At 51.0% G+C, this 285826-nt stretch overlaps 2 protein-coding genes and 2 long non-coding RNA genes across 7 annotated transcripts; 1 reads left to right on the top strand and 3 right to left on the bottom strand.

Annotated features, from left to right (window-relative positions):
- The first annotated feature begins 21930 nt into the window (after positions 1 to 21930).
- Positions 21931 to 24780, top strand: LOC136022384 (uncharacterized). Its single transcript, XR_010616146.1, has 3 exons — positions 21931 to 22042; positions 22273 to 23742; positions 24660 to 24780. It is a non-coding gene; the product is annotated as an uncharacterized LOC136022384 (long non-coding RNA).
- Positions 24781 to 73700: 48920 nt separating this feature from the next.
- OLFM1 (olfactomedin 1) lies at positions 73701 to 103676 on the bottom strand. 3 transcript variants are annotated; one of them, XM_065695619.1, is made up of 6 exons: positions 103071 to 103676; positions 91792 to 91941; positions 86437 to 86592; positions 83785 to 84004; positions 78583 to 78689; positions 73701 to 75456 (listed from the first exon to the last, which is right to left on the bottom strand). In XM_065695619.1, the coding sequence occupies exons 1-6, from the start codon at positions 103134 to 103136 to the stop codon at positions 74782 to 74784; spliced, it is 1374 nt and encodes a 457-aa protein (XP_065551691.1). In that variant the 5' UTR covers positions 103137 to 103676; the 3' UTR covers positions 73701 to 74781. The 3 variants fall into 3 exon arrangements, with proteins under 3 accessions (XP_065551691.1, XP_065551692.1, XP_065551690.1); XM_065695620.1 differs by lacking the exon at positions 103071 to 103676 and adding an exon at positions 96680 to 96865; XM_065695618.1 differs by lacking the exon at positions 103071 to 103676 and adding an exon at positions 93677 to 93942.
- Positions 103677 to 116321: 12645 nt separating this feature from the next.
- LOC136022377 (uncharacterized) lies at positions 116322 to 117964 on the bottom strand. Its single transcript, XR_010616144.1, has 3 exons — positions 117749 to 117964; positions 116924 to 117676; positions 116322 to 116794 (listed from the first exon to the last, which is right to left on the bottom strand). It is a non-coding gene; the product is annotated as an uncharacterized LOC136022377 (long non-coding RNA).
- A 32029-nt stretch (positions 117965 to 149993) lies between these two features.
- On the bottom strand, positions 149994 to 284228 carry COL5A1 (collagen type V alpha 1 chain). 2 transcript variants are annotated; one of them, XM_065696027.1, is made up of 66 exons: positions 283928 to 284228; positions 255995 to 256162; positions 249780 to 249993; positions 249001 to 249163; positions 225938 to 226069; positions 223859 to 224005; positions 223501 to 223749; positions 219650 to 219802; positions 219293 to 219349; positions 215400 to 215441; positions 215156 to 215218; positions 209297 to 209371; positions 207711 to 207803; positions 205898 to 205954; positions 205717 to 205770; positions 204922 to 204975; positions 204069 to 204122; positions 203164 to 203217; positions 202217 to 202270; positions 200541 to 200585; positions 198242 to 198295; positions 196980 to 197024; positions 196318 to 196371; positions 195686 to 195730; positions 194848 to 194901; positions 192552 to 192596; positions 190953 to 191006; positions 188998 to 189042; positions 187816 to 187869; positions 187609 to 187716; positions 186945 to 186998; positions 185310 to 185363; positions 181070 to 181114; positions 180724 to 180777; positions 179812 to 179856; positions 179149 to 179202; positions 178525 to 178578; positions 175153 to 175206; positions 173586 to 173693; positions 173315 to 173404; positions 173170 to 173223; positions 172430 to 172537; positions 170769 to 170876; positions 170228 to 170281; positions 169566 to 169619; positions 169260 to 169367; positions 169117 to 169170; positions 168914 to 169021; positions 168776 to 168829; positions 168289 to 168396; positions 166889 to 166942; positions 166474 to 166527; positions 165990 to 166043; positions 165508 to 165561; positions 164735 to 164842; positions 164245 to 164298; positions 164102 to 164155; positions 163804 to 163911; positions 163266 to 163319; positions 162593 to 162628; positions 161786 to 161839; positions 161154 to 161412; positions 160622 to 160734; positions 158511 to 158579; positions 155031 to 155264; positions 149994 to 152952 (listed from the first exon to the last, which is right to left on the bottom strand). In XM_065696027.1, exons 1-66 carry the CDS (start codon positions 284025 to 284027, stop codon positions 152806 to 152808), a joined length of 5514 nt encoding a protein of 1837 aa, XP_065552099.1. In that variant the 5' UTR covers positions 284028 to 284228; the 3' UTR covers positions 149994 to 152805. The 2 variants fall into 2 exon arrangements, with proteins under 2 accessions (XP_065552099.1, XP_065552100.1); XM_065696028.1 differs by lacking the exon at positions 158511 to 158579 and adding an exon at positions 158388 to 158456.
- Between the last annotated feature and the right edge of the window lie 1598 nt (positions 284229 to 285826).

The following is a 285826-nucleotide window of genomic DNA, read 5'->3' as shown; positions in this document are numbered from 1 at the left end:
ATCCAAAAGCCAAAGCACAGGGGGTTGCTGCCAGGTAAAACCCAGTTAACTCCAGGCTTGGCTGGCTGCAGCCATTGTGGCTGTCACGCGGGAAGCGGCTCATGGATGGGCTGCAGCATGGGACGGGGATGGTGGCACTGGCAGGGGACCTGGCTCCATCCCGGGTTCGGGACATGCTCTGTCACACTGCTGACGGGCCGTGCTGCTGGAGGCACCGAGGGGAGGGAGAGAGCCAAAAGCATCCAGAAATCTCAGAAAGCCACTTTGGAGCCCAGAGGAGCGCCGCAGCTGTTGGGTCTTAGCACAAAGCAAGCGGCTTGAAGCAGAAACAGGGGCAGAGAGCTGGAGATTTCCACATAAAATATTGAGATCCCGAGCCCAGCCGAGCAGAAGGCAGAGCCAAGGTGGCTCCTGAATAAATCATGGGAGCTAACACGTGCGCTCCTCGCAGTGACGCCTCGGAGGGAAGAGCGTGGGGTTGGGAAGAGGGGGAACTAAAAGGCAATAAAACAAAATGCAGGGCACTTTCCCCCATAGGAGCTTTTGTTAGCAGACAGGGGCCTGTTGGGAGAACCACCGAGGTTTGGGGACCACGGTGCCTCCCTGGAGCTGGCAGGGGCTGTGGGCACAGGCAGTGTCCAGGGAACACCCCATGCTCAAAACATGGTCCAGGAGATGCTCTAAAACACAAGGAGCTGCCAAGTGAACCTCAAACCCGCTCCCATTAAGTGTTTGGTCGCTTTCCAGTGCATCTGAGGGGCAGAAGTGAATATTTAACTGCAAATTAAACCACACTGCTTGGTTTGCTAATGTGCACCAGCATTTTGCACGAGTGAAAACCAGCAACACTCCGGCCTGGAGGGGTCTGGTTTTATTTCCCTCCTGCTTGGCATGACCGATGCGCTCCCCCTGGGAGCTCCCATGCACTCTACCATGGGCTTCAGTATAGCAATTCCAAGGGATTTAGGAGCAATTCCTCTCTTCACCGCAGGTTCTGCCTGAGCCTCAGATTCAGAAACAGAGAGGGGAGGAAGCAGATCTGTGAAGCTCAGGTGATGCTAATCCCAGTGAAATGGAGACGTGCCCTTGTTAGGAATCAGATGTTTCCCAGGGTGTTAATTGTTGCCTAATTAAAAGCCTCAGAGATCGACAGGGGCTGGCTCAGCTGGCTCGCAGCCCTCCCTGGGAATGGTGTTTTCCAGCATCTCCAGCAGCATCCTCAGAAGTTGTCTCTGGAGTTAAATCCTTCAGACAGACGTGGGGGGGGGTTTAAAAAATGCATTGGGAGAGCATCAACAGCAGCACCATCACATGAGCAGGAAAGTAGGGCAGGCGTGATGCGTGCCATGTGTGTTCCTGCCCCCATGCGCGCTGGGTACCTGCTGCGGCGTGGGGAGCCTGAGCCGTCCAGTGCCATCAATGCCTCCCCTCAAATCCAGCCCCAGCAAGGCTCCAGGGGCTGTTTCTCCTGTAGAAGGCCTGGGAGCATCACAGTGAGTTCATTTCTCTTCTAATGCGAAAAGGGGGAGCAAAGGAAGCCCTGTGGCTGGTCCAGGCCCCCAGCAAATGCACCATCAATGCCATACATGGGTGGAGAGTGCTGGGGCTGGGCCATGCAGCAGGTCTGTGTGATCCCCCCAATTTAATGTGATTATTGAGAAGTTTTGTTGTGCTGTCGAAGTTAAATGATGCGGGGTTTCATGCTAAATAGGGTAAAAAGCACTGCAGAAGTGATGCTGGCAACACGGCCTTCCCCCTGCTTCATCCTTCTGCTGTGCTCCTTTCTGTGATGAACCCCCACTGCGATGTCCATGTGGGCCCCTGCTCTGCCATGGGGCCTGGACTTGGGTAGAGCTCCCCCAGCACCTGAGCACACGTCTGCTCGCACCCTGCTGCTGCTAGGGCTGATTGCTGTAATTAAGGTGGCGCTGGGTGATGGTGTTGTGATAGGAAGCAATTATATGCAAATAAGAGACTGTGTAAGTGTGAGTAAACATCGGGGGTTGTTTTCTTCCTGTTGAACCTCGGTGATTTAAGAGCCATTAAAAGCCCAGCCGGTGCTCCGATGTCAGCCGCTTCCCAGGGCTGCTCCCGGCTCTGAAAGCCGCTTCCTCGCGGCTGCATGGATTCAGCCGCACCGGGATCCATCCCCTCCCGCAGCTCTGCAGTGCAGGGTGGGCATCGGCTGCTTCTTACCCCATCAGCGCTGCCTCTGGTCTGCTCAGAAGAGGCAGCCATGCAGGGGACAGCCTGATCCTCTGCATCCTGGGGCAGGTTCATACCCATCCTGGCTGCTGATGCTGGGGCACCCGGGGCTTGGCTCTTGCAACAGAAGCAGGTACTTTTCCTCTTCCACTCCTGGGGAGAGCATGAACAAGGCTTGTGAAGCGCTTTACAGAACCAAATGAAGACTCTGCCCCTCGGTTTCTCTGCTAATCAAGTGGCAATAAACCCAGCAGCTGCTCTTACCGGCAGGATGGATGTGTGGGGGCTGATTATTGCCTGCATCGGTCTGGTGCTTTGTGGTGATGCTGCAGACATGGAGCCCTGCTCCCCCCTGTGAGGACTGGACATGGCAAACCCCCTCCATGGCCGAAGTAGCTCAAATGGGAGCAGCACTGGTGCAGTGCCTGCAGTTGCAATCCCTAAAACTGCTGCCGGGAAGGGATTTTCCAATGGGATTTTTGGGCTGAGGCGCAGCAGGTCCTGCGGGTGGTCTGGGGGAGCAGCTCTATTCGGGGCAGGGGAATGGGCCCCGCTCCCCAGGGCAGCTCAATTCCAAACCCTCCAGCCCCACTGGAGAGCATGTCCTCAGGTACCTAAGAGCTGGTCCTTGTCCATGGGGTCTTTTGCTGGTGCCTGCACAGGCATTTCCCCTTGGTGTTACTAGGGATGGTTTCAATTTCATTTCCCCACAATTTCAACACCTGGAGGTGATGCAAGATTGATCCTCGCATCCTGTCCTAAGCTGTTGGTCAAACATTTATCTCTCCAGTAACTGGGGACGTGTGTTAGTAAAACTGCAATTTAGACCGGAGAAAACAAATACGGAGCCTCCATCCAGCCATTTGTAACCCATCACGCTCCTGCCAGTGCCAGCAAATAGAGAAAAAAGCTTCAGCCTTGGAATTCCTCTCGTGTGAAGATAAACGAAGGAGATTCACGTCTCTGTTGGTGCTACATTGTTTTGCTCAGGTGGCTGCAGAGCGAATGCGCTGCGGTGCCGCATTGATTTGTAGCCTGAGAGCTGTCCTGGCAAATAGATGGGCTCAGAAAAAGCTTCCTTTGTGACTTGGAATGGAGAATGCAGTGAGGTCGGGGAGGGGATCCCCTTGCCCTGCTGCTCCTCCTTCCTGGGGACGTGTGCCACAAAGCTGTGCCCTCTTTCTTTTATGGGATGCTTTTCCCTATGGCTCCACTGGGTCTTCCTCTGTGTGCCCTCCTCTGCAGTTGCTGTCCTGTGGCTTGGACTCAATGCCCAGAGCAATAGAAACAAACCAGCTATCTCATAGCATCGCAGCTTGGTTTGGGGAAATGAAATCTCACCCAGCTCCAACCCCTGCCACGAGCAGGACCCACTTCCACTGGAGCAGGATGCTCTGAGCCCCTGCGTCCAACCTGGCCTTGAGCGCTGCCGCGGATGGGGCAGCCACAGCTTCTCTGGGCACCCTGTGCCAGTGTCTGCTCCAGTATTTCCAGTGGGACTGGAAAGGGAGCCAGCACAGCCTGTTCTCTCCATGTGCCCCACCAGCCCTGGGCTCACCAGAGGAAGGGGATGCCAAGAGAGGGGTAACAGGGTGAGGGGCTGACCCCGCACAGAACCGGGCTGCAAGTCCATCACCATGGGCTGTGCCTGGGGAGGCTGAAGGGAGCAGGAGGAAGGAGGAAGCTGCTCCCATCCCTTCCCCATCAGCCCTGACGCATCTGTTGCAACCATTGTTCAAGAACCTCCCCCAGTGCTCTCATGAGACAGGAGGCAGTTTTAAAGCCCAAATGGAAGCAGTGCTGGCTGTGTCCTGATGGAGAGACAGGCAGCTTTATAGCAGAATGCAAATGAAAAGGTATAAATAAACAATCACAAATAAGTGCTCGCCTTTGATGAATATTTCATATACATAAGAAGTCATTGACATTTTGCTGGATTGCTTCAATTAGCTCTTGAGCCTCGTGTTCATGCAAATAATAAGCTTGCTTTTCATAATGCTTTGTTAATCTGCTCCATAGTGTGAATTTATACAGTAATGTATCACGCAGACCTCCTGCTGCAGCCTTTATTGGATATAAATGACTTAGTAATTGCTATTGATCATTAAAGAAGTGTGATGTTATTTTGGAATTGCAGTGGGGGGGATCTTTGCAAGACAGAGGGAGCTGGGTACTTTGCTCAGCGCAGCCTGGTTGATATTCAGAGTGACTAATGGGTCCTTGGCAGGGAAAGCCAAAGTGTGCCAAGATTGAGGCTGGGGAAAAACACTGCTACAGTCGCTGCTGGCTTCCCATCACGAAGTGCTCCCGGCTGTGTATTCGGAATGCATCTCAGCATATTCCACTTCGCACATCGATCCTGTTCCAACGCCGGCTTTGCTGGGATCAGCCAGGAAGGTGCTGGGGATCCGGGGTGGTTGCAGCAGTGAGACAGGTCCTTGCGCCTGGTGTTCCCATTGGGGTGGTGCAGTCACTGTGGCCCTGCCCGGGGAGCCTTCACCCATGCTGGCTCTTCACCTGCACCAATTCAGCACCGAAAGCCAGTGCTTTATGATCGCCTGCTTGCAGCACTGGGGGTATTGATCACAGCCCCTGAAGTCCATGAGGAGCATGAAGGCCTCCGCATTCCCAACAGGGATATTCAGGCTGAACCTCCTCTCCATCACTTGCCGGTTGTCTTCCAGCTTCCAACATTAAAACCTCATTGCTTTGAAATGGAAAAACCAGGGGTTTCAAATTTAAATGTTTCATTTCGAACACTTTTTCCCCCCCTCTTTTTGGTCGGTGGTTTTGCTTTTCTTCCAAGCTATTTTCCCTCTGATCCTGCTTCCTTCCCCTGGATAAGCCACGCACCTGCGAGAGCTGCGTTCAGTGCTGATGCTTGGCTTGCTCCGAGTGGAATCTCTTGTTTCTGCAACACCTCAGGAGGGCACCCAAAATGCTCCCCCCCTTCCCTGGGGTGCTTCAGCAGGCTTTGCCTGCACATCCACCAGGAGAATGGCTGGGGGCATTAACTCTTCCCTGCTCCAAAGGGCTGTGCTGGGATTCGGTTCATTGACATCCTGAGAGGAATGTGCGATTCCTCCACCACGCTGTTTTCATTAAAAGCCGATATGCGCGTTCTCCCCCTTCCAATTTACCACCTTTCTCCCCCCTGGAATGTGCTTTGATTTTTAAGCAATTTATAAGTCCTCAGGCTTTGCCTGGAAGGTAATTTATATTAGTTTGTGGGGTTTTATGCGTGTGTACATGTGCTGCAGCGCATTGGGAAGGAGCACGAAAAGCAATTGACTGCACTGAGGCTGGTGTTGATGGAATCGTGGTGCAGGAGTGATTTCCAGGAGCTGGGAGCTTGCTCCAACCTGCCCAGGCAGTTGATGTGATGCTGAAATGTGAATTAGACCCAGCCTGGGGGGACCTGAGGGACATTTCCTGGGGAAGGGCTGTCCCTGCTCCATGCAGGGTCTGAGATGCTGCTTGGAGGGATCACCAAAGCCAAGGCGGGGGGGGGGGGGGGATCCTCCTGCAGCCCCACAAGTCCTAAAGCAGGCATCCAGCCGTTGCACTGTGTCCTCCCTTTCCTCCCCACCGTGAGGTTGTTCTCAATCCCATCAGCAGGACTCTGCTCCTGCCTCATCACCAGGAAAACCAGAGCGTGATGCTGATGGTGTTAAGTGATGCTGAAACGTTCCCAAAGTCACCTCAGTGCCCCATGAGCTGTTCCCAGGTGAACTTTTGCACCAAGACAGTAATTTGCTTCAGGGAGGTTTATCGATGCAAATCCCTGGCAATATTTCATGGCATTCACCCCTCCCCAGGCAGGGCTCTGATAAAGGCTGGGAGGTGAGAGCATGGCCAGGAGGCGAGCGGGTCAGTGCTGCGGGAGGGGGGGTTTAAGGGCACCGCATCAGTTGATGTCTGCTGGGGCTGTGACCCTCCAGCCACCACTGGAGCCATCTGCACTTCTAAGGCTTCTCTTCAGAGCATTCTTTGTGTTTTGGATCAGGAGCGCTGCGGGATCCCTGCCTGTTCATGTGTATCCATATGTATGTATAACACCCATTTCCTTGCCTGGCTTTTCTCTCACCTATTGCTAGGAAGCAAACTTCCAGGCACATTCACACCCAAAAGGGCCCTTTTCCCCCTCTGGGAACCCACTGTTCCTCTCCCACTTTGTTCTAGATCTTGGCATGTCTCATACATCACCAAGCAGGCTCGCCAGCAGCTCAGGTACCTGGACCAAAGCACAGGGATGTTGTAATGCCCTACAATGGGAAAAGCATGGACAGAAGGAAGGACTCTCTACTCCCCAACAACAGATTGAATTGGGAAAGTGCAATTGCCACCTCCCCAAAACAGGGAGAGGGTGAATGAGGAGTGCAGGGGCTGATCTGCATTTGAAAGAGGGGAATCAGCAGAAGGAAGAGGAGAGGAGAGGGGGAGATAAAAGGGAGATGGGCCTGGATTTGCATGTTGTTTTTCCTTATGGCAAAAATCATTTGAAAGTTGATGTACTGCCAAGAGGAACAAAAAGAGACCCCTTGGCATTGCCCCAGGCTCCTCATTTACTCCTTTACAGCAAGGAATACTTATAAAAACTGAATAAAACATGTAATAAGGCTGTTTAGGATGCCTTGAAAGATGTCTTCATCAAAGCACCTGGGGTCAGCCTTGCTCTCCCTGCCATCCCTTGCTGATGCTCCTGAGCCTCTGGTACCAGCACATCCCTTTCCAGTGTCAGAGCAACACATGGTCCCAATAGGATGCTCTGGGGGGAATTGAGCCCTTCCTGGCTGCCTCCTGCCTGCACTGGGGGGACAGAGGTTTGCAAAGGCCACGCAGGAGAGACTTGTAGGGCGGGTGAAGCTCTTGTTGAGCCAGGCTGAGAGAGCTGGGCTGGGGCAGCCTGGAGAAGAGAAGGCTTCTGAAGGGGAGACCTGAGAGCAGCTCCAGTGCCTAAAGGGGCTCCAGGAAACCCGGAAACATCCTCCAGAACCAATAACCCAGCTGTTAATGACTGATCCCGCACAAACACCCCTGTCCTGCTCCAGGGCATCGCAGACACCCCGGGGGCTGCCAGCAGGGACCGCCACAGCAGAAAGTGCGCGCATCCTATCAATTCCTTTGTGCTTCCCAAATGAACCTGTCAAATCCCGTCCCACGCTTCCCAATGGAACTCAACCCGTGGCAGTTTGCAACCTCCAGGATTTTTTTCCTGCTGAAATGAAAAGGGAAAGAAACCTATTTTGAGGTCAGAAGGGGATCGGGAAGGATTGCTCACCAGGAGCTATCTGTGACTCTCTGGCATAAGGCAATGGTTTCAGTTTCCCACTGGACCAGCCTGGCTCAGCAGCACAGGGTACCCGAATGCCTGGCTCCACATCCCAGTTATCAAAGGGTGCCTCTGGAGAGAAGATTAAGTGGATAGAATCGGCCAGGATTGAGCTCAGTGGATCTCTCTTGATTTACAGGGGCTGGGGAGCTGGTCCGGAGCGCTGGGGCTGACATTACACAATCCCTTGTCCTCAGAACCCTGAGGCATTGCTTCCATGGACAGCTTTCCCATATGGAGCAGAGCAGTAGACAGCCCCGGTGGGCCCATACCAGGCACATGGTGTCAATGCAGACCATAAGGCAAAAATTCAGCCTAGAAATGATTCACACCCCTTGCTTCCCTGAGGACAGAGGGGAAGCGTGTCCGTCAGACTCATCTCTGCAACCGGCTCAGCTTCACCCTGGGGCTTCCTCGTATGAAAAGCGCACCCAAAGCTCCCTATCATTCCTGGCTTTCCAGGCTCAGCTCAGGGCCAGTGGTCCAATGCCATCCATGTGGGCAGCAAGGGGGGAAAGAGGAGGGTGAGCAGAGCAGCGCTCACTGCTGGCAGCCTGGTGCTAGGGGAGTTAACACCAACACTGGTGGGGGCACATTTGCCCAGTGGGGTGAGGAATGAAAACTGTGTTTAATCCAAACCAAGGTGTTCGTTCCAGTGTCAGAAAGCAAAGACACGATGGGACAAAGATGGGCACAGCTGGACCCGTGGGTACCGCAGGAACATCTGCATCTTCTCTATGAAGATGCGTCACCTCCAGCATGGAGCTGGTGTCTGGAGCAGAGCAGGGCAGCAGCAGGGAGCAGATGAGCCTGTGCCATCATGTGGTGTTTATAATTAGACTATTTGGCAGCCCAATGTACGTTACTGGCCTCTTTGCTAATAGACTTCTCTAATAAGAGTGCCCTTAAGTGACCTTGGTGAACATTCATCTGCTTCTAACTAGATTTATGATGCTGATGGAGCTGCAAGGTGCAGAAGCTTTGCTTGGCTTGTTCCATGTCTCTGCTCGGTCACAGGTAACTTGTTTCCTTCGACCCAGGCTTCAGGGCTAATATTTCCTTTGAACAGCTCACAGCAACGCATCTCTCGCTTGCAGTCAAGACCCCTGAACCTGGAGTTGATGGCAATTCCTCATGTGTGTCCAAGACACAGCACGGTGCTTTAGTTTGGCCAATAACCAGTCACATCCTCCTGGAGCACAAATCAGCCCTGCACGGATGAGACCTGCAAAGGCTTTAGGCACTGCTTTGACCTGGTCTTTTCTGCACAGCTGAGGTGGTGGTTGCCCTCCCAAAGCTCAACAGTGATGAGCCAAAGCTTGACAGAGAATCATGGTTTGGGTTAGAAGGGACCTTAAGGCTCAATGCAGCCCCTTTGCAGGCAGCAGCATCCAGAGCAGGAGACTGGGACAGAAACTCTCCCTGCTCCCATGGCAGTGATCCAGAAGGAAAACTGTGGCTTTTCCTCACAAAAAGAGCCGGTTGATTCATCCCAAAGTCATCTCCTCCACTGTGGAGCAACGGCAGAAAGGGCTGAGCCATTGGCCCCAGCATTGTTGGGGAGCATCTGCATCCCCCCTTAGCCGAGGTGCTGATGGATCCCAGACCTTCAGAGCCCTTTTATCATTCTTAAGCTGATTTCGTACCATGTGCCACTGGTGATCCCTTCTCTGCCTCCCTCTCCTGTCGTGATAAAAGGGTGAATCCAAGGAGGACTTCTGGTCAGCTCCTGCCCCATTCCCCGGCTCTGTAATCGCACGTTGAAAAGGGCTGGGATTTGCTTCTGGGATTTTTAGTTGGATGCCGAAGCCAAGCCCGGAGGAATATTTGTATTTTTGGAGCATTGGCTATTTGGTCAATACCCTTCTCGCCTGAGAAGTCAGCGCAGCCTCACTGCTTAGTGCTAGTGATTTTCCATTAGCCTTTGAAACTGAACTGGCTCCTGAGCTGGCTGGGAATTCTTTATGGACTGTGCTGCCAGATGAATCTGCATCCTGGAGCAACAAGCTAAGCTCTTCGTGAAAGATCAGTTCCCTTCCTCCATACTTCCCTTCTATGGGAAGGGGAAGGAAGGTGGAGGGAGGAGAAAGGAGAAAGAGGAAGGAGGGGGATAACGTTGGGAAAATAAGCTGGCGTTCTCAGAACTTCCCTGTGGATCTGCTTTGTAAATGAAAGGGTTGGGTTTTGTTGAATCAGCCTGGTTTCTGCACTTTGGGAACGGCAGCTGCCCTGAGGCCTGGGGTTTTCAAGTCAACCCTAAGCAAACGGTTGTCTGTAAAGACCCGGTGACCTCCAGATCCCTCAGTGGCAGACACAGGGAAATCTCTTGGTCTTGTATGAGAAAGGAAAAGGTTCTCCTCAGATGCTCCAGCCTCTATGGAACATTTACCTCCAGCTCAGCACATCCCCAGTGCAAAAATGGGTTTCTTTCACATGAAAATCTGCGCTAGCTGCTGCAGAATAAACCCAGATGGAGCGAATTCACTGAGCAGTGTTATTAGCCCAAATGGTCTGGCTTGCTTTCTTGCTTTCTTGCTTGCTTTCTTGCTTTCTGTTTCTTTATTCATGCTGTCGGCAAGCAAACGCAGCCAGCTCCATTATGTATAATTTATTCTGGATTAGATCAAAGGAGCAGTTTACAGGCGAGGCTGGGCATTATTATTTTTATTTTTTCTTTAGCTTCCCCCATTTTTTATAAATATATATTTATTCTGCCCCCTTCTCCTCGCTCCCCGTTGCCTTCCCTCATAAGCAAACTATAAATTATTCACCAGCCCACACAAGACAAGTGCTCCTCAGGACTGGAAATCAAACCCCAGCAGTGACATGGGGTGGGAGCCTGGTGTCTGGGGGAGCAGAGGCAGATGCGGGTGCAGCACGCAAGGACCAGGCTGTCCCCATGGGGGCTCAGGGCTCGGTGCTCTGCCACTCACCCTGCAGTTGGCTGGGACCAAAATGTCCCTTTTACCACTGTCTTCACAGCAGAAGTTTGGGGCTTTTGGGGAGCAGGGTCCCTGGGCAGCATCATGGGCAGGTCGCAGAGGGGCAGCTTCCAGCAGTCACCGCCCTCCCAGTAATGCCACCTTCATGGGGGCATCCCAGAGCAGGGATCATCAATCCTTGGGCTTTCGGAAAAAGCAAGGGTTTACAGCTTACCCTGGCCATGCCTTGCTGGGAGCTGGGGAAAGCTCTGCACATTGGGGTCTGTGTCTCGCCATTCCCTGAAAAACAGGGATTCAGACAGAGGAGAGGGGCTGAATCCACCCCCATGTCCAGGCTCTGCCTTGCTGAGCATCGCCCAGGCAGGGTGGGAAGCACTTTGCTCTCCACAGCCAACCTCCCTCGCTTAGAATAAAGCACAGCACCTCTGGGGGCTTAGAAACATGAAACATTTGTTCTCGTAGCTGATGCAGGCCATTTATTACACTGCAAAGTCGTTTTTAAAGCCCAGCAGAAGAGCGTGCTCTGGGAACAGGGCTTGTGGTGCTGTAAAAGCTAATGCTAATTTAGCAGGAGGCTGATCTCGGGAGGCAGCCGCTTGCCTAAACTCTCATCATCTCCCAGGCACCGCAGTGCGAGGCTTAAGAATTACTCACCCGGACAAGGCTTCTGCACGGGGCGAGGTGGGGACCGGCATCAGTGGGGTGAGCACAGTCTGGGGCAGGATCTGTGTTGTGCTCCATCCCTGAGCAGCCAAAGGTACCAGCAGATCCCACCTCAGCTGCTTCTCCCACTAATGCTTTCATTGATCTTTAAGGTCCCTTCCAACCCAAACCATTCCAGGATCGGTGACTGTAAATCTCTTCTCTGGCGGCCGGGGGAGATGTGCTCTGACACTCCTTAGCTGGATGGAGATTTAAAGAGCATCCAAACGGGACAGAGCCAGGAAGCATTTAAAAACTGCCCATGAAGTTCTGCTTCCCCAGGGGGGATAAAGCTGCTGGGGGCAGCTCCTCTCCATTCCTTCAGCCCACCCCCAGACCTTGCCTCCCATCCCATGGCAAGGATCAGCCCCTTCGCCTGCCCCTGAGATGTGTGTGATGTACATGGATCCTTATCCATCACTCGGACATCCCCTGGGCATCACGGCTTCCCCGTGACGACTGCAATTAGAGATTTAAAGCCAGCCAGAGCCCTTATTTAAAGGCTGATCCACAGTGAAGCCAGAAAGGCTTCCTCAGTACAGATGTGAAATAGGTCTGGATTAGTTATAATCAGTAAAATGAACTGATGCCTTTCTTCTACAACAGGTCAAGGCACAGACCTGCCGGCTCGGAGCGGGCTGAGACTGTTTGCCATTGCTGGAAGTCTGGGATGGGGTTTCCCACAGCCCCATCCCTGTTGCTGGGGGGAGCCAGGATTCCCTCTGGCCACCTTTCCAATGAGCCCATCAGCCTGGATCAGCGCCTGCGGCTCCAGCACAGTCCCACTGTCCCTAAGATCAGTAAATGGCTCCTGTCTCTTCCAGAGCTGCAAACACAAGCAGAGAGGGAGGGATCCCAGGCTGGCTTTGCAGGCTCCTTACAGGCCAGGCATCCCCAACACACACTCAGTTTCCAAATCAAAAATGGGTCAGGATCCAGCAGAAACATCTGCCTTGATCTGTACATCACGATAAATAATTGTCTCTTTGAAAACCCATTATCACCTCCACCCTCTTTTTAGCTAGAAGCTTTCAGAGCTGACAGGGGCTGTGCTTTGAGTGTGGATGGTAAATACAACACCATATGGCAGAGGTATTATTGGACTCCTAATGAAATGCCATTTTTATGCATATGCATTAATAACTCCTGCATCTTGGGTGAGTACATTGTGTATGTGCAGGGCTTGTTTGTTTAGCATCCTCCTCTGCCAGGATGCTTTGCTCTGGGTGCAGGATGAGTGGTTTGGGCCGCACACTTCAGCTAAAGAGTTTCCAGAGAGTTTTAAAGGGACAATCAAGTCTCTGAGACCTGTAGGAGATGCCTGGTTTGTGCTGAGCTCCGCAGTGGGATGCTCATAGCAAACTGCTGCAGGGCTCGGTGGCTCCGGAGGCAGCGCCGTCGCTGAGCCAGCCCCAGGCACACAGAGAGAACTCTTTACTTCCCTTTAATCCCTGCTCCTCTGTGCTTTCCCTCTTCAAACACAGGTTGTTTTGCCAAGGCGACTGCTGCCTGCCTGGGCAGACCCTCCCTCGGGAAGAGGCGGGTTGGAAGCACGTGAAGAAAGCAGGGAGGCGTTGGGGACACAGCGGTCCCCGAGGCAGCATCACAGGGGACAGGGGACATCATGAGGTCGCTCCTCTGCAGACCCACCGTTTCCCCCCACCTTCCCTCTTCTGCAACACCATTTTCTGTTGCAAACCCTGCTTTCTTCTCTCTGAAACACGGGAGAGCCCTTCCAGGGGACAGGGGGAGGAAGTCTCTTATGGGGGAGACTGGACACATCCTGCTTGACTTCTCGGGATCCCATTGCCCACCCAAGGCACCGCTGGCTCGCCCTGGGCTCATCACCAGCTTCTGCTTCCCCTGCGCCCCTGAAAATCCCATTGACTGAAGCAGCCTAAAATCCTCATTGAAAGGTGGAAATTGTCTCATTTTCAGGTGCTGTGCAAATTACCCTGAGATTTATTGCCGCAGCGGGGAAGGCTTTAGGGTGACGCCAGAACATTTCTGACACATAGGGTTTAATGTGATTGGATTTACAATGACTTTTGGATCACTTGCTCTCAAACTCTTTGCAGTAGTCCCGTGCTGAGCCCCTGGGCCACTGGGCCATCTCCAAAGGAGCAGAGAGGACCTGCCTGGGCTCTGCAGCACACAGAGCTCCTGTATTTATTAGCATCATCTCGAGAGCACTCACTTGGTGGCATTTGGCGCCTGAGCCATGCGGCTGCCCAGCAGTAATTAATGGGGCCCCTTCTCCCCCTGAGCTCTGCATTAGTGGACTATCAATTATTGAAGCCGAGTTGTACGTTTCTGAGCTCGTGAATAACCAAAGGGACTGCTGAGAGTCCAGAAGTGGCTGTCATCTTTTCATTAGGTATTTATTAAGTGTAATTTAGTGGCTGTGCCTGCGTGTTAATGGAATCACAGCAACGGCAACGCATCCAAGCAGTGCCGGTGCCCGAGCTGCCCAGCAGTGAGCAGGATCAGGCCCTCCAGGAGGGCTGATGGCTTGAACCTGCCCGAGGGGAGACTGAGCTGAGCTCTTAGGCAGAAGCTCTTCCCTGTGAGGGTGCTGAGGCGCTGGCACAGGGTGCCCAGAGAAGCTGTGGCTGCTCCATCCCTGGCAGTGCTCAAGGCCAGGTTGGACACAGGGGCTTGGAGCAAGCTGCTCCAGTGGAAGGGGTCCCTGCCCGTGGCAGGGGTTGGAGCTGGAGGAGCTTTAAGGTCCCTTCCAACCCAAACCATGATGTGATTCTGTGAGGCTGTGGGACAAGCACCGTCAGGAAGCAACCAGAGGTGCTCAGCTCTGCACTCCTGTCCTGTGTGGGGCACCCCAAAGCTGCCCCCAGCCTCTGGGCTCCCTCAGTCCCCATCAGTGCCTCAGCCTTTCCCTTGGCAAGCAAGCCCCTGGGCAAATTCCTCACCTACAGACAGTGATCATTATTCCTGCTACTCGCTCGCTTCCCATCTCCCTGTCTTCCCTCCAACGCATTATTCCTTGTTACGCTCCTCTGAATAATTCCTCTCTGATGGCTGCGGCTCCTTGGAGAAGGTTATAACGAGTCCAGCCACCGAGGGCAGATTCACCGGAAACTGTCAGCTTCTGAGTGAATGTGACAAACCTGGAAGAGCAGCGGAGCAGGGAAGGGGCTGCAGGGGAGCCCCACAGCCTCGGGGAGCACCTACAGGGATGCTGCTGGTGCCAGGTTGGGCGCAGGGTCTCAGGACAGCAGGTCCCACCAGCACCAGGGTTTCCTATTGGTGCCCAAACCTGCAGGGATGGAACCTGAAATCACTGCATCCTCCCACTGTGATGCCCTGAAGCTAAAGGGGGTTCTGCAGCTGAGAGCAAGACTTTGTGAGTCCAGAAAAGGGCTGGTGCTCAGGGCACTGAGGGCCTCCCAGCAGGGTTTGCTTCACTTGCTCCCCTCTGTTCCATGTAAACCTCTGCAGTGACACAGGAAAACTGGGAGCCTCTTGGGGCAAAGCCACCATCCTGCTGGGATGCCGGAGCACAGGGAACTCATGCTGCACTTCGAGCACAGAAACACTTTGGCTGCACCAGGCTCTGCCCATACATCTTCCTTCCATCCAGCCCCTGCGTCTGGTTCCGTGGCTGATGAAATCACCCGAGCCAAGTGCCAAGTGTCTGCAGGAACGTGTGCGGGCTTGAGCAGAGCAGGGATTGAAAACTACACAGAGCACATCTCGTCCCAGGCAGGGTGCAGTGGGAAATGTTGGGTTTCTAATAATTAGGGGGAAAAAGAGTGGTTTTCTTTCTTTCTGCAAGGAGAAGCTGCTGCGCTGCTGCTGCCCATCGCTGGAGTCAGCTGCCAAAATGGGATGTTTGCAGCTGCGGCTTTGGGCAAAACCCAACAAATTCCTTTAAAACAAACAAACACACACACAGACAATGGGTTCATGTGTGTGTAGCAACACGTCTCCGGGCTGGAGGAGGTTTGCGAGAGGCTGTACTCCTCCTGTTGCACACGCTGTCGTCTTTGTCTCCCTGTGGCTGCCTGGAGGGGTTTGATCTCAGCTGGGAGCCTGAAAGCCGCCTGTAATCTAGTAATATTCATAAATGACTGTGCATGTTCCAGCGCCTTTGTCCAATCCCTTTTTATCCTGGCCCGTAGGCATTAGCAGCGGAGCTGTAAATCATCTCTGGCTCTGTCCCCAGTGGGCTGGTCGCTGGCTTGTGGGGGTAGCTCACAGGCAGGCATGGCAGGCAGTGGGTACCTAACGCAGCAATGTTGGACCATTATCCCACTCCTTGCAGCCAGTGCCCAGGGCTTCTAATTCCCCCCATAATGCCAGGAACAAGCAGATGGGACCATTCTGTGTGGCTCTTCCGAGGCTTGGTTGCTCTGCAAAGCAAAACCCCCCTGTGGCAGGAGGCTGGAGCAAGGCTGGGTGACACCCAGCAGCGCGTTCTCCCTCCAGCATCCTTAACAGCCTGCACCACTCTGTCCTGGCAGCTTGAAGACAACAGCATTCCTTGGGGTTGCAGAGCCCATCTACATCCCTAATCCCACCCAAGCCAGTGAACCCCAGGCTGCGAGCCTGGATGGTGCTTCCCTGCAGCAGTGGCGCTTCCCTGGAGACAGTAAAGACACAACAGCGCTGTAATTGCAAATCATTTCTGTAATGCTCTCCCTGTAAACGCTACTTAAGATATCATCAGTGATTGATACAGTTGCTAATTGTGACTTGCACTCGGGCTGATAGCCGGAGCACTTCCATTGTGGTGGTGCTTGATGCTGGTTTATGACTGACATATTCCCGCAGCACTTCTTTCATCTTCGTTAAGGAAATGCCCCAGGGAGAGGCGATGGCACACACTGGGGGGGTTCCAGGACACAATGGGCTATGGGGAGCTGTGGAGAACGGATGGGAATTGTGTTGCCCTTGCTGCATGGAGAGGGAAGGTCTTGCCCCTGCCTCAGTTTCCCTCCTGATAAAAGACAACTATTCAATGCAAAGAGGGACTGGGAGCTAATGGTAACCTGCAGCACTGCAGGAAAGCAAAACCCTGGCAAAGTTTAGAATTGGGAAGGAGAGAAATAGTTGATCCTTCTTCCCTGGGGTGGGTTGTCCGGTCAAACATCCCATGAAATAGAGAACCACGTCAGTAACACCCAGGTGGAATAAGGGGGGAAGCTGCTGCCTCCGTCAGGTCTCAGTCCCCACTGGCCCAATCAGCCCATGGATGGAAACCACACATTTGGTTTCTAGGTTCCTAGGGCAGTGGTGCTGTGTCCCTGCACCTAGACCTGCCCTGCGCCCTGCGGTGGTGCCACCTCACGTGCTGATGCACAGCAAACCCAGCTCATTTTGGGCGGTGCTTGCTTACTCCAACACCTTTGTTCAGAACCGCACACTTGTGCCAGGAGGCAGCGAGGCTCTGCACTCACTTACACCAGCAATTAGATACTGATAATCCCTTGAACAGCATCCAGGCTCGCACTCCACTTCCACTCGCTGCCTTCAACGCTGCCCATCTTGGAGGAGCACCAAGAGCCGGCAGCAGCATCTGTGCTCCCTGCCCACGTGAGCTCATCGAGCCTGAAGGAAACCCAGCCCGTGCGGGGCTCCCAGGGCTGCCGGAGGAGCAGGGGACACCCTGCATCCCGTTTACCTGAATGAGTATTGGGATCCAGCTCTATTAACATGGAGTTCGGGAGCTCAGCATGTCAGAGGGCCAGGGCACAGCCTAAGTGTCCACCTGGTGAATGGAGTTGCTGCCTCCCTGCTTCCAGAGCAAGGGAATGGCTTTGCAAATACAGGGGCATGCAAGAAAGAGAAGAATAAAGCGTGGCTGCCTGAGCTGGGAAGCAAAAGCAATTTTCTCTCGGTACAAGCCCATCTGCTGCTCTTCCCGAGCATCATCTTCCGCAGGAAAGAGAGATGAGGCAACACAGTGGCACATTTGCTTTTGCAGGGGGCTGGCCCCACAGGGTGCATCCCTGCATCCCTCTCCGGGCCTGTGCATGCCGCAGGGTTCACAAGCAGCCCATGTCATCCTTAGAGCTTCAGAGGGTCTTTCCTTGAGCCAGAGGTGGGTTAATAAGGACAAGGGGAAGGTGAGTGAGGTAGCAGGCAAACTGTCAGTGGATAAACCCACAGAGTGCATCAGGCATACGAGGGCTTGGCAAGGCAATGGGAATGGTCCTGCTCCCCAAACCCACACAGCCACCAATGGGAGAGCAGCCCATGGAGCAATCTGCATCCCAGACAGCCTGAGGGAGGATGCACATTGCTCTGGAGCACAACCCCTCTTCATGAGCATCCAACTCTTGTAACACATAGTGAAGCCAACTGTCATTGCCTGATCCAAAGCGACCGATAAACAGGGAATGGGGACTGTAAGCAGCACCAGGGAAGAGCAGGTTGCCATGGTGATGCCAGGGGTCTTTTTTTCCCTGTTTGTTTTTTTTTTCCTCCTCCCTTTCCCCCTCTTTGGGGTTGAACAGGAGGAGGCTCCCAAGCTGCTGGGGGGATTTATTAGCTCCAAAATAGGCCATGGTTCAGGAAAAGGGGAGAAATACTGCTGTGGAGAGCAGCAAGAGCTGGGCCCTAATATATGAGATGTGCTCTCCAGAAGGGCTGTAAATCAGTGCTGGGCAAACATCGGGGCAGCGTGAAAGCAGCTCACTTCGCCTTGCCTCATCCTCAGAGGGGATCTGTGGAAAACTCCTAAAGGATTTAATGGTACTGCTGATGAACAAGGAATAATAAAGGGGGGAAGAGGAGGGCAGCGGTTTTAAAGGCAGTTGTACAGCCCTGGGCTGGTTGTGGCTCTCTGGAGCTGGGCATCACCCTTGGTGCCAGCCCATGGCTCCTTCGTTTCTGGCTGGGTTTTGGTCAGTCCTGGTGTCATCCTCCTTGGCTGCACAGATGAGCCCTTTGTGACCAGGTGACACTGGCTGGACCCTCCTGAAGCAAAGGGAGGGCTCAGGACAACCTGAGCTCCCTGCAGACCCCTTCAGCCTGTTCTCTTTGGCAATCCTGACAGGTGCTGCCTGTGTGCCCAGCCTGGGGTACATGAGCAACCACTGCCTTTTCCATGGGGACAACCAGCTCTGCTGCTGGGCCCTGTCCCGGGAGGTCTGAGCAGGTAAAAAGGAGAAGGCAACAGGTAAATAAGTGAGTCCAGCTGAGTGCCCCGAAATTCCTATTCTCTTGCTTCAAGTGCTGGGAAGAGAAATCTCTGTTCAGTCATGAAAGGACGAAATAAAGGAGGGATGATTATGGGGAGGATGCTTGAGGATTCCCAGCCACGAGCTGGCATAGACACACGTAGCACACTACATCTAATCCAGACCTCTTCCTAATCACCAGCCACGGGAATACGCTTGTTTCAGGCTCCCACATTGGCTCCTCTGTCGCAGCTCGACCACAGCTCTGCGGATTCGCAGCGGCAGGGTCATTTCTAACTGTCTGAAGCGCCTCGGCTGGGCTGGAGCAGCAGCGCTGACCCTGGGGGCTGCGCGGTGCTGCTGTGGCTGTGGAGGGCAGCGTCTCCGCAGCACCAGCCCCGCTGTGCCCGCAGGAGGCGGCAGGAGGGACCGGCCCCGGCAGCCGGGGGGATGCCGCGCTGCCCCTCAAGTGCTAATTGCGGCGCCGGCTTTCACACTGCGCGGGTTCCCGTGTTCTCCCCCTCTGCATCTGCCGATAGGGATGGCGGCCCGTCTGCTCCCGGACAAGGACCACCCAGCGTCGGTCTGTCACTGCCTGCCCTCTCTTCTCCGCACTGGGGCGTTTGCTGGCCAGCTATCTGAAGGGCTCCATTGCTTCTGTACATCCCTGCTCCTTCTCCTTATTCCAGAGTCGCTGTCACCTTCCCATTTAGGCTCTGCGAGCACCCCAAGGCAAACTGATCTTGCACATAAGCCATGGGCCAGCACTGTGGGTCAGTGGCATCTCACAGGCTGCAGGACCATAGTGCCTGTGCTGTGCAGAGCGAGCACTGGCCTGCTCAGCCGGACCGTGCCTCGGTGTGAGAGCATTAGCATCCCAGCAATTAGTGGAGCTGTTTTGATTTGCATCAAGTTTGGAGCATACGGAGTACCGAGGCCAGATGGTAAATTGTGTGTGTTCCTGAAAACAGCAGCAATATAGGCTGGGCTTGGATGGGGCTTTGGTGATGTGAATGGATGGCTGAGATGACCCTGCCTTCATGAGCTCAGAGTAAGCTGTGGCTGGGTGACAGCACAGCCTCTGGCTCATCCCTACAACCACCTGCTTGAGGGAGAGGGAGGAGTAACCCCTCAGCGAGGTGAAGCCAGCACACATCAGGCCTAGTTCTAGAGGTACTTATGTCCTTGAGTAAGTTACTGCTCTTCTGTGTACTACCTTTTCTCTATAAGGGAGTCAGCAGCAGCAGCAGGGCTGGGTCTGGCTCCCCGATATCCCTGGTGTGTAGGTGCTGGATCTCATGGGCACCTCCCATCTGCCCAGAAAGCACCAGCTCCCTGCAGAACCCTTCCTCTTTGCAGTGCTTTGCCACGATGACCCCATGGCTGTCAGTGCCCCATCACAGGTTCACACGTTCAGGCTGCCCTTCTCCATCGTGGACTTTCTCCAGACCTTTGTCCAAATGTGCTGGCTTGGAGCCATCACTGATATCTGCAGTTCTGCTCTGAAATACAAATCAAGCTGGTAAAGAGATTGGCTCCAAAGCGTGTTCATTGACATTGCTCCAGCGCTGTCAGGCAGTTCCAAATGAAACCGCTTGCAAGGACACACTGGAGCTGGTGGGGAATGGCCAGCGCAGGCCCATCCCTTGTGCTTCCTTACATGTTCCTGCTACACCCATCCTTCCCAGCATGGGAAGAGCAAAGTCCCAGCCCAATGCAAGCAAGAAACGATTGTTCAAGGGTGCAGAAAGTAGGATGCTGCTTTAGGAGCTCACACTGGTTTAGGAGCATCACTGAAATCCCTTGGATCGCTATTCCCAACAAACACCCCTTCCCATGTCCTAGCCTCGGCTGTGGGGTGATCCAGGAAGGCTGTAAACACATGGACATAAGCAAGCACCCAGGTTGTATTATTCATTACTGCTCCTACTCCCTCCCTGGTGGGGCAGGCAGAGCCGCCTCTCGTTGGTGCCATGTGCATTGCGTTTGCTTTGGTTTTTATTTGTTTCCTCCCTTATAAAGCTCCTGTGAATAGGCCAGATGCGGTTTCTATAGCAACCCTCTCTCTTCTAGCAGCAGAGGCTGGAAAAGGGGTTTTCAGTTTAATCCTCCTGGAAATCTCCCCAGCAGAGGTTGCTGGTAGAAGATGACACTAAGAGATGCACAGCAGCAGTGGTTGGCATATTTTAAATCCCATGTGCTTCTTTTTGCATGAAGAACCTGCCCTTTCACCCTTTGGAAATGGCACATATCACAGTAAGAGCAGCAAACGTGTCCTAATGCCTCATCTTACATTTAAGAGAAGTCTTTCCCTGCACAGGTCCCAAAGCATTCCATGGTGATTTAGATGGGAGTGCAGCATCCTGCATCCCTGCACTCGCTGAATGGGGCAGAGACCAGGGCAGCTGCCTCCATAACAGCTACCCCAGCCCATCTCAAGCTGCCACCAGCATTCAACATACAGCTTGGGGTGTATAAATGAGCTTCCTTCATTGAAAAGAAAGAAAGAAAAGTCCTTTGCACTTGGCAGGAGCAGCTTCCCATTTCACATCCATGGACCAGTCACTTGTGACTGACACAGTCACAGTGGAGAAGACACTAAGTGCTTTTTGCAACCAAACCTGACCTGCTCTGGATCCACACTGATGCCCACATCTCCCTTCCTGCTGTGGAAGTGGGGTCCTTGGTACCAGCCCTGCCCCAGCGTCCATCATGCTCCATCTCACCCTCTGGGTTGTGTTGATGCAGCGGCATCAATCAAACTCCTTCAGAGGGCGGCTGGAGGAGGCAGGAGCGTGGCCCTGCTCGTTTAACCAAGACACAGTCATTTGGAATGAAAAGCTTCCAAGTGGAAGCTGGAATTCAACTGGTGCAGAACGAGCTGCTCAGCCTCTCTCTTAAAATAAGGGAATCCTGTAGAACTTGACAGAAAGTAATAGCCATTGTATTTGGCTTTTTTCATTTAGCAGATTCCATGCAGGCAGAGCAGGAAAGTTCCCTCCGATGGATTTTAACTCAGTTTAATTAAACTAGTTGAAATTGAGTCAATTCCCTGCTTTCTAGTGCAGAAATGCCCAGAAAAGCAAAGTGCCTATTCCAGACAAGCTACTTCAGCAATGCATCTTCTGAGGGAACATTTTGCTTGCATCACGCAGTCTCAGCCTCCTTAACCCTGGATCTAACCAACAGCAGCAGGTTTGTCCAGGAAAAACGTGTTTTGTTCCATGTTTTATTACACCAGGACTAGGGAATCGTCCTCAAGGGTCAGTTGGTTTTAGGATGCCATGAAGCAGCAGTGATACAATGTGAGGTCCAGGCTCAAGCCTGGATTATGAAGCTGGGCTTGTGGGTGCAGGGAAATCAGGGGGTCAGGTCAGCAAGCCCTGGGCAGGACCAGCACCTCTGGCATAATTTAAGGCAAACACAGCTTAAGATACCTTAATGGAATGGGAGCTTCTCCCAAACCCGCACCCATCAGTGCAGGGCAGCACCTTTGCTGCTCAGCTGAGCTTAATTCTGACTTCAGCTGGACCAAAATTGACTGGGAAAGAGCTGAGGCTTTAAAAGCAGCTTGGCAGGGAGTGAATGCAGGAGCTTTTGTATGTGTTTTAATGGGGGGTTGGCAGCAGTAACCTCGTATCTGAGTGTGTTCATGGCTGAAATGAGCTCCTAGCTTCAAGAGGGATGGAGAAGGCACCTGGAATGATGGCAGTGATGAGGTAGGTCATGGAAGTGGGGATGAAGTGGGTTTTAAAGGTGTTTTGCAGACCCTCATTGGGTGCACAGGGCTGTGGAGATGGGACCCCAGAGGTGCTGAGCATGCCAAGGTGCCTCATCAGATCCTACTGGGGCCCAGAGCACAGCATGGGATGGAGGTGGAGGGGAGCAAAGCTTGATGCTCTTTTTTCCATCAAAATAATACAAAATTCATGTGTTTTCCACATTGCAGGGACCTGCTGTCTTAATCACCTGGTGTTTGTGTCTGAATCCTCTGGGATGCCCTTGGACCTGCAGCTCAGAGCAGTGATTGAGGGATGTGACTGAAGGGCAGCTCCTCAGAACCTTGCAGAAGGGGGCAAATCTTCCAGCCTAAAGAACAGTGGCAAAAGCTCCTTCTTTCCACATCAAACTGTGCTCCATAACCCATAGTATGCTTTGAAAGGGAGGGGGAGAAAGGTGGTGGCAGGGTATGGGCAGGCTGGAGCTCCTGGTTAGCATTATTTGCCATTGATGATCTGCAGGCTGGGCCACGATGCATAATTCATGTTCCTCTTGGAGGCTGCCTCCCTGTCTGGCACCTCCCGCTGCAGCCGGGGTGTGCTGGGGCTCCTCAGAAAAGCAACTTGGGCATCTCTGTGTGCGGTCTCCTCGTGTTCATGTGAGTGTGACAGCCGGGAGAGCCTGCTGCTAAGTTTATCCCTGTGTGTGCCACCTTGGTGCCTGTCCTCCCTGCTCACCCCCGGAGCTGCGATGCTCCATCCTTTTCCCAGCACTGCAGAACTGGGGCTGCACATCTCCTGCTTCCTTCAGGAGCAGAACCAGCTTCCACCAGCTCGGGAAACAGCCAAGAGCTTTTAACCATGAAGGAGAGGAGCTGTATCCTGGTCCCAGGCTCTGTCTCCTGTCCTGACCCTGTCTGGCCTTGGCCTGGGGGTGATGGGGATGCAGCCCTGGTGCACACACAGTAGAAGGAGGTTGGGAAAAGGGAGAGAGAAAGAGGAGCCGGCAGCCTTTTATCCTGTGTCCCACTTGCAAACATTTTCTAAAAGGCCAATAAATAATTAATAGCAGTTATAAGCATATTGCAGACACGGGGAGTTTCTGCTGCAGATGGTCATAAGGGTTCTGTCAGCAAGCTATCGACTGGAGACTGCACAATCAGTCCTCATCGACTGGCTGTTCATTAACACATCTATTCATTAACTCTTTACGGTCAGGGAGCAGGACTTTAATGGAAAAGAGTGACTGCAACTCCTCTTTGTTATTTGGAGGCAATGCTGTGTCCTGAGCAGAGAAAGAGGCAGGAAGGATGGAAGGGGAGCTGAGCAAACCCCGGTGCAGAGCTGGGGTCTGAGCCTCCGGCTCTCTCCCTGTGTGCCAGGCACCATGGAACAGCAGGTAGAGCTGGTGTATCTTCACCCAATCAATTCTCCTGTGCTTAACTTTGTCTTCATGGAGTAGACATTCCATCACTAGTGATAAATATATCCTGCGCTGGGTAGCACCCAAATGTTTCCAGAGGTATTTCCATAGCTCTGCCCTACCAGTGCACATAGTGGCTGTTACCGGTTTCTCTTCCAGGCTCACTAATTGCTACTGTGGAGGCTCACTGCTGGTGAAGGGAGCTAAAGGAGAGCTCAGATGGTTCTTTCCCAGAGAGCAAGAAGACATTGATGATTTATTTCACTCTCTCTCTAAGGTAATTATGTACCTAGGCGGTCTTAAAACGCGTACTTCTTTTCTCTGGCAGACCAGAACAGCTTCTTTGGTTCCAGTCTAGGAAATAAATATGTATTTACACACTATATTAGGATGGGTATGACTTTCCCGGAAGACTGGCATAACTCTTCTGCTCTGGTATTTCATCTAAACCTGTGTTTGCATGTGAGCTTGATGTATATAGGGCAGGCTGGATGGACCACAGCAGCCTGTCAATGGCTGAGCACAGCTCGAGGAGCTACGTGTGAAGACGCGTGTGTGAGTGTGGGTTTAGATGATGCACACAGCTTCCTCGGGACGGGCGTGTGGCACCCACAGCTCTGCTGGAGGAGGAGGAGCAGGCGATGTCCTTTCCTCACTTCCAACTGCTCTCAGAATGCTCAAACTCAGCATTCAAATGCCAGGCCGGCTCCAGAGCTGAGGGTGGGGGTGAGGCTCCAGGAGAGGTCACCAAATGTCTTCTTAATGTAAAATTTGCCATTTGAGCCTTCTGGATCATTACACAAAGCCCCCTCCAGCAAGGCAGCAGGGCCGTCATCCCCACAGCATCCCCAGCCTCCATGGATGCAGCTCCCAGCCGGGCTGCTCGGACCCTCTCCATCCCCCATGGAACAAGGGCCCCTGCTTTCCACCAAGGTTCTACTCCTGACGGGTTGGAACTGGGGGAGCTTTAAGGTCCCTTCAACCCAAACCATTCCATGATTTTATGAAGGGTGTGGGAGGTGGGACTGGGCTCAGCTACTGGTTATTCATTTTGTCTCTCTGCTGAAGGAGCTGTAGCTTCAAGAAATGGGCTCTGCCTATGCTGGCTCCTTGAGATGCCTTGCCCTGGCTTTTAACAGTGTTTGGAGGACTCAAGCCCTGCTGACATCCCTTCTCTTACTCTTTAAATTTCAGCCCAGGTTTGTCAGAGCTGGGTCTGTACAACCCCATCCTCATGGAGCCATCTCCATCCCATCATCCCAACACCACAGTGACTCTGCTCAGCAAGACCTTTCCATGTGTGCCTGGTATCAGGCAATGGCTGTTCCTGCTGGCTTTAAGGGAACTGTCTAATCTCCTTTAAATGAAGCATATGATAGGGTTTTGGCTAGACTGGGACCTTGGGCCTTAATCTCTTTATGCCCCACTTTCTCAATCTGAAAAATAGTCATTATCTGCTTCATGGGGCTAAATTAATTTCCCATCTTTCATTGATGCTCCCTTTGGCAATCACAGGTTCCATTCTCGCAGATATTTGCATGCTGCTCAGCACTTTGTGCTCTATATCCATGCACATACACAAATCTAAACCTCAGGGACAAAAAACCTAAATGCTGCCATGGCTGAGACAGGATGTAAGCAGTAACGGGATGATAACAGAAATGCAGTTCAGGGATTCAGAGGATTTGCTTCATGGAGAATAGGCTGAGTTGCATAAAAAGAAGGTAAGAAACTCGCTTGAGTTAAGAAGTAATGAAAAGAATAATGAATATCAAACAGGATGGAAGAGCTTAATGAAGAATTAACTTTTTCCAAGTGCAGCTTGGGAGAGCTGATGTGGTCAGTGCAGGGGATGAAGAGCAAAACAGAGATTGGTTTTAACCCCTTCAGGAGTGTCGGGGCAGGGAAAGGAAGAGTAAGTGAAGTTTGTAGGAGAAAAAGGCTGGTGTGTCTACGGCACTGCTCTGCAGGACATGGAGGGGTTAGGGTTTGGGGGCAAGCTGTCAAATGTTGTACGTTTTTGAGGAGAACCGTGATATGGAGAAGGGAAAAGAAAACCTTCTCTTAAAATTACCCAGGAATGGCCCTTTTCATCCTGATGGAAGAAGCTGGCAGGTTTGGGTCCCCGGAGGTTCAGCACGCAGGACCTGGAGGAGGTTTTGCTTCTGCACCTGCCACTTGCACATTCAAACACATGAAGATCCCATCAGGGATGATGCAGTGGTGCAGAAACCTTGGGCAGATTAAATCGTGTTTCTATCCCAGCGTGGCTCTGTCAAGCGATAGCGTTTGAAAGGCTGCTGGAGCTCCGGCTCCAGCAATGTTCATTAAGATAAAATCAAAGACAGGCCCCTGCTCTCTGCTGCCAACGAGGACTTGTTCCATGCAAAGGTAAATAAATAAAAGCCTTGCTGAGCCATCCTCATGGGAAGCCAGGGCTTTGACATCAGGGGTTTCATTCTCTCCTGCTGTGGCCTGCAGAGGAAAAGGACAGCTCGGAGACCAGGAAGGACAAGAGAAAGCCAAGAAGTTCCTGAGCAGCATCAGGCAGGTTAAGTCTAATTCCAGGGCATTGACTCCGCTCAGCTCCTTGGGGAATGAAGGGAGTGAAAGGAAAGGAGTTAAAAAAAGCAAAAATAATTGAAAGGAGTAATTTAATTTGGGAGGAATTATTCTGCTAATGATTTATGGCTTCATTAATGACTGATTGAACAAATGGCTTCTAGTTTTTTGAACTTACTGGGAATTAAGGCTTCTGGCTGAGAGGTTATTGGGTGTCACAGCCACAGAGACTCGCTCCTCTCCATTTAAATACTTAATGATCTCTGTCTTTCTCCCCTGCAATCAATAGGATCTAGAAGCAGCCAGTTTGTTGCAAACCTTCTTGGCTTCACAAAAATATGGTGTGGTGCTTCGAAGAATGAGTAGGTGTTGGGTAATGTGAGGGCATGGATGCTGCAGAGAGGTGCTGTGCAGTGCCCTGTCCCTGGGTACCATGTCCCTGACCTGTGCCTCTGCTTCACTTGTGCTTTTAAGAGACCCAGGTCCTCTACTCCTGGGAGGGTCTGGTTGGACAAAGCTGACCCATGCATGTGTGTATATTTTCCTGATTGAATGCACATCCATATAACTCTTTGGTGTATCTGTCAGGAGCTACGGCTGCAACACAAGAGGGATGTGGACCTGCTCAAGCAAGTCCAGAGGAGGCTACAGAGATGCTCTGAGGGCTGGAGCAGCTCTGCTATGGAGCCAGGCTGAGAGAGCTGGGCTGGTTCAGCCTGAAGTGAAGGGCAAAAGGTTGAAACTGGGTGAGCTTTAAGGCCCTTTCCAGCCCAAACTGTTCTATGATGGTTCTGTTTTATGCATTAATACAAGAAACAAACACCCTAAAGGCAGGCTCAGACCAGGGCACACATCAATATGGAAATCTCCTGATTGCAAACCCCTGTGGGCACGAGGCTCCCGAGTTCATGAAGTGATTTAATATTCATCATCCACCATTCCGCACTCGGGTGCCTGCAGGCTCCACAGCAGTGTCCTTCAGCTCCCTTCAATTAAACACCCTCCTCAAGTTCAGGCCCTGTTAATTGGTCTCAAAGCTGCTTAGTGCCATGATTGGGGTTCTCTGCCTGCTGTTGCTGGCAGATGCGCCAGGCTGCGGCTGCACCGCAGTGACCTGGCTCGAGTGTGGACCAAAACGCCCTGGGTCAGGACAACTGAGACCAGGTCCTGGGAAAGGGCTGCAGGAGCAGCAGGGGAGCATTGAACCAGCCAGAGAGGCACTTTCAAAGCCTTGAATCCAGGCTGGAGCGTGGAGCAGGTTTGGGCTGTGATGTGCAGGGACAGGGGTGCGCGGGCTGCGGCAGCATCCTGCCAGCCGCAGGGGTTTTATCACCTACATTAATGAAGGTCAAACTGCCTGTCAATCACAGCTCCTTTCCCCTTAGTTTAGCAGGAAGGTGGGAGAGCTTGAACCGCAGCCTGACCCCGTTGCTGCTGGGTATGAGCTCCATGCAGATGATTTGCAAACACATTTAAGGGGTTTTGTCTATTTGCAGGAGCAATATCAATTTGCAGGGATGAGCTCCATTACCATCTCTCATTACTTTTCCTCGTGTAACTTCTGTCAAATGAGCATTTCTTTTGAAGGGACTGTCAAGGGGAAAATTGCTTGGCCCATGTGTGTGTGTATGGCTGTTGTCATGATAAAATAGCAAAGATATTTCCTTTCCTCCTATAAAAGGGGAGAATTCCCTTTTGGGAAGCAGAGGGAGTTGGTGGGGGCGTCGGGGGGTGCTGAATCAAAGTGTCTTTGGCAAAGATCTTTTCTGCTTTTCCCACAGCCATAGCTGGCTCCTCAGCCGTGCTGGTGGCTCCGAGAGCAGCCCTTCAGCAATGCCCTTGTCTTCCTCACTGTGCTGGTTCTGTGCCACTGGCCATGCTGGGGGTCAGCACTCACCCCGGCCACCAGCCCAGCAGGAGCCGGTGACACCGACCTGGCCTTGCTCAAGCCACAACAGCGTGCTCGGATGTGGGGATGCTTTTGCAATTCAAACCATCTCCCCCCTCCCTTTGCTCCTGGTCTCAGCGGAGCCTTGGAATTGTTTGTGCACTCAACATTGCGTGTAATTACGGGCTGGCTGTCTCGGGAAGCAGCCCTCGGTGTACTCAGCAGCATCACCTTCTGATTTCCACCGCAGCACTTACTAGGCAGACAGGAGGAGAGACAGGAATTATCCAGGTCTTACGGGAGCCGTACATCATGCTCAATTGTTTCTATGCCCTCCATTAAGCTGGGGCATGGATGTGTGGGGTGATGCAGTGCTGGGTACCACAATGTGTCCCCTGAGGCACAGTGTTTGGTGGCACAGCTGTGGTCCAGCCAGCCCTCAATGGCCTTCTGGGGCTCTGGCCTCCCACAGGAGCCCCCCTGCTCACTGCATACAGCCTGTGCTGAGTCGTGCTGCTAGCACCAGTGAGGAGGAATGCTGGCAAAGGGGGGCTATGGGGGGGAGATTTCCCATTTTGATCCATGAGCCAAATTAAAAGATAATTTTTCCCCTCAATAAACAAATCCCCTCTTCCCCTTCCTGCTTAGCTGAGACATCTGCTCCGCTGAAAAGAGCTTGCACCACAGAGAGCTGCCTCCTACCGTGTGTCCTACTGTCCTTTCTGCCTGTTTTCATTTGCATCTTTTATAGTTTCTTTGGATGATGCTAGTCGGGCTCCTTGCTCAGATGTGCTCGAACTGCCAGGGGTTTTACATTATGAAATGCTGTTAACCTTTTGCTATTATTTGTCTTGTACGTCCCCATATAGCACATACAGCTCTTGTTATCAGAGAGGGAATCCTATAGGACTGCTATCAAACAGTGACTGAATGGAGCTGATGGAGAGGGGGCTTGGTGGCTCTGTAGTGGTAATGAGCAGCTCGGTAGCTCTTCAGTCCTGGGGGTTAATGCCTTTACATGAGGGAAGAGCAGAAATGCCATGAGGGCCGGGTTTAACCTGTAACTGGGAGCCCAGCCTGAGACTCAGAGGCAGGATGGGAAGAGACAGACTGATTCATATTGCCATTGCCATGCCCTGGTAGCCAGGATGGGCAAGGTCACCTCCAGCTGTCTGCACTGGTCTGTGCTGGTGTCACCAGGAGTGGTGCCATGCGACATCCCCACCAGCACCCATTGACCCCAGGCTGGGTGCTTCTCCATGGAAACGCCAAGGAACAGCCTCGTCTCTATTTTAAACTGCTGATTTTTGCCAAGGGAAAAGGTGGTTCTGGCCCATGGAAAATGCAGCTTTATTTCAGTTCACTTTCCCAAATTCCCCAATTCCCTCGTTCTCCATTCCTTCCTCTTCCCAGGTATGAAAACTGCTAGAAACCAGCGGACCAGACCTACTGTGTGAAAGCCATCGTGTTTTGGGGGAGCAACGAGTTGGTGCAGGGGGGTGCTCCCAAAGGAGGCACTGGAGCAGCCCCTGCCCAGGCAGATGGAAGGCAGCAGCTTTGTCATTATTAAAATTAGTGCACCCTTGAAATCACGTCGCTTTTGGCTCCACGAATCGCCGTGAGAGGAGCAGCAGTAACGTGAAGCAACCGGGAGGAATAAACAAGTGGCACAGATGTAAATATTATATAATCTGCATTTCCTAAAATATCCCTGGCTTGGCATCAGGAGTTGGGTTCTGAGGAGAACCAGAGCAAGGATGCTGATGGCAAACAAACAATCACAGCAGGCAAATAGTAATTAATCATTCTGTAGATGGGTGTTAATGCTGGCACGCAAGCTCCTTGCCAAGGTGCTCTATGTCCCGCCGGGCTCCCCGTGCTGCTTGTGGGGTCTCTGGGAGAAGTGGGGAAACTGAGGCGCACGAGAAGTCTCCTTGGCTCTGATTTTTGTCCTGCTCCCATGAACCGGCTCTGAGGATTGGAAGAAGCTCTTCCCTGTGAGGGTGCTGAGGCGCTGGCACAGGGTGCCCAGAGAAGCTGTGGCTGCCCCATCCCTGGCAGTGCTCAAGGCCAGGTTGGACACAGGGGCTTGGAGCAAGCTGCTCCAGTGGAAGGGGTCCCTGCCCGTGGCATGGGGTTGGAATATCTCATCCTGCTTCCCTTTAAAACGCTGTATTATAGGAATCTTGAGATTCCCTCAGGAATCAAATCAGTGCCAGGTCAGGTCTCATACCTGAAGTCAGGGGGTAACTGCAGAGCACCAGCCTGCTTTGTACGTGTATACATGATAAATGCACCCATGTATCAGTGCATTGAGCTGTGGCTGCTCCTGGGACTGGTGGTGCAGCTCAGTGTGGGGCAAGGGGGCTTCTTTAGCTCCTGGGGGCTTGTTCCTATTCCTCTGTTTGGAATAACACAGAGGAGAGTTACACAGGACCTCAAAGACGAGCCACAGGTCACTGCAGGGTCATTGGTGGGTGACACCAGCGGGTTTTGGGTGCTGGGGCTCTCCTCGGAGCACCAGGCTTTCCAGAAAAGCCTGGAAACCCGGAGTGGAGTTGGTTGTAACGTGACAATCCCTCTTGAATGTCCCACGTTTGAAGTCACATTGGAGAGACAGATCCCATCTGGTGAGTCAGAGCCTCCTCCTGTCAGCGGGTACCTGCAGGGCCGCCGCGGGAGGAGTGATGGCTGTCCCACGCAGTGACACATCACAGGGAGATGTAAATATTGTCTTTGAGTTTTTGCCTTCTGAAGCCTCCAGAAGAGAATTATTTTTGTTTCAGTATGAAAACAGGAGCCAGGCTGGGAGCGCACGAAGAGCACTGATGGATCAGCTGCCACGGCCGCCAGAGCAGATGGATCAGCCCTTCCCGAGCAGGCGGCGATGGGGAGATGCTGCTGCTGCTCCCCATCTCTGCCCCCCCCCCCCCCCCCCCAATCCCTCCTGCCCCTCATCCCACTGGAAAAGCTGTTTGCAGAGCACCCGACCCCGCTCTGTGTCCGCAGCGCATCCTGCCTGCGGCAGCGCCGGCTGCACTGCGGGGCAGGGATCGATATCCCAGGAGATCAGCTCCGGCCCTTCTGCGTGATGGGGATTCACAGCGCTTCTGATCAAAGCCCTTCCTTAATCTGGAAGACAGCGGTCGATGGGAAATTAACTGTGCTTTAGAGCTGATGGCTCCAGCAGGAAAGGGCTGCGGCGGGGGGGTGGACTCATTCCCTGCTCTGCGGAGGTGTCAGGAGGGGTCTGGTCCCTGCTGGCTCCATCCTATTGCTTCTTTTGCTTTTTTCTCCTGTCTGTCTTCTTTTTCCATCATGCTGCCGACTGCTCCTGTTCCAGGAGGACAGCGGGTGGGCGCAGCCACGCTGCGCTTGATGCTCTTCTCTCATGCTGGTGCTCCACTGCCCTGGGGAATGTGGGGAAGGGAGAGGAGATGGGGGGAGGTCAGGACGTGGAGTAGCATTGGGGGATGTGGCTCCGCTCCCTTCCCAGTGTTCCTTTCTCACCCACACCAGTTACAGGTTACAGCAATGCTGAGCCCAGCCCCAGCCCTCGCCACCGCGCTGGTGATGCTGGGGCATCCGAGGTGGAACTCACTGGTGTCACACCAAGGATGAGCCTCATGGCAGCAGGGACAGGTTTCCCAAGTCTGTCTCAGGCTCTGGGTATCACTCGCATCCCACAGGCTCTATTCAAAACCAGAACTGAATATGATTGTCAATCTCGTGTTAGACACGGAATTGCTGCACATGAAATAGGCGACAGACCATGTTCCCCCAAGGCACGGCCTTTATCGTACACAGCATTTAGCATCAGAAGGAAGGTGAAATCAAAAGAGTAAAACTAAGTACATGGTTATAGACAGCATAAAATCTTTTGCAAAATTGCTCCAATTGCCTTTGAAGTTTCAGCAGAGAAGCGATTTCCTTTTGTGCTGTTTCTGGGTTGAAGGGAAAAATCAGCGTTCTCCCCAAACCAGGTTGCTGCTGTACTTTTTATAAACACCTGCCATCTCATCAGTGCCACATTAAACCAACATTTCAGATTCAAACCAACTACGCGAGTGGATAAAGGTGGCAGTGACGGCAGGAATTAGAAAGCAGGGCGCGGGACTGAGGCAGCAGTGATTTACGAGGCCCAGGCAGGAACAATCAAAGGCATCAGATCACTTCTTTGCTGCCCTGCGTGAGCCTATTTGCATTTTGTTCCTGACGGCTGGATCTTAAAGCTAAATTCTCACCCGACTGGTGAGTAGATGCTGCTCTTTTTGTTCTTAGATGAACAAAGCCATTAGGAAATGGGTGAGAAGACAAGAATTGCTGCCTCCATGGGCTGTCGGGGGGTTATGCTCATGTCTAGTGCTGGGAAGTAGCAGGATGTGCTGGGCACTTCCTGACCCTGCACAGAGAGATGCTGATGCCATTGATCACCCTTAAACCATCACCCCTGTCCCATCCCAGTGGGCACCTACAGCTCCCTGGTCCTTTCCATGCCTTTCCATCACCCAGCTCTGTCTTTCCTCTCCTGTCCCCTCCTGCATTCTCCAAGGGGCTCCCATGCTGCTCATTTGGAATCTTCCACAGCCCATGGGATCCAGGGGTTCTCCCTGGGGACTTCTCTATAGTATTCCGTGAGCATTTCAGGGGCAGCCCACGGAGCTGAGCTGTGCCAGTGGGAAGGGGGAAAGCCAGGATCTTAATGCATTATAAGCACCTTAATGCTTAGAAAAGGCTGATGGCCAGTGGGTGTAAATCACCAGCACCGCTGGCTCCTGCGGACTTTATGTGCTGCTGTGTATAAAACCTGATCAATAGACTCGTGGGAAGATACTAAACAGCCTTGTGTGACCCTGCTGGCCTCATGCTGGTGATGGGGCTTCGGTGGCAAGATGCGCTCTCCTGCCATCGACTGCTGAAACATGGCTCTGGGATGGGGATATGGGAGCTGCTTAAAGAGGGGAAGGATGTGAGGGGTGTCCGGTTAAAGAGGAGCCCTGGAGCCTGCTCCCTGTGGTCCCTCTGCAGCTCCACACTGTGAGCATCAGCATTTCAGAGCCTCTCATTAAGAGGCAAAGGCAAATTCCATGTTGCCCTCTCTGCCATAACAGAAAATAGAAACCCTGGTCTGGGGCTGAGTCACAGGTTGGTTTTAGGGGGGTTCTCAGCTTTTCTTTCAGATCTGAGTGATGTGGAGCATCATGCCCTGGTTTTGCTGAGCCCTTGGTGATCAGTGCCTTCAGCTTCAGCCGATAGCTGGGTTTTACATGAGCCTCAACTGAGCTCACCTCATCACAAACCTCCCTGCTCCCTCAGTTCATCAATATGGGCAATATTGACAGCAAGCGCCTGAACCTCCCTCTAACCTGACCTTTGTCAGAAAAATGACATGTGGAATAAAATGGAAGGTAATGAAACCCAGCAAAGCTTCCCTTTGCCAAACTCCACCGGAGCCGAGTCCTGGCGTGGTCCCACCGACACCGGATCAGTGATAAGGCTGTGCAGGTGGAGCTGGTTTACTCTGGGCCCCTGGGCCCCTCATGGCCAGACCCTGTCCGTGTCCCTCACCGTGAGGACTCGCTCCCGACAGTCGTTCTTGCTCTGTGTATGCAACACAACTTTCTCCTCGCACAGGAGGGGACACTTTGGGCTTTTGAAATACGAGGCATGTCCGCTGCTTGGTGCAAAATGCCTTTCACCTTGTGAGATGCTTGGACAGGGGAAGTGAGCAGGAGGGATGGGGTTTGTTCTGCATCCACCCCCTCTCCACTGCTTCAAAGTTCTCTTTCATGCAGAGGCAGAAGCCAATATTTGTTCTTCAGGCTCCCTCATGCTCCTGCATGCATTTCAGAGAGCTCTCCTTTTTACCTGCAAACAAGAGGAAAGCGGCTGCTGTCCCTGTCCTTTTCCTCCCCTCTCATCTTCCTCCTCATGTCAACAGCCTCTGAGTTAAACAAAGAGGCAGGGTTTTTGCACTTGACCCTCCCATCGCTCCAGGGCTGGAATAGTGCTGCAGGGACCAGCTTTGCTTCAGCTGATGTTGCTGCAAGATGCAGAAAGCAAAGCAGGATAACCAGATTAACTAGGGAGGCAGTTCTCTGCTTGCCAGCATCCCCTTCCCTGGTACTGGAGAGCAGAAAGGAGAGCTGAGAGCCAAGAGGGGCTGTTTGCCCCTCACTGCTGCCCCTCGCCTCTGATAGGGGTCTGCTGGGTACCCATCTCTTCCCTGTATCACCTAACACACCTCCCTGGCCTGTCCCCCCTCTTTCCACCTCCTAATGCTCATCCCACCTCCACCACTCACACACAGAGACCAGGTCTGCAGCCTCACAGCATCAGACACTTCAGAAGGTCCCTGCATTTCAAAGGACCAGTGGGGAAAGACACAAAGTGCCCTCCCTGGAGTCAGTCTTTGAACTCTGAGCATCAGTGGTGGACCACCAAGGATGTGAGCTCAGCCTCTGGCTCTGCCACCCGCTCCCTTTGAGCAGGAAGAGGGAAGTATTTAACCGTGGGTATAGCTGAGCATCACACAGCCCTTGATGTTGCTTGCAGATGGGGGTATTTCAGTTCAGAGACGCTGACCTACCCGGTTCTGCTGCCCTGAACATAGAGAAAAGCTGTTACAGGATTTCTCCTCCAAAATGCCTCCGAACAAATGTTCTCATTAAGCCCAGCAGCGCCAACCCCCCCGACAGTGGGAGGACTTCTATTCTTTCCCCTAACAAACATACTCACCAGTGGAACCCACCCTCATCTGCAGACACAAGGAAATTCATCACACTGGCCGATGGTGCTCAGCGGTTTTGCAGATAGAGACAGCAGTGGACACAAGAAGGGTGCTTAATCAGTTGCTGGAGCAGGCTTTGGTCTCTCTCCCAGCTCTCACACACATGGGCAGGAGCTGTGAGAGGCACAGGACCTTGAATACCGAAGCAGCGCTTGAGACAGGTTATATAGCACTTATCCAGGAGTAATGAGGATGAAGGTGCAGTCATGGGAGCCTTTGTGTGCAATAAAGGGAAATTTATTCAGAAGGCTCCTGGAAAGTCAGACACGACCGAGTCGGCCTCAACTACTTGTTTTCTGATCTCAGTCTCTGGATGGAAAACATTTACACCGCAGCAAGGTGCTGCATCCCCCTGAAGCAAGAAGTGCCCCCAAGGAGGGCCTGTTCTGCATCTCCTTTCCTAACCTCCCACCCTCTTCAATTCTTCATCCCTTAACCTAGCTCAGTAGCTGTCATCCCGCACAGATGCTGGACAAAGCCTTACGATTTGTGCTGAATCACAGATGCTCCAGCCAGGAGCAAGGGATTCAGTCATGCCTCTGGAAGCGGAGCAGTCCGAGCTGATGTGACACCCTCCTGCCCGTTCGGCTCCCGTAAGGAATTGATGCGTCCTTTCAGAGGTGCAAGCGGCTTTTGCACTGGGTTTTGTGATCTGTGCTCAAAGCATGACCCAGCACGCTCCTGAAGCTCAGCACATATCCATGTATTGTGGCTTTTTTGTGGGTGCTTTTAATGCAGTTCCACTGATGAGCCCTAGATCAGTTTTTCTTGCTGCTGAAGCGCTTTCTTATCTTTGAAGGTAAACGCAGATGTGGCCGGGTTTCATGCTCCTTCTCTGTCCCCACTCCTGGCTCGGTTTGTGGAGCTCCCCCAACACCCACCAATGGTGTGTTGCTGGTTACACACTTAAATGCAGGTGAAAGCAAACCTGCCAGGGGGAAGGTGTTTGGCTCAAAGTGGCTTTTCACAGCAAATAGGAGGAAATAAAGGGCAGGCGGCTCTGTCAGAGGCATAAATGTTTAATCAATTCTTGCTTAACTCGGCAAGCCTTTCTTGGAGAGAAAGTTTGCAATTATTACCTGGATCAAGACAGCTTAATTAAGCCATTAGGATGGAGACTTAACAGCCCTTGCAGAGTGAGTGGCAGGGGTTTAATTCCAGAGCTGCTCATGCATGTAGGAGTATAATGGCTTGGGAAAAGACAACTTCTTTCCTTCTTCTTCCTCCCCAAACACCACGACCCGCACATGAAGAGGTTGGGCCACATCCCCAGCCACTGACAGGAGTTTTGCCTGGACCGGGGTGCAGTAAATCACTGAATAAATCCCTGTCCTCAGCCTTCACCAGCCCGAGACGATGGCTCCATGGCGGGCTCAGTGAAGATGGGACATCTCTCAGACCATCCTGTGGCTCCCTGGGAACCACACAAGTGAAGAAGCCAGCGTCTGGCTCCAGGGAGTGCTGCTCCGCCTCCGAAATCCACTGAAATGGGGCTGCAGCTCTCCAGTGTTTTTCAGCCAGCACCAAAGTACATTGAGAAGGGGCAGCCAGGGTCGGGATGCGGAGTCAAGGGGCACAGGATGCACGCACTGGACATCTGCCTAGTTTGGATGCTTTCTCCATCTGTTTAGGGAGACCGTGGGTATTTTGGCAGCAGAAACACCCTCCATCACAGCATCCCGAAATAGTATTGGAAGAGAAATGTCACTGCAAGCTCCCCACCTCCACCTTGATGGACTTGACTCAGTGTCCTATGAGTAAACTATCTCAGTGTCATGGCCGGCAGTGCTACACGGCACCGCTCCTCTTGCTGCTGCTATGAGGAAAGCCTGCCTTTCGCAGGATAAACCTACCAGGTTTGTAAGCTCCTTAACCTCCATCTCCAGTGACCTAGAAACACCACAGCTCCTTTGGTGTCCCATGTGCTCACATCCTCCCCTGCCCACGGATGGATTTGACAGCTCCTGATGCTCAGAAGGCAGGCTAAGCCCGAGGCTGAGCTGAAGGAGTGTAACATGTCTGAGGAAAGTATAAAGCTGAGTGATTTTTGACTTGGGTCATAAAATCTTTATGGTAAGTAAGACAAAACCCTTGAGGCTTGAAATTGTAAAATTCTGGTTCTGGGCTGTTGGTCCTGGAAATTAAATTCCCATTCTGCAGTCTCAGATGTGCCTTACACAATATTCAGTGATACCATCCATGAGCTAGAAGTGATGCTCACCAGCCCACTATGTCTACCAGGAGGTAACAACAGCGGCTTGCGTGGTCCAGCATTCGTTGGTCCGGAGCAAGCACAACAGAAATGATGGGTTTGGAGCTCACAGTAAGAATGATCAGGGAAGTGCTGCACCCTGAGAATAGGGATATTTCCCCCTTGCTTCCACTCCTGCAGTTAATAGCATGAATCCTCCAACACATCCATCTAAATGTGTCTGACAGAGAGGGCTCCAGCTTGGACCCTGGCCAGTGCTAGCGATGCTTTCGTTGCCTGGATGGCTTTTGAGGTTGCCCTCTGCCTTCTGGGGTGTGATCAAATGGCAGCTGAAGTCAATGAGGCTCTTACTAAGGACAATTCCGCACACAAGAGATGAGCAGAAGAACAAGGAAGGAAGTGGGTTTCCATTTCAGAGTATTAATTTAAACCACTCCCTTGGGGCTGCCCCTTTAAGGGAAGCTAAAATCGTATTTAAAGACTGCAGGCACAAAACACAGCTTTTTCTTAATATCTCTGGGTAATTAAAACCTGGCAGTGGGGGAGGACGAGCACAGGTTATAAATAGCATTGCAATTTAAACTTCTCCTGCCCCTTGAAGTTTCTCCTTATTATTTTTTTAACAAACTTCAATCTAGCTACCATAGAGCTGCAAATTAGACCTAGCGAGGTCCGGCTCATGTGAGACACTGCTGACATGTCTGATTTGGAAGATGATGGGTTGATGGAATAACCTGAGCTCTGTGGGCTGGCCGGAAAACCACAGATGTGGGAAAACCAATCTTGACTGGAATTGATGCTTTGAAAGCAGTGAAGATAAGGCTGAATTAGCTGGGATTTCCAGCCAGAGATACCCAGACATGGTCCTACCTTTGTCATGGGCCCGAAAGCCATCTTCAAACCATGCCCACTGCATGGTCTAGACCTGAAGCAGGGTTGTGCTTCCTTGCTGTGGGCAGGGGGCAAAGTGGCTGGCCCAGGGCTTCTCCACCAGAAAGCTGAGAGGTTCAGACGGGGGGAGACAGAGGTTTTAAGCAGAAAATTCAGGACTTACTTCAGCAAATAACAGCCCTGCTTGGAAGCATGAGCAAGAGCTCAGGAAGTGACCACCGCAAGAGGAGGCTGGCTCCCAGTCACACCACAATGGATGCACACCCAAGGTTCGCAGAGACTTGTGTGCTCCAGGAGGGGACAATGCAGGAGCTTCCCTGCCTCAGTCCCTCCGTTCCCTCTGGCCTGACTCACATAGGAAAGATCAGCCCTGACTTCAGCAGATAACGATGAAGTCTCTTTAGGCTCCCCTGACAGGAGCCCACTTGAATAATCTATAAGACGTGGTCGATTCAATAAGGGAAAAGCCAACAACGGCGCAGCAGCCCGAATCAATGCTCAGTGGCCGCCTATTGTTTGTTTCCTCCAACAGTCCTACAGGACAACTCCTTCCTCACGGCTCCATCTCACCTTGAAAACCCCACAGACCTTGTCTGCAGGGAAACCTGAAAGAGAACACTCCGATGCCCATTGACTGCCTTGGGGGGACACCATCACCCGCATGCATTCATCGTTGGACATTCCGCCTGGAAATAAACCATCAACTGTGATTTGTCACACTGAAAATACAGCGGCGCTTTTTAGCCTCCTTTCCCCCTCCTTCCACTGACAACAAAAGTGGGTGGAAGTCAGAATTGCTGAGCAAAAATATAATGCATGGACAGAAGGAGAGGAAGCAACCGGCCGGGATTACAATTTATTGCAGACACCGTAGGAGGCGGATGCGGCTGCACATGAGGAAGCTGCCAGGGATGCAGCTACTGCGCAGAGCTTCTCATTTACTTTCCTTTATACTTTGTAAGTAAATAAGCTATTCAGTAAGAGTTGGCAATTTTCTCACATGCAGCCTCCGAACAGCTCTTTTTGATGAGTAGTAATTCCAGCGTTCGCCTCGAAAAACACTGCACACAAACCCACCCAATCTTCCACACTTTATATATGACTAATGGAAAAGGTTTATTCTTGTGAGAAATTGCCCTTAAAAATCACTCCTGCACATGCTGAGCTGTACTGAAGTGGGTATTGTGCTGCTGAAACACCCCGGCTCGTTTTGAGATCACTTTGGTATTGATATAAGCCAGATGACATCAATGGGTTGGGGAGCTCGGGAGAGCTGTGAAATATCCATCCCGTTGGCATTTGTCTTCCTAAGCTGCACTGACTGGAAATACCAGATGCAATTTCAAGAGGTGGTCTGGAATGACAATGTGGAGGGAAGGGAGGTGGTGAGAGGGGTGAGATGTGAACCCAGCCACGTGGATTGCTCCAGGAGAGGGTTGTGAAGCATGGACATCCCTCCCAACCTGCTGCTCAGCGATCAAAACCCTTTGCAACGTAAGATTTCCAGATGGGATAGAAGCAGGACAACACCAGCACAACCCACTGTGGTGTGTCAGCAATGAATACAGAGGGTGCTGAGCATCATGTTACCAAGAGGAGCACTTATCCTCATAACCAGTGGCATGTTTTGTCCTCTCTCCTCCTTGGAAGAGACCTCTAGGGAAGTCCCTGAAATGCTTCTGCATCTGCAGGCAGCTTGTGTATTGTCCCAGCTTTGGTGATGGGGGGCAAATGCAAAAGCCTGTATCTCATTCATTCATTCATTTCTAGGTATGGAACTGCCATTGGAAATCAATGCTCATTGGGCTGTGAGTGCCAGCTTCCAAGCTACCCCTCAGCTGGTGACCAAGGGAAAGGCGGCAGGAGCCCAGTGACGGATCCTGTGTTGCAGTCTGAAGGATGGCTACATGTAGGAAGGGGAGGAGCAGGGAGAAGGGAGACCTCTGAGAGCAGGTATGAGACAAATGAACAGCTTCACTCCTGCACCTCAGTAGTTTTAGCCTAACAGAAGGAGACCTGCATGACAGTGGCATGTGCATGTGAATGTGCGCATTCACACGCTTTTGCTTTTCCTTTTCCTCTCCAACATTTGAGAGGCATAGAATCACAGAATACCAGGTTGGAAGGGACCTCAAGGATGGTCTGGTCCAACCTTCCTTGGCAAAGCATGATAAGCCTTTGAGCCCATGGTTGCTACCAGCTGATGCTGACAGAAGCTGAAAAGCTCCAAGGTATTTAAAGTTCCTGAAAGTTCTGGCAAAATAAGCAACGTGTCTGGATTTTGAGACATCTGTAGAGGATGCTTAAGCCCAGTCATGGCCTCATGGATAGAGATTCCCAAAGTTCCCTGCACACTATCAAACCCCAGGTCATTTACATGGATGTGCTGCTATCAGACATGTCCTGGGGACCACTTCCCATCTGTGACCACAGAGCCCAGGCAGCAGAAGGACGGGTGTTGAAAGCAGTGGTGTTAAACACATGCAGAGGAGCACATGGCTCAGCTAGCGAGGGTGGGAGGCTGGAGCCAGCCCGCATGATGCAGAGGTGGCTGCGTGCCGAGGCTGTGCCTTGCGGCATGGAAAACTCTTGGGAAGATGCATCTCACACACTGAATTTGCTCCCTGCAGCTTAAAAAGGCAGTGAATAATGTAGACAGGAAAACGAGCACAGGACAATCTGGCTGTCATCCAGTTTATCCAAATATTGCTATTTTGGGCTTTGTTTGAGTTTCTTTGCAGCTCAGAGGCACATCCCAACATCCCAGTGCTTTTGATCTGGAACGTACTGAATAATTCCCTTCAAACAATAATAGAAGAAGAACTGTTGACACCGCCATCATAGCAACAACTGATGGCATTGGTGCGGGTGCATGACTTCACGGCAGGACCTGAGGTCAGGAGGAACTTCTGCTCGAGAGCAAATATCACCATCAGTAGAGTGGGGAATACAGGAAACTGAGTAAACAACCCATCATTGTGTTGCATAAACGTCCTTTTACCTGCTGAGGATGACCCCCATTTCCAAGGCATCCAATGGGTCATTACAAGTAGAGCTCTCCACACAGGCAGCGCTTGGAGAAGCGGTTCCTGCAGGTACTAAACCCCATTCCCAGCCTTCCCTTGGGCAAGCCTCCAGCACTGCGCTGCACAAGCTGTGAGATTGCTAAATAATTCCGATGAGAGAAGGGATCCCTCTTGCTTGTCTTGGTGCTCACAGCACAACAGAGCTGTGTGGAGCCTGGGCCTGGGGTTGTCACCCAGCCCCTGCTCCCCAGCCCATGTGCCTATGGGAAAAGCTCTTCTTTTAGGAGGCATTGGGTCATGCTGGGTAACTACAAGCCATTCTGGGTAAATACAAGCCATCCCAGTGAACACAAGCCATCACTAATGGCTGCTGCGGCAAAAGGCTCTGTTGGAAGAACCCCTTCTGCATCTTGGGGACCGCTCGCTGCTGCTGAGCCGAGTGGCTCTTAGAAGGCATTCTGGACAAAAATAAAACGTACTGAGGCATTTTCAATTCAGCCTGGAGGCAATCTCTGTCTGCAGCCCTTGGTTCACATCACCATCTGGCAGGAGGAGCCGAAATCCATTTCCAGGAGAGTTTGCCAGCGAGCAGAATAAAGCGAAGGTGGGAGCCGGTGGGAGCTTGTTTCTCAAGCAACAAGGACTCTTTCAGAGCTCCTGCTGCCTGGCAGCCTTAGACCAGTGTCTGGGGAAGGGACCGCGCTGTCATTGCCTAAATCTGCAGTGAAAAGCAAACCCAGAGATGTTTTTTACCTCCCCAGGTCCGTGATACACGGCCTGGAGCACTGGCCAAGACTCAGGAAATGCAGTTATTCCTGCATTAGCTTGTCAAAGGGTCCTTTCTTCTGGTTTGTACTTGTATAAAACAAACAGCTTCTTGGGAGGGTCACTCATGAATAACTTGAGGTGTGAGGGTGATGACCAAATCCCAGCATCCCACTGCAGCGCCCTGTGCTTGCTGCCTGCGGACCTGGCATCCGGGGACGGGAGGAGCCAGGAGCACGCCTGGGCATCCTGGGTGTGCTTTAGCCAAAATCAGGCGGGTCAGGTGAGCCTCAGTCCTCTACAAGTGTTGCATGTCTATGCACATATGCCAAGTGAGCCGGCACTGCACAGCAGAGAGGACTGTGTGTGGAGGGAGTCTGCTTTGCCTGCCTGTGATGGTTCCTGCCTGCCAATAACAAATAGATCCATTCACAGAATCTCTGTCATTGTCACCAGGCAAGTTTCTCCTGGGCTACCAAGGCACAAGCCTGAGGCCAAGCGCTGCTGCTCGCTTCATCATCCCACACGGCTGCGTTGCCTGCACCAAGTTTTCTAAATCTATTATTCACATCAGCCTGGGGGGTGAGAAAACAGGTTTCCAATAGTTTGCAAACATCAGATTCAGAACAAAAACCATTTCCCTTCTGCAGGAAAAAGAAGGAACGTGCATTGGAGGCCTCAGCAATCCTGCTGCTTGGTGGGTTCTCCAGTCTTACATCTCCCCAGCTTCTCCCCATACCCTACAAGTGAACTCGGGGGCAGATGGGTCCTCTCCGGGGGCAGGGCTGGAGGGCTCAGCACGCTCCCCTCACAGCCATGGCTTTGCCGATGGTTTCCCTTCTTAAGAGACATTTCCATTCCGTGAGCCGGCCTTCCTGCTCCCTCCCTGTAGTAGCAGCGCTTCAGCCGCTGAAGTGGGACAAGCGGCTCGAGGGTGATTTCATATATATTTATTGTCCTCCAGATTAAATATTCTTGAACAATAGCACCAAAGGCTTAGAGCAACGGATGAAATTCGTCTGATTCCACACAGCGAAGAGCCAGGAGATTAAAGGGGCGGCTCTGCCCACGGGAAGGGGCAGGATTTGCGTTTCCTGGAACCATGGGGTTTTCCTGAACCGGTGCCTCCATGGTTTCATGTAGAAGCTTAAAATCTGGGGAATGTTAATCTGCTTTTACGGTCCGTGCCTTTAATCAAAGGCTGTTGTAATTAACGTGCACTCTGATAACTATAACTGCCGGGCAGATTTAATGAGAAGAGTTTGCACAGGAGGAATTGCAAGCAGGAAATGAAGTCCAGAGTGTTTCTGGCTGTGGGTTCAATGCGGATGAAGAGCACCCAGCCACTTGCCTTCACCAGGGTACATGTGCCCTTGCAAAGCCAGTTTGCCAGAGCCCTGCCTGGCCGTTAGGTATTAAATACTTTCCTCGAGAACAAAGCCTTTGGTTACTGGGCAGAGAGGAAGAGGGAAACTTGTTGGATTAATCCGGAGATTTAATGGCCAGCTGTTGTGGAGTTTATGGGCATAAAGGATTATTGTGCTCGGAGGTCCTATGCCACAGGGACCAACAATTCTTGCTGCAATGGGGCTATCAAGAATTGGGTTTGTGGTTTATGGGGCTGATATATAACTCTATAAAGAAGGGACAAGATCTCTTTCTGTTCTCTATGAGTAGTTAGTGAGTCACGCTACAAAGCTACAATAAACTCAATTGGAACATTCAGGGGTTCCAATGCAGCAATGCCAAAGTCTTTGTTTTATTACTATTAATTATTACTATTATTAGGTTAATTTCTGCGGCATCAATCCCCACACTATCTGGGTACCGTGACATAAATTTAGAACAAAATTAGCATACATTAGCTAAATTAATGTAACATACCATATGTGGCAAAACCCAATGTAACATAATGTGGAATAAATTACAATAATTTAGCATTGACTCTCAGGACTTGATGAGATTGTAAATCTTCCTTAAGAACAAAGATTAAAACAAGAAACATTAAAAAGTAGATTCATTTTGCAGAGGAAGAGCCTTTGTAAGCGCCGTGTTTTGAAACACAGTTCATTTAGTGAGAGGTTTCATCCAATTTGCCACTTAATAGCATTGCTCTGCAATTACAACCTTCCCTTTCACCCAAAGCACCTGCAGCACTTCACGGATAATAATTCACTTGCACTGTGCCTTGGGAAGCCAAAGAGTGTCTGTCACCCTCCCAGCTCCACACAGGGGGAAAACGAGTCGTGGACAAATGAAACCCATGGCCAAGTGTGGCAGAGGTGGGATCCTGGCTCAGAAACCCTGACTTGCAGTTCTTTGCCCTGATCATCCATCAGCATCCTGCTGCTGCTCCTGCTCACGGCAGTGATGGAGCCTTTTCCCAGCTCTTTTCCATCCAGCTCCCCTGGGTACCAGTCGATAACTGCACAACACTGGGAAACAATTTCCCTATTCCTTCATCCCCATGAGGTCTGCATGATGCTCAGCTGATCAGAGGAACAGGGTCTGCTGGGAGGAAAACCCATTGCAATTTCCCCTCCATGTAAAGCAGTTTGCTGCCGTTAGCTCTGGAAAGCTGCGCTCCTCCATGCCTCAAGGGGAGGAAGAGAGAGGGGAGAGTCAAGACATTGCCCTTGAAGAATGCAGGAGCAAGTATATTAGTCATAGAAAATCCATTACTCAGGATGATGAATGCCCTTTCCTCCTGTGTTGCTGTTAGTTTCCAGAGCTAAACCCCAGACACATGTTGCAGCTTATAAGGACACAAATTTGCATGACAAGAGCACAGAGTGCACAACACAGGGTTTCACTGGATTGCAGAGATGGTCTGGCCGTGGGAGAATTGCCCCTTTCCAGCCTCCACCATCAGGAATCCCTCCAAAGGACCCTAAATCCCCCATGGCACATGATGGACCATGAGCAATGCTAGCGCACATCTTCAGCCCCTTCCTCTCTACAAAGTCTGTATTGCCCCGTCTGCACAAGCCAAGGGAAGGGGGTGCATCTAGGAGAGCACTGGGGGGTACCTGTGAGCAGAGCAGAGAGGATTTGTTCATCGGAAACAGCACAGTGGTGGCCATGAGATCCAGAGAGATGATTATGGGGAAGATGAAGGGTCTGGTTTCTCCCTCGTGGACCATTCTGAGCCATAACTTCTGAGCAAACACACCCCACAGGCATCAGCAGCCCAATCCCTGCAGTATAGGGGCAGATCCTCGCACAAAAAGCCCTCTGTTGTGGTTTATAAGCCCATGGGAAGCAGCAGCCATGGCTGGCAATGCTGCACTGGAATGATATTGCCATGGAAATTGCCATCTTCATAAAGGCAGAAGAGACAGAAAGGAGATTTAAGCTGGGCAGAAGGATGACGAATGCCTCGAGGTCCCGGTCACCACCCTCAGCAGGAACCTGCTGATGGAGGGGAATGTTATTTTTCAATATGAAACCAATCTCAAACTGCTTCCGAAGCTGGTGACAGAGGAGCAATTTAATCAAGTGCTCCAAAACATTTCACCTTTGGAGTGAGGAAACGTGCTAGTGGGGAAAAATCGAACTAAATGTTCCAAAATGGTTGTTTCTTACACACCATGCTCTGAGATGTCATCACCCGCTGCCAAAGCATGGAAACACAGGGGCTTTCTGAGGAATATAGGGATGCTGGGGAGGGACTCTTCGTCAGGGACTGCAGTGACAGGACAAGGGGTAACGGGTTAAAACTTAAACAGGGGAAGTTTAGATTGGATCTAAGGAGGAAGTTCTTTCCTGTTAGGGTGCTGAGGCACTGGAATGGGTTGCCCAGGGAGGCTGTGAGTGCTCCATCCCTGGCAGTGTTCAAGGCCAGGTTGGATGAAGCCTTGTGTGGGATGGTTTAGTGTGAGGTGTCCCTGCCCATGGCAGGGGGGTTGGAACTGGATGATCTTGAGGTCCTTTCCAACCCTAACTATTCTATGATTCTATGAATAAGCACTCTGGATTGGGCTCATTCCTGGCTGGCTGCAAGTTCAATGTTATGAAGCGGGGTTTAAAGCTGTGGAGAAGATGATGAAAGAATATTAATGATATTCTTAGATGAGCAGTAAAATACACTGATGCTGCTAATAAATTGCGGCTGCTCTTTTCCCCGCTGGGATACCGGGTGGATAAAAGATGATTTGAGACGGTTTCTGTTGTGCTTTGCAGCAACGGCTGGAGGAGAAGGGTTAAAATCTGGCTGAACCAGCAGGACACTATGAAACCTGGTGGTGCTTCATCACCTCAGAACGCAGACCATGACTGAAGCAACCATTACGAACCTCCAGACTATTCACCAGTCGCCAACCCAGGGCTCTGCTTGTGCTTTTTGTGCTACAAATGCGATGTCAGATCTCAGGAGGTGTAATTCAGTCTCTGCTTCCCCAATTTGGTGGACCATCTATAACGATTTGCCATTAAATATCCCACGTTCCCACATTTCTACATTTATTGGCTTCATTTCAAACCATCATGGCTATCTTTTTATGTCAGCAGGAGCTATGACAGAGCTCTTTGATGAAGAGAACTGACTATAAAAGGTGCTAATAAAGAAATCAATCTAACATTATAGCATGCATTTAGAATTAACTCTACCTATTCTCTCCCCCTCCCCCAAGCAACAGATAGCACCTAATAACAGCAGGATCATCTGAAAAGGTCCATCCCTTGATTTAAAGACTGATGTGTGTCAAGGTAATGGGATTAAAAATGAATTGCAGTTTCTAATAGCTTCCCACCAGCATTTATCTCACTGTCAGGGCTTCCCAAACAACAGACCATGAATACGCAGCCTGGAATTAGCTCATCACATTTTAAGACTCTTCTTAATGATCTTCTGAATGAATTCCTGCTATTTGGCAACATAATTTCAGAGTTAAATATCAGCTAATTATTTTCTTTTTTACATACTGATAGCACATGATGGTTCTTCAATTAACAACAGTGCCTTGCAGAATAAAACAAAGTGAATTATTGGGTGGGGGATTGGCGCTTTGGATGCTCTGCTAGCAAGGAAGATGAGGAGCCCCTCTCCCTGTTCCCAGGCACAGGGCAGAGCCCAGCCTCAAAGAGTTGATATGGGCTTGACCGATAGAAAATGAAGCTCCCATTGGGAGATGTTTCCATCCTGTTTCTACCCTTGGAGAGGGTACGAGAAGGGCTGGAGCAGAGGCAGGAGCAGAGGTAGGGAAAGGGGCAGGGCTGTTGCTCAGGGAGGCAGTGCCGAGCCCAGATTTATCTTCCTATGCATCGCAGCCGGCGCTGACAATCGCCAGCCGTGTCCCGGTTTTAACTGCAGCCCTGACACCGCTCCGTTTCCTGGGTGTACAAATCTGTCAAGGGCGCCGGCTGAGGGAGTACATAAAAGCAGGTTGGGTTTATTTCCCCTTCCATTGCTCGAGTCTCAGAGTTTTACACATCCGAAGAGATACAAAACGATGACAAGTCTTTGATACTCCACGGAACATCATGTGCAGAGATCACTGGGTGTCTTCGTGGCGTCACCACCCAGCTCATGCTATTCCACCTCCCTGGAGCAGATGCCTGGCAAAAGGTGTGGGGGGAGACAAATTCCTACATCCAAGTCTTTCCTTTATCGCTTGCAGGGCAGGCTTACAGCACACGGGGGGCTCAGGCTGAGGCAGGGTAAATGTGTTCATACATGGATGTGGACACCTCGCGGGTACCAATGGCTGAATCTCCCCATGAGCATCTCCTCACCAGCAGATCCAGCTGGTGAAGCAGATCTGACTTGGTCCCAGCACTCTGGTCCAACTCCAGCTATCTCAGCCCTGGGAAAATCCAGTGGGGATCCTTGCAATTGCAAGGACCATCCCTCTGGGTGCCAGAGAAGACATTAAAGAAGCTGATTTCAATTTCCATCTTCTAAGGGGTTTATTAATAAACAGAACAGGTAAATATCCTCCTTCCAATTATGACAAATACCTTGAAGGTATAGTGTCCTTTTAAACAAACATTAGATGCCTTATTAAATCCAAATTAGACGCTCGCTAAGGGCCATTCATTGACAAAAACGTTTCCAAAAGCAATGAGCAGGTCACCTCGCTGGTGTATTACTGCTCGACCTTGGCTTCCCTGGGAGACAGCCCTAGATAATGCATGGAGCACTTGGCTGATGAATGGCTCTGACAAAATGCTCTTGACCTCAGGAGGCACTCCAAAGTGATGAACAGTTAATGATGAAAGCTTCCAGAAAGAGATTGTCTTAATTTCTGGCCATAACATGTAATTTCCAGGCCATTGCTTGGTGGAGAAGGGAGAAGAAGAGTGTACAAAGAGCAGAGGGGGAGGTTGTATTTCAGTATTTAACAAAGCATGGGTCAACAGCATCCCACTGTACCTGTGGTTCAGTGATGCTGTGAGGGATGTAGGACACACAGTGCTTTCCTCAGACCCCTCTAAATTCACAATGGATGTAGTCAGTGAACCTTCCCTCAAAGGGTTTGGTGGGTGTCACTCCTAACACAGCCCCTGGCTTACAGCACCCTCTGAGCTGCCACCTTGGTCTCACAGCAAAAGCCTCCCTTTGTCCCTCATGCCCAAAGGGACACCAGCTGATGACGCTTCTCTCCCCATCCCTCTGTGTTCTGCCACCTCTGGTCCCTTCTTCCCAAGCTACAGCATCAGCTGTGGTGCCAGAAAGAGGCCAACACCAATCCATCAGCCTATGATTGCTTCAGCCCCTCAAGCACTCACTTTTCTCCATTCTGAAGGCAATAAAAGTAATGAGAACAACGATTGTGCCATCTGCTCCCAAAGCTTTTCACCTGCACTGGGAAGGCAATTTGTTTCCTTGACTCTGTCAGACACCATCCCTGGGCAGCAGTGGGCAAGCCCAGCAATCTGGGTGCCTTTTCCATCCCATATGGGCTTTCCCTGGCACAGGGAGCTGTGCAAGGGGCTTGCAAGTTGAGAAGGAAATATCAAGATGCATGCTTTCTCTTTGAGGGACAGAGTAAGGGATGGAGGAGTCACTTCTGAGTTGGTGATGAGCCTTGAAGCCAAGCTGAAACCCATCAGAGGTGTACCCCAAAAGCCATGGCAGACATTCAGTGTGGTGCCATTTATGATATAGTAGTGCCTACAGAAGGATGTGGAAATTTTACTACCCAAAAGAAAGGATGAACAAAAAGTGAACAAAAGGCAAGGGGAAATGAGAGAATGGCTTGAGGGATGCTGTCTCAGTGTGCTGGCAGGGGAATCGATAAAGGAGATTAAAAAAGGGAAGAAAGAAAGATCTAGCTGGAAGTCAGGCTGAGATGCACTTGGAAGGAGTGACTACAAGCATGTCAAAGTCCCCATGGGGCAAGACTGGAGCAAGGCTTGCCAGCAGCTCTGCAGGTCCCCACAGAGCCGGGCTCGGTGACAACAGCAATCTGTGTGTATCTGGAGCACTTCATACTTGGGGCTGAAGTGCTCTTTGTCAACTGACTCCAAAACATCACAACTGCCCTGTGAATATTAATGCTGCGCACTTGACACATGGGCAGCCTCAGATGCTGACAGCTTGAGGCCAGACAGAGAGGCGGTGGTTGATGGCGGTGTGACCCTTCACATTAGCCAACAGCATTAGCTACCAGCTCACAGCCCTTCATCCATCTCTCAGAGGAAACGAGGGTGATTTTTCCCCCCCTCACTTGTAGCTGGGTGTAGAAAGATGCATTGGTTCAATCTAAACAGTCACCGGGCCTTGGCTCCAGAAGGGTTTTTTGTCCTCTTTTACACCAGCTAATTGCATTTAAACAAATTCTCCCTGTTGAGCTTGTTGGGAAGTGTCAGCTCCTGGTTCTGTCATCTGGCCTCGCTGTGCTCATTGGGGCCGAGTTTGCCTCACATTTTCATCAGCCTTTCAGGGCATTTTACTTACAAAGCAGTGAAACACATGAACAATGCGCCACTTTGTCTGAAGCGTCAGTTCAGCAGCGCTTTGATGGGCCCGAGTCCTGAGTTTTAAAGTGGTCCAGGCTCCATCCTGCATGCTCCTCTATGTCCACTCACCACAAAGCTAACACTGGAGAAACAGATGCACCGTACACAACGTATGTATATCTATCGATATACTTATTAAAATCAATCTCCTATGCTTTGAGCAAAAGCAGGACTTGACCTTACTCCAAGGCATATGGTCTTTCATGATGGGGAAAATGAAGTTGTAAAGTCTTTCGGGGCCCTTTCATACTTCCTAACTGTGGGCATCTAACTAAAATGCCCCACTGAAGACCTAAGCCACCTAAAGACAGAAAACAGTAGGGTAAGAGTAAATAGCTCCCAGGGGCTATTCTGAAGTACAGGGAGAGGGTGGCAGGCTGTTGCTTCCTTCCACCCATTCCCACTGCCTGTTGTCTGCCTTTGGTGCTCATTACCTGTCACTGGGAAGTGCCCATTGTTTCTTGCTCTTCCTTCTAACCATCCACATTTAAGTGCGAGGCCTCAACAAGACACAGCAACAACACTCCCTCAAGTGTTATCTGAAATGTGTCTGCCTCATCCAGCCAGGAGGAGGTCAGAAGGAATTTGTGTGGGATTTCACTCTCATCCTCTCATCCGAGGGGAAACTGAGACACTCCAGAGCCAGGACCTTTAAAGGAAGCCTTCTCAAGATGTCTGGCCTCAGGTAAGAGCTGCTGATTCCAATCTCTCATAACTGACCCATCCATCACTTACCTAAAGACAACGTGCATCAACATGAATGGCACTCTCCCAGCTTCTCCTTCTGGAGCATGTTTCTCACTAAGCATCACTGGCTGCAGCTCTACCAGTAAGTGATTGCACCCCAAAAGAAGGGCTGCAGTCTTGGAGCATTGCCGTGGACAGCATCCATTTAAAGCTTAATATTGGCAGCTAAAAATATGCAAGAACTGAATTTCTTCTACATGGTTTTTCCCCTTACAAAACCCCTCCTGTTAATGGCTTGTAATCTCTCTGCCATTCCTAGTGGCAAACAACCAGTGAGTCTCAGAGGGTGAAGGAGCTGACTTCTGCTACTTTTGTTCTTGCAGAAGGGAAGCATTAGCACTGACAACTTGAGCTGCACAATATGTTGTGCTGCGGGAGGAGAGAAGATGGTGCTGCAGGAACAGAACGAATGAAGCTGCAAAGCAGCGTAAAACACAGACTCAAAGGCTGAGCACTGAGTGGGGTGAGAGCAGCATCCCTGCTGGTGCTGTGCAGTGACCTGACCCCCCTCGTGCCCCAATATCCACCCATCCCTTTGCCTTCTCCTCTATAGCAGGGAGGCTCCCAGCCCAGCAAAGCCTTCCCCAAGGGCTGCAGTCACCTGGGGGTGGTGCTGGGCCATTCCTGCACAGAAGGATGAGCTAGAAGCGAGCTACTCCAGCACAATACGGAGGCAGAGTTCTGGCTGGAATCCAGGCTTGTATTAATATCCCAGGCTGGGGGAAGGGAAAGCGGCTCCTCCTTTCACACAGAGAGGAGGAAGAGACACACATTCCTGTTTAAACCTCCTGCAGCCCTCAAGGGTTCCTTGTGGGTACGTTTGCGGGTCAGCAAGAAGGTGCGGGGCGGTGCGGATCGACTGGGGTAGGACATATGTGTAAAGCTCCCTTTTCACTGTGTGCACTGGTAGGCGGAACCGAGAGGATGGGGAAATTTGGTGTTTGCTGAAGAGCGTATTTTTAAGCCTACTTTGTAGAGACAGGGCTTCCACGAGAAATGCCAAGTGCAAAGCTATTAGTCAGAAAGGAAGGAATTGGGCATTATCGGAGACATTAGCAGGAGGCTGGAAATGTACAGTCCAACTTCTGAGGGCAACAGCTATTTTTAGGCCTCCTTTCTAACCTTTCCTCTGATGGTGCAGGTAAGGCTCCAGACTCTCACAGATGACACCATCAATTTGGGTTTCAGGAAGCCTTCAAGGAAGATCTCAGGTGTCAGCTCTGCTCTGGGGGCTTTTTTTAGCTACCAGACAAGCCAAGGAGGTTTAAGAAAGCCCCGAGGGCACAACAGGGGCACAGAGCTGCCGCAAGATGAAGAGCTGGGCAGCCAGCTTGGGATGGGAAGCTCACGTGCATGTCAGGCAAAGAGCACTCAGAGCTGGGCTGTCTCTGAGGAGCATAAATCAGGCTGACACCGGGCAAAGGAGGCCTCCTACCTTGGAGAAATGTCACCCTCATTCCAGTAGCATCACATCAGCTTTCCTCCATCAGACTTGCCTTTCCCATGGCAGCAGCCCCACTGTTTTGGGAGCAGAGAGGTTGTTTTCCTACTCTGGGAGCCAGCAAGGACAGCACAAGGAGGCATCTGCCCCATCTGCTTCTGAGGGAGAGGAGCTGCCCCTTCCCTCCTGCTCCCCCCCAATCCCCATCCTGCCTGGGACTTCCATGGGCCGTGAGATGCGATTTGCCCTGCCAGGGACCAAGCCTTGCTTTCCTTTCAGGAACTTCGTACAATTGGCCAGTTGGGGTTTTCATAACGCTGCAACGCACTGGGCTGAAGCGTGTCACCATCCCTCGTGCTGACCCTCAAGATCACAGGCCAAGGGAAAAGAATAAGGAAAAAGGAAATGTAAAGGATCTTCTGTTGTTCATTAACCACACTTTTGAGCTTATTCTCACCAGGCAGCATCTGTGCTTAGAACAAATCGCTGTCCAAATGCAAGTAAGACGTTTGGCTTATAAGGCTTGTTAAAGTGATAGAGCACCAGACAGTTCAAATGATACAGCCTTGTGTGACTGTGATACTTAAGGACTCCTGTTCCATCTCTATCACAGGCTTTAGCAGCTATGATTCCCAACCCATCTCTTGACATTTACATGGTGCCATATATATACACACACAGGCACACAAAGTTTGTGTCTAAGGCAGAGCCCTGGAGCTGTGAAGCAGCAGCTCCTGGTGCTAGAGAGATCCCAGGGTTTATCTTAAGCATCAAGTGCCATCAGAACGTCTTGTTATCGACTGGGGTCTGTGTCGAGATTTTGTTCAGCTCCAAGACCAAGAAATAGATGGAATCCTTCCTGCCCTGCAGCTGTGGCACAGGAGCATTCCCGGAGCAGGCACAAAGCTCCTCCCTGGCTGCAGGGAAATGCAGCCCTGCTTGGCAAGAGTCAATACTCAAACCAAAGTTCACCCTGCCTGGGGATGCCTCATGGTACCAGCAAAACACTCCTGTGCCTGCCAGGCTGCAGCTGCCTGCAGCAGCAGAGCTGCTTCTCTTCCCAAGCAGTGGTTGCATGGGACTGTCCCAGAGGGCCACTGTAGCCCAACAGCTTGCATGAGGAAGACCAGCCAGTTTGATGACTCCTGCTCTGGAATAACCCCACAGCTGGAGTGCACTGGTTCTGACACGAGTGGGCAATGCCCTGGAAAGCAGCGCAATGAAGAGAACAAAGTATGCAGGAGAGAGCTGCACAGGGAACAGTCTATTAATACCTGCCTGTACTGCCATTGGCTTTAATCAGCACTAATAATCCCTCACTGTCTAGAGCATATCCATTCACCCTCTAATTTTTTAGTTATTATTATAATAAGGGTTCCAATACGCAATGCTGTGAGCAGCATCCTTGTCACTAAACCTGTACCTTGTAACGGGAAACAGACCAGCAGAGGATCTATCACCAGCATATGCAGAAGCACCTTAACCCCGGCACTGCAAAGCCCTTTACTTGTCATAACATATCAGGTGTTTCATTACACATCCTGCCAGAGCTGCAAACACACCAATACCCAGCTACAGCGTGAGGGAAGAGGAGCCTGAAGGGCCAACATCTCTTAGGGAAATAGCATTTGTGTCACTGTTGTCCACTCTCAGGACTGGATGAAGCTCTTCCCTGTGACGGTGCTGGCACAGGGTGCCCAGAGAAGCTGTGGCTGCCCCATCCCTGGCAGTGCTCAAGGCCAGGTTGGACACAGGGGCTTGGAGCAAGCTGCTCCAGTGGAAGGGGTCCCTGCCCGGGGCAGGGGCTGGAGCTGGAGGAGCTTTAAGGTCCCTTCCAATCCAAACCATTCTGGGATTCTATGAATGGCCTCACCTCCTGCTTGGAAACTTGAGGGTCATTTTCTTGGGTGCCCGGAAAACCAACCACCCAGCTCACAAGGTGTGGAATCCTTGATGCACGTCAACGCCATCCATATCAGAGTTCATTTTGTGCATTGTTTTCCCTCTCATTACATTAATTCCATCTTACAGAAGAAGCCACCACATCCTTTTCCTTTGAAGCCATCACCACTGTAACGCAGTTCTACAACTCATGGTGCTGGAAAGTCCATGCCAGGACCAGAGGAGCAGGGCAAGTTAATTAAGACAGAGGAAGAAAGTGTTATTTCCCTGGTGAATGCATCAATTTCTCAGTTACAGCACACTGATGGGTGGGCAGAGAGCTGGCGAATGGGGCAGCGCACGGAGATGGATGATGAGCTCAGGACTTCATTAAGCAAGTCAATGGCCCAAGCACCCACAGACCTGCTTTCCCCAAGCTGCCTCACACAGCCCCGACCTCCCCAATGAGCATCTCTGTGCATATTATCCAGCAAAGAAGATGAGAGTGTGAACAAAGTGTCTCTGGGTTGAAGTAGGAGGGAAGAAAGGGTTAAACCCCCTCCAGGGCCACTTGAGCCCCTGCCCCAACCTCCCTCATCCCTGAGAAGCCTCAAAAGAGAAGGAGCTGGGAGAAGAACCCAGAAATCTCAGCTCAGGGTCTTTCTGGCCTTCCGCATGCTCAGCTCTGTCCTAAAGAGCTGCTGTTTACGTGCATCAGCTGCTTGTCCTCTGTGTTTTCCTGTCCTCGGAAGAGGAGGCTCCGAGCTTTGGTTTAAATTCATTATTGATAGCTAAATAAATAAGCAATCAGTGCAAAAAGCCCTAAAACACTTTCAAGCTTAATTTAAAGGCCCCGGTATAACGTTTGGAATAATCTCCTGACTAGACGCAGGACCTAAACTCACGTCAAACAGCAGCAGCAGATTAGCGAGCTGCCAACACAACTTCCTGATGATAGAAGGCAGCTCAGGACAATTTACCATTGTTTAACCTAATTTATTTATCTGCATACAATAACAGCGCAGCCTTAGGGGAAATGCAGAGGGGAAATAATTGGAGCTGATTTACTTGCATTTGTTTGCTCTAAATGGGAACAGAAAATAAAAAGGTGGAATATTTTACAGAAAATCAGTCCAGAAAATAAATAAGTCTTTGGGGGGAGCCAGATTTCAGCTCCGAGTTGCCCAGAAAGCAAAGCAGGCAGTGGCCATCCCCAGTGGCACCAAGGAACTCTCATTCCCATTCCCCCCACTGGAAAGATCCATTCTTTTGCTCAATAAATCCACTTTATTGCTGCTAAAAATGACTGTTTTTACTGAAAAGCCGCTTTCCAGTTAAAATGCCAACCCGATCTGGAAATAACAGGGCAGGCCCTGCCAGTGAGGAGTTTGAAAAGGTTAGAGTCTAAAAGCTATTTGGGAAACATGTGGCCACTTCTATGGGAAAGGAAATGCATCATTTTAGAGGTGAAATGAGAGTATCTGGACCCCACAGCCAGCCAGGCTTGCTCTTGGAGGCAAGCAGGGAAGATGCTTCCCTTCACCTGTAGCAGGCTCGGCAGGAAAACGAAAGGATTCAGGAGTAGAATGGAAAAGCTCATAATGCATCGAATCTGATTTGTTATTTAAACTCCACCTTTTACTAATGGGTGCTGCTGCACCTCTGAGCTCCCCGAATCCCAGGGAGCTGCCTGCACGCATCCTGGCATTGGAGCGGATTTTCTCAGGGAGGGTTCAAGAAAGGATGCACCAAACTGATCAGTTTGGCCTTGACTTGCTTCTAGCCCGGATTAACCTTAGACTGAGAGAGACTGGGACTCTGCAGAAGCCAGAGCAAAGCAGGAGGCGATGCTCTTAACTGCGAAGTTAGAAATGTGGTGACAAAACCATAAAAAGAATAAGATATGACTTGTAATTTTGGGTTATAACTTGTACTGAGCTCCTGCCTGCAGGAACCTGCCATGGGAGTATCTCATTGCACCTGAGCTGGAAGAGATGCTGTCAAGACTGTCACCAGCATCAAGAGGAGGACCAGTGCAGCAGAGCAGCTCTCATCTCCCCCAAGCCCTCATGGATTTGATTCCGCTGCCACAGCAAAACCTGCGTGTGCGTAACAGAGCAGGACTTCAGGAGAAGCACTTGGCTTTCTACACAGAAATAAACCGTCTTTAAATAAATAAATCAGACTTCAAAACCTAATCATTTTACTAAAGCCTTTCCTTGCTGCTCATGTAAAGAAGATTTCAACCCAGAGGCAAGTTTCCTTACCTAATTCCTGTGTCATTGCCGATCTTCCCTCTATCCCTCATTCAGCCCCATCCCAGCAAAGCCAGGATTCCAACTTCTGGCAGGGTCTCTGCTCACTGTCCCCTCCCACAGCTTCGCTGGAGCTTCACTCCTGCTGCTCAGCCCTGCATCTGGGGCCGCTGTCAACGCTTTCAGTGTAAATGCTTTCAGTGTTTGTTGTTGTCCTTCCTTTGTTATCCATTTAACATCTTTACGCATCAAAGCAGCCTATTTATAGGCGCCTTCTCCAGGAGGACCGAGCAGCTCCTTCGGCTGTAGCAGGATCTCTCAGCCATGGGCCACATCAAGCAAACACACAAACTGAAAGGGATCTGTCTTTGTGCTGCAAATAGGGCTGCTCTTTTAACTCAGGCTAGAGCTAAAGCTGAGCAGGAACAAGGAGCCCAATTCTCGCAGGGATTCTCCTCCTCATATGTGAAAACAGAGAGTGCCTTGCATCTTGCTAGCGCTAGACTCAGCTTTCAGTTCGTTCTATGGCAAGAATGGGAAGAAGCATCTCATCACCAGACTGCAAGGCTGAGACTGCAGTTAAGGACTTCCTTTGTATAGGGTTCCTCAGATTGCCTGGGCCTAATTATTCCACAAAATGGACCCAATCCCATCCCCAGTGTCAGGTGCCCTGTGCTGGGAGCAGTTAACAGAGCCTCCCCTGGGACAGGTCTATCTGAGCAGGAACACATCAGCCACACAGCAGGGCCCTGAGCAGTGCTGCCATGTGGGATTACAGCATTCCAAAACGTTAAGTCTCATTACAACTGCTTTTGTCCCACACCAACGTTAAGTCTATAGGGAAACCATTCCCTCTGGCTCTTTGCTTTAATGGAATGTGTGTATCTACAATCTGTTTGAATAAAGTTCTAGCAGGAGAGCAGAGCCCTGCTCAGGCTGTGCAAGTGCTGCCTCTCGCCCGCGTGTTATCGACTGTGGTAGTCATAAACACTGGGAAAAAACAGGAATGCAAATCCCTAGCAAGCTGCCGTCTGTCATCCCAACCATCTGATGCATGCTTTTCCTGGGAGCATCTCATGGGCGTCCATCGGAACAGGACAGCAGCTTCTCCTGCTCTTGGTATGTGGAAAGCTGCCCAGCTGGTATCCCTGCTCCATCGGAGTTACAGCTGGCGTGGCTCTTCAATATTTGATCAACCTCTGCCACCATCTCAAATCCCCAAGCAGTTTAAGTCCTGCTTCCTTAAGTCCACCGAAATGGAAAGTTTACCCTGAGTGATTTCCAGCCAAGATGACTCAAGATGGAGTCCTCAACTGAACTCACTCCACTCAACAGTAAAGCCCATTTGAGCTCCTTTTCCTGCGAGTAGAGATGAAACAAAAGGGCTGTGCTCTCAGACAGTTCAGTTGAGCACAGCTGATCTCTACCAGCGGGGTGCCTGGCCCTAGCCACAGAGACTGCTGAAGCTTTGCCAGATATTAATATGGGCAAGCATACAACTGATGCTTGCGATACCCAGGGCCCAGCAGGAGAAGCTAGTGGTCCAGGGAGGATGTGCAACCTCCTGAGAGTCAACGCCAAGCTGCTTTTGAGTGTCTGAGACTATCACTGGAATAATAGCATCCTTGTCTCCAAAGCATCCACTCCAGTTAATGCCTAACACTGTGTCCAGGGCAGGAGTTAAAATGTCTGTATTTAGACACATGAAGAGTGGGTTCAGTAGCCATTCTTACTTTAATGCTGCCAAGGAAAGCAGAGCTGTGCTTAACACAGGCTGTCATTTGTGGGCTTCAAGCCTGGGGCTGCACAGACTCAGGACCCTTCCTGGCTGCTCAGAGCCTGGGACAGAGAAGCTGTGGCTGCCCCATCCCTGGCAGTGCTCGAGGCCAGGAGGGACACAGGGGCTTGGAGCAAGCTGCTCCAGTGGAAGGGGTCCCTGACCATGGCAGGGGTTGGAGCTGGATGAGCTTTAAGGTCCTTTCCAACATAAACCATTCCATGATTCTATGATGGAGGCACCTTCAAGGAGCTCCAGTTCATTCCCTACCACAGCCTCCACATACAAACCAGGACTCCCCACTCCAAACAGCAAATACTGATGAAGCTGTGCCCTTCAGACAAGGCCCTCCCAGTGTTTCAGCAGTAGTGGGTGCCCAGCCTCCTGTGAGGCACACACAGATGGTCAGAGCTGCTTCAAGGAAGCCGAGGAAGGGAAGGGAAGGAAAGCGAAGCGAAGCAAAGCAAAGCAATGCAATCGAAGTGATGCAGGCAGAGAGGATGCTCCTACTCACCGGGATGCAGGGCTCCTCCCAGCAACAAGAACCAGCCTCAGCTGGTCCCAGGCACTGCTCCAGCTCTAGGTCAGAGGCACCCTTCCCCCAGAGGGGTATTTATGGCTTTGAGCTGATGGAAACTAATTAGCTTCGTTCTCACCTGGTTCACTGCTAATCCCTGGGCCACTCAGCCGGTGCAATTAGCACCTTCCCTGCGGGGGTGAGGGAGGAGGAAGCCTTGCGCTGAGGTTTTAACCCTTTCCAAACCAGAGGAGACCACAGGCCCTTCCCTCCCCATGTCCCGTAGCACGGTGGGTTTGGCACTGGGCGCACCCCTTGCTCCCGAGGATGAGCTTCCTCTGCTCCAGAGCAGCTTGAGCAGCTGCATTCACTGCTCAAGGCAATGCTTATTTCCGGACAGATTCACCGTTTGGCCAACAGGGGCGATTACCTGCATTGCTGGGTTTGCCTTGTATTGATCCACGGATTGACTCCACAACTCGTTGAAGTTGTAAAGTAGGGACGCTTTTTATTCAGCGCTGAGGTGCATGGGGATCGCTCCTCCAAAGTATGCGCACCCAGGGTCGTTTGCCCCTCTACATTTATTCTCTTAAGGTATACATATGCATTAGATTACTCGATACGCCTATAGGTATTTAGTATCTATCCCGCTTCGTATTATAATGAGCTAGAAGGTCCTTTGCGCCTGCGCCGTGCCCCCTCTGGTCATGGGCAGGGGTCTCAAGATGAAGTAAATGAGTCTTCCTCCTGTGGGTAGGGGTCTTCAAGATGAAGTAAATGAGTCTTCCTCTTCTTAAACTTTTCACCTTTTAATCTTCACGCATGGCCTTAGGGTTTGGTCGGTGTCCCAGCCACAAACCAGCTGCTTCTCCCCCTTATCAGTAGAATCAGGCGTCTGCTTTTCCTTATCAATAGAACCAGTAATAAGTGCCTTTGTTCTGCTTCGTAGGCATGATAGGTATTTACAACAGACAATACTTTTGTTTAAGCAAGGGAATTCCTCTAACCCCCTTGTACATTGGTCAACCCTCTGCATCAATATAGCACAGAGAAGGGTTGATCCAGAAGGAGCTGGGGGGTTGCTTGACCACCCAGGCCTTCTGCAGATGGCTGGCCAAAGAAAGGAATTGTTTCCTTTAATTCAACCCTAACAGTTTAATGTTCAGCACAGAGGCTGCTGAGAAATGGTAACTCATGAAGCCCCCATGACACCTGCAACCCTCTCCTCGCATCTGGAGCACTGCCAACAGGCAGCAAGGGGTCTGATCAGCTCTGGCAATCCACAGGGATGCTTTAGGGCACCCCGAGCCATCTAATCTTTAGAGGTAATTGATATGCACATTTATACACGTATAAATATACATGTACCTACAGACGCACCTTTGTCTCTTCTGCTGGATGTTAAAGTGGCAGAAACAGAGCACCCGGAACCCACAGCAACCGAATTCCCCGGTTCCTCTTGACAGCTTCTGAACACTGGTGTTTACTGGGGCGCTTGCGGTGCCTCCAGTGCTGCAGGGTTTGCTCGTTCACAAACAGGCAGAGCACAACTGGGATTCCCTGGGGGTCAGAGGGAGCTGGCCGGGAATGCTGAGCTGGCATTCCAGAGTGGCTCCGCTCCTCGGGTTTTCCCCGAGTACCCATCTACAGTGTAGAGGTGATCAACAAGCAGGCGACATGGCCCGAGAAAAAGGCACAGCTGGAAATGGACCAGCGTGTCTGCCTGCTCCAACGGGCATTATAATCCCACATCATACTTTATAATGACTTAACCCTCTGGCTGTGTTTTCACTCCTGAAATACAACATCAGCTGCTTTGCCCGGTTCCAGGCATTAAAAGTACTGCTGGATTTGAACTGTAATCCTTGCTGCGGAAGTGTAATCCGAGCAGGACTAGTACATGTGTGTGTAACTGCCTGAAACACCAGATTAAAGGAGCAGCATCTGCCTCAAAGCAGCCACTGGAATTCCTGTGCCGTTCAGTTTGAGGAAATGAAAGAACTCCCTGGTTTAATTTTCATTTCAAACTAACCCAAATCCCTACTTCCTATCTTCTCCCTGAATACGGGGAGGATGACAGGGAAGCTTTGGTCTGTGCTCTCCCTGCCCAGCACACAGGTACTTGCAGGATGGGCAGGCAGGTCCCTTGCACCCGTGGACATGAGCCCACATCCCCAGCCTGGCTCCCATGGAGGGTGCAATGAAAGGCACTTAAAATGAGGGGCTGGTTGCTTGGCACTTCCAACGTTTCTCCCAGGTTTTGGGTTGGCAGGAGGAGGAATGCGTGAGAGGAGCGTGGGGAGGCTGCAGGACTGAGGCGAGCAGCTTTCAGTTACCACGAGCCTCAGACATGGTAATGAAAATAGCATCCTGCTGAGCTGCAGGCACCAGCAAGGACCAGCAAGGACCAGCAAGGACAGCAGCTTCCCAGCACGCAGCAGCCTGTGGGCACATGTCCTGCCTGCACCCAAACCTCACTGGGCTGCAGAGGAACAGATATGAAAGAGGACAAATTCCTCGAAGCAGAAGGAATGAGACTGATTTACAGCAGATGAGGATCTGGCTGCTGGTGCCACGCTCTTGCTGGATCCGGACACTGGTGGCTGTCACCTGGACCGTTAGGACCAGATGCCATCCCTCACTGGATGCATTCACATGCAGCTTGCATTGGAAAGCTCACCTTGGAAAATGACAGGGACTGCTGTCTGCTCCAGGTTTTATTTCTCCCAGCTTGGAGGTTGTAAGCTGGGGCCCAGGAGCCGAGCTGCTCTGTTGTTGGAACACACTGTCCCGAACACTGTCTCCTCTCCCAGAGTAGTGGGGAAAGGACCCGTTTGCAGACCCTCATCACAATCACCTCGTGTCTTCTTGCCTGTGCTCCTCCCAGCACCCTCATCTGCAATTTTCCCATGTTTCTGCTCTGTCTCCCTGGACCATAAATCACACACCGCAGGAAGGCGAGCGGGGCTGACAGAAGACATCAGCAATAAGTCAGACAAGGCAAAAGATACCATGGCAGCAGAAAACAGGGCAGTGCTTTAATAATAGCATCTATTTTATTTATCAAGCTATCTAAAAGTTCTGGCTGCCTGTGTCTCAGTACTCTGTGCCAGGGGACAGGACAACCAAACATAATAAGAGCTGACCTGAGCTGCTGTGGAGAGCAACAACAAAAGACAATGAGGAAAGAGCCTGAACATTAAAAAATCGTCTCAAAATGCGGTTGTTCTGCTCTTGTCTTCTCTCTCTCAAATCTCTCATGGATGATGCACAGGGGTCCAACAGCACTGCTGGATCTGTCTCCCTGTTTGGGATTAATACCTGGGATGGTGTTATCGGGCTCTCTGTCATACCTGTCTACCTGGTATTGTTATTTGCACTGGGGTCAAATGGGGGTGAGATGCCACCACTGTGATCAAGAGTGCTCAGCACTGGTTTTGACCACCCCAAGTGCTTCGTGATGGCAGCCGGACTCCTTAAGCTTGCAAACCTTCCTGGAAGGACATGCTGTTGTGTTAACCCCACATGTCCTTCCTCAGGCTGCGCTGCTCTCTGGCACGCAGCAAAGTGGAACAGGACCTTCTAAATATAGAGGAGTTTTTTAATGGCTGCAAGAGGTGAAAACATCCTGCATTTATCTTTGCAAGGGAGCACCATGGGGATTTCATAATTAAACTGTGCACATCCAGTTGCTATGGAGCTTTTACCAGTCCCTGTATCCATCATCCAGAGGAAAATGGGTCAGTGTAGCTCTCTGCAGTCACCGGTTCCCAAATCTGGTTCCTCCCTTGCAGACCATCCTTCGAGCTCACTGCACTGGTGGAGGCGGTCATGGTTTGCACCAGCAGCATCCTGAAGCTCCTGGCTTCACATCTGAAACACGGCCAAGCCCATGGACATCACCGCACCACAGCAACGTGGCTGCTCCAAACTCGGGCCCTGCAAGGACCCATTACAAAAACCTGCCTTAATTTTCCATACCTTCAGCAGTGTCAGTCCCAGATTTCAAAAGGGAAGAAGCAGAACCCAGCCTTGCTGAAGCCCAGCGAGCAGGATGCAGTGCGGCTGCTGCTCCATTCCTTCATTCCTTAGCCATAGAATCCCGGTTCTGAGTTTCGACAGGGATGTTCTACCTGGAGGTAGCCTTTTTCTACTTCATTTTCTGTGAAAACCAGCCAAGAGCTCTGCCATCCAGCGAGGGATCCTTTGAGAGGGCTGGTGTGGCAAATAAAACACAGCCCAGACACTTCCTCCCCACTGCTTCAGTAAAAAACCCTGTGTTTCTTGATCCCCTTTAATAGGTTTATGTAAAAGGTCAGAGCAGTTGTGTCCTCCCTGCATCCAGGAAAGGAAAAGGCAAACCCGACAGCCCAGCAGCTGTCCTCAAGGTGGTTTTGACCTTATCAGATGTAGGCAGTGCAGGGAAGCACATTAAAAAGGTGCAATTAGGCAGATGCCTCTGAGACCGAGACAGGGCAAACTCCTGCACAGCCAGCATGGGCCCGTGACACGGGCTGCAGCAGCATCACCTCCACCAAGTGTTGAGTGATGGAAAGCAGTGGGGTGTGCGCGTAGATTACAGGTTTAATTAGAACCTCCCAGCCCCCCGTTTGGAGCCGGCAGAGGGAGATGTTGTTATTACTCAAGTTCAGTGCAAGAACTTTCAGATCTTTGCTTTTGTAATCAGTCAGACCAGTGGGGATCGGTGCTTTGAAGGCAGGCAAGGTCACCCCGGGAGCAAGTGCATCAGCTCCCTGCCTCCAGCAAGGAACAGCACCTTCTCCTCGCAGGCATGGCCATGCACAAAAGCCAGCATCCCCAGGGCAGCGGGGGGGACCGACACGGTCCCTCCGCAGCAAGGCAGAGCCGGGCGAGGATTATTCCCATTATTTCACGATTTGCTGTGTTAACCTGAAGACAGGCGCTGTAAAAGCCCTAACGAGCACTGTGTGAAGAGGGGAGAGGCCAAGGGAGCTATTTACTGACAAACACCCAAAGCTCCTGGCCAAGGTGGTGATTTATCAACCTTTTTATGGCATCAAAAGAAATAGCCGGGATGCTTCGGAGGCTACAGCTCAACAGGCAGCAAAGGCATCTTTGGGGATGCTAACAGCAACCTCTCGAAGATGAAAAAGGAACATGACAATAATGACTGTAGTTCTGTGGGAAGGTGAGAGTTCAACAGGGAAGAGGCGATGCTTCAGGAGAGACTTAACCCGGCCTCAGCCCCTGCTCCAGCTGGGAAAACAACTCCAGCAGCAACCAGTGGCTGGAAAGATGCTGGGGCTGGGCAGAGGGAAAACCACCAAACAGTTCCCAGCCCCAGGCATGGGCTCTCGTTAGCTCCCTGCTCACTCCCGCTGCCCTGCAAAAGTCCTTTTAATGAGGCTCCATTAAAGGGCAGGGACGGGCGCCGCGTCCGGCAGCTGCAGACACCTCAGCTTTGCCATTAGCACCGGAGGGCGCCGGCAATTACAGCCCCGCCGGCAAGCACCTGGTTACTGGGTTTGCTGGGCTCCGGTTTTGGCCCCATTCTGAAGGGGGGTGCAGACCCCACACAGCCTTTGATGGAGCTGAAGACTGGGCCCTGCTCCGAGTGAGGTTACCAAAGACTTCACGTACCCCAGACACAGCTGAAGTGCAGGGAAAGAGAGAATCACCTCCTGGTAATGTAAAACCAAATACTGCAACAGAGAATCTAACCCCATTCTGTCTTTGATATTTCCTAACCACAGGGGCAGTCCCAGAGGTGAGAGGAGGAAAAGCACATTGCGCATCTCTCAGATTTTCCAGCGCTGCTCCGGGCTCCTGAGGTTACACCTTGTACATTTATTTATACACGGGTGACTTAATTAGATGTTCTTCTGTCTCAAGTGGCAGCGAGATGAATCAGCACTCTGTATACATGCCAGGTCTCTGCTCAGGACCAGCTCCCAGCACCTCGCATCCCCATCATTCCGAAAGGTCCTGGCAGGGGAAGGGGCTGCCCTGTCCCCAGACCCCAACCCAGTGCCATGTTTTCTCAATGTGCCCTTGATAGCGAGCGGTTCGAAGCAGGGCCATCCCCACATTATCAGTTGCATCTCAGGCTGAAGAGACCCAGGCCCCAACGTGCGCCTGGCAATGATGGGCTCGAGCAGAGGCAGAGGGTAGGGGTAGAACTGGAGCTTTTCCTGCCTATCCCTCCCATCTCATCTGAGGAGCTCACCATAGATCAACTGGAACTCATGTTGCTATAACTTGTCAGGCAGAAAAGCCAGAGAAAGCAGAAGGAAAGGCTTCTCGGGCTTAACTTTAGTTTTTTCCTGTCTTTGCATGTCCCAACTCCCCAGCCCTGCAGGCACCAAGGAATGGCTCTCACCTTTCAACATGTGTCCTCTGAGGAGCTGGGGAGAAGCTGCTCTTTGCAGAGCTGAAGTAATTTATTCAATTCGCCATTAAGAAACCCAGATAAGCATCTGTAACGAGCCCAGCCCACAAAGCCCCTCTGTGGACCTGGATGCCGTGGATCCAAGGGACATTTGGGTCCTTCAGGGTCATGTGTGAATGCCCCCATCTCCTTTGAGCAGGGCCCCGGGGGTGGCCCATCACACCACAGAGCATGGGCAGAGCCCCCAGCACGTGTTGGTGCTGCAAAGGGGCCCTGACTTCTACACTGAGTTCTGTTGCACTGATTTTTATCCGGCAGAACTGGTCCCTGCAGAACTGGTCCCTGCTAAGCGAAGCCCACGCGGTCACGTTCCAAGTGATGCAAGTCTGAATGACAAAGTTTTACACCCAGAATCTGGCTTCATTTTTCATCAATGTTTTCATATAACGTTGCCAATATCGTATTATAAAGAAAATGCACGACTCTGTCAGCCAGATGTCTGCGCTCCAGCATGTTCATTGGCAACCGGCAATCCCTCCTGCCTCTGGAGAGGTGCTGCCCACCTATTCCTGCTCCAGCAGCGCGATGGGGGAGCAAAAAGCAGGTGCTGATGCCCAGGGCACAGTGCAGGACACAGTGATTCTTCCCAGCTTTCTCTTGCTTTCACTTGGGCAGGATTCTTTTGCTGGCAGATGGGAGTGGGTTGCAGCATTATTTGATTACTACCTATTTATGGCAGTCCCACAATATTCTGTTCCACCAGGGCAAGAAGCCATTTGCAGGGGGTTGGACATGTGAGTGGGAAGTCGTCATGAGTTGCTTTTCTTCAGCCCAGTGATTATGCAAGAGAAGATGGAGTGTCCAACCTGCAGCATTTGGCTGTAGAGGTGGGTCTCTGAGAGGGGCAGGGATGGATGTGCCTTCCCCAGCAGTGTCTGGTGGGACAAGGTGTCCTGCCTGAGGACGGAGGTGACAAACCACCATCCCTGCATCACTCAGCACTTCATGGGAGTTGTAGTCTGCTCCCATCTCTTCATTGAGCCTAGCTTGCTGCCAGACTTTGCTACTCCAGATGCAGATGGCTTTCGGGCCTGGAAAAAAGCCTCTTTGCATCTGTATTTTCAGTGAGAAACTGTGATTTAGCAAGGAAAAGCAGAGAGAGAGAAGCCTGGCTAACCTGGCACCACAACCATTGCCTGCTGAACTCCCCTTGCAAAGCAGCCTTCTGCAAACAGACACCTCCATTACAAGCAGTTAAATGCCTCCCCGGGGTAAAAGCTCCAAGAGAACAGTCCCTACTCCAGCACAGGAGTGAAGTCAGTAGGAAAAGAGCTTCCCAGGCCTTTGCATGGCTCTGGATGTCCCCTGAACTCCCAGCCCAGCGACTGAACCCCACTGCCCATGGGAGCAGCTGGGAGGGTTTAGCAGGGACTCACCTGGCTCCAGACATGACACTTTGGAGCAAACCTCTCCCTGTACCTGGGGCTGCCGCTGTTATTACTGCCACAGCAGAGACAATGTGATTTATCAAAGGCTTTTTATTTCCCAGTGGTTCATCCAGTGCTGTTTGTGTGGGGAAGATAAACTGTCTCATCATTGCCCTGGCTCCAATCGGATCACATCTTCAGTTGCTCTGCGGTGACGGTGACATGTTGACATTTTGGTCTGCTCTGATACAAAGATAACAACAAAAAGAGGGGAAGGAGGAAAGGCACCAAGTGCAACTCTGGTGCTGACTCCAAAATAACATCATCCTGGCCTTTCCTCAGACACCAACACACACATACGTGACTGGAGGCGCTGGAGGCAATGTGATGGCACGTGTGATGTTATCTGCATGCATGTAGGAAATTGTGGGGGTTCAGAGTGGTCCATGCATGCTCCCAGCTTTGCCTGCCAGGGGCTGTACACCCAGAGCAGCATCTTCTCCTCAGGCTGGGGGTGCTTGGGATGCAGTGATGGATGCGAGATGGGGTCACACACAGCCACGACACTCTGTTACCTGTTTGAGAAGTGGCACTTGGTATGTAGGGCATAAGCTCCCTAGAAAACACTGGGAGGTTTTGATGCTGTCATTAAGTGAAGGAATAACATGACCAGATGCTCTGAAAGAGACTCCTGGATTCATCAGTGAGCGACGGAGAAGCCACAATGATTAAACCTATGAGAGAGTGAAAGACAACAGAGGATTAATTTCAGCACTTCATTAGGGTACATCTAATCTTCCCCTTCATCATGATCTTCCTTCTCTTCCCCCCCCTAGATTGTCCACATGTGCTTCCAGAGACCATCCTTCAGGGAAGAGGGAGGTGTGAGATATGCCAATGTTTATTTTAACAGCTCCTTTTTTAGGGCTCTGCTGTGAACACGCTCCTCCTGTTGAATGGGCTTGTTGCTATGGGATGAAGTGATCCACGTTCCCCAGTTCTGGACTGTTTCTCCTCTCTACTTACACTCAGCTCTCATTCCTTGTCAAAGGACACCCTTGGGTGCAACAGTGCCTTGGCTGCGTGGTCCCATGGAATGTCCTACCCTGCTCCTACATTCCTGCTTCCAAGGAATTAACTACCACCCACTGGATTGATGTTCAGGCTCCTGCCATGAGGAGGCAGAGCCCGGACTCAGGATTGGGTCAGGTGGGTGTTTAACAGAGAAGAGCACTTATGATATTGATGTAATAGATGGGAATTACCATATTAATTCTGCATTTAATAGTTAAAACACAGAACACATCAGAGCAACACTGGACTCAGGCCTGGCAGCCTGGCTCAGCAACAGCAGCTACTGCTGCATGCTATCAGCAGAGAACATTACAGCTCCTAACACAGTCCATTAGATACCATCACCCCCAGGACAAATGTCTTCCCGACCCTGAGCCGACAGCCATCGTGTGTGAGGGCCGATTGCCCTTCCGCAGGTTTTATCCCATCTGGTTTAGCTGCAGAAGCTGTTTTTATGCCAATGGCTGGAACGTTTTACAGCTCTTTACCCGGCCGGGGCTCCTGGCCCTGGCTCCCAGCCGGGACCGGCAGCACCGCACTCATCACCACTACAGGGAGCAGGAACAGGAACATCTGGCAGTGGCAGAACAGCTTCTTTTCACTGGCATTACGCTAACACAATAACCATGGCTGGTAATTTAAAGCCTGACAGTTTCTCCCCTGCAAAACACAGGTTTATGGAGTTTTCGAAAGAAAATGTTACAGCTAAAATCTGGGCACAGAGCCCTGCTTGCTTAGAGCAGCTCATCCTCTGCCTTACTGCAGCAGCGGCTCTGCTCCAAGCACCTGCACTTCAGTGGTAACACGTTAGGTACTTCTGGATGCTCAGCAGAAAGCCAGGATCTCCTCCTGCAGAATGGCCTGTGCTTCCAGAGGCTGGTTTCCTTTCCAGGGATGGGTGGGATTTTGATCCTAAAGTCCGCAGAGGGCCAGCACCCAGACCTGTGTACAGCAAAGGAGACAAGCACCGAGACGTGGCCTGGTACCATCATCGCCATCTCTGCTGCAGTAGAGGATCACAGCCCTGGTTTGCTCCATTCACTGCAAGTCTCAAATGCCTCTGGCCACTGCTGCATCCATGATTTGTGCTGATTCTTCAGGGGAAATGATAAAAAGAAGAAACGTGGAAGTCTGGAAACATCTCTCAGCTCCTGTCTGAGCATCACAATGTGCTGTGCCGCCTGTGCATTGACAGCTGAAGGCTACCAGCTCTGGAGCGCTGTCTTCAGAAGGATAGCTGGGTTGGGAGCACAAATATTTATGCTCAAAGACAGTGGGCCTGACCTAACACCTAACACCTGATTGCAGGGCACACCTGAGCCTCATTCCTCAAAGTGCTGCTGGAATTCCAGCTCCCATTCCATGTCCCTGGGTGCTTCCCACCATGACACTCCAGATCTCGCCTTTCATCCTCCTCTGAATACATTTGCTCCCAGGTTATCCCATGCTTCTGCTTCCTCATCCTGCTTGTCCTGCAAAGCAGAGCCAAGTGTGTGATGCTACCGGTGTTCTCCCTCCTGCAGCTGAGCTGAGCTGCCTGCCCTATGCCCATGGCCAGGATCACTCGAAGTTCCTCCTCGGCTCCTAATATAAAGTCCCAGCACAGTGATCCAGGCTCACCCTTGGGGCTTCACACTGTAGAACCGCAATAAAACTTTAATTGAATGCCTCCTTCCAAAGGGGACCTCCCTGAGTGAATGTCAGCCCCTCTGAGCGACCCTTCGAGCCCCGCTATGTCTATTTTATTATGGCACTCCATGGCCAATGTGATGGGGAAAGGAGACTGCGCAGGCCACGGAGAGGAAGCGTTTTAACATTCATTCAGAGTGACAGTGCCCTCGTGCAGTATGGCTGGTAAATGCTAAATTGCCACAGATGGCAGATTCATGTTTCCTGTCCCCGAGGTCCCTTGCTTGTGTTGCTGGGGGCTGGGTGTGCGTGCTTGAGGAAGGACCCACATTGGTGCTGCAGATGCTCAGCTGCATGTAGACACCTTGCTTTTTGGTGCTCAGGAAGTGCAAAACATGGGGAAGTGTTCACAGAAGGGCAGGGAAAAGTGATGCTGAATTAGTGAGGCCTGTAAAAGCCAGCTCAAAGAGCCATGAGGAGGGTGAGAAAGAGCTCAGCCTGCATCTGGAGAGAGGGAGCTCCTTAGCTGCAAAGCAGACCCAGAGCTTGGAGGATGCTGAGAGGCAGGAGGAAGCAGCATCCTCTGGACAACCACAGTAGCAGAGTGGCTGGAGGTGGCCCTAAGCCCCTGTCTGGGTGTCAGAGCTGATGCTCTGGGATGCTGCTTTCCATCCCAGACCAAAGCTATTTCTCAGGGTCACTTCAACCTCCTCTTGGAGGACAGCAGAGCCCGGTGCCTGAAATGGCCATGGAGAATTCCTTATGTAATCACTCCTTTGCATGTCTCTTTCCATTCCTTTTTTTGGTTTTATTTGACAGATTTGCTTAAAAAACAGCGTGGGAATACAAATGACATGTTCAATACAGATCAGCTCATGGCTTTACAACATCCCAAAGAACAGAAGCACCGCATTATCACAAGTCGTTGGTGCAGGCTGAGACCAAAAAGTCCAGCGCAGGTCTCTTTGGCACAGTGCTGCTTGTCATGGCTTGCCCTGATCCCTGCTCACAGCTCTGTGCGCACCAAAGCCACCTCCCTCGGTTGGCTCCCCTCGGTGATACATGTCCTCCTACAGTGATTATACAGCAGACCCCTCATGGCTGTGAACTCATACAGCCTGGTGGACCTGGGGACTATTATACAGGAGGAGGAAGCTCTTTAGGGTTAGTTAAAGCTTTGTGAGCTGGTGCCTGTTCTGTTACAGATAAGCTGCATCCTTTGTTTGTACTCGTTGGATGTGATGTAAAGGTGGCCATCCCTTCCAAAGCAAATCACTTAATCCCCCTCCAGGTCAGCAGAGCCGCTGCTGCTCCCCTTTGCTTCCCTTTGGCTTTTGCAGATTTCGGGAATTGCTCAGCTCTGGGGTTGTCAATCAGCCACCCACTTCCTCCTGGCTTTGGCCACTGCAGTAGATCAGGCCATAGACTCATTGAGGTGGATCCTGTATGGTTCCATGCTTCATAGGAGAGACCCATTTTTCTTCTGCGCCCATATCTGGGAGCTGCATTCCTCCAGCTAACAGCTTGCACAGCACAGTGGATATAATCCGTGCCCATCTGGCTTTTATTTATTCATGACAGGCCTAATCCTGCAGCGTGCTGTTGGGAGGAGCTGAGCCTTGCAAGCTCCTTATTCACCCCTGAGGAAACAGAGGGGCTCAGCACCTACCATCGGCGGATAGGAGCACATCCAGGATAAATGAATACAAAGAGAGATGTGTACATTTGTTTTTACAGTGCTGTAAAAGCAGAGTTATTAGGAAATGAGCGTGTAATTGCCCTCTTAATGACTCTTTCCCTTCTGCACTCATTCAGAGGCATCTCTATTGTATCAGGTATAAAAGGAGCGGCTTCACTGACATGGTTTATGACTTTATTAAACCCAAGGACTGCACATGAGTAACTACCAGCTCCCCAGCCGTCCCTCCCCAGTGAAGGAAACGTGTGTTTTGGTGCAGGTCCAAGGCGATTTGTCAACACAAAGTATTAAAAGGCTCAACAATACTAAAAAGTTTTAATTGGAAACTCAACCAATTGCCTTGCCGTGGTTTAATGCTCCAATATGGAGCTCTCGGATAATGAGGAGCTAATTAAGGGGCCAGGATTCATTTTTTCATGATAACTGTCTCCATATGGGCTCTGCATTCGGTGCTTGCACAACTAATGAAGGTCACAGGAGGAACAGCAAAGGAAGAAAGGAACATTTTTAGCTCTCGGTGTGATGATGCTAAGCAACAGCCAGGGTTGCTGCCTGGCTTTTGGGCCAGGTGCTAAGCTTCATTTAATTCAGCAGGACAGTCTGTGTAAGCACCATGGCTGCATCTCACAGCCCAGCGCTGCTCCCAGGGGCTTTGCTACTGGAGGGGGGAAAGATGAGCTTCAGTTCCTGTATGTGAGCCCTATACTCCGGGGTGTCCCCAGTCACACACGTGGATAGGCATGGGCTGGAGAATGACAAAGCGCCACACTGATGAGGTGCTGGGAGCTGCTGTGCCCATGGTCTGAGCTGACACCATGCACAGCCATGCTGTATTCATGTCCCACCATGCCCAAAACCTGGGAAGGGGTCCTCTGAGTGGGGACAAGGGCTCCAGGGAATGGGATTGTCTCAGAGCAAAGGACGGAACAGGACCATGGTTTGGTGAACTGCAAGAATGAGAACAAGCCCCAGCAAATACCCCATTCATCCAAAGGCAGGTGTGAACCAGCTGAAGAACATTGGTTCATCTGACTAGAACGATAAAGGAGCAGCAAATCCACTTACAAACGGTCCTGGTTTCAGCTGGGATAGAGTTAATTTTCCTCCACAACAGCTCAGCTATGGAGCTGGGACTCGGCATGGATAATGGGGCTGGGAGCAGAACCTGGCTCCTGCATCAAACCGGAAAGCTCACAAACATCTACTGCAGTGCTTTCAGATTAATCCCTTGTAAAATATTAACACCACATAAACACACATACAAAAGTGTGGTCAGATGCTTCTCTGAAGTAACTCGCTGACTCCCACAGCTACATTTGCCTCATGCACCAAATAGGTAAATCACAGGCTACAGAAAGCAATCCTCTGGGATGTGCTTGTCTTTGAATGGCTCATCCACTTGAAAAGTAATACATACCATTAAGTATATGACCATATGGCATCCATTTATAGAATATTGCACTACAGGCAAATAGGAGCAAGGTACACCCCTTAAAGTGGTTTTCTCATCTCATTAACTTTGGGTCCATGTTACAGAAAAGCTGCTCTGTCTTTGTTGTGCTCAAGGACGTTTTGTGCTGTTGAGTCTTGTCTTAAATGAATTGCACTAGGAAAATGAGAATCTAAACGTAGCAGTGCCCTAAAGCAAACAGCATTATTTTGCCTTTCTGTAATTCAATTTATTTTTGCAGATCAATGTTTTGAAGCAAACGTGTTCTTTTGTCCTCAAATCTTGCTTAATGACAAAGCTGACTTTGGGTAATTTGGCACAGGGAGTGCTTCAGTAGCAGTGTGCCTGGCTGGGCTGGCGGCACATTCAGGTGATGCTCTGCTGTGTCTAAGTGAAACGTTTCCCCAAAACCAGACAGAAGAGCTGGGACAATCCCCATGAACACCTACAGAGGTCCTAGAAAAGAACCGTCTGGTGCTCAGCGCGATCAGCACAGCTCCATGGATAGGGACAATAATCTGCACCAAGAAGCAATTCAGTGTGTGGTACCTGACACCAGCCCTGGTTCAGAACTCCAGCAAGACTGTGAGCATCACCCCGGTGAGCTTGAGGTGCTGGGCACTTCCAGTTGCCTGCAAAGCCCAGCCCTGCTGTAGGCATCGGCGCCTGTCCCATCGACTGCAGCAGTAGCTGGATCCAGCTTTACATCTGATAGACCCAGCGTGCTCTCCTTAAATGAGTTGGCACTGAAGAAACACATTAATTAAATAGAAATGACTGCAGGGGCCTTACAGCTTTTTGGCTTAACAGATTTCTCTTGTGCATTGAAGATCAATACTGCTGCCAATTACGCCATGGGTCTCTATCCCCCTTTTTTAGTTTCTTGGAGGGAAAAGCACTGCTATATATTGAAAATCTCCACAAACCTGGCAGTCCAGAGCTTTGGAAACATGATGTGTAGCACAGAAACGGGTCCTCAGAGAGCTGTCCCCATTCTGGATGCAGCCAACATTTCAGGAAGAGGAGTAGCGCTGACATAGGGCAGTATCTTAAACCCATGCAACTGGCTCAAACATCTGCATATGGAGGTTCATTCATCGGTTGTAGTTTAATCCAGCTGTGGGAAACCACAGATCGGATCATTTCAAGGTGTGTGCTGCTGTACTGCAGCATCCTGCAATGCTGTGAGGCCCCTGCTTTGGCCGAAATGAGAGGAGTGGTTGTGTCGAGTGCTCAGGCCCCAACAGTACCAGTTGCTCATCAGAACAAGCATCGCTGTGCTAGCTGCATTAAATAAAGGGAGGTTTTTTGCTAGCATGAGAGTACAGCAAATTCAGGATGAGCAGCACTCTAAGCATCTGAGAAGGAAAACGACCCGATGGCAGCTGGCAGTCCAAGGCTCCATGTCTCCAGCTCTAATGAACGTGACAGACACCACCGTTTCCTCCTGTTATAGCCCTGATGCCAATCGCTGTCACCCCCCGACCCCACTCACAAAGGGAAGAGGCTGAGCAGAGCAATGCCAGCAGCTGCAGCCCACATCAGCAGGCAGCAACAGCACAAGAATCTTCTCTCCTTGAAGGAGTATCCCTGAGGCAATCCCACTGCAGGAGCCCTGCAGAGCAGAGCCAAACCCTCCATCCTCCCAGCCCCAGCTCCTTGCTGCCGGCCCCTCCTGGCAGTGGCTGCCCATCAAGGGGGCTGGAATGAGATGATCCTTAAAGTCCCTTCCAACCCAACCATTCTATGATGCCATGAATACTCAATTCAAGGTGTAAAGGAAGTCAGGATGACTGCTTAACCATTATCCCCAAACCCCCGCCTAATCCCTGTTACCCCTCTTGGTACAGAGAAGACAATGATCAAAGCAGGGAAGTCTCCTAATATTTTTATTGTTCCTTAGATAACTGTGGATAGTACAAAGTTTTCCTCTTAAAAAAAAATTAATTACCTTCACGTTTCCATAACCAGGGCTTCCCATGGGAACCTGATGCCACGGGATTTCCACAGAAGCCGTTTCCAACCACCATAATGCTATGTAGATAGTATAACAGTAAGAGAATATTCCTGTAATTATCAACATGAAATTGGTTATCTGTGTATAAGGGTGAACACTGATCTTTTTTTTTCTTTTTAGAAACAAAACCATCATTTATTAATCCAAACTACATCATTGCATTTACAACATTCATTGCATAAACTGGACATACAAAGTTTTGCCACCTCTGGTAAATAACAGACATACATTATACAATATATTTTGCTGAATACATAAGTTCAAACAATATGGGTACAACAACTTGTTCATAATACATACTTAAGCCATCGTGTTTAATAGTTACTAAGACACAGATCCATGAGCTACTTCGGGTCTCAGCACAGTTAATCTAAGTGACAAGAACACAGTTGAGAGACAGTAGCTGCAATGGAAGGCGAAGAAAACTAACCTGTGATAGGTCTTGTTCAGACAGCGAGCGCTCCTCACGGGTCAGCTTCTTCTGCTTCGAGATACAAATCACACATCCATCACAGCTGACCGGGACGTCGGGGGAATGTCCATGCAACCCACACACAGAAGAGAGCGAGTCTCCCAAGGATAAACCTTCAACAGTCATTGCCTTACTTTAGTATGTACTATAGGTCTGCTATCGGAACAGAAACAAAACAAAACCCAGACTGAAGTGGTTCTTTAAGTGCAGTTCCAGCTGCAAGTACATGGTTATTCGTGAGTCTATAACACAGGGCCAGACTTCTAGAAATGGAGAGGTAATGCTGATCTGTCGGGTTTATGCTGAATAATCCTCCGTGATGTTGGTATTAATTTTGGCAGCTGTTTATATGTTTACTTATTTAAAGAGTGTTTTCTCGACATTAGTATTTCCTTTCAAATTCATTTCTCCCTTTTCTTTCCTTTTTGTTGCCTTTTCTAAATCAGTTTCTAAAGAAGGATGGACTACAACTCATCAGACCTGATGACGTGGAAGAGGGTGACATTGTAAAGTATTTGGTGCCCGTTGTTCCAGGCATAGAGGGCCCGATCCTTGGGGTTGTAGTCCAACATGGAAATGTGTGAGTACTTGTTTTGGAAGGGGATGTCGATGTACTCATAGGTGGAGGCGTTGGTCTGGTAGGCGTAGTGCACCTTGGTCCCTCCCGAGTAGCCGTTGGTGACGTAGAGCGTGCCGCAGATGATGAAGGCCTCCCCGGCGCTGCGTTTTGGGTAGCTGGTGTTCCAGGTCTGGAGGCTCTGCAGGGTGTTGGGGTCCAACTTGCTGATGACGATGTTGCCCGCGTTCTGGTTGGTGGCGTAGACGGCCCACAGCCCGTTCTCATCCACCATGAGGTCAATGTCCGAGTGGCCACCCCAGGCGTAGTGGTACATGTTGTTGTAGCCGGCATAATCCAGGCTGCGTGTCTTGAGAATGGTCTCTGTTTTCAAGTCAAACCTGATAATTATGTGGCTTTGGTATTTATTGAAATAGATGGAGCCATTGTAGACCACTTGACCGGTGCCTGACCATGGGTGAGGGAGACGGTGGGAGGTAAAATTGTCAGTATTCATGAAATCTGCCATGGATTTATATTCACGGACAAAGCGGTTGTTGTGGTAGCTGTCCATGTACCAGACCTGGGCGAGCAGCAGAAACACAAGGGGTTAGAAAACAGCAGAGACCCACTTGAGCCCTTTGCACATCACCTGAGAACTGAGCGGGGGGCAAAACCCAGAGCAAGGCATCCAACCCACTGGAAAATGCTTTGTCCATCACCTGCCACCTTCACCCAGAAATAAACCCAATTCTTGGAACCCCAAATTAGCCAAGAAATCAACGGAACAGCAAAGCTTCCCCAGGGATAACCTGATATCCCCCCATAACATGAGAGCTCTCCTGGGACCTGCTGCGTGACTGGCACCATCCTTCCAGAGGGCAATTAGCATCTTTGGCTAGACCCAGCTCATTACATTGATGCTGCTCTTGCTTCCTCTAAGCCCCATTGTGGCAGCACCCAGTGAATTATCCCAGCTGCTGTGCAGAGCTCCATTAATGTGGCATGCAGAAGCTGTGGATGTAATCACTCATTGTCAAGGAAATTCAGGCAAAGTCCATATTGGTTTAAAAATCATACACTTCTGCATCAAAAGCTTAAACCAAGGCCACTATGAGAGACAAAGCCATCAAAATCCTGCTATCAGGAGATGGGGGAGAGATTTTAGATCATCATTTAAGTGCCAGTTCACTAGGGACGCTGTCTAGACTCCTGAAAGAAAAAGCTTTTGTCATATGAAACCAATTCCGAGGCAAATGGCCAAGCTGCGCAGTTAGTATCAAGAATATCCACTCAGTGAGTGATGTTCTATATGCAGTTACTGCCTACAGATAAAGATAGCTGCTTTCCCTAAAAGCTGGTTAGGCAGGAGAAAAGGTAAATGAAGCAAGAAGAGGGAAGGCTTAAAGGATGCAGACTGGGGTACTGCTGTAGCCCAAACTTCTGCAAATAAACCCATTGTAAAAGCCAATAGTGTTGTCTCTGCAGTGTGGCTGTCTCCAGGGTCCCTTAGGAGAGACATTAGGAGACATTTACATGCTGTGTGTGTGCATGTAAAGACATCTGGCTGCTGTATTTGAAAGGCCAAATGGGGTCTGCAAAAACTTTGTAGGGAACCTGAGCCCTCCATGGTTACTCCCCTGGAAACACTGCAGGGGGGGGAAGGAATGCCTGGCAAAGGGCTCTGATCCTCACACCTCCACTGCGGGCTGGAGGGTGGCTGCAACAGCACCAGAGAAAACCCGCACAAGTCCCTGAGCCCACAGCAGAGACGTGCCTGCAGCCTGGGAGAGCTCCTGCTCCAAGATGTGGTGCTGGGGAGGGTTCCTCACCTCCAACTGAACCAGCTTGGGAAATAACATAAAACCCCAAGAAAACGGATTGTCTCCCTGCTGCTCCCATTTCATTACCCGGAATTAAAAGCGTTACACATGCCAGGGCATTGTGCTCGGCTTTTAGAGAGGCAAGAGCAGAACCCCATGTCAGAATGCTGGGGCTGCAAGGTGGCAGGGCCCAACAGCTTTGGAGAAGCAGCGACTGACGGACAGCAGCATCTCATCACATGAGCTGGCAATGAGCAACCTCCTCCTGCCAATACCCTTCAATCCCAGCACACAGCATCCCCCCTCTGCCATGCTCCTGCAGGATCACCATTCCCCCAGTTGTGTTCAATGATCCCATGACATGAACAGATTAATCTATGGACCACCAATCACCTGTGGGGCTTGGCAACCTAAGATGGATATGATACCCTGCCCACCTCTCCTCATGCCCAGCTGCCCACTCTGCCGGGCAGCCAGCGAAGTTCCCTTCACTGTGTGTCTAATAAAATTCCCAGTACATTTATCTATTACATACACACAGATGCTCGTGAAGCCTGAGCTACAGTTCCGAGCAAACTGCCTGTCCACTCTCAGGACAAAAATACCCTGCAGAAAAAGGCATGGGTAAAAAAAAACCCTACTAAAAATAGTGCTTTGAGACAATAGTGCTGCCCATCTGAAGATGGGAAGATCTTTAGCATTTGCTCAACCAGCTTCAGCTACAACAGGCCTGACTCTCCCTTCGCAGATGTATAAATCACGTTAGTGACGAGGGATGCAGCAAGCACAGCGTGAAGGGGCAGGTCTGTCCCCTCTCTTGAGCAAGACAAGATACAATGTGGGTAAAGCCTTCCCATCCCACTTCTGACCAGGATCTTATTGGTTTAATAACTGTAAAATACGGGCATGTCATATTGGGAACCAGTGCCAACCAGTTTGCTGCTGGTTCAGACAAAGAGCCCAACGCTTCAAGTCACTGCTGCTTCATTGCTGCGCATCCATGGGCAAATGGAGCCACCCTTGGGGTGGCTTCTCCAGAGCATCCCTCATCCAGAGCATCCCTTGTCCTCTCTTAGCTACAGAAAACTGATCACAGGGCAGAGCTCTCAAAATAGATGCCCTGATACAGCCCTTGCTGGTGCCTTCATCTTTTGATGAAGGATGCTGCATGCAGGAGGGAATTACCATGCAGCCAAGCTCTGAGGTTTCTGTTTTGTTTTGCTGCCTGCAAATCCTCAGCAAACACTTTGAGATATTTTCCATTCCATCAGTCATGGGAAGCCTGGATTGATTTTCAGCCAGTTATTGGCCTCCTACCTCCTTGGGATCAAAATTGAATGGTCTGAATGGAAAAAAAAAGACCCAAACAAAGCAAAACAAGTCTCTCTCTGGCTGCAGTCAGCTAATTCCTCACAACAATGAAGGAGGAGGATGGAGGACAAATGCAGCCAGATACATTACTGGAGGTGCTGGCAGCAGAAGAGCAGCAGGGACCAGGTCCCTCTGCTAAACCCTGGCTCCCTCCTGGCTGCCAAACCCAGACAAGAAACCCAGCACTGGATTTCTCCCTGCCATAGGGGGCACAGACCTCGTGGTGACACTTCTGAGACCATGCACACTCATCACTGCAGTGACTTTTACCCGCCCTGGGAAGGGACCACTGCACGGGGCTGCTCAGCCCCATCCTCACTCTCATCCTCCCTGTGGGATCCTCTGCCCCATCCTGCTGCAGAGGAGGCCAGCAGAGCCCTATGAGATGGACTAGAACCTTCCACAGGTTTCACAGGGCACGACCTGGGCTTTGGTGCTGGGATGTAATGAGTTTTCAATGACCTCAACCACATCCCTGGAGGTGGAACACAAAGATGAAGCTGTCACAGTCTTACCTTGTTCTCTCCCTCGGGAGCGAGCGGGTCCGTCATCCACGATCCGAACCTGGACCCCGAGGTTTTAATTGTGATGGGATCACTTATTCCCGTCAGCTTGCCACAAGCTGAAAAAGAGTGCAAGGCTGGTGAGCACCACGTCAGACCACACGGCTCCTTTGGCGGGGGGACTTTGACAGCCAGCCCCAAAGCCCCCATGAGGGGCACAAGAGCCGGCCACCACTCACACCACACCGCTCTGCCCCGCTGATGGGCAGTTCTGGGTCTAGGTAGTTAGAGGTAATTAGGCCAAGAGCAACTGTGGGATGCTTGTGTTTGTCTCATGCCTCTCAAGAACCAACTGTCCTTATCACCCAGCCCCAAGAAAGAGCCTTCCTGAAGCAGCCCTGCTGCTAACGTCACAGACAGCAGATGAGTCGATGACTCTATGAGAAGTGTTAGTCAGGGTCGAGAAGCCAGGTAGGGAAATTAGCTGAATGCTCTGCTCATTTCTGCTAGAATAGAGTGGGTGCAGCTGACATAAAGACAGACGTGCCCATTCCAGCCCTGCTGGAAACACGCATCTGGTACAGGTTATGGAAAGGAGAGAAAAACAAAAGGTGGGGAATTATGTGCAATAAAAGCTCATCCCTGCAAACACCATTTACCAGCTTCCACATTCCACCTTCTTCCTTCCCTACCGTGCCTGCTCACGTTGGAGCCACGAACGAATTCACCAGCCTCCTCCTGTCTCCTGACTGCTTTCTGAAGGAGAAGCCTCTGGCAGGCTGGGGCAGGGGAAGGGGTGGTGGGACGGGGTGGCTGCTCCGGGTGCTGGGTGTGCAGGATGAGCTGTGCCATGGCACGGCAGCACACACAGCCCTGGGGTTCAGTGCAGGTACCCAGGGCTGGGGCTGCGGGTGGGAGCCCCTGGAGGTGCTGCTGAGACAGGGGTAGAGCTCTGCCAGCTCAGGACGAGGTCCTTCTGCTCTGCATCACCAACCTGAGTCACAGAACGGTTTGGGTTAGGAGGGACCAGTAAAGGTCATCCAGTTCCAACCCCTGCAATGAGCAGGGGCACCTTCAATCCAATCAGGTTGCTCAGAGCCCCAGCCAGCCTGGCCTGGAACGCTTCCAGTACACACAGTCCACAATATCTCTTTGCTGCCTTTCTCCTTAGCCTGCTCTCATTTGACCCTTTCTATTCCCGATCACAGCCATGGGACACATCCACCTCCCTCAGCTCTGAGCTGTGGCCAAAGGGATCACCTTAGCCTGGGGCATGAAATAGATGAAGCTATTCTTGATATACACCAGCACAACACGGCCGTGGGGACCACCGGTCTTCCCACAGCCTTCAGACACCAGGCAGATAAAGACGGATTCCACTGGAGAGCAGGGAGCTTCCCTGGCCTCACTGAGACACGACGTCTGGGAGCTTATCCTGCTTCGTGCGTTCAAAACCTCCCAGCTCCAAAGGAGAGCAAGGTACTGACAAAGGGATGCAAGGGGTTACCATAATAAATGCTTCATGTCTTGCAAATTCCCCTAGCAGAGGACCAGCCTTCCTCTAATCACAGATCTGCTCAGCGCTGCCTGCCGTTATCGCAGCCCTGCGTTGCCGTTACTTTATCTCTTCTCTTCAATTTCCCTGGAGAAAAACGTTGGATAAAAGCTCATTGATTTAAACCCAAAATGTTAAAAAGCAGCAACAGCCGCTGCTGAGGGTGAGCCGGTGCCTGCAATGGTGAGGCTGCAGCTCAGATGTGTTTAGCTGGAGGCACATTCACAGCAGCTCTTCAGCAATGCTCTTACACAGGGCAAGGTGTTTCCTTCCTTGGTGTAAATCTACCACAGGCACTCAGATGCCGGGGGGGGGGGGAAGTCTAAAATGGATCCTTTAAGGCCTCGAATTAGGAAAGCATGACCTGGCGCTCATCCACGAGTCCAGGATACAGGGAAAGCCTGTGAGCTTTCGGGGCATACATGGGGGACCTGTCCTCATTCCAGCTTCCCTGGACCTGTGGCCCATGAGGGCCTGCATGTCCCTGCTCCTGGAGAACAGCACAAATCAGCCTCTTCCCAAGTGACCCTCCCCAGGCAACCTGCCCCCAGCAGCTCAGCACTCTGCATACCCAGCATCTCCAGGCACGCAGCCCCTTCCTCAGCCACACCAGGAATTTTCCACCAGGAGAAGACACGCTCTGCTCCAGCCAGTTAAAACAAGCGCTCCATCCTCCCAGGATACCAACACCTCCGCTCCATGTTCCTCCTCAGATCCAGCCCACAAGCAACGTTGAGCGGCTCAGCAGCAATTTATCCACCAACGCAGCCACCGACACCAGCACCATCTCCTTCTGGACTCCGTGGTTCTGCTCAGGCTGCTGCACCCAAGCACTTTCCCTGCTGGGGCTTCCCATGAACCTGAGGTTGGATCCCTCCATTACCAGTCCTGGTTCCATCCCTGCACCAGGGCTGTGGGCTGGGATCATCGGCAGGAGTCAGGGAATTAGGTTGAATTCCCCCTTGAGCCCGAGTGACAACCTCCTGGCTCCTCCACAGAACACTAATGGAAACACTAAAATCCCTGTGTAAATAGTGATCTTTAAGAGTGTAAACAGAATAACAGATTGAACATGCCTTTATCCCATTCACACACGTCAGGGTCAGGAGATGTTTTCACTATGATCCATCAATAATGCTTAGGAAGCCCAAAATGCAAAATAGGACCATCTAAGGAAGATGCTGCTGCACTGTTGAGCCCTGGTGCTTCCCAGAGGATGGGGAGAGGTGAACCAGGTGGGAACACATCCTTTTCCCTCATCCCGTGCTTATTGCAGCAGGTCCCTGATCCTGCTCTGGGCACCTCAAGCTGTACTCTGAGCTCTAGAAGGTGAACACGCATCAGGTGAGCAGCGTTGCTGCCCGTGCAGAGCAAATCTAAGCTAAAACGTTCCTCTTGAAACACCAGTGAACCTCTCCGAGCAGATAATTTGCAGCAAACAGCAATCCCCAGCAAACAGCCTCATCGTGCAGCAGCCAAGTGTCTGTGAGGTTGTTATCCCAATTTAACTCAATTAACCACCATTTGCACCGGTTTACACTCCGGAGCCATGAACAACATTGGAAATTCAATCTGTGCTGTTTGCTGTCTAGTAACCAAATAAATCACCCTCCCAGGCGAACCCTTGTGAGACTCAGCATCCATCTCCACCACCACCCAGGGGTGCTGCAGTGCCCCAGGGGAGAAACACTGCCCAGACCCCATGGTCACAGAGCGAGGAAGAGGAGAAAGAAGGGTCGTGGCCAAAAAGCCCAATATAGCCTCAAAAAGACTCCAAACCCTCCCAAAAGTTTCTAAAGGAAAGTTGCCAGCAAGGGCTGCCCATCAATCCCCTGGGCTCCTGCCTTGTGTGGAGGATGAGAGGCGGCAATGAGGCAGGACATGCCCCAGAGCAGAAGGGGCTAATGGTTCAAGAGCAAACTCTATTTATTTTGGGTCCTAAATGGTTTGGGAGCTGCTTCCTACCGGGGGGATCATCACAGCTCCCCTGGCTCTGCTGGAACCAGCCCAGGCTGGGAAGCTGCACCGAGGCTGCTGGAGAGGGGCTGGGGGGTCCAGGGTGGTTCTGTTTAAAGAACTATCCCTGGGAAGGTACTTCCATAGCTCAGACACAGCCCCCTGCTCCTGCTGCTGTTCCCTCTCCCCATCACCCACAGCTCCTCCTCATCTCCAAGCGATGGGCTGAAGGATACAGATGCAGCAGCAGATGGTGCCCAAGGAGTGGGCACCTCTCCTCCCATCACACCCACCTCTGCCTTCAGCAGGCGAGGAATGAGAAAAGCTGTTTGCAGGGCTGGGGGTGCTGCTGGGGGGTTGCTCTGGTCAACCAGGCACTCCTGGCCATGGTCTCCATCCTTCCTTATCCTACCCACTGCAGGACTGCCATTCCTGAGATGCCTGTACAGCCCCCACATGATCACGCTCCAGGTATTAGGTACTGCTAACACAGAAAGCACCACGTCATTACAACCTCCATCATTTCTGTCCCCAGTAAGGCTCCAGGGTGAAATTCAAGTGGGTTGAGGCGAAGCTCAGGACTTCCCTGCCACCCCCCAACCCTGCTGCCTTCCCCAGGACCATCACTTCTCTCTCCCATATTCCAAGTGAGAGGCAGCTTATAATGAGCACATCAGATGGAAATACATGGGAGGCATCTAGAAACAAGCAAAAGCAATCCCACCAGCAGAGACAAGAGAGAAACAAAGCATTACCTTGCCAAGGATATAAAGTGCTCAGGAGAGATCTGATCTTCCGTGAGGTTACCTGAGAGTGTCATTTCATATGTGCTACCAGAACGGAGTGCGGGGCAGTTCATGTGTTTAGATCATCTAAACCGCGTAACGAGGAAGTCAATAACGTGAGGAGGAATTAAATCAAGTCAGAGCTGGGCCAGTGACCAGCGGGGAGGCTTCTGCAGCTGCAGGAGGCAGCACCCACCTTCTCCCTTCTCCACTTCTGTTTGGGGTTGGACATTGGGATTAGCTGCGGCGGTGTCTCCCCACAACAGACCCAACAGGCTTCAGCCAATTAACACTCTCTAACTGAGATTACAGATGAATCTCTCATGCTTTAGCATCGCTGGTGACTTGGCCTGATGGAAGGGGCTCCCCTGGTGAACAGAAAGGATGGGGAGGATTTCTATCCCACTCCACTATGCCATGCTCTTCTCAATGGGGATTTGCAAGATGCAAAAGGGAAAAGGGAAACCGAGTCACAGCCTGCACACACACACACACGCACACACTGCTCAATGTGGTGCATGAGACCTCTGATGTGCCAGGTCCAGTCTGCAACAAGATGGGGCATCGATGCACAAGCCACATGGGTGCATGTGTTTGCTTTGCATAAGCGCATGGACCGCATCTCACTGCCCGCTTATGCAAACGCTGCAAAACGCCACATGCCCAGCCCAGGGCCTGATCCTGAAGCACTTACACCATGAGCAGCATCGCTCCTGCGAGTAATCCTCAGCAGGACTACTCCCGGGATGGATGTTACTGATAGCATAAGGATGTTCAGGATCAAACCTGGCTGCATGAGCTCATCCCTTACAGCCAGGCCCAAGGAGATGTCCAGTCTAGCATCTCTGCCTCCAGACGGGATGCGTGGGTTAACACCGATGGTGTTCAGCCAGTGCCACCATGTTGTTCTGAGCCTACCTAATTTTTGCATGCATGCACGAAGCCTTTCTTCAAGATTTGACACTCTGTTCTGAAGCTCTTCGTAGTCATAGGCGCCAATCTCTTCCTGGAGTTCGTTTAGAACTGACGTCAGATTCTGGACCTCCTCTTTAAACTGCAATACCAATTTTGCATCGGCTTTGTACTCTTCCAACACTGGTATCAAAGGCCTAAGTTCCTCCATTTTCGCTTTTATTGCCTGCAAGGTTAAAATAAGCTTGGTTCAGTGCTATGCGTGCAAAAATCTGCAACCCTCTGCCTTGACCTGGTCGCTTCCTACGTGAGTGCAAATGTTCATATCCCACAATCATTATCATTTAAACTAGTTTAATTATTAGTTTGGTCCAAATGATGTATTGGAAAGAACATATTAAACAGGCTGCAGAACACCAAAATATTTGGGAAAGGCCTTTATTTGTCATTTTTAGAATGCAACATCTTAGGGTTACATGCTTCAGATCACATACACAAAGAGTTGTTTTTTGTCGGTTTTTTTCTTTCCAAAAAATAAAAGAAAATAATAGATATATATGCATTGACAAGGGTTTCAAACTATTCATGAAATGCATCTACAATTGCATGCAAAGGAAGATCTCGGTTGGGTGGTTCAAGGTTCCTTAGTGAGATATGGTGCTAATTTGGAAAATAATCAAAAAAATCAATGCATGGTGCAAAATGCTCTGTGGCCCTCTTTTCATGGTTACATGGGAGTGAACTGCTTCTTCAGTCACTGCAGCATTGAAAAAACTTGCTTTTAAGTTAGCCCTGTAAGCAAGAAAATGAAATACTGTTGAGGATCTAGCTCGCTAACCTGCCTTATATAGATAGCCATTCATAGACACATACTCTTACGGACTAGAGAGAGAAAAAAGCAACACGAGAGCTCCAAACCACTCACAGTTTAATGCTGGCATTAGCAGAAACAAAATGCTGTGGCTGTTATTTCAAATGGTGCCTTGGCAGCAAATTAGACAAAAAGCCCTTACTGGTTTTCGGCATGCTATAAGGAACATCAAAATCAAAGCCATGATCGAATTTACTCTGCAGAAATGAAGGGGTTTTAGATATCTTTTTTAATGCAATGAAGGCCTCATTTAAAGGCACGCTACACAGCATTTTGTTGAGGATGCTTTGCTCCAGCAGCTAATGAGTAGCCATAAATATGCATGCACCTACCCTTAATGAAGCGTGTTAGATACACACAGCGTACCTGGTGCTGCTCAAACTACTGCACACAGTGGCCAAGCCCCCAGCGGGCAGGGCTGGGACATGTGCCTGTCTGCTGAAGCAGCTGGGGCAGAACGGGACCACAGATTGCTCCTCAGCCTCGTCTCTGGCCTTCCTCCCCATCCCCTCCTCTCTAAGTCATGAGGCTTCTCCTCCTGTGCTTTCCACTTGGGGACTATATTTACTTTCTTATGTACTTGCATTTGCTGGTGCAAGCTCCCTGGCTGGCAGCGGGGAGGATTTAACTCATCGGGATGGAGGGGGAAGAAAATGAACAAGTAAAAAAATAGAAAGGAACTCATGCTTAAATTGGAAAGCTGGTCTTTCCATCCAGACTGCGGAGCTATATTTAGGGTCCTGTGATAACCGGAGATGGGGAGTGGAGGAGGTGGAGTTGGTGAAAAGTTCCAAGAACCTTTGCCGCAGTTTTTGATGATGTACTCTGGGTATTTCAGTATTGAACTGAATTTTTCATTTCAACTAAAAAAGCCCCGATCTGCTTTAAAACACCAGCTGCTGGGGAAGCGCCTGCAAACCAGGGTGAGGAGCAGCGGGTGCCTGAGCAAAAGCATCCCAGATTTTACTGGAAATCTTCTCCGTTTGGGGTTTTCATGTCTATTAACCCAAAGCATTACTGAGATTTATTATTCCAAATATTGCCAACAGCCTCTTTTGGGCAATTTCATTTGTTCCCAATCAGTTTCTTGGAAGTTTCACCACTGTTCCCCATGGTAGCTTCACTGATACCTTTTCTTTTGTAGGATACCAGGACAAAACACACAGAACCCATCAGAAGGTGCTGACTCTGCTGCCAACACCATGACTTCAAACTTGGATGCTTGCACATCCTTGAGATGGGCTGAGGACAGCTCCAACAGTGGCACTTTCGGGGTTGACATTTTGATCAGTTGCCCCATAGCTACAAGCACTCCTTGGAGGGAGGTGATTTGGTGACAGCCCATTGTGGTTTGCCAGAAATGGAAACGGAACCCCAGGTCCGGGCTCTTCCCAAGGAATGGGTCCTGGAGATGGCATGGAGAAGGGCTCCCTAGCCATAAAGGTGAACCCACCTCACTCTGACCTCCACCACCCCGGGGTCTCCCTGCAGACCCCCGCTGCAGGGAGATCCTACACTGCTGATCGGGCACCCAGGTGGCTTGTAGGTCTGGAACGTACAAATGGAGGCTTTCACCCCATAGAAAAATGTATTGCAGATGATGGAGGATGCGATGCCGCAGCCTGGATCTGGCTGTGCTTTGGATGGGGGGGAGCTGGATGGGTGGACGATGGCCAGCACCGTGTACAACCAGACCAACAGCCACGTGAGCTGATGGGGCCACAGTCCCATGTGCACCCACTAAATCCCTGGCCACAGCTTGGGTAGCAGTTTGAAAGCAGACATACCTTAAACTGCCTTGCCAGGTGCTGCTTGTGGCTTTCTTCCACTTGCTTGAATTTTGATTCCAGTCCCCTCATCTGGTTTTCCATCTTCTCCACGTACTGTAGGTCTCTTTGAGTCCGCCTGTCCAACACCTCTATCGACTGGGACATGTTTTGCACCTGCCAAACGAGAAGGGACTCAGAAGGCGCTTCCCCCACAGCAAGGCAGTCCCATCACATACCAGTGCTGAACCCTTTTCCTACACAGTCGTCAACCTAAAGAGTAATGCACCTCTGCATTATTTACTAGTCAATCAATATGACCCGTGCTCTAAACCGGAGCAAATTGGGTTCATAAATGTCTATCCTGCCAAACTTCAGAGAATAACAATCACACATGCAGACATGGGTTACAGTCAAGGCTAGAGCACATCCCTCACGGTGGCCTCACCATCAAGTGCGGAGAGGCTCTCAGCTGAGCAGAAGCACACCTGACTACAAGAAATACTTCTGCTGAGGTGCACATTACCATTTCTTCGTGCATGTAAGTGACACTGATTGCAAAGTGCAAACTTTACTCCCAGCCAGTAACACTTCATTAGCCAAACAGCCCTCCGGCATCTGCCAAACAAATCCAGCTGCAGGTGAGGGCATCCCAGAGCTGGGAAGCACTGCAGGAGCTCTTGCTCTGGGTGGTCCCACTGGAGCCTGCCCACCCGGCTGGTGCTGCTGTGTCGGCATCTTTCCTAGCCAAGCGATGCCGCATCCCTGCAGCGCCCATCTGGCCCTGCCGAAGGAATGATGCAAGAGGGATGGCTGGGCTCATTGTGGGAAAGAGAGCTGAAGGTGTAAGGAAGGGAGGGAAACCATAGCTGGGCTGACCTGATTCTGGAGGCTGGCTGCCATCCCATTTATTAAGATATTCCCTTCTCTCATTTTTCAGCCTAAGAGAAGGTAAAAGCAGCTCTGACATAGGCAGGCACCTGAGCACCTTTTAGCATTAGACAGTGGTGTAATTTAAGGTGTTTACGTCAGGGATGGTTGTGTTTGTACCATGGTTTGTACATCACAGGGTTCAACCCACGAACGCTGTCACGTTACCCACAGGAACATGACAGCAGGCATCCGTAGGGATGACGTCTGTTTGAAATGAATCAGGCACCCCAGCATGCAGCTGCGTCAGGGCCTCACGTTAGTGGCACCCTGGTTTGAGTCTCTTCATCTGGGGGTGATGCCAGCACCATCCCTGCGGATCCGCTCTGAGACACATCCCATAGCCCTTGCTGCCACATCCGCTCCTGCCTCCAGCCTCGCCAACGCCAAGTGCAGGCAGGCTGGGATGGGGAAAGAACGGTGCAAGTGCAGTATTTCCTCCAGCAAATCCCACTGGGCTGCCGTGACTTACCTCAAGTGACAGAGCAAGGGGACGGCAGGACACGCGCACGCAGCCAGGTCTCGGAGGCTACTTGCTGAAACCAGCACAGGTCAAATGCCAACTTTGGTGTCTGCATCTCTGAAGCGATCAAAACGCCCGTTGCTCACGCACAACGACAAGCAAACTATTACAGGGAGCTATTAAAAATGAATGGACAACCCCTATTCCAAAGGCCAACAGTGAGGAAACATTGCGAACAACTGCTTCGGGGCTCTAACAGTCCTCCTGAGCAAAGGTGAAGCTATTTTCAGCCTCTACTTCCAAACACATCACTCAGAGATGAACCAGCACCCACCCTGCCGACCACCAAGGACCTGCTCAGGGAGGTGTGAGGGAAGAGCAGAACAAGACCCTTTTGGTTTGAACACTAAAAGAGCAAACCTGAGCTCAGCCCTGGGGTAGATGAGCTCTCAGCAGACACGGCTGGGTGCTGAGTTACCTGGGCTGGATGAGGAGGAGTTTGAAGACCTCTCTCCACCCTGAAGCAGGAGAAGGGAAGTTTTACATAAGCGTGACTTGTCTGCAGGTATTTGTATTCTGGTAAGCCAGCCTATCCTGCTGTTAGTCAAGCTGCATCTACATAGCAGAACTGTTCCGATGGGTTGGAATAGGAATGACTCACAGGGATTATACAAAATTGATCTCATTTATTCCACTAATGCCTAACCCCAATTAAAGGGCAAATTGCAAGTAAGCAGCAAAGAGGGTTTCTGGTATCTGACCCCACAGGGGCCAAGCCAGGCTGGGAGGGCTCCTTCCACTGCCTCATGGATGGTGGGGAGGCAGAGACAGACTCCACTAGGAAATGAATCAGAGTATCTCACTCAGGTTTCTGCTCTGAATCACCTCTGAAGGAGTCAGCCTCTCCCCTGACGGCAGAGGAAAACAGCATCCTCACATGTCTCCAAACAGAGACACCTAAAATAGGCTGCTGTGCTATTTCGGGTGTGTTTTCCAATTCCAGACTCTCACTCTTTGTTGCCCATATTATTTCCAACCAGGCAAGATCCTGGCCAGACTTACACAGACTCAGTCTCCACCGTCCCTGATCCCTGACAGTAACATGTGCTTCATCAGCTGAAGATCTACTTGTTTTCCTTCATTAGCACATTCTGCTCTTGATCCAGCAAAGTACTTTGGCACGTTATTAGATTTCAGGAAGGCTGTTTGAGCTTAAACTTGCATGTACAAAGTGCTCTAATGAGCTGAGACCCAGCGATATGGGCTCTCAGATTCCCTCAGGTTCAGCCATTAACTGCTATCCTCAAACATCAGCTAAAGTGCTTTTTTGCCTCTGTTGGTGGAGCACACACACGCAAATGAAACCTCATTTTCCATCAGACTAATGTGAAAGAGATACCTGTGATTGTCTTGGGGGAAAGAGGTCATTTTAGCATTTGAAACAGAAAACCAGTACAAATGAAACTTCCAGCACTGTTCTGCTCATGTTGTTTGGCACTGAGCTGTTTCAGAATTAAACCAGCTAACAGAGGGGCAATACTGGCCTGATGATCCTAGTGAGGTTCATATTGTCAAAGCCATGGTTTAAACCCTGCTCAAGCTTCCCTGTGGATCAGCCTTTCATGCCAGCTCAGAAAGGGCTGTTCTAAGCCCATCTTTGCGGTTTGAATTGGGATGAATCTTTAGCTTTGAGTAGCTGGACAAACTGGTGGAGCAATAGCACAAAGCATCTTGAGGGAGATTTTCATGGTCTATGTGAAGGATTAGCAGAGAGATGGGCTCAGCCGATGGACCAGAACATGGAAAGTTCATCTTACAAGCTCTGTAGAAAGCAAAGCAAAGGCTAAGAAGAGATGTCCTCCCTATATACGCCTCGGAGTGAATATCAAGGAACAAAAAGAACTGTTTAATCTGGAAATCAGCCTGGCAAAGAACAAGAATTGGCAGGAAACCAGAAATGGGTTAACCATCGGAGGAGGAAGTCCTCACAGACAGCAGAGCCCCCCAAATTGTATAAAAATCTGTCTGAAGGCAGAACATAATCTGTTTATGAACAGGATTTGGATGATGTCTTGGGTTGGACGCAGGCCAGGATCTGGACTCGGCACCTGCACATGCCAGGCTGGAAGGACTCCGTGTACTCCAGCCAAAGATGAGCTCAGGCTCCTCGGTGTCAGAACACAGGCTGGCAGGTTGTGAGTGGTGAGCGGGCCTGGCTCACCTCACCTCACTCAACGCCTGCTCTTTAACCCAACGGGGTGCCCAGGATTCACTTGCAAGCAGCAGGAGCTGCAGGTTCTATGCATATGCCTGTGCCCAACTGTTGAGGTTAGATGGAGTCTTAGCAGCTCTGAGCCTCAAAGTACATTCAGTGGCTGAAGCCCCTGTGCAGAGGTTTGCACTGATGATGCTGTAATCGGTCTGTGTACTCACAGATACACAGATACACACACACACAATGCCTTATTATTTCCGCAGGTCTCTCCTTTGGAAATCCAGACCCAGTTACCTCTCTGACACATTCTGCTTCTTCATCTGCTGGCAGAGAGAAATCAGGAGATGTGAGTTTTCCCACCTCAAAGCTAGAGTTAAGATGTCAGATGAGGGAAGGAGTTTTCAGGTCTGAAATCCTTGCCGGGAAGCTGGAAGCTCCTCTCTGCAGTTGCATTTTCCTACAGGGATTATCACTGCAGCCTCCATCAAGATCAGATGTCTGGCACTAAGAGCCTAGTCTTTATTTTGGGATTTTCATATAGGTTAGCGTAGGAGTGAGATGCAGACAGATTAGCAAGCAGGTACCATACCCCCAGAACACATGCCTTGGAATATACTGCTCCTCCCTCACTTTATTCATTGGCAGCAGGAGAGCTGCAGAAGGGAAAAATCCCAGAGCACTTACGCCCTCCACATGGGAGCTGATGTTATCCCAGGTCTCGTAGACCCATTAGCTGAGGGCATTGGGTCAAACCCTGCTCGTTTAATGCATATGAGCGGTTCTGGGAATGCAAAGGCTCTCGGACGCCCGTGTCAGCCGCTAATACAACACGCTCTGCCTCTTAAATGTGCTGCGGGACCGACTGCTGCTATTGCTTAGAGAAAGAAAAGCTGGGAGTGGGATTATTTTTAGAAGCCTCTGACATACCAAAGAAGTCATTTAGGGCTAAATGCTTCCTGCCTCCCGTTATTGTCCTCATTGCACAGGAAAATCAGTTAAGTGTAGGTTTAATATTGTTTTGAGTGACTAATACAGCAACTTCCCAAAAGCAGCAGGATAAAGATGGCTTTGTCATGCACAGCCCATGCCAACATAGCGTTAGGGCATGAGGGATGATTAAATATCCAGCACAGGAGGCCACTTATATTTTAAAGAGAAGAGCATTTCACATGAAACAGCATTTCTGCAACGAAATCCATTATCTGGAAAATTTCTTGTTATCGGGAACGCTTCCTTAATGAGATTCTTTGATCTCTCTGGACAGCAGACTATTAAAAACTAATCAAGTGGATGTCAGCATTAGGAAGAACCCCACTAACTGTCATTTCTGTGCTGTTTGATGTCGACAGCTTGTACTGTTTTATTCGACCTTTTTAATATCAGCTTGGCCAGGAACGCACGGGCTTTGGGGTTTTAATTCGAGCTTCTCTCATCCTGTTGAAGCTGAGCCTCTGAAACTGCTGGTGTTAACATAATGGGGGAAAATGAGTAAATTACAGCTGTTTTTAAGCGATGCGGTTCAATATTGTGGCTTTGATCTCAGCAGTTTTCACTTGACTTTAGGCCACGCTCCCTTTTCCTCTGTGCCTCAGAAACACTTAAGAGATCCATCCTCCCAGCTGCAGCTGATGACTCCCCACTACACACATGGCGCGGGATCCAGCGCTCCATCTTCCCTGGAAACCAAGGCTCAGCCCAGCTCAGTCGGGTTTTTACCCCCAGCATCACCCCAAACCGTCCGCCTGTCCCAGAAGGGCTCAGCCATTACCTTTTCTAATAGTTGTCTCAGCTGCTTTGTCCTGGCATCGCGCGAGCACATCGTCTGTTGAGGTGCCACCACTGTGCATATACACCGTCCCTCGCTATCCTGGGCAGAGCTGTAGACCTGCCAGCTTTCCTCGGGGTTGGTAGGCAGCACCTAATGGACACAGGGAAAGATGGTGAAGTTAACAGGGGGGGGGAGGCCTGACAGGGGTGCGGGAGGTGAAGGGGGGCTGAGTGGAGGAAGCAGAGGGGCTGTGGCTGATCCTGGAGCTGTGCTGGATGTGGAGGGAGGCTCCTTTGAGGGCCCAGCTGGCAAAATTCACTTGTAATGCAAAAATATGGATTGGGGACAAATGAGAGCAAGAGCTGGAGCAAGGAAGCAACGCAAGGGAACAAGCCTGGACATGAGGGAAACCACGAAGCAGCGAGGGCTGTAGTGCGCTGAAGGGCACTGAGCACATCAGGATGGGGAACTGCTGCCTGGTTGCTGGTACAAAGCACTTGACTTCTCCTTGACACTGTGGAAAGGATGTGCTGGAGCTACCAGTGAGGATACAGTGTCCGGGCTGAGGGCTGAGCAGGGATCAATGAGCTGCTGCAAGGCTCTCCCGGATCCGGCAGCAGGGAAAATCAGCTCTCCTGAGTAAATGACACCAGGAGTTACGTTTCCCCCTCCTCTGGCAGACCCTCCTGGGATGGGGACGGTCACCAGACAACCATGTCCCTGCGAATGCTCTGCGGTCAGGACATGCTGCAGTCGGGGAGCCCAGCCCTGAACATGTTCCCCAACTGCCCTCGTGCTCCCTGTGCTGGTCTTCATTTTCCTTTGATCTCACAGCACTTGGCAAAACACATTCTTTAACCACAATTCAACCGCCGTGCTGCCAACCAGCAGGGAAAGGCTCCTTCTGCTATTTCCATATATTACAAATCACCTTGCAAATCATACAATGCTCAGGGCTGGAAGGGACCTAAAAGACCATCATCTAGTGATGAAACACCCGTGTTGTCAGACGTGCACTAAGAGGGATAGCGAGGCAGGCAGAGAATTTGATTCTCCAGCTAAAACAACCGCGATGGAAAAAACATTATCAATGGGTCTCATAATCCCTGGTAACACGGAAAAAACCAAGCCCCGGCTTCATTCACAACCAGCAGCACCACTACCTATAACACTTGACACAGCAGAGCTGTAATTCCTCCGCTCTTTCAGGAGGCACAAGCATGCAGCCTGGAGGCGAAAGGTGCCCGTTTTTCCCCGCTAACGGAAGACACAAGGATTGTTTTCTCAGCCATTCCCGAAGTGCCAAGACCAGGCACGGCACCAGCGCTCCAGCAGCACAGGGACAGGGACCAGACGGCACGACCGGAACACACCGAAACTCCGCCGCTGCCTTTCCCACCCTGTGACCGGCTCCGGTGACGGGCGCGGAGGCGACCCCGGGGACCCGCACCCGCTGTGCCCGGCGGCTGCAAAGCGGCCACGAAGGAAACTTCGCAACCCTTTGGCTGAAGGCTCCGGATCGCCCCAGCCCCAGGCTAGGGACGGCTGAACCCGAGGAGAGGAGCTCCCCTCCCTGCCACCCCCGCTCCCCGTCACCCCGAGGGGCGCTGCCTCTCCCCGGGACGTTGCTCTCTGCAGCCGGAGGGGTCCTGCGGGGGTCTGGGGAGGGGCGGCGGGGAGATTCCAGGAGTGCGGGGCGGGGGGGCGCCGGGGCAAGGAGGGATTTGATCCCGAGGAACGGGGCGGCGGAGCTCAGCCGCTCCGGGAGGCAGGGATGCTCCGGGAGGCAGGGATGCTCCGGGAGGCAGGGATGCTCCGGGAGGCAGGGATGCTCCGGGAGGCAGGGATGCTCCGGGCAGTCCCCCCTGCCGCGCCCGGCACTTACTCCCGTGCTGCGGTCCAAGGTGCCGCCCGTGGCCGCCGTGAGTTTGGTGGTGTTGAGCCCCACGAGGGAGGGCAGCGTCTGCGACATCCAGTTGGTGATCATGGCCATGGTGCTGAGGACGACTCCAATCTTGAGTAAAGGCACAGACATGTCTGCGGGGGGGGGCGCCAGGCACCCTTCATTCTGCACCGGCGCCGGGCTCCATGCCGCTGGGGACGGGCTGCGCCACCCGCCCGGCCACCGCCGCCGCTCGCCGCCGGCCCATCATCCGCCGCCGCCCCGCCGCGGCGCTGCCCGGCGCTGGCGATGGTGCCGCCGGTGCCGCTGCCGCCGCTTCTGCCGGTGCCGCCTCCCTGCGCCCGCCGCCACCGGGCGCGCCCCAGCCCGAGCGGAGCGAGCGGCTGCAGGAGGCGGGACGGGGATGGGAGGGGACCGGGAGAGAGGGAGGAGCGGCGGGGGGGGGGGGCGTGAGCGCCGCGGAGCGCCCAGGCAGCCGGAGCGCCTGCGGATGGGCGGGGGGGGCAGGGAAGAGGGAATTTGGGGAGGGAGGGGGGAGAGATCTGGGGGAGGAAAGAAATTTTGTTTGGGGCGAGAGAGCGAGGTTTGGGGGAGGGGGAAGGAATTGCAGGGAAAGGAGACCTGAGGAGAGGCGGAAAGGTTTGGGGGGGGAGGGGAGGATTTGGGGAGAGGGGAAAAGATTTGGGAAGGGGGGGAGGGGACAGGACTCGGGAGTGCTGGGGGAAGGTCTGGGGAGCGCGGGGACCCGCGAGGCGGCGGCGGCGGCTCGGGAGCGGGAGAGGGGCGCGGGCGGGGCGGAGGCGGCTCCTCCGCTGCGGCGCGGCCCCGCTGCGGTGCGGCCCTGCCGCGCCCCCTGCTGGCTCCCGAGCGCGGTGCGGGACCGGGACCGGGAGCGGTCTCGGGCTCGGGGCCCGCAGCGGAACAGCGCCTGTACCGGAGGCGCATCTCCGGGGGACGGGAGGGAGATGAAGCCAGCGAGGGCGGAGGGAACAGCACTCCCTGCTGCAGCGCACGCAGGGCCTGCACCGGTCCCGCACAAACCCGTAAGGTGTGGGACCCAGGCGGTTCCCCCCGGGCCGCCAGAGCATCCCCCACATCCCCGCTTGTCCCCTCACCACGGTCTGCAAACAGCCCCCTGTCAGCACACAGGGTCCAACACACTTGAGCCGAATCAAGTCACTGTGTCCACTTCTGTCCCTTTCCCAGCAGCCAGGGCTGCACGGGCGGGAGAGCTGGGGCACTGTCAGACACTGCCAGGACATCCTGCCCCGGAGCTGGAAGAAAACTCTTGGCTTTGGGGCCCACAACACAAGAGGGACGTGGAGCAACCTGGTCTAGCAGAAGGTGTCCCTGCCCATGGTAGGGGGTTGGAACTCGATGAGCTTTACAGTCCCTCCCAACCCAAACCTGTCTGGGATTCTGTGGCTGGTGTGGCTGTGGGCAAACTCTGCTGAGGAACCCCACTGCAGGCTCTTACACGGCAAACAGTGTACACCCCATCTGTACAGGCCTGGGATACGGTCTGCAGTGAGCTGGAGTGAACACAACTCAGGTTTCCTGAAGGCACTTGCAGAACGGCCCTGGTGACTTCAGAACCAGTCTCTGATGTGCAGTTCCCTGCACAACCTTCCCTAACTGAACCTTTAAACACCCTTTGCAAAGCCAATGATGAAATCAATCCCCTGGCCCTCTCCAGAGGATGGAAGCGACACCCCTTGCTCCACTGGTACAGCACCAGGCTCAGGGTGTTGGAGCAGCCGCCACAGCCCTGCTCCAGGACACCCTGTGCACCAGCCCCAGCCTGGCCGACCCACGGGAGCCACCACATTCCTGCTGGTCTCTGACCAGCCCAGACACAAACCTGCCACCTCCAGAGCTGCTCTGCCGATGCCACAGCTCCTCAGGGCTCTGGGTCCCACTGGGAGCTGAGGGCATTCCCAATCCTCGACCCACAGGCGCTTCCTTGCCATAGAGCATCCAGGCCAGTGTATGGAGCAAGTCCCTGCAGGGAAACAGGAAGCTGTGCCCTGAAATGCCATCGCTGCCGAGCTGCCTTGTCCAACCTGAGCAGGACCTTGTCTGTCCCTGGCTGGGGATCAGCCCTTGGTGTGGGACCATCCCAGTGCCCACTGCTGCTCTGGGCAGAGGCAATGGGGACCAGCGAGAGCCAAGTGGGGCTGTTCCTGCAGAGTGCTGGGGAGATGCTACAGAGCACGAAATGAAAGTGCAGTGAGCAAGTCCACCAGGTGGAGAGAAAGAGATGAGGTGGAATATGAGTGCTGGCACTAGGTCAGATCAGTAAGAAACCACCCCTGCCCCCTGAATCAGACACTGCCTTGCTTGGGGCTCTTAAACTATTTCCAGCTTCACCCAGCCCAGGAATCAAGCATCCTTTCCATAGCAAAACCACTGCCAGGTCATGCCCAAGGAGGTCAGCACCAAGGAGGTGTTTCAGGCTGTGGCTGTAGGATGAGGTTTGTCAGGGAAAAGCCTCAGGTGGCTTCTATCTGTGAGCATAAATCTCAGCTCCCCATTCTGTTCCCATCCAGCCCCCTCTGCTCTCACAGGTGCTTGCACTGTGCTCAGCACTGTGGTACCCAAGACCCTGATTGCTGCTCTGATTTCACACCACACTCAAGTGCTGCACTTGCATCACTTTAATATTCATTCTGAAACTCAGTTTGTAAGTAAAGTTTATCTCTTATATTTGTCTATTCCAAACACACACAAAGGGAATTAGACCTACAGATAATTTAGTATTTAAAATGGTATTCAGTGGGGTAAGAAGCACTCCTTTGCCTTGCTCTGGGTTCCACCTGCACTAAAAGAAGACATATTTCCTACCAGTGCACGCAGGTAATTTCACTCTTATGCCCTTCAAATGCTTTGATATGATTAAAGCTTCTTCAGACAGGCACAGAGAGAGGAGCAGCAGCCACAGGTCCCTGCTGGGGCATGGGTGTCAAGCAGGAAAAGGCAAATTACCTTGGTCATCTCAGAGCCTGCTGCAGGTGATGTGCAGACACAGAAACCTCTTCCCTGCCTGAGTGACTTCCCTGGTTCCGGAAGCCCAGCACGGCAACAAAACAAACACAGCCAGCAAAACACAGTAAGGACACGAACCCAGTGCAGGAGACCTGGCACTGCTTTCACTCAAGCTGTAGCAAATCAGAAGAAAGGCTCCTGAAATCAAGAGGGAGGAGACTCAGGTGACTCTTTTTGACCTGACCGCATCCACGGATGGGCCTTTCAGAGCAAAGCAGGACCTGACCTTTAAAGAGCACCTGGCTGTTGTAACGTCTGCACAAAGCTCTGGTGCCAGCTCTGCTGAACCGGTTGAGCCCCACTTCCTCCTGATCCCTTTGGGGTTTCTGCACAAGGGATTGCTTTAACACCCCCCCCCCCCCCCCAAATTGTCACTGAGTTTTTCTTGTCCCGATGGGCTCCCTGCAGCCGCCCTCCCTACAGGAGCAGGAGGTCCCTTGCTGCAAGCAGAGAGTGAACCCCAGCTAAGGGTGGGCTGCGACGGGCAAAGCCCCTGTGCATGCGTTGTGAGCAGAGAAAAGAGGAGCAGTGATGGATGCAACACAGACCCAGCCCTTCCACAATAGCTGCTTGCAGTGGAAATGCCATCACTGCTGGAGGTGACGGTGCCAAACGAGGCGCCTGCCTTAAGGAGCCCCGCGAGGGTCAGGGCTTGCAGATAGGGCCAATTCCTCTATGTGTGCGTGTGCAGGACACGCCGGTCACTGTCTCCCTCTCCTGGCTGGTTCAGAGAAGAGGTGCTGAGGTTCCTGGTGCTCCCAGGCTTTTGTGGGGATGGGATGCACGGACCCCAGCGAGAGGATTCCCGTTGACCGCACGGTGGGAGGCAGGGAGCTGCTTTAGAACACACACACCCGTATTTTAACAGCCTCAACTCCTGCTGCCGCTCCGAGCTGCCCAGTAAATGCTGGAGGCATCTCAGCTGACACCCATCTCCAGCAGGAGGATATGTGCAGCTGAGGAGCCAAGGGAGGCACCTTGCCAGGGCCAGCAGCTCCTGTCCCAGGAGCACAGAGCTCCGTCATGCAGCAGGACACACAGTCCTGCCCTAGGATTGCTGTGCTGAGGGGCACAGCCCATACTCCGGCTCTTTCCACCTCCTCTCTGCTCTGGAGACCCTTGAGAGGCTGCAGGAAAGGTCTGTCCTGCCTGGAAGGGCCCTGCTGTGTAACTTCAGGGATCTCCTTAGATACTTGGACTAAGTGACTTGTCTCCAAAGCTCCCTCCTGATGTTGATGGAGGTGCTCTGAACCAGCCTCTGGAGGACTCTCTGCCTCCACTGACTTCACATCCTTCCTGGAGTCTCAATGCTGCTGTGCTGCCAAGGTCCCTGTTACAAAGGAGCATGGGCTGCACAAGGCAGGGGAGCTGCAGGGTGGAAGGATCCCAAATCCCTCCTCACCAGCCCATGGGAAGCAGGAGGGCTGGAAACAGCAGCAAGCACGAGGCACCCACCCTGGCAGGCAGCATGGGCAACCTCATCCTCACTAAGGAACATACACTTTGTACCCATCACCTTTGGAGCGTGGCGCATTCTGCTGCTGCATTTGCCGTGGGGCTTCTGTCCCTCAGCAGGTCCCAGCTGCCACGCAATGAATGACATCAGGTCTTCCTGAGTTTGGGTTTGATTTCCAAAAGTCCTTTTTCCCTGTAACTGTCTGTGCTGTCATCACTCACACAGCCTCAGTCCTGGGGCTGGACCCCATCACTTCAGCACTGTCCTAACTCAGAGCAAACCCTTCCCCTGTCATGGGAAGGGTGTGGATGGACGGGCAGGGAAAGTGAAAGAAGGAAAGAAAAGGGCAACTAAAGACCCCAAAGTGCTTTGGAAACAGTGACCGCGATGCTGCAGATCACTGCCAGCTCCCGGTGGGATGTGGTGTGAAACTGCCTGTGCCTGCTGCTGCACCTTTTGGGATCAGGCAGCCCAAAGTGCTCCAGAAAGTGAAGCCCAGCTACAGACACTGGGACTACCCCTCTGCAGCAAACCCTGTGCAAGCTTCCCTTTAGCTATCTGCATGGTGAGCAGCAGAAAGAACATGCTCTTTGTGTTACACTGCACACAACCACCCCCTTTGCAGGTCTTCCCTTCGCTAAACCTGCGTTTAACTAAAGCTGCTCCTGACATTAAACCCGGGCTCTAACAGCGAGGGCCAACAGTGTCAGAGCCTGGGGGCTGGAGCAGAGCCCACTACAGCCAGCGCAGGTTTCCTGCCACTTGGATGCTTTGCTTAGGGATGATGATGTTCTGGATGCATTCCCCTGGGTCAGTCACCCACCTCTGGTCACAAAGTGCCTTTACACCGAAATCCTGCTCCAAACACTGCTTGAGAAACACAGCAGCACTCCCGGCACAGGGCTGACCATGCTGCTGCCCCACTGTTACCTCCCCAGGAGACCTTTGGCATTTCAGATGGGTTCGAATGCTGCTTCCCAGCTGGGAGCCAAGGCCTGGGTCCTGAACAGGGAGAACCCTTCCCAGGGCCAAACCCCAGGACAAACCAGTCCGGAGGCTGGGAGCAGGGCTCCTGGGCTCAGCTCTGGGAGGGCAGTCACAAGCAATAGCGACAGTCCACAGTAAAGCAGAGCTGTGATTTTTAGGTGCTCTTCCCGCACAGCTGGGGTTTGCTGATGCTCAGACACGTCCCAGACCGTGCCTCAGTTTCCCCAAGTGCATTTCCCCTCCTGGGGGACTGACTCAACCTCTCAGGTATCCGCCTGCCCATGCACATCTCACAGAGAGCATGGCCAAGGTAACACAGGCAACAAACCCCAGAGAGATGCTCTCTGGGTGTCCCTGTCCCTGCCTTGTCCCCTTTTGTTCACAGCTTCATCACAACAGAGCAAAGCCAATGCTCAAAACTCATAACTCAAGATTAGCTCCTTCCACTCTCAACACAGTCTAACTCACTCAGATAGTAATTAGTTTTGTATTACTTTACGTAGCGATGCTAATACTGATTACAAGGACAGATAACTGGAGCAATAAATACGACCCAGGGCCGGAAATTACCTTTCTTTTTTATTGGTTAAAGCTGAAGTTCGTGAAATCAGACACAAATTGGTTTATGCGAGGAGGCAGCTGCCTCCTGTTACCGGCTGCAGATTTCCAGCTTAATCCTGCTTCTTCCCATGTGCATCCCTGAGAGGGGAGGGAAGAGCCTCAGCACCAAACTGGGCACTGGGCAGCCCCCATGGGTGGACAGGAGCCAGCACAGCAGGACACGGCAGCTTTGGGAAGGGCAGCGTGTCCCTGGCAGCTCTCATCCTCCCCATGAAAACAGTCCCAAAGGGACCTGACGAGCTTTCAGGAAAATCAATGGCAGAATTGGCTTGTTTTCCTCCTTGCAGAAGCCCTACACGTGCACTGACTCCTGCTGCAGGAAGGGGTTGCTTCCTGCGTGGTCGCAGCGATCACCGGGGAAGTGGACGTCAGCGCCGTGAAACTTTGAGGAACGCAAAGGTTTTCACCAGTAACAGCTCAGCAGCCAGCACGGGGCATGACAGGACAGGCTGCACAGACAGACAAGCAATGGCATCCTGGACCCCTCTGCCTTTACTACAGCAGCCCAAACTCTCTGGCAGCTCTGTCCTTCTGCATGTGACAACAGCATCCTTAGAGAGCATCAGTTGGCTCCGCTCCTCCACAGCCACCACGAGACCTGCCCTGGTTCTCACTGAGAAGGCAACAAGGAGAGAAAGCCTCACATTCTGCCCAGCGCTGCATGCACAGCCAGGGCAAGGGTGCTGCACCCCAACCAGCCACTGAACCCCCGAACCAGCCACTCAAGCCAGCCTCACTACCTCAATTGGGTTATGACCTGTGGGGAGCCAAGGCAAGGTGCAGAACAAGTTAGGAGACCCTTGGCAGGGGATCAAGGAGCAGGGAGGGGCTTTTGCAAGGGCCTGGGATGGGGTGGGAAGGGGCTGTAGGGGCAGCTCTCGCCTTGTTTCACACAGTCAAAACAACATCCAGGCCTCAAAGCCCCCCCAGCCCCGGGGATGCAGTCTGCACATCCCCCATGTGCTCCCAGCAAGGCATAAGCACCTTCCTCCTGCCCAGGGGACCATCAGAGGATGCTGCAGCACCAATACCTTGGAGACAACTCCCCTCCCTCCATGAGAAGAGCTTTCCCAGCACCCACCTGGAAGGAGAGCACATACCCCCCCTCCAGCCCCATTTAACAGCCATCCCTCTCCCCATTTCTGCCTCATGTGCTGGCCTGCCAGTGTCACTGCCGGGAGGGGTGGCAAGAGCTTCTGCATCATCAGGGAAAGCTGCCTAAACCAGCAACCTCTCTCCCCTGGACCTCACTGCCTCCTCCCCTGGCACAGGATCTCCGGAGGGGATGGGAGAGACTCCACACATGTGATAGAGATGTGAATCCAGCGTGAATTAAACGTGAAGACACTGAGCTGGGCGGTGCCTGGGCTGAAAGGCGTATTTGGGGATTGCATCTGGCAGCTGTGCTTACAGGAATGAGATGCTCAAACTCCGAAGGGGCTCTGCAGTGCCGAGCAAGTCAGCAGGCAAAGAGAGCTCTGCATGGCCAGCATGGGGCCTGGCAGGACCCGGTACCTGCAGGCAGCAAAGCTCCGTTGGACACTGCAAACCAGTCAGCAGCCCTTGCAAAGGCAGCTCGGCAGAGGCAGGGCTTTAGCAGGGGCTTCCCACTGCCTGGCATGGGCTGGGGGTCGCCACTGAAGCCACGCACAGTGCTCAAGCCCACCCTCATTTAAAGTTGGTCAGAAAGTTGGAATGCTGCATCCACAAAACATAAGCAAGCAAAGGAAGCAGCAGCCAGGCACCACAGCATCCTTGGCACAGGAGGTGATAACTGTGTCCTTGGAAAACCCACCAATGCAGAGCGATGGGGCCATCACAGCCGATGAGGGATGTGCAGCCCCTGGGGAGCGGGTACCAACCACCCTGATCCCCAGGCCCTCCGTGCACCCCAGGGCTGGGCAGAGGGGAGGCTGGTGGGGCTGGGGGACAAGGGCCAGCCCCACAGGCTGCTCGGCCACGCTGCTGCCATGGCCTGTGTGGGGAGCCCGGTTTTGGGGTTCCTGGTCCATGCTGGTGGCCGCCGGGTGCTTTGTCCATCGCGACGCATGCGCACGCCCCGCGCATCCTCCCGCACACAATGGGCTTCTCCTGCGCGCTCACTTGCGGCTCTGGATCCTTCCCACCCCTCCTCATCCACACAGCTCTTGCATTTCTTTGCTTTCCCCCCATCAAATGACAACCTTCCCATCCCTTCTCTCCATGCAATTGAAGCAGCTCTGTACTTTCAGCCGTTTCTTTCTGGGGGCGGCAGAAATACTCTGAGGGTGCAAAGCCAAAAGGCTTCAGCTGCTGAAACTTCAGCACTAGGGCAGTGACAGGAGAGAGCATTGTCAGCAGGAGAAGGGAAAAATAATCCACATAAAGCATCCAGGATGAGAGCCCAGCTGCTAATTGCTCCTACACTAAGAAGCCTCCATTCCCCTCCTATTTATAGCTTCTTTTTCTTTCTTTCTTGCTTCCAGGCAGCATCACAATTAACCCCACAATCTAGAGCATCCTCTTGCAATTACTTTTCTTCCTTGCCTCAGTGACTGGGGAAAAAAAAAAAAAGCCACCAAAGACAACCTCCCTGCCTGCCTCCCCGCAGTGATCTTAAAGAAGTCAAATAGAGTTTTATTTCCACTTGCAAGCGATGGCTTTCGTGTCACACCTTTCCCCCTCCTCAGCCTCACTCCTCACTCAATGCAGGGGCTGGGACAGCAAAGACAAGCATCAAAAGCCAGTAATAAAGAGAAAAGGCGGAGGGGGGAGAGGGAGATGAATAAGATGCTCCTTTCTCCCACCAGCCTGTCACCAGTGGAACATCAAGGGACATTTAAATGTCACCTAAACCCAGCAAAGCGACCCCCACATGAGGAGCTGGGGTGGACGAGGGGGCAGGAGGGGCCATCACCGTGCACTCAGGGCTGGTCCCTGCGGGGACCCGGGACAGGCAGCCCCGAACTCTGCCGAGCCCGGTGGCGGGAGGGGGGGGGCTGCAACTTTCCCTGCAAGTGGGGCAGCAGATGGGGACCCCCGCACCCCGGGGTGCCCCAACACCCCCCGGGGCGGCCCCTTCCTTCTCCCTGCGCCTCGGGGTGCGGTGTCCTGAAACCCCCATCCCGCTGCCCCCATCCAGCCCGGGTCTGAGCAAAGTGGGGTGCGGGGGGGGGGGCTGGTCCTCACCCCAGTTTTCTTTTGTGCTGTCGAGGTTTAACAGAAAATGGCGTTGGGGAGAATAGGGAGGGAAGGGGGAAGGGTGGGAAAAGCAAGAGAGAGACCTACTTGGGTGAGTTCGGTGCCCATGAGGATGAGGAGGCAGAGGGTCAGGAGCTTGCTTGCCGGTTGCATGGCGCGCACCCCGTCCTAGGCAGCTCGCATGCAGATCAGCGCCGGCGAGCCCGAGCCGCCTCCCGCCGGCAGCGGGGCTTGCTTCCCACCGGGAAAAACACGGGGGGGAAAAGGCAACAAAACGCAATGAAAGCCGGAGCCGGTTTTCCAGGCGGCTCTCAGCACCCCCGGGAAGCAGCGCGAGGAATCGGCTCAGCAGAGCCTGCACTTTGCATATTTATTGGGATCCCGGTTCGCTGCTCTCGGCGCTGGCTCCCGGCTGGAATGATGATTTGTTTGTTTTTCAATGGCTCCCCCGATTGAAAACCATTCGAGAGGAGAAAGGCAGCGGAGCACGAGGCGATAATCGCGGCTATCGCCAAAAGTTTGCCTGGAAAAGGGGGGTGATGGGGAGAGGACAGGGATTTAAAAAAATAAAGGAATTGGTAGGGCTGGCTGCGAGCAGGGGCTGGCTGGGGAACAGGATGTGACATCAACTGAGGCGGGGGAAATTTAACTAACCACGGTAAAGGGAGAGGGGGAAAACCAGCCCCGGCAGCGGGGGGGATGCTGCGGAGACCCCCTCCCACCCCGGGCTCATGGACCCGCGGAGCATCCCCCGCTCTCCGGGGTGCCCAGGGGCAGGGGGGTGCCAGAAGGATCCCGTTCCCCCTCCCCGAGCAAAGCTGCCTTCGCGCACCCACTCCGCGGAGGGCTCCGAGCAGCCCCCGCTGTAACGCTCAGCCCTCAATTAACTAAAGGCAGTGACAGCCCTTAATTAAATCATTTAATTAACGGTGAGCCCCCCCTCGCTCTGCAGGACCCTCCCTTGCACCCACTCCCAGCACCCTGTAAAAGGTTCGGCTGGTGCAGGGCGGCTGCAGGCAGAGCCCACCCTTACTGTGGCTGTGACACCCCCCAAGTCCATGGGGACCCTTTACCCCCCATTTCTCTCTTCCACACATTCCAGTACTTCCCAAACCAGGGTTTTCCCAGGACCTCACAAATAGTGTGAAGTCTCGGGATGTGGCAATGCAGGTGAATAGCATCATCCCTCTTTTCCAGAGGTGAGAAATGTGATGCAGATCTTCTCTTAATATTATTGAATGATTTAAGAGAAATCACTTGCCACAGGCCCACCATTAGCAGGGGACCTACAAGAGGATTTCCCCCCTTGATTGCTCATTGCAAAGGGTTTCTTCTGGAGTCCTCTGGTATCAGTTATTCCCAGCGTGAAGATGGGGTCTTTGCCTTTCCCAAGTCCCAGCATCACAGATTGCAGCGTTCAGCAGAAACCAGGAAATCGGCAGCTCAGTGCCTGAGGCTCAGTGGGGACAAACAGCTGAGAACAAACTGGATAAAGACTTCTGGATGCTGCCATCAGCAAACGTCCAAGGGGAGGCTGTTCCGGACCTCCTGAGAGTGAGTTTAGCAGCATCCTGCAGCTTCAGGCAGCTCTTCTCTAGGGAGGGCACCAGCACAGCAGTTCAATGAGAGCTCAGACAGAGGCAGTTCTGAGAGCAGCTGTGGGAAAACTGCGTTTCTGACCACCCCATATAGAGCTCTTTAATATACTTCCCTCAGCACCTCCCTTTAAGGTCAATTCTTTATAGCCCATAAAAGCTGAGGACCTTTAAAAAGCATTAAGCTCCCCTTGACTTTATCAAGAGCAGTGCGATGAGGCCAAAAGCATCCATTGTATGACAGGGTTTGAACATATACTCCCCTGATGCCTTAGGTGGTTTTGGTAGCTTTTTATTTTTACCACAGGCATCATCCAGCCCTGGCAGGGATCAGAGAAGGACAAAAAATTCCCTCAAACCAAGGGAAGGAGGGAGGATGAGTGACTTGCATGTGGCCGTATTCCCCCGCTGGGTGCACTGCTGAAAGTGCCTTCAAACCCCCCCCCCCGAGCAGGTTCCCATTAACCCTGTGAAACGTGGTCGAGGCAGGTCAGGGTGCTTCATGCGAGGGCCCAGGCACGTCTGGAGCGCACGGGGCTTGAAATAGAATCATTTATGTCAGAAAACACCTTTAAGATCATCAAGCCCGACTGCTAACACTGCCGAGTCCACCACTGAGATTCAAGAGGAGCAGGAGAATGGCAACGAGAGCTTCTTTCACACAGAGATTTTCAAGGATGAGATGAGATGAGCTTCACCTTAAGTTGCTGTGACCATGGAGGGTGACTCCAGGTTGGGTGTCCTAGACCTCAGAACAGAAGAGCCCCTCCTTTGATTTCCACAGTGGTACAAGATAAGGCTGAATCAGCACCTTTTTGAAGTCAGCAACAGCACATCCTCAAAGGGGAATTGCTTTTCTCCCCACTTTGCTTTTATACACATGTGGCTCCATTGGCCTCATGGCAGTAGTCACGGCTTTCACCTGGGTAAATGGCAAAAGCATCAGCTGTGCAATTTGTTCTCATTTATCCCCCTTTTGAAAGCTTTACAATTAATATCAAGACCCTTGCTATTGAACTTGGGCTCCAGAGTGTGAAGCCCTGTGTAGTCCTTCCTCAGGGAAAGAAACCTGCAGAGCTCCATTTCCAGGATGTAAAATCACAGAAACCCAGAGAAATAAAAGGGAAAAAACCCCCCAGTGTGACACAGCAGAACCTGGGAACACAACCTGGATCTTTGCATCCCCACAGTGTCTTATGAAGGCCTTGAAAAATACCTCCGCAAGCTTGGAAAGGGTTCAAGGGCTGGAGAACCTGCCCATGGAGAACAGCTAAAGAGGGTCCAGCTCTGCCACCAGCAAAAGGGATGGGATGGAGGAGGCTGCCCGGGGAAGGTTTCTGCACATAAAGTATCTTTCATCTCATTAAAACAAGTCGAAGCAGGAGTCCACGGTTTGGAGTAGAAATAGGACCTGTTTTTTTCCCGCAGGGGAAGATAATCAGACTGTGAAATAGCTCAGCTGAAGGCACGGTGCCCTCTGCATCGCTTGGCATAGTTAAATCAGAGCCAAGAGCCTTTCCGGAAGATGCATCCTGACTCCTCCAGAAATCACAGGCGAGATGCGTTCAATGAAGCTCTGCTGTGTGGTGCAGGAGAGGAGGTCAAAACACTTCTGGTTTCTCTTCTTGATTGACAAGACATGAATTAGGCCAGAGCTCTGCTCTCCAGATCATGCTGCTCCCCAGAGCAGCGCGCTGCTGGGATGCAGGGCTGCTTTTAGTGCGTGAGCATCACAGAGGCAGGGTATGGCATCAGCGGATGGCAGGTGATGTTTGGGACCCCCTTCCTCTGTGCTGAGAACTGGAGGCATCTGCAGAGCCGTGACATGGGCAGCTGGTGCTGCTGTGCATTGGGGAGATGGGCACATGGTTCCCTCTTTAGGTCTCAACTGAGGATGCTGATGCTCCCCCGGCAGCCAGTGAGCTCCTGCCTGACCCTGCTTCCCCCAGGATGGGTTTTGGATGATGCAGTACATTCAGAGAGGATGCCACACAACCCCATCCACTGTTTCACCTGCACAGGAAAATTAAGGGATGGTGGCCAGATGGTGGCCCTTCACACAGCCTAGTCCTCACTGCCCTTTACTGGTGATGGTGATGGTCTCCCTCCTGCCTCCACAGCCTCCTCTCTCCTGCCACCTTTCTGCAAACCCCTCACAGAGCCAAGCACTTGCTGAGGGTCCTGCTCTGCTCCTCCCTGCTGGGTTGGAACTGCATGAGCTTTAAGGTCTCTTCCAACCCAAACCACTCTGGGATTCTATGATCCTCCACAAAACCCCCTCCACTCTCTGTGGGTGAAGGACTGTGCTACGCAGTGATAAATACCCAAATTGAGCATTGCAATTGATTTACATTGGACAACAACTCCAACAAACATGAACCCCAAGGAGACTCCTTCGTGGACCTATTTCGGGATACCCATTTGTAAAACCCTTCTGTCTCCTCCCCTTTTCATCACTCCTGTACAAGATCCAGATGGATCTTAGAATAGTTAGGGTTGGGAAGGACCTGAAGATCATCTTGTCCCCTCCTGGGGCTGCTGGCTCGGCTGACACTTTGATGGTAGGTCCTTCAAGGGCCAAATAGACCCAAACTATTGATTCCTTGATGAGAAGGGGGAGAGATGCCAGGCACGAGCATCGCTGTCACAGGGTGTGTGACAGGACTCACTGCACAGTGACCAGTTCGATGCATCTGATGCTCAACGAGCAGGCAACCTGTCCTCAGAGGAAATCATTCCTGTGTGATCCTCCCAAACAGCCCATTGCACACAGACAGAATCGGTGATGGACGCAGCCGGGATACCACCGTGGCTGCCAGTGTAATAGTTTTTCCTCTCATCTCTTCTTAGGAATTGCCTCATAATCCCAGCTACAGATACTGGAGGTGAATTTCTCCCTGGGTTTTTTATCAACCCAAACAAAAGCAAAACCTGGTGTTTCCTAGAAAACTGGCCTGCTCTAGCAGGAGATGCTAACAGAGGTGGAGAGACCTGACCAAACCTGTACATCCAGCCTGCCTGTGGGCACTTAATGTCCTTTTCCTTCCCTTACAAAGTGGAAATACTCTTGGAAAATACCCCTATTTATTACGTGTTTACGCAGCATGTAGTCCAAAGTGGCTCTGGGCCACGATCAGGCAGTGCTGTGCTCCAAACAGTGAATCTAAATTAACACACTTCCTCCTATTCCATTACCAACTGCTGCAGCATCCCCGGCAGGGATGCGGGCTCAGCTCTGCTCCTTGTCCAGGGGGAAAGGCACCTCAACGCCATAACCGCTCCTGGGGACTGGCTTCCAGCCCACGGCATCTTCCTGCTCTGTCAGCTCAGCCCCTCCTGACACGTCCCTCCTCACCTTCACCACCCGTAGGAGAGCCTCTGTGGATGTGCAGAGCACACTGGTCATGAGGATGGCATGGAAAAGCCATGGATTGGCCAAGCCAGAAAGGCGACACTGGAAAAGCTGCCTTGGTGTCTACCCATGCCCTGAAATGAAAGTTTCAGGCAAGTTTCATTGATTTATCTCCTTCTCTGAAGCTCTCATCTCTTGGGCAGTGTGGTTTGGAGTCAGACAAGGCCACTTCCCATGGATTTTCACCCGCTGCCTCCGCACTGGGAATGCAAAGGACAGAGGGGATCGGAATGAAAGGCAAGCTGCATGTGTGCATCTGAAAACACGGCATGTTTGTTTGAAAGAAAACATCTTTCATTCTTCGCAGGTCCTCACCTTCCTGCTCAGCAGTGGGTTGAGGAGCAGACACCAACAGACTTCAATTCATCCACTAATGCTTTGGGGAGACCAAGTGAGAACAGGTCAGAAACCAGCAGCATGCGTGAAGAATGGTAAGAACCAGCCTCTTCCATCAGAGAGAAGAATTAGCACAGCCGCTGGAAACACAAGGAGGTGCAGAAGACAAATAGCAGGAAGGGAACTGGAAAAGACAGAGCCAATGGCAGGAGGAAAACCAGAGCCCATCCAGGTTGATATTCTGTAATGTTTGCTGCTGGTCTCTTTGTTTGCCGCACCGAATCAGTGCACGGCTGAGGTGAGGACGGGGTGATGGGTGGATGTGTGAGATGGCAGCTTTGGGGGCATCCAGCCTTGTGGTTCCATTTCTGTGAGATACTGAGTCCTTTCCCCGCTGCCCCATGAAGTCTCAGATGACCCCAAGGCCCAGTCTGCTGCTGTCTGCTGCAGTGCCCTAGGCAGGAACAGATCTGTTACAGTCTTCTCTCCATCACTTATCTTAGGCTCCCTCATCCTGGTGCAGACAGCATGTGGGTATCCTGCCTTTGTGTCCTAGTGACTTCCCGGAGCCTATGCAGGTTTGTTCAGCATTGCCCGATGGTTGCACAGCCAGCTGCATTGGCAGCATTGTGTTTTCCTTTGCTTTCTGGGACAGGGGTATCTTTCCCCCCATCAAACGTTTCAATCCAGGCTTCACAGTTGGAAATTGCTGCTTTTAAAGAGCAGAATGAGGCCTTTCCTGGCCTTTTCGGTGCCCAAATAATTCAAGGACCTGAGGAAGAGATAACCCCCCTCCCACCAGGCAAGCTGGGTGCAAGAGCGCAGAGTTTTCTGCAAGCATTACTTTCCTTCCTGGCACTGGAAAGTGCTTTTTACACTGCATATATTCTCTTAGAAAGCAAGCAAACCCCACATTAGCAGATCCTAAGGGGCTTGCAGGCTTCCCAGCAGCCCTGAACTCACACAAGGATCAATGCTTTCTGATGACAAACTCATCTTCTCCCCAAGCCAGGCAAAACTTCCAGCATATTCCTGGTTTTCTGACACTTGCAGGGAAGCCGCACTTCATACCCCCTTTTCCTACCAATAAACGGGGTCAAGGAAGATAACAACCTCCATCAGACTCAAGGGAAGATTGCCTGGTGCAGTTCTGCAGCCTGATCTCTTCTAAAATAGCACTAAATTGTGCATCCTTGCTTGGGAGAGATTTCAGCCGGAAAAAAAAATAGCTGGAAAAGGTGAAAGTCAAGTCATTTTGCAGAGTTTGCCTCTTTCATTTTAACGCTGGTACACAGCTATCAGGCCATCTGACTGGTTTATGGGGCTTTGGTGTGCTCCACGGTATTTCTGGAGGGCAGCTATTACAAGGAAAGCCAAATTTGCTCTCAGATGTTTTGCAGCCACTGGAAAGATGCAAAAAGCTTCAGACAAAAAAAACCAAACAAACCAAAAACAAAGAAAAAAGGCTAAATATAAAAAAATCATTGAAAGGAAAACCAGTAAATTCCTGAATTTCCAGCAGCAATTTCAGCTCATAGGGAGGGAAGTGCAGACAACAGCTTATGTTGCTAAGAATCCCCGTTTGCACTGTTTTGGGTTCAGCGTTTTAGCCAACTGCTAAGAACTTTAGAGTAAATCTCAGCATTTCCCAGGGCCCAGATTGCAGATTGGACCATATACCCTGAAATGTTTTTATTTAATTTGAGTCCACATTATGCTGCCTACATATGGTGACACACACATTTCATTTTATGTAGCAGATGCTGCTTTGCTATTGAGAATGTAATATACTGAGTACATTATAGTATCATTTGGTGTAGGGTAACTGCAGTGTTTTTTAACTCTGATTAGCCTTAATTTTAAACCTGATTTCCTAAGGAAATGAGGCCTGTGACATCCCGCTCATGCATGCTGGTGCATGCTGCGCATCCCTTCGCTTGTCCATCACCCTCCTATTTCTTTACAGCTTGGGGGCCAATTTCAATGCAGTAAGGGAAAAACCCAGTTTGCTTCCCCTCACACTGCACAAAATGACTTTATGTGGGAGATTAACTTCATGATACAAGTTCATGAGTCCTGGGAAACCGAGCTGACACAGCATTTTCACCTGGACCATGAGCACTGCTCAAAATTAGAGAGATAAGGGCAGTAAGGCTGGTCCTCAGCAGCCCCTGGGAAGAGGCATCACTCAGACTGAATTGTGCTACTCTACACAGGGACAAAAGCTCATCTCAGCTTTAATTACGAGCTGATTAAAGCCTATAAGTGATTCCAGCTTTGCTGACCTCCCTATTAGCTCACCCTGTGGTACCCAGTTTGATCCGCAGAGACCAGCAGTGATGGTGTCGCATCGGGGCGGTCCCAAGTCCTGGCATCGAGGGGGTGATGCTTGGCCAGAGCTCTGGGATCTGAGATCCTGCTGACTGCATCCCACCCACCTGCTCCTGTTTGCAGATGATTTCCACAGACTCAGCAGAGCTCTGTCAGGAGGCAGCGGGGTGCAGCTGTGCCTGAAACCAGTGGCACTGGGAAAGCCAGGGGATGTCTGCCTGCAGCTGATGTAGATGGAGCTCTGCTGTCCTCTGACATTTCTCTGCTAAATATCATGAGACAATGAACAGCAGAATAACTGCATGCCTGTGCCCACCATTCAGCTGGCACAAACAGAGAGGAGGAGCCACAGAGATGCTCCCAGGGCTGGAGCAGCTCTGCTCTGGAGCCAGGCTGAGCGAGCTGGGCTGGGGCAGCCTGGAGGAGAGAAGGCTCCTGAAGGGGAGACCTGAGAGCAGCTCCAGTGCCTAAAGGGGCTGCAGGAAACCTGGAGAGGGGCTTGGGACAAGGGCCTGTAGGGACAGGCCAAGGGGAATGGCTTGAACCTGCCCGAGGGGAGACTGAGCTGAGCTCTTAGGCAGAAGCTCTTCCCTGTGAGGGTGCTGAGGCGCTGGCACAGGGTGCCCAGAGAAGCTGTGGCTGCCCCATCCCTGGCAGTGCTCAAGGCCAGGTTGGACACAGGGGCTTGGAGCAAGCTGCTCCAGTGGAAGCTGTGCCAGCAAAGGAGCAGATCTGCGGAGGACAAGAGCTGGCAGTGCCACCACGCTCACCACGCAAGGACCCCACTGCCCCAGACTGCTGGGACCTCATTCCTCCCATCGGCTGTGCCCACCGCAGAGGAGGTGATGCCTGGGCTAATGCATGGCAGAGCCAACACCCTGAATCCATGATCCCTGCCACATACACTGCAGACTGCCATAAACAGCACTTAGCGATGCATAATATATGAAAATGGCTCATGCGGAGCTTTTAAATACAGCATATTTTTTTTTCTCTTAATACTATTACAACATTCGTCTGCAGCTATGGAAGCAGTGTCATAAATATTTAAAATGAAGTTTATAAGACCCAATCTGTGCAGACTGAATCATGATGGCCAACAACCCCTCTGACCTTTAGATTTAGGGTACAGTGTGCATAAGCCAGCACCACAGGCCAGCTTGAGCTGGGGGTGCTCAGGCAAACTGGGGCCCTGGTGCCTTCATTCAGATTGCTCCAGCAGACCCACTGCAGTTGAATGCTTCAGTCGGAGCCCATCAGGGATTTTCAGACCCTCTGCCCATGCTTCCCAGCTGGTATTTCCTTTTGTTCCGTTTCCTGAGGTTTCTGACTCACACTCAGTGTTTTCACATTGGAGCCCCACATTCCTTCTGCTCATTCAGCTCTTCAACCCCCAGCTTTCCTCCTCAAAACCCTGCCCAGGACGGAGCTGAACCCACCCTAGAGAAGGATGTAAAGCAGGAGCTTGGTACCTGTGCTGGGAGAGGATGCTGAAGCTGGGAGGACAAAGGCAGGAGCCAGGACTGGACCTCCCACTGGGTCCATCTCAGAGGCACAGCAGAGGGGATGCACAGCATCCATGCATTTGCGGGGTCTGGGTGTTCTAGAGTAAGGCAGGAGCCTCTCAAGAGCTCACAGGCCCTTCAGATCTATTTGTAGGCAGGCGTCTGAAACACTCTGATCTATTTGCATATTTAAAAATAAGAGAGAGGCGAGAAGATAAAAGGGAAGAGTCTGCGCATGGCAAGCACTGACCTGCAGAACCCAGCGCTCGCAGGGAGCACCCAGTGAAAGGAAGGTGGCACCCAATGAAATCCAACTCAAGCTGCTGGAAAAGGCAAACCCCATGAATTTTTAAATCTATTTTTGTTTGTTCTTGGCCTGCTCCTGCCCTTTTCTTGTTTTTCCTGATTTTTTTGTTGTTGTTCTTCCCACCGGAGCACCCGGCTTGTGCTGCCTCACAAGCAGGGCTGGGGATGCAGGTTTCCGGCTGTTCCTGCTCTAGCTGGACCATGTGCGTCAGGCCCCGTGTCTTAAATAACCCAGCACGGATGAGCAAGGCTCAAGGGCTGTTTAAAGCTTAACGGGCTTGGTAACAAGTGCTTGTGGCTCAGTTTGGACAGCCACATGCAGGACTCATTTGTAGCATGATGCCAGATGAGCACCACTCAGGTGCCACTTCCAGGAGAGGTGCCACAGAGGATGCTCGCAGCCAAGCTCTTGTGTGTGCTGCCACATTTCCAAATTGCCAAGTGCAGTTTTCCCATCCACCAGTGACCAGTGATAGTCAAGGGCAAATGTGCTTCTATTGCTCTTCTAGTGATGGGTTTCCCATGATTCACGTCTACTTCTGCCGGGCTTCCTATTCCTCCGCCATGGGGCTGGATTAATTGTGCTGCTAACGAGTGTGTACCAGGTGTGTGTTACAAATTATCCATGGGAGCTGGACGTGGCTTCTCTGGCTGCCAGATTTGTTAGCTGGAGCTGATCCTGCTGCTACATTAGCTGGAAAATAAACAGAACCACAGCCAAGCTGGCTGCGAGCCCATTCCAGGAACCTGCTGGAAAAGGCGGAAGGGCCAATACTGCAATTAATAGGTCCACAGGGGTGTTTTGCGAAGTGCTTCAGTGTCTTCGCTTTGCTCTACCCCTTTGCAATGCCTTCAGTGCTTCCTTTCAGACTGAGCCAAAAGCTGCTGCAGATAATCCCTGCGCTTCCCAGCTTGCTCCCCACGGAGACCCACCAGTATCCTGCCTTTCTCCTCCAGGACTGCTGACAGCTTGGAGAGGGGTGCAGGGACAGCTGCCTCCACTCTTTCCATCTTGGTTCCTTGTAACGATACTGGATCAGAGAAGCCTTTTGCCACCCTGAGCTCCAACTGTGTCCCCCTTCATAGACAACCAGGCAGCAGCTATAGGTGCTCCTGGGCAGCCAGGGCTTGAGTAACCAGGGAGCTTTAACTTGGGTCTTCCTCAATCCAACCCATTCCGTGCAAGTCCAAGGTAACATCCTCAAAACCTCTCTCCTCCTCTCAAAGCCGGATGGTGCCAGAGCTCCTGGGGGTGGAGCTGGCACCGAGGCAAGGCCTTGCTTCCCCTGCTTTCCCCAGGAAACCCTCCCGCCTGCCAAATGATCCATTGATGCTTCCTGCAGCCCAGGGAGCCAGGAAGAGAGCCTGTAATCATCCTTCTGTGTGTAAATAGTGCGGAGCCGTTCAGGTGGGCAGAGCTGTGCGGGTCGCGGGAGGTCTTAGAGGGTGTAAGGAGGATTAAGCAGGGAGAGCGGCTGTAGGATGTACAGAACCGTGTGCTGGCTTCCATGGGTTGAAACTGCTGGGGTCCAGCTCTCATCTCGGGTGAAAAAGGCAAAGAAAAGATGTGAATAGGTGGAACCAGAACTATTCATGTCTCTAAAGGATCCGTCCTTCTCACGGTTGTTTTGGGATCCTCTTTAATAAACTTCGCAGATGAAAACATTCCCTCAGAGCCACCCGAGCGGGTACCCTGGGGAACCTTTGGCACATGAGGATTCGGGAACGGTCTCGCTGCTTTGTTCCCTCCTGTGTTCAGCAATCTTGTCTCCTACTCCAGTGGTGTTTGCAGGCTTCCTTGCATCGTATCACTGTCTCTGAGCCCGATGGTCTCCACGCAGGAAGGGAGATCCGGGAATTGCACCGCTCCCTGGAGATTCCTCCATCCCCTCCCGCTGACCCCAGCCTTGTGCCTTCTGTCCTCCAGCTCCCTGGCTTCCAGCCCCTGCCTGGGAAAGGGCAAGGAGCTGATGGAGTTAAGCCATTTGCAGGAAGGGGGAAGGTCACACACCTCATCAAAGCAAACCTTTGTGGGTATTTAACTGGCAGCTGCTTGTGGGCACTCAGCACATTAGCAGAGATGCTGCCATTTATTGTGCAATCATTTTACACCCTCTCCTTTGCTTCCCCTCACTCCACAATAACCAAAATGGAGCAATAAATATCCAGCCTGTGGGGGACAAATGATCCCAGAGCCTGACCTGCTCACTGCTGGAGCAGAAGGGTTTGGAGGGGTGAATGGCACAGGGACACCCCAGACCTCTGCTGTGACCCAAGGGGGGACCTGGAGGGAAAGGGAGCATTCAGAGCAATCCCAGCCAAGCTCCTGATGAACCCTCTCCAGTTTGAAACTGGTCCTGCTTCCCTTCTGTATCCTCAGGGAGAAGAAAGAGCCAGATCCATGGGGGGAGCTGAACTGCTGTCTCTGCTGCCTCAAAGGGACTCCAATAGCCGTGGTTTTAAAAATTAAATGCTTGCATCCAGTTGTGTTTGCACTGTGAAACGTCCTTATCCAATGCAATCACTTCAAATCACTGCTCTTCATGTCCTCCGGGGCATCTGCCGCGAACAGAGGGCCCAGGTCAAATATAAACCTTCTGGCTTATTTGGGAACGTGCGTGTCTGTTACCATTGCATTAATGAACCATGTAAATCATAGCCAGTTGTTAAATAATGGAGAAGAGAAGGAGGGGAAGGCAGGAGGGATTTTAAACCCTTTGTACAGGGAGCTTTGCAGTTACACGAAAATCTGTGTCAGTGCTGCAACTTGCCAGCTTGCAGGACATAAGTTTCCCATCCAAATATTGCTTCTTCAGAGGCTCTTGCTGCTCCCAAGAGACTGTGGATACTCATAAAGCCCGACTCCAGCACGCCTTTAGAGGCGGTTACAGAAGGCTAATATGAATGTGAAGATTTTTAGTTATAAAAAAAAAAGAGGAAGAAAAAGGTAGAGAGAGGATGCTCGGCTTCTGCGTGCAGCTTCCCTGCAGTGCGGGGAGGCAGGGATCAGACTCTCCCGTCTGTCACCGACTCCCAAATACACAGCGATGCTTCTTGGCTTGTCCATCACCCTTCAGCCTGCACATGATAAAAGCCCGGTCCTGAGAGAGGTGTCTCAGTTCCACACAATGCACTGGTATGACTTTAATATTAAAGTGAAGGGGGGGAGCTGGGTAACCGGACATATTGCTTGGCTGGGACTGTGTTTTTCTCTGGCTGTCTCTCTTTCCTCTCCATCTGTCCCAAGAGCCAGCATCCTCCCATTTCACAGCCCATAACAGCCCTGCCATGCAGGCAGGGGGCTGGGTTTGCCATTTCAGCCCTGCTTGGCTGGATAAACCCTTCCCACCCCAGGCATTGTGGCTGACTGCTCATGGGCACCAGTGCAGGGGCCACACCAGAGCAGACATGTTATTTAACTAATACATATGCACCAGTGTGAAACAGCTACTGTAAGGGCAGTGAAGGGAGGGTTTCATTACTCTGCTTTTCACTGCTGCTCATGTCACCTGGAACAAGATAAATTTCCTACCCATTTCATCAGAGACTTGATTCCCACTTGATTCCTCTGGAGGCTTGGCACTTACTGTCCAGTAGAACTCTTTATTTGCTGTAGATAGGTTGAAATCCTCTCAACGTTCCTTTCCTGAAATTACAAAGCAGGATGGTACGCGGCAGAATTGTTACTGCAGTTACCCATTTTCCCAAGTCATCTTTGCTAAGCTCATCGTGGTGTCCCTGCCTGCACTTTGGCTTGGGTTACTACTGGAAATGGTGTTTCAGGAGCTTTGTGTTTGGTCATCAGGTGATAAAGCAAGAGAGAAAAAATAAATAGCTCATAATGGTCCTCACCTATTGTAAACTCGAAAGGGCTCTTTCTAAAACTGGCTTTAAACACTTCAGGTTTTAAATGCTGTCAACTAAAAAGGAAGCATTTGCTCCTTTTGCAGTCATGTAGATGACCATCAGCTGTGTCCTTCCTGCAGCACCCAACATCCACGCTCCCTTCCAGGCTGTGGGTGTCGTCATGGCCGGTCAATGGAGCAGGAATCTGCATTAGACCCTCAGGTACGGATACATCAAGCAGGGAGACAGTTTGGTTCTGGGATCTGGGTTTGCTGAACCGAAATACACTTGAAAAGCTTTGGAGAGCTGGTATCTGAAAGCTGTGGGTTGGGCTGACTGGTGACAAAAGGGACTTGGAGTCACAGTGAATCATCCCAAAGCACTGCATGTGAGTGAGCCGGTAACGTTGCACCCACCAGAGACGAACGTCATCTGCGCACTGACAGACGCATCCTGCACCATCCCATTCAAAACAACCTGCTAAACACATAGAGAAAAATACATTCATCTCATCCAGTGACACTGGGACAGTATTTTCCCTTCTGTCCTTATTGTCAGCATCAGACTGCTTAGATCATTTACCAGCGCTATGGAGATGTGTTTACTTACACTGGCTTGCACTAGGTCAAGTCTGGAATCAGTCATCCACGAGGTAAAGTGTGACAATATTTCATGCCCAAGTAATCTGCCTTGTGAAAGAAATGAAGCTTACATGGTGCTTGGGCTCATCTGATCTTTATTTCCGAAAGAGACATATCTCCAGTGCTCATCATCATTATTAACGCAAATGTTCAGAGCTGCCTGCACCGGGAGGCTGTGAGGGAACATCCACTACAGCAGCAGCAGCCGCCCCAGTGAACTCAATTTGCCCTGCTCTAATAGCAGAGCAGGTCCTGATTACCCCACAGGGAAGCTGACGGATTGGGGTGCCTGGGGGTTACCTGCCTTGTTTCCCATTTCAGCTCCACTGGCTGTGATTGCCCTTGTGGTCCCTACACCAGGGCAGGGGAGAGCATCTCTGCACTGTGGGTGCAGCATCTGCAAACCCCTCTTTGGGGGGACCAAAGAGACCCAGCAGCAGAGCAATGATAAAATTGAGCTTACTGGTCCATGATGGAGATATTGGCTGTCCGTCAGGGTTCAGGCAGTTATAGCTGCATCGGGGAGGGCTTCAAAGCAGTGTGTCCTTTCACAAGCCTTTCCAGTCAACTGCATACAAGATGACCCTCCAGTCTGTGGCCATGCCAGGATTATGCAGCACGTGTTGGTGATGAGGTGGGAAAGCAGGTAGAGGCATGGCCAAGGTGCGGTGACAAAGTGGTTTTACCATTTTGCCCCTTGATCAGCTTGAGCTCTGGTTTCCTACAACAAGCACACAGGCCTGGTCTCAACCCTAATGGAGCATGGTGGCACGTGGGATGGGACTCGACTTACCCTCATTGCCTTCGGCACCAAGGATCCTAGTGCAGAGCTCCCATTTGTTTCACTTGGCTTCCCGCTGACACACTGTACCTTGCTGCACAGAACCGACCCATTTCCATCTCTGCCAGGCCCACAGTGCTGCTGCAAGTTCTACTTCCCATTCTGGGGCTGACAAATGCAAATGTATGTATTCATACATAATCGCTTCTTTTGCTGAGGTGTCTTTAAGCCAAGCTGCAATGAGACAGATACGCATTTTATTTAGTTAATAAGGAGATGCCACCAGTGCCCCAAGCTGCACATTTTGCTGCAGGAGTCAGGTATTTACGTGCTGGAATAACGACCCATCAGCTGAGCTGCTGCAGAGTGACGGGGACATTCTGCATTTGATGGCTTTTTGTGCAAACAGTCTCCAGTCAATAAGCACAGATTTTCTCAGGAGGAGAAGACCTATTTGCAAGTGATATTTTCAGGGAAAAAGAGAGCTCTGAGCTGGAACGGAGCAGGACAACAGCACAGGGTGAGATTTGCTGTGATGGAAACTCTCTGGGACCGGGAGCTGGAGAAACGTAATAACAACAGAAATCTCTATTTTCTCTGCTGAGATTAGTGGCTTCAAAGCTCCATTACCCTGCCCTTTGCCTTGCATTTGTTAGCTTTGGGTTGGGGCTTTCTGCAGTGGTTGATGCCTAACGCCAAATACCCGGTAGGCAGCATCCTGCACTCTGGGGCGTGTTGGTGGCACAGTAACACCACCCCAAGGGGGTCACAGCTCCCTGCACACAGAGTCCAGGCCCTACCTGCGGACACAAACAGAAGAGCTGGAGAAGACCTGAAATTTCCGCTCCTTGAGTGATTCCACGCTTGCAATGGAGCAAGAGGGCCACGAGGATGATCAGGGACTGGAGCACCTCCCGTATGAAGACAGGCTGAGGAAGTTGGGGCTGTTCAGCCTGGAGAAGAGAAGCCTGCGTGGGGACCTCAGAGCAGCCTTCCAGTACCTGAAGGGGGGCTACAGGGATGCTGGGGAGGGACTCTTCGTCAGGGACTGTAGTGACAGGACAAGGGGTAACGGGTTCAAACTGAAACAGGGGACGTTTAGATTGGATCTAAGGAGGAAATTCTTTCCTGTTAGGGTGGTGAGGCACTGGAATGGGTTGCCCAGGGAGGTTGTGAGTGCTCCATCCCTGGCAGTGTTCAAGGCCAGGTTGGATGAAGCCTTGGGTGGGATGGTTTAGTGTGAGGTGTCCCTGCCCATGGCAGGGGGGTTGGGACTGGATGATCTTGAGATCCTTTCCAACCCTAACTATTCTATGATTCTGTTCTAAGAGAAAGGTAGCTGCGAGCCAAGCTGCAGCGTGGTGCAGGGGTTAATAAACCCAGCAGCAATAAAGCGTTTAGAAATGCTTGATAAGAAACTATTCCTTGCTCCCAGGCTTGCAGCTTCCCTTATTTTTCTCTTTCTTTGAAAGATTTGAAAGCAGTCAGGATTTTAAATACATCCACATAATGCAGCTTCAGACAGCAAACAGGATTAAACCCCAGCTCCAGAAAAGGAAAGGAAGTCAGATCACTTGTCAAAATTTAATTTGCCTTTGGATGCCATTACTTTCTACATTAAAAAGCTTTGGGGATTAGGAGATAAAGGAGCTAAATCCAATCCGGAGACAGGCTCAGAGGAAAATGTCAGCCCGGCAGTAATCCAGGCTTGTTTCTCTAATAGGATCTTCCCCGAGTCAAAGAAAGTGAGAATAATTATTTAATTCCATTCTGAAGCCTGGCTTCCTTATGGCCCAGCTCAGCATCACCGGTTCAGTGCTAGATCAACTGCAGGCACAGACCTCGCAGCTCCCACCGGCCCCAGGGCAGTTGGCTTTACCCTGCAAAGCAGGCCCCACAGGTCTATGTGTCGTTCATGGATGGATGGAACAGCGACTGAAGAGTGCCCAGCCACGGAGCAGGGAATGGTCTGTCTGGACCCAAGCGGGTCACTGGGGGGCGATTGTTCACCCCGACCCACGGCCAACAGGAAAAGCCATCTCTCAGGTATTGTTTTAACAGTCATAAATACACACACATTATGCGGAAGCACGAATGTGCTGTTGTACGTCCTTGTGCCATAACCACCGCAACAGCCCAACGCTTTCCATCTTCCGAAGACCCAGAGGAAAGGAGCCTTTCCTAGCACATTCCCCTTCATCTTTTGAAGCACAGCCACCGAGCCAAAATTACAGCCTGCCCCAAATATCCCAGCACCTCAAAGACTGTAACCATGGTTGCACAGCTATCTGCAGGCATGGTAATCCACACAGACACGCATGTATTGACTCAGAGGATGATTTAATTCTTCAGCGTGGTACAAAAGGCACGAGAAGCCCTGCGCTACCCGACACACTGATGGATTCACGCCAAGGTTTCCTTTAACCCAAGCACTGGACAAAGCTCTTTGGCTACCACCGGGGATGGAACTGAGTGATCAATAAACATCAAAGCGTGCTAGGGCTTAGTGAGGAACCGTACACGTGCTCTGCTTGCCAAAGCCAGGGAGATCAGAAGGTGGGCTCTGCTCAGTCTTGCTTAATGCAGGCCCAGGTGATCCCAGGAGTTCGCAGATGGGCAAGAAGCAGGCACCAGATATAAGTGTTATTTTTAATAGGAGAAGGAGAGCAGGCATCTCCAGGGAGCAGAGAGATCATGCTCTGGGTTCAGCTGAATGCAGGTGTCAAACCATGGGTCAAGAATTATTTATCCAGAGACACTCTTCAGCTCTAAAGAGAATCCCAAAATAGTCTTGGAAAGAAGCCCTTGGAATAGGGCTCTTCTATCAGGTAGGGAAATTAAAGGCTCTACTAGACCCCAGTGACTTTGGGGCTGGACAATGCACGCCCTGATGTAGCCAGGGCAGCTCTGATACAGAAGGCAAGTAACTGTCTAACAGGACGAAGAAAACTGCTTTAAATCCTCCTCTGTGCTTGCTAAATACTTTTTGCCCATTGTCCAGGCATTGTTCCAGCAGGGGAGTGCTGGGAAGACCCCCAACACCTCCCTTCCAAAGTTAAGGACCTGCCTCTACCCTTCAGATCTTAAACGTCACATACGTGAAAAGGACAGCGAGGCCGTTGCCACCAACCTGTGTCCTGCCCAGAGCTGCTGCAGGGGCCATATTCTGCCCCTGCACCCTCCTGCAGCCCAAAGCACGCCCATGAGCAGTGCAGATGCCCTGGAAGGACCGTGCTTGGAGAGAGGCACCACTCACTGCATTCGTTTCTCCTTTTGCAGCATTTGAGATGTTGGATCCGGGGGGGATGTTAATTTATACAAATGACAAAGGGCAGCTAAGGGGAAAAACGGCAGCAAAGCCCAGCCAAGTGGATGTGCTGGAAGGGTTTCTGGAGCTGCCAATGGGGTTTAATGACAGAGAAAACCATTGGGTGACACGGTCCTACCAGGATGCCACCGCCAGTGCCTGTGCCAGCCTTGCCCCTCCTGCTTTGGCTCAGGGAAGTGGCTCTTCTGCCTGATGCATTGCTCTTTTTAATTAAGCTAGCTGGAGGGAAAGGTAACGTTTTCCTTCAGTAATTCATCCCCCTGGCTCCCCCGGTTTGTCATTTTAATTACAGCCAGCCCCAGCCCCCATTTGGATGTTTGTGGAGATTAGCATTAAATCAGGCTCAGGCCTTGAGGCCCCGCTTTTGCTTTTTCTTGGGTTTTTACAGCAAAACCCAACAGGGGCTGAATGTGTGAAAAGGACAATGCAGCCACCAAGGCAGAGACTCAGTGAGGGAAGGTTTCAGCCCAGTTCACTGAGTTCCCATCAGCGGGACAGTCAGTCAGGTCTGGGACTCCAATGGCCAGCGTACAGAGAACCAGCTCCAGGGGAATGCGACCACCACCATCTCCTGTGAGCCGGCTCCAGCCATCCCTCCCTCCCATCCTGATAACTGGAATGCCCATCCCAATGGTTGGAATTTTCCCTAATGCTTATGCTGCACCTTCCTTTCTTCAAGGATAAATAATCTGCCCAGAGCTGCTTTGATCACTGGCAGTGTTTCAGTTAGGAGCTATAAGGTATTCAGTGTTTTTCTTAAACCCACAGCTTCAAGGTTAGTAGTTACCTGGGAATCACACATTTTACTTTAAAACAAGCTTTTCTTGCTTGCCTTTAGAGTGCCAGAGCAAAGCTGGAAGAACATTGATCCATGCACCAGCTAATGGCTCTGAAACAAAGGCAGCAGGGAAAGAGAAAGGAACCCGAGGAGAATTCCCTAAACCCGATGTTCCCACACGATTGCAAGGTTTCCCTGTGTCCAGTTCAGAGCACTCCAGTGCTCCATGTTTCTGGCAACCAGGGCACAGCTTCATCGTTGCCATAGCTGGAATTTCACCCCCAGGAGCTTCTCAGCAGGGAGCGAATGCTGGAGGTGCACAGGACCTGACCCAGCCTCTGCTGCCTCCTGAGCATCAGCACCCAGCACACCCCTCGAACCAAACACCAGGTCTGATGCCCATCACATGTACACATGTGCATGAATGTGAAGCCCCCCAAAGACAGCAGGTACCTTCTCTTGGCATCAGACTCCTCTGCAGCACAGGAGGATGCTCGGCACTTCGCGGCAGCACGGATGTGAGCACGCTGGCAAAGGGGAAGAAAAAGGGAGGCAGGACTGCCAGGTCCAACTATCCGAGAAACAGCAGATGGAAGGAACAGGAGGAAGTGTGGCAGAAGGAGTCAAGATGGTGATTTTGCACAGGGGGAACTGTTCTTTCCGAAAGCAAAGGCAAAAATAACCCCAGAACTAATCCTGTCAACAAGTCCCTGCGATGACGGAGACCACGAACCCTCGCAGGGACACCTGGAATTGCCCCAGGTTTTCACTAGCTCTGAGCTGCAGTTACACTGCCCTGCTGAGAGCATTCACTGAAGATGAAGTTAGGAAAACCAGGGGCTGTGCAGGCAAAAGCAGGGTTTGTGTTTCGGTTTCTCATCCCATACACAGAATAGGGAGGAGAGTGGCTTCAGTGGTCAGCCCCTTGTCCCTGCCCTGAGCCTCCCCTGCAGCTCTGAACACCTTCAGCAGGAGGGCACCCATGCACTGGATGCCCACCTCACCCTGACCCCTAGGATATGAGACCGCGTGTACAAAGAGACGAACTGAAGCCTGAATACGGAAACCTCAGAGAAAGAGCAGCCACGTCTAAATGCCAGGCAAAGAATGGCAATATTGCAGCAACACCCATAGCCTCTAAAGGGAAGGACCAAAATGCTTGCACTCACCTGGAAGCACAGGAAGACCTAAACCCTTCTGCTTCCAGGCCCTCCCCTTATACAGCCCCCGTGCTAATGACTAAGAATCATTAAGGGCTCATCACACCTGACCGATGCAGGAGCTTTCTGCAATGGGAGGTGGTTTAACCCTGTCCCTCCCACCCAGGATGCTTGTGAGACCTCTCTGGGCATCCTGTGCACCTTGGGGTGCTACCCATGGGCATCAAACCGTACCCAGACACTGGGAAGGCTGGGGCTGATGCGGGTCCTGCCCCATGTGTCAGTGTCACACCTGGCACCTCCGGCCATGAATCTGAATGATGAAATAGTTTTTACAACAAGCCATGTTTCTGCCTGAGCCCTTCGGCTCCATCACGCCCAGCTTCCCACAAGCAACGACTGGGCAGGGAACAGGAGCCTGCAAAGCCGGGGAAGCACCATGTCCCATTTCCAAGAGCATCCAGCCCCAGGATCAGAGCATTGCCGAGCAAACTGCTCCGCTGCAGCTGAGGGAGGGGCAGACACAGCCCCCAGAGCTGTGATGGGGCTGCGAATGCTGTGCGCTTGCACTGAGGAGCTCCCTGAACTGACCTACCTGGAGTTTAGGGGCGAAAGGAGGCTTCATGCCCATCGGCACCGCTTGATGTGAGTGCTACAGAAATGCTGAAGAATAAATCAAACGCATCCAAGTCCCTTTAGAAAGAGGAATCGATCTCGTTTGCACATCTCACCTGCAACTCACTGAGTGCTGATGCTGGGGGAAAGTTCCCCCAGTTTCCCTTTCTTCTCAGCGTGTGTCCCCGCAGGCATCCTCTTGCTTCAGCTCTCCTGACCAGCCATATGCCAGCACCACGCTGGGAGGATGGAGCAGGATCAGACCCAGCGGAGAGGATGGGCACAAGCACACACGTTCCTGTGCTCCCGATGTGCCACATTGTGCACAACCTCACCTACTGCTGCTCCCTCCTTGCTGCCTCCCCAGCATCCAAGGGCTCACAAACTCTCCCATCCCACCCAATCTAGCCAAGGGCTCAAAGGATTCCAATGGGTGAAGAGGATTCAGCAATAGCAAATTACTGCTACGTGTGGATATTCTTGACAAGAACATAGCAGGAATCAGCAATCTGGTTAAATTAGCTTTCATTACTGGGTATTTCAGCATCGTTCACCACATTAGCAGTGAAAGCTGAACCCTGCATCAAGGCGCTGTAAAAACAAGTTCCGCAGACTCCAGTCTGCCAGCACTCAGCGTGGTTATTGCAAAGGAATCAGATTTGCCTTACAAAGGCCACCAAGGAAAGCTTTCTGTGCGAGGCTCTCCTAGTGCTAAAACCAGTTATAAACCCAAGTTGACTGGAAGCCTGAAATATTAATGGATGAGCCTCCTTCTGCTGGCCACGTGGAAGTAATTGCTATGGAGTAAGACTGAGAGAAGATCCATTTATATCTTTCCTGGAGTATTTTTCCCCAAAGGAAATTAGCACCTCTCTCCTACATAGGCACTGTATGGTTTCTAGGCTGTTTTTGTATGCTTGACACACTTCTTTTCCCTCCGTCTCTCATCCTAAAATGAACACACCTGCTGGAATGAGGGGGAAATACTAAAGAATGGGAAGAAACATAAATAGTAAGGTTTTGTCACACTTACTAGAGAATGCTGGGCTGAAAGGGCTACTGCGGCTCCCCATGGAGAAAGCTGTAGGTGTTAACACACACACCTTCCACTAAACCAGGTTGCTCCAAGCCCCATCCAGCCTGCCCTTTGTTATATTTACAGGCAATGAATAAAAAATGATGATGTAGCATCAGTTTTATGGGCTTGGTTCCCTGGTACGGAGTAGGAGGGAGCCTGCAAAGTCCAGTGCTCACCATGAGCCATCCATCCTCGGCTGCTGTACGTAATAGTCTGTTCCTAATGAAGCCTGAACTGAAGCCAGTGGAGTTGTACGAATGCAAGGTGGGGGGGGGGGGGGGGGAATAAACCAAGCCTTGTGCTTTAAGTCTGCATTAAATCTTGTCTGCTGAATAGGTATTAAATATTACAGATCATTCTGTACCTGTGGGTGATGAGAGGCAGCAATGCTGAATGCAGCACCTGCTGTATTTCATGGTTAGGCCTCGCACACTGGGTATCCGAGAGAAATGTATTGGAAAATATAGCCCCGCACATGTTGTTAAACATGATCTATGTTGTACCAAAGTCTTCAGTGGTTCAGCACAGTCTGCTGAACTGCTGTAATGAGGAGGAGGAGGAGGATCCTTTATACAAAACCAGTAGTTTATGAATGTGGACTTCATAACACTAAACTTGGCTGCTACATACCAGAATAGATCTGGCAGCTCTAAGAGTGATTTGGGAAGAGCAAATCCCTTAGCGCATTGCCTTCGAAACTGAACTAAATAAATCCCCAAGGAATAGCTCAGTCTGTGGTCCCTCCTTCCATCAAGCTCTTTGCTCTTGGCATCTTTTCATCTGCAGTTACATTACAGTGGTGCTACAGGAGGCCCTGTCTCATTTTCAAGTGTACCAGCTTTCTAATGGAGATGCTCCAGTTTAAACCTTTTGGAACACCAATAGAAAGAAAGATGCAATGTTGTCAGAGATATGAGAGGAGAAAGAGTATTTTCTTGGGCTGCTCAGCGATTCCCATACGTGCACACTCACAGCTGGTAGTTTCCAGATCTCTCTCTGCCCACCCAATGATGGGGGACATTCACAGTGGGTTCAAGGGGTTAGTCAGAACTTCCGACTGGAAATCTTTTTTCCTGATGTTCCTGCTCCGAGAATGGAGCTAAAGGTGATAGTAAATGCCTCCTGTCCATGTGAAACTGGGGGTGATCTCTACCAGCAGAGCTTAACAGAGGAGGATTTGACTGGAAGCAAAACTTAGACTGGCCCAGGTTGCTCCCAGGGCTTGACCAAACACAGCTGACACCATTAAGAGCTTTGCCAGTGACTTTATCAAGCACTTGATTTGACTCCCAGCTGATGCAGTAAGAGCTGCCCTTGCTCCTTTTAATTACTGACCCTACCTTGGCAGCTCCTCACACCTGAGGGGTCCCCAGTGCTCTTGGGAGGGGATTCCCATGCTGGCACCCAGGAGCTGAGCAGGACACAGGTGCCACAGGGCACAGGCACTACATTGAGGTCTGTCATTCCATCACTTTCAGGAGGAGCAGCTCCACAGGCACAAGAGCCCCAGGTTTGTTCTGCCCCATTTGCTCCTCAGGTGAAGAGCAGCACAATGCATAACCCTCTGTGACAAAGAGATTTTCCCCAGGAATCCCATAAAGGACTTGGAAAGGACATTTATGGCTTCATAAAGCACTTTGCTAACGACCTGCTTTACCACTGCTAAATCAACTGAAATCATTTAGCGCTGTCCTCTTGTAGCTTCCCACATTTGGTCTACAGGGGGAAAGGGAAAAAAAAGAGAGTGCTGACATTTGCAAAATACATCTCAAGCCATATTAGATGGTGTTAATTAAAATGACTTGCTGGGTAATGAGCTACAGGAAGAAAGAAATCAATCTGAGCCATAGCAATGAAGCAGGTCTCCTACTCTGCGCCGGCATGGGCAGCACCAAAGGCTGGTCATGGAGCCCCTGGCTCACCCCAGCCTCCATCACAGCATGTGCTTCCAGACCTGGCCTTGGTGATACAACCAGAGGAGTCAAAGGGTGCTCCAAGAGCAAAGAAACAAAAGCAATAAAAGGGGGGGGGGAAAGCAAAGCAACGTGAGCGAAATACACGATTTCATCCCCCAAAAGGTGCCTCTCGGGTGGTTGGACTGGAGCACAGATTAACAGGAAGGTGAACGTTTCAGAACAGCGTTGCAGGCACCCTGTGTATTTGAAAACCGAATCACAGAGTGAATGTAACCCCATCTCCGAAGCAGCCCATCGCAGGGCTCTATCGTACAGTGAAGCTCGGCTCTCTTCTCACTCAGCATTGTGCAGCTCCAAAATTCCTGTAAACATCTGCCTCGGTTTAAGTGCTTCCTTAACACCAGGGCTTTACTGAGCAGGAGCCTATTTCCGAAAATGCAGTACAAGGCCTCTGCCTTCCGAAGCTCTTATTGTCAGAACAAAATGGGCAAAACTTGCTGGTGAAAGGAGCCTGGCTGCCAGCGCCGGAGAAAAGTGGCCTTTATTCCTCTTCCAAACAGGTACAACCAGGCAAGCAGCGATAAAAGCTCTCTGCTTTTCCCAGCCCAGCCCTGGAGGACAATAAGCAGAGAGAGAGGAAGTTCAGTCTCCCAGGCCTGCCACCAAACCCATTCAGCACATCATAAATAACAGTAATGGTCCTTTTCCATTGATTCCCTCTCGAGGCTGTCATCAGTGATACCAACCCAGGCAAGCGCAGCAGGGCTCGGGCAGAGCTGGGCTGGGCCTCCCCCCAGCCACGGGTTTCAGTTGATTCTCTCTCGATCTGTGTTTGCCACTGGAGCAATGCTGCAGGACCAGCAGCTCGTTTCCAGACCTATTCACTAGACCATTACACGTCCAGAGAGGTGGTGGATGCCCCATCCCTGGAGATGCGCCAGGCCAGGCTGGATGTGGTCCTTAGCAACCTGTGATAGTTGAATATGCCCCTGCTCATTGCAGGGGGTTGGACTAGATGAGTTTTTCCCCCCCAAACGATTCTATGATATGTCACACGCTAGGTCCAAAACTTCACGTCACCATTTTACCTGTGTTTCTAACAGAAGCAGGGAAAGAACTAAAGCAGAACCGGAAGATGCAGGTTTTTCCTCTCCCCAGCTCTCATCACCCCCCGTGTATTCAGGCACACCGCAGAGCTAACACACCTCTCAGACTCTCAAATAACTTACCACTGCACGAGTATCCAGAGCCTCCCGATCTCCTCCCCCTGTTCTATCCTCCCCAGCTGTGTTTCTCGCAAGCACAATGGGAGCCGGGGCAGAGCTGACCAGAATCAGCAGGAGGCTAAATAGGGAGAGGGAAGAGCATCTTCTGTTCCCAGTGCCCATGGGAGAGAGCTCTCCTCCCATCTTACCCTCACTCCCATTATTCTGCCATTAACAATGGACACAGCTGTGATGACTATGGAGGAGGAGAAGCCCTGGATGGGGCTTGATAAGAAACCCTTTCTGCTGCTCACACACACACAGAGCAAAGGAGAGGAAAAGATTCCTACCCATCACCAGCAGCAAAGCCGGCACTGCTAAGGCGAGCTGGCAGTTTGGCTGTCAGTCTTCAGGCTGCTCACCACTGCTGTCTGGTGTCACAGCACAGCGCCTTTCCCTCCCAATGTAGACCCACATAATTGATAAGCGCTGTCAGGAAAGGTTTGAATGAAGGCAATGGCACCAACATGCCTTAAGCAGAGGCTTTTATTTATTCCAGCAAAGCCCCTGATGCGCAACCCTGTGAATCTGAAGGATGGGCACATATGCACCTCAGATTTAACTTCTTAACCAACGCATTGGGAGCGAGAATGGGAGCTGGGGCAGTGCTCTAGCAAGTCTGCTGCTGGTGATGTACTGAAGGCAGCTCTGAAATGCCATTGCCGCGCTACAGCTCCTGGGAGGACAGGGCAGATCAGCGCTCCAGATTGAAGGCAATGTAAAAACCGGATCATGCAAGAGCACATGTAGGGGGTTGTTATGAAAACCCCTCCGCCTCCCTGCTGACAGCGACAAATATCCTCAGCTTTCCCTGGTGAGCAATAGGAGTGCCAGCCTTCGCTCCAGGGAAGGCAGCGCAGGACAGCGGGTGGGGAGTGAGGTGGATGGGAGCTGTGCAAAGCAAGGAGGATCCAGCCAAGGGGGGACGGTGCTTTGCTAGAGCTGGATGTCTCCCCCGGGCTGGGATGTGCTCGGCAGCACGGGGTGGATGCGACCCCCCCAGCCCGCATCCAGAAGGGAGCAGTTTTGCTCTTCACACCTCGGGAGCACTCAAGTATCTCCCCCACGCTTTTGCAGCCAGCAAAATTGTTCACATTTTCTTAAAGGAAGACACCAAGCAAACAAATGGGAGCGAGCTGCTCCTCGCAGCCTCCAAGTGATTCTCTTCGGCCATTACGAAGTCCAGGGGGTAAAATACAGCAGCGGGCATGCTCGCCTGTTCCTCCACTGCTTTCAGAGTAGCTCTGCTCTTGCGAGGTGTGTGTGCATCTGTAATTACCCAGAGAGAGGGTGTTTCAGTAATTAGAAGATGGGAGGACAAACAGAAATCCCTTTTCGGAATGGATTTTTACAGAAGCCAAGCCAAGGTTTGTGCACATCACCATCCCTTTCATATCCAGACTTGAAAGGCTCCAGATCCAGCACAGGGACTCCACAGTTCTCCTCCTCACTGGCTTTCATTTCTGTCCAAGAAGGAACACAATCCAGTTCTATCCCCCCCAAACCCCACTGTGCTCCAGTGTCAGGAGCAGCAGGGAGACTTTGGCATGTAACTGGCATTGAGGGGAGAAGGAATCATCCTCTTCTTGTAAACTTGGCAGGAGTCCCTTTAGTAAAAAGCACATGAAAAAAGTGCCTGTGTCATTAGAAAAATGTATGGGTTAAAGAAATCATCCACAGAGATGCGATGCCAGAGGAGCCCGTTGCCTTCAGAAAACACTTATCAGCATCTTTGTCAGAAGCCTTATTTTCCTCTTTCTTCATAAACTACCAAAGATGATGGAATGCAGAAATAAATGATGAATGAAAGGCTTTAATTAAATACAAACCAAGAGGGACTTGGGGCACTGTATTTTAATTCAGGCTTCTGACAGCACTTCATAAGCCCGAGGACAAGGGCTTACGCACATTTTGTAATGCAAATGAACTGCTGCACCAGCAACCTTCACCCCCCACTCCAGAGGAAAGCTGAAAGCTGTGGAAAAACCCCCTCCGAGAGGCCAAGGAGAACTGGCCATTCGTGAGGAAAAGGCTGCAGTGAGCAGCGTGCTTGGGCTGCTAAGGCGAAGCCCTGGGGTCTGAGAGCATCCTCTGGTTAGGTAGGGGTTTCATGGGAAATTCATGGGAGAAAGGGCTCCAGTGTCCTGAAACCAGAGGTAGTGGGAAGGGGCAGGGGAGAAAGGGTCTGTGCTCATCTTTCCACATCACAGGAGGAGCAGTTTCTGTTGGCTGGGTCTAACCAGGCACTGGGCTCACATGGCACTGAACACACGCTGGTCCCGAGCAGCGCAGTGCACCAGTGCCTGCATGTGCATCACCAACCTGGAGGAGATGCAGAGAAAAAATGTTGTTGCCTCTGAGCACAAGAGGATCACAAACATTTAGGGTCAAACCCCCCATTAAAACAATAAGAAATGTCTTCCCAAATACTTTCATGTATCCTACTCCAAACACCAAGCCTTTATGTCAAGCTGGGGCTGACTGGAATAGCTGCTCCCCGCAGCAGAGACGGTAAAGGCAAAAAGAAAAGGGTCAGTCACTGGTGTTGGACTATTCCACTGTAACCACAGAGCAGCCAATTAAACATTAGCACAGGAAGACTGCAAAGGTGTGTCCCAAAGGTAGCATTTCATCCTCAGTCCACATCACTGCACAGCACAGGAAGAGAACTGAAAAAGCATCCCCTCTGTGTGCTTTTTCTTCTTTTCTTTCCCCCTTAGTCCTTCCAGATCTAATAAACAGGGCTAATAGACAGCTACAGCCAGAGATTTACTGCATTTAAGCCTGATGTGAGGATCCAGAGATGGAGCCCTTAAGCACTGATTTGTATTCAGCACAAGCCCTTAGCTCGGGGAGCAATGCCAAGTGCAGCACTGAAATTCCCAATTTCACAGTGGAAGACTTAAAAGGCTACAGGCACAATGTCATCAGAGATGGGCTGAACTCATTCATGAGGTTTTTAATAAGAGTCCCAGGCTCTCCGTTTGGGTTATGAGGGGATTTATGGGTTTAGAGAAGAGCGGTTCTCAATACATCTCATCAGGAGTTCAAACAGGAGGAGAATAACTCTTTAGGAGACAAATGACAGTGGCCAGGGCTGGTGACAAGGGAGCTGGCTGCTGGAGCTGGATGTGCTCCCATTCCAGAGTCCCCATCAGGGCTCCTCTTTCCCAGACCAGCCTGGAAGCTGGAGAAAGCTTGGAGAAGCAGGATGCTCACTCACAGCCCATTTTGTGTTCCCATTTGTTTCTGGTTTCTTGAGCCTTCAGGCATTTCAAGAAGCCTAGAAGCATTGCCAAGCCTTTTTCCTGCAGCTGTACAATCAGGAAGCAGAACCTTTCTCCCATAAAACCCAAGGAGCTCACCAATTTTAGGGGTCTCACAACGCAATCAATGCCAAAGCTTTTAGAGGATCACTGGATTCATACGACACAGAGTCCAAGACCGCACTGAAGGAAGGGCAGGTACCATTTGCATCCCAGCATGAACCCGTCCCACATGTCCTCCTCAGAGGTGCCCCTGGGGCTCAGCTCATCAAACACTGGACTCAGACTCGCTTCTCTCTGGCGGTCAAGCTGACAGCTCAATGCTCTGCCATCAATATTAATCACCTCATTAACAAAGGCTTGGAAAGTCAGGCCAGAGAGGGGGGAAGAGGAAGGGAAAAAGGGATGGAATCAGCAAACCAATCTGTCGCTGAGATTCTTCTGCTTTTGGCTATAGATTTCTTTCTTACTCCCACCCTGAGTCAGCCCAAGCTGGGCTGGGGGGGGAGATCTGTGCAGTTAAACAAATCAATTGAGAAATTTTCTCCATGACATTCAGGGGCTGATCGTAAAAAGGCAGTGCCAGAGGATTTTAATAAATCCTTTTAATTAAGTGATAGGTTTTAGTATTAAATTATGGGGAAAACTATAAATCCTTGCCCAAAAACCTGAGTTCCGTGTGCGCAGACGGAAAAGGGCATTCCTCTTCTTTTAGCTTCCTGCCTTTTCCAGCCCTTAGTACAATAGGATTCAAACACTTAATCATCAGACAATCCAGGAAGCTATGTCATGTATCTCCCTGCAAAGCAGTCTTGTCCCTGACCCCAAGAGACTTTGCTCATGCACCTCATTGCCAATCACAGCCAGCAGCAGCACCCAGACCTGCTCAGGCTTTGCTCCGGCAGGGACAGATCCATGTCCTGCTCCTGCCCTCACACTGATCCCTGGGCGCGCAGCAGGAACTTGCCTGTTCCACAGTACATTGCTTCTTGAAATGAGAAACATCCCTGTGGGACCGAGCTCAGCACCTTGCACAGTCCCACGGGAGAAGGGAACTGCTGCCAGGCAGGAACACACAGGTAGAGCGAGAGAAACCCCTGGCTCATTCATTCACCGCTGACCAGACCCAAAGGCAGGGTGAGAGGAGCTCCTGGCTTGTTAAGAAGGGGGCTGGTGGTGAAATGAGAATCCCAGGAGGATGCAGAGGAAGGAGATGCGCGAGCTGCGGCGGAGCTCACACCGCCCTTCCCTTGTGGCTGCGCCTCTGCTGAGGCTATGTCTCAACTGCGGGTTTATCGCATCCATTGAACACAGAGCTCATACAATTCAGCGCAGGGAAACCTTGAACTAAGCAGCCAAGGGCAGGAAAGAATGGAAGACACGGTTTGGGAGAAAAAAGAAAGAAAGAAAAACCATATTCAGCACCGTGCACAAAGCTTTACCTGCTCAATGGGTCCCTTTATCCAGCACCACTTCATTGTGTAACACAAGGGCTCTCTTAATGCAGCATCTAGAGAGTCTGCAAGGGCAGGAGAGAAACTTCACAACCAGTGAGGTTGTTCCCCAGGATCAAGCCCTGGCAAACAGAGGCTCTTTGTTCCCATATTTACCTTGCTCCACCACCAGCAGAATGGCTGCAGAAATAGAAGTGTTCATTTTCCACTGCCAGGCAGCTCACCTCCTCCAGTGGGACATCAGGGCAAAGAGCCCAGGGTACTGGGCCACTGTAATCTCATTTTCCAACGAGGCTGATGGTGATTTCAGGAAGAAATCCGTTGGAATAGCTGCTGAAAGGCTGCAAATAAGGGGAAGGAAACACATAAATAGGATAACACAGTACTAAGAAAATAAAGGGGTAATAATAGGAACTTTCTTACTATGAGCTTTGCTGTTGCTATAGCAGGAGCAGTGCCCTGCTGCTATTTCTGTAATCCGCAGAGGCCACACCAGGACCGACACCACCACTCACCACACAGCCCCTGCTTCCACGTGTAAAACATTGCTCCATCACTGAGCAATTCCCCCCGTACCAAGCACCATTACAGGCAGTGAAATCTCTCCCATGAATCTTGCTAGGCAGAGGGTGCTTTGGGGTCTGTAAATTCACTGAAATTGTTCATGTTCATTAAAAAATATCTATTGCTCCAATTAAAAGAAAAGCTTAAATCTTGATAGGGCTTTTTTCCACTTCCAATGCTGACAGCACTAAACCTGCTGACTTAACCACCGCTCGACTCCAAAGGAGACCTGTGCGTGAGGTGAGCTGCTTCTGAGCCCACCTCAGCTTGCAAGGAAGCCCCCAGCATCTGCTGGCTTTTGATGGGGCAAAAGCAATCAGGAGGCTTAGCTGGAGGGAGCCTGGTTTAGTCCCATGTGCCTCAGGATTAAGGCTCTCCAACCCTGGTACATAGCACAAGTATGAATGCTTTTCAAAAGCAAAGGCACAGGTAACCCTGAGGTCTCCCACCCTGGGGCTTTTCCTTTACTTTGCCATAAGCATCACCCCCCAGAACAGGGGCTCTTTGCCCCTATTCACCAGCATCACCTCAGTCACAAACGTTACCTCTTTATTGCCCAGCAGCCCAGTGGTCCCGCACTTCTCTGCTTTCAACCACATGCAAAACCCTACAGGAATCACAAGAAATGCCAAGGTGAGGGAAAGAGGGACACAATCTGCTATTTACCCATCCTTTAGCGAAACAGAGGGGTGTAAATCTCCCAGTTAAAGTTCTCTTGAAAGGTGGCAATTGCTGAAGCATAACTTATTGCTGGTAAAACACAACTGTTTTCAATAACTAATATACAATATACCTTTAAGAAAGGCAGAGGTCTTGCGGACTGGAGGGTGCAATTATTGTTTCATGAAAGATTGATTACATGTGTGGCCACTGATTTGAATAATGGCTCGGCTGACACTTTAAATGGAATGATAAATGAGGTTGGGTCCACTGCTGTGACTTGGTGCACAAGTTGACTCAGGAATGCCAGTGAGAAACAGCAGCATCTTCCCAGCCCAAAAGGTCATTTGAAATATTAAAGAGCTGAGGATCAAGTCACTATGAATAAGGTCAAACAGAGTGCTATGGGGCCAGGACTGGAATTAATTGAGTGATAGTTGTCCTATATTAATGCATTCATTTCTATTTTGTCTTTGTTATGAAAGGAATCCAAAGCGATGGCATCACCCCCAAATGAAAGGGGGGGTGTTTGTAACCCACCACAGCAGAAGAGCTTCCCTGCTCGGAGGGAGGAGGAAGGTGCCCATCTGAAATGACAGGAGCCATCTGGAAAAGGGTGGTTAGCACCGTGGTGGTGTCACCTTCCTGTGGGAAAAGTGCTGTGAAATCCCTGGCAGGGAGAGGAGCCACGTCTCCCCAATGGCAGAGCCGGGGTGGTGGGGGGCACATTTCTGAGGCTGCAGCACAGCAAAACCCAGTGAAGGCTGAGGGCACAACCCGTGCGTGCAGTGCTCGCTCCGTCCTCGCTGGGCAGGTCTTCCCAAAGCTGAGTGATGAGCCGGGTTGGATGCTGGCATTGCTGCTTGCACACAGGGCTGAGCAGGGCAGATCCAACTCCGCAGGCTGGGGCTGGCGGCCTGAGTGGTGCAGGAGGAAATGGAGCCCTTGCTTTTCTTTCAGTAGCCACTGGCAGCTGCCCCACAGTTTCTGCACAGCCCTGTAGCTCCAGCTTTCTTCAGAGGAATCATGAAAGGAGAGCATCCAAAGCACATTGTCCTAAGGAACAGAGAGAACCGTGCTCAAGGCAAATGAAGGAAGCCCATGACATTCTGGCTTTAGCATCCTTTGGTTGTTGGGGCTGGAACAAGCAGAGTGGGGGTGAAGGAGTCCCCTCTTTTTAATGGCAAGTGAGGAGCAGGCCAAGACCGGTGTCCTTCTGCAGCCAGCCAGGTTTGCAAAGGCAGGAGATACAGTAAGAAAGAACCAATACATGTTGGAAGTAAGTGCCTTAATTATAGTCATGATCAGTTTTGCCCTAGACCGCAGCGCTAAGGAGACCCTCTTCTATCAAAGTCAATTAAAGGGTTGCTATTCTCCTAAGCCCAGGCAATAAAACAAGAGCTGTACATACCCATTAAACTGCAGTAGACATCCATTAAACTTCCTTTTGCTGCTGCAGTTCATTTACTGCCACGTTTGGATTTGATTCTGATCTAAGTGAGTTTTACCCGGGTGTAAGAGCAGAGCTTTGGCAAAGTCCATGCGGCTGATTTACTCCAGCCTAGTCCAGGCACTGACACCATTACAGGAGGGACGAGGCAGATACTTTCATTTCAAAGGCGTGCAAATAATCCTTGTGCATCAATAGCCCAAGCGATTGATGGTTTGCTAAACAGGCAGGTTATTCTACACACACACACAAATCTATATGCAGCTCTGGAAGCAAATTCCTCCTGGAGATAGGGAAGCTCCCTCCCTGCAACCACCTTTGGGAAGTTTGTGCAGAGGAGGAGCGCTGTCTGCAGGCTCCCCCTGCCCCCTGGATCCTGGGAAACGGAGCTGGAGGTGGCAACAGAGGGTGCAGTGCTGGGGCTGGCTGGGCCGTATGCACAAAGCTGAGCTCCCTGGGCAAAACCAAGCTCCACTCCCAAGTGAGCAGCAGAGCAATCCGGAGCTGGGAACCTCCAGGCTCGCAGCCACAGCCGTTGTCAAACTACATCACTTAGGAAGACCAAAAGCTTTTCCCCTTGTAGGAAACCTGGCTGGGTCAAGAGGAGCAAAGCTCTTCAGCTGGGGCTTGTTTCTCCTCTGCGTTTTATCTGACACCAAGAGCTTCACCTCATCTACACTGTGCTGTCAGCCAGGCCAACCCTTTCACACTAAACCTTCAGAAAACGATCTTGAGCTTCTCCCCTTTACTGAGACTGGAATCTCTGTCCCACCTCCATCCCCCAGAGCCCTACCAGTGCCCTGGGCACAGTCAATGCGTGTTCCCTCCTGTGTGTTCAGGTTGCATACAGGCGGTGTCGGGGATGCTGCTGCGATGGCAGATGCAGCTCAGCCACCAGGCATGGACCGCAGCACATCCAGGAAGTTCCACTTTTCATTGCTGCTGTTGGTATTTCAAAGAGCTCGTGGGGAATCTGCTCCTCGGTGCAAGACAATTACTGGCACTTGAATGGTGCCTTCACTTTCTTAAGGTTTCCTCATGGTAGTTTTCTTAAAAGGAGCTCAAGATAACAGGGAAGTGGTAGAAAAGTAGAAAAGAGAAGGGAGAAATCAATGTTTACCTGTAGGCAGAGCACGAGGGAATGCAGGCAGGTGGGAGGACACTTCCATGAGCATCCACATTTATTAAAAGCTTGTGTCCCAGTGGCTTTCAAAGTTGAGCCTTTGGAAAGATTCATGCATATCAGCAGGCATCAATACCTCCATCCCTTTACCTCTCTGCAGTGTCCACCTTTAGCATCCCTGCTTCTCACTCCCTGCTCCACGAAGCTGCGGATGCACAGAAAGAAACGCCCATGTGAAGGTAGAAACCAAGGACTTTGGGTGTTGTGCTGGATGTGCCTTCGGGGTGACCCATGGCCATGGTGTTCATTTTGCCTGTAAAGCAGCTGCAAGCACAAAGCTGTGTGCTCTGTGGCAATGAGCAGGGTGGTAATGAACCAGGAGAGAAAGAGAAGAAAAGGTCACCACAGCCTTGTCTATAATGTGGCCCTGCAGAAAGACCCAGCGACTAATTAAAACTGTGGGCTTTGCAGCCAGGAATACTAATCCTTACCTCTGTACCGGCTTAATGATCTACCTTGGTGTGCTTCTGCATGAATGGGGGAGACAGCCCATATTCCATCTAATTGGCTTTGTTTTCATAACTGTGTCCCCCCCCCCCCCGAGATCTATTTCTAAACCAATTTGGACTGTTCTTCCAATATCCTTTTCTTACATCCTTATGATCGTCTCATTCGTTCTAATTTGGAAAGAGGCCCCATGAAAGAATGAAAAAACCCCTGAATTTCTTTGGGTTTATGCAGTGCATGATGTGAATTTCCTGTCAGCAGGACTCCGGCTCTCCTCCCAACAACCCTTTAATGGGTTTTAATCCTGATTAGGAATAAATCCTCCATTTTTAAGGGAGAAGATTAACAACAGCAGCAGCACTGCAATGGCTGTGGTGGAGTCTTCCCTTTAAGATCAAGAGAGGTTATTTTTGTAACTGAAAAGTTCAGCTTCAGAGAGGAATAAATTCACTCTCACACAGGAGGCTGCTCTCTCCCTGCCCTCTAGTCTGTTAATCTCAGGTTCCCATTCTCTGAGCACTCCAAACCCTTGGGAAATACCCCTCAACCCACGGAGCTTGCAAAGGGTTTCAGCCTTTCTCTTTCTCAGTTTAGTCTTTAATTATTAAAGACCATAGAAATCAAAGGTGAGAGCGTTGCAATTCCTACCCCCCACTGACAGCTCTGTGCACTGATTTGCAGAGCCGGAGCCGTGATCTCGCTCCAGAGAGAACGTGTGGGACTGTCTGGTTTATGAACACCCACCTGGCACTTCCCAGACTCTTATAGCAGCAAACTGTCAGGTCGATAACTGTGCCAGTGATGGCTGCGGGGCGTTGGGGCAGGTAACAGACCCGGAACATGCGCTTTTGTGCGTGTTTGCTTGCTTTTAAAGGTCACATTCCAGCAGCACTTGGAGAGGACACGCTCCGGGCCAGAGATGTAGGGGTTTGTACCTGCGATTCCTGAGTAGGACTGCACGAAAGCCACCAAACCCAAGTCTCTATTTCAGCTATTTCAGCTTCCTCAGGTGAAGATGCTGACCCCAGCCCTGGAACTCACCAGCAGACAGGGAGCTGGAGAATGATGCCAGGGGGTTGGATTTTACAGGTGCCTAAATCCCTTTTGAAATTCCCATTTAAAAGTGTGATTCAATTCTTCTCTCCAGCTATCTAAAGGTGAAGCAACTGGTTTCAGGTGTTCTTAAACTGGAGCCCCTCATCCCAACAGGGAAGAAGCAGCTTCTGAAAGCATTTGGTCCCTCTCTGAGGAGACTGCAAACAAGCTCCAGTACCCGATGCCTATGCCAAAAAGGATGTATTCCCTTTTTAATCAATTCCACACCATTTCCATAGCCTTGCTGTATAGAAGACCACATCTGTGAGTGTCACAGTGGTAAATGATAGCAGAGAGAAAGAATAATTTACAGTGCAAGGCATAGGAACTGAGAAATGCTTCCAATGAAGATCTGATGTGCATCAATGGGGAGCTGATGAAGATGAACGGGGAGGAAGGCTGACTCAGAGAGAGGTGGGATGGTGTGGAGGAGGCACGGGGGATGTTGCAGGAAGAGGAGGACAAAGAACCCCTAATTTCTCTTCCCTGCTGTGGTGATGAGTAGGGGACCCCTTCACTGGCAATATACATTCCTGCTGGTGCCCTGGGAGCTGAGATACAGCGTGTGAGAAACCTGTAAACCAGATTGATACTTATGGGACACCATTCCATTACAAGCCTACAGCAAACCTCAAGCTGAGCACCGTAATGCTCTGTCCTGCTTCTTTTCCCTTTCCCCCACCTCTCCTGAAATACAAAGCATGCCTCAGTGCTTGCGCATATATAGATGTCTACACGCAACCAAAAAGCAATGGAATAAATGAGTCAGCAGCAGCCGAGTCCAGCAACAAGATCACTCCTTCGAGCAAAGCACGCTGTGAACGCCCCAGGGCTCAGCTCCGCAGCCCCGGCCCCGCGCTGACGGCTCCTCGCCAGAGCCCTGCTCGGGGTCGGCCCTCGGGGGGAAGCGGCGCTGCCGGTGCTGCAGCCCCGGCGCGGAGCGGGAGCTGCCGCTGGGGACGGATGGACCCGGCCGTGACTCACGGTGGGGAGGCTCCGGGCGGCGAGAGGGGAAACCGGCTCCCGATCGGGCCGGCAGGAGCGGCCCCCGGCCCGCGGCGCGGAGCCGCCTGCCCCGCTCAGGGCGCCCAGCAAAAGCCGGGGCAGGTCCTTGCAGGGACACTGCTGCAGGCGGCTGGAGGACCGCAGAACGGTTTGTGTCGGAAAGGACCTTAGAGCTCATCCGCTCCCAACCCTTTGACTCAGGCAGGGACGCCTCATCCTTGGCCATTTCACCCAAGGCTCTGCTCAACCTGGCCTGGAACACCGCTAGGGATGGAGCATTTACCACTTCATTGGGCAGCCTGTGCCAGTGCCTCAGCACCCTCACTTCTTCCTTGTATCTAAGGTGGGTGCTCTCAGCCCTCATCTGCAGCGCTGGATCCATCCCTGGAGCTTCAACTGGAGGAAATTGTCCCAGAGAGCAGAGGGAGGTGATGGAGAACTCATTTAGCACCGTGCACACAGGGGAAAGGTCTGGGGGAAGAGGTAATCAGTCAGAAATGATTGCAGCAGAGGTTTCGGGGTGGGTAGCATATTAATGGAGTTTTTAATCATACGTTAACCTTTCCCCATTCCTCCACCCTGGGAAAAGAAGCACAGCGCTGCTTTGGTTCAGTGGAAAGGGCTGCCCTGGGGCTGCTCTGCCAGCCCCTGCACTCATCGCATTCAGCATAAGAAATAAGCTCCTTTGAAAACACTTGTAGTGGCCCCAGATCCCTAGGATCCCATTCGCAGCGTGATGGAGCCCTCGAGGAGCAGCTCCCTTCCCAGAAGGTCCTGTTTATTCATCGATTTCAGTTCCGTGCTGGTATTTATTTATTGTTGGTGGGTTTATTTCTCCGCAAGCAAACAGGAGTGGGTGAAGCCTCAGCAGGGATAATAAATGCCTTATAGGTGCCAAAACCAAATTATCAACAGATGCTACACAGGAACTAAAGGTGTTAAAGAGCTTCCGCTCCTCGGGAAATGCTGCTCCTTCCTGCTCTGAAGCCACACGGAGGGAATGAAACCAGTTTTCTCATGCAGTGTTTCACATGGGTACTCCAGATGCTAACCAAGGGTGGGTGCTAAGGCAAAGGACATCTTCTTGGTCTTGAAGAAAAATAGCTTTGGATGAAATCAATTCCTTTGTTCCTTAAAGCCTTTTATTTCACAGAGGTGGCTCCTCCAACCTCTCCTGCAGCAGAGTCAGCCCAGGCACACAGTCCAGATGATTGTGTTATTTCTCCTCCCTACTACCATTGCCTCAGGCTCAGAAAGAGCTCCTGCACGCAACACCAGTTGTAACGGGCTAAGCTGAAACATAAGCTCTGGACACGCCACAGGATTGATGGATTCTGCATTGGCCCTGGCCTGGTGGGTCTTGTAAGCTCCTATAATTTCATTTTCCTGCTGTGATTTATGACACAAGGGGTAGGGCCCTGCTTGTGTTATTTAGAATCATAGAATAGTTAGGGTTGGAAAGGACCTCAAGATCATCCAGTTCCAACCCCCCTGCCATGGGCAGGGACACCTCACACTAAACCATCCCACACAAGGCTTCATCCAACCTGGCCTTGAACACTGCCAGGGATGGAGCACTCCCAGCCTCCCTGGGCAACCCATTCCAGTGCCTCACCATCCTAACAGGAAAGAATTTCCTCCTTATATCCAATCTAAACTTCCCCTGTTTCAGTTTGAACCCGTTACCCCTTGTCCTGTCACTACAGTCCCTGATGAAGAGTCCCTCCCCAGCATCCCTATAGGCCCCCTTCAGGTACTGGAAGGCTGCTGTGAGGTCTCCATGCAGCCTTCTCTTCTCCAGGCTGAACAGCCCCAACTTCCTCAGCCTGTCTTCATACAGGAGGTGCTCCGGTCCCCTGATCATCCTCGTGGCCTCCTCTGGACTTGTTCCAGCAGCTCCATGTCCTTTTTATGTTGAGGACACCAGAACTGCACACAATGCTCCAGGTGAGGTCTCACGAGAGCAGAGCAGAGGGGCAGGATCACCTCCTTCGCTGGTCACGCTCCTTTTGATGCAGCCCAGGATACGGTTGGCTTTCTGGGGTTTGCAAACAGCTTTGCACTTTGGGATCGAGTTGACAGAGAAAAAGCAAATGGCACTAACGGCATCAGCAAATTATGGGATGAGACAGAGCTCTGCAGAAAGATGGGACATGGAAACTTCTCACCCAGGATCTCAGAGTTGTTGATGGCAACGAAAATACTAATCTGTTCTTGATTGCCTGTCATCCAAAATTATTCATCCCTGGAGAGCTGCTATCCGCAAGGCTCCATCTCGTTGGTATTTAAACATATGGGCAGAGGATCCCTCATGGTGATAAATGAAACTTGACAGGCCCAGAAAAACCAGTTACACCCCAAATCTGGACAGCGACTGGGAGCTTCTTCCCATCTCTGGGGGAGCTGGAGCCTCCTGCCCCCTGTGCACCACACTGCAAGGGAGACCTGCCCTGCTGCAGGTGCATGGGAAGCAGAGCCCGCCATGGATGGGAGCTGCAGCTCAGGCTGTGCTGTCACAGCCAAGGGGTCAGCAACCCCGGGGACCCGTCGGACTGGCCAGCAGCAAATGAATTGACAAGATAAACCTCACCTGGTGCAATGGGACACAGTGCCGCTGGCATCAATAGCACGTCAGGGCTCTGCACCAGCCGGGAGAAGGCACAGAGCGGCTTCATTGAGTGCAGTAGAGAGAACATCTTTATGCAGACCTCTCAGTAAATCATCTATACAGTGCCTATAGATCTCATCAGTCCAGGGAAGCAATACTTAATGATTTATTCTTACAGCTGGCTGAAAACATTTCCTGAAAGCATCTCTTTAAGGAGAAAATGGCTTTTTAACAATACGGACAGCTGGCAAAGTTTCTCATTTTGAGGATTTTCTCCTCCAGAGAAGAGCCATTTCTGAAGATTTCTGGGATTTTGAATGACGAAAGAAAAAGTCAATATTTCATCTAAAGTTTTCTCCGCCTTCCCGACAAGGAAAGGGGTAAATATATTTCAACCCCATTTCATTTTTCATTCCTAGTTATGTGCCTCCTACCACACCGGGGCCGCATTGTGGGGCATCCATAGCATTAAATGATACAGAAAAGATCTCTGACCCAAGAAGAGCACAGTCAGGCATGGGGAGACCTTAGAGCCTAAAGAGGCTGCAGGAAACCTGGAGAGGGGCTTTGGACAAGGGCCTGCAGGGACAGGCCAAGGGGAATGGCTTGAACCTGCCCGAGGGGAGACTGAGCTGAGCTCTTAGGCAGAAGCTCTTCCCTGTGAGGGTGCTGAGGCGCTGGCACAGGGTGCCCAGAGAAGCTGTGGCTGCCCCATCCCTGGCAGTGCTCAAGGCCAGGTTGGACACAGGGGCTTGGAGCAAGCTGCTCCAGTGGAAGGGGTCCCTGCCCGGGGCAGGGGTTGGAGCTGGAGGAGCTTTAAGGTCCCTCAACCCAAACCAGGCTGGGATTCTGGGGTTCTATGATGTGGGAGAAAACCGGTACAAAAAGCTGCAGGCTCAGGGTGACAGGCTGGGCCCCAGCCATGCATTCAGTCCCTTTACGGACCTCAAGCTCCACATGCCCTTGATCAAGTCATTAAAGCATCCCTCTCCAGCCACTGTGAGAAGGGGTTTGGATGCTACTCACGGCTGCTCCGGACTCACTCTTGCTCCCATGGCTCCCGTCTGATTCCTTGTCCCTGCGTTGGCTCCTATGTTCAGCCAAAGTCTTGCGGGGCTGCAATGAACAATAACAGTAACTATCTAATGAGCTTCTCGCTTCCGCACCTTCACTTTATTTTTCAGGCTTCATTACTGAGCTCCTGTTCCTCCCGGATCATTTACACCATCTTGGCTGCAAACACACATCAGTTTATTACCTGCAATTTGCCTCTGCAAGAGGACTGGGGCTGTTCTTGTTCTGACGGGTTGGAGCTCGGGCTTTTTTTACCTCTGAATGGTATTTTTAAGCCCTTTCCCTGGTGAGGTGATAGTGCTGCATTTGTTATTGATAGTATTTCCATTTAAATCGAGGCTGTTGCTCAGTGCAACATGTGCACTGTTAAACAAGGCTCTTTCCTCCAGCAAGAGGCAGAAAATTATGTGATGGAAAATGTTGGAAAGGGGAGGGGGGGAAAAGGGAGAAATCACAAAACCTGATAGGAAATCCAGCAGGATATATGCCTGCAGTAAGACATCCAGGTCTTAATAAGGCTGTGGGTAAAGCCTGGATTACACACCCAGCTTTACATGCTATCTGCTATTCAGCAGCTGCCTCTCCTGAAAGCTCCTTTCCCTCTTGCCAATCTGATTAGCTCTCTAGAAAATTAGAAACAAACCAACACGAAATCCTTCGCTTTTACACAATAAATAGAAAGGCAGCCACGAGCAGGGCTTGGCTCAGGCCCAGAAGAGCCTTTTCAAGTGGATAATGACTCCACAGGGACAGACGGTACAGGTGGGTCCCCTTTTAGTCACAAATTGATATTTGTAGTGGAAATTAAAAGGAGGGATCCTCTGAACAACAGGGAAATGCATCCTGATGGGGTCTGCGAATCCCTGCCAGCCCTTGCCCTGGCCAGCAGGAAGAAGGCTCCAGAGCAGCAAGAGGAGCATGTGGAGCAATGCTGGGGCTGGGCAGGCTCTTACAAGCAAATTAAGGGGGTCCTGATCCCCCCACCCCACCAGCTGGAGTCCCATTGGGTCACAGCCCCCAGAATGGGTTTGGGCTAATCCAGAGCTTAGGTCCAGGACACTGAACCCGCTTACTTTGGCAATTGGCGGCCTGAAGATGCTCCTGTCCTCCCTAGCAGCCCCAAGCTACAGGCAGTGGTTATCCAGAGGAACAAACTCAGTTTGGCACGGGTGCTTTCGAGCCATGAGGACCCAATGGGACAGCTCATCTCCACCCACCCTCAGCTGTTTTCTATTTCTAATCAGAAAGGCAAAGAAAAGGAGAAAAGCCTTGCACCAGCTTTGCCAATCACATCTCATCAGCTCCGGGCAGCTGGGGCAGGATCTGCAGGACCCCTGCCTGCCAGCCCTATTCCCATCATCCTGCCAAGTAGAAGATACCCCTGCAAACCACCTCCATCCCTGCAAAGAGCAGAAGCCGGCCTGGATCTGCTCCAGAAATGCACTCGGGCATGGGCTCAGCTGGCCAGGCTGTGCCTGCTCTGGGTGCTGGGGACAAGGAGGGACAGCAGCACCTTGAGCTGCTTTCTAGGACTAATGTGCTGAGCCACGCTCCTGAGCCAGGCGGGGCCGCCCCTCGCAGGCAGCTCAGGATCCACGAGAGGCTCTTTTCTTGCCATTTGCAGGGTCAGCTCCGAGCCTAACTCACAGGTGTGAAGGAATCAGCTCCATATTGTACGTTGGCGGTTGCTATGGGGGAAGAAATGATTAATTTATCACCCATTCCAAGATCTGAGGGAAAAAAGATAGAAAGAGACAAGGAAAAGAAGGAAGAAAAGGGGGAAAAAAAAAAGCCTCAGACTCACTCTGCCCGAGCTGCATGGGAGCATTATTTATGGTCCAAAACTTCCACAGACATCTGAATGTAAAGCAGAATCACATCTTGGATAACATTGTGCCCTGATCAGAGGAAAAAGACATCTGAGAAGGAAGGGGAGGGAAATGGCACGTTTTCAGCGAGCCGGCGAGATTGCAAAGGGATTTTAATTCCAGAGATGCTGAACAAATTGCAGATGAGACTCTATGAGAACAAATAGCATCTGGTCATAGATCAGCACAACTTGATTTTCTCCCCTTTAAGTGCAATGGTATCAATCTTTGGAGGGGAGGGAGCGAAAAAATCAAGGTGGCAAATGAATTATTCCTCATACCTTTCTCTTTACACAGGAGGAAATAAAACCCAGCCTGCACTCAGTGTGAGCCGGGTGAGCTGCTCTGCTGGGCAGGCTTGGGCTGGGTTAGAAACAGGGATGCAAAGCAGGAAAGAAAGCTTGGGGGGGGGGTTATTTCTATACAATAAATATTTAATAGTGCGTGGCATCTCCTCCTGAAGAAACTTATAGCAGGGATTAATTTCACACCTCTCCCTGCGCTAACGCCCTTCAGCAAGGTTAATCTTTGCCTGATACAAGTTTGAAAATGAAATCCATGCTGGTGCACGAACTTCCTCAGCAGTTGGATTCAATCCCTCTCGCTCGGCACCGAAATGATGGATATGCACCTGGAATCCACAAACGCTTCCTCTTAGAGCCGATAATTCATGGAGAGGTGCTCCCCTCCTTCCCTCTCTCCCTGTTGTGTATCTTAATTAACGCTTCAAGTCTGGCAGCTTCTTGATTTCCGTTTCAGAACAGGGGCTCTGATCAGCCTCTTGAAAGGAAAACCTGAAAGAGGGACAATTTGCTTTCTGGTGGCTGCTCCGCTGTCTCCTGCAGCTCAGCATCAGCCGGCAGCAGCGAGGAGCAGCTCCTGCCTGAGTCCCACCAGCACCTCCCCGAGCCAGGCTCCTGTCTGGGAGCCCCCAGAGGATGTCTGGATGGGAATTAGCACTGAGCCCAAACTCATCACCGCACGTGTACATGGCACCCGTGGCAGAGGGGCCCCATAGCCAAGTCCAGGTCCCTGCTCACTGCCCAGGGGAAGTTTTTCCACCTATAATGGCACAGTCAGAGCATCTTTTCCCTTGGGGTCCCCAGGAGGTGATGCCCAACCGCAGCCATCCCCAACCCCAGGGGCTGCGGCACCCACCTTTTGCAGAGCTGGGATGGTGGCTTGGCCAGGCTGGCGGTCAGCACCAACACCATGCTCACCCAATGTGGTTACCTCTGGGGTGCTCAGGGAAGGGTCCCCCAAGTACAGCCCACGGCTTTGCCCTGCCTGAGCCGAGGATATGGAGAAAACAGGGGAATTTGCTGAAGAGCATCTAAAAAAAGCCAAGAGCGGCGCAGAAAACGCTCTGCAAAGAACATCCCGTTGTCAAATTAACATATTAATAATTAGGCAGGATGAGAACAGGAAGTCCCAGCGCAGGGCCCGGGGATGGCACGTTTGCTCTCTGTGTTCAGCTGTGTCGAGCAGTGATTCCAGGGGTGCCTCTGAGCGTGACAGCCTGCGCCTTACAAGATGTAATTTTAGCGCTTCAGAGCTCTCTTAGTTATGCATCTCTCCCAAAACAAGTGTGTTGGCTTCTCTCCGAAGGAGAAAACCAGCTTCTTCTTCAGGGTTTTCATGTGTTTGATGTCTTTGGGGTGTTTATTTTTGCCCTGGGCTATTTGAGAAAACCCATTAAATACAAGCATAAATTGCTAAGTTTTGTTTGCTGTGAAGGTAGAAACAGGCAGGGCCTGCCTGAGCTATTGAGTTTGTGCCTCAGGAGAAAATCGCTTGGCTGCCATGGTGCTCCAGGATGGGAAAAGCCTGCAGCCAGAGAAGTTACAAGGAAAAACTGAAGAGGCAATAGGTGCCATAATGAAACGGCAGCACATCACCACTGCCCCTGATTTGGAGATGAAAAGCAAATTCAGGTTTCAGTTCTGTGACATGGGGAAAACCCAGTGAGACCCCCAGATCCAGCAGGTTGGTTTTGTGCCCAGAGAAGATGCTGGTGTTGAAGCTCTCCTTGATGAGGCCGGGGACCACCATTCCATCTGGAAGTGCTGAGGGAGGGATGAGTTAAGAACAAATTATTTCCACGGCTGTTACAATCCAAAGGATTGCTCCTTGGTGCTTTTGCAGGATGATGCTGGTGGACCAGAGCTTGGCACCGGTGATGCTGTAGACAATCCCCAGTGGCACAGGATCCTGCTCCTCTGGAGAGCAGATGGAGCCCAGCCCGAGGGGAAGCACTACGGAGCTACCGCACATCCCGGGACTCAGCTGCAAGCACCGAATGCCAGCACTGGTATTCAAGTGTTGTGTTTTTGTGTCATTGCTCGAGCTATTGAAGCTGCACTTCTGCACTCTCCAGCATCAGTAGTGCCTCCTGGTTGAAATCAGAGCTTGGATTAAGCCAGATGCCTTGAAGAGCATTCCAGCTCTGCGGTTTTGGGCCATTGTGTAATGGCAGGAGAGCAGCTCTGGTTGAACAGCGACTGACAGATACTGAGAGCATCAGCCCAGGTTGGCTTCAAAGGTTGCTCTTGCTTTAAAGTAAGGAAAACACATGGAAAGAAAAGAGAAAGGAAAGAAGCAGCAGAAGCCCTCACTGCTGTGACACGATAATTTATGGGTGTTTATGCTAAACCATCGCTTCCCACCTGCTGCTCTCGCACTGTGCAGCATGGCAGAGCAGGGAACGTGGAGAAGGAGAGGTGGCTGAGGCAGACGAGCTCAGATTCAGCGGGGCCACATCCTGCCCTGCCTCCACTGCACCCCGGCAGAGGACGGGATGCTCTGACCTGCTGGGATCGGCCATGTTAAACAAATACCCCCAGACCCCGGGAGCTGTCTGCCTGGTGGATGCCCGGCTGGCAGGAAAGCAAAGCAGTGAATCTGCAGTGGCACCGTTCCTGTGCAAGGTGTGAAGAGAGAGGGGATTCGTTTGACTGGTGCTCTATTAGCTTCGGCTGGAGACTCTGCAGCTTAATTTTCAGGTGGTGGTGAAGTGCCAGGAGGCATCTCCAGCTCCCTTGTTCTTTCTCACTGACAGTCACAGCGAGCTGGGTTTTCTTCCCAGAGCTGTGGGTCAGGTCGGTTCTAGCCTTTTGATTGAGACATTAATAAAAATCAAGTCAATCCAGGCCTGGCTGGGGAGATGCTGGATGAAAAGCAGCTGAAGAATGAAAACAGCTCTAGCTTGGCTCGTATGCTGCAAAAACCTCCTCCCTACCCAGTGCTTTACACATTCTCTTCATGCATATTCCTCTCCCCTTCTTATTATAGCCTCCCACTTTATCTTGCTGTTTCTTGCTCCCCAGGAGAGCTTTAGTTCCACTAAAGAAACCAAGTATTTTGTATAAAACACCCATTCACTTTTTCTTCTGGCTTGTTTGCCCGAAGTCACCCAGACCACAGGGGAGAGATGCCCAGGGTCTCGCCTCTAAATTTAACCAGAGCCAACACTTCTCGTTTAGCCCTTACTTTATTTTACCAGTCTCATGTAAACACCTATTTAAGGAGCTGGGAGGAGCATCACTTTGAGAGATAGCAACAGAGCATCCCAGCCAACGCCGGCCTTTCGGAGAGCAAATGGTGTGATCACAGTGCATTCCTGCATGGCATGGATCAGATCAGGACCACTTACATGGCTAAGCTGCGCCCCACTGGTGCGCAGCACCCCCGGCCCAGGCTGTGGGTCCTGACAGGGCTTTAGGGCCAGCCGGTGCTCCACCAGCTGCAGCGAAGCCAAGGACACAAAGAGAAAAGACAGGGAGCCAACAGACACGCAGCAGCAGGAGGACCCGGCCCCTTCCTCCAGAACAGGGCTAAAGCATCGCCTAAAGGATAATTCCCATCTATAGGCAGGGAGCACTCAAGCAGCCACTCATGTTTTACCTTAGGAACCAGCCGGGGAGCAAACGCACACGTTCTTAAGCCCGGGTCAGCTCAGGTAACTGGGTGGGAAAACTCTTCAAGCTTCATGCTCTCAACACACAGAAAAGCAGCATTCCCAGCCTCGCCAAGACCCTGCGCTAGAGAAAACACCACAGGAAGCAGTTGCTGCCCTGGGATTGCGAGTTCGGGGTGAGCAGCCCCACTCTCACCCCAGCGCTGAGCTCTCCTGGGTGCTCACACGGCTGCTTTCTGTGTGGAGCTCCCCAGAATTACCCTCCACTTTTCACCTGGCAGAGCTCCCGCACTGTAGCTCTAGCACCAAATCACTGACTTTGTTACATGCAAAGGGGTGAAAAATACGCCCCAGCTTCTGGGTCCGGCAGCGCCAAACCCAGTCACATCCTTTCTTAAATCTCTGCTTTTCCCTAATGACAGATCAAAGCTCCTTTCAGCAGCAAGACTTTGAGGCAGTTGCTAAAGTCTCTGCTGCAACCAGCAGCAATTGAGTGCAAATCACAACTGACAAGTCAGCACGATGAGCTTAGGGTCACCTTGAAACATCATCAGGATCTAAGTTAAATCTTTCTAGCCAGGTCTAAGCAATTAAAGTCATTCCCCCCCCCCCCCCCCCAGTTTCTTCCTGTAGCTGTGGTACCTCTGCTTTTCAGGGGTCCACTTAGAGATGAGTTTTACCACTAATTGCAGCCGAAGAATAAAGGGGAGACGTCGATGGGACACACAGCACGTCTGGGTCATTGCAAAGCTTTCTGCACAGGGTGGGTTTGTGCATGAGTGTGTGCACTGTACGCACCTGCAGGGCTGCAAATAAGGACATGTTCCTAAGGTCCAAGCATCTTCTTGAACCTGCAAACCAGTAGCGCCAACCAAATGTTCTTTGCAAGAAGCTGGTGAGAACCAGAGCGATTCAAATCCGGTAGCAGCGGCTGATGGTGAGTTTGCTGATGTGACTTTTCATGGTGGTTTCCAGCGGAGCCATCATCTTCTTGCATGTCTTTCATGGAGTGAAACCCACAGGAGGCAAGGAGGAGAGGATGGGAAGAGTGTCCCTTGTTTTGCTTCCCCCAGCACATCCACGCAGCAGTGCTCTGGGGCCAGGGCATGAGTCTGGGGGTGGAGGAGCTCACCGGGAAGATGGAGAAAGGGTTTGTGCCCTGAGTTCACCTTGGGGTGAGAAGATCATCTGGAGCAAACGCTGCAGGACCAAGCAAAGGCTCCTCAGGTGCTCGTGGACAAGGCGGAGAGCTGGGGGTCACTTGATTTCCTCATCCGGGTCCCACTGAAATGCCCAGGTTGGAGTTTTGCACCGAGTTGATTGGAGTTTCTCACTGAGGGGAAAGAAAAGATTCCAGGCTTGGAAATTCTCTCTCTGGTGGGTTGGGTTTAGTATCTTGCAGTATATACGTTACCTTTAAGCACTGTCACTGCTCCTCCGATGAACTCTTCAGGCTCCACCGAGCAGAGGGGTTGTGGGGAGATCCCGCTGCAACCAACTTCAAGAAGACATTCACATCGTGTTGGGTTCGGTGGAAACAGTAAACTTGATTTATTGAAAAAAAAATCTATTACATTTATTCCTTTATTACACAGGTTTAAAATATTTAAAAATAGCTCTTATGGGCATTACACTTGAATTTCATGACATGTTTATTGGACTTCGAAGAAATGTACAATATGCCATTCAACACTGTTGTTTAAAAAGGGCCTTATGTACTAGAATTTGTTTTTTCCATAGGCTTTATTTTTCTTATCAACATTTGTTCAAGTCAATATATATTAAGGGAGGAGGGAAATAAAATTACACAAAAAGAAGGTCTGCAAATACAAGTAGTAATTTTATTGCAATATACCGTAGCTAAGTGGTCTGGGGGAATCGGAACAGTTCGGAGCCCAGTACAATTACAACACTGTGGAATTCGACAGGATTTTTTTTTTTTCTTTTCTTAAAGCAATGAAATAAAAAGAAAAAATAAAAAGAAAAAAGCTCCTTTGATGAAAATTTATAACAGAATCACATGACCTGGGCAGGCGCACACGTGTGTACATACATCAAGATATGGCTTTTCTGTTGCAGAGAGGAACGTGCAACCTTTCCTGACCTTCCCACTGCTCCTGAACAAGGCTGTTGCCAAGGTGACTGAGAAGCTGAATTCTCCTATATATTATCATCATATTCTCCTTTTCACTGCTTTGCTGCCGGAGTCTGCAGGGTTTAGGGTAGCACCTTGTGTATTTTTTGTCCCCCAAGTGAAAAAACAACGCGAGAGAACAGAGCAGGAGAAGGGAGAGGGATGGACATGGCTCTCCCAGACCGACAAGCACCGCGCGGCATTGCCGCTGCCTCCAGCACGGCTTCGGCTCCCTTCCTTGGCTACCGCTGCTCTCTGCTTGGGAAGGAGGGGGGAGAAGACATCAGATATAGGCTTTTCTTCACAGTAAATGTGATGTCTTTTCCTTTACGATGAAAGCCCCCCTTTGGCTCAAGTGCTGCTGGAATACTCCAGGCCAAGTAATTAAAAAAGCACCCTGCAACATCTATTTTCCAGCTGAGAGATCTAACCGAGGAAAACGGGCAGGGGGAAGACACACGGACAAACACATGGAGAAAGAAGATGGTGTCACCAGGTTGAGAGCCGAAAACGCTGCACGGGAAAAGGAAAATCCCATCCTGGCATTGCCACCGTGGGAAGACCAAGAGAACTGCAGACTCCGGGAGCGCGGCGGGCGGCATCCCACCCGGCTTCAGCATCGCGTCAGGACAGCCAGCAACTACATAAATTAGCACCACAAACATGCAGCGAGTGGGTACAATCTGGTGTGGCTCCCACCGCCTGAGAGGCAGCGATATTCTTGGGGAGAAAGGAGGAGAAAAAGATGTGAACACTTAATACTTTTTGTACATGGACCGTACTAAGCAATGAGTGGGTCTTCTACGTAACAAGTACAGAGGGGACATGCATTTATAATCAAAGACTGTAGCAAAAGCCTCCAGTCTGCGTTGAAAGCAGCTAAAAAGCAAAAGCTGGTGGGAGATTGGCCAATGGCAGGGTATCACCAGTGTTGTATTAAAGTCATTCAAATAGATAGCACCACAGAGACATGTAAAAATAAAAAGCACCTTTTTGTTTCCTTTCCTTTACACTTTATATTCAGAGAGGACCAATGGGTTTTCCCTTGCCACTGCAATCTGCCACTGAGAATGGAGGGGGGGTTAAATCATTATTATTTTAAAAGAATGCTGAAGGAAAAAGGGAAGAATTAATTTAAAACACGGATGTGAAGGTAAGCAGGTGGATAAAAAGGCAAAGACTCAAAGCAGATCCTGCTTTTACATCAGGGTTTTTGTAGAGACCTTGTTAAAATGTGGCTTTAATTTCCTTATGTTGAAGGGAATCATTCTACAACACGGAATTGCCACCCCACGGGCCCTCATCCTGCCAAGGCTCATGCCTGGGCGCAACTCAAAGACCCTCCAGATCCAGGTTGGGGTTGGGAAGAGGCAGGAGCTGCTGTCCTCATCCCCGGAGCTGATGCTTGGCTGGGCAGTGGTGGGAAGGGAGCCGGGTTCAATCCGGACAGGGTCACATGCATGTTTTGAAGCCAGAAACATTTCAGCATTTAAAATAATATACAATACAAATATTTACTTACAAACATACAAAAATATAAGCACCTTTAAGACATGGGAGAGAGATGCCCAGTACGACTTTTCCCTATCGAATTCATGGGGTGTCATTTTGTAAAAGATGGAATTACGTAATTCAAGGGAGATATTAAACCTTCTGGAAGTAGCCACGACATCGACTTGTTCGAGCTGATCCCAATGTGGTGGAAGTCAACAAAATGCCTCCAAAGAGCTTTGGCAGGTTTGGTTTGCAGCCGGGACTGCTGGGATTTCCACGTCAGGCTGAACACTGGAGTTTCGAGGTTCTCCTCAATGATCTACGGGCAAGTGCTTGGTATTGCTTTGTGGCAAGAAGATGATGAAGCAGCAGAAGCAGCAGCATCCTTTGCTGGCAGTGGGGCCTGCTCAGTGGCCATGGAGCAGCAGCGGTGCGAGCAGCACACGGCCAGGTCCCCGGGCCACGCGTGCGGCGGTCGGTCATGAGATTCTGTGTCTGTGGTGGGATGGGTCCTCGCAGGGCTCGGAGGAACCAGGGCAGGACGAGGAACAAAACGAAACGGGGATATAAAATAACCCATCGCTGTCCAGTTTCAGAACGTGCATGTGACGAGGAACTCTTTTTTTCTCTTTTTTTTCTTGTTTTTAATTAATTAAATGGCGCAATGAGGTTACGAGGTTGCTCATTTGGAGACTAGTTTTCAGGTGGCTCTTAGCCCATGAAGCAAGCTGGTCCCACCTCGAATCCAAATTTCTGTGATGCTTCTCCGAAGTCATTGAACATGATGTCGACTATAGGCACTTGCTCTACTTTGGGAGTGTTGATTTCCAGGATAGTCTTCTGATAGCCCTTCTTTGCCTGATAGGGAGAAAAGGGAGAGAGAGGAGCTCTGGTGATGCCTCCAACCCAATAACAGCAAGTTCGCATGGATAAGCATTCATCAGGCAAGCTGGGAACATGGTGATGAACTTACCCAGGCATTTCTGAGTGGAATTTGAGGCACCCAGCACCCAACCACACATTTGCCCTGCAGATTTAGCAGAGAGGTTCTAAAGCAGGATGGTGACCACTGACGATGGTCCCACTGTCCTGAGCCCAGACACTGGAGCAGAAGCTGCTGCCATGCACATCAAAAGATGCTAACTCTGCTGTCAGCACATCTCACAGCTGGAACAGGAGCCTGGTTGTGCTATGGCTGCTTTGCCTCCCTGAGGACACGCATGGGTTGTTGAGCAAATAGAAGCGATTTAATTTGAATATATTAGTTTGACTATTATCCGAGTGCTACCGGAAAGATCCCATTTAAAGTCTGATGGAATTCACAAGGTGATGGTGTCTTTTTAGCGTGCCTGGTAGCCATACACTTAGTTCCAAAATACAAATAATTATTAGAGGAGCAGAAGTGCCCCTGAGGGCGTACAGAGCTGCACAAACAAATGGATTTATGGAGCAGCTTTAGGCTCTACCGTACCCTCTCAGAAGAATAGGCTGTATCACAGAATGAGCTGTGATAACACATTCAAATAACAGCCTGAACATCAGGCTTTAGCTTGGTCCTGCCAGGACTCCTGTGGCAACACTGTGCCAGGCAGCCCAACTTCATTTTCCACATGGTGGGGCTCAATCTAAAGTATCTTGCCTGTGGTTCAGGAAGGATGATCTACCAGGGTACCAGAGATGGTACAGGAGATGCAGAGCCTCTTTCTGCAAGGCTGCAATAAGCTACTTAGTCATCTTTTACCTCCTTTCTACAGCCCACAGGAACATCTCTTGCAGAGAGAAGATGCCTGGGAGAGGCAACCAAGCAAATAAACTCGAAGGAGCCCAGTTGTCTTTCCATGCAAATATCCCTCGTTAAGGAGATGAATGCCAGGCACCTGAGTCAAATCACTTACACCAAAAGGGTTTTCAGCCAGCACATCTGCCTTAAAACATGCAACATGTGATCCTGCAACATCCCTGACACTTAAGAAGGGAAAGGGAAAGGCACTTTCCAGTGAGGACACATCATGTTAGCAGGAGGTATTAAGTACTTGAGGATAAACTCCCCAAAATGGCTTCAGAAGTGGGACGGATGGATGGATGCTCTTTCCCTCTCTGCCAGAGTGTTAAAAGAAGTGATTCTAATCTGATTTTCCTCACTGCTCCTACAGTAAAACACATGAATGTGCCAGAACAGAACCACTTTAATCTCATATTCTGTGGAGGGCTTTTTCTGTCAAACATCTCAATCTTTCTGTCCCGTGGGCTTCAAGCGCTGCAGCTCCAGAGGGTGAGAACTCCATGTGCCTCTGCACCAGCACACTGGGGCTCAAAATAAACACCAGCAGCACCTGCTTTGCCAGAGTTTTAGCTCCTGAGGGCAGATTTTGCAGAGCTCAATCCCAAATCAAGCATCCAGCCCCTCCGTAGGAAACAGAAGCAAATGGAGGATGCTGGGCCCCTTTGGAAACTCATCGCTTGCCTTTCTCCTTGTGAGCGAACAGGGGGAGAGCAAAGGCAGGGGGTCTTTTAAAAGCAACCCGTGGTTTTAGGCAGGTCCCTTTATGCACAGCCAGCAATAAAGCAAATCAACCCGATTCCTAGAGGTGCTGCAGCTCCCTTCCTGGTGTTGTGCAAGGCCCGGGTGGACAGAGCCTTGGGTGCCATGGTTTAGGGTGAGGTGCCCCTGCCCATGGCAGGGGGGTTGGAACCAGAGGATGTTAAGGTCCTTTCCAACCCAAACCGCTCTGTGATTCCCCTGGCCTCGAGTGGAACCACGTGTTCCCAGCGTTAGGGAAGAACAAGCTCAATGTGCCTCATGCTGGGGACAGCCCTCCAGGCGACTGCACCAACAGACACAGGAAACGCAGAGGTGTTTGCACTGAGTCAGAAGGTGCTGGGCAAGCAGGGGAGGAGACGGACGCCTCCCGCAGCGCCCAGCGCTGCCCACGTACCGCGCAGCCGTCGAGGGCGGCTCGGATGTAGGGGTTGTTGTCGTAGGACATCTCCTCGTCATTGGAGCCCAGGAAGCGGATGGCCTTGTCGTAGCTGTTGGTGGTGGCGTCGTGCCAGGCTACGGACTGGTAGCAGTTGTAAGTGATGTTCTGGTGGGCTGAGGCGCTCAGGAGCCGGAGGAAGGTCATCTGCACCACGCCGATGGGGTTCCCGTCTGAATCCACGTAGGAGAGCTATGGGAAGTGGAGAAGGGGAAACACTGGGCAGTGAGGGGCAACGCAACAAGTCTGGCGGCTCTGAGGAGCACCAGTCTCACCCATTTTTATTACCCTGCGCATGGGGCTTGATCTCACCACCTTGCTGAGGTGCAGACCCTGCTCCTGCCGTGCCACAGACCCAGGGCCGCAGGACACAGCTACTGAGGGGCAGTTTGTTTTGTTTGCTGGATGTAGTCTGGTTGTGAGCTAAGAAAATCGGGTTAATTCATGGCGGGAGGAAAAATGAAGAGGGATTTCAGCCCTGGCTGCAAGAGAGTGCAAATTTGGGGATACACATCTCAGGCTTAAGCCAATAGTGAGCATACTTCTCCCGCTTTTGAAGAGGAGAGAGAACAGATTTCTGTAAGGTCTGGGGCTTTGTTCTGTGTGACACTGTTTTCTGACTGTTGTGGGTACTTCATTCTGCACACAGAGGTGTTTCCCATTCATTCTTCCTGGGCATCAACACGCTACCAGAGCTGCTGCTCGTTACTGTCCTCTATGGACAGTGGGTGTCTTTAGAAACAACCAGGATCAAAACACAGGCACACAGACAGCGTGGTGTTCTTCAAGGTACCACGAAACATCGAGTTGTTGTGCGAGCTGCAAACAGTAGAAGAGATTCATAACCAGGCGATAAAACAATGAATCAAAAGGTAATATAAATAAACAGATATACCAACCGGTTGTCAGGATACTGCTGCACTGGCCTCCTGAGAGTGAAATATGACTGACCATGAGAGAGCCGCGCATGCCAGGAGAGAGCTAACAGAAAACCACCAGGACGTGGAAGGATGGGGCACAAAACGTCAAGTGCACGGCAGGCACCCAAAGACGCGCGGCATCACTTGTCTGCGGGACCTACTTAGCTTATTTCAACCAGGGCTTAGCCTGAGACTGACTGCTTGTTGAGGGGCCTCGGTTCCTGCTCTGCCTCTGGAGACTGCACAAAGTCCTGTCCCCCCTTCGTGACTGGAGCCACTGGGAACCGGCTGCCTGCATAAGGCTGGCCCATGGGAACACGGGTTTGCAAAAATGCATCCCTTTTGTTTTGTCTGTGATAGTATTTCCCTGCGGCAGATGCCATACGGCTGTGAAGGATAACAGGACAGGATGCGGGGCAGGCCCTGTTATTGCTGCTGGGAATTGTGTGCAACACACAGGGGAGGAAAGCAGAGTCCAGAAAAAAAACACATCTGCATCCTTTATCCCTCTAATGCAGTTTGTCTGCATCATGCGAAACAGTAAGAAATCAGACCCAAGAACTCTGTGTCATTGATTAATGACGGTGCAGAAGCATCAAAACAAGATGTTTTCTTTGTGTTTCATTTCCTATGCCCTTCGTCCTTCAGCTATCGCAGGAGAAAGGTGAGCACACCTCATGCAAGCGCTGAGTTTCACACGGAGCCGTCTACTCTCCCTCAGCGCTGAGCAGCCGGGTGGAAACCTTCCCCACAGCATCAGGGATCCCTGTGGGGCTCAGCCCCCCAGGAGACTGTGCTCAGGCTGCATGGAAAGACACCAGGGACCTTCTCACTGGAGTACCATGGGCAACGCAGCACCCAGGGGGGACTCAAACTCGTTCAGCTCACCAGCTACATATGGATTTCAACTGATGCTGGATCCAGGCAAATGTCTCCCCAGTTTACAAACCTCATGGTTCCAAGGACTGACTGGGGAGAATGAGAGGCATTTGAAACTAGAGTAAATAATCAAACTGTACTTTTCTAGCTCAGGTGTTTCATGGTTGGCTTAGGCAGGTCAGGGCTGCTTAGGCAGGTCAGGGCTGCTTAGGTAGGTCTTCCACGTGCTGGTGGTTTTTCTTCCCAAAGAGAAAATGCAGGACAGGTGAAAAAAAGAAAGAAAACGGCAACACAGAAAGATGGAACCAAGTTCCAAGTAGCGCTGAAATTCCTGTTTAACAAACTAAAGGGCCCTAAGGTCTAGGTTGACAATTCAGCCTCTAACTTGGCTGATAAACAGATCGAACAGGGAAAAAAAGCAGAGAAGGTGGAGAAATGGAGCTACTTGTAACGTTAACTGATGGAGTGCTCTGTAATTAAGCTATGAGTAGCTGCCCTCCAAGGAGCTACGAGGCTGCAGCCCTGGCCTTGTGGCCTTGTTCAGTAGTGCAGAGAAGCTGCAGAAGCCGTATCCTTCTTGTGGGCAGAACCAGAGCAAAATGTGTTTAGTGGCAACGAAACGTGGCTTAGGAAAACAACGCGGTGGTCTGCTTTGTTGTTTGCCTTTAAGGTGGAAGTTTGGGCACTGCAAGAAACCTCTGCCCTGCTGGGGCAGATCAGTGCAGCTCAACAGAGCAGCTCCTGCTTCTAGGTTCTCATTTGGCTGGGCTCATTATCTGCATCCTGCTCATCCTACAGGAGCTGATACCCACACAGTATCACACAGTTGACACCCACACAGCCACACGGTGCTGTGGCTTAAGGAGACCCGGCGTACACTCACAAGCCACTGCTCTGACCTCCCTGACCAGGGCTGAGGTTCTGTAGGAGTGATCTATCCACAACATGGATGTCCTGTTACAGGACAAAACACCAGAGCTTTTTCTCTCTTCTAACACTGCTGCCTTGCTGGCTGGCATCAAACATCTCCTGACCTTAGGACAGGACTTGAAAAAGTCCTTGACTGGGACTATGTCAAACTCCTGTCCACCAGGCTTGGCCAATGCACGTGGCTTGAAATCCTTTAAACCTGTGAAGTCCTTTAAAGCAATGACTTCATGTCTGCAAGCTCTGCGGGTGGTGTGGGAGCTCCTGATGTGGCTCAGCTCCAGCACCAGAGACTAAACCCATCCTTAGGGAAACCCTGCCCCAGAGCAGAGACGTGTAGATTCACACCTCACCCTGGGTACAGCAAGCACGGGCTGCACTAGCACTGTGCCCTGCTCCTGGGCTTCTAGTCAAGCCAGTGGGAAAAGTGTCCCCACTGGGTTTTATTTCTTTTGCAGTATTCCACCTTAAACATCTGTACTGCAACGTGGGATAGGGATTAGTCCAGCATGCAGAGTGCAACAGGTCTGGCCATACCAAAGCAGATGAGGTGCTCTGATTCAGACTAGGGCCGAGGTTAGCCACTTACCAAAGACCCCCGCTTGTATTGACTATACCATGTGGAAGGCTGCTCTTTGGGCCAACGAGCCATTTTACTCTGTAAAATATGACAGGGGTTAAAGAAAACAGAAAGCACCAAGATGCATCTTACCAGTTTACCGCGCTTGAATTCACTGAACCAGGAGCCTGGGTTTTCCTTTGGCCAGGAAGTAATTCTAGCCTAGTTTGTGGACGGCAGGGGAGGAAAGAGAGAAAGAAGAAAAGAAAAATCAATTAAAATGTTCCATTCAGTTCCCCAGGCAGAGTGTGCAGGTCTTACAGAGACTGCCCAGCTTCCTTTACACTGCTTTCTTAATCTTTATACACCACTAACAAGAGCAATTGGCAGTGCCCTAAGGTGCCAGCAGCCTCCCCGGCAGAAGGGACAGCGTGGTGCTGCCCAGCAGTGCCCTGGCACGAGCCTCCTTGGCTAAGGGCTGATGATGTCTGCCTCCTACATACTTTGGATGCAGAACCAGCAGTGCAGTCTGTTGGCAGGAGAGATAAAAGGAAAGACAGGGAGGGAAAGAAGGAAGTATCAGTGGTAAAGGATCTCCATGGGAGGGCTGGGGTGGAAAAGCAGTGCTGATAATGGGGAAGGCTGCTGTCACTCTAACACCAAATCCAGATGCTGTGGAGCTGGGAAAGGCAAAGAGTGTGATTAATGAAAAGCCTCTGCCTGCCTCTGGCACTTGTGTAGCAATAAGGAGCAGCACGCACAGTGCATCCCCCACAGTCAGTCAGTGCTGGACCATCACACAGAGTGAAGGTCCAACTACCTGGAGCAATGCAGGGGGTGACCTTGACAAGAAATGAGCTGTTGGAGCATCCTTTATGGCAGCCGCATCTAATCAGCTGAATCACTTTTCGGGGCAGAGCACAAGGGAGGCACGTGGCTGCTCCCTGATCCCTGACCCTCTCACAAGCTCCTGCACTGCTGGATTTGCTGTAAATCCCTCCAAAAACAACGGCCAAGCTACATACAGGTGTCTTGGGATCATCCTTTCCTTGCCAGTACATGAGCCATAAAGCAAGTCAGTGTGCTTCTGCTTGGTTAAGGATGGAGGGAAAGGGGGTACAGCTTAAAGTCTGCTGTGGCTTATAATAAAACCACTCAGCCAATACTTAATGCTGCTGCAGTAGCTGGTTTCATTCCCTACATGGGAAAGGAGCAGGCTGAAGCTTTTCCTTATTTACAAAGTATTGCAAAAGTGGAGCACAATTTGTATTTGAGGAGCATCGCAGCGCTCAGGAAAGCAACTCCACAGTGGACATGGTGAGGCCAAAGAGCCACTCACAGGAGCCTGAGCAGCCCCAAGGTCAGGGGCAGACTCTGTGTTTTAGCTGTCAAGATTTAGAGGAAAGCCATGGCAAGTTAGTGCAAAGGAGGGGAAATCCATCTCCTCCTTAAATAACCCTAACAAAAACCCAAGGAAGATTTATGCTGCATGTTACTTGTCCTGCTCTGGCCCGTATTGCTGGTGGATGAAATTCAGGAAGCAAATGGCTTTCAGTGAACAGCTTTGTCTGCTCCTTAACCCAGCACCACTGAGGCACAGAGGGAGCTCCCCAGGCTGCTCCATAGGACTTTCTGCTTGGCCACTGTGGGAGCTGGTCCCCAGGCACTGGGGAGAGCAGCTCTGGAGAACAGCACAGGGCACAGGGTATGGCTCAGCTAAGCACATCATCGCACAAAGGACTCAATCAGCTTCGTGCATTGGCGCCAGCAGGAGCGCAGAGGCCAGTTGCAACCACTGAGCATCATTTGCCCATAAGAAACACCAGGAAAAACGACAGGAGAGAAACATTTATCTGCTCCGCCTCAAGACACAGCAAGGGCAGAGGAATCAACGGTGCCTGTGCATGCAGAGAGCAGAGCAGCCTGGCTGCAGGAGGGAAGGAGTTACATGAAGCTCACACTTCCTGCACCAACACACGCTTCTGCCTTTCTAAAGCAAAGTAAAAAGGTGTTAGCATCTATTATGCCTGGGAAATCATCAAAGACTTGTCCCAAATCACAGTTTAAATCTGACTTACGCGAAGAAATTATAAACATATTCCTTATTTCAGACACCAACGCTGCATAACAAAGGAATGTTCTGGATCTTTAATCCTTACTTGCTATTGTTCAGTTCTCCTGAAATGGACTGTCTATGAATATTCATATTAGGAAACAATCTCTTATCACCATGCTATGGGAAGGGGGAAGTTGTACGGACTTACTCCTTCAGATTTCTTATCAGGGAAGATGCAAGTCTCTCCACCAGCTGTGAAATTACAGTACACTTTGAAAGAGTCCCTGGAACATCCTTGGTTGGGATCAACCCAGTATTCACCTGGATGCACGAGGGGGAAGAGAAGGGAAGAAAGAGTCAGCACTGTGAAGGACGGACAACTCAGCAGCCATCTTATCAAGAATATTTCATCTCTGGCACAGGGCCACTGTTTCTATAGATTTTTTGGAAACCAGGTTATGATCTGACTCTGCACCACACTGTGGCACCTTATAGGAAGAGCTGATTTTCACCATATATCCCCATTCTTATAATAGAGTATATATATAGGAAGGAACCTGCAACGATCATCTAATTCAACTCTTCTCTATGTATTCCTTCTTTGTCAGCCACATTCCTCATGAGGCACCAGGGCCAGGGACCCCCCAAATTCCTTCTCTTCCTGCACTCGCCTGTGTTCACCGCATGGAGCTGGGAAACTCACGGTGTTTTGCCCTCACCCCCCCTGTCCTGGGACCCACCATCTGGGAAATCGGGGTGACAGAGCTGCAGATCCTTGCAGGTTCGTGCTGGGTTATGTTGAGTGCCCAACGGATGCTTCATTTGCTCAATTTCCAGTTTCAAGGAATTCAGCGAGCCGAAGATCTCCTCCATGCCATCTGCATAGTCCATGTAGTTGTCGGCATTCCCATCGTCCACCAGCTGGCTGGCGTCGATGTTCCGCCTGGTCCTCTTGGAAGACTGGATGGGCAGTGGCTGGATGACTTCTCCAGGAGGACCCTGATTTGTGGGGGAAGAAGATACAACCGCTCATTGCACTGCCAGTGGGGAAGAGACAGAAGAGGTGGCCAAAGCAGCCACCAGTGCTGAGAAGCAGCATCACGAGACATACACATAACACATAAAACACCCGTGATGGCACTGATAAAAACCCCGGCCACCAAACTCAACACTGGATCCACCTTCTCTTTACCCATTAGTAACTTCTCCCTTCACATCCTGCTTTCTTCCCCAGCACCTCTAAGAGCTGCCAATGTATTGCAGGGACTCCTCATATGCTGAATCTCTGTCCAGAAATCCTGTAGACCCTCATATTACAACACCCATTAAATGTGAGCCTCATTTCATGCTTCATGTAATGGGTTCTACTTACAGGAGGCCCTGGGGGGCCAGGAAGACCCGATTCACCCTTCGGACCTGTTGGACCCTGGGAGGAAAAGCACAAGTCACATGGGAAAAAGCACTTGTCCCTTCCAGCACATCCCAAACATTATTTCTTATAATAGTCTCTTGTGGCAAAATCTCTCTTCCTGTCCCTTCTTCCTGTGCCCTTCATGCACATAAGAGGGGTCTCCTTGCATCTCTCTCCAAAGACGCTTAGGGAAAAGAGATCAGTCCAATGATCAGGGTTAAACAGTCAGACTTTGCTGAGGCTTCCTATGGAAAAGGAAGGCTGCTCCAGTGCACGGCAATGTGAACTCTTCAAACCAACCCAATGGTTTATAAATCAAATAAAACCTGAAAATCAATTAAACGCTGAATTCTGCATGGGAAGGAGAATTAGGAAGCTGCCCGAGAGGAATTTTTAGCTGCCTGCATGGGAGATCTGTAACATGAATCTTGCTTCACTGTCACATTCTCATTCTCACTGCGTTCTGCACTTCCCAGCTCGCCACCTCCCGCTCCACCGGCTATTTTTAATACCCGCCGCCTTACAGCAGTAGGTTTTCTCCCAAGGACTGTGCACTGGAATCCTCCTTGAGATCTCTGCTGCACTGATGTTCACTGAAGTACACTGAGTGCAACAGAAACCTTCCCAGTTACCATTCCTGGAAAGGCTGCACTTGCTAAGGCCATCTTTGGCCAGTTGCCTTAATGCCAGTGATGGGGAGGAGCTGCAGTGGGTTATACACTTAATAACAGCTCCTCGCCTTCTTCATTTAACAATATCTATACTCACCGATGATCCTTTAGCACCTTTGGGACCAGGTGGACCCTGTGTGGATTAAAACAGAGCAGAGTCAGTCCAGTTCTAGCAGAGAAGGCAGCAGACTCCCCTTAGAGACAAGGGGAGACAAGGTGTTCTTTTAAATTCACTTCTTTTCCCACTTTTGCCATCCACTGGAGTTCACTGTTATTTGCCAACATGCAAACGCGTTTGTGTCGGATCCATCTGTGTCACTGCTCCACACTCCTGCCTGGATAGGGCTGGAAAAGCTCCTGGGTCATTACTACAGCCCAGGGCTGGTCCTGGCTCTGTGCTGAGGGCACCCAGCAAATGCTGCTTACCCAAGGTGCAGCCTTTGGGCATCCAGTGAAAAATGTACCAAGAGCACAAAGGGCAAGAAATCACCATGCGACCGTAGCTAACCCAAAAACCAGGGAGAGGGACATTTGTCTTCCATCCTGCCATGCCTGGTGAGCTCATCTCTCAGCTTACCCATCACCCCCAGTACTTCCATAACCCAGTCAAGTGTTTTTAACAGGCTCAGCTGGGCAAAGCCACCCCCATCAACTTCCTCACACAAGGTCAGGCCAGAAAGGCTCTGCTGGGTGTATCCGGGAGCACAAAGGCGACTCCACAAAGACTGTGTAGCGCCTGAGGAATTCAAAGGCAATTGCTTGTCACATACCGGCAATCCTGGTGGCCCTGGAGGTCCGATCGGTCCAGAAGGACCTGTGATACCCTGTAAAATAAAAGCAGAAAAGCATTGATGTGTATGCACCAGTGCTGGCATGTAACTACACAACTGACATCTGCTCACAGCTGATGAGGACTGAATGGAGGACTGAACGGAGCTGAATGAGCTGAACGGAGGACTCTATTCAAATCTGGAGGTTTAACTGGTTTTTAAGCATGTGCGCTACCAGGGAATCTCCTACCTCGTTTGGCACACAGTTGTGAAAACCTGTCCTCTAGATGCATATTTAACGGTACCATTCCTCCAAGGCTATTCAGCTCTTTTCAGATGACCCTTGAGAATCTGCTTCCCACTAAATTGGGTGATTTAGGAGCATGCCCATCTCACATGTAGAATAAACCACATGAATATAGAAGATATTCTCCAAAAATTAGCCAAGGTTGAGCATCTCTGCTATGCCATCCCTGCTTCAAGCGGCAAACCCCACAGCTCAAAAGCACGTTCCATTAAGGTCTTATGGAATATTTACCTGCTCTCCTTTGGGTCCTGCTGAGCCCTGGGGGCCTGGGAGACCTCTGTCACCCTTTTCTCCCTGCTCTCCTGGTGGTCCAATAAGACCGATTAAACCTGGATGACCCTAGGGGAAAGCAGCAAATGTTAATAATGGTCTCTCACTCGAGGTACCCAAGCGCCAAAGCCACCCAGCAAAGACATTGCTAGATACATCCCAAATATCTCAGCAAGGGGACAGGGGTTTGCCACCTGCAGGACGCCCCTACAATGGCAGACATGAGGTCACGCAGTGAGATCACGTGTGTTATTCTCACCTTCTCTCCTTTAGGACCAGAGTCTCCTTTAAGACCAGGCAAACCCGGTGGACCCTTTGGGGGAAAACAAAAGAGAGAATGAGTCCATGTAAAATGCATTCACCCGTATCAAAACCACATAGAATTTGATGGCCTGGACATACCATTGGGCCTGGAGGACCATCTGGGCCAGGGGATCCCGGGAGACCTTGTTCACCCTGTAAAACAGAGCAATCCCCTCAAAACAATTACTCCATGCTCCCAGCTGGGATTGTTCCCGTTATTCACCTTTCCTCGTGTGGCCCCTGTGCCAGGGAACATTTGCCCTGCCTTCTCACAGGTGGCAAAGGCAAAATGGTTTATGTTCCTTTCATGCTCAGATCCCTACTGGAAAAAGGACCTTGTAGGTCATGGAAACTCTCACCCATGGAGAGGGGGACTCCCCCCTTGAGCAGACTCAAGTCTCAAATAAAACATGGTGGGAGGTGATATTCACTGTTGCATTATTTCCACTAAATGTGTTTCATCTGCTGTCAGGCATTTAAGCATCCCACTGGGAGAACGGAATCTTCCAAGCAGATCAGTTATGATAAGCACCAGGAACAACCTTGCCCAGCAGCTTTTTCAGACTCTGCTCAGTTTGGGAGTACTCACAACTGGACCAGGAATCCCTCGAAGACCATCAGGGCCGGGCTTCCCTGGAGCACCCTGGGGACCAATTGGGCCAGTCTTGCCCGGAGGTCCTTCCAAACCGGCTTCACCCTAGATGCAAGAGGCAGCATGGTTTCATTTGCACTGGGGCATCAAGCAATCCTGAATACACTGCGGCTGCTGCCAGGATGTCACAGAGTGAACACTGGTCCATGCAAAGCGTGTAAAGCTTCCAACACGTTCATTTTCCTGCTGCTCCCCACCATTTCTGCTGATTTCCAGCAGGAAGAGCCTTGGAGACTGTGAGCTCTCTGAGCTGTCCTGTGCCTGGTCCTGGGATATAATCTAGTGGAGGACATCCTCTGCCACCAGCGCTCCCACAACAACTGGGCCTATAATTTGCAATCCCACTCTCCATCTCCCCACCTCCCCTGCCAAAGCAATCCTGGTCCAGTAGCGCTGTTTCTGCCCTGGGAAACAACATCGGGCTGTGCACGCCTCCCATTTACAACACATTGAATTGCCAAATACGGCACTTTGTGATCTCAAAACAAGCAAAACATTCCCATGACCTCAGCAAGCCCTAATTATCTCCATGGAGTTTGTGAAAAGATGAAACATAAGCTCAGGTTGAAGGCCAACAGCCCCGAATTCAGGCTAATTTGTTGTAACACGTAGAGAAATCAAATCACTGTCTTTCAGACACCAGCACTGTGAGAGGGAGGTCCCTTTGACATACAAAGGGCAGCAGAAGTGAACCCTCATCCAGCTCTTACCTTGGCTCCTTTCTCTCCTTGCCTTCCTTCAGGACCAGCTGGACCAGGAGGGCCCTAGAGAAAGCACAACATAGATGCAAATCACAGTTAGATCCCACAGATCCGAAATGGTCCATTGGAATTAGCAAAATGATGCTACAGCCCCAGGGAAGAAGACAAAATGGAGACAAATACCTCTGAAAAGCTTTTTAAATTAGCTTCTTGTTAAATGAATCCCTGGGCTCTGCAGCAAGGCAGGAAGAGCAGGAGCACCTCATCCTTGTGTTTTCTTTTGGGTGTTAAAATCTCAGTAATCCAGGGGATGTGGCTGACAATCACCCAGCAATTCCCAACGGCTGGGATGGTGCATCATGATATTCTTTTTAATTATTTTTTATTTCACATGCTCCTGCTTTGCATCTACTGCAGCCCTACCACTAACATCAGCTTCACAAATTCAATGCAAATACACTTGGAAGAACACCCCTAAACCATCAGCTTACCCTTTTTCCTGGGGGTCCAGAGGGGCCCGGCTCTCCTGTGGGACCAGGGGAACCCTAGATGGGGAAGGAAGGAGAACAAGCCATAACTGCACCACGCGACATGGGAAGGAGGAGCAAATGTGTAAAGCTCGAGTTGAGCTCTGGAGTTTGTGCTGAGCCGAGGCGTGGGCAGCACAACTCCCAACACCTCCTCGGGGTGCAGGTGGTTTCTTGTTTTATCCATTCCCACCAGGAAACACCATAAGGCACAGCAAAGTTTAAATGAAAGAGTTTTGTTTTCCTATAAGTTAATGTTTGCTTTGGGGATGTATTGCTAAGCAGCCTGGGTGGATGCAGCAGCCAGGCTGACACAGGTGGGAGGGACAGGCACCAGGGGACCAGCACAGCAGAAGCCGGTGGCAATTAGATGCTGTATGCCCTTGGATCTGTGTACAGAAACCATGGGGAGTGATGGGGAACAGAGCTCATCTATCCAGTTACTCACGGTCTGTCCAGGCTCTCCGTCATCACCTTTGTCACCAGGAGGACCGTCTTGACCCTAAAAAGAAAGAAGAAAGAAATAAGCAGATGTATTTAGGGTCTGAATACAGCTGAGGAAAGCATTAGCAGCAGCAGGAGTGTTCAGTGGTCTTCATGCCACCAGCACCATCCCTTTCCATCTCTTGTTGGGAGCACTGGTAACAGCAACTGTCCTATGTCAAATATTGTGGGTAGCAGCGCTCATACAGCTACTACCCCAAAGGCTGTAGCATGGACAGACAGTCTTATGGTGCAACTTCTTACTCTTTTGCAAGTAGAGTAAATTCCAGAGGAGCTGCTGGTCAATGAACAGCACACTGCTGTATGTTACTAAACCAAGAGGAGGAACCTAACTGCCCTCCTGTGAGACAGACACTTACAGCTGGACCAGGCTCTCCAGGAGGACCAGGGTCACCAGGGAAACCAACCGGACCCTGCAGAGAGAGAAGAGGGATATCCCCAAGTCAGAGAGATTGCATCTGGAGCACTGTGGAGCACTAGTGCCTGTGACCCCAGTGACAACACAGGGAGTCACCCTACGGAGCAAAGCCCCAGTTCTCCACCCTCCAACAGTCGCAGATCACATCCCATCTTTGCATCTTCAGTGGCTTCCTCTTGTCCCAGCCACCAGCTGAGCTCTGCATCAGGCAAAGCAAAGGCAACACTGGGAGCGTCATTTGGTTTTTCATAAATTACAATGGACAAATGACAGCAAAATCCTCGCAGCCTTGGGGAACGTGCAGGTGAGAAGATCTTGCTTTTGCTTATTACTTGATCCCTGCTTACTACATGATCCCAGGAAGATCCTCTCAAGGCATGTAATGACTAAACCACTTCCCCATTCTTCTCCATACAATGTCTATTGTTTACTTCAAACGACCCTGAGACCAGCATTCAGACAATAGGCTTCAAGCAGTAACGTGATATCCCCAAAGCCCATTTGCTGAGAGTGATGATTGACTTTCCTGCCTCCTCTGCTTATCACAGCAGAAATGTCTTCAGCAGGCAAGCATCAAAGAAGCTGGCAAGATAAATACTGTACCATTGTCATCTGGTATAAATCAGTATAGCTCTACTGGCTTCGCTAGAGCTACAGCAATCAGCATCAACAGGGATCTGCTCTACACGTACAACTCCCAAATTCACATAAATCTCCTCCACGCTGTTTCAGAAGCTTTGTTCTGGTGCAGAGGGCCTTGGAAATACATAAGCTCAGGTGCAAAGTGAACCTACTGCAGGCTCACCATAGGGGTGAGCTTTCTGAGAGCCTGCAAAAAGAACCAATAATTCAAGTGACAGGACAAGGGGTAACGGGTTAAAACTCAAACAGCGGAGGTTTAGATTGGATCTAAGGAGGAAATTCTTTCCTGTGAGGGTGGTGAGGCACTGGAATGGGTTGCCCAGGGAGGTTGCGAGTGCTCCATCCCTGGCAGTGTTCAAGGCCAGGTTGGATGAAGCCTTGGGTGGGATGGTTTAGTGTGAGGTGTCCCTGCCCATGGCAGGGGGGTTGGAACTGGATGATCTTGAGGTCCTTTCCAACCCTAACTATTCTATGATTCTATGATTGCTGGAAGTACTGCTGGAAGATGAGGTACAGCTGGGTCTTTTCCTCATGAGCACCCTAAAGAAGAGGATCAATATCACGTATCATTGGAGGAGCAATTCCGTGGCTGGTAAATCATTTCAGATTTCCACAAAGTTCTCTGGAAAACACCTTTTCATGCGGAAACCTCTGCTGGGCAAAACAAGGGAGCACTGCTTGGGCAGGAGGGGTACTTACAGGGCTGCCTTTGGGGCCATCATCGCCTGGTGGACCTTTGGGGCCAGGTGGACCAGCAGCACCAGAGGGACCTGCTTCACCTTTTTCACCTCTTTCACCTTTAGGACCCTGTAAAGGAAAAAGGGTGCTTGTATTTTCCAGGAAACCAACTTGCCAATCTCTAACTCTTTGGATCAATTCTGCGAAAGAAGCTTTATTTGTATCTCAGAGCACGAGAACATGATTTAGCAGTCCCTTCCCACGAAGGCTGAATGGTGTTCATGATGTTCAGCCGTGGGTAGCCCATGTTCGGTGACTAAACGTTACACTATAAATACCCAGGAACATGGTGATGTGTCACCCAATACCCAGACCAAGAACAGGACTGGTTCAGCCCCTGCAGCTGAATCCATGCCTCTCCTACACCCCTTTACCAGCTCTTCAGAGGGCCACCCATGAAGAAAAGCTCTTCTCCATCAGAGCAAGAGCCACCCTGCAGTGTACTTACCGGGAGGCCAACCTCGCCGGGAAGACCAGGCTCACCAGATTCACCAGGCTCACCCTGCAGAGGGGAAAAGGGGATGAGCAAACCTGAGGTTACTGACCCAGCAAAGCCTCAGTCGGGTTTCCATGGATGCTTTTTTACCTTCTCTCCTACTGCACCAGGATTTCCTATTCCCCCAGGAGGACCCTGTGGCCCATCTGCTCCTGGTGGTCCCGAGGGACCTCTGGGTCCAGGTGGACCTGGCGGACCCTGAGAGAGAAAGGGGAGACAGGTTCAAGACACATTTCTTAGAGCAACGTCTGTGTCGTTAGAGACACAGATAGAGAAGTACAAAAGCATCTCACCATTTGCCCAACATCACCCGTTTCTCCCTTCTCACCAGGCGGTCCAGGCAAGCCCTGCGGAGGGGATGAGTTTGAGCTGTGAACACCTCAGGTGGAGCCCCAGCTCTCACCACCCTGAGCCCTCCTTCGATGCTGCAAATTACCTGCAAGCCCACCGGGCCAGGGGGACCAGGGAAACCTCGTGGTCCTTCATCACCTTTCTGACCAAAGAGGCCTTGCTGCCCTCTGGGACCTGGCTCTCCATCAGCACCCTAAGAGGAAAGGGTCTAGAACAGCTTAGCAAGGACATGAGACAGATGCAAAGCCCCATCCCCACCACCTCCTTCTGCTGCCAGCGGTAATGCCCTGCACATCAGCAGTGGCAGGCAGGAACTGCCAATCCCTGCAGCGCATCCCAAGGGATTTTATAGTAAGAAAGGGGATTTCTGCTAACAGGGGACAATACTCACAGCGGGGCCGGGCTGACCGATCGGACCCTGTGGGCCAGTAGGCCCTGGTGGACCCTGTCATGAAACAGAAGAGCAACATCAGCATTAGGAGCTCAGAGTAAAAAGATCTCACCTGGGAAAGGTGATGCCCTTCAAGACAGCCTCCATTTAATGTGCATTAATTCCCAAAACAGAGGGAGGGAACAGAGCCAGGCCTCCCCAGACACACCAGCATTCCTCAGCCCTGGTGCCAGTGGCACAGCAGACACATCTAAAGGCATTTTTTCTCCAGCAAAACACTATCACATCACTCAGCTCTATCTAGATCCTTAAGTGTCATTTATCCTCCCCTGGCTCGGAGCAGTGCGTAAAGGGTGCCTGAGGGTGCTGGAGACAACCAGAAAAGAGGCTACAGCCCAACACCTGCCTTGAATGGCAGGAGCTGCTCATGATAGTTACACAGTACAGGGGACATGGAAACATCTCAGTGTGTTCCTGGGAGCTGCAGGCTCACACCTCAGGTCCTCCCTCTTTTTTCCATCGTGTGGGTATTTGATGAAGCAAAGGAGAAGACGAAGCGATGACAGAAAGGAATGAAATTGGTATTTTCTGTTTCCAGCAAGTCACACACCAGAGCCACGCTCCTCCAGGGAAGCAGCTTTGGCAGCATCCACCCCACTCACCTGCTCCCCCTTGTCGCCCTTGCTGCCCTTCTGGCCGGGCTCCCCGATCTCGCCCTGCCAGGTACAAAGGGACACAGTTAGCTCACGCGGTGACCGCTTCCATATCCCAACATTCAAGTTGTTTGTCTGCATCCCTCATCCCAGAGATCCCATGGAAATACCCCAGAATGTTCTAAAACAAGCCAGAGATTTGGACACTCCTGGTGTACCCTAAAATGTCCCGCAGCTGCCACGCAGTGCGAGAACCACCGTGTTGCAGCCCTTGTCAGCAGTGATGGCTGTTTCATCCCAGCATCCTCCAGACCAGAGGGGCTTAATTAGTGCGTGGGGGAAGGTAATTAATTGGGAAAGGCCAGGCTCTGGGTGGGTGATGGGTTTCAGCACGGGTTTCAGATGGGTTTCTGCCCATCATCAAGAAATACCCTTTAGGTGATGGCCAGCAGCACATCCAGCCCGCTGATGGGGGCAGCATGGGGGCAAGGGGGCACATCACCCAGGTCCTGCCCAGAGCGACCCGTGCAGCAGGAGCTGCTCCTCCCACCTTGTCTCCATCCTCGCCGGGAGGGCCGACAGGACCTGCTGGACCCGGCAGTCCCACCGGGCCCTGGATGCCATCCCGGCCAGCCGGCCCCTGGGGACCCTTCTCGCCCTGGAAGCAGAAGGAGCAGCAGGTCACACAGAGCTCTCCTCCAACCGACCCATTCCATCCCATTAATGTTTTATTCAGCTGCTAGTGACCCCTGACTGTACGGATACAGCAGAACTGGTTTTTCACTGATATTTCATCAGACTCTGTGCTCGCTGTCTGCAACAAGACAAAATGTCCATCTTGAGAGATAAAGAAAGAACAAACATATCTAAATGGTGAATACCCAGATCAGAGCTGCAATTTCACTGCTAGAGCAATATACCCAGATTTAATCTCAAGCCTCTGCCATCTCTCTCTGGATGACAAACAAGACCCCAAGTAATTTATAGTCCCACAAGCCAGTTTTTACTGACTGTGGCCCCAGCACTCCCTGCCTGCTCCCTCCTTGGCTGAACCCCAGCTAATGGGGGTTTCTGCTTGGACATCTACTTGTGCTCCTCAGCCTGAGCCTTCAACCACATTTGTTTGTTTTATAGGAACTGAAGAGCGAATATTTTTTGGTTTTCTCATACATAATTTAATTGCATCTGAATCCTGGGTGCTCTCTTCTGAATAATTAGATGCCACATAAATTGCCCATTCATCTATGCACTGATACATCACATAGGTACTTGGCAGGACAGATGTTCAGAAAGCTGATTCACCAGGAAATTCTTGCCTCTGGACTAGCTGCTGGGGTTTATAATAAGCAAATATGAGATACAGTGGCTGATAAACACTTTTGATGACAACAATCACTGTTAAGTGTCCTCATGTAGTCTGGAACACCTGATGCCAGTGTTTGCTCGTTTCGCTGGGTCTGAAAGCTGAGCTCATGTTTGAGGCATCACAACAGTCCCTGCAGAGCCCCTTGGGTGCGAGCTGGAGGCCCAGCCTCCCTCCTGGGGCCCGGTGCTGTGCTCTCCAGGGACAGAAGGCTCATCCCAGCCCACTCCCTCCTGCCACACGTGGCATTTCACGCGCGTGCCTGGAAGCGAAAGACGTGCGAGTTTGCGCGGGCTGGTGGTGAAGGCTCCGGAGAGGGACCATATGGCGGGGCTCAGCCACGCTCTGCACGAGCGGCTCTTTCCACAGGCGGGATAACGCAGCATCCCAGGAAACGGAGCTGAAACCTTCACAGCACTTTCCTGTGCTGCCCCTCAACCGGGGCAGAACAGGGGTCAGGATGGCTTTGGGTTCAATGGGAACTGCTGCTGCTATTGCACCCTTGGAAGCAGTGGTGGGGTTGGCTCACTGCTCTGCCCAGAGGCAGGTCCTTAGGCTGTTTGTCACTAGGAGGTCACAGAGCTGCCACTTCACCTGCTCAGTCCTCATCCCGTTTCATTGCCTGGAGATATTCCAGTCCCTGGGGTCACATCCATAGCACGGGTGCCACAAACAGGGCAGCTGAGCAGCTGACATCCGGTGGTTTGATGCACCCAAGATGAGAAAATTCCCTTCTAATTGAATTCCTCCTTTTTCATACACCAACCCCAAGGCCTTTCCATGCTCAGCTTCCTACCGTACACATTTCTGTTTAACCCACAGCTGTTCATCTTTATACTGGTACTTACTGGAGCTCCCTTTTCACCTGCAGGTCCTGGAGGTCCTTGGGGACCAGGTCGCCCTGGTAAGCCAATCGGGCCAGCTGATCCTGCGGGACCACGCTCACCAGGAGAACCCTGTTTAGAGAACGAAGAAAGGAAGCATTAACTGGAGTATTGAGCTTCATCTATACACAGACAGAAAGAAATCCAGCAGTTGGGTGCTGCAAATGCATTGTCAGGAGGTGAGCACATTCGATGGGGGGGGCTGCCATGTGATGTCGTGGTACCAGCAGCCTAAGGGCTCTTGCAGAACTTGTATTAACTAAAATCCCTGGAAGGGCTGGGTTCTCCCCTGGATGGTGCCAGGAGCTCAGTTCCTGGGGGCTCATTATCACCTCGGAACAAGAGCATGAGCAACCTCATGGCCAGTGCAGCAGGGAGGGTTGGACGATGAGTATTTTCTTGTAGGAGGGCTGCACTGAGCACGAGTCTTAAGTGGGACAACTTTCAGAGGTGACTGAGAAGCAGAATTCTCCATGTCCTGAATCACTGCTGTTCCCTCAGCTTGTCACGTATGTTCACAGCTGATGCCACGGGATGACTGACCTATTACATACGTGTCTTGTAAAATAAAGCAATATCCAGCGAGTTGTTGGTTAGCGCAAGGGAAATAACGGCGAAAGCTCCGAGCTGTGACTAACCCTCCGTTTCTACTTGCCAAGCTTGTAAATGTGTTAGGTGGTGCCTGTAAGGGCAAGGATACTCACTGCTGGACCAGGGGGGCCTGGGGGACCTTCACTGCCTTTCAACCCCGGAGCACCCTGGAGGAAGGAAAACAAAGTCACTCTGGGTGGTGGGTGCTGCACCCCCAGGCATCCTTCCTTCTGGAAGGACCGAGCATCCTCTACTCACAATGGGGCCAGGGAGGCCTCTCTCCCCAGGGAAGCCTCGCAAGCCGGGGGGACCATCCTTCCCTGGGAGGCCGGCGGGACCAGGGTCCCCCTGCAATGACAGTGATAAAGAGCTGAGGACCCGCAGGCTCCTCTCTCTGGGCTCAGGTTGTGATGAGACACTGTGAAGCATCATTATAATTTCTTATCTGAATCATCCCTCCCCATCTCTGGGAGACAGGCAGGCATCCAGCTTGCAAGGAGGGTGAATTCCATAGGCTGCTTGTCCTTACCTTGGTCCCTTCTTTTCCAGTGAGGCCAGGAAGACCTTGTTCACCTGGGGGACCTGGAGGACCTGGGTGTCCCCGCTCACCCATTGGTCCAGTCTCACCAGTTGGGCCCTGCAGAAACAGAGATTGAGGAGAAGGTGGTTGGTATCAGCAGAACAACCCATGAAGGAAGAGATGTGGGCTACCAATTTAGTCCTTCAGGTTGCAGTGGGATGGAAGATGCTCCCTCCCTTAGCTGTCCTCTGCAGTGCCACCAGGAATCCCTGGAGAGATGCCTCCTTTGGCATCTCAAAGGACCTTGTTTTAGAATGAGTAACATTGCCCTGGGAACCTCTGGAATTAAAGCGTTCACATAAATGAGATTATTACTACAACTGTTACGCTTAGGTTTTGGGGTTTTATAAATGAGAACTTAGCAAGCTCTCCACAACTGTACTGATTCCTCCTTCTATGGGGCATAAATAATGGATTAGGCTTGTACTACACAGCAATTACCGACTGCCTCTGTGCTACACCCGGGCACTCATGGTGACAAGCGTAACATAAGGCCCAGTGCCCGAGGTCCCCAAGTGACCTGTTGTGGAGGAGGACAAAAGCCACATGCACCACTCTGTAACGTCCCTGCATGTTGATATCCTCTGGGACAAGGGTTGTAATTCCTGTCACGCTGCAGGGTGCCACTTAGTGTAAGCAGAGTGATAACACTGCCATCGCTCAGCAGCCACAGATCACACTAACTGCGTGCAGCAGAGCCAAACAAAATTGCCACAGAACCTAATCTGCACTTGAGAAGACAGGCACCGTAGGCAGGGAATTGCCCCTAATCAGGGAATTTACAAATCAGGGCCTTTACACTGTCATTAAAGAGGACAAATTAATTACTTTCTCATTAAAGAGCAACTTCCCCAGTAGCTCAGGAAAGACTCAGCCCAAAGCCAGTCCTTCTCAGCCTAGGACTGCCTACAGAACTGGTCCATGAGCCCTGCATGCCTGTGCTTAAGGGGGACAAATTCTGGTTGTGCAGTTACTGATTCCAGACTGCAGAGTCCTTTGTGACTGAAAGCGAACCAGCCCCACTCGGGCAGAACGTGGCAGCACTTTACATCAGAGAGATGCATTTCTTCATAGCGACATGTAAGAGCACCCCTGCATCATGCTTACACTGCCCAGCAGCTATCCAGCCCTTGGAGATTTCATTTAACTCTCTGGCTGCTTAAGGTCTTTTAGACTGGTTGTGTGCAGCTGGTCTCTCACCCTACACCAACATTACACCAGGAAAGCTCCATTAAGTTCACAGGAGCCACCTTATTTACACGTGTTTGTCTAAATACCATCCCAACGCCTCAAACCAAGGTGGGCTGGGACGCACTGGGGTAATTTCACACCCTGGCCAGGAATTCCAACGCCATCCAGTCTGCTTTGATGTGACTTTGCCTTCCCTGGAAGAGGGGTCTCTGTGCTGTAAAACCCAAGGCTCTGGCAGCTCCAGCTGAACCATCACTGCTGCAGGAGCCTGTTGTGCTGAACCAGTGAAGATGAGCTGGAGCAGGCAAGAGCCTTTGTTTCTTACCTGAGGGCCTACGACACCAGGGGGTCCTGGGGGGCCAGTCTTGCCTTGGAAACCCTGTTAGAGAAAGGTAAAAGAGATGACACCTCTGCCAAGGAGTGCTGCAGCGAGGTCCCAGGCTGCCACCCGACTGCTCCTCTGGTGAGACACTGATGGGGAACGGATGGACACCAAAGACAAAGGAAGTGAGAAATCCAAGAGAAGGTGGAGAATTGTCTTTGTACATGTATACAGGGGTGAAACAGAGGAAGGCAAAGGGACTCTCAAAGCTCAGCTCTGTTGTTTTGATGGAGCTACTGCGGTTTGGCTGAAGGACTGGCCATATGTATATATGCTACGTTCATAAACCCCACACAGGAAATTGCTATTCACAAGCCAGGGTGAGTTCCTTCATGCTGAGCAAGTCTTAAAAGCCATTTCCCTTCTGCTGCTTCCTGCTCCGGTGCTGGCTTAGGCTCAGCTCTGCTTTAGGCTGAGCTCGCAGGAACTCAGAGGCTGGGTGACCACCGTCCGGCACCAGCCTCCAGCCCTGCTGAAGCCCCCGACCCACCAGCCTGGCGCTGGGTGAAGCTTCATTCCCTTCATCGTGTCTGGAAAGAAATTCCCAATGCGCTTCCCTCCCAAGGCTGATGAGTAGCAAAGCCTCCAGTACTCACAGTGACATTTTGAAGAGTGACAATAACCAGCTCTCACCACGGCACTTGTTTAGCTCTCCTAAGCCACTCTTTAAAAAGCACATTAATTATCATTCCTACTATAGCACGCTGACAAGCTTGAGAAATGGCTTTTAGGGCACACAGGCTATTTTCTCATCGCCACAAAAGAAGATCAGATAAATCCCAAGCCAACGGTAATGTATCACGCTAAGAAACCTTCTCTGTGTTATTCTAGCTGTCTGCAGATCACAGAAAGGATTCTCTCATTGATGGGGAAATGGCCAAACGTCTTTGTGAAATGAATGTACAATTTAGACTCTTATCACGGACAAATACTGTGCAGGACTTCCCCTAGGAATCTGAAGAAAGGGGTTTCCTTTTATCCTGTTTGAGCCCTGGGCACAGGGTCTTTAGAATCTGTCACGGGGGTTTTCGTTGAGCCAATCTTTATAATCTAATATGGCCAAATATTTCAGCATCCTTCAGCGTGCCTATTTGATACGAACTGAAAAGCAATATAAAGGGAAGCATTGGACACACAGATTTCAGGTCTAGGTTTCCCTGCATGAAGGCGCAGAGTGCCCTGACAAGGCCGCTGACGTGGGAATGGTATTTAATTTGGTTTTATACACTGTGAAAGAAAAGGGAGACAAAAAAGGGGACTTGGCTGCCTGGATCTGCACGCCTGTGTGCGCTCAGGAGGATGCAGGGACAGCGACCCGTGCGCCATGGCAGATGAAGAGAGGTTTTGTTTTCTGGAAGGATTTGCCCGTGATGGACAAGCAATAACTGAAGGAAGCTACTAGGGAGCACTTTCACACCCCAGATAATTGAATTCTCCATTCTCCATCCATATTCATGCAGCCTTGCGGGCTGATACTTTATTCCCAAAAGCTGATAACGGCAGACATAAGGGAAGATTTTACTGCTTCTTCCAATTGGAATGCAGGTGTCCCAGATCTTGTGGATAACTCAGGGAAGGAAGACTAAATGTCACAGTCAGGCTGTGGCAGGTGAAAACTCTTCACTTTTAAGTTAATCCTGACCTGAGGGCAGAGTGTTCAAAAATACCACAACCACTGCCTTAAAGTCGGCCTTACGGAGTGTAACTAAATCTCGGGTGATGCGCTGAGCAGGATTTGCATTGCCTTGCTTCGCAAATGCCAGGCGCGTTAATTAAATTGTTGTGTGATAAGCTGAGGGGAAAAAACGCATCATGTGCAAAGCCTTTCGATGCTCATTTGCTCAGAAAGGCTGTGGAGAAAAGGCAAAGCTAAGTAGAGGAAACTGGGGTGGGGGGGATCTCCTGTAAAATGAACACAGAACAAAGAGCCTATGTGCTACCATGCAGCATGCAGCGCCGGGGAGAGGGACATCCCCAGCCAAGGAGTGAGCCGGGAACGAGAGCAAACATCCCCAGAAATACCAAACAGAAAGATGCTGATCCCTGCATGCAGAGGGTCATTTTTGCTCAGGGTATCCTTCAAGCCAAAAAAGATGCAGGAGACAGACCACCAGACGCACAACAGCCAGGGTATCATACCTTCCACATGCCTCATCGCTCTCCCTTGGTGAGAAACAATGATTACGTCTGTGCAACAAAACCTTTTAAAATGGACAAAGCAGGATGGGTACGACCGCGAGGAGCAGCCAGGAGCTGCTCCAGGGCTACAGCAAGGGGTTATTGCTGGGGGGGCTTAAGCAAACCTCAGTGAGGCTTTGGCTAAAAGGCAGCGTCAGCAGGGATGCTCTTACTCAGGTGATGAGGCAGCGGCTGCAGGAACCAAGTGGACCGAAAAACTAGAGCAAAACCCTTGCACCTCTCATCTCAGCCAGGAGTTGTCTTCCTCTCATAACAAGCATGGCCAAAACTGGTCTGTAACTCCTCTGCGGTGCAACAGTTCTTGGTGTCGGCCATGTGGTGCATCAAGAGGTGAAGTGTTTATTTCTCCTCATTGAATGTTCCAGAGAAAACAAAACTGCCCCTGACCTAACACAGCTGGGTTTGGAAAGCTTGTGAAGGATGGAGCCTGTCTCACATTAAAAAGCCTCTGCTATCACAGCCCTAGAGTTAAGTCTCTGGCATAGAGATGTAAAACCTCCACATCTCCAAAGGACAGAGTGGGAAATAAAGCACAGACTTCACCCATAGCACTCCCAAGAGCATCGGCACAACCTCCCCCTTGGGAGAGCAAAGGGACAAGTGCTCTGGCAAGTCCTTGGGATACCAAGCCCGGATGTGGGGCTGATCACCCACCCCCAGCTTCTCCTCCTCAGGAAAACAAGAGCCACAGAGTGCTGGCCTGTGCTGGCGCTGACCCTGACTCAACCCCAGCCAACATCTGCCACCTTGTGAGGAGCTGCCCCGTGCACTTATCATGGCAGAAACCCAACTGCCGCTGATGCCGGTCACCAGCATCGCTACATCTCTGCTCATGTTTTCCTCATGCATGATGCACGTGTTGACCTCTATGATTTACTGAAGGGACCAGAGAGGAGTTGGTGCACAGCCTCCAGATAAACCATCATTAGACCGACCCATCCTGCTCAGAAGAGGGCTGCTTCCCATAGACCATCCCGTGCAGCTGGAGAGACACAGACCTTCAGGGAAACCAAACGTGTGGCCACATCTCCCCAGCTGCACAGAAGGGTTTAGAGAAACCAACCGGCAAGACGAGACTCAGGACTAATGAGCTGCCCAAAGGGTTCGGCTACTTACGGTTTCTCCTCTCTGTCCGGGGTGACCAGGCAATCCATCCTTCCCAGGAGGACCCTACAGCACAAAACCAGCGTGAGAAGCAACATCACTAAGTGCTCAGTAGTCAAACTGTAAGGACTGAATCAAACCTGCTCACCTCCTTGCATTAGTTTCCATCTGTTTTATAGTGAAATGGAGGTATTAGAACCCTAGAAGATACATCCCTTTCCCACACATCTCCCAAAGCAAAGCTTTATCTTGGAGGTCCAGAGCAGGAGCAAGATGCTCATCACAGGGAAGAAAATCACTCCAAAAAGGGTTCTGAGGTCCCCACCGGTGTGTAATATTGCTATTGCAGAGACAGAAGTGTTACTCTGCTGTGCTGTCCCCCAGAACACAGGGAAAATGCAGAACAGAGCGACCATGAAGGATCCCAGTGATATTGAGTCATTAGGAAATGAACATTTATAATCAGCCGCAATTTACTCGGCTATTTAAAATCTTAAAGCGTGGGGTTATTATCCTGATGTCTCAGTAATGCCTTTTATTGGGTACGTCATGAAGCTGAGCTGGCACAGCCGATCACAGCTGGATGGGAAAGACTTGATGTATTTCTTTGCATGCTCTACAAAGAGAGGTACTTACAGGGGGGCCTTTTGGTCCAGGAAATCCAGTCGGTCCTTGAGGCCCTGGTGGTCCCTGAGAAGCAAAACAAGCCAGAAAACCAGGTGAAGGAACCTATAATACTTTGCTATGAAATACTAGCTCTGTGTGAACAGCATGTGAGCTCCAAGACATGGGAAGTCAGCTACTTCTGCCACAAATAAATGGCCCAGAGTGTGAGATGCAGCCGCATGAGGCCATCCCCAGTAAAGAATGCACGGAGAGATGTGAACCACCAGGCATATTTGACTGAGTGGCCTGTCCAGCTGCAAAAAACACTGCGAACGTGAAAAGGGCTTTCAACTGCTTCATGCCTTTCCCTCGCACTGCTATGGAAAACAGGTCTTCACCCGTCCCAGCTCAAGTGAGAGCACCTGGAGTATTTTCCACCTATGGCACTGTAACGTGGAGAACACAGCGTGAGGTTCCCAAGGACCATCTCCAGCCCAGGGCTGCGCAACACCCACAGGTAACTTCTCCCTTTCCTAATGGAGCAATGCGTACACAGGACACGCAAGGTCCTACTCAAGCTCTTCCTTGCAGCTCCAATGAGCTGCCCACCCCTCTGTGCTTAACAGGGCACTTGGTAGGATGCATCCCCCCCTGAGCACTATGTCCTGCTTTATCCCCACCAGCTTGACTTACCCTTTCTCCAGGAGGTCCAGGGGGGCCATCACCACCAGAGTTGCCCTTTTGTGAATAAACAGAAGAGCACCATTAAAAACACACAGCTCCCCATTGCAGCTGCTGTGCACAAAGACCTCAAATGGCACCGAGCCCACGGTGACACCCCACCGACCCCCACAGCCCCTCTCTAGCAATAATTCTGCCTCAGGAGCAGCATCCAATGACAAATGACCAGCCGCTCGTTCCCCCCACGCTCCTGAATCAGAACACAGGGAAGACAACATCGGCGAGCTCAGGACATTCCCACCACCTCCCGGCCCCCCTCCCAGAGATAACTGCTGCAAGGATGAGGGATTTATCAAGAATCCATGCCGACACAAAGCCCAGGCATTTACTTCTACAGCCAGCAGCGTGGTGGTGACAGCTCCTCAACCAAACGCTCTGCTTCCATACACCCCGTGACTGATGGTCACGTAAGTGGTGCCTGCAGCCAGGTCTGGAGCTGAGTGCACCCCCAGACCGGCAGGAAGATACCTGTTCTGCCCCTTCGCCCATGGCACAGCCTAAAGCCCCTATGGTGGTTCAAGCGTTACTTAAACACCAGCACCAGGGCTGAGGGGAAGCGTCAGTGGGTTGTAGGATTGGCAGGTCCCTATAGCATGGGGGTTCTCTCCCTTCCTTCTGGTTGCAATGGCTCTTCACTGATGTGTGTGCTTGATGTCTTGCTGAGACAAGGTCAATGTGTTTCTAGGACCTGCATGTGCTTTATGGTTAGGTTACAAGCCATTTGGCTGGGTGAAGAAGCTCAGGAGGGCTCGGCTTTCAAAGTACAATGGAGAAAGGAGAGAAGGGAAATAGCAACGAGCTCGACAGTCTCTTCTACCAACACTTTTTAAGACACAATTCCACCAGGCTTCTCCAAAACCTTACCTTTGGGCCAGGCTTCCCAGTGCTTCCCCTAGGGCCTCTTTCCCCACGTGGACCCTTGAAAAGACACAAAAGACAACATCTGAGCCCTTCTTGGTACCCCCAGCACTACACCGTGATCACCCAAGCACCGGCGAGTCATCCCACCAGCAGCAAAGAGCCTTCATCACTGCCTCTGAGGGTCTGAGGACTTGCACTGGTGAGACCCAGCCCCAGATCTCTGCATCCCCTCTGCTTAGCTTTAACTGCTGTGGGTCAGATCCTACCCAGCAAGGACAAACCAGATCCCACTTTCCCCTGGCCTTAACAAGCTTTCAAGTCACATAGGAATGAAGAAATGGGTTGTTACCGTTGGACCGCGTTGCCCCCTTGGACCTGGTTTGCCAGGTGTCCCCTGCAATGAAGAAGAACTGGAGTTAGTGGCCAATAACGCAGGCTGAGCTCACTGCAGATAAACCCCCAGGAAAAGCATCCTGAGTCCTTTAAAACACCTCAAAGACATTCAAAGACGACCACGCAGTCTTCTAAAAAGCCAACAGGAAAGCTCTTCCACTCTGCCACCCCAAAAGCTATCATCCCTTTTCCCACTGAGCTCTGCTCACCCTGCTCCTGCCACGGGGAAGGGCTGGTCCTCACCTTGGCTGAAAGCAGGGCAGGAAGCACCCATGGATGCACCCACGGATGTGCTCACGTGTTGCCAGATCTGTGCTGTTCAGTATTTAAGGGACGACAGGAGCCGAACAGGATTCCTGCTCTGAGCAGTTATTTTACACCACAGCAGCCAATTAAGCTGCCCCACATATTTACAGGCATTTCTTCATCTCTGTGAACTTTGTGCTAAGCAAGTAATTGAAGACATTGTTTTGCAGCAGCGACAGAGCATCAGGCTCATGAGACGTGACAGACATGCTCAGCGTCCTGTAATGGGGGACTCTGATTGAGTCTGACAGAAGAAAGACAGAGATGGCTGTGTCCTCAGCCTGGCAGCACGTTAAGCTCCATTACCCTGAGCCTGAGAGAAAATTAATGGCCTAGAGCCTGCTCCCTGAAAACACTATTTTGGCTCATGTCAAGTTACCTAGAAAATTCCAACACGTTTAACTTCCTTCCTTTGGACCTGCAGTCCACGACTGCTGTCACCTGTTAAAGGAGGAAAAAACCTTGCTTTCTATGCAAGGAACACAGGCTGCTTAAAATATCACTCACCACTTTCTGCCCTGAATCCATCATCTTGTAATCTCGCCTGCTCCTATTTGTGCTCATTAACCAGGCGAACATGAAACGGGAGCTGGGAAACTTTACAATCAACTTTCTTCAAGCTACTAAAATTAGTCCTGCTGAAGCCTCCTTGCTCTGCGGCTCCACTTAATAAACCCTGCAGGCATCCCTTCTTTAATGAATTACAGCAATCAGTTTCAACTCCTCCAGTTGGATTTCCTTTCGCTCCAGAGGCTAAGCTCGGAGCAGGTGGAGAGGAGCGTGTGCCACGTCCCTGCAGGTACCACAAACCCTTCTCTCCTCCTTCCTCAATTCTATTTTTAAGCAAAATCTTCCCCTGCTTATTGCTGTCATTAATCACAAACGCGGCACCGGGTGCTGCTGCGAAGAATTTATACAGCACTGTAAATGTACACAGACCTATATTTTTCAAGCCGGGATACCGAGGGAAAGCATCTAAATTCACATTATTTCCCAGGCACCCAAATAAATGGTTGTATTTCGGTCCCTCCACACCCCCCGGGCTCCGTCAGACGGGGCGAGCACCAGATCTATTACCCCATCCTAATGGCAGGGGCCTATTAGCTCTAAAAATAAGACCACTTATTCACGTCTAACTATTGATTTTATCATCAGGGTTTGCAAACATCCGAGCAGCTCCCCCGAGCCTGGCTGCGGGCACCGAGCAGCCACGCGCCTCGACTATCCTCATATCCAACAGGTCACACTCCTCTGAACCCACCAAGCAGCTTCCCCCCCCGCCCCATTTTTAACATCACCAGCCCTTTTGTGCAGCTGAACAGCCAGAAGCTGAGATCTCAGGATCAGGGAGCTTTAGTGCTGTGGGTCCTGCCAGCTCCAGAATGCAGGTGCCTGCTCTGTGTGGGCAGCATCTGCTGGTTGGGTTCTTCTGCCTTTGGTTTTTACCTCTCTTTTTATTACTTAAGGCCTTTGGAAGACTGCTTTTGTTGCTGAAACAATGAGCTGGAAAGCTTATTTCCATTCCTACATGATGATCGTAAGGGAAACGCGGGATTCAGATTATTTTGGGCATAACTGTGCTGAATAGCACAATAGTAATACTGGTAAAAAGACGAACAAATGGGTTTCGCTTATTTCAGCCGCAAATTGAGTTACTCCACAGTCACTGGAGAAGCCAATCTTAGAATCTCTTTCTTGACTGTATGTGGACACGCTCAAAACCATCAGCAAACGTTTAGTGGGCTCAGGAGAAGCAGAGGGAGATTTCTACAACGGAGAGACCATTCTTTGATTTATCAAGCCTAAATCAATGAGGCTTGAATTAAGTTGATGGCCTCCATTTGGTCTGACGCTGTGGGACCCCAGCTCAGTCTATTGTTCTGTATATAATTGCTTTTCACTTCTTTCATATTGGATACTTAGGAGAAAGGAAAATAAAAGGAAGATAGCGAATCAGTTTCTGAGCATCACTATTCCTGCTATTTGTAAAAGATCTTCAAGCCGTCCCTTTCCTAACCAAGATATTTGTCTGTGAAAATCTTCTCTCTCTCCCCTCTTCCACATACAAATACACTGCTAAAACAAGCAAAAGCTGCTGGATCGGGTGTGAAACGGCAGAAATGGCCCAATTACACATTGGAGAGAAAAAAATCATTCAAATGACCATAAGCCAAACCAGCATGTTTCTGTTTGACAGAGGTGCCAGATCGGGCTCCCCCTTAGGGGCCGGGGTGCCTGTCCCTGCTCCCCACACACAACCCCCCTCATTGCTCCCCACACTCCCATCTCCTTCCTTTCCACCAGGGATTTGGGCTGCTGATGCCAGCCCCACAGTGCTCTGGAGCCCAGCTAGGGCAGGGTCCCCGGGCACCTCTGGGCTCCTGAGGTGGGACAACAGGAGCTTCTGACCTTGACATACAAAAACCTTTCCAGTTCCTAGGCTGAGGAAGTGTGAGGCCTGCGGGTGTGTAGCCAAGTGTCCTCAGTGCCTCCTCCTAAGAGCACAAAGCTCATTTAGAATAAGAGTAAGCAAACTGCTGATGTTTTGTCTTATCGTCCCTCGGTCCTGACATTGGTCCCCTTCCCAGCACTCCTGCTCCACCCTCAGTCCCTCATCCCGCTGAACACTGCCACAATTCAACCAGCCCAACCCTTGGGGTTTTCTCCAACCTCATAAACCACCAGCAGCCTGGTACCTGCTCCGCTCCCTGGCAGGTTTCCCATCCCAGTAGCTTGCCTCTCCATCCCACCACAAGCAAAGTAGCAGCTGGACCAAGAGGGATGCGGCTGCTGGGGGCTGCAGAGCAGCACGTCTCCGCCCCGCTGTGGTTCCGAGGCCATTTTACACCACCCGAAAATCCAGCCCAAGGATTTTATTGCTGTACAGTTGATAAAGCGGGTGGTAATTACAGAGCTACAGTGAATTCAAGGCTGCTGTGGCAGCTGCTTTATTCACAGCTCCCTCCTCCCAGCCGGAGCTGAGGGAGGGATGGGGATGCTGCATTTTAGTTCAGAATGAAATGAAATTACTCAGGGGGGAAGAAAAAGGGGGGGGTGGATATAAACCAAATTTCAGTGGCATGTTATTAATGCAGTGCAAAGTGATTTACACTTTCTGGGCTCCTATCAAACATGTCTGTTAGAAGTCATTTGTATTTAAATGAGAGTACAAAGGAAACTAATTCCACTCTCTCTTCTCACCCCCTCTTTTGTGAGCAGAGCTGGTGCAGAAGATGACTTCATGTTTGCACTCTGAATCCCCTAATTCTTGTCAATTCTTCTGTCTTCCACGAACGAAAACCATCACCAGTGCATTTAGACAATCCCTACTAGGAAGCAAAGACTGTGGAGTGGGAGTGAGAGGTAGAGCCAAGTCTGGAGGATGGAGCCCCCACATTTTAAGGGTGCCTATGGATTTAGAAGAGCTCTCATTAAAAGGAGAAACTTGTGAGACTGTTTCCAGTCATGCATTTTGAATCTCAAGGTGGGCTAAAGACGGTTCCTGCTGCTGCTGAACAGATTCACCCATCTCCGATAATTACTGTTAATTAAGATGCTCTTTGTGCCCTGAGCAAAGTCTGACGGCGCTGGAAGGATCCAGGTTTGGAGTCTCTTAAAATACCTTGAGGGAAAACTTACGGTGCTTAATTGGGAAGCTGCCGTCTGCAGCACTGCCTGTGTGTTACCAGCACCCTCCTCTCCCGCAGCCAGCACTGGGAATCTCCTGCTGGTCCTGGGATGACCCCCTTTGGGCAACCCCTTTGAGGAAGAGCAACCAGGGCACCAGCCCAGCAGCCACCCACAGCGGAGCATTCCCTGCATCCTGCCCAAGGACCTTTCTTTGGAGAGGGAAGGAAATCAGCCAAGCAGCTCGACAAAGCGGCTCTTACCCGTGTGCCCTTCTCTCCGTTGGCTCCTGGAAACCCTGGGAAGCCGATGGAGCCCTTGGGAAAAGAGCAAAGAGAGAGTGAGTGGTTCAGGACACTGCCAGGGCAGCTCTGCCCATGCACACCAGGCACCCGCTGGCCTGGGATAACCCCCAGCGAGCGCCCGCTGCCATCCACAGCTCCCAGTGCTGCTTGTATTAAACCCTCCTTTAGTAAAAACAAACCCAAAGGCAGACCCGAGATGACCTCAGGAACTGCATCGCATCCAAAAATAACAGCAAGAGCGGCCATGCCTCGCTCAGAGTCCCTGCGCAGGCCCAAGCCCTGGTTGCACCGGGCGCTTGGGAACAGGCAGCTCTTGTCTGGGAGCTCCTAAGTCACCACATTTCACATAAAAATTTAACTCCTGGCTTGTTCCTTTGTGACGTGAGCGCCGCGAGAGCTGCGGCCGCCGCTCTTGCAATGGGAATTGGGCGAAGAAATGGAAAAACACCCATCCCAGGGAGAAAACGCGAATTCAAACGTAACCCATCGCCACCACAACCAGGAAACAGCCTCTCGCAGGTAAGGATGCCTCCCGTGTTAAACGAGCCCGCTTGGGCTGGGGTTTTTCTCAAGCAATGCGCATGAATAATAAAACACGATTCCTGAAATAAAGAAGCTGACAAAACCACGAGCTCCCAAAGGCTCCAGGGCGTGTAAAAGCGGGGCTGCAGCCTCGGGCTCTGTAGTGGGATTCACAGCTCTCATTTAAAGAGACCGTTTGAAGCTGGCCCGGTTGAGGGTGGGTGTGCAGTAAAGGTGGGTGCAGATCTGCGAGTGGCAGGTTTATTTTCGTTTCAGGGAGACCCTGATTCATTAGCTGTTCTCCTTGATTAATTACTTAACACTAGCTCAGATCTTCGAAGATGCTAAACAGAATGCAAGGAGAAGGATTGTCACACGTAACTACTAGCATGACAGCTCATATGGAGCCTGTTTATATCCCTCCCCAACGCTGTCCTGCACCCCCTCACATGCTGCAGCCCTGTCCCACCGCATCTCTTCCCACTGCTTTGCACAAGACTGAAGTGATGCAGAAGCAATCACTGACTTCACAGAATCCCAGACTGGTTTGGGTTAGAAGGGACTTAAAACTCACCCAGTTCTAACCTCCTGCCATGGGCAGGGACCCCTTCCACTGGAGCAGCTTGCTCCAAGCCCCTGTGTCCAACCTGGCCTTGAGCACTGCCAGGGATGGGGCAGCCACAGCTTCTCTGGGCACCCTGTGCCAGCGCCTCAGCACCCTCACAGGGAAGGATGTGTAATACCTAACCTAATCTTCCCTGTTTAAGCTTGAGCCCATTCCCCATTGTCCTGTCCTTGCCTGTCCTTGTCAAAAACCCCTCCCCAACTCCCTTGTCAGCCCCTGCAGGTACTTCCACCGGCGGAGGGCTGGGAGCCGGTTTTACCCCTCTATCAATCTGCCCTGCCCGGGTGGGAAGGAGGAACCCCTTGAGGTGGAGATGCTGCTGCTCCACCTTGTCCCACTACTGGGGCTGAGCCCTCAGCGTGGCTCCATCCACTACCACAGCTCGGCCGGTGTCTGCTGTGCTCCGTACCCCTCTGAGCCCCCCCAGACCGAACCCACTGAGTTACCTTTGGGCCCTGCCTGCCCGGGTAGCCGGGCAGTCCTGGCACGCCGAGCTTCCCCTGGAACACAGACAGAAGTGTGTTAGCACGAGCAAGGGAGACCTTGCGAGGAGCTTCAGAGCTGCACCAGCGGAAAGGGGAGATGCCAAGTGCAGAGCAGTCAAGAGCAGAACACACGGTACGGGTGGAATAAAGCTGTTGGGGCACCACAGTCCCCCTCTGCCCTCCCTGGGGTAAATCAAGTGGGTTTGATGCCGAGTGATCACCACAGATGTGTCGGGGACCTGTTGGTTAACTTTTGCTCTCATTTCCAATGGGATGCATGCAGAGATCAGACTGGAGTCCATGATATTACAATTTTTCAATCTTTTTCCTCTGGTTTTGTTTTCAAGACATTGTACCCAAGCAGATAACACCAAAGGGACCAATACCTCAACACGCTCAAGTCACGCTGCTGCAGTAAAACCATCAGCCCTTGGTCTCCTCTGGTCTCTGTGTGGAACAACTCTTACCCCCTTCACACACAGCTCCTGCAGCTCCTCTTCATCGCTCTGCCCTAAAATCCCCCCTCCCCATGCAGGGCACTGCCCCACCACGCACCCAGAACACCCAAAGCAAAGCAGGGTTTACAGTGAAACATCCCTGGGTGATTCCCATGGTTGAGACTCACCTTCTCTCCAGCAGGACCAAGAGGACCAGGATCGCCATTGGGGCCAGAGCGACCTTTGGGACCTTCAGGACCATCCTCACCCCGGGGGCCAGGAGGCCCGATTTCCCCCTGTTAATGACAAGACAGGCGTTGATGGGGCAGGCAGGTCCCAGACCCCATGGCTGCTGACAGCAGTACCCTCACGGCTGCAATCCATCGCAGACTTACCCGGTCTCCTTTGATGCCCATATCTCCTTTGAAGCCAGGGAAGCCATCTTCACCCTAGGTAGTGGAGAGGGGAAAACACAGACAAGGTGTATAGATGAAAAGAGAGGAAAAAAAGCTTCTCTAGCCTCACTGTATGGCCCCTACCCAGGGAGGATGAGATTGGGTCCCTCCATTGCCCATCACATGGGCCTCTGTAAGCCTTTGGTGTGCAGAAATGAACATGAAAACCCAGTCAGGGTGTGACAGGGAGGTCCCAGAGGTGTCAGAGCAAGTATTCCCTACATCCTATCCTGGCTGCAAGTCAGGAGCACAGATTTGGCCCCTATGTGACTGACACCACTTCACCAGCACCGAGAACCAAGTATTTCTGCAGCACAACTGGGTTTGTTTTCACAGAGGATGTTTTACACCACGCTTTGAGGCAACCTCCAGGACAGCGGCAGTTATTTCTTTCAGGCAAGCAGATTTAACTGCAGAGCTCAAATCAATAATGTATTTCATCCGACAGCAAACCGCTGCTAGGCAATGAAGACACAGTTTCCAGAAAGACTTTTGAAGTTTGGAAGGTCCCTGCCAGGATTCCCTAAGCTAAAACTGTGGCTGCACTGACGAATTGCTGCAGGCAGGAAGGAAGGAACGTGGATCTGTTTATGGGACCAAGGAAGGTTTTTCTCCAGCACCTGGCTTTTCCTCTGGGAGAACCAACTGCATCCTTGGACACATGGAGACAGACTGAGCTGACTCTTATTGGTTTGGGGTTTACATCTGCTCTGCTGACCAGCACATCCCCTGCACCACTGCCTTGCTGTAACACACCTCAAACCCTTCAGCTCCACTCCATCACTCCAGCTCCAAATTTTGTCATGGGGAAATCATCCCAACACTGCCCCTGAGCTGTAAGTGATGGCTGGACACAGCGAACACCTCAAACCCTGAGCACATCATGGAGGCGCAAGCACTCCCTGGTCCAAGCCAAGATGTGACAGAGCATCATGGCAGGGCTCAGCATGCACCCTCTCCACAATCAAAGAGGAGCCCAGTCCTTTGGGTGCTCAGCCCCTGCTCCCCTGAGAGAAACCTCTTGTGCAGAATAAAAGGTCACGGGGAGCATCCTGAGGGACCAGGCTGCAAAACTGCTCAGAGGCCACAGAAAATCAATGCAAACACGCGGTGATAACTCACCTTTTCACCTTTGGTGCCTTTCAACCCACGAACACCATCTGCTCCCTTGCAGGAGACAAAACAAGATGTTACACATGTATAGGTAAGCTTAAGAGTGAAGAATCATTAATCACAGTGATTTGTGCTTCCTGTGATGTTGCTAACACATTGCTAATCAAATATCAGCTGCTGATGTCTGGCTGGTAACCAGTGAGTACCTTATAGTCACAAACTTGACTTGGTAGGTGGGCTTGGTGGTTTCTGCCCACTCCCTGCCCAGGAGTTACATTTCCAGGGATAAAACTCACTATGAAGAGCTTTTCCAACAGCCCATTCCCACAGATGCCCTGCCAACATGCTGAGATCACTCAAGCATTCACATTAAAACCCATGCTCGAGCTGTGCCCAGGCACCTGGGAAGTGAATCCACTTTGCATTCTCTGAGCACATTGTCAGAGATCTCTGTGCTGTGCTGCAGCACCGTGTCCAACACCCCCAAGGGTTAAGCCTAGCTCTTTTCTTGCCATGGTTCTCATGTCTGTGTGTGCATCGCCTTTTATAAAGCACATTTAGGGACCAAAACGTGGAAAAAAGCAAAGGTAACATGACCACTGTGGGCATTTATGACATGGTGCAGAAGCCCTCCAAAGCTTCACCAAGGCGATCAGCCACGGTGTTCAGCCCAGAGGTGCCGAGTGTGGGCAGGATCTGCCCCCTGCTATTGCCACCAGCCCAACCTGCAGGATCGCCAAGCTTCCCATCCATCCTGCCTCTTGGGAGCAAACACCACCCTTCAGTACCTACCCCAGCTGCACTGGGCAGTGCAGCTCTGACAGCGAATAGAAGCAGCTTTGGTTGTTTTTTCTCTGAGTACCAGTATTTTGCTTGGGGTAGTTTAAATTTGTTCTTCCCTTCAGCACGTCAAGAAAAAGTATAATTAAAAGTACATCAACATTTGTGCAGCAGGACAGGGTCTGGTGGGAGCTCCAAGTTATTTACAGCTGCAAACCCAATGAGACACATATTTCTCCCGAGCTGGAGGCTTGTGCAGTTAATAGAACACTGCTTGTAGGAAGCAAAACCTTGTCTGTACTCACTATGGGTTTGGTGCACGACTTCCTGTAGATCACTCTAATGTGGAACAGTTCCACTTTAATGGTAAACACAACAGCAAACCATTCCCTAATGGACCACTATGTCTCAATCTGCAACCTTGCAAAAAATGAGATGGAAGCTTGTGTTGGCTAAATACATCCCTTTAAATTTTGAAGGCAGAACAGCAAATGGGTCTCTGCTATTGAAAAAATATACAAGAGGGTTTAAGAGGGCTTCGCTTCACCCACAGTCCGTCCCCAAGCTGTGCTTGTATCTGCTAGCACAGATTCCTGCAGATTCATCGGACCTTTGGGATGCAGGATGCATCTGCACCTGAACTAATACATCTTGATAGGCATAACAGCCACTGCTGAATGGGGAAAAAACATCCACAGCCTCACCATCAGCGTGTGAGTGCTGCAGGCAGCAGGAACAAGGAAAGGGCTGGAATTCAATCCAGTGAAAGAGCACATTGCTGAGATGCATCAGCTTCATCTAACAGGGTCTTGGTCAGGAGCAGAAAAGCTTGTTTTGTTTTAGTAATGGGCTTTTTTGTTTTATTAACAAGCCTTGTTAAAATCTTCACATTCTGGCTGAGATTTACTTTGGTTGTAAACTGGAAATGACCGGAATGGGCCTGAGCCATGCTCAGGAATAATGAAAGAGAAATCCCTGCAAAGCACTGAGTGATGCTAGGAGGGGTTATTGAAGAGCAGGGGACTTGTAATCCTCATGGCCTGGGAGAAGATCATGGACCCTGAGGTGGTCCTAAGTTCCCTGGTAGGGCATCTGCATCCCCCATCAGTGTCCGTCTCCAGCACAAGCTGGAGAAGCTCCAGTTGAACAAGCAATGCCATGGGCACTGTTTCTGTCCTCCTTACCTTGACTCCACGCGGTCCTGGGTAACCGATGGGGCCCTGAGGACCTGGTGGACCCTGGGGTGGGAAAAAGGCAAACAAAAAACCCATGTCAGAAATCAACATGAAGGTGCAGCGATAAGGGAAGCGAGGGGAAAGCACGTATCCTGGCCATGTGGCTGCTTTGGACAGGATGGAAATGGCAGCAGCCATCTGAAAATAGCTCAAAATCCCCAACAGCACTACAGGAACACCACCTGCAGCAAGTGCACAGGGCTGAGCCAACGGCAAAGATCCAAACCATAGGAAAAGGGGATGAGAAGAGTCAGGGTAGCAACAACTTGTGATAACAATGATTTGTGGTTTGGATTAAAGAGAATAGTTCTCAGAGAGGAAGACCATGTTCTGCTGTCTCCCCTCTTCCAAACCGTCCTGGTTTTGCAGTAACACAGCAGAGCTTGCAATGATAATGATCACAGAGAGGGGTTATTGCCTGAGGCACAAGCCTCAGGGTGATGTCCTTTGGCCTGAGCTACGTGGGACAGGAGATGCCCACAAAGCTCCTTTCTGGCACTGCAAATCCCCAGGGATGCCAGGAGCTGTGCTAGACCACGGTGCCCGATACGTGCCCTGCAAAAGCTCTTGCCCACCCTCACTGCCACGCTTACACCTGCAACTGAATCATGTTCTTTAGTGAACCTGGCTGGCTTTTATTTCGCTCAGTTCCTAACTAAGCATAGACCCCTGTGCATCTCCCAGCCTGACACAGAGCGGCTTTTCCAGCCTGAGAGCCAGGCAGAGCCCATGGGTCCAACAGCATCCCAGACCTCACGGGAATGCCAGCTGAAAGAGACCCGCAGCACCAGCACCGCTCCGAAATCACCTCACTGCTGTTTGCTAAACCTGCCCCAGCACAGGGAGCACCAGCACAAGCACTCACTGGCTTCTCGTACCCTGCAGAGGCTGAGCCTTGAATTTCCAGCCCTGGGAGATGCCAGACAAGCGGCTGCAGCCATGGGTCGTGTTCCCTGCAGCACCCGAGCCCGGCCGGGGCTGGCATCCATCAAACCCGACTGCTCCCATCAAAGACAGATGCAATGTTTTCCAACCGAATGGGACACAGCGGGAATGCAGGGAGTAAATCTCCCGGACAGACGGATGCTGTATAATTCATGTATAATTCAAGGCCTCCAGCCTCCGGCAATATTCTCAAATATATTGTTAAAGAGGGGGTTTGAGTGGGGGGGAAGGAAGAGGGAGGCCAGGAAACACAACAGGAGTTATTTTCTTCATTCCCCGTGCCGCAAAGGGTATTTATTTGTGTCTGGTTAAGGGAAGGTTTCCCTTCGCAGTTTCAGTTTATATGTCTGCTGCGTTACGGAGTGCTGCCTGCCAGGAAAGCCGGGAGGAGCAGGGGAAAGCCCAGCCCAAGCACCAGCAGAGACTCTCAAGAGATCGAACCTGGGCTCAGCTCCCAGATCTCAACAAGGTTTGTTTCTTGTCACTGCCACCGACCCACATCCCCCGGCTGCCCGGCCATCCCCAGAGCCCCACTGACATCTGTCCCCCTCCAGCCACAGCGGCCTTCCCCTTAGCAGTGATGAGGGCCACGCTGACACCTACCTGACTCCCCTTCTCTCCAGGAGGACCTTCCTTGCCAGGGTGACCCTATTCATAAAAGAGACCAAGAGGAAAACGGGTTTAGTGCACATCAGGCTCCGAAGCCAACAGCTCGCTCAGGCAGCTGTGATTTACTTGTAAGAGAAGAGCTGCTCTCCAGGAAGCTCTCCCTGATGCAAGCAGCCCCTGAAGCCAGCTTGCAAGAGTGACCTTTCCCCAGAGGGAGAGCAGCATTTGGGCCTTTGCTGGTGTTCTACCAGGTTATTCATACTTTAACTCTTCCCCACCTTCAGCTGGGAAGCACAAAGCACATTGCAGTGCTCCCCACCTCCCCGAGCAGCTCAGCGAGCTCAGCAGCACAGCAACAGGAACAAAGGGCAAAATTAACTCCACGCATTGGCAAACCTGGGAAGGGAGCAGGACCCCCGGCTGGTCAGAGCCCCTCATTCATTTCCCAGGTCCTAGAGTCCATTACGGGATCTCATTGCAAAGGCTCAGCTAACCTGCATCTCCTCCAACCATGGCTGGCTGGTGGCCAGCATTCCTCTTGGGATTCGATGCCGAGTAACTCAACATCCAAGAGTTTCCAACACATTCTCATTCATCACCTTTAGAACTCTTTAGCTAGGATTGTAGTCAGCAGAAAACAGTGTGAATTGACTCAGATAGAACTTAGAGGATTAGAGAGAAATGGGGGAAATCCATGAAAGGAATTTTTAGTGTTGATTTCCCTACTGCTGGAACCCAAAGGAGCGGGTGGAAGATGACTCTCTGGTTGGAAGTGCCTATACAAAAGCAATAAGCCCCACCAAGGGCACTCACTGCACACCCAGGGACAAGCTGCTTATAAAGATGATGAAAACATTGCTCTAAAGCCACTAAGACTTTCTGCACTCAATGGTTTCTTCACTCATGAACTCTAAACACCCAAAATACTTGCTACCAATATAACAAGGAAAATCCTAAGAGTATTTTCCACCATTGCTCTTCAGAACGGGACTGTCAGACAAGTCAGACTTCCTGAAACAAGCTGGTTTAGACACAAATGACAGTTGTCACTTTTACATCAACAAAACATGCAACCTGAATTTGTCCTGGGAGTTTAAACGTCACCGAGAGCATCAGTGCATAGAGGGTCACTGACCCGCGCCTGCCTTCAGCTCCTGGTAGCTGCACCCCCAAGAGGCAAACTGGAAGTGCAGCAAGATTTCTAAAGCTTCAGTCCACTCTGCACTAACTCATCACCAGTTTCAAAATGCCCATCTCTGTTACCGCTGCCAAGGCCAAAAACTGATGAGCGGCTCAGTTGGCTTTTGCAGTGAGAAAGGCCCTCAGGGGTTTTCAGGTCCTAGTCCAGTTTCTATAAAGAGAACAGGGGCAGGTTTTTGTCCCTGGAAAGAGCAACCTGTACGCTTACAAACCTACAACCTATCTGCACACTATCTGGCTACCTGTGGCAAAGAACCCATGTCCACACACACCCACATGTGCTCAGCTTGCAGGTCTTATCCAGCCTTCAGTATGCATGAAAACAGAACCGGCATCTTCTCCAGCTGAACTTCCCTGGAGGCTGCTGCAGGAATTTCACATCAGAAGCTACAGCTTTAGAGATGTGGGATTTGCTGTAGCTGCTCTGTTGACTCAAGTAACCATCGCACGAGTGTTCGAAATGGCCAATGAAGGAATGACAATCCAAGGGTGGGAAATGGCATTTTTCTTGCCATGCTTTCCATCTGCATTATGGGATGTAGCTATCTTATCACTCTTAAAACCAGGTGCCTCTGAGGTGTGTAAAAGTGAGATCAGGTTTAAAGGCCAGAGATTAAGACCGATTTCTAGAGCAAGGAGCAAACGATGCTTAAAGCAGGATTAGGAGGAAGCTGCAGGAATCCAATATTGACATGCAATTTCAACCTGCTCTTATCACTGTTCCGCAGCAGTGCCCAGCGGCCCCGAGCAAGATGAGGACCACCCTGTGCTCGTGCTGCACTGTGCATAAACATGCTCACACACAGGAGAGCATCCCTACCTCAGTGAGCTGCCAACCTGCTGAAACGGGGGGCAGAAACAGGAGGAGGGGAAAGAGAGGCCCCAAGAGATGGTGAGAAGTACTGAGTGCTGCACTGCAAGGCTCAGCAAAGCCCCGAGCAGGGACAGAGCTTCTCAACCTCAAACCCTTCAACCCAGCCTTGCAGGCTCACGTGCTTCACTAGCCCATGGTGCACCCCAGGGTGGATGGGTGCAGGATCAGGCCCCCCAGCTCCGGTGCCAAGCAGAGACCCAGGAGAGAACAACTTACCGGAGGACCATCAGCCCCAGGCATGCCAGGAAGACCGGGTTTGCCCAGCGGCCCCTAAAAGCAAATAATCAACACACGCAATGGTCAGAGCCTCAGAACATTGGAGGACGCAGCTTTTCAGACACAGTTCTTGTTTTTCCTAGCTGTGAAAGGCTGCAGAGAGGTGAATCTGTTGGCAAAGCTGCCGCGATTGCAGGGAGTCTGCTTATTTCTGTGGGCAGTTGTCCCAGCATCCCAGGATGCTGCAGTGTTAGTGCCAGCACCTTGTGCATACAGACATGATGCAGCAGTGGGAGCTCAATACCGGGGCATGAAGCATCAAGCTGTGTCCTGCCAAAAGACCAAATGCTGCACATGCGCCTAAGGACAAGTTGCAGGATAATGCTCCTTTGCAGGAGAATTATTGATAACTGGAGACCAGCACAGCAGGGGTAGGTGTTGCTACCCTGCAGCAACAGCAGTGGAAAATCAGAGAGAGCTGGAGCAGGCGGGGAGGAGGTGGAGGGATCTTGGCTGAGTGAGCCAAATCCATGGGCTCTTCCCATTACCATCCCGCTCAGACTTGCAGGCATTTAGCCCACAGAACAAGATAATTTTCAATCCTCTCTTAATGCTTTACCATCAGAATGTTTCTCTTAAGAGGGGAAATGAATGCAAATATTATGAATTAGAGGTAAACCGTGCTTTCTTGTCCCTCTTGTCTGGAATGAGAGGCATTAGACTTTCATAGACACGGCTGCAAACAGATGTTGCATATGGAGCAAAGGAGCAGCTGAGGCAGCACACGCGTATCAATGGCAACAGTTGTCTGAAGCCAGAGCTCAGGATTTAAACGTACTTTCTCTCCTGGGGGACCGATCGCGCCTTGTGGACCTGGAAGGCCCTGTAAAGAGAAAAAAACCCGGGGTCATTAAGGAACAAGTTATTCCTTCCAAATGCATCTCGGCAGTGCCGGAGCTGAGCATGATTCTAGTGCCTGGCACTGCTGGGGACTTCCCCAGGTCCATTCATTCTCAACACGTCTGTGAGAGGTGATAACATTTCATCTCCTCCCCCGGGGAGCTGCACTGCTTGGCCCCAGGATGGAAAAGAGATGCTTTAAGAGGTGAGACTTGCTGAGAGCTGTGGAGAAGGCTGGCAGCAAGGCCTGGACACCTCTATCACCCATCTGGCTGCAGAGCAAGTGGACATTGAGATCCTAAAGGTCAGGCACGAGCCACAGGATGTGACTTGGCCAAAGAGATGGCTTGGACCTGGGTCTGGCTTTGCCTCACGGCAGCAAAACCCAAGTGAGAACCAGGGGATGTGAAACTGGGAGTGTTTTCAGGGCGAGTTTGGGACAGTGATGTATCACGAAGCCAGTTCCCAGCAAATCTCTGTAGAGCTGGTCCTGTCTCTAGTGGGGGAATGGAGCTTGTTCTAAAGCATCATTCCTTTCTCCTACCCATGGAAAAGGAGCTTCCCTCTTACCTGAGCACCCGGGTTGCCCTGTTGTCCTGGGGGACCTGGCTCACCTTGAGGACCCTGCGAGGAGACAAGGGCAGAGCTGAAGGCAGAAGGGGTGAGAGCAGAGCCTGGGCTTCCTCTGGCTCCTGCCCCTGTGCAGCATCCCAACACCCTCCCTAACCCTCTGCTGGGAGCTGAGAGCTCCTGGGAAAGGGAAGCAACCGCTCTCTGCAGTGGGACAGGAAGGAGGGAAGTGATTCCAGGGCACACTCACTTCTCTGCATGGACACGCGGCCCAAAGGAGCTGAGCAGGGCTCTAACACTCCTGTCTCTCCACTGGCTCCTGTGCAGGGAGCTCATTTCATCCCATCAGTACAAAGAATGAAGCACAAAGATTTTTTTTTCCTCTCACTTAAATTACTGTATTTTGATATTCATTAGAACAACACACATCTCAATGAAAATGTTTGATCTTTCATGGGGAAATAATGTGTAATTCCAACAGAAATTATAATAAATTAACATCCATTTGCTGCAGGAAGATACTCTCTGTGGTTTTCACAGGCCCTGGTAGGAATCTAGACCAGGCTAAAAAGCAATTATAAAATCTAATTTCACAGAGCACATTTTACATTTCACTCTATATAATACCTCAACTGCCTGTAAAATTTGCAGTGAAAACTTACCACATTCCCCTTGGGACCAGTCTGCCCGTCCATACCAGCCACACCCTGCGGAAGGATTTAGAAACAGCACTAAGAAAAGATCTTGTTCTTTTGCACCACAAAAGCAGAGAAATGGTAATAAAAATAAATAGACAAAGACATCAGGAAGCCCTTTGGACCACGGGGAAAGGGAACGGTTTTGCAAAGGTGTTTGGCAAAGCGGCTGATTTGCCCCCAACAACAGGAAGGCGTGGAACAGCAAATAAGGAAAAGCCCCATCCCTGGCAGTGCTCAAGGCCAGGTTGGACACAGGGGCTTGGAGCAAGCTGCTCCAGTGGAAGGGGTCCCTGCCTGTGGCAGGGGTTGGAGCTGGAGGAGCTTTAAGGCCCCTTCAACCCAAACCAGAATGGGATTCTATGAAAAGAGCTCGCTTGGGATGCGAATGCATCACTCAGTGAGGCAGCAGGTGAAGGCAATGGGGCTGGGCTGCCTTATGCCAAACCAAAAGGCAGCTGCGGTCAAACAGGTTCTGAGCATCTCTATTAACGGGGTAACACGGTCCATGGTCTACTGGAGATGTCCTGCTGGGGCTTCCCCTGCCACTGTTTTGCTCTGGGGCTGAGCAGGATACAGGCTGTAATGGTGCGCTTGTGGGAGAAGAGACCATTTTGGAGCAGATCCTGAACCCTCATTAAATTTCAGCAGGGGTAGGAGCTCAACGTGAAGATGCCTTCGCATCCCAGGAGGGGTTAAGGGCTTTACAACGCTCCCCGTTACACACTGACCCCTTTAGCTCTAGCAGCAGCCTGGGGTTTGGTTTTTAAGTTCTGGGACTCCAGCGAGCTGCAGTGATTTACGGGAGAGCACCCGTGTCAGCACTCCCAGCAGTGCACAGCAGACAAGGTGACTGTCTCCTGGATAAGAAACAGCACATTCTTCCCTTGGCTTTTGCCCGAAATATGAGCAAACTGCTTCAAAGTCCCACCAGCCCTCAGGCAGAAGTTAATGGCAAAGCTGCTGTGTTAATAACTCTCATTCTTCCCTTTCAGCCTGAGCAAAGCATTAATATTTACTCAGGTGCCCCAAATCTTGAGCTGCTTTAAATGGACGTGACACCACTGAAAATGGGGGAGAAAATGGACTTGGAGCTTTCACTGTACTTTTTGAATACCACCGCTTTTCATTGCACAGATGTGTGAGATTATGCAGCTGCATTATCTGCTTGGATGACTAATGGGAACAGGGTGTTTTGCCCGAGGAGGGCAGCAGCCCCAGGAACTCACCGGTGGCCCTGGGGGTCCTGGCGGCCCCTTTGGTCCCAGCAGTCCTCGGGGTCCCTGTTGGGGGAAGCAGATGGAATTAGTGACCCTGGAGCCTTCTGTGCTGCTGGAGCGGGATGAGCATCACCGGGGCTGGCACAGCAATGACCCTGCTGCTTTCGCTGTCACAGCAGCTCTCCTGGTTTCCAAACCAGTAACAGAAATCCTGTATGCACCTACCCTTGAGCTGTAAAGACAAATCACACAGGCACAGACACCTAGGATTCTAACCCTAGGATTAGAAGACCCGCTTAAACCAACACTTTATTACTAATGTAATGATATTCCTAGGTTACCCTGCAACGCACACAATGACACAAAACCCTTCACAGCCAAGTCACTCCAGCCAGGGAGTGCCTGAAGAATGACCCGATGCCATTACTGGAGCAATGGGGTTAGCATTCAAACTCTCCCCACGTTTAATTTTTCACACTGACACGGCTGTACAACTCAGCAAGGCTGGGAAAGGTTTTCAGCCTGCAACATAAATGTGCATTTCCAAAGGCATTTGGTTCTTCAGCCTTAACCACCCACTCCTGGAATCACGGTGTTGCCTTTCCATTTCTGGCTTTCTCACCAGGTTTAACTTCACATCATCTTCAGGGAAAGGGGTAGGATTGGAGCATCGCACTGAACGAGCAGAGACATGGCAAGGGACTTGTCTTCATTCAGTAGGAAGCTTTGCAAATACCAGCATCTTGTCTACGTGGAGCCTTCAGGTGGATTTGTAGTAAAAGAAATGGGATGGGGACCTGTGCGCCCTCAGCTGTGAATCTGAAAGCTCACAATTAAACACAGGCCCTTGCTTAAAGGAGGGACCACAGGAGAACTCAGGACATTTACAGGGATGGTGCTTGTTCACTGTCACAGAGCAAAATCATTCCTGACTGATGGGCAGCTTTATCTGTCTGCCCAAATATTGTATGTGCCTCTTTTTATGATGCAGAGAGAACACAGGAATTAAAACGAGATGTTACAGGATAATAAAGGAGACATTAAGAAAAAGTCTGATCTTGGATGCTGCAGGGATTCTGATCCTGGAAAAATGCAGCAAAATTTGGATGCATCGACCAAGAAATCTGTCCGGGGCACCAGAGATCTTCACGGGCCACAGCCCGTGCTGATACTCTGCTTGTATCACCCAGTGATGGGAATCACAAAGAAATGGAGCAGGATGAAGAGAAACCGATTCTGAAGTCCCACCACTTCTTTCAGTTACCAATGAAATTGGAAAGAGCCTCTTTTGGCTGAGGGCAGAGAAAGAGGCAAACGTGCACATTTAGGGTGTAGATATGACAAAAAAGCTTCCTCTGATGCCTTCATTCTTGGCCATCACAGATATTTTTACTCACATTGCTGAAATAAACATGAACTTCCCTGCATGCATTATCGTCAGTTAAGTTCCTCTTCTGTTACTGTCTTACCTGGGCACATAAATGCTTTCAAGAAGTTAATAACCCACAAGTTATTGCTTAGACGTGCCAAGGAGACAGCTGAGTTGATTAATCTTTCCTAGAAGCTCGTCAGACATCTTGTCTATAATTTAGTTCCAGTGAGTCCGTAAATGCCAGCCCTTTCCCTTCTCACATAAAGTATGTCCAAATGTCCCCATCAGTTACTCTCAGGCCACCACGCTGGGCCTTAGAACAACAAAAGAAGCCATTCTGAAAGCAAAACTGATGGTAAACGGTAGGTAATGTTCTTTTCATAACAAAAGAAATGCATTTGGGATGAAATTAGCACCCAACAACTGCACTACACACAGAGACCTGCAGCCAGCCAGAAGCAGAGTTTACCACCGCCAATAAAGTCAAAAATAGTCAGTACTGGGGGGGGAAAAGTACTTGTAGGGTCTCAAATTGACAGCCCAACTGTTTCTTTTCAGGGGTAAACTCCCTGAAAGCATTCGTTACGTTGGGCAAGAGGTTTTTGTCCAACACCACCTGCACCTTTTGAACCTTACTGATACCAAGAAGCTCCCTCTGCTCTAGCCCTGGCTCAGCAGCTCTGGTGCTCACAGCACAGGGAGGCCGAAGCACCCACAAATTCTGCAGGTTTCTGATGTTTTGTGCACTGTGAGGTGAATACTGACCCCACTGAAGTGCTCAAAGTCCCCTCAAGCTCAGTCCTGCCAGGACTTAAAGGGGGTCACTGAGGACCTCAGCATCACTGTCCCACAGAACCACTAAAACCACTGTTACCATATCACGACCTTGCCCAAAGCAGCGCCACTGTACATCAAGGCAAAGGAGGAGATACTCACAGGCTCTCCAGGTAGACCTCTGGGTCCAACTTCTCCATCATCTCCCTGGTCAGCAGCGAAGGCGCAGAGAGAAAAGGCACAAGAGACAGAACAAGGCAGTTACATTTCAGTCACATCACAGGTGTTTCGCTCTTGTTAAACAACATTCACACAGAACGTCAGCTTCCCTGGAGTAATAGAAGGGCGGCCGTGCATAAGGAAGACCTCGTAAGCCTGGAGACTAATCCTGCGCGGGCAGAATTTACCAAGGATTAGAACTGCTGCAGGGATACATCATAATTCATGTCGATGTTTATAAAGGTGGATTTTGGTAACAGAAAGGACAGCGTAGAAACAACCCAGGGCATGTGAGTTAATAACCACAAGATTTAGTCCCATCCTGAGTGACAGGCGAGTATGGGAGCACCTCCCTCAATATGACCGAGCCAAATCAGAGCTCAGACAAAGCAGAGGCAGCAAAGGGGTAATTTTTCATCCCTCCACTCCCTGCCTCCTTCTGATGCCCCATGGACCCCTCAGGAGTATGAGCTGGCACTTCCCCTGAATTGCTTTTAAACCACCCAAACCCTGAGGCTCCCTATAGGAAATCAATCCCAGCAGCCACTCCTTGTAAACCCTCCTCTTCTGCTCCTGAAATCCATGCTCCTCCTTGCAGCCATCGCCCTCGGAGCTTCTCTCCACACACCCCAAATGGTTTATTTTTCTCCTTAGGATTAAAGTTCTCCCAACACTCGTTCTTCCCCCGCAAGACACGGGCTTGGTCTTTTCGCCTTCAAAGCATTTACAGCCACCACTAATTTCTCCTCACAGGCTCGTGGCGAGGAACGTGTTATTATCTGTGCTTTACAGGAAACAAACAGCCAGAGGTGGAGAGAAAACATCGCGGAAGGGGATCAGAGCAGGGGAAATCCGCACTCGCTCCTCTGGTTAGACCACAAGCTCCTCACAGGCACTGCTTCAGCATTTGCAATCTCTCCTCTTAAAGCAGCCCTTCTAGACCTACAACCGCTTCATGTGAGCTTCGCTAAAGATTGGATCTAAGGAGGAAATTCTTTCCTGTTAGGGTGGTGAGGCACTGGAATGGGTTGCCCAGGGAGGTTGTGAATGCTCCATCCCTGGCAGTGTTCAAGGCCAGGTTGGATGAAGCCTTGGGTGGGATGGTTTAGTGAGAGGTGTCCCTGCCCATGGCAGGGGGGTTGGGACTGGATGATCTTGAGGTCCTTTCCAACCCTAACTGTTCTATGATTCTATGCTAAAGGCCTGTGACTATTGACTAAACAGTGTGCAAGGAGAAGGGAACAATTTAATCTTTGATTCCCTTTCTGCCTGGAATTTCTATTCCCCAAGCATTGCTGCCGTCTGCTGGGTCTTTGACCACCAGAGCTGATGTTTGCTCACCTGGAAGATGATCGTTTTTCCTTTGTTATTTCATTCTAAGAAAACCTGACTTTTCTGAGCAGATCTTCAAACACAAATTCTTCCTTTCACTTCCTCTCCCACCTCCCTGCTCCCTCCCTCCCTCCCTCCATGGCCATCTGCAGCATCCCCAGGACACAAGGACCAGCAGCAGGAGACCGGCTGCTCTTGCCACGTCTCTGCCCGATGTGGCATCTGCTTCTTGTTTACAGGAGTCAGTTCTGAATTCAAAGGGATTCCCAACCCAGAGACAGACTTACCCTCTCCCCATCCTCTCCGGGTGCGCCAGGGGGTCCGTGGGGGCCTGGCTCACCCTATAAAGGGAAGGGAGAAAAAACCTCAGAGAAGGTGGACACGCTCTGGCAATGGAAAACATTGGGGAACGCTGATAAACCAGGCGATGGACGTGACTTTTCTGCCTGCCCTGTGTGCTGAAGGTGCCCTCACAGCTCCTTTCCATGTGCTCTCCAAGCAGCAGCTTCCCTCTACCTGCTCTGCGCCATGTGTGGGCTCCAGCATGGGCAGACTGATGTCCTCCAGGGCGAGAGCTCATGGCATTTACTGGTAGCACTTTGGCAGGGAGCTGGGAACTGAGCAGTAGCACCTTCAGCAGCAGGGCTCAGGCTTTGCAGTTACTGCTTCACCCAAGCCCTGCTATTCCATTTCTGGCTGATTAAGCTTCTCTCTAAGGCACCATCTTCCCTTTCCCGTGTAACTTGTAATCACGATGCAATCTCCGCTGTTCTAACACTCCCTTGCTTTATAAAGCCATGGCTGTGTTCTCTAGGGAGGGGAAGCATGAACAGCCTGACAAAATAACCAGCCTCTTGCATTTTTTCCCCTTTTGTTTAATTATAAAGTAAAGAGAAAAATCCCATTATAATTTTGGGCAACTTCCATCCACAACCGCGCTGTCTGAACGCAGGTTTTGCCTCTTGCTTTATCTTTCAGTCTGCACTTTATTAAGGCAATTTCCCCCCCACCCCTCAGCCTTTCCAACTTCAATCAGGCCCAGAAGGACCTTGCAGCTTCCCGGGATGTGAATGCTGCACCTGGGAGGGATGCTCTGACACCCCTCATGCTCTGATGGGACATGGTTGCGCCCTCCCAGCTGCTCATCCCCAGCAGTAGCTGTCCTCCTCCCAGCGCTCCCCAACCACGGGCTCACTCCAGACAGTGGCCAGAGGACAAGTGGAAGGTAACTTACTCTATTTCCTTTCTCACCAGGCAAACCAGCCAAGCCATCAAACCCTCGGTCACCCTAAAAGAGAAACCAGTTTAGTTCACACTTCCACCTCCTGTTGCGTATCTTCACAACTGGGAGGAGAGGCTGATCTGGCCGAGGTGCATCCGGGGGAATGGGCAGCTCTTGCCCGTTGGCAGGCCCTGGAGCATCACTCTGCCTCTGCTCACTGCAGTTCTCCTCCTTCCCAGTGCTGCTCGTTATTTTGCTTCCCCTTCTTCCCTGCATCCCTCCTTTGAGGGCAGTCGACGCTCATTAAAGCACTTTACCAGATAAATGATTTGCAGTCTCCTGTCTCTATATCAAAACCCCATCTATTCCAGCTTTAAGTATCTACATAATAAAGTACTTAAACCTTCTAATACATGATTCCCTGAGCAAACTTTCTCTGCATTCAATTGCAGTGGCACAGCTTCTTCCTTGCTTGATAATACCAGCAGATCACAGCTGAATGAAGGGATTTTGCCTCAAATAAAAATACAGGGCATTAAAATTCCTCACCACGCCTTCCCCATTTCCTCACCCAGTTAATAGGGCGGGGGTTTTGTAGTTATATTTTAGGACACTTCCAACTGCTCATTCATGTTTGTTTTCCATAATTGGCATTCCAAAGTATTTGTTCTCCAACGGCAGCCAAGGGAGCACAGTTCATTCTTAAGAGGATTCAGCAATTAAAAACATGAAAGGAAAACACGGATTGCTGTTGTGCCTTCCAGGTGTGTGCCTAACTTCTCCCTCTCAAAGACAGAGCCCCGGCACCAGTTCAACCACCTCCTCCAAGAAAGGTGGGCTCCTGCTGCCAAGGGTCCCCCAGTTCACTGCTAAAGAGCAGATGCGGATTCCAAGAGCACATCAATACATGGTGGTACCTTTGGTCCTGTCTGTCCCGGCATTCCTCGGGCACCGTCGCTGCCGGCTCGTCCCTGCAACAGAGAAAAGCAAAGTCCAACACAAAGGGCAGGGCAGGACCCAGGGACATTTGCTCTCTGCTCTGCGGCCGAGGGAAGCTTTATTTAAGTCAGAGCTCTCTGGGGAACAGCTTCCCTTGGGAAGGAAAACGTGCTGCTCTGGTTTGGAAGGAGCATCCCGGGCTCAGCCTGGTGTGAGACACAGGGCAGCAAAGCTGCTTCACTACAGGGGATGCTGGGACATGGTCCTTGATTTTAATTTGAAATAATCATTTCCCAGCACACTTGACGAGATGATAATCACCACATTCACAAATTGGAATATGCTCGGGAAAGCCAGAAGTGCGTCACACAAAAGACTTCCTCATTCTTTCCTCTGACAAACCGACGAGCCAGAGGACGGTGTGAAATGGGAATCAGCATCAGGGATGCTGGCAGAGCAGGTGAGCACGATTAATCCCAGCTCCAGCAACCCCCAGGGACTGGGTCCTCCTTGTGCACTACTGAGACCAAGGCACTGTCCAAACCAGCCCATTGTTCATGCAGCCACAACCTCAACAGCACAGAGGAAAAGAAAATGGGACAAAAGATGGGGAGCGTGCACTTGCAGCTCTCCCCACACCACCCAGCCCTGAACTCCCATCCTCATCTGCGCCTGCCCAGATGGACAGAGAGCTCCTGGACAAGGCACCGCTGGCCACCAGCCTGCTCTTGTGCAACGCTCTCGGTGCTCAGGAAGTGTTTGGCAGCAGAAACCGTTCCTAGCAGGGACCGCAGCTCACGCAGTCGTCAGCGCAGCTCCCGGGACACTCACCCTGCGGCCTGGCTTTCCTGCCGGACCGGGAGGACCCTGGATGCCTCGTGGACCCTGCAAGGCATCAAGGAGAGAGGAAGAATTGCATCATCACCCATAGGCACACAGAGGGACCCAGCGCTGCTGGGGCTGCCCGGGTCACCGGGGCTATGAAATGGGACGTGGAGTCCTCAAGCAGAGCCCATGGTTCAAAATGCACAGGGAAGGCTCAGGACTGAGTATCTCTGCGCAGGAATTGCACGAGGAAGATTTTGCCCTGCAAGCAGCTCCATGCAGTGGAGACAAATTACTTCCCCCACTATTAGAAAGTGGGAATTTCCCTTTATTACAGGATTTATGGCTCGGGGGAACAGTTTCCTGAACATCAGCAAACTCCTCACACTCCAACCCAGCTCATATTTACAGGACTCCCCCACGGATGTCTGAAGGGAAGGGAAGGGAAGGGAAGGGAAGGGAAGGGAAGGGAAGGGAAGGGAAGGGAAGGGAAGGGAAGGGAAGGGAAGGGAAGGGAAGGGAAGGGAAGGGAAGGGAAGGGAAGGGAAGGGAAGGGAAGGGAAGGGAAGGGAAGGGAAGGGAAGGGAAGGGAAGGCCTTCCACCTGCAGAATCTCACACTGCTAACTTAAAATTATGTCTCGAGTTTGCATTTGGATGCATTCATATGCAAAGCAGATGTTCCCACTCACATTCAGCTGGCACTGGGTTACTGACTCGCTCCTTCACTATAGCATCTAAAGCAGGGCTTCATGCCCTCCTTTCCCCCAGATCTCCTGGTTGCCCACTGCACCCATACTCACCTGAGGTCCCATTTCTCCAGCTTCTCCCTTTAGTCCTCCACTGCCCGGGGGTCCCTTTGGGCAGAGAACGGGATTTATTACATCCATAGCAGAGCCAGAGGGAAGATTCATACCATGTTAGGGAAGAGCCACTCATGCAGGTAACCCAGAGCATCCACGGCTCCGCTCCATGTTCACTTACCATGGGGCCTGGCCGCCCCGTCAGACCCATTGGACCCGCTGGTCCCCTCAGCGCCAGCTGCAACACAAACAGAAACGTTGCTCAGTTGGTGTCTCTGCTTCGCTGCTGCAACGGGACAAAGCCACCATCGTGCCACCAGCCACATGTTCTCGCCTTGTTTAACCTGGCCTTGAACACTGCCAAGGATGGGGCATCCATAGGTGTGTACAGACAAACCCTGGCCCAGACCCTGCCACATGGAGGGGCGAGGAATTACCTGCATCTAAACCAGATGCAAATCTGCATCCCAGACCCCCTTTTCCATCATCACATACAGGCACAATTACATGGATGCTTTTGGCAACAAATCATTTCAGGTAAATACCAGAACTGCGCCTGGCCAGGCTGCAGGGGTTCGCTCCCATGTATTTATGATCCCAGTCCGGATTAGGAGGATTTCTTTCTTTACCATCCTGAGAGTTCAGTTTTAAAGGGGTTTCTCCCTTGTTTTAGTTACTACTTAATACCCTGCAAACAGAACAATTCTATTTGCACCAGGGGGCTTTTAGCTCCGTAATTAAGGAGTCATGGAACCATGCATCAAGTCAGTAATCCCCATGGTGGGTAATGGGGCTGGTCCACACTTTAAAGCATCACTCAGGCAATTCATTCCCTTGTGACAATTGAACACTAAAAGAGTTGTAATTATCTGTGTACTCCAGTAATTAAAATCTACCCGCAATTGCACTTGGAACGACATAAATATTGCACAAATGCTACGTGTTGTGGCATCTTTTCACAACACCCCATTAAAAAGGAGACGCTCTGAAATGCTGGCAGCTGGGACAGCGAGTGCTGCCTGATGAAACCCAAATTTAAAGGGAATAAATCAACCTGAAAAGGTAATAACCACCGATAACAAGCAAATCTACCCCCAAAAAGGAAATAAGATGTCCTTCCCCCGCAGGATTCCTCTTCCATTCCTGCCATATCCTGTAGCTTCCCCACAAAAGTAATTTATTTCCCTTTCTGCTTTGGTATCAGGGTTTTCAGCTGGAATTATCCAACAATAGGTTGACGTTAACCAAGAAATAGATGGGGTTTTTCCTTTATGGAGCTATCCAACTTCTCATCCCCAGCCCAGAAGCCGCGTGGGATTTGTTTGTTTGTTAAACTGAACATTGATTCAAATGAATAAAACCAACAAAACCAAGGAGAGAAAAGGGATTTGGAGGGAGGGGAGGGAGCTTCTTTGGGCTCTTCATTGCAGGCCCAATTTTCAACAAGCCGAAAACAAAGAACAAAACCAGAGAGCCTGAGCAAGCAGATGCTTCTCATGAAGTGCTCATCCGGTCACATTCCCAGCAAAAGAAAATGCTGATGGAAAACTGCGGGCAGGCTTGAAATTAGGAAAATTGGGACTGACAAGGTAACACCAGACACACAACCCATTGGTATTATCCTCAGAGCAACATTCATGGATGGCGATGTGCAGTGGCCGGTGGCATCAGCGCTCTGTACGCTACCTGAATACGTATAAGGTCAAACTCCTTTGTAAGAGGGGGCTTGGATGGAAACCAGAATGGCATCAGCTAAGCCAAAACCCTTGTTATAAACCTAAAAGGGGCTCATGCCCCCCAGCTGGGTGGAGATGCCAGTGAGCTCTAGTTCATTCAAGGGTGCAATAATTTGCTTTTTAGCTTATCTCAACAGCCTGTGCTGAAGCGACCCCCAAGCACCGTGGATGGTGAGAGACATCTCTGACACATTTATCCTGCTCCTCCTCTTCCTCAGGCACCTGCTGCAAGAGGCATCCCCAGCAGCCTTCACTTACCCTGGCCTGCTGCAGGATGGCTTGGGCTTGAGCCTCCTGGGCTGAAACAAGAGGTCCTTTAGAGCTGGCATCTCCTCCTCCACTGAAGCGGAACTGATGGGAACAAGAAGCAGAAAGCAGGTCGCAGGGTTGCTGTCCCTCCACCCTCCCACTGGCCTGACCCCTCGACAACCGCTCAACACAACCAACCCAACACCAGAGCTGCTCTTCCAGAGCGTCCAATCGACCACTGTGCTCTTGGGTCACCCAGCTCACAGGAACAACCCGACTGTTTCCCACGTCCGTACCTGCACAGCAGATTGTACCAGCTCAGAGTAACACGCAGTGAGAGGGGCTGCGGGCTCGGGGCTGTAAGGACCTCACGCACCACCCTTCGAAACCGAACACAACGCGCTCACAGGGCTGATGTTCCCCATGTGGATGCTTTCGGCCAGGAGACCCCCGGAGATGGGGTTGCATCAGGTTATTTGGCTCTAGCTGCCTCTCTGCCCCAGGACAGAGGCTGTATTTCTCAAGCATGGCAGTGTGCTTCAAAGAGCAGAGTCTGGGCTATTGTTCAAGCCAGGATCCTTCAGTGTACAAAGGACTTTAAAACCCCAAGCTTTACTGGTTTATTTTCCCAGACTTGAAAGGGAAGGAGTTTTGTGTTTAATTCTGCCTCTGCCACCCCCAACAGCTACAAGCCCACTTCCCAGGACACACACCCTTCTCCTGCTGTAACTGCATGTGCATTTGGGATGCATTTGGGGTTTTGCAAGAAGGACTCCAGGCTGCAGAACCTACTTGGACAGTTCTTTCACCTCCATTTCACCTCTGCCTTTCGCTTGGTTGGCGCTAGGTACGTGACCACATGAACTTGGCAAGCAGCTTCAAAGAGATGCAATTTATAGGCCTACAGTTGGTTACTGTAGGGACCAACAAACCTATTGTAATGGCCAGCTAAGCTCCATGTTGAGCACTCGGCCCAGGCTGTCCCAGGCACCCTGCCAGGAGCCTATACAAGGATCACCCTCCCACTTGGAGGCCGGACAAGAGCACTGTGGTTTTTCACTAAAGGCTCTTTCCCTTTGGTACCTAACCACTCATTTGCAGCAGCTGGTTTCCATAGAGTTTTCTCACATCAAAGCAGACACAAAATATAACCATTCCTTTAAGCATCCCAGGACCAAGAAGGCTGACTTGGTACTTGCTGGCTTCAATGCACATTAACCACAGGTCATCAAAACAGACCAGTTCATTCAGGTGCTTCCAACTGTAGCACCTGCTTTGAAGTACTGTTTGACGCAGGAGAAAGGGTTCTGCCCTTGGAATTGTCTTCAGTTGCTTCTTTATGACTCTTACTCTCCAGCACCATGCCCAGTCACAAACTCTTAAGCTTATTCATCCCTTCTGGAAGTTTTGACCTAGCTGCCCTGTGCTTCTGACCAATGAAGAAGTTACAGTGCTTTGCAGAAAGTAAATTTACCAGGGGAACCATCTGGACCCAGATGTGTCCTTGATGTAAAAGAGATGGGAGACTTCTACAAGAACAGGCACTAAGCAGTAGCAAAGCCAAGAAGCCAACTCATTTAAATGCTTGTACTCACTGGCAGCATGAGCATTGTCCCTGGTGGTCCTGGCAAACCATCTGCTCCTGGGAGACCCGGGCGACCAGGTGGCCCCTGCAAGAAACAAGAAGAGAAATAAACGTCTATGGTGTCATTTTAGTCATGTCCGTATGTAAGTAGTCATGGTTGCAGAGGCTTATGTCGTGATACAAAAGGCTCCCTGTCTTGACAAGCAGGTGCTGAGTGTGTGGGCATCCCAATGCCATGGCAAATTTTGTGGAAGCCCCTCTGGAACACACACGATTTTCCTTAGCGATTCCCTCTTGTTACATCCTGGCCCCTGTATTTCCAGAGTCTGCCATATGCAATTTTTGAGTGAGCAATTAAAGTCTCTGCAATGTTCCAAGCTAATGGAAGCAATTTAGTTTAGCTGGGTCTGTTAAAACCTATTAAAAACATATATGAAACTTCGTAACTCAGGTCAGTGAGATAGAAACGTGGAAAGATAAATACGTTTCTGCACATGTTCAGTCATCTGGGTCATTGCATTTTTCTCTCTTCTGCCTTTCTGTTAGTCCTAGGAGGCTACTTCTATCTACAGTGGAGTGAGTGATCCTGTCAGTGGCTGTAAATCAGCAGGACTCTGAGGATCTCCATGGAGCTGTGCTGATTAACATCAGTTGAGTCTCTTTAACTCAACTAAAGAAACACGCATGCAGTAAAAGATCTATTGATGGAGCTATAAATAATCAAATATGGCCAATTTTCCTAAGACAGCCCATAGATTATTTGTATTCCCTGTTGTGTACTTGGCAAGAAGTTGAAGTTAATCCAAATTTGCACTTCCATCCAACAATCCTACATGCAATGAGGATGACATCCAACTACTCAATGTGCATGCCTGATTACAGCTTCACACCAGCTCAAGGAGCTGAAGGCAAGACAACCTATCACATCCCAGAGAGGATGTGGTAAGGGCTCCAAGAGGAGCCCTGGTGCTCAGTCCATGGCAAGGCAGGCAGGGCTGCCTGGCCAACAGCTCAAGCTCGAGTACTTGGACACTCCCCTCGTCAGTAAACACCAATAATAAATCCTTCTGTGGAGAAGCAAAGCTCTTGGAAGGGCAAGCAACAGGCGCCTATGTTAGTTCCTGCTTTCTTTGACCTGCCTGATGCCCTCCAGCCCTTGCAGACACCAAATAAAAGCAAAAACCAAACCCTGCCACAAATCCAAGACATCTATGGACAATCTACAGGGACACCAAAGAGCCAGACCTTGACCCAGGGAGTTGCACACTCACCCCACAAGGCAAAGGGAGGTGGGTAATGGTGGGAAAGGGATAAGGGAAATAGAAACATGTCACAAGATCCCTAAAAACCAGAACCTTTATAAACAACCAACCAACCAACCCAAAGCATCCGGTGTTTTCTCCCTGCCCCACTGCCTTCCAACAAGATCTTGGTGCATCTTTTTGTTCCCTGTTCTTCCCTTCCCTCTATGTCATGTTCACCTTAACACTTCCCTCGTCACCTCCCTCTTAAAAAGGGACCCAAAACGCTCAAGCACAAAATTAGAGCCCAGCTCCAGGGTGGGGGTGAAGAGCTGCTGTGCTCCACCCTGCCCCAGCCAGCCCATGGCTGGACCCGCACCACAATTACAGGGCAGAGCCAAGGGCTGCACCGCAACCAGCCCAGAATAACAGTGCTGCTCCCCGTGCTGCAGCAACAGCACTGCCCGGGGAGCTAGCAGGGAAAGAAAGAAACCCAGCAGCAGGCTCGGTGGTGAAGGGAGCCTGCACACCACACCGGGATACCCATTTTTCAGGCAAGCTCATGATGTTACATTCATGCTGTTGACTCAGCCTGGCTGACACCGAAGCCCTTGACTCCGCTGCTGCGGTGCAGAGGCCAGGCCCATCTGCTGGAGCAGAAACACACTAAATAATTCAGGCCAGACTCATTTTCTGTAATAAACTTTGTTCCCTCTCTCTCTTCTCCTTTAACTCCAAGTCCAGCAAACGATGGATCAGGAACGAGCTTATTCATCTCTCTGTATGCACTCTGCCTGACAAACGTTGATGCACTGTTTTTATACATAAACACCTCCCTTTGTTCCACGTTGGGTGTGCGAGGTCTCTTCCTTGTGGGGTGGAGCAGTGGGGGGCAATGGGCTGGAGGAAAATCAACCCCATAAAGCACTTTGTAAATTGAAATTCATGAATGCCTTTCAGAAACGCAGCACGCCAGCCCCTCAGCTGGTGTAAATCTGTGTCACTCATTATGTAAATAGAGATTCGCTGATATATAGCAGCCAGGGATGGGGACTTCAACTTTCATTTGGTGCAGTGCTCTAAAATGCCACGCTGAGTGCAAACACTAATGCAATATTTCAAGGCAATGTTTACACTGAAACCTCAGTGTTAGCGCTGAGGCTCCTCGAGCAGCAGGCAGTGACAGTGGTGCCCAGCAGCCCACAGTACTGCAGGAGCCTGAGTTTGCTGTAAGGGTCTCTCTCAGCCTGTTTTTCAGCGCTGGTCTGAAGGTTCTGCAACAGAATCCCTTGCAGCATTTGGGGTCTTGTAGGTCCAGCAGTGCTCACTGGTGGTAGAAGTGGCACCCTGAACACATCCAGCCTTTCAGAACCCCAATGAGGATTTTAGGAATCCCATCACACCTCTGAGATGCAAACCTGTCGCTGGGGGAAGAAATCCTTTGGGACACAATGACGGTATGGTCTTGGAAGTTACAGCTCTCATTCTGTGATCAGCCTTCCCCATGGACAAGCTGATCAAGCCCAGAGCACCCCAGTACCCGGATTTCCAGGCACCCAGCAGGACTGGTGCGGAGCTGCAGTTTGCTCTAACGCTGCAGCTCATCGCGTTCAAAGGAGCACGTTTCCCTCATTTGACTTTCTCCATTCCAGTGCAGAGCACCCAGCACAGAGCTCGCCGGTCTCCTCAGCACCTCATTTCCTTCTTCCCACTGCTCAGAGAAACCCAAGTCATCCTAAACCGCCCTCCTCCCAGATGAGTCCTCTGAAGCCTCCCACAGCCAGGCTGCTCCGCAGCTTGCCCGGTGGCACAAGCTCTTCTTTGTGTTGTGGGATAAACGAACAAACTGCCACGATGAATAAACCAGAGCTAAATGAGTGTTGGCCAATATTAACATAGCTGAATATTATTGGTATATTAATTCAGTGCACCTGCCTGATTGCAAATAAGAAATCTTTCTATCAGATGTAGGCATAGGAAATGTTCCTCGCCGCACACGTTGAAGTGCCATGTAAATTCATGAGCTATGTGCAGGGTTAATAATAAACAAATTAAAAGAGGAGCTGCTGTAATTGAAAAGGAGTATTTTAATGCAGTTGCAGCTCCTGGCTCTGCAAGTTCATCAATTCTCTATGCACAATATGCTGTATTACATTCCGTTCTGGCCACACAAAAAAGCAGGATATGCTAGAATGTAAATCACGCCTCGTTTCAGGGTGTGGAGCAGCATCTTCGGGGACAACGTGTCTGCTGCTGCCTGGCTTTGCACGGCCACTCCAGAGGAGCCTTGCCAAATGCCTGCATCTGCCTGGACCAAGGGCAGGAGCAGACTGCCTGCAGCATCCATCCTGCCTGTAGCATCCATCCTGCCTGCAGCATCCATCCTGCCTCTAGCATCCATCCTGCCTCTAGCATCCATCCTGCCTGCAGCATCCATCCTGCCAGGCAACCGAACACTTGGGAGCAGAAGCAGCAAGGGGAGAAAAGGACAAAGCTGGGCAACAAATAGAACCCTTCCAGGATGAAGACCCACCAAGGGCCTGATGAAGTCACACAGCTCTTTCGACTAATCCTAGACCACTGCAAGGTGCAAGCCACTGCTGGGACCTTGCCCATCCTCTCTGAAGTCCCATACCCAAGGAGGCAGAGGCCTTCCTTGGTGCTGCAGTGTCTCAGGGGTTAATCCAGCCTCACTGAGTGGTGGCCCTGGCTCCTGGCCATGGGCAGAGCCTGCAGCTGCCTATTGACTTTCTGAGCTTGCAGGCACCGATCAATGGAGCACAGTCAGGGCCTCTCGTTCTGTCATGTCACAACCACAAGAAGCATTATTACTGCTCCATCAAAACCCAGTAACACACACCAGGAGTGTAGGTGAGGTGGGGTCTTTACAGCACTGCTCTGGGGGAGCCAGCAGGCTCCAGGCAAGTCCCCAGGGACCGAGAAGGTGTCAAAGAGCCTTCATTAAAGAAATACAGAGCCCAGGTCAGAGCCGTTGCCACCGGAGCATCCCAACGCTGAAGCGGTCTTCTCAAGCACACCTTAAACCCACAGCAGACACTTCCCAGTGCAGGCCAGCAGTGGTTTCGTTTCTTTCAGTGGTTGTAGTTTGCAATGTCCGTGTCATGGGGCTGGGAGGTGAATAATGAAGGGTTGGAGCCAGCTGGTTGCTTTGTCCTCCACTGGAGGAAGGAGACTGCCCCAGGGAAGGAACTCCGGTCCCAGGGGTCCCAAACCCACCCCAAGGGGATCATTTGGAAGAGCACCAACTGCAGAGGGGCAGTTTCCCACCTCTTCCTTATTGCTGACGAGAACCACCTCTGTGGGAGATGAATGACAGCACGGGCAGCGCTAGGGAAGGACAACAGCTCCGGGGTGCATCGGACAGGAAAGGGAAGAGCTGGGTGTCTGGAAAGGGAAAAGCTGGGACACCTCGTGTTGAGGAGCAGCTCCTGTGATCTGTGCCCCTGCTGCCCCCCTCCCTCCTGAGCTTTCCAGGAAGAACTCTGGAAAACCAGGCTTCCGGCCAAGCCCGCCTGCACAAACCCACCCGGGGGGAGGCACGCTATTGCCTTTATCACTAACGGGACTGTCGGGAGGCATCAGGCCACAACCAGCTCCAGGTGGAGGCTGATGCCAGCGCTGCTGGGAGCCCACTGAAACAGCAGAACACCAGAAGCTATTTTGAAAGCGCATCTGACTGCGCTCGACATCGAGATGCACCAAAGCATCCCAACTCCATTTGTTTTGCTCACAAAGCTGCTGAAATCAATGAATTTACTCATGCGAAGTGACTGCTGCTGGTCCACACGGCCCCGCACCGCTGCTCAGCTGCCTGCAGCACACACTGCTCCGCTGGGCTGCACCGAGCAGGAACCACTCTGCTCCTGCCGGCGCAGCCCGACATCGGTGCTCCATCACCGAAACCAGCATCGCTCAAGGGCACTCCTCTGGTTTCAGACCCAAACGGAGCTGCTCCAGCAGCCAAGAATGATCCCATCTCAGCTCCTGTGCAAAGCCAGAGGCCGCCGGTGCTACGGTGAGCACTAGATGTCAAGGCACAATCCCTGTGCTGGCTGCAGGGCTGGAAGCGATGGGCAGCCTGGTCCCGTTGGGTACCAGACAGGGACCTGCTTGCCTGGCTCTCTCTGCCAGGGAGGGGGAATAGGCTAGAACAGGGCGAACAAAAGCAAAACCTTGTGTTGGCACAAGGCTCATTTCAGAGACTCAGGCCACAGAGTGAGTTTTAATTTCCAGCAATCCCCAGCACCCATTTTGCTGCTCACATGGTGCTGGTGCAACATGTACTGACGTGAGGCTTCAGTCCAGGAGCTCCCAAAACCACAGATAAGCCCTGACCCCTGAACCCAGCAATAATGAACAGAGATGCAATTCTGACCAAAGTGTGGTGCTAAAATGTGGGATTTGGGCCCTGGTCCACAAAAGTGCTTTGGGAGCAGCTGAGACATCGCAGAGCTGGAGGCTTCTGCAGGCAGCAGTTTACAGAGCAGGTGCTGCCAGTGACAAAACTGATTTAAAGTGACATCAAGACCAAAGATGCAAACCCCAAGTTACAGCCCCACTTTGCACATACAAAACGAGCCAAAGAGGATTAAAACACAGGTACTCACTCTCTCCCCAGGGTCACCCATTAAGCCCACAGGTCCAGTTGGTCCTGGAGGTCCTGGAAGACCCTAGCATGGAAAAGACAGGGAAATAAATAAGCTGTTAGAGCTTTCTCTTCTGTTTTGCACCAGGAAATGGACCCAGAGCTCTCTGCACCCTTGCTGGGTATCTGGAAGCAACAGAGCCCTCCACATACATCAGCACCCCAGAGCCGCGCGCACCCTGCGGTGCAGACAAAGGGACACTTACTGCTGGGCCTTCGGGTCCGGGGGGGCCTTCCACCAGCATACCCTGAGCAATGGAAGAGAAGACAGAACCATTAGCAAGGCACAGCCTCACAGTCACTCTGCCCACAGGGCTGGAAAGCCCAATGCTTCCTCTGAAGTATTCCAGCTCCTGCTGCTGGGTGTGGGTATCCCTGAGCTGCAGCATCTCTGCTCCCTCTGCATGAGAGGCACAAAAGGCATTGCCCACAGAAGAACCAGATGCCATCTATTTAAATCACACAGGGCACGGCAAAACAGCCCCAGCCCCAAGCCCACCCTCTCCCAGCACAGGGTCACCTTCCCAACCGCAACCCTTTGCCCTCAGCACATGGCCAGCAAAGGGCAAACCCTGGGGCACATCCAGCCTGGATGGTGCTGGCGCAGGAGAAAAGCTCCTCTTCAGGAAGAAGCTGTTTCTAGACCCAAGCAGCTTTAAAAAAAAAGATGTTAATAATCAAATAGCGGGGTTTTGAAATGACTTTCCCAGCAGCCTGCGCGCTGTGATTTATCTGTGTACCCAGGAAATCACTGTGTGGGCAAAATGGTAGAATAATGTCATTCCAGGCCTTTTAATCTAAATATTTTGTCATAACTTTAAATCAGGTCTATCACATACTCAGTAGAGTTTTTTCTTCCCCCCACCCCTCCTCATGGATACATAAGAGGCAGGAAAGAAACCTCTCAATAATCCCAGCAAATGCTTTCCTGACAGCATCAGGACAATCTGCTGGGAAGAGCCCCATGGTGAGCACGGCCCTGTTCCCTCTGGGCCAGTGACCGTGACCGCAGCAGCACCCAGGGTGAGCCAAAGCCATCCCAGCACTGCCCAGTTCACGGGCAGCAAACAGGGACACTTCTCCTGTGGGATGACATCCGCCTGTAAAACCCTGCAGATAAGCAGAGAGTTCATATGGGAGAAGCCAGGAGGAAACAAGTGCGGGGACTGGCCTTAGGCCACCCTTGGCCGGTCTCCTGGACTCAGCCCCGGTGCTAAAAGCCTCAGCTGACCCCGTGGCAGCCACTACAGCAGAAGAGGGCTCAGCTGAACCCATCTGAAAAGGCTACAGGGAAACCCAGGCATTCCAAAAGCCTCTAAGCCCAGAGGAGCAAAAGAAGGGGTAAACCAAGAACCATCCCTGCTTCCATCGGTGGGATGTGTGTTTCTGCACCACTAATGCGTGGCCAGTGCTGTTTTCTGTCTCTCCCAGTGTCCATGCTACTCATTACCACCTCGTATAAAAACTGGCTCCCACCTCACTTGGAAGTGTGAGGGGAAATTTGCTGCTGCTGCCATCACAGAAGGAAGCGCCTGCGCAGCCGTTCCTCACCAGGAAAGAATGTAGGTCGCGGGCTTCACCCTGTGCCCATTTTGACAGCAGTTTTCCTGCCTGCCGTGGAGACGCTGCTCTCGTGCGGGTGGGAATTAGGGTGAACCCTACACAGCATTCCTCTGACCTGCGCTAAGTGTCAGCTATTTGCTGTTGGAAGCTACCGAGAAGATGCTGGTGGAGAAAGCATCCCCCAAGACATCCACGAAGCACTGGCTCCTTTTCGGGCAAACAATGAGGACATCGTGCAGGGAACCCCAGAGGTCCCAGCAAACCTTTTCCCATATGGAACCCCCAAGGTCCATCCCTGTTGAGACCAACAATGGCACACTTTGCTGTGGCAGGCTCTAAACCAGACACCAGTAACTGTGTCTGGGCTGATGCATGGCTACAGCCCACACAGGTCTCCCCAGGACACACGTGGGCTGCTGGTGACCATGCCATGGGCTGAGCATGCTGAGGTTCTGCTTCCCATGGCCAGCTGCAGAGCCTGGGGCCGCTCCTCAGCGTGGGGTAAGGGCTGGGGCTAATGAGCTGATTTGCAATGCAAACATCCTTGGCATCCTCCCGTATTTATCTGTTGGTTTATGTTGAGCTCAAGCTTCAGGGACATCTGGAGATTCTCCTTGGCAAGAAACCGCCACTGTTTATAGGACTGCTCATCAACAGGAGCAATGGAAAAGTGGGAGGGTTTGGGGACCAGGACTGGTGTGGGGGGGGGGATGCCACCAAGGGTGATGCCTTGGGGTAGAGCAAGCAAACCATGGAGCTGGGAGTGTCACAGGGGAAAAGAGAGCATTGCTTCCACTCAGTCAACACCCAGTGCTACCCACGAGTGCAACTCATGCCACAGGAACAGCCCAGACACTGGCTGCAGCACACAGAGGTGTGTGCAAAGGCTGATCACACCCTGCCTGGGGCAGGCAGGAGCACCAGGGCCCCCCCAGGCACAGGCAGCCTGGAGCCTTCAAGGATGGGGGGTCCCCACCATCCACCCATGCCCAGCTCAGCCCTCCTCACCCTGCAGCTGTGCTGCCCCGCTGCCTCCAGCAAGTGTCAGCACCGAGCAAGGATTGAAGGACAGGAGGGTGGAAGGGATCGGAGAACAAACCCCGCAGGATCCCGCTGACGCCTTTGGGTTTCTTCCCCCTCTGCTGCAGCTCCCATCGGAAAAAAAGACCTAAAGAGCGCAACGAATCCCAGTTTGTGCCGCAGAGGAACCGCTCGGCGAGGGGCAGGGCGGCATTTGGTCCTGTTTACTCTCTGGCAAAAGCGATGCATGCTCCAGTGTTTTGAAATAGCGAAGGCAGCCAAATTCTTTCTGGATGATTAAACTTAACTGTTTTGTTGGCTTTGTAGCCTTGCCGATGGGCTCTGGAGAGGGCAGGCTGGCTTCTGCCATCGTTTCCCTGGGGTTCAGCTGCCCCCCACCCTTCCCACACCTCCGACAAGCAAACTGCTCACTCCTTGGGTCTGCAGGGTGGGAGCGAGCCCCAGGAAGGAAGGGAAGGACAGAAAAGCTTTTACAAGATGCTCAGTTCAGGCTTGTCAAGCCCTGCTGCTGCACCCCAGCCTCCCCCTGCTCCCCCCAGCAGAACGTCGGTCAGAGAAGGAAAGGGAGGAAGAATTAAAGAGAAATAACCGATGGGAAGTGCTGCTGCACTGGGCCCTTGCCAGAGAAACGAGGTTAATTGAGCTGCTGGTGCATGGAGCATGTGGGGAGGCGGCTGCAAGGACCTGCAGCCCCAGCTCCAGGCTGGGAGGAACACCCATGGCAGCACCCTGGTACCCAACAGGGGACACACACATGGCCATCAACCCCCAGCCTCTTGCTCTGCCCAGTGGGTACCTGTGAGCCAGCCCCAGCTGGCCCCATAGTGGCTCCATCCTCACGTAACAGCGTGCTCAGTTGGGCACCCACAGTTTTTGCTGACTGCGGAGGGCACAGGCAGCTCTTTAGAGAGAAAAACAACCCCAGAAACAGGCCAGGACAGATCATAAAGAGAGGGCTGGGTTCCACTCCAGATGACATCGGGTTTCTCTGGAAGCCGATGGGACCCTGGAGCAGCAGCAAACCCATCCTCTCCCACCGCTGTGTGCTGGGAGAACCGCTTCATTTCCACAGAGATTAATTCATTAGCGGCACAATTAAAGCCAATCCCAAGCTGCAAGCTCAGGTCAGGATGTGACTCAGCCACCAGCGCCTGGGGAGTTGGGGTCACTGCGAGCTGAGGGCACTTCAAACCTCCAGAGAGGTGAGACCTGCCCTCTGCCTAACGCTTCCCCTCTGAAAGGCCGGGGTTTATTCTGGTAAATGAGAGATTTCATGGGAAATACTGAACTTCTTCATGATTTCGGTCACTGCTTGAAGGCTTTGATAAGAAAAATGTACAGTATTTTGTATTTAAAGTGTTTAAATGAACCGAGTAATTCCTCCATGGGAAATTCTCCTCCCAGCTGTACCAGAGCACCCCAGGCCACACCAAACGTACCGCTTGGACTTCTCCCTTGGGAAAACACTAACACCAAAACACCGTTTGATCCTTACCGGCTCAATAATGGCGGGCTCCCCTTTCTGTCCCTTCTCGCCCCGTGGGCCACCGATCTGCAGCACACAAGGGAAATACAAATCCAGAGTCAGAGACGACATCGCCCCCATCAGCATCACTGCTCTGAGCAGGATCTGGAGATCCTGGACCAACTTCTGCCCCAAAAGGATGCTGATGCTCATGCAGAAGAGAAACGGGCACCTCCTCCCCCTGTGCAAAGCACATGCAGTGCAGGGGAATGAATCCAAGTGAGATGTTCTCACTGGTTTTTGCATTGCTGATCTTTATGCTATTAATGATGGGGTGACAAACATTTTGAGCCAGACTCACCTTCTATGGGAAATAAACTCTCTTACCCCTTCATAGATGGTGTCCTGGTTGGCAGGCATGCCGGGGCCGATATCAGGAGAGACTGTTCGGTCATAATAGTTATCATAATAATTCCCATCATATTCTTTTATTGTTTCCTCAGTGAAATCTTTATCCAGGTCGTCTCCTCCCTGAGCAGCCTGGAAGCAAAAGAGCAGCAACACATCAGGCTGTGCATGGTGGAATAAGGGGTGCAGGGTTTGCAGTGTGAGGAGGATGTATTACAACAATAGTTGTAAAGAACAAGCACAAGAAAAGTTAAGTTCTGGAGTTTTAAAGTCTCCAGAGACCTCTAAGGGTTTTCCAGTGGCAGGGAAGAAGGATGGGAGGATCTTTATGTCAAACCCACCCTGGCTTTCCCTGGGATTCCTCTGTCAATCCCTGAAATACCACTGAGGAAAAGTCTGAATGAGGAAAACGAAGCAGAGCACAAAGCACCAGCTCACATCAGGAGCACCCTGCAAACTCTAAAGACCTGAAGAAAGAGGCAATGGAAGTCTCAAACTCCAAGCCCTCCTCATCTCTCACAGCCTCGATATCAGAGATGCTGGATTATTAAGCATAAGAATTGACACATCCAGTCTCATATTTAAAATGCCCACCAAATCCTCAATGTGTTGTTGTGGGTATCTGATTACAGGAGGAAACGTGGAAAAATCCAAGCTCGCTTCTACAAAACCTCCTGTTTGCTTATCCCGGGATCCAGACTGGGACTGGAACTGTGCAAAAAGCAGAAGCAGAGGTTTTCCACAAATCTGATGCATTAATCCCTGAATCCTTCCCGAATCCTTCCAGCAGCAGATGCTGGGCAAGGACATCCAGACAAGCATCAGAATTTCCTTGCTTCTCTCTATCCCCCCGTGCTTTCTGCAGCCTGGCAGGCAACCGCCTCTTGGCATCATTTGCTCCGAGCAGCACCGTGAAGAACATGTGCTGCTGCTGATGGGGTTTTTTGTTTCTTTCCCTTCCAGGTAATGACCAAAATGATCCATAAATTGAATTATTTCCAGTGCTTCCCAGAGAAATTATCTCCTCCCTACTATGAATTCAAAATCACTTAAATGCCACCATCATTTCCAGACCTTGTTTCGGTGCCAAAACAGCTCAGAACCACTGAGCACAAGCATCTGCATCCAAATTCAAGAGGTTTTAAATAAGAATAAGCCTAGTGCTAAGGCAGCCACTGCTCTGATACCCCATCTTCTTTCAGCTTTGCAAGCACCAACTGGTCTTTGCAGGAACTGTAGCTTGGCAATTACTCAATCAGAAGGCTCAGAAAAGTCAGCATCACTTTTCCTCTGTGCTGTTCAAATGGATTGGGTGCTATCACAATCTCTTTTATCCTGTTTGCAATCTTTTATCTGGGTTTGCACTTTGAAACCTTAAAACCTGTTTCTCTCGCTACAAAGATTCTGGATTTAACATAGCAAGCTCGTTCCAGATTGCATTGCTTTAAATGAGCATCAGAAATGTCCAGGATGATATTTTGATTAAGGTCCCAAAATCCATTTGCATGGGAAGATTTCCTCGAATAAGTGGGCAGAGGAGGAGCGAAGTTCTCCCTGCTGAGAGCTGCAGGTGCTTTGGAGGAAAACCAGAACAAAAGCCCAAAAAATCATCTGAACAACGCTGGTAGACAACTAAAACCAGTCTGCACAGGAAACAGGAGGCCCCAAAATCAGCGTGCAGAACACTGTGCCTCTGCTTTGCTGGTAACAGCTTCATTTAAATCTCCTTTTAGTCCTCCCTTTAGAGAAGCAATGCAGATATGAAGCCCTGGTATACGCATCTGGACAAGTAAAGCAAACTGCCTGATGAATAGCAGGCAATGAGCAGAATCTATCTGCTCCCAGCTCCTCTTGCTCTCGGGAGTTATCGCTGCCTACTAAATCTCGGAATTGCTTCCCCGGCATTTATCAGCCGTTATGAGCCATGATGAAACCCCAGCCCAGGAGCGCTCAGCGCCTGCTCCTGCCTCTCAAACCTCTCGCACTGGTTTCACTTGTTCAAAGCTAAATCCCCTTTTCATTCCCATCGTAGGAATTAAAGCCTCCCCAGACTGCAGTCAGGTGAACTCCAACAGCGCCGGGCTCTGCCGGCAGGAGCCTGGGAGGTGAAATCACACCGCACATACCCATGGCCATGAGCACTTTGCTTCCTGAACCAGCCAAAACACGAATGAGATTTTTAATGGATTTTTTTCTCTCTTTCTAAAGAGCAAACAACCTTCTCCAACCCACTGAAAGCCTGCTCTTAATAACAGGTATTAGGCAGGCAATTCCATGCAGGAGATCCCGATCCCCATCCCCATTTCCATACTGCTCACAAAGCAGCCTGGTCTGCTGCTGGATTAGAGCATCCGGTTTCCCCAGGAGTCCCTGGCTGTGGGCAGAACCCTTAGCTCCCAGTCTGCAATCCATATCCTCCTGGGTGCTTGTCCTTCAGGCTGGCACTTCCAGGGACTCTTCCCTATGTCACACTGCATTCGCCTTTGCCTCAGTGCATGCGAATCTCCTTCAGCCAGGCAAGTTGTGTCCTTTGCTCTGCTCCTCAGCTAAGAGATTCACTGGAGCAACCTCCCATCCCGGGAGCCTTCCCTGTCCAAACGCCCTCTCCTTTGGAGCTGCCGGAGGGGAACAGTTGCACTCTGTCCCTATGAGAGGCTTTGCTGAGAGAGGGTCGAGCTTTCACATAGGAAAGCTTCACCGTGTGTTTCCCTACCTGAACTTTCCTCCTCTTATTTCCTTTTCCTAACAACTAAAGCAGCCCTCGAGCCTCTTATTTCCTCTTCCAATTTTTTTCGAAGGTCACGCTATCCAATCCTCAATTCCTCTCTGTTAGAAAGTTCAAGCGTAGCCAAAGATTTCTGGCTCTTTGTCAGGAAACAGCAAAATTTCCCATCCATGGGTTCCCTCAGGTTGGCGCTCACTTCCTTGATATACTGGAGCCTTTTCTGTTTCTCTCTGTAGATCATTTCGGGTGGCTCAACCTCCTCCTCCACCACAGTTTCTACACCAATTGGCTGGACACGACCCCTCTGCATCACCAGCGCCAGGGTACTGAGTCCCCCCATAACCACCACAAAACTCTGCCAAGTCCCATCCTACCTCCCAGGAAACATTACCCTGCTGTCAACTCCCCTTGCTGGTGCTCCTGGATGGCAAAATTGGCCTCATCTAGCATTATTTCCTTACATAGTGAGCTATACAGCACGTGGCTGCAGGGCAGTTTGTCTAAGTCTCATCTAAAGATGAGACCCACATTCATCTGCTTGATGTAGGTCAACCATGGGACCTGGACTGCCCTCCCCTTTGAGCAGACGTGGCACAAAGCAGGGGTCCTCACTCTGGTGGATGCAGGAGCTGGAAATCGAGGGCTGGTCCCAGTGTTGAAATGGGTTTTTTGAGCATTACAATTGAACCCCCTGAAGATGTTTAGTGGGAATGGCAAGATGAAAAACACTGATGTTTTCCATCAAATCAACATTTTCAGGATTTATATTAATAGCTTTGAAATAAAACGATTCTACTTAGATTTTAACAGCAACCCTCATTTTTCTGCTTGTCACACGAGCACTTCACAGAGGGAAACGCAGATGTCAGCATGAGCACATTTTTCCAGGGGAATAATCCTTCACTAAACCCTCAAAATCTGTGTTCCACACCCTGAAATATCTGGAACGAGAATATTTTACAAGAAACTTCCTCTTCCAAGAGCTGCCCAAAGCGCTGCCAGATTTACCACATGGGTGAGCGCATCCCCGCGGCTCTCAGGGCTCTGAAACACCACGATTCATCAAAACCACAAAGTGAAAGGTAAAAGCGTTCACTGAAATTACATCGCTCTCGTTGTAGGTGATGACGGTGCTGGTGGGGAGTTCAGCTTCCACAGCGTTCTCAGTCAGTCCCCCCTGCGGGTCTACTTCTTCATTGTAGTTGACATCCTCGTAGGGCAGAGGTGTGAAGTATTCCTCATTAATGGTTTCATAGTTGTACTCATCCACGAGGGGATCACCCGCTGTAGTGTCCTCTTTGGTCTGCTTGTCAGGGTCCCCTTCATCCGGAGGTGGTGTGGGAGCAGGATAGTCCTATCACAGGAATAGAACGCCAGAATCAGAAACAAAAGCAAACCTTCCGCACCATCCTCCACCTCCCCTTCTACAAAGGTGAACCACATCTTTGCCATTGAATTGGTACCTGCTTGGTTTCGGGTCTCTCTCCAGCAGCCACTTCAGGAGCGCTGGGTTTGGCGGTGGGAGCTTCTGGCTTTACAGATTCATCAACATCTTCATAGTAGGGGTACTCATAGTAGTAGGTGTCACCTTCGCCCTCCGCGTCAGTGTACTGCAAAGAGAAGGTGAGAAGCAGAAAATAAGCTGGCAGCACCCAAAGGCATTCCTGCCAGCTCTTTTAGGTATTATTTCACATCAACAGGGCTACGCTGTGATGCAGATCCATGCACTGAAATCTTTCCCTTCCTCTTGTTCATCAGCTTCTATGAAACCTTCAGTAAGGCTTTGGGCTGCTATGGCAAGGCTGGGATTTGAGGAGGTTCTATATCATCTCTTGGTCCTCTGACCACAGATGACGGCCCAAACCTGCAGCAGTTCAGTCACCCATGATAACACAATACAGAAACATTAACTGGTTTTAGCCCTGGACTGCTGGGACCCCCCAGGTCGCACGTGTGATATATTGAGAGAGGTGGGAAGAACACGCTTGGACCGTGCAGCTGCTCTGCGAAGCCGGGATACCATTTTCACTCTAAGCACTAATAGTATCCATGTGACTTCCCATCCACCCGCAGGGCTCCAAAAGCAGGATATTTTCAGTGCTTTCCACAAGGCGTCAGTCATTCTTCAAGATGAAACACAAACAGAACGCTTGGTTACAGCCAGGCATGGCAAATTTCTTTGCCAGTCCATCGCTCTCACTGGCAGCAGATGCCGGCGCGTGGAGGAGTTATTCTTACATGGAGCAACACAGCCCTAAAACAAGCCAGCCCTTGTTGAGCTGCTGGCTCCAAGAGAAGTTTTCTTTTCCTACTACCACATATTTTGACTATACCGAGGTCTATTTTATTTTACTTATTGTTTCTCCAGCAGAGCTGGCACAGCGGTTACAGCACTTCCCAGGGGATGGGCACCCTGCGAGCATCACCCTCCTCCCCAGATCCCTGCTTAGGTGGGGGGTTTTCATTCGGTCCCAAAGCTCAGCCAGAGCAGGCTGCTGGCATTACAGCTTCCTAGAGGAGAGAATTAGACAAGATCTCAGTCACAAGCTCTTCCCTGTGAGGGTGCTGAGGCGCTGGCACAGGGTGCCCAGAGAAGCTGTGGCTGCCCCATCCCTGGCAGTGCTCAAGGCCAAGATGGACACAGGGGCTTGGAGCAAGCTGCTCCAGTGGAAGGGGTCCCTGCCCGTGGCAGGGGCTGGAGCTGGAGGAGCTTTAAGTTCTCTTCCAACCCAAATCATTCCAGGATTTGTGGGGATTTGGCAGGAGACCACAGACCTGAGACCAGCTGAAAGCAAGAGAGTGCATGGACCAGGAAGTGGGACCAAGAGAGCAGCCAAGATGCTGTGAAGCAGCTGAGGATGGCAGACCCTTCAACTGCTGTGAGCTGAGCCTGAGACCTCTTAAGAGGGTGTAAAATTCAGGTGATGCTCTTCTGGAAATCAGCCACATTCAGGCATTTCTAACGGAGCAGCAGAAATAAGAGAGCATTTTGTACCAGTCCTTCCTTCCTTTATCTGAAGAGAAGATCTGGGGCTAACTCTTTGCAGAAAAATTACTGAGCACAGCAGCTCATACAGATGAGCTGGAGCCAAACGAAATTCAAACGTCAAATGCAAGGGCAGAAGAAATTTCCCTCCTTTAACACCTGTTCTCAGGGAATACTGGAAAAGAACTGCTAAATCTTTTTACAAGCTCAACAGTTAACGTTGGAATCTAGAAGCAGGCGCCTGCTTTGGGCAGGGTTCACCGGCCAGGGAAGGGCGGTGTTTCACACTCAGCTCAGGTCGTCTCTCCTGCATGGCTTTGAGCTCCAAGCGAACATTCATTTCAGTCTCTGGAACTGGGAGGAGCCCAGAAAGGAAACTCCTGAGGGCAAGAGCCAAGACCAGAACCTGCACATCCTACAAACAAGCTCTGTCTCAGCCCTAACAGATCAGCTGCAGGGAAGCACAGACGGAGGAAGGAGCAGAGCGTTTGCAGCCGCACTATGGAGCTGGATGCCGCTGCCCAGAAGCATCCCCCCAACCCCACGGGAGCCTTACGTATTCATCCTGGTTGGGGTCCTGGGACTGGGGGGAGTCGGGGATGGCGGTGTCGCAGTCGGGGCTGTAGTGTTCGCAGTAATCATAGGCTGCTCGCGGGTCCGCCACGATCAGGAGCTGCTGGATGTCACCCTGCAGGGAAGGAAACACAGAGCGTTACGGGGACGGAGCATGAGAGCGCAGGTGAGGGGATAAACACCACCAGGAAAGGGAAAGCGAAATGCTTGGCAGTGCCTCCTCCCTGACACGGACACATCACCTGCGACGAGCCAAGCGAAACCCCCCGTGCCCAGTGCAGGGTCAAGCAGCCGCTTATCTCTGTGAGGTGTGAAGCCACCGTGCTTCCTGCCCAGTCCCAAATGCACCCTCCCAAAAGATAACCACACTAACTTCCAGGTTACTGCAGCAACCCAGCGCAACATCTGGGCACCTTTCAGATGCTACATGAGTTACCTTAAAATTGAGCATTGGTTTAATCTCATTAGTCATTGTTTCCTGTGAGTAACCTTTACGAAATTAGCAGAAATGTCTGCAAAGTGGTTTTCAGCTTCCTAATTGAAGAGAAAAATATTCTTTCCTTTGCTTTTTTCTTTTTAACAAACCCACAGAGCAGTTCTGTCACGGTTCTGGCTTTTGCTTTTGCAGTGTAACCACCAAAACCGGGGATGCAGCATTAGGAACACAGAAAACACCAAGTTTTTGTCTCAGAACATCACCCGTTCCCAGCCAGCTCTGGCCATTGCCTGACGCCGTGACCTATGTGGGGAACGTGGCCATGGTGTGACCCTGGGGGCATCGCCCAGCCCTGAGCAGAGACCTGAAGGAGCTGAGGGTGTTACTGGGTTTCTAACACCATCCATCACTATCCTCATCCCTGTCTTCACAGGCATTCAGAGCATCACACCAGGCATCACCCTTTTGGAGCTGCCTCCGCTGGAGGATGCCCAACCTGGCCAAGGCAACTTGCTGAAAGTTGATTGATGGGAAGATCCTTCCTGCTGCTATTTCTGCCAGCAGGACTTCAACCACCCTGCCGCTCACTGACAGCCACGTTAAGCCATTAATGCCTTTGTCACTTAGGTGGTTAAAGCTCCCCAGTTTCCATCGGATTATGGGGTATGTCTGGCACTGTTGGGATAAGCTGAAATAAAACAGCCACAAAAGCAGACTTGGTACTTGTCTCTGAGAGGCAAGGAAGGAAGGCTGAAAGCTTTTTCTTCCTGATAAGGCTGGATTTACACCTCAAGGAGAGCTGATAGTCTGCATCCTATAAGTGACCAGGACTATAACTGTGTTTCCTCGAGGAACAGATAAAGCAAAGAAAGGCATGTTGGCTAAACACAGTGCAAAAGGTTAAGCAGAAAAGAATTTGCTAAAGCTGAGTTTTCTTTTAGTCTCAGCTGATGGCAGCTCCTGAGCTATGCATGGGGAGAGATCCTGGCTCAATGCCACCCTGCTTCCCTGCAGCACACCAGGAGCTGAGCATCCTCTGGGTTTGACGACTCAAGGCACTGGCAGCACCTTGGAGCAGAGAGGAAGACATTCCCTGCACGTCCCAGAGCCACAGGCTCATGTCTTGGGGCCATGGCACAAACCCCAACCTCCCTGAACACACCAAAGGACAGTGTTGGTCCAGCAGCTGCTGCTGAGTAAGGGGAGAGAATGAACAAGGGGAGCTTCCTGCTAGTTCTGGGTCAAGAACCTGAGAAAATCAGTGCGTAACCAAATAGATTTGGTATGTGAGGGGTGCCAGGAAAGAGCGTGAGCTGCCTCAGACAGCTCCTTCAGAGCTCACCACGCTCCATGAGCATCATTCAACATGCCTACTATTTTCCCATTTCCTTTTCAAACCCAATCAATCACTCTGCTCAGCAAAGTCCATCCTTTCCTTGTTCCAGCTGCAGCATTCAAGCATGCAAGGTCAGATGGAAAACCAACGGACCCAACTTTGCAGGGGTGAGAGCCCCAGGGAGCATCTGAGCTCCGGTACAGACATAGGCTGAGCAGCTCAATGGTGGAGGAAGGAGAGCTCACAGGGTGCTAAACCATTCATCTTTGTTTCATTACCAGCAAGTGCACAGCACTGGTGGATACCCATGGTGAAAAACAGGAGTAAAACCTTGTTAGCAAGATTCCCACTCAACTGACCTCATCCCCCAGTGAAAACAATAAAATGGGCTAATTTAGCTGGCAATAAAAAGCCCCACTCTTCGAACTGCACAAAAGATGCACAAAGCTCTGCTGTCAAGAGCCCCATTGCTTTGATTTAAAAAGCTGCTTTAAATAGAGCGGGCCATGCTGGGAGCCTTTTGTGTCCTCTCAAGTGTGCTGCCGCTAGTAAATGTCACCAGGAGATAGCTGCCCCCAGCCCCGCACCCTTCCTCACTCAAGGCTCTGTTTGTCGCACCGTTGTGGTTACACAGGACACCCCAACCCCTCTCCTTCCTCTGCTTTTCTCAGCAGGAGCAGCGATAACGGAGATACCATTCACTACCCCCCTTGCATACACATGCAACAGCAGCCGCTTTTCCATGAAGCCTCTGTAAGGGAGAGGACTTCCAGTTACATCGAGGAAGTGGTTCGAAGACTTTACCAGCCAAGACATTTCAGGGTTTGAGACTCATTTTCAGGTAAAGAGGTATCTAAGTCAGGGAGCAAGTCAGTAACACACTGGTGCTGCTTCAAAGGAGATGTCACCAGCTCAGCATCCTCCAGGCACCCATGCAGGTGGGTGAGGTCCTCCTTTGGCATAGGAATGAGTTGGGTGTATCTGGGCACGGAGCGCCCCAGGAAGTGCTCCCGTACCTGGGGTACTTGTTAGCACACAGAAGCAAGGCACAGTTACACCCATACAAAAAGTCTTTGCCTGAAAACAACCAATTTCATCCACCAAAATAACTAGGTTTTTAGAAAAGGAATAAGTCCTATATCGACCTTTACTCTTAGAGCTTCCCATGAGAAGAAAGAGGCAGGACAGCTCGTTTATGAAAGTGATTGTGAAGCCCAAGGCTTTTATATGCTCTACCAAACCCATGTAAGCGCTGTTAGGACCAGTGAGAGTCTGACATTTATGGTAAAGCCATTTATGCCTGATGATTCGTTTGCTTTATAGATTAAGTCCCACCAAGCCAGTTGAATTTGAGGCCCCAGCCAGCTCCCAGACAAGGCTGGAAAAGCTCTTCGGGAGCATTTTTTAACAGTTATTCTATATGCGGGCAGAAATGTCACATCACTTCCAATGACATCAACTGCAGTAACGTGGACAGATTACTGTGGTTCACCAAAACAAACAGCTGGCGAGGCCAATCCCAGTGACTTCATCTGGCACCAGCTCCGCCAACACTGGGATTCTTCAGGGCTCCCACTGCACCGCACGGACAATTAATTGGGCTGTTGTTTCAGTGCCTCACCCCTGAAGTCTTGGAGCTTCTGAACATCCATCAGCATAAATCCTGCTTGGGGTGTTGTTTGAAGCTCCTGCATTTAAATTGGAGCCACAGGGCCAGGATGTCCAGCTGTAACACACCAAAACACTATCCAAATTATTGGAAGCAATTGGGATGTTGCTGGGTTTTATGATGAGAAACTCATTGGTTCCATAAATGCAAACCCAGCTGGATGGCTTCAGAGTGGCAGAGGTTCAATGCAGCTCTATGATAAAGGGAAAGCTTAGGGATCCCAGCCACCAGCGAGCTTCCAAAATACCTAATCCCTGTCTGGGAGACAGCCTGGCAGCCCGGATGTTCCACTTGATAAAGGCTGTCATCAGCGCTTGCCCTGGACACAGGCTCTGCCCAGGACACAGCGGCTGCCCCACGCCAGGAGGCTCCTTGGCTGCACAAGTTGGACTAAGAGCTGCGTCAACCCAAAGCCTTCACTGAAGGAAGGAAGCAAGGGGTGACCCAGAGCTCCCCGTGCCCCAGCTCTGCCACTGCAGTGAGCCCCAAGTCAGATGTACAGGAACCGCTCAGAGCATTGGGGCATCCTTATCCTACTGCCATCAACCCAGAGCCCCTCATTTAAACACAGCTGCTCCAGAAAAGAAGCCAAATGGCAGCAACAGGGTCAGATGAAGCCTTGTCACCCCCACCAGCCCCTGTCTTCTGTACCCCTCTCACTGGCCAGGACTGACAGCAGTCTGCTCATCAGAGCAACCAGTACCTAAAGGGCATCCTCCGGGCTTCCAAAGAGCCTGCACTACAAAACGGATGTGAAGGCAATAGCTGAAGGTCTGGCCCAAAAAAAGCCTGATTCACATGCGGTCATGAGTCAGCTACAAATACTTGGTGGTTTGGGTGAACCCAACCCGGATGTTTGCTTCCCCATCCCGCGTAGAGGGGCTGCAGGAATGGACAGGGCAGCTTTGCCGTGAGGCTGCTGCTATTTCCCCTTTCGGGCTCCAGTTACCACAAGAATGGCTCCTTCTGGTTTTCAGCACTCAGATGGGAGCCTCTTCTGAGCCCTCTTTAGAAAAAACAGCTTTAGTTAAGCAGAAAAGGGATAGAAGTTTCACTGGAACCAAATATAACCTCAAGCAAATACCTCTTGAGGGCCGAGAATAGTTCCTCTTTCTCACTGCATCTGTCTGGGAGAGGGGGTACCCCCAGGAACCCAGCTCTCCCCACCCATCAGTCTATTCCTGCACCCCCAGCCAAAGCTCAGCCATTCACATTTCTGGTATTAGGCTTAGAGAACACAAACTACAGCATTATCTGGAGAACCCACATGGCTCTTCCCCTGACCACAGCCACAAGAGGAAAATAAGCCCCTTGGCTCAAAGGTAAATAACCTCCCCTGTAATTTTCAGCCTTTATTTTATGATGCCAGGGGGGGATGCACACAAGGATCCATCAGCTCCTCTTAGCCCTGGCCACTGGATTTGAAGGAGCAGGGCAGGGAAGTGCAGTCCCCTCCTCTAATGTCTTTTCTCCCTCCCTGAACTCTCCTACCCTCCACTCCTAGCTGCTCTCTACACCCAGCCCTGCTCCAAGGGATGGAATCACAGTCGGGCAATGCCACGTCATCCCTCCTCCATCTGGAACTGCTGGATCCTCGGGTCAGCCACTCCATGCCTCTTCCTTCGAAAAGAGGCTGTTTGGAGCGCGGGGCTGTATTTTCTATGCGCTCACAGAGACCACAGCACGCTGTAGGTCTGTCAGGGTAATACAAATTACAAACAGTTTAGCAAGGACTCATTACTGGAAGGGAAAGGACAAGCAATTCTCTAAGAGGAGAACAAAAGCCAGATGGCTTTGCTAATTCTGGAAAGCTCTCCTGAAGAAGCTGTCACTCTGCCAATACCCAAATACCAGTCAAGGACTCAAGTCATTAGCAGAGCAGGAGACACTAACACAAGGTTCATTTCCAGGCACCTACTCCCCGCCCCAGCCCCACTGACCACAGTGTCCATCACACCCCACCCTCATGCAAACGCTCCCCTGGCAGCACTGGCACGGCACTGAGCACCCTCCGCCTTGATGGAGCTTATGCCAAAGTCCTTGTTTAAGTGACAAGGCAGAGCTAATTCCCAAGGACAACATACGCAGTGCTCACCAGCAGCGTGCACCATTTACCTGGCAGCACCCTGTGGGTGATGGACAGACCCATCCACCATTCCAGCTTCCAATCCCCAATGGCAGAAACATTTTCTTGCCTTTCCAAATGGCTGAGTTTGTCAAAGCCATTAATCACTGCTGACAGCCCAGAGCCACGTTGCTCTCCCTGCTCCCACACGTCTCCAGTCACCCATTCCTCAACCCTCTGCCACCCTGATCCATTCAACCACCATGTCCTGCCCCAAGAGCTTCTCACACAAGGACTGGCAATGCCCTGAAGAGAACAGAAAAGGGACAAGATGAAAAAACCTGACCAAGCTCAGATGGATGTTTAATGATCGGGCAAGAGCCCAAGCTTAGCTCCAGACTTGCCACCCGGACCACACGGTCCTGTCCTCCCTGCACCAGCTCCCTTCATTGCCAACACTGATTCATCCCCAGGCACTTTGCCAATTGAAACCTCCATCCTTTCAGGAGACATCCAATCACCAGCTTAAAGATCCCCAAAAGCTCCGGGGTGCTTTATGCTTTGAGGCAGTTCTACTTCACCTTACTCAACCTTGACCCTGACTCACTGAAGGGGGCTGCAGGGCTCAGCACAACATGAGCATCGCACAGTATGTTACAGTGTGGCTCCCACTAAAAGCCGTAAACGAGCATTACTTCCATGAAGCAATGTGTCTTCCCTCGCTAAAAGCTGATGCCTAGACCTTGGAGGGCAGTTTTTGTCTGGAAATTTACCAAATGAGTGGAAAAACCCAGATAAGGCAAATTAGCAACCTGGCGTTTAATTAAGGTCCAGGAACTTAAGGGACACAAGGCAGAGAGAAAAACAACCCTTAAGGAAAAGGCAGCTCGGAAAACAGGTGGTGTCGGCAGGAGCACAAAAAGCATCAAATCTACAAAACATTTACAGCAAGGCTATTGTAGCAATGCACTTCTCCAGGGGTTTGTTTCAGAACTGGAAAAGCCACTGTTGGGACAGGGCAGCATCCCTCCTCCGGCCACGGCGCTGATGGGGCAGGACGAGAGGCACAGCTGCTGGTGAGCAAGGGGGATTTTCTCCAGCAAATGGGAAAATATAAGGTAGAAAGAAACCAGGAAAAACACATCTGCACGTGTTCGGTGTGTTAGCTCACAGGAAGGTAAATGCGGCCACTACAGCAGAAATGGGGCTGTGGTTTAACCCCCTTGTCCCCACAGTACCGGCCGAGAGGCTCCCACAGGAGCATCCCAGGTCAGGCAGCGCAGAGCAGGAGGCAGTGTCCGGCCCACGCACGTACCAGGGGACGCGTCCAGCTTTCCCTTGACTCATGATCTTAAAGGTCTTTTCCAACCTAAATGAATCCATGATTCCATGTCTGGTGCTGCAAACCACCAGACACCGCCTGCGCGCTCCGCAGGGAGCGCTCCGGAGCCGACAAGCACTTTGAGTAACTGCTGCGGCGTAATGCACAGGGGAGCAGGACCCAGCCCGAGCAGAAATGACTCCTCACGCCCCACAGCTCTGCACCCGCAGCCTTCCATCAGCTGCTGCAAGCGTGGTGGCATCACCCTCACGCACTCCAGTTCCTCAAAACAGAGCATTTGCGAGCTTTGATTTCCCCTTCCCCTTCAAGCTCCCACTCCCCTAACTCAGGTCCCGTTTGAAACCGTCTGCCTTCCCTGTGGCCAGCACTCTGCTGATCTGTCTGCATTCCTCCTCTTTTGATGGCTCACAAACACCAGAACCCTTTCTCTGAGCTAGGAAGGGATGCCCAGGGCAAAGCAGCAGCCAAGCAGCAGCAGCTGCAGGAAAGGAAAAGGCAGCCAAGACACCTTCAAAAATAAAGCAAACATAAAAACCTGCTAAAAACACCCAGAGACACAGATACCCTTAAACCAACATCATGGTACTCAGCTCCACCGGCTATTTTTATGTATTTATGTCTGTTCAACAAACCACAATCTATCTGCAAGGAATTTCTGGGCATGAAACCATCAGTTCTGGACACAGAGAGCAGGATGCGATCAGCAGTGTCCCCTGCTCTGCAGCCACAGCCAGGATGGATGGACAGGGAGAAGGGCTGCAGGGACCAGGGGGACAAAAGGCTGCTTTATAGTCCCTCATCCTCTTCTACAGCCTAGCCAAGCACTGCAGTAATGCAGGCAAAAAGAATACGAGAGGTTTTTGCAGCTGTTCTGCAAAGAGGGGAAAATAACAGCACAGAGCTTGGGTCTGTAAAGGCCAAAAGGAAAGAAAGAAAAGAACCCCCTGAAAAAAAGAAGTGCCCTCCTCCCCACCCCACTGAAGACACAACGTTACTCTCAAGTTTCATTTTCCTATTGTAAAGTCACTCTTGATATTTGCAAAATGAGCATTTTTAAGCTTTTTGTTGAGTGTGCTCTGGACAGATGCTCTGAGCCTCCCCCAGCAGGTCAGAAACACATGGGAGGAACAAGGCATCGAACCCACACGGGTTTGGGTGAGCTGCACGACCCCTCGCTCAGATTTCATCACATTCGAGTGGCTAGTGTCTCTCTGAAGCAGCAGCTGCATGTTTGGTCACCCGCAAAAGCTGGTTCACACATGTACACCCATGCACACAGACAGTCCTTAGTTATTACCCAGGAACATGGTACTTTCCCAGAGCACTTCACCTCATGTGGTGCAGAGCGACAAGGATGCAGCCCCTTGCACATCATCTGCACACTTCTCTAAGCTCCCCTTTGAAGCCACAGTGTTTGCATCTGTGTTTTGCACAGCCATGCTGCCTATTTAAACGTGTCTTTTCAAGCATGACATCTATAGGTGCAGCTGTTGAGCACTAACGCAAACCAGCTCCTCCACTGGAGAAAAGCATCCAGATTTGGGTACTTTTGAAAGACTCTGCCTTCTTTATGACTTTGTTTCCACTCCTGGCACAAGGCGCGCACCCTGCCAAAGCCTGTCACAAGCCTTGATTATTGGGATTTCCATTCCCTGTAGGAGATGCAAAGCCACAAGACCTGCTTGTGGTACCCACCAGGGCTCCAGTTTCAGCCCCAACCATGCGGGAAGCCCACACTTGCAGTGGGTGAACACCGGTTCCAAAGGGACCACAGGGCTGGAGAATGAAGAACTGTGTCCATCTACAAGGAGCAGGCTGCTGTGGCTGGGGACCATCCACTGACACCCTTCTCTTGAGAAACCATTTCCAGATGTCCTGCAGCAACACCTTCCCCAGAACAGCAAACGGGGCCGGAGCTGGAGCCCTTTGGCTCGCTGGGACTGAGCCACCAGAGGTTCTCACAGCTGTGGGATGGAAACCTTGCAATGAGATCTAGCTAGACCATGCTACCAAGCAGGCTTGACTGGAAGGAATAACTCCTGTGCTGGCTTCTTTCTGAGTGCTGGCTGGGCAAAGGTGTGCCTTCTATTTCAGGGGAAGAAGGGAAAAAGAGAGAAAAAACCTGACTCCAGAGAACCCTTCCAAAGTGACTCAGTTTTCTTTGGCTGCTCCCAATCTCCCATGGACATGGTAAATAGTCTGACTCTCCTTCCCCCCTCTGGTTTTGACTGAAAAAATAGGAAACCAGTTCTGGGAAGAGCTGGAATAGGAGAAAAGCAGGTTTAGACTCAGCACACAGGGCCAGCTTGGCAGGAGGACGTGGCACCCTTGCACCATCTCCTGGGGAACGTGTGGGATGTTAAGGTCAGACCCTGTGTAGGTCCTTTGCAGACCTGATCTGTGCATGCCCCCGGTGTGGGATCCACTCGGGCAGAACCAGTCCTTGCACTCTGCCACCAAAAGGAGCCTGAACGGGGTTTATCCCTAACAAGGATCCTACCTAGAGGGAAGCATTTGGAGTAGAGCTGTTGTATGCATGAGAGCAAAACACCTTCACCAAAGAAACAACCCAGCCTTCTGGCCGCCTCTGTAATTACAACTGCTAGCAGCTAAATACTCATCTCTCTCATGAGCACCAGAAACCACATGGAGGGTTATTAAATCTGAAGAGTTAAGCTAACACATGAGGAAGCATTCTCCTCTAATCAATTCATTAGGACAGCAGTGCATTTTTTTGGCTGGTTTCCCCTGAAAGCAAGCCATGTGTGATCCCCATGCAGCCACAGGTGTGTCCATCCATCCCAATAACTCCTGAACCTCATATAGCTGATTTCAATCACTTCTGACAGAGGAAAAAGGCTCGAGATAATTAAACTCCCATAAATGTCATGGAAACAGACAGCTTAGTAAGAGAAATGCATCGTGCAAGTTCATTGTCTGAGGGAGGCTATGCAGTGAGTTCACATATGGTGAGCTATAGGCATGCACAATGAAAACACATCACTTTAATGTCCCTACTATAAGAGAAGTTAAAGCAACCACAAAACAAATTAGAAGGAATCTAGACTTGACTAATCTCAAGGCATCTCCGAGATTTCCAATTCCTGCAGTAACTGGAGAAACATGAGCTGAAGCACCACAAAATAAGCAGCTCTTGTTGCTTTTCTGCCTATACACAGAAAACACCCTCTTCCCCTCAATTTTCCAGACCCAAGAAGAACGGAGGAGAAATCCAAGCGTGCCCAGGTCTCAGCTAGCCAGCTCCCTGAGGAACATCATGGACACAGCAGAGCCCCGAGGTCTGGGTGCTACCTGTCATCAGGGGATGGCCACCGTCAGGCTGTCCCTGCCACCCAGGCAACCTCAGATGAGCCTTTACTTAAGAACAGTGGCTTATCCATCTGCCCGACAGACTTGTAATTGCCACTGTCTCTCCAGCAAACACACTGGGCTCAAACCCTTGGAGTTATTTTTTCCCCTCTACGACCACACAGCAGCTTGTCGCTCTGTGATTTCTGCTTCAAACTCCTCATTTGGTAACTTGAAATCAGCATTTACATCATACGCCACGCAAATTACAGTGCTGATCCCTAAAAATAGAGGCCCCACAATCACCACGTACTCTGCTGTCACTGTTTTTACATCTAACCCAAATACAACTTTTATAGCATGGTCATTGTTAGGCTTTTTTGCCCCTCCCAGTTACAAATGCTTCTCCCAGGAATAGTGTAAATCCATAGGATAGCTTTGAAAGGAATGCTTTAAAAACTGCCCCAGACTTGCACTGCTGAGCTCCCAGGTAATAGATGCACCCACCATCTGTTCACAATATTGATACCACCAGCTGAGGGTGACCTCACAGCAACAGAATTCAAACCCAAAGCTATCAGATATGGATCCAGAACTTGAACATGGTTTTCTCCTTTCAGTTGTCTGTTCCAAGGAGTTTGCCAAGGAATGAGTGGAGCCCCACAGCAGAAGTTCTTCAAGCAGCTCCTTCCAGTTGTTTTCCAATAGGAGCTGATTTGGCACAGGCCTATTCACATGGAGGGGTTTTGTTCCCTAATAGAAGCATCAGGTCAGATTATGCAGCTGAGCCCCTGCGAGCAGCAAACCAGACTATTCAAGAAAATCTCTTGATACTTGCTCAGACACTTTGCTTCCATGGATGTGCTTAAGCAGGGCAACTCGGGAGGCACCTGGGAATGGGCTTTGCCACTGTCACCTCCTCGTGATAGTCAAGGGAAGAAGTTTTCTTGCGAGGATAAAGTTAGGGAACAGTGTGACAAGGTGGTGCTGTCCCTGACAACCATCCCAAGTGCCCAGTATGCCAACGGGGCTCAGCCCCCCTCAACCAGTGATGCCGGACAGGCTGGGAAGGTACCAGAACCAGGCAGTGTTTGGCTTCAAATCAATGGTTGCAGTGAAAGGCAATGGAGCTTTTCCCCCTCCTCTGCACACACACCCTACGTGCTGCTCCTGCAGCCTGCACCCACACCACCACCCTCCAGCAGGGTGCTAAGTGGAGCCCTGAGGCCAGGGTGTGGGGACCAGCACAGGTCAGCACTGCCCCACGGGCAGCATCCCACAGAACTCACATGCAGTTCCATAGCCTGCACGCTGTGGGAGGCATTTCCATGAAGGGAGGAGAGCGCCAGCCTGACCTTCCACTGTCCAACATGGAAATTCAAAGGAAGAAAAGCAAACAAAACAACAAACACGAAAGCCCAGCCCAGGCCTCTGAGAAATGAATAGGACAAGATGAATGGATGCCATTGTCTGTCATGATCTGCCAGGCCTTGAACCAGCAGTTAATAAAGCTGAGCGGGATTGAGGAGAGGATGGAACAATGAGCAGTTTCTGTACGCAGAAGAGCCCCGTTTTTCTGAAGCATCGGTGTCCTGCGCTCCATAGAACAGCCTCAAAAAAGTGATTTTCTCCATTTTCCTCATTGCATTAATTAGGAATCCCTGGAATAAGCCCAAGTCCCCTTGACCTCCACTGCTCTTTGAGCACCAGGCAGCCCAGTTATCCTGCACCAGTGCCACCACTCTCCAGGTCCTAGCTGTCACCCCACTGCATCAGGGCCCAGGGCCCACGGCCCCATAGCCTGGCTCATATCCGAGGTTCTCCTCTGGGCAGTGCCCTCTTATCCCAGCTCCATTCCTCACATGAAATGAGGAAATCACAGCGTTTTCCTTGGAGAGGAGATGCAGCCCGCACGGAGCGTGCAGTCTCCATGTAAACCCAAATTAGAACCTGCGAGGCTGCCAAAAGCTGCCCAGCCTTTGCGTTCCTTCTTGTGGTCATGCAGACCTCACCACATACTCGATGTCCCTATTTCCTTTACCATTTCATTTAGTGCTGCATCTCCCCCATCCAGCTTCATCTCCTGATGTCACCGCCTTACCAAGAGCTGATCGCACAAAGTTTCCTCTCTCCCTCCAAATCAAATAATCCACTAATAACGGAGCTAAAGGGCTTTTTTCCCTATAGGAGTTATTTCTCAATGACATATGTGTGAACCAGAAGCGATAGTTTAAAAACAGATTCTCCCTCATTACAAGCTGTGGCACAGCGCAGCGCTGCTCTTTTGTGTCTTCCCCCTCCGCGCGGAGCGATGCCGGTTCCTGGCTCCGGTTTCACATTGATTTATTTCCCTTTCATCTATGGAAAATTAGGAACGAGATCAGCTTCTGCTGGCTGCGCCGCCCACACCAAGAGGGATACGCCAGCCTATTGTAAGGGGGACTCTCACAGTGGAAAATATGTAGTGAAGTGAAGCTCTTGGCTTAAGCTGCACAGTTGAAAACTCGCTGTTGGAGCTGCGCGGAGCCAAAGTGGAGGCAGTTGCTCGGGTTTTACTCAGCCCTGTGTAAACAGGGCCCTGGTGTCTGCCTGGGAGGTGTTGGTCCCAACGGGTCAGGAAGATTTGGGCTTTGCTCCCACCGTGGCTACGCTGGAGGTGGGGGATGCGATGGGAAAATGACGGTCTGGGAAAGGTGAAGCCTCAAGAGAGACCTGAGGAGGCTGGGTACAGAAAAGGAGGTGGTGGCAGGGAAGAACTCCAGGGCAGGGTCTCCATGGAACATGCAGCCATAACCATCCATGACGGCCAAACAACAGGCAGCACTTCACAGCTCCATCGGACAACTCACACCACCGCTACAAGGGCGGGAGGAGCAGGCAGGGAGGCCCCACATTGCTGCTCTGGATTCCCCTTCCTCGCTCCCTGAACACTTCCCAAGCTCCAGGGTGAAACCCCAGGTGAGCCCTCAGGCAGCTCCAAAGCCCATGGCTCCTTTTGGAAAGCCTCAGCCTCCCCCACTCTGGGCTCACTTCCATCACTCAAAAGTGGCTCTTTGCTTCCAGCAGCACTTCAGGGCTTCCTGCTCCCACCCCACAACAGCTGGAGCTCTGAGTACCCAGGTACCTAAGAAGCCCCCCAGCCCCTTGCTTTCACTCCATAGTTTTTTTCCCTCATAGCTGAATTCTGGAAGCTGAGCTGCCCTTTCCTCAGCCCCACGGACAGGCTTCCTCCCTCCCCAGCTGCTACAGCCCCTAGATCCACCCCGAGGTTTTGTCCTCAGCCCATCACACCGCGGTGGCTCAGGATCAAGGGGTTTGTGTGCACAGAGGCTTTTAATCATGACTTGGAATGGTTTCTGCCCCAGGAGGTAAATACAGAATCCAGGTTTTATGGATTAAAGGGAATGGGGGGAAAACGGACCTGGCTGCCAAAGCCATCTCAGGATATAAGCGGGATTACGCGCTTCGCCGGGGGGATTTCTGCTGACACATTCCCAATTTAACTTAACACCAAATTTTGGTTGGGAAAGAATGTTCCTGCCTTTGGCCGGCGACAATCACCAAACCGTGGAGCAAGACACGTGCTGGGACCACCCCAGCAGGGAGCTTCCCTGTAGGTTCCTATGGCTGTTTCCCACCAGCGCTGCAAATCTGGCCCGCGCTGCTCAGGAAGGAGCTGACATTTGGGCATAACACCTCTTGTCCATACACATTCTCCCTCCTTCTCCAGGAAGCTGGACCGTCTCCTTTGTCGATGCTCACACACCGCTCACCTCCATGCTCCAAAGGATTTGTGCACTTATATTTCAAAGCTGCACAGTTGGCTCTTGTATCCCTGCAAGAGAACCTCTCTGCAGCATCTCCCACCTCTAACTCAGCATTCAGACTCACGTTTAACACAGCCCCCAGTGTAGCTCCCACAGCTAAGCTAACTGCGCTCTTTCCTCCCCAGGAAGGGAGCCGGGTCTGTACCTCCTATGGCCTGAGGAGCACATCTGAAGTTCAGCCCAGAAACGTGGTTACCTGAACAGAAATCACTCCGGAGCAGAAACGGACGCGGTGTGAGCGGCACGGGCAGTAGCTCAGCATCACAGCCCAGGTTCTGGAATGCCGAGCAGCAAAGCGGGGAGAGGATAAATATAATTTGCAGATAAATTTGCTTCTGCGGGGCATCAAAGCCTCAGGAAACCCTCGCTGCGTTTGCAGACATTCCAGAGCAGAGAACACTGCACAAAACTAATATTCACCGCGAATTCTCCCATCTCCCCACACATTTCGCTTCAGTGGCCAAAGCACTGTTTGTTCAAGCAGACTTGACCTCCTGAACCACAGCCAGTATGTGGCTACGTGTGGAGAACAATGAGCCCACGGTTAGAGACTTTTTTCCGTGTTCTTGGAGGGAACAGCAAACACACACACCAATACACAGACCCCATCCAATATTCTGCACAACTCATTAGGAATACCCTCTTCCAGCTCCCATCCCCAGGGGGATGTATTTATGCGCACATATACATTCGATCCCGCTCGGCTCTGTCAAAGTCAGGAGTACACCTGCACGCTGGGGACGTCTGGAGCGGGCCAGGATTTTCCTCTGGGCTTTGGCAAGCAGCCCAGACTGCCTCAAAAATACGGTGAAATAAAATCGCAAGGCCTCCCCGTGTGTCAGGAACATGTGTTCCGTTTGTTCATGCCTAAGCGACGAGGGAATGGGTTGAACACAAAGGCAGCTGGGAGGCTTCTAAGTTAGGATGGTCTCTTCTATGCTGGGTTTACTCTGTCCTCGCTGCAACAAGAGGCTGCGTGCATAAAACCCTGGCTTAGAGAGAGGACAGACTTCAAGCCACGTCCTGTAAAAGCAGGACAAAAGCAATAAAGACCTAAATTCCAAGGAAGCAAGGACACAAGCCCACCTCACTGCAGAGCTCGGCGCTCACCATCCTCTTCCTCTCCCACGAGTTTGGCTCGGCCAAGCCTGTACTTCTACAGCAGTTTGCTGTAACAATGCAAATCAATCAATGCTTTGGGCACAGAGAGCATTTTTGTTCTATCCACAGATTCCTGTTCCAGAAATCCACTCGCATGCAAACAAGGCTGATCCGTGTGTCACCTCCCACATGGAACAACGTTCCCAAATTAGCAGGGAAGGGGAAACATGCACTGATTTGGGCCGGTGGCACACTATTGCTCACTGCTTTCAATAACCCCTTTCCCATACTGCGCTGTGATGCTGCCAACAAAGCTCAGCTGGAAACTTCTCCCCAGCAGCATGAGTACTTGGCTTTTCCCCCATGCTCAAGCTGAGGACAATCATCTTTCCCTAACCTGTCCATTCGGTTTGCTCTTCCAACACGCTCAGGGTCCCCTTGCACTGCCCTCACCGCTCCTGAAGCCCTGCCCTGCTGCCTGCAGACATCCATGTCCGCAAGGCCGCTTTGCACCTTGGCACTGTGTCACGGGAGAGGAGCAGGTTTCCAGCATTACATCACCCGCCTGGACTCAGCACTCAGCCTGCTGCACCTCAGAGTTTCCATGGCAGAAACCAAGCCCCCTCCTCCCACTGTTCAAGGGGGGAAGCAACCTACCGAGGAAGCCATCAGCTGCGAGAGTAATGACACCAGAGCTAAGAGCATCCATCATGTGTAACGAGCCTGCCTGGGCTGCTGCCTGCCAGCATTTAACTGCAAAGCTCTGCCAGGTGAATGTCAGGAACAACCAGACAAAACTCTATCCCTCAAACCCCATAATTCCTGTGGTGATGGAAATGGTTTTGAGGGATAAGCTTTGCCTTCCAGAGACCGCTCAGTTTTCCTTGTTAGCAGTTTTAACTGATTACCCCGCTCTGCAGGAGGTATCCCACAGCAGGGAAAGTTGTGCAACAGCCCGCCTGTCCTCTCCATGCTGCGGCCCAGGACAGCAGTGATAGAAAGCCCTGAACGTATCACTTAGCATCCCTCCCCACTGGCAGTTCCCACCCAGTATCTTTGCCCGTGTCCTCTAAATGGCAAAAGCTCATTCAAACCAATTATCATAGAATCATAGAATAGTTCGGGTTGGAAAGGACCTCAAGATCATCCAGTTCCAACCCCTCTGCCATGGACAGGGACACCTCACACTAAACTCCCAAACCAAGGCAACCATCAGGCTCCAAACTGCCTGAGTCATGGCACATCCCTGCTCTTGTGACCACAGGCAGAGAAGCCAGTACTTCCTTAACCATATCCTTCAGAGAGTTAATGCTGGATTTTGATGGCTGCTCAGTGCCCCATATCCTCAGCATTCCCCCTGCTTTGCTGACAGAATCATGAGGAGGGATCCCTCAACAAGAAATCGCTCTGGGTTGGATGCCTTTTCCCATCTGAAGCACTGATTAAAAAGCCCTTATAATGACCCTGAAAGGGCTGATGTTTAACTTGGCCATATTAGAAGAAAAATGATGCACTGCCTAACTTAAACATCAGTAAAAGCTCTTTCTGGTCTGTTGGAACAGTAAAGCGCATCTCCCCACACACTGTACACCATCAGAGGCCTGAAGGCATTTGATAGCAGCAAACTGCAATAATTATCCACACATGCCAATGCAGAGTTTCTTTTCCAGTTTATGAAATGGAATTTACCACTGAACCAAAAAAAACCCCCTAAAATCAAAATAGTTAGAAACTATTGAATATGTGTATTCCGTAATCATGACTAATAAGGCTACATCATTACAGGCAACCCTGACCCAGCCACAACGTTTGACTGCAGTCCAGATGGCTCAACTGCCAATTACCCTGCAAACCTAAATGAAAACCAAGAGTCTGAGCACAGTGTACGCAAACAATCCAGCCCATGTTCGAACCCAGCCTCCCACTTGCCTTGCTGGCACCTGACAGCTCGAGGTCAGATGAAACAGCGTCAGTTCCAGGCTTGAAACGACACCACCCGAAGCACAGATGAACCTTTACAGGCTGGTTTGCAGCTCTCATTCTGGATGTGGTCCTGCCCCTCGCTCGGTACAGACACTGCTGAAACCAGACCATGTCCCTGGGCACCTGTGTAAGATGATGCTGTGCGCAAGGCTTTGCCAGCTGAAGCCGAATATCACGTTTGGGTTCTGATTAGACTCACTGCACTGCTTGGACTCTGGCACAACCCCCTCACAATTAATTGCAAACCCATCCAGAGTTACAATCTTCAGTAATTGGAGACGTTTTCCAAGCAGCACTGCTCTTCTGGAAGAGCCTCATTCTGTGATTTAATCCATATGTCTCCAATGCACCATTTTGCTTAAGAGAATCCCTTTGAAAAAACAAAAGCAGAAGAAATGACGAGAAAACCAGCAACTAAGTGGAGAATTATTGGGAGACTGGGGAAAGCTGCAGACATCTTCAATAACGAGCCCTCATGCTGGCTCAGAGCAGTTGGTTTTCCATCATCTCACACTATGGTATATGCTGGTGGTGTAAAACATCCACTCCTTGCACTCCCTTAAAGTCTCCACAGCGAAAGAGGTGAAATCAGATTTGGCAGGGCCAGGAGGGCCAGCAGCCAGCCCTGAACTGGCTTCTTCCAGCAGGCTGCGAGGCAGGAGGAACACAGAGCATGTATCTGCAGCGCATCTTGATGGAGACATTCACATTAGCACAGAGCCTTAATCATACAGTGCTTTCTGAAGGTTAACAAAAGCTTGACAGGCAGGAGCTCTGCCTGTTCCTCCGAACACGAACAGCAGAGAGCTGTGCCAAAGCAAGCTAGGGTCTGGATGGCAATGAGACATGGATTCAGACCTGAGGCTCTTGCAGCACGATTGCCTTCATGAGCCGAGTTACCACCAATCTGTCTTCCCCCAAAGCCCGCTGCGCTGGCAGCATCACTATCACTGCCCTCCTGCAGTAGATAGAGGCTGTTTGACATGTTAACAGCAAACCTGCAAAAGGAAGCTCCTAAATTTCTCCATCCTTAAACACTAAAAAATTACTGTTAAGATGCACATACACATATAGGAACCTGTTTTAATTCATACACCTTTTGCTAAGGCAAAAATCTGATTTTTTTAACCTCAGAAGAAAACAACACAGAGAAGCTTTAATAAGAGCACTTTCCAGAGCTGGAAATGCTACAGCCAAGAGCATGGGAAGGGAGGGAGAAACCCCTGATGATGGTGAAATGAAATCTGGGACTATCAACCCCACTGATAATTGTTTTTTAAGTGTAAACAAGGCAGAAGATGAAAAGAATTGGCATTTCAACCTGAGAGCAACACAGCACCTGAACAGCCCCAGTGTCTCTGCTGAGAGCACTGTAGCATCTATTCTGCTTTGTCTTGTTGCGCCTTGAAACACTGAGCAGCCCTAAGAGCACCTCTGGCACCTTGCCTGGGCTTTCTGGCTCACCCCAGCACAAATCTCTTTCCCTTCAGTCCCTGTGTCTTGATTTCACCAGTGGTCTTCAAGCACACAAAGGAGGAGACAAAATGCAAAGCACCATCCTTTCAGCACCATCCGGATCCCAGCAGCGCAGCGGATCTCACCCCGGGAGGAGCTCTGGCATGAGCCGACAGCAAACCCTCCGTCAGCCCCTCGCGTTCCACTGCACCGGCAGAGCCGTGTCTGCAGGCGTCCTCAACCCCCTCATTGCACACCTTGTTTGGCAGGACCAGAGAACACTCCTGGTTTTACAGTACCAACCGGACCAACGAGACACCACTGTGGTACCCAGGTGGACAAAGGAGACCAGAGGGGCCAACGGTAAAAGGCATAAACCTTAAAAAGCAATATACACGTGCACTGAGCTTTTCCACTTACGGGAAGAACAACTTCGTCTACCCCAGACACTGCTGCAAACCAGTGTTATTTCCAGAGGGCCAAAACACCAAGTTCCTTGTGGAACAATCACGCAGAATCCTACACGGATGCACCAAAAATCATTGACATCGGATGTACCCACTTGTTACCAGGGTACTGTCATCAGTTTTACAAACGCCAGTGTCCACACCACCGGGTTAATGATGCCAGCCGGGTGCTGTGCAGTGCTTTCAGCAGCACAGCAGCCTCACACAGTAGTCTCTCCCCACCAGATCAGAAAACAAAACGGGGTATCATAGATCACTTGTGAAGCGCAGGTCCGCAGAACAACGCTGAGCAGCGGAGCAGAGCTGAGCCACGCACTACCGCAGAATCCCAACTTCTTCCTGTGGGATTACATGAGGTGCTTCAAAACACCACGGCAAAGGGGTTAAGTTCACTGAATCCACCCCAGGACAGTAACTTTTACCTGCCACAGACGTTGTGCAGCACTTCCCATGCACAGAGCTCTTCCAGCTGCGCGCTGTGATTTCTGTTCACTGCTGTAAGCCAGGCACTGCTGGGACTGAAGCGCAGCTCCAGCGACCTTCCTGAGCCAGGGCCTGAACTTTGCTTCAACCCACATCTGCTAAACCAGTACAACAGGCTCAGCCCAGAGCCAGCTGAGCTGCTTTTCCATCAGACCACCACGGCAAGGGGCAGGTTGGAAAAGCCAGCCCAGGGGAGGTGCCGGCCGCACCGATGTTCAGATGGGTAAAGGCGCACGCTGTTATGGCTAAACACAAACTGCGCCAGGCTTTGGGTAGGGGTGGGAGAGAGACGGTATCGGAGCCAAACTGCTTGCCCTGAGAGAAGGAGGAAGGCACAGGGAGGTAAGTGCTGTTCCCTGAACCCAGCAACAAGTCACACACGGAGCAGGAGCTCCTCGGCATGGGCAGCTTCCAAGGATGCTCTCAAATTAAAGCCCACAAAGCACCCAAATAGCCCACAGCCAGGTTTGATAGGTACAACGTGCAGCAGAGGTGTACATGTAACAGCCAAGTAAACCCTGAACAGGGCAAAGCTTTGGCCTGACAGGGGCTCAGCCCACTCAGCTCTTGCCTCAGCACAGGCTCCCAGGGATCCATCAGTCCAAGCAAAGGCTGATGGGGCAGCCCCGGGATCAATACGCTGCTGCCAGAGAAGGACTCACCCTTCAGTTTGTTATAGCCACTGGGATCCTGCATAGACAAGGGATTCCTGCAGGGTATCACAGGCCTGGAGCGGGCAGCTCCTGCAGGGCATCACTGCGGAGCGGGGCCACATCACCAGGATGGCTTGGAAGTTCTCCCTGGGTTGCAGGCAGAGGATGCTTTGCTTTCTGGACAAGGGATTTTCCCAGACTTCATCCTCTCTGTTCCCACACCACAGGACCATGCTAGGCCATGGTTTAAAAACCAAGCACACCCAAAGAAACAGTTAAAGCCTCTAAAACCAAGATCATTCACATCTGACTTCCTCCAGTGCTGCCGTAGCCGCAGGAGCGCTGCTTGCTGCAGCCTGCAAGCGGAGGGAAAGTGTTTATCCTGCACCACGGGCTGTTTCTTTCCTTTCACTCTGGCTGCAGAAAGCCCTTGGCAGTCTCACAACAGCATCCCCTCAGTCACAGCTTGAAGCCACCGCCACTTCCCAACCCCGGCGCGAGAGCCTGTCCTGACGTTTGTAAACTTGCGTTCCGAACAACGGCTCAGCACAAAACCCCACTTGTGCAGCCTGGCCTCCGGGCTGGGCCCCTCTCAAACCTCCGCAGCCGCACAGAGACCCACACAGCCCCAGCTGACTGCTTGGTGACGGGAGGAAGTCGTTTTCCCACTGCTGGAGAAGCATTCTGAACTCCTCTCACCTTCCCCACCGCGCTCCTGCTGCAGCAGGGGACGAGTGAGGAGGTCCCCACCTGGGTGCTCAATGGGCAAACACAGCAGAGGTGCTCCTCCTGCAGCCCCAGCTGGACCCGGAGCTTGCGGAGTCACGGCTTCCAAACCAGCGTGTGTTTTGGGGTGTTACTGGATTTCAGTCCTGACCACGAGGAGATGAATGCCCACGATTTACAACTCCTGCTGATCCATGCAGCCCGGCCCAGCGGTGCTTCCACCCTGCTCCCAGCAAACCGGGCTATGCTAATTTGCAGCAAAAGGGACAAACAGAAGAACTAGCCAAATCCATGGGTGCAGAAAGCCCTGGGGAGCATCACGTTAGCTGAGGTTCGCAGGGCAGTTGCCACCAGCACAAGCAGCAGCCTCATTTCATCATTCTGCACTCAGTCCAGAAATTATCAGCTTTCCAGGAATACATCACCGGACAGTGAACACCCATTTCCCATTGTTCTGAGCCATGATTTTCCCTACACAGTTTCTGCTTAGGCTTGCAGAAAGAAAGGAGGGACCAAAGGAAATTAAGTTGCTGAATTATGAAGGAAATTAGGTTATAGTCCACTGCCTTCATGGGACCTATTCATCACATGCAGTTTAAAGCTGCTGGTGTCTTGATTAGTGTGTGGATGCACTGAAAACCCTTTTTGTCTGGCGAGAGTGACAAAAGAAGAAAGGACAGATCCCAGTACTAGAGAGGGAGGTTATACACATGCCGTGTAGTATCAGAACGTTTGCTATAGGGCAGAGAAAATACTTGCTAATTGCCCACTTCTCAGTGGCCAGCCCCATGGGAAGGGCAGATGGGCGCTGGAAGAGCACTGACACCCATCACTGTGCATTCCCTGGCCTGGCAGAGGAATCAGCAGCCCAAAATCCAGGTAAGCTCTAAAACCCACCTGGGAACATCCCAAACCTCAGGGGCACCCCACTTAACACACAGCATCCAGTGCAACCACTGCTGGTTTTGGCCGAAGGTCCAACCTTTGCAACAGACACTCCACTGCCCATTAAACCCAGCTCTTACTTCCCATTTGTATTGTTAACCTTCCCAGGGAGTATCTATTAATTTAATACAATTCAGAGCTTCAGCTCTAACTCTGTAACTGGGATTTTGGCAGCAACCTCCAGTCCATGCGTTCTTGCTCTGTTTACAGCAGACCAGCTCCCAGATGTTGGTAACATTAAACAGACTGGAACTTTCCTCCTGAGTGACAGCAAAGTGCAGACAAGAGCTGGCTTGGCTTCAGCTCCAATTATCCAGTGCTAGGAGATGCGCCCCATCCCTTTGCTGGGTTGGGGAGGCCCAGGAGATACTGCTCTTCCTCCACATAAATGCAATAAAACTAAGGAGATAGAGATCAATAGGTCTTAGTTTACACTCCAATGCACTGGCACTGATTTCAGGGAAGAAATCCTAGCTTGCAAGACAGATCAGAGACAAGATTCTCATACACATGAAAGGCTCACAAGTGCAGCAGAGCACTGAAGTCGAGACTGCTGGCGAAATGCATATATTAAACCAGTTGCTGAACTACGGGAAGAACTTCTGCCATATGTACCTTGGCTATAAATAATCCTCTATCTCTTTGCTTAAATGAGAGGAGCTCATGGTTAACATTCCGCCCATCACGATGCTGGTTTGATTTTTGAAGGCAGTCGCTGTGTGGGAGGTGACAGGGCTGCCAGGCAAGCTGGCGAGGAGAGACCCCTTATGTCATGGTGCAAGAAACCAAGAACCGATGGACAATGCATGTGAAAAGAGCAAGCCCCTACAGCCCCGGAGTGAACTGTGACTTGCAAAGGAGCTGCTTTCCCCAGCCTCCATTTACCGCCCCTGCAACTCTACCTAAATCCTAACAGGGATGAAGGAAGGCTTTCCCATGCCAAATGAGCTGAAGAGCTACAGATACACAAAATCCCAGGGCAGGGGCGAGTCCGAACCCCAGCAAGAGCATGAAGAGCAGAGGCACTCACTCCAGCTGCATGCCTGGCCCACTGTTCGCATCATTACTACAGAAAGAACTTCCCTAGTTGAAACAAAAAGCTCACAAAGATATAAATGACATACAACAGTGTTCCATAATGCAAACCCACAGTACAAGTTCCAAAACTGAGCTGCAAATACCCCAACAACCAGACTCCAGCTCATCGCCTCTGCAGAAATCTCCAGAGCTGTCCATTGGCATGCCTTACCTCAAAGACTTCCTCATCCAATATCCTTGTTCCAAATACAATGATGCCATTGACGTCAATGATGGGATGGTCACTTCTGTCCAAGAACTTGGTTATCTTCTTTTTACAGTCCAAGATCAAGGTGACATTCTTCTTCTGCACACTGATAGCTACTCTGTGCCACCTGGAAGAACAGCCCCAGATGTGTTAAACAGGGTCCTGGGCTTTCAAGAACAAGCTAACAATTGTATAGCAATGAAGCTTTCACGAGCTGGTGTTCTGCAAATCTTCATGCCAGCCACCACCTGCAACCACATGAGAACCATCCTGGGGAGACCCTAAAGATTTCACTTGAAATAGAGGCTGACTGACAGATGATGCCCTTCACTTCTCATCCCTCCAGAACAGGTAGGAGCACACCAGTTCTGGCTTCAGAAAGAAGCAGAGGGGAAAAACCCACCAATAGCTCCCTGGCTATTCCCCTTTTCCACCCTCCTCACGTTCTGCAAAAGACTCAGTCGAATTTTCCAAGATAAACCGATTCCTTCAGGCTTTTTGCAACAGAATTCACTGTTCCTGCCCCCGTAAGTGCCAGACAATTAGCACTGAGTGGTGCTTCTCACCTTACAGATGCAGTACTGATTCACCAAAGGGCACAGCTCAAGATTAGCACACTTGGCAGCAGTCAAAGGTGCGTATATACATTAAAACATACATGACTCCTAGCGTACACAACGTTCAACATGCTGGTATTCATACAAACAATGTACTTTTTCCTTTGTGCACAAAGTTTCACTTACTTGCCATCTGCTAGGTTAATGCCTCTAAAGAGAGGATAGTCTTCTGGGCCTGGCTTTCCTGTATGGTCTTCATACAGGAATACAGGAGATCTACCCAACTCCACACCAATTTGCTGGATCCCTTGCTCATTGTAAATTGAGATCAAGAAGGACTGACCTCCTTTCTTCGCTTTTACAGTGGTTAGAATGGAGAAGTCCTCTGGGAATGGGGAAGCTGGAGTGGAAAAGCAAAGAGGTTAGTCAGGTTTCTTTGAAGATGAAACCCTACAGAAGCAGTGCTGTTGCCTAATAACCCCTGGGGACACCTCTGGTTTATCTTTACAGATGTGTGCAAATCAGCAGCCCGAAAAACATGGGGCAGCATCTTAGTTGCCAGGTGAAGATGAGGCTTTCCCCCAAAGCCTGTTGGGATAAAGGATTGAGATGGGCTGCACCCCAAAGTAGACTGCACCAGCAAAACCAGTGTAGAGCAGAGTCCCCCAAAGGCTACCCGCTCTAATGGCACATTAAAAAGCCAAGCACAGAACTGAGCATCTCTGAGCATCATTCATTTATGATTAGAAAACAATTTTCCAGCCCTTGTTGCAATCTGTCACAGAGCTGAAAGCCACCCTGCGTTTGAACTTGCAAGCAAAGGATGGCAAGGGATCTGCTGTTTTGGGATGAGACCATAGTGCCAGGAAACAGGGACTCTAAAAACACTGCTGGTTTAAATCTGTGCTATTTGCACCTAACCCTTCCTTAGCGTGTTCTAGAGCTTTTTAGGAGACAAGGCAAAGACTTTGTTTCACGTATCATGAGGTCCCCAAATTAACTTAAGATGTCAGAGGGACAGAGGAAACGAAGCAGCCCGGTGCCAGTTCAGCACACACAACACTGAAGGGGTTTATTTAAGGGAGCAGGGAAGTTGCATCCGGTTGTGTCTGCTCCAGATGAGAACGGTGTCTGTGGCTTCAGCTTTCAGGACTGGTGCAGACAGAAAGATGTGCAAACAGAAATAAACCTGGCAGTGAGCAGAGGACACTGATTTGTCTGCATGTTAAAGAGCATTTAACATTTCCTAGCTCTTTCTGCACTCAGGAGAGCCACCCTGTCTGATCTCAGGCAATTCCTGTCTGTGTTTCTGCAAGGTTTGGAAGCTTAAAGTATGGAGCAAGCACTGTCGGCACAGAGCAGATGCTCTGCACAGGAGGAAAGGTCAGTCCCCTGAAACACTAGACAAATGCATGTCAGCTTTCGAGTCACAGATCACACCCTGTGCTGGACACAACTCCTCTGCTTGGGATTTCTCTGCCACTCAGGCTGGGAAGATGAGCCCAAACTGAACATCCTGGATGCACATCCCACACAGGACATCTTAAAAACACCAGAAGCAGTAGTAAAGGGGATTTCTTGCTCAAATGATCACTGAAGAGGAGACCCACAGGGCATAACCTGCTCAGATGCTGCATTTCAGCAGTGTGAGACTCGCAGGGCATCTTTCCTTTAAGGTCCAGGCTTTCAGGAACAAGCCTTGCATTGTACCCCTGGGTATCTGCTTGAGAAATCTTAAACCCTGGCAGGGTAAAGTGGGGCAGCCGGGCCACAGGCACCACGGGGTGTGCTGGGACCAGCAACGTGTGGCAACCAGCAGCAAGCAGGGACGGGAACACCACAACCCATCAGCTCCAAACTGCAGGCACGTAGCCATGTAAACCACCAGAACTGTCGAGCTCCGTGCCCATAAGCTTCAAATCGATTTCCTGCACCCCTGCAGGTAGTACCCCAGGGCTGCATAAGGGATTTTGACGCAGGGAGGGAACCAGGACCATGGGAGGGTTGACCACAGCAAAACCAGCAAGTTCAAACACATGAGCTTAACCTCTCCTCTTCTGCCTGGGACTTGCTTTAGCTTCTATGAACAGTGTTTTGAATGCATCTGCCTGCCTAGCACAGGGAGCGGGAGGCAGGAGCGGGCTGGGCTGCATCAAACCCAGCACTGCTACAAACAGCTTGTGCAAACAGAGGACACAGAGGGGGAGAGCTGAGGACACCTACAGAGACGCACACTGTTTGCACCAAGTTAATATCCCTCACCTTAGCTGAACAACACTTGGAAACAAGCATAAGGCAGTGTTCTGAATAGAAGACTCACAGTCAGTAATTAAATGCCATGATTATAGCCTGATTTCCCCCTCAGGACACAGACCTAGATGTTTGGCAAATGCAGGCATCCTATTATCCTGCCTCCCATAGGAACCACTGAACTTTATCTCCCTCCTGCTGTACACAAATCCTCCTGTAGAGCTGAATCAAGACCATACGCCTTCCTGGTTCCAATTACAGGCTACAGTTTTGGGCCTTTTATGTAAAATAGCTCATGTCCAAAATGTCATTAGGAAGCCACAATGGTACCTTCAGCCTGGACAAGCTGCCAACTCATTAAAAAGCTGCTTTTAAATTTTTTTTCATTATTAAGATGTCTCCATGGCGATGCGAGTTTTTCAACCCAAATAACCATAATGGATGAATTATAGCTGACATTACTCTGTACTGCTCTGCTGTCCTGGCAAAACAACAATGGCTTCACTGTCACAGCTAGAAGTGACCCAGGCTATTGAATGATGTATGGAAACCCAGCCACACCGGCAGCAATACTAATAAATGCATCATAATAAATATACGAAGCACTAACAAGTACTAATAAATACAGAGTAATAAATACAAGAGGATTTGGGTCAATTGATAAAGACAATGGAGACAACCCCTCAACACTGGGTCTGGGATTAAGCCCTTATCTTCAATTCATTTCTTCAAACGAGCTCATGCTGAGAGATGCTGCACATCCACCCCATCACTCAACAGCAGTGCTCCAATGCTGAATTTAGCTCAGCATCACTTTCTTACCCTGTGGCCAAGTCCTTTCACATTCACTACATGCAACTGTCTGCAAGGCAGCGAAGGGTTAAGACCCCAGTCCTGCAGACGGAGCCCTGGGAAGAGCTGAGGAGGTCCAGGGTGGGTACAGACCCCTCCACCCCACCCAGCTCCTGCACAGCACATCAATGCTGTGGGGTTCGCTTGAGCACATTGCACCCCTGGTATGCCCCAATATGCAAACCAGCAGAGCCAGGCTGAGCTGCTGCTATCCTGAGCATCAGGACCAGGAACTAAAGGCTTCTGTACTAGCTCATGTTCTTCAGGATAGGGACAGGTAGGACCGTCTTAATCCAGACCCTGCAGGTGTAGCCAAACACAGCCTGAAATAACGAGCCCTGCTGCTGAGCTGGGAAGGAAGAGAAGCTTTAGCTGCTGAATAGCAGAAAGTCAGCAAAAGCAAGGAGCTGAGCCAGTTCCCAACACAAACACAAAGCAGATCTGTTGTGGGGATGGTGTCATTCCCAGAGCCACTCTTCAAAGGGAAACAGCTCTTCAAGGGTGCCTCCAACTTCTGGCCTTTTTCCTCATCTGAGCAGGCTCAGATCAGAATGACTTGCTTTCCTCAGAGAGGGCTGCTCGAGCTGTTATAGAGAGGTTTGGGCTCTTAAACATACACATATGCAGACACCCACGGAAGTGCAGAGAATACGGAGTTTGCTTGAAGAATGCAAATGACATTTTGCTGTTTGCCACTGAAAACTTTGCCTTTCTTGCCTCTGCTTTTGCTGGGAAGCAGAACTTGAGGGAGCGAGGACAAAGCGCATCGCAGCAGGATTTCTCACGCTTGTGAGCTTGTAAAAACAGATAAACTTTCACATGTATCTTGCGGTGCTGGCTGCGGCAGCAGAACATGAAGCCCATCAAATTGCCATCTTAGAAAAGCACCAGCTTCTAATGAGCACAAACCATCACGTGCAGTGTACATTTGCCTCGGGTGCTCTATAACCCGCCTGTTAATAGGAAAGCACTAAACCCACATTCCCCTGGTATGCTGCACTGCAATTACTTTATCATCTTTATCTCCTCTCTCATTCATTTGGTGGTGTGGGCTGAAGTCACATCTAGCTATGGAGATGCACTGAGCAAACATCTGTTCATCTGATGGAAAACACTGGGGGTTCTTCACTTCACTCTTCCCACTTCCTCAGCAAACAGCAGAGAAGACTCTGACTTTGGAAGCATCCAGAGAGGGACAAAGCTGCTTCCATCACCCCATGGTTGTCCAGATGATTAAATGACTGAAAAGTTGCTTGATGACACAAGGAAACACCATCCCGATCTTCTCACCCAAGGACGACAGCAGATGCAGAACCAAGAACTCAATGAGGACATGTAAGTAAGGTGGGACAACAGCAAGAAAATCTCCTACAATCCCGAGTTCTCTCCTGTTACCGTGCTTCAGTTCTGCACGTTGTCTTGTTCTGTTAACCTCTGTCATAACTGCTGCCATCCAGTCTCCTTACTACATTAACCAGAATACTCCATCCTTGTCTTTATTTCCTGGATCACCACTGTTTGCTAGTGGTGATCAGGCAAGATTTCACAGTGGCCACAACAACTACTGGAAAGCTCTCAAATCCACTACAGTTGTATATTCCAAACCAGAACCACTTTCTTGAAGCACTTCTGAAGCAGAAGATGCTAGTTAGGCCAAAACTTCAAGCCCTTTGCGGTACATGGAAAGGGAGTACATCAAAGTGGTTAGACACGCACCGGTCAGGTTGAGTTGATCTTGCCTTGGGACAGACGGATGAACGCAGGGGCCGCTGCAGGGCTCCTGAATGAAAGTTCATCCCTCGGACGAACATTCCACACATCCACAGGCACAATCCCTCTGGGACATGAAGGCGGAACCTGGCTGAGGGGTGCAGTTGAGCACATGATGGTATCATCTATAGACAGAAAGGACTGTCCTGCCCAGGGCAGCAATAAAGACAAATCCAGGGTCTGTTCTGCACTTCTGAGGACACTGAAACAGGGCTTTAGGCAAAGCCAAGTGGCTCCTTTGCTAAGGGTTAATTGTGCCATGGAGGGTTACCAGCCCACAGCACAGGCACAGATGCTCTCATCCCATACGCGAGACACAGGGTATGCTCCTGCTCAGCACAGGTTAAACATAATTCACCTGCTTATTGTCACAGCAGGATAATAATGAAGTCTGAAAACAACCTTAATGATAACAGATGCAATGAAGGAAATACAGGGCTGGAGGATGCCAGCGCAGCAGCAGTCCAGCCTCAGCATCCTCAGTCAGGCCACCGACAGGCTGGCTCTAATAGATACAGCATGCTCATTAAAAGTGGTGGCACAGCACATTACCAGGGATCTAGCTAATGCATTTTTATCATTAGTTCTCTCACAAACACCAAAGGAAGATGTGTGTGTGCGTCTGCTTTGATTAAGTCAGCACTGCTTCACAGAGCAGTTATATCCAGCATCTTTCTGCCTCATTGCTAAACCTTCCTCAGCAAAGGCACTTTCCTCAAACCTACACAGTCCTACAAACCATGCCTACACCCAGCATCCCTGCACTCCCCCATGTAAAACAGGGATGCAGCAGTGGTCCTTATGCTACCTGTATGGTATATGTTCAAGACTGAAGCTTCTGGGCAGTGAGCAGTTTGGGTCTGCAATGTGTCCAGTCGTTTTACAAGCACATTGTACTCTGCAGCAGTGATTATCCGCTGGGCTGAAAAATTAAGCCCTGGAGCATCCTCAGTGACAAATGAAACAGCAGCAGCAGCCCACGTGCTCTTCAATGGCTTTGTGAACTTCTGCATCTTAGTGGCTTTCCCCAGTGAACCTCCCATTTCTTCAAACTTCTTTCCTTGGGACATCTGTTCTCATGGGGCAGTCTGTTTTTTACATGCTGATTATTTATGCTGCGAGAGACACCACAGCCACAGAGTAAGACCCCACTGTGCTTGGCACGCCACAAACACGATGCGCTCTGCGTTCCTTTGCATCTTCCAAGTCTCTCTCCCCAGCTGGACATCACGGTGATAATGAGACAGTAGAAACTTTCTAGCATGGGAAGAACAGATGTAGGCACTGGCCACATCTGCCGTGAAGCCCATCACCATGTGCAAGTGCAATGATGAAAGAACCACTTACTGGGATGTTATTTGACGGCTGAATGTTTGCAGCCCCCTGAAACAGTGGAATCACTCCCTGCCAAGGGATTATCCAAGCACGCTTGGAAAGGGAAGGAATCGCGCAGTGGCCTACATGTGCCTGCAGAATCTGAGGAAAGCATCAGATATTTCTGTACAACAGATAAAAAGCCGTGGACTCACCAGGATACAGCTGCTTTGTCGGTGCACTGAGCTGAGCATCTTTTGTTACTCTGTAAGCAACATCTGCTTCTTTTGAAGATCTTCTGCTTGTGCAAAACCCTGTTGTTTTTGTTATACCATCAGGTAAATTATGAAAATCTAATACCTTCAAGAGGTCTGCAGGTTCAGCTGTAAAAAGAAAAGGAGAAAACAAGAATTAGCAGGCAACAGGAGTGGTGCTTGTTCAGATCCAAATCGGTATTAGTCAGCATCACACAAATCAATCATCACAGTTCTAAAAACAGATGAAATATGTTTTCAATGCATCTGCAAATACATTGCTAATACCAGCTTCAAAGCCAGGACATTGTGCTGCTGGTCAGAGATGCTAATTCAGCGCAGAGAGGAACAGCTGTCTGCACTAGGGCAGAAGGGAGAGCACACTGTCAGCTACAGAAGTTAGATTTGCGGGATGTCTTCGCTCAATCTCCATCATTCAACCACATCCTGGAGATTAAGCATTAGACAGGAAACTCATGATCTGAGAGAAAGGCTTTAAATCAGAAGTTGCCCTCATGCTGATGGAAACATTCCCATTCCTTTTCCTTACGTTGGTTGATCCGAAAAGCTGTTCTGAAGCAAACACCTGAACCAGCTTCCCTGGAGGGTTACACACACCACACAAAACAACCACGCATCAGCTCACACTAGCTGAGGTAACAGGTCAACCACAAGCCATGCCTCAGGGTACGTTATGGCAGAGCAGGGTCCCAGAGTGGTGCTTTGATGCTGGAGGCTGGTCCTGCTGCCCATGGGCTCGCCCAGAGCATCGCAGCATTTGAGCACAGTGTCTAACCCTGCCCACGGTGAGACAAGGCAACACGAGGCAGGCATGCAGCTCATAGAATGATCACAAATAACCCAATTGCATTCAGAGAGGTGTGTGGCGTTACTGCTGCTGCAAAAACGACACATCTCCCAGCGCAGGAAAGACAGAGAGCATTTGCAAGGGATGTGCCATATGCAACTGGCTTCATCCATGGGGAAGGGCTACAGCATGGCCATCAGTGCTGAACACAAACGCCCCCGGCAATGGAAAGAAAGAGCATGAACAGATCTTTTACAATATGAAAAGTTCTGGTTACCAAGAAGATCAGCCTAATATTTGCATGGAAAATCCATGTACATTGTTAGGCAGTGTTTAAAAGTTTCCACAATCCTGAGAAGCTGGGCTCTCAATGAGAGATTACAAACACGGGGCAGATCCAAGCCAATGCTGCAGATAAACCAGCTGAGGGCCTGGCCTGAGCAGCACACAGCTGTGCTGCTTCCTCATCTCTCATTCCTGTTAGTATATGGATGACACACATTTGTCTAGGCTGTCCTTGACACTTGGATCTTCCCACTGCCTTCAATCACGTTTCATTTCACACAGGAATATCTGCGTACATAGAGCCCAAGCTGCATTTAAACAACTAAAACCACAACCAAGCTCCAGCTCTGCTTCCAGTTCCCTGTGCTCCAAGAGATTCAAATGAGCCAGCTCCTGAGCTGCCTCCAACACGGATTTAGGGAGGAGAGGGGGAAAAAGGCAAAGGCAAGGGGGAGGGGATGCAAATTCCAGACTCCTGACATCAGCCCGGTCCCCACGCAGGGTGCAGGGGTTTGGGCCTCGCTCACAGCACTGCACATAAACCATCCTGCAGAGCGTGGCCATGCTGGGGCCGGGGCTGGGCAGGAACAGAAACGTCCGCAGAGGAACCCAGTGTCCAAAAGCTTGGCTGCTGCTGGGACAGAACCTGTGTGAGCATCATCTCCTGAGGCAAGGGAGCCCCGGCAGTCAGCAGAGCCAGTCATAGGCATCTCATAGGGGAGAAGTGCTGGATGAGTTAAGTGCTGCTCATCATTGTGATCACCTTATAGCTAAAATTGTGCAGTGCACTGACAGGAAGGTTGACAAGAAAACAGAAGATTTCAGCAGCTCTATACATGAACAGAATGCCTGCCAAAAGCTCGCACAGAGGTCAGAGCATGCTGATGGGCATTCAATGAAGCTGGACCTACTGCAAACAGGTAGCAGGCTCAGCACTTCATGCCCTTTGATCAACACCACCCTTATTATCAGAACCTTGGTGCAGCACTTGTGTAAGGGATGATTCAAACACAAGCTGAGAGCCTCCAAACACAGCATGCAATTAATTCACCTTCATTTTACAGGAAGATCCCCTATGCCTCCATAAGGATGATGGATTAGGTCAAAGCAAGATGTTGAAGCAGAATAGTCTGGGTACTGCACAAACTACAAACCCCACAGGTAACCAGCAGGAGAGGAAATAACCTCTGCTCAGATGTGCATGAATGTCTCATCTCTGCTTGCTCTTGGAAATCAAAGAGGATGCAAGGGGGCAGCGGAAGCCCTACAGAGCACTCACGTTGCTCTTCGTCACTAAGAAATCAGTTTGAGTAGGACTTAAACAGCATGAAAGTCTCCAGCTCCTTCCAGAAAGATGAGCTCCACACAGCAGCAGCTCCGATTCGTGTCCAGCTGATCAGTTTATTTATTTCCCTGGACTTTGGAGCCAAATCTAAACTCAGCAAGCTCCTGTTAGGAGCTCCGACAGCATCATGCACATTGGACAGAGACCAGACTGACCAAAACCAGGTCCTACAGGGTATTCCTTGCAAGCTTGCACTGAGCTTGGCCTTCATCCGAGGACTGAATTAGCTGTTGCTCTATGAAAGCTTTTTTCTCTACTTGCTCTTCATGAATGACATTACTATGCAGCGTTACACAGGATCCTTCTTTCACTTGAGATGCACAGGGCTTCCCAAAGAGACCAGTTCCTGCTGAGCCAGAGGAGGGTGGCAACAGACCCAGCATACAGAGGCAAACCCTAAATGGCCAAATTAGCCAAAATGAGGCCAGAGGCTGTCCCAAAAGCCTGCACCCAGCAGCGTGGAGAGCCCTGGAACAAGACTGAGCGTTACGTCCCATTTTACATCTGGAAACCTGCCTAAACTCTTCAGGGCTCCACTACATTCAGTTGGTTGCTCAGGAAGAGCTTTGCCTGGACATCCCCAGAGGTCAAAGCCAACCCTTCAGGAACGTTTGCAGGAAGCAAAGCGGGGGATGCTTTCCCACACCATGCCCAACCTGCTCCTTCCTCTGTGGGCCCGGACCACGCACCCACCAGTCAACAAGAAACCAGTTCCCCAACCAGGCTGGTGTCCTCGCTGTGACAAGAGCTCTACCTGCAGTGGTTTGCATACTTCAAGTGAGGCAGCACCTACATCCTCCTCTCCACAGACCCCTTGTCCAGTGGAGCAAAAGGATGCTGCACACTTGGTGCACTGCTGAAAACAGATTTGCTTTTCCAACTGCCTTTTGTAAACGGGCAGGAGGCCCCCAAAGATCTCAATGGACGAGAAGCTGAAAAGGTTTTAGCAGAGCAGTTTAATAAACTGAAATTACGCACATCCCACCAGCAAGCTTTCAGCATCTTCACTGAACACATCCCTAGAACTTAGAGGCAAGAAATATCCCCTTTCTTCAACCTTTTGCCTTACAATACCCTTCAAAATGGAAACAAAAATCTCACCAGCATCCCAAGACACATTTATGGTGCACAGCTGACCTGTCCTTGTAGTAATACAACCACCAAGACATGTGGGTGTCTAAAGAAGAGGTCACCAAACTTAGCGGTAGAGAACCATTCTTCTATATTTGGTTTCATAATAGCTAAAGGGCATCCAAAGACCTTCAGGACTTAATGACACAGCACTTGGTCATACAACGGTTTATGTGCAATTATTGCTAAATATTTGAGGTCACAAGGTGAGGAATGAATAAGCATTTATGCTTCCAGCTCATTCCAGGTGCCCTCTGCAGATTTCTCATCATTTAATACAGAACCCACCAGTCTGGCATTTATATCAAAGCGTCACATCATCAGGGATGCAGGTGTACTGGGAGCAAAGCCTCCCTATATGAACAAACAATATAAAACAAACTCTCCATCTTATCCTGCAGCAAATCATTACAGTGGATAAAGCGAATAAGGATTATTTCAAGAGCAGCATCTCCTTGAAAAGTACCTTAAATCCCACAGAAAGGTGGGTAAAAAAACCATTTTCCCAGCCAAAGCAAAGCAATCCACTGCGCCTGATCTGCCCACAATTAACCAACTGCTTAAATCTCCTTTCTCCTTGGTTTGTCTTGAAACCAGAAAATCATCAGCATCTGCATTGTGAGGAGCTTGCAAGAGGTATAATAAGGCACTCTGCATACACCCAGATGACAAGGATGAAGTTACTGCCATGTTTCCCCCCATTAATATCAATATATCCTGTGCAAACAACATTAGGCACCGCACCACCCTGTCTCACTGCATTACCTTCTCCAGCAGGAAAGAAGGATGCTACAGAGCCGCCCGAATGCACAGCAAAACCACATTCCCAGGAAGAGAAGTTTATTCTTAGCCCTGAATAAACACGCTGGAGGACCACACTCAGACCTGCAGCGAGCAGGGTACAGCGTGCAGAGGAAAGGATGCCCTGCCACTGTGCTCAGGGCTTCTCACTCTCCAGAGGTTGACACAGATACCATGGCTTACCCTAGGAATTAAATACCAAGGGGTAAAGGCTCCTGTGCTGAGACCCACAGGAGACAGCCAAGCACAGATGAGAACTGGAAACTGCTTCACTTAGCGATGGATTTATACAGAGCCTGGAGTCTCCAGGTCCTGCCTGTGGGATTTCAATGATTTCTACTCTTCTCTAAACAATTTTCACCACTGCCAACCTAGCTGCAGCCCTTGGATAACGATGAAAACAAGGTGGCAGAGGCCAAGACAAAATACAGACTAAAAAATGAGCATGTAAAGCTCCAGTTGTCCTTGTTCAAGCATCCTTTGGAGGGACCCAAGACAGCCCCTTAAATTCTTCAGCATCCCAGCAGCCCAATAAAATGAAATTATATATTTGGACAAAGAGGAAAGGCATTTTAAGGAGGAGAATTGATGAATCTGAAGTGCAGGATTGAAGATATAAAAGTTTGTTCCCTAGGAAGGAGCATAATACAGCAAAAAAGGCCAGCTACAAAAGAGGTCAGACACTCATCTGGTGCACATCAGCTCCTTCAATAGCTGCAACAGAGCTGCGGCAATTCACACTGCTCTAGATAGCTGAATATTTCACCAGTGACTCATGTCATCCCCTTATAGGGTTGTTTTAAAGGCCCAAATAGTCCCAACTGTGAACAAAGGAAACCATTATGCAGAGTCGGATTCGAAAGATCGCATGCATAATCCCAGAAGGGAAAGAAAAACCCCAAACTGATACTGGAGCAGCTCTGCAAGACTACATTAAACTCAAAGAATCAAATCATCTTTGTTCCTGTGAGCATAAATCTTTTTCTCTTAGATTAATCAATCATTTGGGTCTCTAACAAAGCAGTGGTGGCAGCAGCAAAGAGCCAGCACAGAGCCGGCCTCTCCTCCACAGAACAGCATCAAACCACGCAAAAAATCTCTGCTGGAAATGCCATGTGGAAGTTAAAGGCACAAAGCACGGAAAACAGGCAGCGTCTGGGATGGGGGGAGCCCCAGCCCCACACAACAGCGGCAAACAGCCCATTCACTGTAAGGAATCGAGGGTTTCGGATCAGCATCCGAAAGCTGGGGACAGCCGCTGCTGCGTGCCAGGAGCACGCAGAACAGGGCGCCCACGGGTGGGTCCTGCGCTTTCCAAGGAGCTGCTGACCCCATTCCCACGAATCCTGGTTAAACGCAAGGAACAAGATCCAGAGCAGGGAAAGGGCAGTAGAGGGGGCCCAGAAGGGCAGGTCTGAGGGTGCAAAGGGGGCACAGGGTCCCTTCCCCTGCCCATAGGCAGCCCTACAGGGATGGGTGCGGATTGAGCTGGGTATCACCAGCTCTCCCCAGGAAGGGACCACAGCACAAATCCTTCCTCCCACCCCCCTCCCCGCTGCAGCAAACCATCCCATCCACTCAAGAGAAAAGCACAAAGCTTTTGAAGACAGAGTCCAAGCCAAGCTCCCAGCCCATGTCAGCGCTCACTGCGACTGTTCGGTGTCCAAGGAGGTTTTACGGGCCTGTCCTGACAGCAGGGTCAGCAGAATGAGGTGAATCACCAGCTTCAGCCGTGTCCTTGCCCCTGCTCGCAGGGCCAGGGATGCCTCACATACCACCCTGCCCACTCCTCCCATCCCAGCCAGCCAGGGCCCAGGGGAGCTTCCCAATCCCCCATCCATCAGGATCAAGTATTTCTGGGTCACTGTGACATTTCTGGAAGGTTTTCCAGCACAAGTTTCATTGGTGCCTTGCCCTTTAAACAACTGGGGGTGAGCGGAGCCTGAAACTTGTGAGCTGTTAAAGCTACAAACTCACACACTCAGCAGATCTGCAGAAGGAAACTGTGAGGGAGCATGACTCCATCTTTGGAATGATTAACTGAGAGGTCTTAACGAGAGCTCGGGTTTAGGAGCAGTTTCTGGAAGCCAGCCACAAAGAGATGCAAGTTATGAGCAAACGAACAGGCACCCTCCCCTCCTGCCTCCCAGCCCAGGTCTCTGCATCCTTTACTCAGAAAAGCATCCTTTAAAATCCTTGCAAGGTCCCCGATTGCCTCAGCCCTGTGGGAGCACAGAGATGGATGAGCAAGAGACGGAAACAGCACCCAAGGAATCTGATCAGCATCACTTTGGGTCCTGTCACACTCCACTGTGACCCAGCTGCACAGTCAGGGCCACACAATGAGACACAGGTTTCACTCCAGGCTAACAGCAGCTGTAAGCAAAGTGGCATTTACTGTTCCTACAAGTGATCGTTATTTTCTGCCTGGGCCTTACAGGACACTGCCTTCCCCAGCTCCCAGCAGGAGACTCGCACCTAAGCCAGCAACACAGGGCTCCTGCCGCTCTCCTGCAGGTGCATTTGAAGGTGGAAAAGGGAAGTTCAGCCTTTTGGCTTTGCTCTAAGGAGTGCACTTGTTTCCAGATGATGTGGCACTGGGACAGCATTTGCATTTTCAGAGTGCTTTGTAATGATGAACCACTTAAAGCTCAGCAAGATCTAATTAGGGCCTGATCTTGCAGCACATTAAAGTTTTGTACCCAGTTTTAATGGGGCAGAAGATACAACTCTCCCAAGGAAGGGAGGAGCTTCACGTCCCAGACAGGGGGAAACCACACATGAAGACCTGACAGAAAAGCCTCTTGGAGCAAGTGTGAGCATCCTCCTGCAGCTGCAGCCACCTGCAGGGCACTGCCAGGGCCACCATCTGCTCCAGCCTGCTGCTCATGGGCTCTGCAACACATCAGATGGCACCTTTCCTCCCTCCTTTCGGTACCCAAAGCTACTTCACACTGAACCAAGAACAAGGGCATCATCCTTTGATGAAACCGGGGAGACATGGATCAAGGCAGGGCAGTGCAGAGGATCACGTTCCCTCTCAGCATCTTCTGCCATCTGAACCAAGGTAGTCTGGAAAGAATATATATAGAGACAGCCTCTCTCCAGCCTTCCCTAGCCAAGCCCAGCCTTTTCGCTGCTGTTGTACTGGAAGCGGATCTCCCAACCAGGAGCTTCATTAAGCACATTAACACAAGCCCCTGCGTAATTACAGTCATTCCCACCGGGGTAAACCCCGCAGCTCCAGCCGGGCTGATCAATCAGCAGCGCTTCGCTGGCTCCTCACCGCAAAGGGAGCGGAACCAGAGGGCTTGCTAAACCCGCACCCGGGCAGCCCCGGAGCACTCACTGCGGAGCTGAAGACCGCTGTGGAGTTAACGGGACCGAGCATAAGGCATTTGGAATATTTCATTGGTCACTTTAATAGAGCCCAACACCATTTCCAGCACTGCCACATACCGTGACAGAGGGAAATACATACAAAAGTAATTATCTTAGATGCTTTCATCAATGAACTCTTGCGTTTGCTCTTTATCTATATCCTGTTTTCCTCAAATACGTAGCCAGAAGGCGAATTTCAAGTTAGGATCTGCTTGACTTCATGGGAACTGTTTCTGAAGCTCATTTTCCTGGTTTTTCCCCCTCCCTTTGCAAGGTTTACAGCCCACGCCTGCACCAACACGGGTGCTGCTTCCACAGCAAGAGCAGGAGGACGAAGACGCAGAATGAACCACCCACAGCCATGAGTTTCATCAGTTCTCAGCAAAACTACAGACCAGCCAAAGAGCCTGATGCCTCCAGCAGGGAGAACCTCACCCCCTCGGTTACTAGCTCCTAATGATTTCCTCAGTTCTAATCCATATTTATTCAGCAGATCTCACGCCCGGTGAAGTGTTTAAACGGATTTCTTTGTTAGCATCATCCGGGAATTAACATTATTTCACTTCAGAACAGCTGAGGGGTTTTTCTTACATTCCAGCTATAACAATATATAATTTGCTGATGTCCAACCATGCACAAGAGGCAGCCCATCCAAATACAACACTCCAGCTCCCCTTCCCGTCCGATTTCCAGTCCCATTATAAATAAAACACGAGCACATGGTGTATTTCCCTAATACCCACGTTAAGAAATGGCACATTGCGGGGTTCTGCATTAAAACACACGATTCCACCCCCATCCCCTGGTCCAAGCAGCACCAAAGGGTGGCAGTGGGTTTAGAGCCATTAACGGAGCACATCAAGTGGCATTAGGGTAACATCCAGAAACCGCAGCTCAGCCTTGACAGACCTCTGTGATCTCTGACCGCCGGTCATTAGCGGAGAAACCCAGCTCATTACCCCGGAGCAGCAGCTCCATTACACGCGGCTATCAGGAGCCAAAGAGGTGCAAATTACCCAGCCCCAGCCCCTCCTCCCTGCTCCGCCCCACCTGGATGGGAGACAAATCCTCCACCAGGAGCCTCCTCTCACCACTGCTCCAGGAACTGATGTGAAGGAGATGATGGGTTTTGCTCATCACGTACCAATATTCCTATAAGACGATGCCTTCACCTGCTCAAAACCCACGGCAGCCACTATTGGTGTTTTGCAGCAGTGACCAAGTCACACAGGGACAAGAACTGGCTTTACAAACTGTGGGTACCGCCTACATCCCCCCCTTCACATATTTCCTATTAACCGGTTTACAATATGAGTTGTACATTCGCTGTTCTTGGAAACATCAGCTGCACCCAATAACCGAGATGTCATTTCAGGCCTTCCATTTGACGTGGAGAATTCAAACCCAAAGATAACATCTCATTGAAATCTGCTACTATAAAAGCTAACAAGAAATATCCAAGGTATCCATCCAAGAAGCTTTCCCAGGACTCGAGCGAGCACTGGCCCAGACAAATATTTACATAATTATTCACATGGGTTTGTTTTAAATAAAGAGCCTTTTATTATTATTACTTTGGCATCAACCATCTAATTAGAAGCCAATGACAGTTATAGAAATCACTGCAAGCTCTCCCAGCAGCACTGACAAGGAGAAGTACTTGAGTGATGTGCAGCACCAGAGCTGTCGCTGCCTGCCTGGGGCAATCAGGAGAGGGGACTGTCAGAAAAGGGTCCCTGGGGGATGGAGGAGGGATGGCTTCTGCCCCCGGCCGTGTGCTGGGCAAACGCAACACTGATGGGCAAAGGGTGAGGGGGCTCCTGGCAGTAACAGCAACTCACAGGATGCTTTGTGTTGAAGGGACCTTAAAGCTCCTCCAGCTCCAACCCCTGCCCTGGGCAGGGACCCCTTCCACTGGAGCAGCTTGCTCCAAGCCCCTGTGTCCAACCTGGCCTTGAGCACTGCCAGGGATGGGGCAGCCACAGCTTCTCTGGGCACCCTGTGCCAGCGCCCCAGCACCCTCACAGGGGAGAAGTTCCCAATGTCTAGGAACCATGCCTGGCTCTCTCTCAGCTCCAACACCAGCACTGTCCTATGGCATCGGACAAGTCACTTCTTACACCTCTCTGCTTTATGTATGAGCTCTTGGGACTAAGCCTTTCTCTGAATGCATGCAGGCTCAGCAAAGCAAACTAATTATGAAGTCCTACGGTAGCACACAAACATAATGTGGCTGAATGTAATCCACTTCAAGATGAACACACACCAAGGTATTTATGGTGGCCTGTACTGAGAATAAATACGTGCACAATCCAGTTTCAAGGTGAGGTTTCAAGTACACTGATGAGGGGAAGAATAAGAGAACACTTCCGGCAGCAGGAAACAACAAAGAGGTTTGTTCAGAGCCACCTCTGAGTGCTCATCACTGGTGCTTGGTCAAACAAGCCTCTGTGCAGGATGCTCCTGAGGAGCCTGATGTGAAGGTGACCCTGTGCATCTGCAGGGAGAACCTCAATTGCTGTGAGCCCGTTTAACTCAAGCAAGAAAGCAACTAGTACTCCCTCCTAGTGCAAAGGCAGACAATACATACCAGGTAACCTCCCACAAAGCGCCAAAAAAAGATAGACGAAAATACACTTTTTCTACCAATTCCAGCTAACGCATGGAAGCAACTGAAGATTTCCTTCTGCAACATTCAGCTAAGGTGGTCACCAGAGCTGCATTTCTCTGTTGGGAAAAAAAGAGCTCTGCATTTCAGTAGCTCTGTCTCTAGGACATCTTTTCTCAGGCTGTAGGCAGAAAACCCTCTCACCTGGGAAAGGGTAATTCCAGGCTCAAGCTTATTCCCACTTGCCTGGAATTGGTTCATGGCACAACCTCTAAACCTGCTTGGAGGTTTAAAGAGCTCGATCCCAGCTTTGACCAGTCAGGCCTGCAGTATTTGCAGACTGCTGGAATGATGCTTTTTATACCCCAATACATACAAACTGCAAGCGTTTTCAGGAAATTGTGCTTCTGCATCTGAACTGCAAGCAACTGAGGGGACATTGAATGAGGAGCTTGGCAACCGCATGAGCTGCTTGGCACTGCCATGGGGCGAGCACTATGGCAGGCACTGGGCTGACCCTGGCAGCAGTGGGGTGCTGAGCCCCTCAAAGCACCACTCCCTGCTTCCAACAGGGCCACTCCTCACTTCCAGGCTGGAAAAGTGAATAAAACACCAAACAAACAGGGCGACATAAAGGGCGGCACGTGCATGCTCTTGGCAAGGGGAGCCAGCGGGATTAACGTCTGTCTCTCACACTGGTGCAGAGCAGCTCAGCTCTCACCCTTCGCTCATTCAGCAGCAGTTCCCACTGCTTCATATTCTCTGCCTTTCCAGTCACGGAGAGGGAAGCTCAGCAAGACATCGGCCCCTTCAGTGCAGGTTTCTACCTTCCAGGTTGCCAGCGAACTTCAGATCCTAGTTCACACAGTGCCTTAAACCCAAGCGCATGGATCTGGGGGAATCAGCAGTATAAAGGAGGACACAGGGGGACCCAGAGTGTAAAGAGTGATGCTTCATCCAAATAGTTCCGCTTTTCCAGGGCAGAAACTGGACAGCTCTACAGAGATGCTCCATTTAAAGCCAGTGACGTGCAGAACAGCGACACGCTGATACACACTGGCCACTAAAAGCTGGGCTTTTTGCTAACACGGAAGAACCAGGTTTCCATCAAACAACTGAATTCTCTACAGGGAAACAAACTCCAGCTTTGTAAAGAAAACTGCTGAGCAGAGCCGAGGTTTTCCACAAAGCCTGGCACAGCCATGCGCTCCCCACGTAACTCTTCCAGGCCCTGTTCTCACTGAGGAATAGTATATTACTTTGCTGTCAAACAATCCCAATGCCTTAAGTGGTAATTTACTCACGGTAAGGTGATAAGGCTGGCAGTATCTGTCCCTAAGAGGTGGGTAATCAAAACAAACTTGTTTAAGAACACAGCACAAGCAGCATTCATTTACATGATGTGGAGCAATGCAATCACAGCACACACCCCTAAGTGAGATCTAACAACCACCTCAGGCAGAGCCAGTGCCCCAAGCTCCAGGGGTGAGACCCAGCTCCTGCACTAAGATGGGCAGCCCCTGGAAGCCATTTAGCTCCAAATGGTCCATCCAGCATCGCTGAACTAACCATAGATTGGTTTTGATGCGTACTTGACTACAGCACAAGCAGAGCCCACATCGTTCTCACCCTTCCAAAGGGTACAAATTGCAGCAGGTAAAAGAGCAGAGGAGCACAGAAATCAATACCCTGACATATTAACCACTTCTAATCGCTTCTGTCTGTAGCATCAGACATTTACCTTGACATTATCCCCTCTTTTTTTTGTTTTAAAGGCTCACAACATTTCCTGTTAAATTTATGTTCTTCTGTTATCATAAGCAGCACAATACAAGGGGCCTTGAGCAAGGTCACAGGCGTCAGTGAGAGATGAAGTGCATCTGCAGCTCTGAACATTGAACTGTACTGACTTGACCAGCCAATACACTTCCCCTGAATCACCTGCACTGGACATTGAGTGTTAATTAAACTTGCTTTATAAGCCTGAAACTGGAACTTCCTCTGCTGCTGCTATTCAGTCCCAAATGCATCATAACCTCCCCCCAAGCACATGCACAAGAAACTGCTTCAACTACCAAGGCACTCAGCAGACCCTCCAAAATAATGCATCAGTCATCCTGTTCTTTTCCTGGAGAGACCGTATAGCATCTCAAAGGGGTTTTGTTACTTTAGAAAGCACCATGGTTAAAGAGCACACAAAACTGATCTCTGCCAAGCGCATATTTGCACCCAAAAAAATACATCCAGAGTGGCTGCCCCATCCCTGGCAGTGTTCAAGGTGAGGCTGGACAGTGCTTGGAGCAAGCTGCTCCAGTGGAAGGGGTCCCTGCCCGTGGCAGGGGTTGGAGATGGAGGAACTTTAAGGTCCCTTCAACACAAACCAGTCTGGGATCCTACAAAATAAAAGGATCATACAGGCAAAGGCACCAGAAAGAGCCCTTTACAATGCGAAGGGATGAACAAGGATGCTCTGGGAGTGCAGCTGACTCCAAGACACATTCGGAAGTGTTCCCAGTCTGCACCACATCCACAGCACATGGCAGCCCACACTGTGCTACCAGCACAGCCAGCTGAGGAGCTGCAGGCAGAGGGAGGAAGAGGCAGTAACCGTGGCAGGGGATGAATGTGGATCTGCAGAGATGCTCCCTGTGGGGACCACAGAAGAAATGGAGGCTGCAGGATGCTGTGCCAGGGTGGTCACTGAAAACAGCAGGAAGTGTTCTCCCAGGTACGTCTGTGCCTGGGCAAAGACTGGATCAGCAGCAGCAAAGAGATTTTGGTTAATGAGATACTGATGAAGTGGGAAAACAGCTCCGCTGTACATCACCAGGGTACCACAGAGCAGATCCTCCTGTGGTGTAAGTCAGCATCTCTGTGCTGGAACCCTGACAGGAGGGGACCGCTCACTGCAGGGACAGACTCATCTCCTGCACATGGAGAAACCAGTCTCAGCACATGAGGAGTTACCAGGTCCTTTGTTCAGATGTGAGGCCTGAAAAGCAGCCAGCCAGGATGAATGAGGATGCCACTAAGAATATTTCAAATTCAACTATGAGAGCAGTATTAAAATACCCACGGAAGCAAGTGTTTGAGGGAGTCACAAATAGCTGCCGGCTTCAGGCAAAAGGAGATGGAAAGATAATCTCAACTCCAAGTGTGCAGCCTCTTCCCAGGGGAACCTCCCAACACACAAGCAGGAAACACTCGGGAAAGTTTGGAGTCTTGCAATTAAAGTTCCTTCCAACTTAATCCAAGGAGAGAAGACTCGTGTGAGCCAGCACAGCTGGGCATGCCCAGGTAGAAAAGGGAGCTGGAAAACTTCCCCTAAACATACCCGCTGTGGTAAAGCAAAGGGTCAGAGGGAAGAAAGCAGCCACAAACAGGATAAAGTCCAATTAAAGGATCAAAAAATAAGAGACAGCTACAGAAAGGCAGGAGCTATTTTCATAGAGAGCAAAGGGTCACTGGCACGTGTTCTCAAACACCCCGAAGGCAGGGACGGGAGAGACCCTTTGTGCAGGGATGGGGATCATGGGAACAGGATTCCTGGGTTGCTCAGGGGCGTTACTGTACTTCGCACAAAGGGGAGAAACAACCGAGGGCAAAGAGGAGAAGGGGCTGGTTCTTTTCCTGGGTCTGGTAGACAAGGGGGGGCTCACAGCATTGGGAGAGATGCTGGGAAACGCGGCCACTGAGGCAGAAGAAGCGTCAGGCCCAGGTAACAGCCTGAGAGGTGCAGAGACCATGGGGTTAAAACAGGGATGCCCAAGCTGGGCACGGTTAGAAACCCTCCGATAACAGCTATTTCCCAGGCAAATGGCAAACTGGCCACCTGCTTAAATAACTGCTGCGACGTGTCCTCTGACAAGAGGAACAAGGGTGCTTGAGAAATGCAAAGCACTATTGGAGGGAATTGCCTAGAAAAGCCCTTACGAGAACGTGCTCTTTTTACATGAAGCAAGATGCAGGGTGGGATTTAAGCACACTTTAAACCCCAGGCACAGTTATTGCTCCTGTGAAGCCTCAGCTCTGCATGAAATACCAAGTGATTCCCTAGAGCTCCATACTTCCCAGAGCCACGATGCCCAGACCCTGGAGCGAAACAGCCGAGATCTGCACTTTCTGTTACTGCTTCCATTCACCAGGCCTGTCCTGAGACTCACCAACCCCATTCCCAAAAGCTGCTAAGCTGAAATTCAGTCTTTCGCTGCCCTGATTCAGGCGCCCAAATCCCATGTTCATCCCTGGAGCTTTGCCAGCATCTGAGCAAAGCAACTGCTCTCCAACCCTGCCCGACTTCCACCACTGCTATCCCCAAAGAGCCTGAGAACTGAAGATGTTGCACAGATCAAACCCCAGCAGCATCCCATTGCAGATGGAGTAGAAGGGAAAAAGATTAAGGGTTGGTATAAAGCTCACTGGAGCGCAATGGGAGATGCCAGAACAAGCCCCTGGATACCCGCACTGCAAACACAAGCAGGGCAACACCAAGGCCCTACCCAGGGTCTGCTGCACTTGTGCCATGCACAGCACAGAAGAAACCCAAGACAAAGTCAGTCTTTCACTCCCCATTTCAAGCCATTCTTCCCCCAGGAGACATCCCTCCCTCCCTCCCTCCCTTGATCAAACCCAGCTTCCCCCATCCAGCTGCAAACCCAGATCTTTACAGTGCTTGGAGCCACAGTTTAGTGGTTGTGTGTCAGCTCCTGAAGGCTGCTCCTGCCATGGAGCCTGCAGCTTCTCCCCACTGCTGGTGAAACAGAGACAAAACCCACTCCATCACCTCCGCCTGGGAGTAATTCGTTTCATTGAGTTTGACGTCTGAAATAAATGAAGGAACATGCTCCCACCATCTGGAAAAGTGCACGCTGACACTTCCAATCATCTGTGCATCCACTCGTGAGTGTAAGTAATGCTTGGTATTTTTACATATGGAGAGAAGGTAAATGACACATCAAGGCATCAATCCATGCAGACAAGTCCAGCACCACTCATCATATAGATGAGCACGAGGCATGTTGAGTAGTGGCAGCAGCCAAGTGAGGTTAAGAAAATATCTGGGAGTCTGGAGACAAGGCAAATGCCATGAAGAGTTATCAGGATATTTTGAGAAGATTGATTTATCCATGGAGCATGCTTGATATTCATCACTAAAATAAGACATGAAGTACTTTGTACAAGGGTATACACAATAGCTTAAAAGTAATCTGGGTGTATTTTACATGCCCTCATTTATTACTCCAAGGGACAAGAGACTTCTAGCTACAGGACAACAGATTTTGTCCTTACACAAGTGCAGAGAGGTCACTTACAGTACATTCCTCTTCCCTTCGTTAACATGCCGAGATCTCTTTTCCAGAGCAAGAAGGGAGGAGACATTCCCTTTGACATTAAGGCAGACATCCCAGAAAAGACTGCATACAAGTCTCAAACCCATGAGAGTGTGGGAAGGACTCTGCCTTTTTCTGGTGCCACCCTGGCTCCTCCAGCCCATTCCTGTCACAATCCATCAGAACATGCATGCAGAGAAGTTCCAGTTGCAAGTCCATTGCTCCATGAGTGGATAATGGAACACAATTATTTCATACAAAACAGCACAAGTCAAATTCACCACTGCACCAGTTCAAAGCAGCTGTAAGCCCAGTTCAAGTGTTACTGAGGTTGGTGGCATGAAAGAGTTGTTTAACCAGGACCAACTAGCATAGAGGAAGAAGCTCCACTAAGGCTGGAGTTGCAATACACAGAACGAGTCCTCCTTGTCCCAGCCCTTCACTCTTGCCTTTGGGCTCAACCCCTGTGTTCCTGCAGACATCCAGACTCACCACACTGCAGCCCTCTGTACAAAGGAAACGGGTTTCTGCTTTTCACACCCAGCCCTTGGTTGAGCATCAGTTTCTTCAGTGGCAACTGCCTCTGCCCTACCATCTGCCTCATAGAGCATCTCCTGCCCCACAACCAGCCAGCCATCGACCCATCCCTCCATCCATCCCTCCGCTTGCTCTGGGAGGCTTCATGCATGACAGAACATTTCCAAGTGAGGTAGCTCAGAGGATGCTCTCAGGCCGGTCAGCCCCACATGTCCCTTCCTCCCAGACTGCCCATCCATCACCCGCAGATTTCCAGGGGCACAGCGAGGACCGCGGCTTGTCTGGAGCAGGTTATTGCACCCCCTGAGCTCTCCCATGATTATTCCTCACTAGGCTTTACCTCCTAGAAGAAGAATTTTCCACATGCCTTGCTTCATCCTGCACTGACTGACATTGCACAGGCACGACATCCTGCCTGCAGTCACACTCTCCGCTGTCATTCATTGCTCACCCAAATGAAAAGTGTTGAAACAGATCTGATCCCCAGATACATTTCTCAGAGCACCTCTGTGGCATAAGAGAACCCACTTCGGTTTCACAGAAGCTCCCCCTCATCTCCCAGGTCTATTTTCAGCCTTCCCATTGACTAAGATGTCCTGTGAGATACCTGGAGGCTGGGCATTTTACCACCATCGGAAGGAAAACAATCAACTCGAGCCCAGATGTCACAACAGGGGCAGGTAAATGGGGCCCCACATCCCACCCAGGCTCCTTAGAGGCCACGTGAGCTAAAGCAACGATGCAGCAGACTTCACCCCCCCAGAAGCAGATGTTTCAGCTTCACCCATGAAAAGCTCAGCCCCAGGCCCCAGACTGGGCAGCCCAGCTCAGGCAGCAGAGACTCGGCTATTTCCAGGCTGCAGGAATCCTGCTCCTTTTAGCAGCACTACTGCTTGTTATTTGGGATGAACGTCCCCAGGGCAGGGAGGGCCCCGGCTTGTCTGGCCAAGGCTTTGGAGCAGGGAGCTGCAGGGAGGGGAGCCCGTGGGGTCACCCAATGTGCAGTGTATTTGGAACTGCTGTTCTGACTCTGAACCTTCCAGAGCATCTCTAAGTGCTTGGTGTGAAAGTTTCAGTACCTCCAAATGAGGAGCCCAAAGCCCTTCATGGATATTTCCACACCCAAAACAAGCTCCAGTTTTTGTTCTGGTACATATTTCATGGGGAAAATCTTAACCAGCACAGTGTTACCCAAGCCTGTGCCCCACAGCCACAAGAAATCACAATGGATCTTCCTAGGCTGAATCCCAATTAGCCTGTAAAATGCTCTGTAAACTGCCAAGAAAACGTAGACCTATGGGCAATGAAGGCAGCGAGTCAAAGCAGTGGTAGAAGAGATGAATGGCTGCTCTGGGACTTAGGCCTGATGATTCTGTGCTACTTCACTGCCCAAAATCCCAAGGTCCACAGAAGTCGGGTCCCAGCCCTGCATCCGGAGTTCCACATGGCCACAGTCCTGCAGGATCCACACTGACATAGCCTTGACCCGGGGCCCTAGGCCAAGAAAAAACTCAGTGTAAGCACCAGAGAGGCAGACCACCAATCCTGGCGTGGCTTTCCCTTTGGTGCCCAGGAATCCCCTAAGCAGGAACCACCCAGAGGCTGGGTACCAAGCACCACATCCAGCATCCTCAGGTAGTGCTGTCTGCGGGGCTTCTTAGCTCTGCTTTCTCCTTGAGGAAGGAAAGGCTGATCCTGCCCAGCCATAGCTCTGCTCCACAGTCAGACCCTGCTGTGGGAATGTGTCTATGGCTGGAAAAGCAAGTGATGCTGGAATGCTGCAGAGGACTTAGCCCTCGGTGCTGGCATTGGCAGAAGGGTTAAGTGCGCCTGCTGCCTCTTCTATACATAGTCTTGCAAGACAATAGCCTCCAGTGCATAAAGGCTCTGCTGCTTCCTGATATAGCTCTTTAATTAGAGAGCACTGGGAAAATGGATGTTTCCAGAGCAGATATGGCCCTTATTGTTTTTCTGGTTTGCATCCTGCAGGGAACAGGGACTGAGGTTTCAAGACAAGCCAGAGCCTGTTACAAGCGCCGGGGCCCGCTTGCTCCTCCTCCAGCCCCAGCTCCTGAGGTCAGCAGGGAAAGCATCCAGCAGTTGCAGAAGGACAGACTGTTTCAATTTAAGCATTTGAGAGAGGCAGTGAGGGACTTTCTCCCGACGCGCACAAGACGTGATCCCTCGCCTCTCCCCATCCCTGCGAACCCCGGCAAGAGAACATTCCGAGCAGTTTTCCTATGTGAGCAAGCGAGTGCCAAAGGCAGTGACACGGATGAAAGCCGCTTCCTCCTCCCACCCTCACGTTGCTTCTGGAGCGCAGCAACAGTGAGGGGATTCTCCGTGATCCGCCCTCCCTGTTACAGAAAGCAGAACGCCCAACGGGACCGAGGGAAAAACAACATCGGCCTCATCAGGAACAGCTTCTGCAGCCGCGGGGCTCCAGGCAAACAGTCCTTATCCTTCAAGGAATAGCAGACAGCGAGCAGCCCACGGTCAGGAGCAGACGCTGTGCTTGGGGAACCCCAGGGACAGGTCCCGCACAGCTCCTGCCTGCAGCAGCTTCTCCCACCCGGTCCCACACCAGTGAACACAGAGCAGCTCCGCTGCTCCCACACACCCCATGCTGCCAGAAGCTGCGTCCTGCCTGCCTGCAGCACAACATCCACCACCCCCTCACCTGTCTGCAGCAGGCTTTAACTCCCGTTAATACCAACGCTAAAGTCACTGACCCAGTGCTTTGCTGCACAAGCCAGGCACAGTCCTCCCATGCCCATGAGCTGCAGCCCTTGGTCAGCATCATGCTATTGCATCATTAGCAAATGAGTCCCAGTTCCCAGTCATTTGATATCACATGGAATTTATGTTGAATTTTCGGATCAAAGCTACACTGGCAAACTCACTTGGAAGCTGTTTATGGAAGTAATCTTTCATTAGATGGGCAAGGAAACCACTTGGCTTGGTTTCCTATTGAAGGTGTATTTTGAGGGCAGAGAATAAGGCAAGATTCTGCAGCTTTAGCTGGCTTTTGGAGCAATCTGGTTTACACCAGAGGAGCGGCTTCAGAACAGAAAAATCCCGTGGCTAGAAATAAAAATTGAAGTATTTCTAAGTACTGCCTCTCAGGACTCAAGTTCTGCCAAACACCAAAGCAGGGGGCACGCAGCATGCAGGGCTGTCTGCCCCAGCACATCACCTTCTCAAACACATCACAGGCATTTCCCCTCCAGTGAAAGGCAGTTGGCCAAAACACTGGTAACCCCCACGAACGGTGTTTTAGCCATGTGAAAAAGGAAACTCACAGGTACAGGAGCCCATGACTTAAACTCTGCCCCATGAAAAGCAGCGTTAGCAACTTCTGAACTGGATTCTGTGTCCTGGTCTCTCAGCCACCACCCCTGCTTTACTGTAACTGCCCCAGCAGCGCCTATTAAAGGAAAACTCTGGCCACGTCCCCATCCCACCCCCTTGGCACTAACTCACCGGAGCTCACCCCTGCCCTTCCACACGTGCAACCCACGAGGCACATCCCCGTTTCAGTGCTCTGCAGGACCAGCAGCAGGGGTCACTGAATGAAGCTTTGGGGCAGGAAATTAAAACACTGAGTTTACAACTGGGCATTGAGTGCGGCAGGGCAGGGATGGGCAGGCTCGCACACACCCACCGCACACACCAACACCCTGCCCCAAGGATGGGGCAGGAGCCGCGCTGGGACCCCACCGGCACCCATTGCTCGAGGTGCACACGTTTTCTCACCAGCATTTCAAGAGTGACCCTGTCCCATGACAGCACCTTCACAGCACTACCAACCCTTGCTCTAGGTGCTGGAGGAGAGCAGCCTGACGGAGCACGGGGAGTCTCCACGTTGGTTTGGAGGAGGCCTCTGCTTCTGGGTACCACTGGCTCTATAAAGCAGTTGAGAACAGGAGTTTACCAACCCCACAAGCTCCAACTCCTTGCTTTGCAAAAGAGCAGCAATGAGCCCAGCACTTCAGAGCATCAGTGCCCAGCCTCCACAAGTAGCTGTGCTTGGAGCCCCAGCCCTTTGGTGCTTGAGCGCTTGGGCAGATCCCAGCTGAGATTCCCTCCTCTAACACCCAAGCACAGTGGAACGGAGCTGCTTGGCACCAGCTGAAACACCTCGCTTGGAAGCACCTTTTTTTCCATTTATTCTGAGCAGAATGACACTTGTATTCACAGTGACTCATCTCCTTGACCTTTCTATTCACTCCTAACGCTGCAAGCTGGAAATAAGGGCATACAAACAATGCATTCATTATTCAGCTGGTGAACTGCAGCCCTCAGACCAGATCTCTCCCCTGCAGCAGACAAGAGCACACACAGCAGACATCTCATTCCAGCACGTCCAGGACAAGGCCCCTCAAAGGCCACACAAACTTAATTCATATCTGAGGGGTGCAGCTGGAGGAGCAGCACCAAGAATCACCGCGTAAAACGCTGCAGGAGTACCAGAGATGCTGGGAAACTGGCAGTGTCACCTCCAGGAATTCAGCTCCAAGGAACTCTCACTGAAGTATTGTCTTGGAAACAAAAAAGGGGGTGGAGGGAGAACAGCAGAGGAAAAGAGGCCAGCGAGGCTCTCGGTGAGGATCCATGAGCTCAGCCAAAGCTCAGCTCTCTCCTCTATATCCACGCTCAGAAAACAGACGCCCCAGCTGACACACAAGTGAAACGCTAAACCTGGCCTCTCAGGCTGCGCCTGACAGCAGGGTCCAGAGCCCTCCGTGACCTCTCTGCTCTCCTCGGGTTCCCCCCATCCTCTCCGTACAGCATCGCCTGCAGAGCTGCAGGCTTCCCCCAGCCTCTGCAAGTTGCAGCAGGGGAGTGCAGAAAGGCAAGGAAGGAAAAGGGCTTCAATCAGTTCGCTTAAAAGCCAAGCCAGGATGCTTGCTACTTTATATGCCCTGACAGAATTAGCATCTCCCTGGCTGCAGGCACAGCTTGGTCCTGCAGGGATGGAGCACAGGGTCATCCCGAGCTAACAGCAAGATTTAGCTGCATTTAAGCTTGGCAGATCATCCAGGCCTTCAGCAAGCTGCAGCTTCCTAAGGGGAAAAAGAGGTTGCCCAACCCTGCATCCTCATCCCTAAGCAGGAAAACACGGAGTCCCTTTGGGTGACACCCAGACCAATGGCGAGCTGTCCCCTGAGCACAGCAAGACTAAGGTTGTGCCTTCGCATCCTTCTGCAGTGCCTCTAGAATGCCAGGGCTGAGCCCCACAAGAGCATAGCATCAACAATGGGAGACTTCACGAAAGCAAACCCAGCAGGATGAAAAGAGCCTGGGGCAGAGCGCTCAGAACAAGATACACTGGAATGGCTTCTACATCAGCAAAACAGCTGAATGTCACCACCCCACAGCCATCACGGCGGCCTGCACTGCACACCATCATGTCACCTGGAAGCAACCTGTCCAAACTCCAAGCCCACATCCAAACAACCTTCTGGATTTGCAGGGTGAGGCACTGGTGTTGCTCGACAGGAAAACACCATCCCAGGGAGGAAAAGTAGTTTAGAAGCAGAAAGCTCAGACCACAACCACGAACATAACCTGGGGCACAGGGATGGAAAGAGACTCCTGGAACTCCAGTGCCTGAAAGCACATCTTGGTGCTGCATCAGCATCAACTTTGTGTTAAAGCAGCACCACAATGGCAGGTTCCATACAGGAAGACAGGATCAGGCCCTAGGGCATGGGAAACAGGGACTTGCCTAAAGGATTGAAAGTCCACAGCGGAGTTTAGGAACCAGCACTGATGCAGCTCATTCCACTCACTCACTCCCCAAACCACCCTTTTTCTCTCCAGGTTATTACACAACCTTGCAGGAGAACTCCACCATTGCAGATTCATGAACGCCATTGTCCCAGCTTAGAGAAGTTCCATCTCACCATTGTGAAAGCTTCCAGATGATGCTGAGAATCCTCTTGGCTTCTGGAGGCAAAAAGAGCCCAGACTGTGAGCCACCAACCTCCAAAATGCCTTTTGTGCAGCTCCTCCATTTATTTATTTTAGTTCTCAAGATTTTCCAGACACATCCACAGAGAAACCACAACATCACTTGGACACTTCACTCGGGGCTCGGCTCCATTTCAAGAGCCTCACAACTTGCCAACAGTAACCCAGTGGCTGATTATACCATGTTGCCAGCTGAAGGTTTTTCCATATAACATTAGGTTTCAACCAAGTTTTTCCATTCTTTCATGTCTCACTTCTCCCGGTTTTGCTCCTTCTTCACTGGCTTGTTCTTTGTTTCACTAAGGTTTATTTTGTTTTTAAGACGAACCGCTTGCAAACCCAGCGCCCATCACATCAGCTGGTAACAGTAAAGCCTTGGACACGAGACAGTGTCTACCTGGGGTTTCCTTCCAACAATATCTCCTAAAACCTCTCCACAATGGCACCAGCATCCGCTGGCACTGGGGTTAGGGTTCAGTAAAACAGCTGAATGACAGTGCCCCATCCCTGGCAGTGCTCAAGGCCAGGTTGGACACAGGGGCTTGGAGCAAGCTGCTCCAGTGGAAGGGGTCCCTGCCCGTGGCAGGGGTTGGAACTGGATGAGCTTTAAGGTCCTTTCCAATGCAAACCAACCTGGGATTCTATCACCTATGCAGGTAGTGCAGGGAAAGCAGTGGAGAGCTCAAGCTGAGCCCCACAAGAAGCATACCCCATGTGTGCACGTGCCCCTGACACTGACTTACAGTGGGACAACTCCTGCAGGTCTTAAATTTGACCCAGTTGCAGCAGGTGCCTGTTTAAGGCCTCAGCATTCCCAAGATACCCTCAACAGGAGCAGTAACAGAGCTGCAGCAGTCAGGGCTTTCTCAAACACACGAGTAGAGCTCTGCACAGGATAAAAGCATGGAAGTGGAAGTCTTCCTGCACGTGAAGGAAGTCCGAGGTGTGTTCTGTGGTTAATTCCTTGTTTATTTCCCAAATAATCCTCATTCAAACAGCAGCCTCCGGTTACCAAAACCTGGCTATTGAAGAGTGTTAATCACGTTTTCCCCAGAACCCAAATATCTGAAACCTTCCTTTGCAAAATACCTCAATGTACGGAACAAAAGCTGCCCGCGGAGGATCAGACTCCTCCTGAACAACCGAAGCAAGAGCACACGTGGGCGAGTGTGTACGTATGTGATGAAGTGCCAAATTCATACTTGCAGCGCAGCAGGGATTTCCCCTGTCTTAGGGGCTGCTGCACTTCAAAGCTAATTCCCAGGGAGCACCTCCACCGTGGCATACACAGGCTGGTCCTTGCTTTTCTACAGCCAAGTATCAACCATCAGGTCAGAGAGGCTCCAAATGGGACCCTCTGGAAGCCCCTGGAAGCCAAGCATCTCCTGCCTGCATCATCTGTTTTGACCATGATCCTGGTCCATCTCTGCAGCTGCAGTTTGCTGCCAGCCAACAGCCCCTGGTGCTCAGCTCCCTTCTCTTACCAAGTCCCACTGCTCTCCAGATGTATCCACAGGCAACCGCACAAACACATGAATAATAAACCCATGGATCATTATCGTGACACCTCATCTGGGCACTTTTACACACACACTATCCCCCATGGCCAGCTGGCCTGTCCCCCCTTCCCTTCATTACCCTTACAGGTTCTGCTCATGCAGAAGCATTCACATCAGTATTGCTCCATGCAGTGTTTCCAAGTGTAGACTTTCCTGTTTGCACGGTGTGATTGACATCCATCCTCTACCTGCTTCAGGAAGGGCAGCACCATGGCTCAGACCCAGCATCCAGACAGCACATGGGGAGAGGGAGAACACGGGGAGCAGGGCAAAGAACCAGGGCACAGCACAAAAAGTAGCTGTTAAAAGAATTACCAGTTTACTCTATAGAAGGAAACCCCTCAGGCTGAAGAGCAGTTCCTGGAAAGCATTAAAGCACTCCCACAGATTGATTTCTGAAGTCCAGAGAAAACTCAGATTACCTAAACCCCATCTATTAACTTGCACTTCACACAAATGCCTCTGCATTAGGGGCGTACGCCACAACAGCACCTTCTGCTTCTCAGCATCTGCTGCCACGCTTTGGCTCATCTTAAGGATTCTCTCTGTAACTCAGAGCAGTTGTGAGAACACACACTGAGAGTCTGTGCCTTAACCCAGGCTGCAGGACAGACAGGGACACTTCGAGTTACCAGAGACGGACAGAGAGCACCAGGACCAGATCGCATCGTCAGTGTTAGAGGAAAATCAACCAGGTACATGCTACCGAGGGTGACAGAGCATCCATGGGCTATTAGGAGTCTGGGGCTCTGGGAGGGTGGCAAAGATTCTCATGTGGAGGTCTGTGAAAAAGAGAAGCTACTTGAGAATTAAAGCTTAGTCTGAACATCACACACAGACACGGCACTCAGCCTTTGAAAGGAATGAACCTGGAAAGCCAATCTCCAACAGAAACAGCATCTAAGGGACAAGGACAGCACCATTTAAAGTAAAGATGCACATCCCCTTTGTCTGCAAGCAGTAGGAGTAACACCAAGACAGTCTTGTTTATTGGGTTACCCTGCAGCATTGGAGAGCAGAGACAGAAACTCCAGCCGTGACAGTGCACAGCCGGTAGCAAAGGCTTGGAAGTCACAGCATCCAGTTCCAACCTGGCACTGCACTGACACCATAATCCGGGTTTTACACTGGGAATCAGATCTGCCTCAATTCCAGACTCGCACAATCCTGTTGTAAATAATATCAACATTTCTGATTGGCAAAATACTCAACAGAACACTTCTGACTGCCCGGATAAAGACTGCTCTTTACCTCATTCCGGAGGAGTGGGGAAGAGCCAAGGGGGGAAGCAGCAGATGGTAACAGGACACTTGATAGTTTCCAGCATTTTTATTTCTTTTAAAGGGCATTCCATGTATCCCGATTCCCCTTTCCTTCGCCACTAAAGGAAACTGCTGCTTCCAAAAATTTTCACCCAGAAACCTGATTCAATTTTATGGGGATTTGTGGAAGCAGAGGCAGATTCCAGCTTTGTCTGCGGGTTAGATTTGGGTGACATCATCTGCTAAAATATGGGAAAATGTGAGCTGGAAGGGCAGTGTTCCGAGGCGCTCAGCTCATGTCGCCTTGGACATAGCTATTTCTCTGGAAACCCTCTCTGCAAGGTGTCTTTCCCCTTTCTCTGTAGCCAACTGATGGATCTCCTTTGGAAGATGACAGAGGGGATCCACCTCTCTCCATACAGAGAAGCCAACTAAATTGAAACTGAAACAGAAACAATCTGAGCTGAAATCAAACCAAAGATCATTTGGAAAGATGGAAAAAAAAAGCTATAAAGAGCATTAGTCAATGCCATCATCAGCTCAGTCTGACTCCTCCCTTATCCAAATTATCTGATGTCCTATTAGGAGGCTCATTAGGAAAACTCAAAGCCTTTCACAGCAAAAGTCACTACTTGGAGCTGCCCAGCGGCCCCACAATAGCTCTTCAGCCCTGCACAGAAACATCAGCTCCCACCAGCTCCCTGCAGCTCACAGCTGGAGCCACAGGTTTCAGCAAAGCAACCAGGGAACTTTTAAAAGGAGCAGGGCTGATGGTGAAGCTGCCTGGTGGATTTATACCAATGGGAAGAATGTGTGAGGATGTTCCGAAACCATTCAAATATCAGCACAGACAGGAGAAAAGGGAAAAACATCCTTTGGAATGGTTGAGAAAGGTGATAACGCAGTTTTCAATTAATACAAAGCAGCCTGATGAGGTGGCTGCACGAAAAGGGAGCTCCAGAGGAGCAAGTATTGCTCCAGTATCCTAGTCACAAACTGCTCCGATACCCCAGTCACAAACTGCTCCAGTACCCCAGTCACAAACTGCTCCGGTACCCCAGTCACAAACTGCTCCGGTACCCCAGTCACAAACTGCTCCGGTACCCCAGTCACAAACTGCTCCGGTACCCCAGTCACAAACTGCTCCGGTACCCCAGTCACAAACTGCTCCGGTACCCCAGTCACAAACTGCTCCGGTATCCCAGTCACAAACTGCTCCGGTACCCCAGTCACAAACTGCTCCGGTACCCCAGTCACAAACTGCTCCGGTACCCCAGTCACAAACTGCTCCAGTATCCCAGTCACAAACTGCTCCAGTATCCCAGTCACAAACTGCTCCAGTATCCCAGTCACAAACTGCTCCAGTATCCCAGTCACAAACTGCTCCAGTATCCCAGTCACAAACTGCTCCAGTATCCCAGTCACAAACTGCTCCAGTATCCCAGTCACAAACTGCTCCAGTATCCCAGTCACAAACTGCTCCAGTATCCCAGTCACAAACTGCTCCGGTACCCCAGTCACAAACTGCTCCGGTACCCCAGTCACAAACTGCTCCAGCGGCCCCATACTTCTGCTGTACAACAAACTCCCACTGCAGCCCCAACCGCCGTTAACTTCACCATCAACTTCTGATGGTTTAGAAATGGTTTATTCCTCAACCAGCAGCTTATTTTCCATCGTGCCGAGACTCTGTGAGCAAACCATTCATGAAAGCATTCCTCGCACGCCCACCTTTTCTTCCTTAAGGTCATTTTAAGAACCTAGAAATTACAATAGTTCATAATCACGCTGCTATACACAGAATCCCACACGCGTTCGTCCTGGTAACACACAAACCACCCCGCAAACACTGGGCTTCCCGGGGAAAAACACCCCGAGCCCACAAAACTCAGGCTCAGAAGCTGGATGGATCCCAGAGCTCCACTCTCAGCCCTTCACTGTTTCTCATTACCCCGCAGAGCTCCATTGGCTTAAACTTTTCTGATTTCAAAATCCTCTTTTGCCAACAAAGTGCTTCAGAGCCTGTCCCCTGAAGCACAAACTGAAGAGACCCCGGAGCACCGCTGGTTCCGAGTCTGCTCCAAACTCAGAACACGCTGAGAACACAGAACTCTTCCAGCAGAGCCACGGCTCTCCCCCTGCCCTGCCCTGGCATTTCCAGCCCACCGGGGAAGGCAGACATTTGGAAAGCAGAGCTCCACGTACTCAGAACCCAAAGCATCAGTGGAACGAAATGAAGTGGATGTCCCACTCCCGCAGGGTTAAAAAAGACATTCCAGGGTTTTTCCTGGCTGCGTGTCCAGGGCTGTTGCACATCTGGCACTTTGCAGCTTCCTCTCGCCACGCTCAACAGCCACGATTTTAGGGAGAAACCCTACAAACAGGGGCTGGGGAGGACCAGGGGGGGCCCAGCTCAAGCTCCTGCGTCCGCGATGCGCGCAGGGAACTGGAACTGCTGCTCGCTCCTGCGCTAAAAGTTTCTTCTCCCCAGGGAGCAGGCACAGGGCGAGGCGAGAGGTCTCCGGCTGCCTCAATACCGATACAGCCGCCGATAGACCAAGAGCCACAGCTCCAGGAGCACATCCTGACTTCTGCTCCACAAAACCGAGCCCGGCAACAGGCGGCCCGGCTCCAGAAGGCGAATCAAGTTTTGCTTTAAGTTTTCTCCCCCTTTTCCGGGCCCCCTGACAAATGGCATTCGGAGACTCGGGCGGCCGAAGGAGGCTCGGGGGTTTCTTTCCCTTTTTCCATTCTTTTTCCTCTGGAATGCAGCGGGTTCAGACAAACGTTTTATCCCGCACAAAGCCCCCCCCCTCCCCGACCCGGCAACGCCGCTGTCCCGGGGATGGGGGGCTCTTGGATGGTCCTTACCTGCCCGGCCGAGGGACAGGGCACCCAGCAGCACCAGGGCAGCGGGCACCCACCACCTCCGTATCCAACTGCGCCGTTTCCACCGCGTGTGCGTATCCATGGTCCAGAGAAACCGGGCACCCGCTCGAGGGGGAAAACCAATAAAAATAATAATATACAGCTATTTACAAGCCCCCCCGAGAGCAGCCGCTTTATAGAGCCATGGGCGGGCCGAGGGCAGCGGGGGCTCCGCACGTCCGCTCCGGCTCCCGCCGAGGAAAACTTTCCTTCCTCTCCCCCCACCCCTTTTTTTTTCCCTTCTTCTCCTTCTTTTAAGCCCAAGGCCGGAGCCCGTCAATCCCGGAGCAGCGCAGCCAACCGGGAGCGGGCGCAGCGGGACAGGAGCCGCCCCCAGCCCGCCCCCGGTAAGTTTGAACGGTGCGGGCCCCCCCCCCGACAGGGAATTCCATCGGGAATCTGCTCCCCCCCAACTGCCGGGCCTTGTGGAGCATGGAAAAGGCGAGGATTTAGGCAAAGAATGAGGCTGTGGCTGCAGAAGTGCATAAAAAGAGAGCCCAGACCTCGCTGTAGGACTAGGTCGCACAACACTGGAGACCCTCAACAAAACCAAGACCAGGTCACCTGGAGACCAGAGGTGGAAGAACCACCGAATACAACCTTCTCCCTTAACTAAAACACTTTGAAGACTCTTCCTGGTACTGGTACTTGCTTTACCAGCACCATTAAAGGTCTGCACATCATTGCCAGCACACATCCAGGTGACAGTCACACCTTCTGCGACTTCAGTGGTTGCAGGGATTTGTCACGGAGCAGTGATGTCACTTACAAGCCAATACCCTGGCCACAGGAGAGCATCCCAGCCCTCCCCAGTCCTTGCACAGCAGCATCCTCAAAGGCTTCCATCATCCCAATGAAAAGCAATCATTGCCATCACCCAAACTCCACATTCTGCCTACCCTGGGGCTCCACTTTGCTTGTCTACGCCTTCAGTCACTGTGAGAACCTGGGCAGTCACTGGTCAACCTGTTTATTATATACAAGGAGGGCAAGGTATGAGCTCAGAGTCACTTGTCCTATCCCTGTCTGACTGAAGAACTCTGCACAAAAAGGGACTTCTGAGCTTTAGCTGTTCACTCAGGATAAGTCTGACCTTCTGGAATGAGAGTTAACTTAGATGGATAACTGATGTCAAACTCCCTTATCAAAACCTACAAGCACAGCAGGCCAAATTCCACCAGATCAAGGGGAAAGGGGTGCTTCAAGTCCACTCAGTTTGTAGCCCAGCAAAGAAGCTATCTAATGGAGAGGAGCTGTAGGAAATCTCCCCCTCTGCCTCTGAACCCATGGAGATGCTTTCCCCACCGCCAGCATCCCAGTGAAACAGGAAGCAGGAGAGGATGAGCCACACGCAGGAGGAGAGTCTCTGCTGAAAGAGCCTTTCACCAGGGAGGTGAGAGGCAGGTTGGCTGCAAGCCCCCGAGCCCGGAGGCAGCGTGTGCTGGCTGCTGCCACGTGCGCAGTGGGGACCGTGCCAGTGGCACCCTGGGCACAGCCCTCAGTGAAAGCCCCCCCAGGTCCTGGCTTTGATGAGTAACCTGTGACCAGACAGGTTGGCTGGGGCTTGGAGCACCCTGCTCTGGTGGAAGGTGCCCTTGCCCATGGCAGGGGGGTGGAACTGGATGAGCTTCAGGTTCCCATCCCATCCCAAACCAGTCTGGGATTCCATGACTAGAGGCTGCTGAGACAAATTAAGCAATGCTCCACATCCAGGAGCCTGGGGCAAGCTCTTCCAGTGCAAGTAACACCCGTGCAAGCCTGCAAACACCATTGCAGAGCTCCACTGGATACAGCCCAGCAGTAACAACATCCATCACCATCACACCTCCCTCCTGCTTGGGA

This window comes from Lathamus discolor, chromosome 15, assembly GCF_037157495.1.
Source record: "Lathamus discolor isolate bLatDis1 chromosome 15, bLatDis1.hap1, whole genome shotgun sequence".
Classification (NCBI taxonomy): domain Eukaryota; kingdom Metazoa; phylum Chordata; class Aves; order Psittaciformes; family Psittacidae; genus Lathamus; species Lathamus discolor.
This window is presented reverse-complemented; position numbering and strand designations above follow the sequence as displayed.

Excerpts from the sequence above, each read along its gene's own strand:
- OLFM1 (XM_065695618.1), bottom strand. The coding sequence starts at position 93,826 with ATGTCTGTGCCTTTACTCAAGATTGGAGTCGTCCTCAGCACCATGGCC. Across the intron at positions 86,593-91,791 it reads TGAGACAACTATTAGAAAAG|GTGCAAAACATGTCCCAGTC; the intron begins GTAATGGCTGAG and ends CTCGTTTGGCAG. Across the intron at positions 75,457-78,582 it reads CTCCCGAGGGAGAGAACAAG|GTCTGGTACATGGACAGCTA; the intron begins GTAAGACTGTGA and ends CTGCTCGCCCAG.
- COL5A1 (XM_065696027.1), bottom strand. The coding sequence starts at position 284,027 with ATGGATACGCACACGCGGTGGAAACGGCGCAGTTGGATACGGAGGTGG. Across the intron at positions 166,528-166,888 it reads CTGGAGAGCCTGGTCCAGCT|GGTCAAGACGGTCCTCCTGG; the intron begins GTAAGTGTCTGT and ends CTTTCTTTTTAG. Across the intron at positions 166,044-166,473 it reads ACGGAGAGCCTGGACAGACC|GGTTCCCCTGGTCCCACAGG; the intron begins GTGAGTAACTGG and ends TTCCCCATCTAG.